At 44.0% G+C, this 288,358-nt stretch overlaps 2 protein-coding genes across 2 annotated transcripts in view; both read right to left on the reverse strand.

Annotated features, from left to right (window-relative positions):
* Positions 1-88,645, reverse strand: part of LOC128430356 (phospholipid-transporting ATPase ABCA1) — a 134,780-nt gene extending 46,135 nt beyond the window's left edge. The window contains exons 1-36 of the mRNA XM_053416399.1: positions 88,348-88,645; positions 82,643-82,772; positions 79,650-79,743; positions 79,319-79,460; positions 79,066-79,193; positions 76,416-76,543; positions 75,533-75,718; positions 73,364-73,450; positions 73,055-73,250; positions 66,628-66,767; positions 65,813-65,929; positions 62,913-63,110; positions 60,299-60,504; positions 59,012-59,188; positions 51,859-52,081; positions 47,855-48,076; positions 44,328-44,532; positions 43,977-44,093; positions 43,385-43,556; positions 42,002-42,133; positions 41,232-41,371; positions 40,182-40,319; positions 35,019-35,233; positions 33,544-33,613; positions 30,212-30,414; positions 29,421-29,469; positions 28,619-28,732; positions 28,390-28,422; positions 27,752-27,891; positions 24,035-24,162; positions 19,667-19,765; positions 18,214-18,403; positions 10,810-10,904; positions 10,350-10,455; positions 6,139-6,213; positions 4,139-4,308 (exon numbers count right to left, since the gene is read on the reverse strand). Coding sequence (XP_053272374.1) covers positions 4,139-4,308; positions 6,139-6,213; positions 10,350-10,455; positions 10,810-10,904; positions 18,214-18,403; positions 19,667-19,765; positions 24,035-24,162; positions 27,752-27,891; positions 28,390-28,422; positions 28,619-28,732; positions 29,421-29,469; positions 30,212-30,414; positions 33,544-33,613; positions 35,019-35,233; positions 40,182-40,319; positions 41,232-41,371; positions 42,002-42,133; positions 43,385-43,556; positions 43,977-44,093; positions 44,328-44,532; positions 47,855-48,076; positions 51,859-52,081; positions 59,012-59,188; positions 60,299-60,504; positions 62,913-63,110; positions 65,813-65,929; positions 66,628-66,767; positions 73,055-73,250; positions 73,364-73,450; positions 75,533-75,718; positions 76,416-76,543; positions 79,066-79,193; positions 79,319-79,460; positions 79,650-79,743; positions 82,643-82,708 — 4,901 coding nt within the window. The 5' untranslated portion in view covers positions 82,709-82,772; positions 88,348-88,645. The remainder of the gene's footprint in view (positions 1-4,138; positions 4,309-6,138; positions 6,214-10,349; positions 10,456-10,809; positions 10,905-18,213; positions 18,404-19,666; positions 19,766-24,034; positions 24,163-27,751; positions 27,892-28,389; positions 28,423-28,618; positions 28,733-29,420; positions 29,470-30,211; positions 30,415-33,543; positions 33,614-35,018; positions 35,234-40,181; positions 40,320-41,231; positions 41,372-42,001; positions 42,134-43,384; positions 43,557-43,976; positions 44,094-44,327; positions 44,533-47,854; positions 48,077-51,858; positions 52,082-59,011; positions 59,189-60,298; positions 60,505-62,912; positions 63,111-65,812; positions 65,930-66,627; positions 66,768-73,054; positions 73,251-73,363; positions 73,451-75,532; positions 75,719-76,415; positions 76,544-79,065; positions 79,194-79,318; positions 79,461-79,649; positions 79,744-82,642; positions 82,773-88,347) is intronic.
* Positions 88,646-117,293: 28,648 nt separating this feature from the next.
* Positions 117,294-241,632, reverse strand: LOC128430603 (adhesion G protein-coupled receptor L3). Its single transcript, XM_053416707.1, has 22 exons — positions 241,424-241,632; positions 215,222-215,331; positions 203,306-203,320; positions 199,984-200,784; positions 185,491-185,847; positions 182,079-182,182; positions 174,721-174,906; positions 172,362-172,400; positions 161,422-161,605; positions 156,264-156,386; positions 154,491-154,696; positions 151,781-151,957; positions 143,217-143,426; positions 141,036-141,256; positions 136,537-136,603; positions 133,909-134,000; positions 127,868-127,894; positions 127,076-127,244; positions 126,808-126,933; positions 124,619-124,715; positions 120,978-121,103; positions 117,294-118,467 (listed from the first exon to the last, which is right to left on the reverse strand). Exons 1-22 carry the CDS (start codon positions 241,612-241,614, stop codon positions 117,521-117,523), a joined length of 4,575 nt encoding a protein of 1,524 aa, XP_053272682.1. The 5' UTR covers positions 241,615-241,632; the 3' UTR covers positions 117,294-117,520.
* Positions 241,633-288,358: the final 46,726 nt, after the last annotated feature.

Here is a 288,358-nt window from a genome sequence, read left to right on the forward strand (position 1 = left end):
TATTTTATGAAATACCTGACTAATCCTGAATTGAAATTGAAAGGTATAAAGGTTACTTTGTATTTGAATAAACTTCTTACGCAATATCCATTTCATTCACAAGACCCACGACCGGAATGACAGGAAAGTGCTTAACGACTATAATGTTTAAGTTAACGCCATAGTTATGATTAATGAGGTGTATGAGGAGTATATATTTCACTGTTTTGCATCTTGCATTTCACTTTTAATTTCCCTTTTTATATCTTTTATCTATTATATATATTTTATTTAGATATGTTTATGTCTAAATAAATGTTAGTTTGTATATATATTAGAAAAAGGGAGGAAATAAGAAGTAAATAGTGAGTAAATATTTTTTGTTTCTTTTTATTGCTTTTCTTATGTGTGTTGTATTTATTGTGTCTTTATGTTTTTATGTTTCTATGTTCATTGTATGCACCAATAACCAGAGCAAATTCCTTGTAGGTGTAAACCTACTTGGCAATAAATACTTTCTGATTCTGATGTCTCCTAAGAATACAAATATTCAGTCGTACCTGTAACTTGTTTAATGTAATTCTGCAACTGCACTTGTTTTTGTTACTGGACACTTAAACAAATACTTGTTTACTCACCAAAAAAAACAAATAGAACAACAGAAAAGTTTATTAATTAAAAAAATGACTGAATAAATGTGGAAATAGGAAATGAGGCAGACGACGTATGGAGCTGAAACAGCATTCGGCCAATTTGCCCTCACGTAATAAACACATTCGATTTATTACTTTGCAATGTAAGGATCCATTTCAACCACTCTTGTTGCACCTGCAGAAATAATCCATACCCCTAATTTTGTTAATATTGATGACTTAATTAGACAAGCATTACATGCGTTAATGGAAAGCTCCGCCAATGCTGTTTGTACATAATAAAAAAGCTTTTAAAGATTACGACGGGCCACTTCCTATAAAGCCGACGGAGGGGCACAGTTAAAACTGTTGACCACACTTACAACCGTCTCCCTCCCTCATGTTAAGAGCAAATTACACCTTTCTCCTCCGAGATGCCGACCTTCATTTCACCGTCATTCGTCTTCATTTATGTCATCCTACTTTTTTGATAATGTCCTACGTCTCGCCTGCACAATTAGCATCGGGTGTATTCTTTTAACCCTCGGCCCACGTTTATCTCTCACAAGACTTCCCACTGCTGAATTAGCATATTAAATAAGTTACCCTGCATAGCTGTATTTATCATCGCCAACCAGACACAATTAGAGCACATAAATATGAAATAATTTACCCCGGTGGGCGCCAACCCCCGTTCAACAGTTTTTTTCCGAGAGGCCGTGAAACCCAGGTTGGGTTGGGAGATAATACACTGTAGGAGACAGAGATGTGGACGATCTAAGCGTGAATGAAGCCGGCTAATTGCTGTGAAGACGAGCACAAGCAATCTGCTAATTAACTAATAATGGAAGAGCGGGAAAGATGAGCTGTGGGAGTGTGGCGTCGGTGAATGGATTGCTTTCCCCTCAGTGTGCAGCCTTAAAAGTTGAAGTGCAGGGGGGGGGGGGGGGGGGGGGCTGAAAGCAGGAGATAATTATCAAATCTGAGTCTCCGGGCAAAACATCCAGGTAATTATTTGTTTCATGCAGCTTTCTGTTGATAATGTGGAGAAGCATTTTGAGCCTGATAGAAGCAAATCACAATTAATTTGTCACCTCAACAATATATATATTTTTTAAATGGGATATTTTTTGCAGGCATTAAATCACTTGATAGCCACTAAAGTGCATATCAAACTCAAGTGGATGGTTAAATGTAGCGTTTATGTCAGTTGCATGAATATTCCTCAGCAATTAAGAAGCAGGGCATTTCTATAGAGGGTGGCGGAAATTGGAAAGACCTATTTCCCTGTCGTTTGAGAAGCAGCGGGAGAGAGAGAGAGAGAGAGAGAGAGTGGACTGGTCATTTTTTGACGGATGTAAAACGTCGACTTTCCTTCCACCTGCACACTTTCACGGTTTTGTGGCTCATGACATCACTCGCATTGAAATTGCTTGTGAAGAGCAGCGGAGGAGAGCATCACTCTAAATGAGATAATTCCGCCCTGGCCCAAAACCCGGAGAGGGAACAGGTCATTAGTGATGAATGATTATAGATATAACAGCTCTGGCAATTGTCTCTCCCTGACATTAATGTGGCGTCAATGAGAAATATAAATTCATTTTTAAGCCGGAGGTTCGAGTCTAATTTAAATATTTTCTGCAGGAGAGGCATTAAGTGGCTCTTCTTATTCAACCAGACAACGAGGTGCTGACATGGACCAAAGAAATAAATGAGGGGATTACACCTTAAATAACCTTTTTCATGGGGCTGAAACAATAACTTAATTAACTTACTTAACGGGAATAAGCCCAATAACTTGATTATAAAAATGTATCTGCAGTGACTGAGTTAACATCCAGAACCTTTCTAACGTCCTCTAACACACATCTACATATCTACCTCATCCAGATTCCGTCCTGATATGTATATGTTTTTCCTCCTGATATATTTCTTCGTGCACTTTTCCTGGTATTAAATTGAAAATGTCGAAAGCTCCATTCAGCATTTACGAATATGGATTTTTCACCTTAGAGAGACCAGAATGACAAAACTTTGTGATTTCAACAATCATATGTTTGCCAAGCTCATCACACAAGGATCTTCTCAAACAAAATTGTAGTAAAATTGTTTTTCTGGTCACATGGGGGCTGCAGATCATTCTGTGAACAATCTTTGTAGAGTTTCTCTGACTCCCTTTTTGAAAACATTACAGGTTGTCATTTGATCCATTGCTCATATAAAATAATATCAAGGAGGTTAAAGCAACCTGGCTCCATTGTGCTTAGTCATCTACTCAAGTGGTCTTTTCCCCCATTGCTGTTTGAGAGCCGCGCACTTAATCTACACCACGTAGGGATGTTCAAGCTAATCTAGAAATCACAGTTCATAAATTTCAGTCATCACAGAGTAAGGAGGGGGGGGAGAGGTTCATCCTGAATCTACGGCGGGCAGGAAGGCCGGCCATCGTAATTATCTCCACTCAGTCTCCCTCTCTAACTCAGGCCTGTCGTCGGCACCTGATCACTACATAAATACCTGAGTGAGGAGCGGGCTGGAGCAGCAGCGGAGGGGAGAATTAAACTGCTACTGTGCGGTGATTGGTAGCAGCCATTGCAATGCCTGTATAATGTCAGGCCTTGTAGCTATGGCAGTGTATGGTAATTTGCTGCAGTGGGATGGATTCCAGGGGGCTTTCCATCAAAAGTGTGGATTCAATTAACGTCACTTAGCGGCTAAAATGCTAAATGCCGACAACTGATAAAGTCGGAGATTGCACGGTAAAATCAGTGGTTGTAAACGGAAAACAAAACATAAAGTACATAACACAGAGAGCTGCAAGAATCGTATGGTACGAGCTGGTGTGTTGGGATTTAGCATGTCATTAATCTCTGATTCTCATGGGGAGCTGCTCCCTCGCCAGCCCCGGGATGAAGAATGAGGAAAAAATAAGCTACATCCTCTTAAGGAGCTCCCCTGAGTCTTAAAAACCTGTGCATATACTCAAAGAAATCCCTCGTCCCTCCGTCTCCAACTTTCTATGGTGCTGTCTCTGACTCGTCTCTTCCCACTTTGTCTGGGCTGTCTTTACTTTTTTACTTTCCACAGCTCTGTCCCTCTCAATCACCAGCAGTCGGTCTCTGGTGCATTCTCAGGAAATCAAAAATAATATGAGAGAAATGCATCACAGCAGCAGTGCATCCTGAAATGTTATGAATGAAGCTGCAGACAGGGTTTGCTCAAGCACTTGTTTCTGCAGTAATATGTTACATAACAGTAATTAAGTGCAGGATTCACTGTTAACCCCCCCCATATATTTCCCCCCAACATGTTTAGGTACAATATATACAGCACACTGTCAGCGTTTTACACTAACAAGCTTGGTTGTGTAGCTAATTGACGCTGTATTTTCCATTTTTAAGGCCGTGTTTGCTGACCTAACAAGACAGAGAAATGTAATAATGACGACCAGTGAAAAATTCTCCTCAGAGCTGGAACATACCAGACCCCCCCCACCCCAACCCTTGTGTTTGGTCTGATGAACTCACAAGGCCACGAAGGAGAGCTGCGACTTGGTGAGGTTCAGGGGGTGGTTGGACACAGAGATGCCGTACTGGCGGGGGTCCTCTCCGGCCGCCAGGTTTCCCCTCAGGATGGCATTGTTGGCCACAGCGAGGAAAGACACCACGCCGTGCCACGCCTGGTTGTAGAACCACACCTGCCGAGGTAGAGACGAGCATTAGCGCCGGGAACAGCATGCGGAGGCTTGGCAGATTCGTTTGGACAAAGATTCGACAGGAAGGTAAAGGGAAGACAGAGAATTGGAAAAATATGCAAGGGGACCAGTATACACCAGTGACGGATAAAACATCTTATGATGAATTCTTCAGTTCACTTAGTGGTAGCTTCAACTTTAAAAAATGATAATTCAACATAATTTTTTTCTTTTTGTGATTTATTTGCTTAATGGGGTCATGTTTGGATGTCGTCTGAATAAATTATAAAAACGTAACACTTGGTTTGATCTATTTGGAGATGAGAGGGACCTGGACATATATGGATGTTACCTTATCCTTGAATAACATCCTTTGCCTGTAAATATGCTTGTGTTGTTATTGTTGTACATTGTGATGTTTATGTCCTATTCAGTATTTCTGTATCTTTGTCTCGCTCGATGGCTACAAAACAGCAAGAGGTCAAATTGATCTGGTCCACTAGGAGAAGAAGGGTTATATCGTCTCAAACGTTTTTGCCAGGGTAAATCCTGATCTATCAGAATAAGCGAAAGAGCTGACAAAATTTTTTCAGTTTAGTAGAAGTTAACAGCCTGTGATGACTGCCAACTCCCAATATGGCCATGGCATGCTTTTGCACAATTTCTTTTTCAATCTAAGTGATTTTCTGAGTCTGTGGCTGCTGGGGTGTAAAAAAGAGGAAGAATGGATGAAAGAGAGCCGGAGAGAGAGAGAGAGAGAGAGAGAGAGAGAGAGAGAGAGAGAGAGAGAGAGAGAGAGAGGACTCCCCGCTGATAGTGCAGCGTTAATTAAGAGCGGATGGTGTTTGAGTGTCAGTCGAACATAACACTGCATCACAGAGGAGGATATGGAGAAACTTGAGCAGACGCACAGATGTGCACGCCTGTTTGCAGCTCTCGCTCCCTCGCTCTCCTGCACACAGATTGACATCACTTGAACTTTTCCTTATTATATTTTCTCCATCCTCTAATTTCTGCAACGCCTGTAGCTAAAAGATCATTTGATGTATTCGAGATCAGAGCAAAGAGCACGTCTGCCAAACACAAGAAGGTGGGAGGGAAAACTATGTGAGAGGATATGATTGCAAGCTACTTCTGAAAAGACTAAAAAGATCCACTTCTTTTAAGAAGAGGAATAACTGATGAGATATAAACTCCATCTTTACAACTATATGCAAATGCATTCAAGTGTTGACTTACTGTTTCATTAATTACACAACGAAGTATGCGACAGCAGATTGCTTCCACTTAATAATTACAAACATACATTTAATTATTGAGTTACCCACCAATTTGTAATATTTGCAACTAATTCAAAGAGTAGCGACCAAATTACATCAATTGAATGAAGCTATGGCTATAATTAGTAGGAATATTGTCTTTGCATTAAGAGATGGAAATACTACCATTATATATATTTAATCTATAAAATCATATCTGCTGTTATATATTGTACCAGAAATGTTTTACTCCCTGATATCGGTATCAGCATCAGTTGGGCTCTACCTTCATCTTATTCTTGGCCATTAAAACCAAATCTCCTCCTGAATTTTGATTGTAGAAAATGTTTATTTGCTGTAATGCCACATAATCTATAATTACTTCAATAGTGTGTCTAAAAAGGAGAGAGGGGGAGGAATAGGTGGAGACAGTGGAGGAGTGCTCCTTCACCCGTTTCCCCATTTCATCGCCATTGCTTTCTTAAACCCAACCAGCATGATTTCAACCGAGTGGAATTTCATTGGCTCTAATCTTACAGGAGAGCAAAGGGGCATCTGCCAATTAAAATGTTACCTTAACGTTGTCCCTGGTTCCCAGCTTCTTCAGCAGCGACTCAGACTTCTGTAAGAGCTCATCAGTGACATTATCCTAAAGCAGATGAGGAAAACAAGAAAAAAAAAAACTCAGAGTTGGAGACTTAATTGGACACACTTGGAAAACCACTCGTGCTCTTTGAAATGCAAAAACAGGAGGCAGAGGGAGACAGGAATTAAAACTTCCGGACAGAATTTGGAAGTTCTGAGCCACTTATTTCCCCCCAGACGGGGCAACTTTTTCCCCTCTCTGACATTTTATTTTTGTTAAATTGTTTGAAATAATTAGGAGGAAGAGACAAAAAAAAGAACAAATTACCTACTGTACCAATGACTCAAAGGGTCCTAGTGTTCATATCATAGACTGTACTGACACTAACAGCAAAAGAAGTGTTCTTTTAGCCAGTGTTGGATTTTCTGGTGAGTATGGGGAAACGCTTGAGTGGTTGAACCGGACAGGTTGCATTAGAAATCCTCTCTCCTCCACTCGTGTTTCATGTGAAATGAGCCCTGGGACGAGGCCTTGAGATGACAGGCGTGAGATTTCAAAGTTTCATGTGGAAGCCGTGCTGTTCAGACCTCCGCCACGAGAGCGCTGAGCACATTACACGTGTGATATAAATGCAAATGGACCTTCTGCTGGACCCCCGGACGCCGTCAGAAGGAGCCGCAGGCGAGGAAACGAGGGTTTGAGGAGGGGATGTGGTGTGAGGGGCGAGGAGAGAGGAAGGGATAAGTGGAGAAAAATCAAGAGAGATATCCAGCGAGTGTACGAGAATGCTAAGGTGTAAGGGCTGATGGAGAGAGAGCGGGAGGAAATAGAGAGACATGTCATCTCTCGCCAAGACAGTCACCTCAGGACAAAGGACTGAGATCAGAACACGTCTCGTCTTCCATCCCTCAGTCCTTCACTCACACCACATTGAGACCTCAATCAGAAATGTGGAAACATTTTAATAATGTATTGAGAGCTTTTGTATTTTTTCCACCACGGCCATAAGATCCAGTATTTCTCCATTTGGCATAACAAGTGTTTCCCCATCATCCCAGGAACCCATCGTGAGCGCTCCTTCTCTTTCCATATCACAGTGTGAGGAAAAGAAAAAAAATGCCCCTATCTACGCTGACAGGAGTATTTGTGCTAAATAAAATACCCTCTGTTCCAAGTCATTACCTATTCATACACCAGGCAGAGAACAAGGCTCCAACCCTTGCCGGTAATGCCTCCTCCAGCCAAAGCAAGGGAATCTTTACCCGGTTCCGTGTTGTTTTGTTTTTTCTCTGTGGTTTGATTTTTGTTCCAAGCAGCAACAGGCGGTGCCAAGAGGCGACCTTCCCGAGGATTAGCAGCTGCCTGGTTTCTAATCCTCCACAAACTCCTCCCCGCTCAAGGACAATGACAAGGCTGGTTTGGCCGGTGCCAAGGCCAGCGACACGGCAATAAAGCCACTTGAGTGGTTGGTGACATTTTTTTGGTATCTATTCCAAAGTGGCCTGCACAGTTCAGTGGTCCTGTGGTCTTGTGTGATGTTGTGTGATGTTGTGTTCATACGTTTCTGCCTGCAGTGTAGGAAGTTTGCAATTAGTAGAATGTGGTTGGTTAGAAAAGGAGCTTATTCCCTGAATTATTTTGATATAATACAAAAAATCTGTTGCTTGGGAGGGTTAGAGAAACATTTCATGGAACAGTTGTGACATTTATTCCATCTATACATAACACACTGTGACACATGAGGTGCATTAGGCTTTCTTGTCCTCGTGGCCACCTTTTGCAACACAGAACCTGGTTCCTAGCTGCTCGACGGAGGAAATGCAATTACACAAAGATTTCAAATCCCACTTCCCCTCGTGCGCATGTGGCTCAAAGCACAGCGCTCCGTCCCCTCAGTGTCTCACATCACGATCCCTGCCGAGCGGAGAGTCGGACATTTCCCAAGGACGGCGCAGCACTTTAATCACAAGGAATCGAGCTCTGCGAGAGCTAATGCCCGACCATTAGAGTTACATCATCGCTGCCGCGCGAATTAAAGTCACATTAGCGTCAAGATCCAGGAGAGAGACAAGGGAGCCAGGTTAGGGATGAGACCGGAGAAGCCTGAGGGCGAAGCGGACGTGCTGATCTCAAAAGTAGTTTGAACGTCCAAAATTGTTAAATGTTAATGGGAGAGCGGTGTTCAAGAGAGAGAGGTGGAGAGAGTGGGACGAGTGAGTCGGTTCAAGGGGTTGGAAGTAAAGAAGTACAGATACTTTGTTAGTGTACTTAAGTGGATGACTTATCTGCACTTTATTATAAGTATGTATTTTCCTGACGACTTTTTATCTTATCACAACTTTCTACTCTTTCCATTCAGAACAATTGATTGGTTTCTGTTATTTTAATGCATTTGATGAAAGATTAAAAGTTTTTATTTTTTTATTTTGCATCATCTAGTGCCACCGTCCAAACATGATGGGACGAGGAAGAGAAACAACACATTCCCAGTTCTTCCTGTTCTCATTTAAATTAAGACTACTCCATTAAATACATAAATACACACATTTTAACCTATACCTTTTTTTGTATTGTTTTTATTTATTTGAGGTAAGAGTCGTTTACATTAAATAGCATTTAAAGAATATTTATGTGACATGAGTTTCAGATTGCTTTGCACAGAGCGATGACACTTTCATACTTTTAGTTAATTTCCGAGTCTGTACTTTAATTTGTGTAAAACGTTTAGTATTAGTAGTAGTAGAGCAGTACTTTCAATTGAATAGTTTCTATTTTTTAATGCAATGTTCCCAAATTCAGGTAGTTGAAAGAAAGGAAAAGTCAAAGAAGTTGTGTGATTGTGTTGCTTTGCAGTAACGACCCAAATCTCTTTGACAGATTCAAACACACGGACACTGGCAGCCTGTTGCCATAGACACTGGGGAAAACAGATTGGAAGAATCCGGACCTCCTCTCTCCTCTGCTTTCATTCTCCTTCCCCTATTGTTCCAGATTTCAGCGGGATCCAAAAGTCCACTTCAAACATCAACACCTGTATCCAGGATACAAAGCCAACAGCACAAAGAGCGCTGTGCTCCAATTAGCAGCAGCACACTCAAAGGGCGCCTGGCACACTGCAGCCCTGACAGGGAGAAACCGTTTCTGAAATCACCTCCTTCCGTCGCACACATGGTCTCAAGATAGAATGTTGGACAGAGAGTCACAACAGAGGAGACACACAAAACTGATGACAACTCCCAAGTTTGCTTTTTATGATTCCTGTGAACGTGCATTCAAGTATCAACTCTCCTGTTTGATTGATCAGGAAGAACAACTAGTGATGACCCACGTGGATTTACCTTCACTATCCATATATATATATCGATGACTCAGACATAAAAATAAAAGTGATATAAAGATAATGATGCTTGGGGACAAAAAATAAACTGTTGATATTCTACAGAGGTGCAAGTGGGATGCGAGGTTACATTAAATCCTAGGAAATGGTATTTTATCATGCAACCGATAGTAGTGGTTGAAAAAAATGATGATTAAAATGATTTAATTTGTATAGCGTCAAATTATTACCTACATTATCTTATTAACTTTACATTGGAAGGTCATGATTAGGCAACTAAGGATGATACTGTGTTTTTGGCCATCAACTATATGTTCTGACGTCAAGATTGTATTGAATGAATATTCATATCACCTATTTTCGTGATAACTGATCATTTCAAATACCTGTTGAGACGTGTGAGCCAAAACCAAATATTTAATTGTCGTATTCATATAATTTATCCAATCAGGACTTGAGTGGAGGACATATTTCAGTCGGGACCAAAATAACAGGCCAATCTACAGATGGACTGACATTTTCATCTCTCCAGCCGTGGAATGAGCACAGCTACAACAAAACTAAATTCTAAATGTAATCCTGAAAAACATTCACTTTCTTGTTTGAGAAACAACAATTGGATAATTTATATAATATAATAAATAAACTACAAGTGGATTCCAACGATAGGTGAAACTCTGTCTGTTACAAACACTGAGACTTCAGGCATCCTTCTTTATCCCTCTGGGCTGTTTCCCAACTGTATATCTTGACCTTCCACTAGGATATAGTGTATTATACTTTTCTTCTCATGAAATATATTCAGACAATCACGTGGCTTCAACATCAGGCTTGACACTGAGTGGGAATATTTATGACGTACCTGAGATGAACCGAGCAGGTCTCTTAGATCCCTGAAGACAACCTCGATATCTGCCTCAGTCAGACGGACTTGTGAGTTGACTCCTCCGACAGACACCCCCCCGTACCTGAAGTGGCAGAAAGCAGAAAATAAGAGCACAGGAAAGAACTCAGTGACAGTTTCCTCAAAATGTCTTCATGTAGTTAAATAACACATAAAGGGAAGCGTATCAAAGAGCGGCTCAGTCGTATTTGTCAGAGCGTTTTTCACACGTTGAGATGGAAATGGTGCAAAGGACTTCCACCTTTTATTCATATGACTCTGGCTGACCTTCTCAAAGTGCTCCATCAACACCACCACAGCAGCAGGTAGTAATTTGGAGGTCTCCAGTCTCGTAAAGTGCTGTCAGACTACAGGTGAGTGAGCTGTGATTACCTCGCAGGACCACATTCAAAAAACACAGACGACAGACATTCATTACCTCGTTTTACCCGATTGCTCAAAAGTCTTGAGGAGGAAGTCAGACATGTTCCGGCCAGTCAAATCTTCCAATGTGTCTGTCGTGTTCTGGATCCTCTGGTTTGAGAAAAGACAAAAGACAAAACATTACAAACACAATATTAGTTTGTTCCAACAAGGAGGGTCGGGGTTAGATGTTTACACACTTGTCCGTTTGTTTGTTTTTGAGCAAAATTACGGAAAAACTACACAATACATTAATATGAACCTTGGTGGAATGATGCAGTATGGTTCAGGGAACAAACTCATCTTTATCAACAATATTTACCTTGATTTCTCAAAATAGCTCTTGGCTCTTGATTAAAAGAATCAGCCATATTTAGGGGACATATTTTATTTGTATGCATATTTCGGTGGATCTAATTAAGAGGTCGAGTGAATTTAAATGTGGTTTCATTAGGGAACTTCTGAGGTCTTGGTGGAGGTCTGTGCTCTAATAAGTGGCATCTAGCAGGTTTTGCAGCATTAGCATTTCTTGTCAGATCGTTTTCTGGCCACTTGATCAATGTTGACTCAAATACTCACTCTCCTTTTAGCTTTGTTTTTGTTTCTACCAGCTCCTGATGGTGTCGGATGGGTATCACAAAGAGGGTTTATCATTAAAAAGGTGTTAATGAAAAAACAGCTACTCCCCTCATCCTGGGAAAGATAGTCGTGTGTGTGTGTGCATGTAGACGTGTGTGTGTGTGTGTGTGTGTGTGTGTGTAGTGCAGAATCGAGATGAGAGGGGATGACCACAGACCGACTCCAGCGAGTGCACGTGATAATTCTTCCGTGGAAACTTGCGCAAAACCTACAAAACTTAAGAGCGGGAGCTTTTTCAGGTGAGATCTGTTCACAGCACCGTGGAACATCTTCTCCAGGACCTTATCATAAGAGTCAATTAAGCTGGGATGAAAACTAGACCCCAGCCAAAGCTGCGCGAGCTGCGTCTGATGTCAAAGGACCCTAATTAGAGATTGCCCCTCTGTGGATAAATGGGTACATTCAAACATCCAATTAAGAGAGGGTACGACACACTGCAATGAATACACTCCTCAACATGTGGACTGATACTTCCCAGTAGACACGCTCACGCTGCTTCCTCCCTGCTTGTTTAGAGAGGTAACGCTATGCTAATTAGCGGAGTGATCCTTGATAAAGTGCAACTGAGACCCCCCCGACTGCAATTCAATTGACCAATTTACCCCCTAGTTGCAATGGTTGTCTACTCCTGTTTACAAACAGATTGAAGTGGAAGCTTAGGGTACACATGGTGTGTGGATTCATCTTCGCCACAACTTCCTTTAGGGAAGCATTATGCCTTATTTGGATTAGAGTGTAGTTGACAGTGTTGGTTCATAGGATGTGGACGGAGACGTATAGTAAAGAGGAGACCAATACACTTTGAGTAAAAAGAGGAATGAGGAAATATTATATGTCAGTTTTGCAATAAAAATACAACAAATGATGTGAAAAAAACAGCAGGAGGACTGAAAAGTTATTGAAGATAGCAGAGGAGAAGAGGAGGAGGAGGAGAAGTGGAGTCACAAGGCAAAGAACAAACAGAAGGGGGAAAGCAGAGGAAGAGTCGGACCCATCTGGTTTATGAATCAGAGATAAGGAGGACGAGCAGCACTGCAACCTTCGCTTATCTCTGAGCAAACATGCTTCTCTTTTGAAAAGCCACAGGAACTTGGAAACAAACAAAACCCCCCCGAAAAAACAAGAGTGTTTAAACTCTGCTGTGCACGAAATGAGTTTATACCAAAGCATACAGTCGGCGTGGGTAATTATTTTGGCCTGGGTTCATATCCCCCATCAAAAGGCTGAGATGGGAACATTACGTGATTGTGCGATATATACCTGCGCCGGCATCGCTTGTTCATTACCCGGGAACAGCTTGAGTGTGCTCCACATTCCTGTGTGACATCAGCTCTCCACCACGCGGCGGTGGCTTGATAGATGAGGAAGCAAACAGGGGTGAGTGAAATGTAAATGAAGGAGCGGTCGAATCTGTGGAATGAGCCGGCGCACTCCAGCAGCGGAAAGATAAGAGGCTGCGCCGTGTGTTTGTATCGGCGCTGTTCCTCGGAGCGAGGATTCAAACTGTATTCAGACTGCACAGAGGAAAGCAATTCAGGGGAAAGCTGAATCCTCTGCAATTAAATTAAATTAATGTTGTGTTGAGGTGTATGCTTTTTTTTGTTTTTTTTTGTATTTTTTATTCCTGATCAGGTTAATTGTCTTTTCATGCATAATTATTTTTCTGCACAGGTCAAGATGTTTCTAAGTATTGCAATCTAAGTTTGTAACTTTGATTGTTTCAGGTACTTTTCAGTGCAGACAACTCCATTTTGTTAATTGATTGTGATAAACGATTGTGATAAATGAACATCACAAACATCAGTTGTTATTGTTAAAACTATTTGCAGCTTTAATTTGAAATGTGCAATATAAATAAAATCTAGAGCCCAAACAAATTATCTGTTTGTCATTAAATGTTGTCTGATATGAAAAATCTAAAACACTGTATCTCACAATGTTAGAGGAAGTCTGGATCCACCACAACATTTAAATAGTTCTTTCTTGGTTGATGTCTCATCATACCAAGTTTTGTGAAAATCAAAGCAGTACTTTTTTGCGTATTGTTGCTGATAAACAAACATCCCAACAAACAACCAAATGGCCAAATGGCCAGCAGCACAAAAAAAAAAAACTTCTTTCTGCAGACAGTAACTGGACTTGTGAGAAAAGCACTTGCTGCTGTGGCTCTTCTGTCCCAGGTCATGGGAGAGCAGGTCACTGAGGCCCACGCCTGGTGACAGATTCCCCTCCTCTCCCATTCTGCCCGTGTTGTTTAACCACGACAGAGAGACACCATCCACCATTTTCCCCCGCCTCACCAGCCAATGACCTTTGTGCTTTTGTTTCTGAGCATTTCTCGCCCTCTGCTGAGACGTCGGCTCTGCACAGGTCGTTCTTACACTGAAAATGGATCCGCGGGTGTTTCGGAGTCAGAGGGACGAATCAACAGGGCCCAGCAGAGAGAGGGATGTGTTCCACTGTTGTGTTTACAGGTTGAGGTCTGGAATGGCGGGGTCGAGAGCTGATCTGCGGTCAGCTGGGATTGGTCATTGCCAGCAGCTGTTGCCTGAGATAGAGCCTCAGACTCAAGGTTTACGGATTTGTTATGTTTTCATTGACTGGAAAGAATAAGTTGTTGCAACAGTGTTCCCCCGAAAATAGAATTCATTTTAGGAATATAAACAGAAATGCCAAAAAACAGAAATAAAACAGCTTCGGGATTACGCCGCATTATAAATTCATCACTTTCTTTTAACAAAGTACAGCAAAGACACACGTTTTCTTCTCAACACACCAAGTAGATAGTGCTGGTTGCACCCACCGGATTCCAAACGGTCTTTTTCTCCACACAAATGGTAAACCAATGCCCAACTTCAATAGCCTGATAGATGAGGCCAAGGAGAGTAATTTACAAGCGCGCCGCAGTGAGGCCAGTCTCCAAATGATAAAGACATCAATCGTAATGCGATGAACGTGGCGGCTTTATCAATTCCTCCGCACGCATGACGGCCTATTCATCCATGAAGGTTAAATATCACCAGTGAACAAGAGTCAATACCAGAGAATTGATAATGGGCTCACTGTGGCCTGCCATTTCCATGGAAACAATGATTTCCCACTACCTCCTGTTGTGCTCTGCCCATGTTCTTCTCTTCCTCGTCTCTTCCCTCTGTCGTTTCTCAAGGGCATACGTGGAGGATGGGCGGGATGAAAGACAGAAGAAACCAAGGGCTAGTGTGGAGCTGGTGCACTTTGTCATGACTTATTCAACAGGGGAGGCTTTCAGGTCAAAGGGAATACATCCTCAAAATGTGCTCAGTGTCTGTGGGTGGTCTCTGCCTTGGACCTGCATCTATTTATGTACTCCCTGCGGTGGACCACAGGTAGGCAACGCAGCAATGGCGACAAACGCATGCTCCCTAGAACATGGACATGTGAACTGAAGTGCAGATGTTTGTTTAGCAACATGTCCCCTTTTATTTATTCATAAATGTCACTATATTTATACCGAACACAGGCCTCCTCTTCTATAGTGTATATGACATGTGCACTTATGCTCTGCTCTACATTACATTTTCAAGTCAAGCTGTGCGTCACAAACCCGCTGGTGCTACGCAGTTAACAGCAGGCAGACAGGGGAGGATTATACAGTAGCTCACTGGAATTCACTGTCATTTATATGGAGAATATACTACTATGCTGCTTAAGAAGCATCTTTTCACTATAAACAACGTGGTCGACCCCTTTATCTCGCTTCATCCATACAACTACACTGATTTCAAAAGAAAACACACAAATGTTTTGACACCGTATCCTCCGTGTCCATACCAACAGTCATGGAAATGCACATGACCACACATACAGTGGATAGGCTCGTGCTTGTGGAAACAGGAAGGCGCGTGCACATAGATATATATATAAAGGCTAGAGGTCTCGTCCAATGAAGTCGAACGTCCACACATGGCGGCCATCTTGCCACAGGCGGCTCGCTCACCCATAACATTGTGTTGGTAGTGGTACATGTATTTTTTTTTTTAAATAAAATAAAATAATTCTTGATGTATATTTGTAAAGGGAAATGTACCTATTTTAGAGCATTATTCTATTTTTTTGAAAAATAACAATTATTCATAAGTATGCAGTATCATAACTACATATCTGACGTTTATAACAAATTAAACTGTTTAAAAATCGGTTGAAAATTGAGCAAGTTATGGTAATTAAAAAAGTACGTACCACTACCAACACAATGTTACTGGTGAGCAAGCCGCCTGTGGAAAGATGGCCACCATGTGCCAACATTCGACTCCGTTGGCCGATACATCTAGCCTTTATATAAATATCTATGAGCGTGCATGTCACTGGACACAGGAGTGATCTCCATTTGAGTTGCTTTCAAACAACAACACAGTAATAAAGATGTAGTCTCAATATCTCACTGTATTTCGGTCCAGTTTCTACATATGAACTCTATCACTGTGCTCTCCAGATTCCACATGAAGGAGTAAAAGGTCACAAACCGTGTTCCACAAACCCACCCCTGCCAAATAAATAAAGTGCTGCATTATGCAAAGAGAGCAAACAGCCTGTGCATCGCATATAAATGTTCTCATCTGCTGACTTGTCTTCTGATGCATTCTCTTGTTGCAGTTTCTTTTAATTTCAAAATCCCTTCAGCCACAGAGGGAGAGGACTGGCAATGATCTTGCTGCATGATAATAACTCAATGTCCTCAGGGTTGTTTAGTCCGTTCAATATCCCTTTACAGGAGCTGGATTGGAACAAAATTAGTTGTTGTGAATAAGAGAGAAATGATGCAAGTGAGTGTAACAGGATGTCGAAAAATAATTTGCCTTTGTAAATGGTCTTTTTTTAACCAAGACTTTGTGTACTGTTGTAAGTAGCAGCCACATACACAGTGATAGGATACAGTAGAAATAAAGTAGTAAAGTATGGGCAATTTATAAAGTGAGAGAAAAAGAGGGGAAACGCAGCTGAAATGGAATAAATAGGAGTCTGTAAATGGAAGCAGAAAAGCTGAATAAAAAAAAGCTTAATGGCCAGGGTGAAGATACAGAGATACAAGGAGCTCCTGAACAAATGGGGGACTCCTTGACAGTGCTGTCACCAGCTAGGACCCGAATGTCAGGCGGAGGAAAAGGTTACACAAAGGGCACTTCGCCTGTTTGACTGTCTCAACAATCATCGTGTACCGTGATCCCCGGACGGTTGCTGGCTTCAAAGTGGCCCTAAATGGCCCTGTCACGGGAAGCAGGCGCACAGCGAGGAATCGCACGAGTTCAATGAGGCATTGCAGATCCGTGGAGGGTGTGAAATGGCACATTACAGAGTGTGGTGCCGTATAGAGGGGAGGTATGGGGGGTTTGGGAGGAAGTGGGGGAGTGGCAGAGGGGCCCAGTGGTTTCAGTCATGAGTCATGTGTTGTAAGAAATCACGTTTTTTTTATATCAGATGTGTTGGTCTGTGCTGATAAGATCCAATTGTTAGATAATAATAATAATGTCAATAATAATGTTACATATTTAAGTTACATGGGAAACACTGGCTATTATACACACTTGTTTCAGCACATGACTGTTGGTACACCTGCTTGTTTACTCCTGAGTCAGGAGGATATGGACAACAGGGAGAGACTTGTAGTTCTTGTACTGTAGTTTCTTAGAATTCATTCATGTTCCAGAGTACCATCATGTCTTTGCCATGTCACACTGATTCTTATACTTTATTGTTGATGGCACCATCTCTGTGAAAGGTTCTATATTCAAAGTAACTTGTATTACACCTAGATAGATGAAGACAGGTCATAAGCAAATATTTGAAAGTATAGACACATGCACCAGGCGCAGGTATCAGACAAAAGCCACCTCTGAGAGAATGGAGGTGTCGCGGCGATGGCAATTCCTCCGTCTGCAGCTTAAGTTTCTCATCATCGCTGGAACGCAGGAGTGCAAACCATTCGGCTCCAGATGAGACACCACACTCTCTCTGTATAGCGGCTCCTTCCCTTAGCAGGTGGCGGCTGCCAGGCAGAAATGCAGGGATCTGTTACCTGCTCATTGATCCACGCCTGGAATCGAGCCTCATCAGATCAGACCAAGCAACTTTTGCTCTCCCTGCATTTGGGCATGTTTATTGTTGAAGTAATAGCCTATAGGGGGGGGGGGGGGGGGGTGGACTGGTATTGACTTGTGCAGGGTGAGACACAGAAACCTCCAGGGACTCGTGACGTGAGCAGGAAAAGGTGAGATGCTTTACAAAGTGTGGCGCTGCTGGAACTACATGTACATACATTCATTTTGAAGGTATGGTAAAGAAGCTGAATCACTTGAAAAGGGCGTTCCTGTGTATTTTCTGTGGAATCACTTTCAGCCCTGCGCTTGCAGGTTCACAAAAGGGACGCAGCAGAAAAGCCTGATTTACATTTTGCAATGCGACGCAGAATCCTCGCACTTGTTAGTAAGTACCTTTACATTTTCGAATCAAAATGATGCTGACTGGGACTTTCCGCCTGGAAGCCAGAAGCTCCCATGATAAGCAGTTTTTATTGTATTGTTGAGTCACATATTTTATTATATTTTTTTACATTTGGACTTTCACACACTGCAGCTTCTCCCTCTGTGACACATTTAGCAGGAAGCTTGACAGCGAGGCAGGAGAAGCTCAGGCGGGTTTTTCACTGTTTTCCTCCAGGGGACTTAGAGACAAAGCAGCTGATCAAACTTTGGATCTCCCGCTACCCTGCCACCGAAAGACAGAAGCTTCGGTTTCAAAGACTAACCTGAGGTGGAGGGAGCCCCCCCGCTCCAGGGGGACAGTCGGGTAACATGGTCGTCCGTTTTGGCGTGCTGCACTGACAGGAAGGGGAGGGGTTCGACATGCTCCAGTTCCCGTTGAGGAAGATGTCGCTCACTGACTGGTCTACGGGTGGAGTGAACCAGTCAGACCCACTGGAGGAACATGGCAACATCCTGCAGAAGAAGAAGAAAAAGGGGAACATTGGTAATAATTCATTCTTTCCACCCTCATCAATCATCATTTGAATCATATTCTCTCTCATCTGAACAACAAGCTCGACTGCAGTGAACCACGCTGTGCTACTGCTGTGTAGCAGAAAAATAAAACTGTGGTGTAAAAGAAAGTATATCTGGTTATCAGACAGGATGGTACAGAACGGGTTTCTTATCACCCACTTAGAATAAACTGCATGTGTCACAAGTGATATATATATTTAAAAAGAAAGCTGAATAACTGAGGAACTTTGTGTTATACACTCACATCTGTGAATTATGCAGGATACAAGCTTCTGTACTATTGTTAGATTTAAAAGAGAGAGTCATTGTTACTCTGATGAACTTGTGTGTGTGAACAGATATTTACCTCCAACACAGGTTATACTCAAAATGATTTGCACCCAGCTTGGTGAAGTGGTGGCACACGGGCCAGGGAAGAAAGAAAATGTTTTCTGTAATTCTGTAAATTAACTGGCACTAATCTGTTGTAATCACCTCAGAATGTTAATTCTAATAGGAACAGTTTGATTTTAAATTCACCTAGCATGTTTTTTTTGCTTTTGGAAATCTAATGGTTAAAATGCGATAATGATAATTGCTTTTTAAATTGTATTTGACTGAGGAAATAATCTTGCCAGCCTCCTTCTGTGTCTAGTTCGGGAACCACTGCATCAGGATCTGTCCGGACCTGATAGGCTGGACCGGAATTGGCCTAAAAAGTTTTGAAATAATATTCGGGCTCCAGCCATGTGTGTCAGGAATAAGGTGACACAAACTTAGTGCGGCTTATAGTCAGTGCATCAGGATCTGGTCGGGCTCAGAAAAAAAAAACTAAATTCCATCTGGTTCAGACGGCCTTGGAAAGAAAAGCACTGTCCTCTAGTGTGCATCTAATCAATTTCTCATGAAATAATGAATGGACCTTGATTTAAGATTGTTTTTCCTCGGAGGTGAATTGCACCGAGCGCCATTCAAGCTGTTTATTGATTACATTTGTTTTTGGCTTTCAAAATCATTCAGGGTTAGATCGCTTTTTAATAGCTTGTCCTGTTTCTGCTGCAGGCACAGACTCATACTTAGACTTGCATGACTCCATGTTTGCATACAGGTGTATAACAGATGTGCACTGTTGTGGGCCAGCTAGCCATAGGCATACAGAGCCATAGGCATGAGAAGCATTCGGCAGGATTTCATGTGCACGGTGGAGTCTTGGTTTCTTACGGTATCGGGTTTCCATCCATGCAGCGAGTCCCGAATCCAGGGTTGTTCACGAGCGTGTCCACCACCTGAGACACCTCCACGTTGTCTGGCCCGTCATTGCTGTGTAAATTGGCAAATATAATTAACGTTAATACACATGCAAACATTTGGACGAACAAGATGTTAAATCCAAACAGAGGCACACATCTCTTTAATCCGTGAGCGTCAGCCAGTTTGGCATAAAGTCAATAAGGGAGACCAAACCTGTAATTGGGTCTTATGGTCTGACACAAGCACATAAGTCCAAGAAAAATAAATGACTAGGATTGCGGGTCCATTGGGTGGGACCATGGAATTACCAAAAACATGAATATATAGAGTATGAAGTAACAATATGTCTGGTTTATCAAAAGGATCTTATCTTCCAGGACGGCAGGAATTACCCCCCTCCTGCAGAAGACAACTGGGCCCATTTACACTAGAAATACCGTCTAGACATTCAAAATGGAAATACCAATCAGAGTCCGGGTGTTCATGACAAATGATCGGCCGAGATTTATTGTCATTCCATCGGGTGATGGAGCACCGGAGTCTGTTTTCAACAGCCGAACCAATTTACAGAATGACCTCTGCAGCCTCTAATTTCAAAATGCTCGGGATCTGAAGCCAGACGTCTTTTAGGTTCCGTCCAACGGCCAACAAATAACACATGTGTCTGACTCTTGACCTCATATCTTGGTGTCACATTGAGATTGTCTTATTACACCAAAACATAATTTGATATTATAGGCCCCTGAAATTAAGTCAGAGATACATTGCCGGCGGACTATTTTCTTCTGAATCCACAAATCTGAGTGACACGAATCTCCTGAATTTCTCATTTTGTTGTCACACACTGGCAAAGCACAGGAGTTTGCATGGCAATTCCAGAAAAGGGTCTGAAAGGAAATGGGAAGTGAGCCGTGTGGGGGTGGGGGTGGGGGGGGGGGGTGGGGGGGATCGGGACGTGGTGCATTCATGTAAATACTCCATAGCAACGGTGCCTCGCTTAATCAACAGTGAGAAAAAATCGGTGCATTTACCGAGCATTTACTTTGGCTCGGGATTCAAAACGTGACTTCCAAGAAACAACAACAGACTGTAAGAGCCACTGACTGGTTCGATGTGCTGACACAAGCCTGTTCAGGATTCTGTGTACAGCCTTTCATCATTATCTGGGTGTCCTGTGCATTTCTGAGCCCCGAGTCTCAATCTTCCCATTCCAATTCCATCTTCATTAGGAGCCAGACCCACTCGGCCCCTTTTATCTTAACTCTGCTGTGGGAGTTAAAACACAACGTTTCATAAAGACTATCGGCCATGGCTCGCTGCCAACGGTGGTCACAGCCCAGCCAACCGTTTGGATTAATGCGGTGTTCATTGTCTCATTTAGACGCGTCTCCATGAAGGTCACACGGCCGTTTCCTCCTCGGCCACCAGCGAGTGCAATTGAAGTGGTCCGATTGTAAAAATGGATTATGTGCAGCCATCTGTTTTGCAATTAACAATGGCTGAGCTACCACGTTATTCAAGGTAATAAAACTATCGGAGAGTTCCAAAGTGAAGACTTGTGGACACACACACACACATACACACACACACAGAAACAGTGGAACTAATGAAGAGTTTATCTAATCATAACCGAAACACAACAATGGAAGAAAGTCAAATAAATGTAACATGGTATAATAAGACTAATCCCTTTGGATAGCACCAAAAATAATGTTCTTGTTATTTGAAGTGTAAATATTACCTTCCCTACTTTCATATCTCTTTTTCCAATTAAACATTAAAAAGTGCATAACTATATAGAGGGTATAATATTGCCACAGTGAAACATTATACACTAGTGAGCAAGGGCCCGAACCCCCTTGAATTTCTAAATTAGATCAATCATTATCTTTAATCTCCCCCAGCTAAAATGGATCATTGGCATTTATGAGGTTTATAGTGCAACAATGCTCCTCTGATCGGGCTGGATGGATGAAAACGGATGAAAAGGCACCGGACTTTTTAATCACCCAGTCATCACTAAGTAGGTGGTTTCAAAGCCAGTGAAGAGAAGACAATATTTAGTGATCGGCCGAGGGGAACGTCGTAAAAATTAAGAACTCGGAGTTAAAGTGTAGCACTCCAGAAGAGGTCAGAGAGTTGCTCCCAAAAAAACTCATGTATGTGAGGCTGGATTTTATTTAGGATATTTGTTGAATGTTTCAGCACCATGGAGAGAGACAGGGTCTTTTAAATGTTTCAGCACCTTGGACAGAGAAAAGCACACTGAATGTGTGGGTCTGTTTAGAAGACAGTTTTTAATATTTCTGTTTTGTGAATTTGGCAATAATAATAATTATAACTATAATAATAAATAGACAAATTGAGGGAATTGTTGAGCACAGATTTTTGGAGAACTTTAAACCTTTTTTTTTCCTGATGAGTGTTCAGAAAAGTTACTCCAGTGATTTAATGTTCCAAGAGTAGCAAGTTATTACTGCCTAAGTTTCAATGGTTATAAAAGAAAAAAAATATTTAAAACAAATACTGGAGTACTAAATCTAAGAGCAAAGATTGTGAGAGAAAGACAAATCATGTTGCAGTGATTTAACTTTTCTGGAACGACTATGAAGAGGTTTAACCTGTAAAATGATAAAATATAGAGTAAAGAGAGACATTGTCTACAATACAGTCAACAACATTTTCTTTCTGGGCTGTTTTCTTGCTAAAAGCTGAGAACTAACAGATCAAAAGGAAAAACAGCCTTCACATCTGAGGGTCATTTTCTATTTTATCTACATCCTCTGCAATAAGTCAGCGGGTGTTGATGTGGACCAAGGCTGCGCCGTGTCACCGATTATGTCTGTGATCCTCAATGACAGAATATCAAGCCGCAGCCAAGGAGAGGACAGTTTCCAGATTGATGACCTCTGCGATGCAAAAATCTCTTGGCGAATCGAAGACCATGAGCAGCGCTGTGACATCTTTTTACTTTGATTTCCTGTCGCTGCAGTGGAACATTCTTGCAGGGTTGCAGTATGTTGTTCATTCACTCGGCCGTGTTTGCTATAATATTCACCAACTTCTTCTTCCAATTATTCACACACACTCTGATAACAGTAAACATAACTTGTTAGGAGGTTTTATTCCCCCGGAAAAATATTTTTGCTTCTCAGCAGTAGCAACAATAAAAATAACAGCCGAGAGTTTAAGGCTGGGTAAGAGATCAACACTGGAACTATTGCATTATATCAAGTTGCAAAGGAGAGGAACTAAAACTTGCAGGAAAATGTCATGTTTTTAATGTGGACATTTAAATCTAAGTTTAAATAGGTGCTGACTTACAGTTGTTTCCACAGCATTTTAAAACTGAGGCACCGAGCGTAAGCATTTTGCAAAGTGCCAAAAGTGGATTAACTGGAAAAACGATGTTCTCTAAAGCTCTGGAGAGCAAAGACACTAGACTCGATAGCAACAGTTACAATAACAGCCGAGAGTTTAAACCTGGCTATGAGCTCGACACTGAAATTACTGTGTTATATCAATTTGCAAGAAAATGTCACATTTGTATTGTGGACATTGGAATCTAAATTTGAATATTTGCTGACCATGCCATTTTAAAACTGAAGCACCGAGCATAAGCATTTTGCAAAGTGCTAAAAGTGGATGAAGAGGAAACTACGTGGAGAGTGAAAGAAACTTGGCCTCCACGTAGTTTCCTCTAAAACTTAGGTTTTAAAATGTAACTTATAACAAAGACAATATTATTAAATGGAGGGAGTACCAGTTTAACCATGCTCTTTTATGGAGTTGCATTATAGAGTTATGACAGTGAGTATGAGAGTATGTTTCACAGTGAAAGCGTTTGTTTAGTCAAGGTTGCTGCAACATGTTCTGCTGCTACAGAGGAAACACAGCGAGTTCTTAGCGTCTCTCTGTGTCTCTGCTGCAGAAAAGATCCAATGACTCCATCTGTCAGGGACGAGGAGCTCAGGACTGACGTCTGAGTGATGTTCACTGTCAGAGGAAGTGATTATGCAGGAGGAACGACAGTGATCGCTGTAGTAACCCAGTCAGCTGGCTAGTGACCACTGGGAAAGTGAGCGGTCCACAGGCAGCCCACCAAACAAAGATCTTTCTAAGATGAAAAATCATGTCATGTTGTCTGATTGTTATATTACACGTCAAACATTTCACTCGCTCACAAATATGTGAAGCATCACTTTTTGACAGATCTCACTAAATAATTGAGCATATTTGTTTTTGCTTCTTTTTTCTCTGCTGTGAAAACAACCACTTGAACTGTGTTTCTTTTTATAAACATTGTAATATAACCGCCCTCCAGGAAAGTAAAGTTACCTGTAGAATGTGGTCTGGGGCAGGCCGTACATCCAGGGCTGCAGCTGCAGACTGGGGTATTCAGCGAACGGCGGGAGGATGAGTGAGAAGATCAGAGACATGCACACGAACAACACAGGCAGGATCACCTATAGGAGACGAGCAGAGTGTCCTGTCAAAAACACAGAATCACTGCTCTGCTTAAGACACACACATTTAATGCATCAATAAAACTTTCAAAAAAATAATGGCAGTTTGTCTTTTTATCAGCAGGATTATGCAGAATTTACACAACTGCTTTTGTTGAAACTTGGTGGAAAAGTGCGATATGGGCCCAGGACTAACCCACACAGGATTTATTGTTCTCCTCTTTCTAAATCACTGACTTCGTGGCGGACTCTATGAGTGCCCCTCTAGTCCACTAATTAAACTATAATACACAAGTGCAGGTGTGTGTGTGTGTGTGTGGGTGCAGTGTGTCACTTTAACTGTGAACACAAGCTGTGCTCACTTTACGACCAATGTAAGGTTGCGACATACACTCACATAATTATGAGTGATACAGTTCCTCGCCGGCCTCCTGGATGGAAGAACAAACAAGGCGCGCACAGGTTGTCGGAGTGGGTGGTCCAGATGCACGTGTGTGTGTGTGTGTGTGTGTGTGTGTGTGTGTGTGTGTGTGAGCGCGCAAGATTCACTGCGAGATCGATTTCATCATCATCCCCCCCCCCGCCCCTACTGTACAAAATGACTGACGCTATCAACAATAAAGCGAGACCACAGCGATAATGTGCGCACATTAATATGCTCCCCACCATCTTGTTGTGGCTCCTCTGCATGCTTTACGAGTTGGATTAAACACTCCCAACACCGCCACCACCATCTGGCCACTCAGATGTAATTAGTTTCTTGCTATTCTCTTGTCTTTTGTGTAGTTTTTTTGTTGTTGTTGTTGTATGTTCTAAAACCAGACACTGCCACGCTTCTTTCTCTCCTCCCGTCCACTCCCTCACCCCTGGTCCAGTCCTCTTCCCTCCATTGTGCACTGGTCTTTTCATCTCATTGTTGGAGCTGACAAAAAGGTCAATGGGAAATATCCGCAACACATCTTTAATGTGTAATCACTTGTAGGCTGGAGCTGCTGTCGGGGGGGTGGGGTGGGGTGGGGGTGGGGGGGGGGGGGGGTGGGGGGAGGGTTACATACACTTGATTAATTGCGGGACCATGCGATTCAAGATGCCACAATTAAAAGAAGAATGTGCTCGGACGAGAGATAAAGAGCAGCAATGAGAGTGAAAAGCTTAATGACACAAGAAGAAAGACATTTTCTGTTTCTCTTGCACTCGCTCGCTCTGTCTCTCTCTTTTCCCCTCCCTCTCTCAACAGTAATTGCAGGTGACAGCTGGTACTTGTTCCGTTGAGAGAGAGAGAGAGCGAGCTGCAAAAAAAACTAAAAAGAAAAACAGGGAGAAGTCATTATGCTCACAAAGCTGAAGCACTCCCATGAACAATGCATGAGTTTAGAGCGTTTCTAAACTTTGCCGGGGATTTGGAGAAGAGGGGTGGGATTATATGCAGAATTGGTTTAAGCAACAAAACAAGATTAAGACGCGGTTTTTCATTCTCGGCAAAGTCCAACAGCTCATTAGAGTTTGTTTCCTCACCAAACAGTTCCGCCTCTCCAATTTTATTCCTGAGTAATTGCATGATTGCTGCACCTTGTGTTTAAGGGGATAGCAGCGTCACCTTGGAAATTCTTTTACTGACGTGATAAAGATGACTTTTCTTTTCACAGCGTTCAGATGAAATACAGGAAAGAGCCATTGTAAACACCGAAAGGAAAGAATAAATATTGACAGCAGTGCAGAATAAGCTGTTTGTCTGCGTCTGTAAAGTTGAATTAAATTTATTTTGGAAAATACTTTCTGAGAGCATTTTCATACCATTTGAAATTAAATTCATTCAACAAAGTCTGCTACACAACTCAGCCTTGATCCCCACGGTCCACTCTTTGAAAGACAGTTGACCCACGGTGCAGTTTGCTTCACAACCATAGTTGCTTCAACTTGTAAATAATTTGATAAAAGCCTTTTAAACTTCTACAAAAGTTTGTATGTGTTTGTTAAATATTATTACGTTTAATACAAATAAAATTACAAACTCAATCAGAGGTATTTCATGGTGATCTTTGCCAGTGATGTTCCTAAAAAAACAAAGAGCCATGCAGTTTGAAACTTTCTAAGACTTTTTAAGGCCATTTCTTTGTTAAAAACATATTTTTTAAGAGTTTCAAATGACTCACAGCTACACTGATGAGGAATAAAGAAACAATAGAAACATTCTGCATGACAAAGTGGTGCTGAATGGGGCATTGTAGTGAGATCATCTCAACTCACCCACTACAACAGTACCAGTCCCTTCCTCTCCACTATCGTGACATTGCCAAGAGTCACCTGTCCCCAACTTTCATCCCCATAAATCACTGCTTTTGTGTAACACGCCATAATCTCCTTTATATTCCCCTAACCGCTTGTATTCGGCGAGATTACCTCACCACACAATCATATCTGCTGACAATGGGAGCTGTTGACATGACGGGGGGGAAAAAACCTTTAGCCAAATGAATAAAGAGGAGGAGGAGGAGGAAGGAGGTGTGCCCTTGCAGACTGTGTGTACGTACACACTCGCACACTTATCTTTCCATCCGGCCCTGCGGCTCCGAGGAGGGACGTCCGAGATTGACAGTGACTAATGGGGATTGGTACTGCAGCAAATTACAAGAGCAACCCGTACACCTTACAGAGGTGAAACATTCCTCTGCCTCTCGCTCACACGCACACGTACAGTCACTCACACACACACACACAGAGACACACACACACACGCAGCAGTGTTTGATTCAGTCACTTTCACTTAACGTTATCCCAGCGTCACGACACTGTCCTTTCTGACGTCCCATCACATGACATTCACATACACTATTCATCTATATGGGAGGTGGTTTGTGTCAAAACAATTAAGGTCTGGACAGTTTTTAAAACTGTGGGGGGGGGGGGGGGGGACAATTATTTAAGTATCTGGGAAACTGCTACTTAGGGAAATTGGTTTTGACTCGCTTAAATTTCGTCTGTTTATTGGTTTGGACTTTTGAAATCATGTTTACGGCGAACAAAATAATATAGACGCAGATTTAATAGGCTAATGGCGGTCTGTCATCTCCGTAATTGTTATGCTATCACTTCTAATACGTGGCTAATGAAAACACATGATTAGCAAGTAAAATGAAAGAGAATCAAATCACGGCAGTCACTTTAAAACTTTCCTGGTGTCAGTCAGAGGGATCGGGTGAAGCCGAGGCCACGAAAACAACTTTTAAAGTGTTTCGGCGAAACTGTGACGTTGTGTCAAAGGTGAAAGTGAAGTTATCCGCTTTTGATTGATTGAAAGAGAAAAATCGTCTCCTCGTTCGCGGCAGGAAAAAGAGTCCACGGCGTCTTTACCCTTGTTCGTCCCTCAGGTATTCTCTGCCGTATCTCAGACCAGTTAAACCAGTGGCTCCATCGAGATGGATGACGGGACTATTCCCTTACACATCTCAAATTAGCCTCCTCTATCATACATGCCGTTAACTGATTTTGAAAGCCAACTTGTATTTTATACAATCTTACCTTGATCCTCCCATGCAACCCTCCCAGTGTAACCCTTCAATTCATCAACGTGACAGACTGGGGCCATTACCTGGGCAATGACTCCCTTGCGGCTCCGGCGGGCGTGGTGGAAGCGCTTGATGAAGAGCGCCAGGAACTGCCTCCTGATCAGCTCCCACCCGGTGATGACGCTGGATCCCCTCCCACTGACTGCGCTGGTCCTCTGCAGGTCTGGGGAGGACATTAACTCTTAAACTGTAGTCTATCATCATTCCTCAGAGTAGGAGCTTATGAAAAGGGCGATAAACAAGGGATTTGTGGACACCTTGATTTTATGTTTCACACGCTTAGAGGGAAACTGTTATTGAAAAAAAGGAAACAATATATTTCCACATGAGTCGTTAAGGTAATAAAACACGTTCTGATTGAAAACCTGTTCCGAGAAGTGAAAGACATTGTTTGAAAGTGAATTTATTTTATATGGGCAAAATTGAAAAGGTTGAAAAGACGGGTTGCATGAAGGATTAGAAGAAAAATTATATTTTTCGGAAAATGACTTCCCCTGAAGACGGAGCTCTTGTTGATGCCCTTCTATTCAAAATGGCTAGTGAGGTGGAACAGTCAAATTAAAGCCAAGGTGAATCAAGTTAATAATTTGCAGAAAAAAGGGGTGTGAGGAAAAACACACAAACCCGCAGGACGGTAGAAAAGTTGAAATATAACACCTACCTTCCACTTTACTTGCAAATCGCTCCTTCAACTCTACATGAAAAACAGAGAGGAAGCAAAACTCAAGTAGAGAAATTGAGGATTTCACCAAAATTCAATTTAAAGTACAAAAACACCAAATAAGTTTCGTAAATTCCTGCATTTTCAAATACACAGATAAGTTTATTGACTTTCCTTCAGTAGAAAGTTGAAATAGAAACAATTGTTTGCAGGATTGGAAGACACTTGCCAGTCATCCCGGAGCCGTGTTGTGGTTGTGCGGATGTTGTGTGGAGGCTGGCGATGCTGTTGCGCTTGGATTTGCGGGAGCTCCTCTCGTAGTCTCTCACAACCGGCTCCACTGCTGCTTTGGGAAAACAAATAAGATATGTTGTTTTGGCCTGACCCAATTTAGGATTATAAATAACAATGAGAAAAGCTACCTGCCCTGCATAACGCAATAGTATTTCCTGTAAAAGTACACAAGCCCCGGCGTGTTTGGGACATGAGAGAATGCGATTTTGAGAAAAACGTGAAAAGCGAAGTGTTTTCCGGACGGATACAAACAAAACAAAAACGCTGGAAAGGAAATGTAACTTTTCTACCGAGGTCGACCAGTGAACAATAACAGTAGGAAAACCCAACATCATTCTGTTCGAGTCTATATTCATTCAACTCATACAGTATGATTAAGGAGCATGACTAACTTAAAGGACGAGGTTCATCCTGCTCTTAATGAGGGAAACTGATCATTATATTATAATATTTTTTTTGCATTTTTGCTTTCAGACAAGAAAATGTTAACATTAATGTAAAGCAAAGATGTGTAGGAGTTGGTGAACTTGTATCTGAAGCCGGCTCTGCTCACACATCATATATTTTTCTAGAGTTGTTGCTTATTGTAGCTCTTAAGATAAGATCATCCTTTGCAATATTACAGCAGCTAGAGTCAAAATAGGCATCAGTAAGTAGAAAGTGACATGCAATAGGATAGGATGAAGGATTTTTTAACTTGTGATGAAACTAAGTCAGCCGTCATGTTGTCACCTTACTTTGAATGTCTGCATCCACTCCAGTGTCTTCTGCCACTTTAAGAAATATCTGTGAATAGAAAACATGTGTGAGAATAGTTCCATGACGGTTCCATGTTCCCCTAATAATCGTGCACACACACGTGAAATGACCCCAAACCAGTGGTACTGGGAGTGCGAGGGGGGGGGGGGGGGGGGGGGTATTTAAAGCTGCTGTTCTGGCTCAAGTTTGACCTTAAATTCAAATTCAGTGTGTGGAGAATCGAAGCCCTGTCGAGTTTCTGCTTATTATCAGATCAGGGTTGTGATGCACCGACCTCTGCTTGAACACGTGCCAACTGGCCTCTCTCAGAGAAGTGCCCTCCTTGACTTTATGCATTCATTCAGGTTATATGTCAAAATACATAAACTCTCCATTAGTGAGAAACGTCCATGTGACTTCTCCTTATTTCTTTCTGTTGAGCCACACGACTCAGCACCTGCCATCTTCGAATACTGAGAGCGTGACTGGGATTTTATGTTGTGAATTATTTCAGTGAAAACAACATAAAACAAAAAATCTTATACAAAGCTTATCATTACAGTGATCGGTTATGAAACGCAATTCAACTGACCAGCTTCTATATTAGCTTGTGTGTATTATATTGAAACTTGAAAAAAGAAAAACATAGATGGAGGAAATAACTTTGCTGTGTGTTGATTTCTTCCGTTAGGTTCATGTAAACAGGCAGTTGCCATATGTTTAAATAAGTGTGTGTGCCTGCTTGTATCTGTGCGTCTCGTGGAGGTTGTCATTCCCACGCTCGCTCTACCTCCTCCAGCGTGGTGTCAGAGATGCCGTAGCTGGTCAGGCCGAGTTCCTCCGTGGCCAGGTCCAGCTCTTTGAAGAGCAGGGCAAAGGTCCCATCTCGGGCTCCGCTGTAGGGCAGGATGTAGGTGATCTCTTGACCGATGCTCTCCAAGAAGACCGCCTCGGGGACGTGGCGCCGCACGACTTGACCCACGGCTGTCAGATCTGCCGGACAAACAGGCACAAAAGGGAATTCACGATGTGACCTCCAGGGGCGGGGCGAGAGCACGCGCATAGGAAACAACAGACTCTGCTGGGAAGCACACGTTTCCATCCCTCTTTTATTTTTAACGCATATTCCATCACGACTGAATTCGCTTGTTTGCATGATATTAAAGTTCAACAACAGCCATCGCTTCAGGCCGCAAAGACACACTTTATGTTTTTTGGTATTGATCTGACTCAGAACTTCATGGAAAACCTGGTATCAAACCTTTGCTGTGTGAAAAAGTCGGCAGCTGATGCTCTAACCTGTAAACAGACCCAAACACATCAGCGGCCGTAATAACTCCTGCCTCATCCATCCCGAAGCCGGGGTCTTAGTGAGAATCAATCAGGACAGTGTTGCAGAATGCACCGCATCCATTATTGATCCAGAAGCCCTCATACATAATCACTGCAGCTAAACAACCAGCGGCCCGCTGCTTTATGAAGAAGTAAATGGATCTACTTCGCACGGGCTGAATCATTTGTGAAAATGTGCGGGTCTGTTTGCTGCGGTGATAAAGAGGAATGTGCTGTCACCGGTGGGAGTGCGATTACTCTTATGGTATTTCCGAGCTGGTGTGGAGACATGGGGTTGATTCAGAGTGAAACAATAAGCAGGTTTGATGTTTGTTTTCCAGACACAATAATGTTTGTTTGCACGATCACACGTTGGAGACTGATTGAAACAAATCACAAACAAGCTTCACGTGTTTTATTTAACCAAAAGTAACTGTTATATGTTCTGTTCCTGCTTTCTTATCCAGTGAATGCAATGGCTTTTCAATGAGGCCCAGTTCAAGGACACAATCAGCAGACCTTGATACAGAGAGACATTAATTACTACCACAAAACAAAAGGATTTTCACACTGAGATTCATCAGGTTTTTCAGAAGCTCATTAAAAAAGATGGGTGAAAGGTCTATTCCTCAAAAAAATATGTTAAAATAAAATACACCCTGTAGGGAAGAAAGTCCAGAATCCCTGAGCTGTGGAGACCGGAGAGATATAAAGGGCTTGGATGACAAATCCTAAAAAAACAATATAACACCTGTAGTCCAGTGTATTCTAGGATTGTTATTGTCAGTGTAAATATTGCAGCACAAGCTTTTCTTCAAGACTTAGTTATTATTTGCTCAGTTATAATAATTAGCATTTTGTATTTAATTACTTTAATATTTAATTTTTCTTGTTTCTTTCAGTAACCTGGAAGGGATGTGGGCGACGCATGGTTGTGGGTCGAGTGGAGGGGGGTTAGTTGTGAACACTTCTCAACTGTGTGTGTTACTGGGTCTCATTGTTGTCAGGTAATTAGAACGTGAAACATCTGCATTGATCGCTTCATGTTTAACTGAATGTATCTTCCCACCTGAATAAAAAGAGTCTGTGTCAACAATCAAGGCTCTTTCTGTCGCTGCTGCTTCTATTGAATCACATCAGAGGGCTTTTTGTTAATTTCTTCTTATTCAGACATGACACGATTCTGATTGCACATCACAACTGTCTCCTCATCTGGGGGCAGGGTTTCGCTTCATTCGGTAAGAGCACAATGCATGCTGGTATATATCGCTCTGTCAGTGGCTGTTGGTTGTAAAATGCTTTTCATGACACATTGTGGGAATCAATGGGTCTATTATGTAGGAGTTAGAAATTATAATTGAACGTTCAGACTGCACCAGATGAATAGCGAGGTGGGTATATTTTACTTTTAGTGATTTTAGACACACAGGCAGGAACTTATTTACGAGTTGAATTCTAATTTCTAGTTTTTAAAGACACATATAAACATAAACACTGTGAGTAACTTGTGTCTACTCTACATTTGAATAGGAGCGTGTCAAATGAGATGCAGCTGATGAATACAGAGCCGACTTCGACTATTATTTTTATCACGCACTGTATTTATGACATTTAAATATTGGGAATCCAACCAACATCACTGAGAAAAGGAAAAGTATTTGTAATATTGAAGAAAGACTATCATCTGAGGAGAGAAGGGACTTGGTAGAGATAAATTGTAAATGTTCGACAAATAGTCATTTGCATATGTAGAGTTATGCAAATTGTATTTCATGTATATGATATATATATATGGGCAAATAGAGAAAATGCAAATAAACAATTTTAAATAGGACAGAAATAATTGGTTTTTAATTTTAGAATAACAAATGATTCATTACTTCTTAATATAAACAAAAATATTGCGCTGAATTTGAGGGATAAACTCTGGAAGACACAATCGTTACAATGTCACACAGATGTTCCACCGGCAGAGCTGAGGAGAGAGCTCCACTAACAAGAAGACAGGATGTGACCTCCCCCTGAAAAACAACTCTGCACATCACCCCCCCCTTTACCATCATCTGAAACGTGATGTTCAAATGACATCGTATTAGGTTCACACGTCCATTATTGTCTCCCAGTTCCTCCTGCACTCACATCACTAAAACTCCCACTTCCCCATTTAACACTTTACTTTAAAGTGCACTCCGCTGGTAGCGAGAACATTGACACAGCGTCTCAAGGCAGCAGCTACTTTACTACTTCAGTTGGTTTGGTGGTAAAAAGATCCGTGAGCTCACGGGCCTCAAGCGCACTGGCACCGGGTTATTTTAAGAAGTTGTATGGTTGTGTTGGCTTTGAGGGAGATATTGTTTTAATATGTGTTATTACTTGAAAAGATTTACATACTCTTTAAACCGTCTATTGCTGCAGCTCCTCTTTTCAGCCGCAATGTATGAAGCAAGTGTGGGAGTACTGACAAGGTGTTCCACGAGATTTAAGAGCTGTGTTTTCTTTAGGTTTTCTAAGTATATAGACTTTTTCACATTCACAAAAAACATTTACATACCAGAGCAAAGAAACCTGAAAAAGCAAAATACACCTCCTTTACAAAAAGGCTGACATGGAGCTGTGTTACCGAAGTTGCTGCGTGTTACGCTTAACATAACAAAGACAGCCTTTTTTAGTTTGGGATAAAATATTCACACAGTTTATTTAAAAAACTCGGCTCTACCAATTGTGTTCATGTAGCAGGAATTTATGCAACGCTAATCTGAAACCCGGCAGGAACGGGGATAAAGTTTTTACCTGAGGGATCTAAGCTGCTCTGGCTGCCGATGCCGTCATCAAGGCTGCTGCTCGAAGTGAAGTCCTTCTCCTGTTAATCAGAAATGGATTGGAAACGGCTTTATCATTCCTGACCAGGATCAACAGTACCTGCATTTCATTAGTCACATTATTGATGCAGTTTGTATTTGAGTGCTGTAAAGAAAACTGTGCACAGGCAACATTAGGTAACATTTTTCAACAGAAATCTATGTCTTACTTCCTTACGCTGACTGAAACTCCACTGAATAACAAAGTTGTAATCCCGAGGAGGACTCACTTCTCCACCCTCCCCCCGAAGGTGTTTGCACGTTTCTTTTTTATCACCGAAATGACTGCGCTCACCTCAATGAGCCTGCAGACTAATGGTAATTGCTCTCGCCCTGCTGGCATCAGTGCATCTTGTTCATTTGCTCCTATTGATTAAAACTAAGTGTGCGAGGCACCACTGGCGTGCGAGAGCGAGAATCCCCCCCCTCGCCCCGGCGACAATTAGTATCATCCAGCACGTGGGCGTTTGCCAATTCTCATGCTGGGAGAGACTAAACACAGATCATTATAGGGAGAGGGTGGCAAGAGAGGAGGAGAGCACTCAGGAAAGTAAAAGGGAGCCATGTTCGATAATAAAGTGGAGAGGGGTTGGTGTCGTGTCACAGAGGTTCGCAGCTCGAGTTCTTTTGTTGATGCGTGAAGTCACAAAGACTGATGCCCTCCCAGTTACAGCAGATTCATGTGAAGTTATTCTAATGGGGATGAGAAACAGAGGGTGATTGTGTGGTCGGGGTCCTAATCAGCAACGTCTGAGGATAATTAGACAACATGGACGCTGTGTCTGTCAACAGTCAGAAGCACTGTCACTGAGAATTACAAACAAAGGTTGAAAATGACTTATTTTATTAGAATCCTTTCAATTATTTAGTTAAAAACTCATATCTCAATTTTAAATGTTAAATTTATTAATAAAAAACATGCTTAAATAGAATAGGTTCTGGTGTCCCGATGGCTAAGATGCAAAATATAAAAGAAACATATCATTTTTGTTTACTGTTATCCTCTAGTTGTAAAATAGGCAAGGTTATGACAAAAATATTGGAGATTTGTGATCAGTATCAACAATTATTTCTTAAATTTGGCAAAACTATCCAAATATTTTACTCTCTTTAACAAAAGCAAAATAGTTTCCAGGTTTAAGTTGTGCCGGCAAGTGTCTCATTTGAAAACACATCTATTTACTCTATAATAATGGAAACAATAGTGAGAGATGTTCTAAAATCTAATGTAATTCAGTCCACATGGTGGAAAGTGCAATCAAAATCCAAGTGGACATAAAAGAATAACCGACACAATATCCATGAATTGCTAAACAGGACATATGGTGAATGTGTACCAGCGTTCCCAGTAAAAAGAGCGTTTAAAATCGAATCATCGCCCCAGACTCCACGCACATCTGTTCCTACCTCTGCGGCCTGATTGTGGAAGATACCATTACGCTGAGCGGCCATCTTCTCAGTCCCGTCTCGGACCAGGGTGAGGTAGTAGCCGCTGCCGAAGCTTTTCTTCAAGAAGAGCGAGGAGCCGCAGCAGCGCATCTTGCCCTGGGAGATGATGGCGATGCGGTCCCCTAAAATGTCCGCCTCGTCCATGTGGTGCGTGGACAAGATGATGGTGCGACCTGAGGAGAGGCAGATATAGAAACCTGATTAATAAAGTTATTTTTCTGCATCAACTCTCTCTCCTCACACGTGACGAAGAATAAGACGCCACAGATCATGTCAAGCCGGTTTCACTCTCCAGGATCGGTCCCAGCATGGTCGACACTTTTCACCTCACCGCCACATGGCAACAAAACAAACTCCAGAGGAGAGCGTGGGTGTGATTCCGGGACTAAATAATAAATTAGGATGAAGGCCAGCTAACATGATGCACTGCAAGGTTATTTGGAGATTTGAAAATAACTGATTAAATATGGTAATAATCTTATAACCTGAAATCCAAAAAGAACTAAATCTGTATGAAGTCACAGCACGGTCACGTCTCTGTACAACTACTACTACTACTACTAAGACAAATACTACTACTACTACTCATACAAATGCAGTGTGTTAATGTAGAGCCTTTCAAAACTTACTTACAAGTTAAACAACAGCAGACAAAGTAGGACAAAGTAGAGCTCACACCTAAAACAGTCGTTTTGAAACCACATTCAAATCAACTAAATCCACATTTTTCCACATCAGATCAACGGAAATGTAGCAAAACATATTTTACAATTTGAGGATCAATGACAGATAAAAGGTTGGGTTTAGATCGGGTCATGTTTTCAAAGCAGAAACACATTTAAGCTGAATATTTCTTCAGTGACAAACTGACGAAAGAAGAGACCTGATTGGATGTCAGATGTTTTCTGACTGTTCTGAGGCCAAACGAGTCAGTTTAGCTGCTCTGGTGTTTCTGCTGGAGGCTTCATCCACGCAAATTACCCTCTGTTGTCTTCGCTCCATACTCAAAACAAGCATCGGCTTTGATTACGATTATTCACGTTCACCTCCGGATGAACCTCAGCGATACCTTAACTTTTCATCTGGTGACATTATCGGGGTACAGATCCCTCTCCTCTGTGTGGAGACATGTCGCCTCACAGGGCCAGCAGCTCGCTGGATGTCGCCGAGGTGTTATTTTGATCAGCACGCAGCAGATCACAGCAGGTTTGCCACATCAAGCGTATTAATCTCCAAACACGATGAGGAGATACACGCTCGGTAATTATCTGACTGGGTGCAGCTCTCGCCCCTTCTGTGTCAGTGTTTGTTGCATAAGTCCTCTGCTGAGCGTGGCATCTTTTTATTTATTTATATACCTTTTTTTTTGCACCGAGCTGGAAAAATGTGTGTCTTCACAGGTGGTGTTATCCCGGGGACAAGGACACGCTCAGAGGTCACTCACTGCAGCCCGGTGCAGCCATTTTGCTTGGTCAACTAATTCAGCTCTCTCTCTTTCTCTCCCTCCCTCCCTGCCGCCCGCCCATGCCCCCGCTCTCTTTTTGTGCCCCGTCACCAGCTGAGCCGCTAAATCCATCCGTCCTCAGTTAAGTATTGCTGCCTTATGCTACGCCAAGCAAGTCTGGATCCATACACAGGCTCAACAGAATGCCCGAGCTGAGTGAATGCCCACAGCCCAGTCAATTTAACATATGGAGGGAAGAAAAGCAAATGCTTATGAAGGGGAGTGGGGGGTTGGGGGTTGGCGGTGGGGGGGCTGGGGAGATTGCTGGAGGTTTAGTTTGACTGAGCCAGCTCATTTTGTGTGTGTTGCTCAAACTCACAGATGATTTTTCCTATAGGGATGTTTTGTGGTTTTTACGAGGATAAAAAAAAAATATATATATATAAAAACACACTGCGTCGTCCGCGAGTCGGGAGCAAAATAAATGTGCTTGGACTGCAGATGGTCCACAAAGGTATTCTGATTTATAGGGCGTTGTGGCGCTTTACAGCACAAAGTGATATATCAAATGGAGCCGGGTGTGTTCAGGTAAATTGGAAGCGCTCGCACAAAGTACAGGAGAAGCGAGGGCTGGGGATCTGGTCCCTGTTCTGTTTGCCTCCCTTCCCTCTAAATCACGCTGAGAGAAATTGATTTCACAGCAGGTGAGTGAGGCCGGACAGATATTATGCACATTGGCAGGAAGATGAATTACCGGACTAAACTGTATCAACTGCCGTTTTGTGGCAATCAATCCAAATCAATACATTTTTTAAAGTTAATTGAAATGGCCTGTCCGCTAGTTAACAGAAACAGATGGGCCGGTAGTTTTGATTAAAGGCAAACCAATATAATAAATTAATAAATACTGATGGGAAGGCATGTTAAATGTCAGATTTTGAGAGTTTTACAAAACATTTTGAGTAAGAAAAACTTAAAAATCCTTCACCAGTCACTTTACAGGGAGTTTGCCATTTTGTAGAGCTGTCTGAATATTAAGTGAATGTTTTAAATTCCCTCTGTAGTGCACTCATTGTCACCAACCGAGCAATATAGACCATAATGCATTGCGCTTGTGACATTGACACGAAGAGGGCATCACGCCCCAGTCGCCCTCTACTCCTTCTTATCCCTATCAAGAATATTTGAATTATCATTAGGATAAAGAACGATATGTTTACACCTATAGCTCCTTTGGCGTATGTCCCTAATATATCTGGTAGGGTGGTTTGTTGCTCTACATTTAAACGTGGTCGTTCAATACGCCTAACCCTAAATTCTCTATGAGCTGACATTGTTGATCACCAACCAATCACCAGCGCAGAGAAAAAGAACCAAATACATTTCATAGCATTATTTTTGTATTTTTGCTCGAGAGCTTATTTATATTCCTCGATCATCCCTTTATCGTCAGCAGGGGAGCGTGAATGATCTCAGGCACAAACATTAACATAATGTCTGTGGAATGATATTGAAAATCTGCAAGTTTTGTTGAAGGTTACATCGCTAAACAGAATATTTCTTCGATATGAGTATTGCTTTAAATGTTATTTGATGAATATAACATATGATTACTACAGCAGTGATATTGCAGCTACTTCACTTCGACTCCATCATATTTCATTGACAAGGTCAGGTTTTAACACATGAGCATAACATTTTCATAGATTTATGCACATTTCAGAATATATATATATATTTGACTTTTCTGCTACTTTACATTAATCTGTATTCCTAGGATAAAAATGCATAATGTCTGCTATTTCCATTTGTCAAGAGAAACTAAAAAACTGATGTAACTAATCAGACTTTTACAGTAAATGGGAGTTCATACAAACATCCAAATTGAATATTCCATAAAATTTGTTTTCAAGGTAAGTCTTGGAGGAGAGAAAATTATTCTGCCCCTTGACAGGAATTTCTAAATGGATTTCATTTCAAGATTAAATCGGCTGAATCCTGATTATTGAATATTTAATTAATTCACTTTTCCACTTGTAGTATTTCCCACATTTTCTTTGCACCCCTTGTTTCTCACAAAGTGGATCACCCGCCCACATGTGACAGATTCAACATTCATTATGTCTGCTTCCAAGGTGGGGTTTGAGATTCTCCACGCCATAATAGACAGCTATAATATAGTGTTTATTGCATATTAAGATGAGCGAGTTCATGTAATTTAACTACATTACTACTGATTAAATCCAAGTAACCAACTCGAGACATGTTAATGTTTTTACTCTCAGTGATTAGATGGGTGCGGATACAAGCTGTTGAAATGAGAAAGTTAGAGAGTCGGTGGGAGAATTCCCAGGAAAGATTTCATTAGCTACGCAATCAAAACATATTGGGCCGTGCTCATGTGTGTGTGTTTGTGTGTGTGTACATGTGTATCTATAGATATATACAGTCTTAAAATACGATGCCATGACAGCTACACAAGATAAATTGCTTAAAGTTATCAGGAAAGTTAAAAGGTTGAGGCAGAATGTATGAAATCTATAAAAACACAACGGCTCTCTGTGACAATTTCTTTCGCAAATTAAGGCCGGTAATTTTATAGTAATCAACTCTCACTAATGGAAAATGATTAAAAATGAACCATTTTTATATTTAAATCTTCATCTCCTACGTAAATTTTCTAACGACACATGATAAAAGAGACATTAAAGTCACCTTGATGGAAAAATCTGAGAATTAATTAAATCTAAACATGCCGCCACTCCGTCCTTACAAAGATAAATCAAATGTTTGCTACTCTCACGTTCCTTTAAACCCATAAAATATTGAAACAAGAGTTTCAACTGTCAGCAACAAAATAAGCCTCGAAAGAATTCAATAAATACAGCGCCGACTTATTTTAATTTGGTCAACCAGTCCTTGTAAAATAAAATAAAATAAAAACCACACTGTTAATTATCTATAAAGAACCACAACAACACAACACAAGTCCAATTTCGGCCTCCGGCTCTTTCATACAATACAAATGTCTGTGTCCTTTCATGCCTAATGATAAACCTCAGTAATGCTGTGGTGCAAATGGGAGAGGAGCGGCACAAAACGTGTCTGAGTCAGGCAGCCGGAATGTGGGTGTTCTCATTATAACAGAGTTATCTCCCGGCTTGGAATTGGAGTGAAAGGACTTGATTAGAGGGAGAGGAGCTAATGACACAGTGAGGGTGGAATGTCACTCAATGCACATTAAACATTTAGACATCTGCTTGGAGAGAACGTGTTACTATAACGTCCACGTCCTGCTTTCAGCCGCCAGCGACCACAGAGTGTATAGAAGGCCACGGAGTGACAAGCCGGCCGATACGGCTCACAATTAGGGCCTCTGTTAAATAGCGGCGTCAATTAAAGCTTCGTGGATTCACTTGTCTTCACTTGCGTTTCAATCTGTTCCAGTGCAAATTACAATTTTCTCTCCAGCCACATCTGAGGCAAGCAAGGTGAAGGGAAATTCACTGCAACAGCTCTCCCACTGGACACGTTCGAGTTGTCAGTTAAAAGTTTGGGAAAGTTTCTGGTCTTCTTACTCAGGTCAAACGTGCACCGTGCATCGCAGTCAGTCCTGCAAACACAAGGGGACTTCAAAGCCTTTGGTGCAGCCGTGGCTCGTACCGCTGATCTCTTACCCTGCTTGTATTTTAGCAGCAGCTCCCAGATGCCCCTGCGGGCGTAGGGGTCGACTCCCGCCGTCGGTTCATCCAAGATGACGATTTTGGAGCCTCCGACAAACGCTATGGCCACGGAGAGCTTCCTCTGCATGCCGCCTGGAACACACAACAATCCACATCAGAGAAGGTACCTTTGTGATATATTGTGTCTTGAAAATGTGCTTTTATCTATCGAATAATATCAGGAATCTCCATCTGCCTGTGGCTCACATATCTCAAGACCATTCACACTTGGCATTTGTGTTGTTAAGAGCCAGAGAAATGCAGGGTTGAATAGTTGACGTGATTTGTAAACGTGATATGTTCAATAGTAGGTACGTTTGAATAAAGAGGGACACGACAACAGTGTGTTCACAACTGATTCTCCACTTCAGGCTTCTGCGTACTGAGTTGTAAATGCTTTACTTTGTGTTGCTCTATTAATACATGATTACTGACATGTTCAGATCCGGCACTGCACTACAGACACACTACTGGAAGTTGACTTTGGAATAAATGCGTTGAGATGTACCTCTCCACGGTTTCATTGTCTTTTTGCACGCAGGCTGAGAAGTAGATACACTCGACAAGGGTTAGATCCCATCCACTCATAGAGAGCTCTTCAAAATGCGTCCGACGTGGTGTTAATGTGGTGGAGATGTCAACATGGATCAACCTCGAAAGTCATATTTCAGTGATTTTGCACACAAGCAATCCTTGACTGGGGACAATTCATCAAGCGGGACTTGCCCATACCCCCCCCCACAAGACAATAAATTACAGCCTGTGCAGGTGCAGGTCATGTGTTTGCGGAGGCTGCTGTCTGTGCATGTGCCGGCAGAGGAGCGGTTGTAACAGAGCAGCTTTATCCTGAATAGAAAAGATAATTTACAGATGATGTATCGTCCCGGGGGGGAAATGAATGCAACACAGACATCAAAAACCATAATTTACATCTCCGCATAATTTCATTCAGAGCTTCTGAGCTGCAGGGATTCAAACAGACGTCAAGAAAACAAGAGGACGCACCCGACAGGTTCTTAGCGAGCTCCTTCCTCTTATGTGGTAAACCGACGTCCTTAATCATCTGGTCCATCTCGACTTTCACCTCGTCGCGGCTGAGTCCTTTCAGCCGGGCGTAGAAGTAGATGTGCTCCTCCACCGTCAGCCTGGGGAGAGGTGAACATAATATGGTTTGATTGACGTGTGAGGCGGCCCGGGGTGACCGCGGAGGGCAGCCGGCGCCGCTCCTTCATATGCGGCGGTTTGAATTATCCACAGCGTCACGTTGGAAGCACTTTGCCAGATGATCCACTGCACTTTTCTGTGAGCTGAAGTAATACGCTGTAATGTCTACCTCAGTGTTTGCATGAATATTTGAACTCTATTTAATATAGGTGCTTTGACTGTCTGGGATTAAATATTAATGAAAGTAATTTGCAGGTGCTGAGCCATAATGATGATGTAGGACTTGTGTCAAGTTGCAGGAGTCAGTTTGTGCAGGGAGAGACAAGAGGAGACGCGTAAGGTGAATCTAAACCACTGGGAATGACGCTATTAAGGGGAGATTTAGTGGACATTTTATTTTTTATCATAAAAAAAAAGCCAAAAGGATAATGATGTGTTGATGTGGAAAATAAGCTGAGACCGAGCCCTCGTTACACATGTGACCAAATTGCTCTTTAATGATTTTTGTCCTCCCTTTCTTCTCCTCTTTTAATAAACCAGAGGCAAAAGCATGATTACACTAATGGCCGGCCGGGACCGTAGACGGATGGTTATCTGCTTAATTCACTCACTCATTGAATAAGACGTTGTGCTGTGGGCACATTCCCAAGTACTTCCTGATCCTGTCCATGTCGGTGAGGATGTCGTATCCGTTGATGAGAGCGGTGCCTGACGTGGGCGGGAACAGTCCTGTCAGGATTGACCTGCAGAGAAATAAAAAGACACAATATCCTGATTACAAACTGAGGCGCGGTGATAAAACGCACAATGGGAAACTCTGGGGTTTCTCAATTAACACGATGACTAAAAGACCTTGATGAGGTCATGAAGAAGCGTGGGATCATGGGAGATATCTGATGAAAATCGGTCTGATGCAACCTATGTTAAAGGATGAGGTAATGTATTTAAGTTGTATTAATGTTATGCTGCAAATGGTGAATGAATAATGTGAAATCCATCATGAGTGACCCATAGAAACAAAAACGTCCTGTTCCTTGAATAAAATTGGGGATTTACTTTTGTAGGAAACAAACACAACATAATGTTTCTGACAATTTAATGAAGAATTATTCCACATCTTTAATTTGTGTTTTTGATTATTCCTTTTGAATGAACAATATCTGCAATAATGATGAAAAGATGGTAGAAGATGACGGTGAACTACATTTATTCTCAGCTTCATTAAAAAAAATAAGTTAATAGATATCATGTCCAGTTTCCCCAACACTACAATAACATAATCATAATTACCTTTTCATAAAGTAGAGAAATTGAACCAGCTGTCTAACACAGTACTTTATCAAATAGATAGGAGCCTTGACTGTCCACATCATCTCCATTAACTTGTATCAGGTCATTAATAAAGTGTTAATTACTAAATTTCCTTAGTAGAAATACACCAAATCCCTTAAAAAAGACTGTAACAGAGCAAAGAACAGTAGTTTGGACAGTTCTGTGTATCAGTGCATGTCACAGATGGATAAGATGCTCTGGTATCTCTGTGGAAATGCATTCACACAGAGTGTCGGTGTGTGACAGTCCTTCCCGTGTCCCTTTCTGTTATTGTGCTCTGTTATGTTCCGTTACAGAGGCTCAGAGCGGACGCCTTCCCTTCAGCCCTTAGTCTTGCATCACTTGCTCTCTCCGTTCCTCTTTCGCTCTCTAGCTCGTTCTTTCTGGGGCCACTGCGTTTCGTTTATTTGCTGTCATCCTAAAAAACCCTTCCAGCATTTCCACAATTTTTAAAACAGCAATTAGATAACTCATGCCATCAACGCAGCTACTGACGCCTTGTGATAAATGTTCGCCTCTCTTCTGAGAGCGTTGACCACTGAATTAATGTAGCCGGCGCGTGGTCAGCATTGTGTACAAGTTATATTAGTCACACCCTGTGAAATTACATGAACGCCGTGGCCCAGTGGCAGAGCACGGGCCACACAGATAATGCGACTCACATTGTGGTGGTTTTTCCGGCTCCGTTGTGGCCGAGGAAAGATGTGATCTGATTCTCGTAGAAGTCCACGGTGAGTCCGTCAACGGCCAGCTTCTTTCCCGTGCTGTAGATTTTGACCAGATTGCGGACTGAGACCCCGGCCTTCATGTCGGGCGGCGGTTTCTCCAGATATTCTTTTGGAGAAACAAGGATAGCAGAGAAATTACCAAAAAAGCAGTTTATCAAGTTTGTTCATGTATTATTAACGCTAAGTCAAATTAAAATACATATAGAAATACAGACTAATAACAAAATCATGCTTGGTCATGTTTAATGAAACTAAATGTCCAACTTGAGCTCACTCCAATTAGCACTTGAAATGTATTTTTCTGCAACTTCCTGAATTCCCCTTTTACCTTCAAAGTGAGAAGTTCTATTATCATCCCATGCAACAAATGAGGTGCTAATGTTTGTTTGCGACATATCCAAATTGACTTGCACCTCTTTTCACATCTATGTTCCCTTAAAATTCTGACAAACACATTAAACCTGAGTAAGGAAAATTTGAATTACACACCACAGGCAAACGATTGAAAGTTCTATGAGTGTGTTACCGTTATGTAGGCTGTAGTCCTTCAAACCACCGGTGTCAACACGGGCCACTGAGGCTCTGCCACACCAGTAAGATGCAGTGAAAGGGAAGTACCACGGCTTGGGGATTCCATATTGGCCTGGGAACAAGCGTGGAGAACATGATTAACATTTCAACAATGGCTTGGCTGGAGGGGGTATGGTATTTCACAGTGTAGGTTTCCTCCTGACACAGCTCCTGTCTTCTTTTGATTAGAGTATAGGAGAATTGCAGCAGTTGGCTACTGTACATGTAGGGACAGGGAAAATGCAGCAGCACATCTGTATTTGTGGCATCATCCAATTCAGATTAAGGAAGCTGAGCAGATGAGTACCTGGAAAGACGTTCTCGATGTACCAGGTGAGGATCCAGTATATGAGGGAGTCAACGAGCATCATGATGATGGACAGTAGGAACGTGTAGCGCTCCCCCTCTTCTGGACTTGTGTTCATGTTGCTCCACTGAATACCGATGCCTTGCTCCTCGTACTTGGCGAAGTTCTCACAGCCGAAGCCGAAGGCCACACACGACAGTAAACTCTGGGAATGAAAAAAACGTTTAAAATCGTTAAAAAGACCAGAAACTCTCTTTGTTCTAAGCTCTGCTGTTTGCCTGGCATCTGGTCCTGGACAAGAAATAAGTGGGGGACTATGAAATGAATTGTTATAATTATACTGCACACTTTTTGCAAAGTTTAAACCAACGAGATTGAACATTAATTACAGAACTTTTGAGGTTGGTGGATTTTGTTTAATTTGTTTCCAGGCTGTGGTAGTTTCCCTCTGTTTACAGGTTTTATGCTGAGCAAAGAGGAAAATGTAAACGAGCCATGTAGACACGACAATGAGACGTCATTAGAACGAGCGACAACATAAACAACAGCAGGCTGCACAACTGACATAAAGGGTTGAAAGTGATTTAGACATTTCACATCTGTTGACAGAAAAGTGGGATTAAGCAAATGTCAATGAATCCATTTGTACAAAAATAACCAGGGCATGAGCCAGAAAAGGGAGAATCACATTTTGATGTGGATCTGGGTAAAAGGCTTTTCCACTTTCCTTGAATCTGCACGATACCGCATTTGTCTTTTCTCAGGAATACAAATAATGGATTTTAGTCTTTGGCCTTAATTGGCGAAGATATACGGTCTACTGAGATCCATGCTTTTAATTGCATGGTGACGACCTTTGTTTATTCCATGCAGGGGATCACTGTGGTTACATCTCCAACACAGCTGATCAGTGAACTATTGCAGCAGACAGGAGAACGACATCTCCACAGATGTCGGCGGGTTTAATTGCGGCGCCGACATCTCCGAGGACTTTAGGTCGTGATGAAAACAAAGATGGAGACTCAATGTTTGTGCTGCAAAATTTAGATTTTCATAAAGTAGGAAACCGCGAACGATGTGTTGCCCCCGCGAGACATCATCTGCCGCGGCCTATCACTCTGCATCGCCGTGCTGGCTGCCAGCTGCTTCCACCATGCCTCATTTGCTCGCAGCATTTTCACTCCGGCAGAAGCACTTGCTGAAGCGTCAGAGACGAATCGCCGTGGATAGCGTCAACCCGCTGCTGCGATACAGGGGAGAAGGTCTGAAAAGCTTTTAGTGACGATGAACCTCGAGCCTGGCTACTAGCACTGCAGGCAACTTCCTGGGTCGCCCTCCAGTGCTAGTCTACAGCCAGGCAATCAACAGGTCATCAGACGACGAGAGGTGACAGCAGGGCTAGGGCGCACCAATGCTTGGGCTCGGTACGAATGGTAGAGAGAGCAACAGGAGCCGCTCCTTTAGAGTTTCAGAAAAGGGCTTGAGTTGGGAGGCAGACAAACCTCCTCTATCGAGGCGCCACGGTACAGCCACCGCTCAAACTGGCAGCAGATAAAGACTATTGTTAGAAGAAGGAGTAATCAGGGTTCCAGGAAATCATTCTCAAGGAGCTTTTTGGACAACAAGGGCGAGAACGACAGACAGGGATCCGAAACTAATGTGTTTCTGTCTGAGGAGGTTTCCTTTAAAAAACATGATAGTCGGCTCCTACCTGTTTGAGCAGTATTTCTCAGAATTAAGTGGATTCTGAAAAACAAAGGGCAGCTAGAGCAATAAATTGGTAATTTGTAATTAGTGGACAGAGGAGGTTTATTTTGAATTAATCCTCTCTCCTCCTTTTTTATCCTGTATGGTTGTTTTTGAGCAATCTCCAAAACAACAGTTAGTTGCAGCCCTATATGTAAATTGCAGTAAGATACATTAAGTCAAAACAAATTCCTATGTGTAAATCAGTTCCCAGATGCTGCAAAAGCATAAAATAATTAACTAAAATCTGATAAGTTTTACATTTTTTTCTGGGAATAGTGATTTTCTACTCGTGACGTCTCCAGGCCTGAGATTAATTGAATATTTCTGTTTTTTCCAGCACATAAAAGAACTCTCTCTTGTTTCTACCCTGTCTAAAAGCTCGAGCTCAAAGAGATGAGGAAGTAGCAGGAGATGGGAAGTGGGATTGTGACTGTGCCTTGTCTAATGGCGGCCCCTCTGATAGGCTGCCCGGAGCTCTCCTTTGGCACCGAGCCGCAATCAAAATCTGTTCATATAAATTTAGGTGATCTTTTGAAACTTCTGTTCCGATTAAAAGACTTCATTTTCAGGGATGGTGTGGGGAATAATTTGTATTCCACCGCACGAGGTGGCTTCATCTGGGCGAGGGAGGGGAGGAGAGAGAGAGAGAGAGAGAGAGAGAGAGAGAGAGAGAGAGAGAGAGAGAGAGAGAGAGAGAGAGAGAGAGAGAGACCTCTGCACACAGACACACACACACACACATCTCTGATAAAGTGTGGGGTTGAACTGGATAGTGCTTTGGTCAGAGGAACATTGCTCATGCTAATTAGAGGGTTAGAGGACCATCCATCTAGTTGGGACAAGGGAGAGAAAAATCTCAGTGCCGGGGAGAACCTGGCACTTTGTATGTAGGGATTACATAAGGTTTGCAGAGTCTTTCATGTAAAGCACCTTCCAAACCTGCATGCAGCCTGTGAAAGGAAATGGAGCGAGAAGTTTCACCAGGTGTGTTTGTAAAGGAAACGTTTACAAAGTGACTTTTTAACTAAGAAAGCATGAGATTGTTTGTTTTTTCCTGCCCACACAAACCTTACACTGTACTGTGGAGACAAAAAAAAAGGATAAAACATGACCTGATTTAAATTCTGGGAGGATGCATTCGCACACAGTGAAGTTCTCTAAAATGTTGGTGTCTTTGTCTGCAGAGAGGACAGCCTGAGGACAAATGATACCAGCGCCACCAGAAAGGTCACGGGGAAAGGCTACGCTGAAAGTTGAGCAATGGCGCACTATTTATCTTTATCCCTTGGAGGAGAGCAGAGAATCCCCCACTTCCTTAGTGTGCGTCTGTCTAGTCTCTTCTTTTATGTAAATAAAATCTTTCATGTTTCTGTCATTTGTCCAGTTCTAAAACTAGCTTCTTCCAGCTAGTGCCAAAATATGTCAGAGCATGGGACGGCATGAATATTTTAAAACAATTCCGACTTGCCCTCCTGCTGCAATTCAAATTTCACCGGACCCTCGATCCATCTTGGAGGCACCCACTTCACACATTATTTATCAGGAGACGACAAAAGGCAAATCTACGACAGATATTAATGACTCGGTGAATTCACTTCCCTTCATAACAACCGGGGAGGGATCAGGAACAAATGTGGAATGATTGCCAAAGTGTGATTACGGTGGCGAAAACATAACCTCGGAATATAACTCGAACCTCAGCCAGCTCTCGTGTATGATAACAGCAGGAGAAAGATATTAAAAAGGAAAGAACATGTCAGCGCTGGAGACGGACTTACCACGCCGACCTTGGCCCCGAAACCCATGACGTCCCTCCAGGCGTAGCAGAGGATGTGCGGCAGGTAGAGGACAAAGTAGATGAGGCCGCCGCACGCCGCCGCCAAGTTGGCCTTAGAGAAGAAGACGCTGATGAAGAAGCACTGAGTGATGGTGGCCATGCAGAACACCAGCAGGAAGACGAAGATCAGCGAGGGGTCGCTGTACTGCAGCACTTTCCCGTACTGTGGCGGGAGAAACACGTGAGAGAGATGGAGGAGAGAAAGAAACTCGAGCATCGATATTCATTTAGGAAAACACACATGGGAAACAATGATTGAAAAACAAGCGAGCAGAAGGAATCAGAAAGTATGATTGTAATGGCTGATATTTTTAAGGCAGAGCAAAAGTTGACTCATTGTGGTCTGATTTTTTTAATAACACAATTTGACGGTCATTAAATATGACACTCTTTTACTCTGCCTGTTTGAAAGAGGACCCTTCTCTAATTTTGGAGAGCAGCCTGTGATGATGGATGCAGTTATGATTAAAGACTAAGTGGAGGACCCTGTATTAATGTTCATCACTGAAACCCTGAATGTACTTTCTCAAGTACAACTGTGTTAGAATCAGGTAAAATCATCTATTTTACTTCAGATTGACAACTTTGACTTTTAGCAAACAGCCTCATTGAAGCTTCAATTGGGAAAACTCTCCAAAACCAGTACCGGGTCTCCTTGAATCACTGTTCAATCAGGTTCAAATCACCTTCAGTATAAGGGCAAGGAGGAGGGCGCTGATGGCCAGCAGAATCACACTGGACACTGCCCAGCTCAGCCAATAGATGGCGCTCCTCAGGCCCATGATGCTCACGGTCTCCTTGAGCCGCGCCTCTTTCTCGCCAACGATACTCTTAACGATCATGGCCACCGAGTAGATCCAGGCTATCGTCATGTATAAGGGGAGCGAGCGGGCCAGGGAGCGGAGGAACCTGGAGGATAGAGGGGGGCCGGGCCAGATAACACAATGAACCCCATTTAGAGAAACTTATCAACTTTTAAACATGATAAGGGAAACATTTTACTAATAGTAGCTTTCATTTGGAGTTGTATCTGGAGCCGCCTGATAAATCGAGATCCAGCTTCTCGTCTCTCCTTTTCAAAGTTTGCTTTGGTTTCCACTACTCAAGCAGAAGTAAGTGTGTGGCTCTTTAGCTGCTGGGCAGACAACACATCCATCAGGGTTTCTTCTTAGCTGAAAAGAACCATTCTGCTGCTCCTGGGGCCGATGGGATCGAACCCAAACGGTGAGAGCGTGGTCAGAAAATCTAAACAACGAGCTGAAAGAGGCTCAAATGCTCTGTTGAGCTGCAAACTGCACTAGTGATGCTTCTTTGCAGGTTCATCACAACAAGTGACTCCTTTCATGAAATCATTCGATCCAATCCATGTTCATATAAAAATAAATAGCTGTTAAAACACATCATTACATGTAAATCCCAAAAATAAATTTGAGAGTGGAGTTATCACTTCATATTTAGAAGTGCTAATCATGCAGTAAGAATATGTCCCCTCAGAGATACATGCTTTAGAATTATATTATTTCGTTGTTACCGGTGCACTGAAATGAAAATAGCATTTTGAGGTAGAAGTGGAAACTGTAGTGGACATTGCAGTAGTTCTATTAGAGTCGATTCTAGTTTGCACTTTGCTTTATGATAATATAACCCAGTTCTCTTTGTACGTTTTATGTATCAAATCTAAGCCGAGCTGAAAAGTGACAAGTAACTGAGGCGGCCAAATGTGGCTGAGCAACAAATAAAACCTCAATGAATATAATCAACTCTGACATGTGGTAAAGACGTATAAATGGTAGTACTGAGATATCATACAGTACTTTCAAAATGATGCTTGAATACAGTTTGAGAGTGAATGTACAAGCTGTGTTCCACCACAGCCCATTTCCAGCTCAGCCTTGTGTCCTTTTACTTATTTGTTGTTCCTGTGAGAAGATATGATTGATGACATGTCAATAGCTGTCTCCCGACTGTGAAGGTGGTCTCTGCCACTGTCGTTTGCATTATTCTCCCAGCGTCGTGCTGCACAACAGATTAATCAAACTTTAATGACGACAGCTAACATGACAAAACATTTTGGAGGTGGATTCACGTTGTCAAAACAAGGACGTTCTGTTTGGGAGAGGAGCGCGGCCCATGTGACGGCCATTGATCATCTGTTTGTTTGGGTTTTTCTCTTTTTTAAATATGAAGAAGATCTCGTCAAACACCTGGATTCCTGGGGAATTGAGACGGAGCGAACGGTGCAAACATCTCAGCCTGGCTGCCACATGATAAATGCATTAGCCGCTCCATAATGGAAGAGGAAACATGTGTAAATCGACAGAGGACTCAGGTGCAGCTGACAAAACTGGTTGTTTGTCACACCTAATCCAGACACAGCCTTGTGATAATTAGCATTTGATTTGCTAGTATGATTATTAATGTGCTGAAAATGGCTGTGAAATTATCATTTAGAACGGGCCTGTGATTCCGAATGCTCATTGTGCTCGCAGTCGCTCCTCCAAGGCACGGCGCTAACTCAATTCATTGTTATTAATGTTTACAAATTGTTGATGGCTCGCAAACACATTAGGCTGATGGGAAATTACATTTCACCCAGCTGTTCAAATATCAGATTTTATTTACCAGCCACCTTTTCAAATTAAACTGCGAGAATTGATTAGGTCGAATCTCAATGAACCATCCTTGTTTTTTTTGTTTTGTTTTGTTTCATTAGCAACGCCCACAGAACAAGGAGTCTTTCAAGGACGTGCTTCATCTTAAGGTGAGGATGAGTCTGTAACTGATGTCCTGTGGGGTTCTCCCTTTTGTGATAAATGTGATTTGTGCTTATATCCTAATCGATCATTAAGCAGGAGATTGTGTCAATAGATAAACAAGAACATTATATTCCACTAGATCCAAAACAAGTATCAATAGATAAACAGCTTAATAACAGGTTGCATATATTTCACGTAAATAAGAAATATGCAAATACACTCACTTACATAATTAGTACTTGTACCATTGTATTGTGCGTTTTGTCCCCAGTGATTCATGGAGTCCATTAGGTGATTGTACACACAATGATTTACACATCTTAACCCTGGTGACCCCGTCTCTGTTCAGTCTTATATTTGAACCTGTGTATATTGTACATCTCTAAAAATGTAATCTGCAGGAATATAAATAGCAATACAATCTTATTGTTGGTATTTTACTTCCAGAACCCAGTGGTGAACTTATAATACACTGTTTCTAACAGAAAGAAGCAGTGAGTATTCAAAAAACAAGAACTTCAGGACTTTAACAGGTATTTCAATCCACACACTCGAGGCCCCTCGGTGAATATGAGATAACTTAACGTAATGTTCCAGTGGCTGAATGTAATATTTTTCCAAATGATGTTACATAAGACTCCCAGACGTACGGGGGAACACAGAGGAAGAGGTGATGCAATTAAATGAAATAAAAAAATATATTACTGCTTGTGATTGTAATTTGACTTAATTGGTCGCATGCTCAATTAATTCGCTGAGGAGGGCTGATTTATAGAATCAGGGATGATGATTTGATTGGGCGATCGTTAACCGGTTATGATCAACAACGGGGAAAACATCAACACACAAAGCATGAACACTTCTGAACGACCTCAATGACCCCCATTCACCCCCCCCACACACACACACACAAACACACATTTACCCAGATGCTGATTTTCCCTCTTCGTGATACGTTTGATGCTCAACTGTCTTTTATTTAATTTGTTTTATATGTAAAAATGATATAAATTGAACCCTTGACAATACTCAATATGTCAGGTTATTATTTTGTTAGTATTTCCTGGTTTTCTGCATCATAAAATGTGGCGGAAAACATATATAACAATTTCATATTTTCATACGATATCTTCCCATGTTGATGCTTTGTGTTTTGATGCTTTCCACCCTGCGACTCTTTTCTACTGACCTTAACCATGAGACTTATGAGCAAACTGGGAACTGCGAGCAGAACAATGTTCTCTGTGAAGCTGGAGAACCAGAGGGCGCCGTTCTGAATGCCGACGACGCGCAGCACCTCCTTGAGCCGCAGCTCCTTCTCCAGCACCAGGCTTTTGATGCACATGCACACGGAGTACATGAAGGCCAGCACCAGGAACATGGGCAGGATGCCTCCAATGCTCTGAATGAAGCTGGTTGTTGAGGGGAAACAATCAAAGATGGTCAGAACTGCACAGCGGCAAAGGGGACTCACTCAAACGAATGTAGCCTAATGCAACAGTCCGGCAAACACTCCTCCCCTAATGAAGATTATAAGGTTTGGAGAAAGGTTTCTGTTCCTTGGGAGAAATGCAGATTCAACGTTAAGGTCAGTATGGCAGATATAGCTTGTGACACTGTTGAAGTGTAAAGTATTGCACAGATGTATCCTCATGTTTAAACGACACCAGTCAGTATAACATTAAACTTACAGGTGTCTGTCATCCACAAAATGCATATAAAAACATAAAAACACAACAAATGACTTTAACTTAAAGTTTACACGCAAATATGACAATAAGCTTTTAAGTATATTTCAGAATTTCAAGCAGAGCAGATTCTTTAACTGAATGAAATGTGATCAATCACACTGTATAACAAAATATTGTGGGAAGTCCGAAACTATCTGGAATTAACTTTTTTCGCCAAGCTTTTTTTTTAGGTTAATCCAAAACCGTATACGCACCACTCCTCTCTTAAATTATTTAAAAAATATATAATTCACGTGGTTACTTATGTATATGGACATTAATTGTTCGTAGTTTTGTTACAACATTTTTTAATTTCTAAAAATAAAGAAATAAAGATTAAATGATGATTTAAAAAACAGTGCTTTTCACATGCACCCTCTTTTAAAGTTTTGGTCCTGCAATCAAAAAAACTTGTAAAGAAGAAGGAAAACTATGTTGCAGGTATTAAAAATGTAATAATCTCAATGGACAATCGAAACAATCCAAGATGTAATAATGAAGCCCGGTTCCATTTGGCCTTATTCATTTTTACACTCGGCTAACCTTCATAAACTTGGTGCACCGGCTCACCCGAGCCACTTAGTGCTGCACCTGGTGCCAAAGATGATGCATGATTTGATTCAGCCACAACACAATGAGGTGATATTAAACTGGATTCATAATGCCACCAAAATGCCATGTCAATATCCTCCCCTCCGTCAATATAGCAAAGTGCTTCCTCTCCTTTATGAGACAATGAAGGAGGGATATCGAATAGATCTTGACGGTATAGATTTCACATATCACTTATGCTTGCAATACATAAATACTGGGCGGGTAATAATGCAAGCAAAGCAGTGTTCGGCACAGATGTAGAGACGCAGCCAAAAGTGAAAGTGCAGTAATTGCCAGAACGTTGCTCTTCCTCCCTCAAAGCAATTTAGCATAAAGAACTGATCAAAGTGGACTTTGAGTGCGTTTGAATGGAATTCATTTCTCCTGTAGTTCTGGACAGCTTTATTTTAAATGCCTTGATGAATTCCTGTCAAATGAAAACGATTCACCCAAACATCTCCTTTGCTTAATTGCTAGTTAGCGCCGCATAATAGCTTTATGTGAAGCTAATTTAGAATCAGTCATTTGATTTTCTTGTTTTTCAAATCTATTTAAACAAGTGTTTATTCTGTGGCTATGATTGTCTGTATTTGTCCTCTTTTCAAAGTCAAACTTCAACAGCTTTCATTTTGGTGAATAACATATTTTACAAACTTTAAACGTAAACTTTACAGACAGTTCCAGTCTGGCGGAAAATATTGTTTGGCACAGACAGTTCCGTTAATAAATCCACGGCTGACGAAAGAACCGGACCGTCTAACAAACACGACAGAGAGATTAAGTTTGTTCCGCTGAGACCTTGGAGGAAGTTCAGTTATATGAGAACTTGAATGAGAGTGAGAGAGAGAGAGAGAGAGAGAGAGGGGGAGAGGGGGAGAGAGACGAGGTTGTTTATTCCGAGGACACTTCCCCTGCCCTCGTGGGATGGATCGCTTTCAAACGGGGCCTTGAAAGCAGCGGGAGAAGAGTTTCTTAAAGTTCAGAGCCTCGCAAGAACACACAAAAAAAGTCTCTTCTCCTAAATTGGAAGTTGATGGGAGATTCGATTGGATCTCTGAATCAATACACGTTCACAGATGAAGCCAATAACTTTTTTCGAGGGACGTAAGCAAGTTGAATACGCTGACGTCTCTGTAACAGCTGACAGCCTCGGCGAGTTAACTCCTCCTGTCTGACTTCTGGCACTGGAAGGTGGGGGGGGGGGGGGGGATCAGTCATGCACACCTTGTCTGACGCTGACAACCTTGCCACCAGATGCTCTTGAATTATACATCGGTTGATCGATCAAAGGTGCTTAAGTAACAGAACTCCGGGCGGGTCCTTGTTCGAGGGCTCCAGGTTACATCGGCAGCCTGACCTAAATTTAGGGGGAAGCTGGAAGACTTGTTTCTCAGCAAACCGAGAGAGAGTAGAGCACGGCCTCCCCAGGGGTTGGCGTACGATGCTATATAAAAAAATTAAACTAAATAGCTTCCTGTCTCCTTTTGAGAATATGTACTTTTTAGTTTCTTGGTTGAAATGAGCAATTTGTTAAAGGGAATAATTATTCAATAGGAACCCCTAACCCTATATAATTACCGGTACAAATTATTGCTCAAAGAAAGAGAGATGCATGTGTGGGTATAGCATAAAAAACATATCTCATCCGTCATGTGGATTTTCCAGTTTTGCTTCTACCAGCAAGAACATGTCCAAGAAATAAAGTATATTTCAATTAACCGATAGCAAAGCTACTTGTTGAGTCACGGCTAAAAATGGAAGGTTATTGCTCAATTACAAAATGAGTGTCTCAGCATTTAAAGAACAATTGATGGCCATTCATTTTTAACAGGATTCTAAGAACCTGAGACTTTTAATAAAAATCAAGAGGTAATATTTAATCAGATCTTTTCACAGTAAAAGCCTATATTCTATATTCAGTTTGGCTTGTTTCTGAAAGTACAGTAGTTTAGCAGACGCCATTCAAAGTTTCTTCATTAAATAAATAAATAATAATGTAGAAAGAGAACGTTTCCCATCTTTAAGGAGATGCCCTGGACTTAATTATAGTCAATTTGAACCTATTCACAGACTATTATGAGTTTGGTGTCCAATCAATTAACTTTTATGCACAAGTCACAACAAAACTAACAAAAACACATTTGAATAAAATACATCTATCTATCTAACACCATTCAAATTTTACTTATGAATACAAATTGCTTCTACTTTTCATGATATCTTTTTAAAGACCAGTGTCAACAAACCTCTTTGAAGACTAACATTTTACTCAAGTGCTCATTAGTTTGAATGAATATTTCTTACATGAAAAATTGCAATAACTTGCTTTTGAGCTCATTCACAGACAAATTATCCAAGTTTTTGAAAACTTAACTTTCTGTAAACTTCTCAAAACTCGAAGACATCTGACGCGGCCCTAATCCCCACAGTTTGCATAACCTTTTAAGTTAAAGGCAAATACGCGATGAGCTGTACCAGTAAAAGTCAAAAGATTTAAAGCAGATGATTAAAAAATTAAAACTGTCTGTTTGACGATGATTATTTTAAATTCCAAATGCAAAACCAAAAGCACATTTTCTCAAACGGATTTCACATTAAATTCAAAATACTCCAGAGTTAATGTGCTGGGACGGTGTGAATATTGCAGCATCTGCCATTCGGCCTCTTTCTGAGACTTTCTGAAATGCCAGGTCTTAAAAAGTGTCACACCGGAGCAAATGAATGAATAAACACGCTCATTAATGCACAGCTCTTATTGCTCACTCAGCTTCAAATGTTGATTGGCTACACACGCGGACACTTTGCATTCTGCCCATTTAGCAAGTTAATAATGGCCATTTGAATAAATCTACTGCCTCTACTTTACTTGGAATTGCTCCACCGGCTCCAGGGTCTTAGGAAAACTTGAATTAAAGTGAATTTAATGTTTTTGGAAGTATAGGGAGGCAAACTGGGAATATTGTCCGATGTTATTAATACAGCATGTCACTAGAAACATGAAACTAAATATCAACCGCTGATTTGAGCTTGTGATGAGCTTCAGATGTCCCAATTAGGCTCAAGTATTTCACCCGCTCTCATTACCAACAGTGCAGACATTAGGTTAATTAGCTAGTGTCGCCGGACAAAAGCGTCTCTGCCCCTCACATGCTTGAGTTTAAATATTCCCCATGTCCACCACGGGCCGGTGTTATTGCTGAAAGCCGCCTCAGATCTCACATCAAGCCCGTGTGAATGTGAGAGACCTATTGATGGGGAGCGCAGCCTCGGGATCCAAACAAGAGATGCCTCTGATTCGGCAGCGTGTTGTGGCAAAGAGGCCGCTGATAAAGGACCAGTTCATGTGCTATCAGGCCCCACAGCGGTCAAGCCTTATCCCATACTGCATATCAGGCCTGTGCACGGTGTGAAAATGAAGACAAAGACGGTGGGCGCTAATACAGTTTGGGTTTATCTCAAATTCAAAATGCCAACAGGGTCAGCTATGGTTGAAGTGGGCCAGGTTGCTGGTGGTTCATCGGCCGCGTTGCAGTCGCACGCTGCGGGGAGGAAATGTGGGGACGTGGCGGAGGAAATGATTTCTGAAAGGAGTGTTGATGAGTGTGAGGTCAGTGCAGATAGTGAAGCCTTGTTAGCTGGAGTTTGTCAAGAAAGTCAAAATATTGTTTGGTGTGAGATTGAGGGAAACAAAGCTAGGCAACAGTTTTTGTTTAGAAAACCTCTGCATGCCGATAAAAATAGAAAATTATAAAAAGAAAAAAGAAAGGAGCAAAGCTTTCACAAAACATAAACCACATTTCTATGAGACCAGCATACTTTCAAGCCACAGACTTAATATGTACATGTATTATTCATCTCGTTACACCAGGGTGGTAAACTTTTTATATTTTTAATGGAACATCTGAGAGTATATAAACATAGCTGTTTCTTTTTAAAGACATTTAAAAGTCACATTGGACCGTTCCCTAAACTCAGAGACAGTTACAGCCGACCACAGGCATGTTCATTCGAATGCACAATGTCCTGTCCTTCCTTTTGCCTGAGAGGACCCGGCTCCAGATCAAAATAATTACCAACCGGGTTCTTTCTCCCCAGCCGGCCTCTCTGTGTTTTAGCGCATCTTCCTTTGTGTGATTTCACTCTCAATTATTTATGAATGAAATAGCAGTTTTCAAGTGTTAATAATTTAGAGAAAATGCCCTAATGGCCTCGGCAGGCGAGAGAGTAAATGGTGGAGGGACTCAGGGCATTGTGGTGCTTTATGGTTCCCATTTATCTTGTGTAATTATTAATCCTTTGTTTTACGGAGACGAAAGTGAGGCGGCAGGGGCTGGCGTCAGCAAATAGGCTTCACCACGGCCGTGTAATTCTAGATCGTTATCAAACAACGATGAGAGGTAAATGACGACGCACAGAAATCAGTGCGATTCAGTAGAAAATTGATTCCAGAGGTGACATACCGAGTGTTACTGCAGTGCTTTGCCGTCATATAAAAAGGAGTCTGGTGGTAATTTTTCATACAGGATAAAAAACAGACATTCCCAAAAAAGCAGAGGGTGTGGACGTCTTTCATCTCCCATCCGCAGCACGTCTACTCGCTGAAGTATAAAGTGGATGATTTTGTGCCACGGCTAATTTGAAATGACACGATTCCTGTCAGATGAATGTCTCCGCCGGGTGCAGTAGTTAGTGGAACTTCCCTTTAATTAGTGCTACTAAGAGTACCCAGTAAAAACCAGGTTTACGAAAAGCAGCTACAGAATGCAGTGCAAAGCTGTGAAGCTCCATGTAATGTTCAGGGAGAAGTAAGCACTTCATAGAGACTCAATACAAAAACCCCAATGATGATTAATAAAGCTCTTACTTTTAATATGGTTTTTAATATTTCCTTTTATTTCATTTTATTCCGAGACAATCATATGGTGGAATAAAGGCCATCATTATGCAACTGGTGCTTCCACAACAGGGTAATTGTTGATATTAGCAGCCAGACATGCATCTTCAATATAAAGCCATCATTTCAATTCTCCTTCAAACATGTTGATCCAAGCACTCCCTGCAGATTACTTGACTGTAAACTTGGTGGTGCCCAAAGCACATAATACTTTTCAAATTACATCCCTAATCGTCGGAGCTGCGTTTCCCACGGGGGTGTGAGGGGGGTGGGGGGGGGGGGGGCGCATTGTGTTGTTGGACTTAAATCTCCCTGGTAATTATCTTTCCCCTTGATGGCATCGCTGGGCCTTTGCTTTATTAACGGAGATCGTAACGCTGTCTGGATGAGAGTCATTTCCCGGACTCGGAGGAAATCTTGGCTTTGGTAGATTCGGAGTGATACCACATCATCTGTGTCCCTGGATGGATGATAGGACGTGAGCGGAGGCGAGCGCTATCAGTGGATACACGCGCCACACAAATGGAGTGCTGCTATCAATCTTTACATGTGATGGAGCTGCGAGTGGAGCTCCAAGCGATCTGGCATGGTGTACGCTCGCTTTGTTAAAAATAAAAATGCCGGGGAAATACGAGCAAGGAAGAGACTTGTGTTGGTTGATTTAATAATTCAGCATCCATCAACTATTCAGGGATTTCCTGTGGTTGGACTAAAATCAATATTTTTAGCCGACTCTTACAGACAGACCCCCCCGCCCCCCTCGCTGACCCTCAATTCATAATTTAATTTATTTGGATGTATCATAAATTTATTATTGACCTTCACGGTGACATTGTGAGAGGACTTGGCCATATTAGCCGTTTTCCTCTGTGATGAGTGGCGGCAGACGACACCGGCAACAAGAGAGGAACCCAGATATTAAAGAAAGAGTATGTTTGATAAATAAGAGGGAGCATCTTAAAGTTTCCACAGGGAAATCATGAAAGGTGTAATTGATTAATATGAACACGACTCGACACTCAGGTGGAAGCGAGTGGCAACCCCCCCGAGCGAGGGGAACTTTATTGCCGCGTAACCGTCTTCCTCGAATCACAAGGCTGAGAGGTAAAAGCTTTTGTACTCACACGTCATCCACGTAGCAGGGGTATGGCATCTGCTGGGCGAACACTCCGAGGGGCTGGCTCTTTGACGTTTGCACCTGTGTAATGCCGTTGTCCATCATATCCTGCAGGTAGGCGAAGCCTCCCCATATATAGCGCAGGTCGTTAAAGGAATTGTCTCGGGCCCCGGGAGACCAGGACCTTATTAAAAGAAGACACATTGTGATCTGTCTTAGCAAAGGGCAAAGAAACTGCGACCAGAAAGAGTCAGAGGCAAAGACCACTCACGAGAAAACGAGTCCGAAATACTGTTTGAGTGTTTTAACTTTTCTTATAAGTTGTATTTTAACACAGTGAAGGCAGAAAAACATAATTTACTCGGGGGAACACTAAAGGGCAGCAGAACTAAGTTTACTCACTCTCATCTCCTGTATAAATAACAACATCCTCTTCGGTGTCATGACTACACAGTTAAAAGGTCTTTATAATTAATATTTCTATAACCTTTAAGCGTTTTCTGTGTAATTAAACTACATTTTGTTATGGTTTAAGATTATTAGAACGTTCTGGGTTTGTTAGAAGATTGTTTGGTGATACCAGGCTAAGTAAACTGTATTCTTAACTATCTGAGCTCATCACCTTTGTGCAAACAGGTAAACCCGGGTTAATTCTTTCCTTATTCTGCACTATGCAAGGTTCCACTGAGATCTGAATGATGTAAGGGTTTGTACCGGGCTGTGTATGGACGACCATGTACCCACACATTTGTTCTGTGCCTACAAACTATCTCTGCGCTCCACTGGGTACTGAGTGCAATTATGAAAATGGACGCTAACAGACAGAACAGGCCTTTTACTTCTTGGAGGGTTGTTGCAGCTTTGATCTGATTTGAAGAGCACATGCTCAGAATAAATGGACACAAATCCACTGCACAAGCATCGAATGCATCCTTCCAGCAAATACATTTTCAGTAAGACGAGAAGATGGAAATTACTTTTGTGGCAAAAATGGAGCCAAAGGCACAGGAAGTAGTTTAACGATTGACAGGATATTGTTTTTAACTTTGGACAGAGCTAGGATGGAAATGTCCTCCTCGTATCAGTTTTGTGCTAAGCTAATTTTAACTCATCTGGCTTGCCAAATATTTAGTGTGCAAACGTGAGCCTTCTATTAATCTTAGCATCCTTCCCAAAATATCCAAATATTCCTTCAACAGAATCTATGGCATGTTCCACCTACCATAAAGTACATGTATAATTGTAATTTCTGCGATTACAGTCCCAGATGCTGGTTCCTAGCGCTTCAACATACCTTTCTTTTAATTTGTTGGTTGCCTCCACTTCATCGACGTCCATGCGGATTTTGTATTTGACGTAAGACGGCGGCTGGCTGAAGTTGGGCTGCAGGTTTTCAAAGATGACACTGGCCCAGTACGTCTCGTTCTCCAGTAGCTCCAGTGCTTTGCTCACCAGTTGGCTCTCGTCGGAAACGGCCTCAAACTTATTCAGGTCCAAACACTGTCGACAAACACAGAACTTTACTATAATCTTTGCTTTTACATGAACTCATTTGCTTTTTTTGTATCCACAAAAGTAAAAAAAAAAAAAGAAAGAGCCAATCGGCAACTCAGTGGCAGATGGATATTTAGCTAAAAGTATCACTCGCTATTTACTTAACCATGCAGTGTGCATTTCCAAATTATCTGGAGCCGCCAGGGGGTAGGAAATGTTTTGGGCCTCGGCAGAGACAAGCAAATGAGATACAGCCTTGGTAGCACTCCTCGTTTCTAGCCTTGTCCCTCTGTTTCATGAGACGATAATGAGCTAGCCATCCTGGGAGGCAGTCGCACCTGACAGCTGTCCACACATCTCACTGTTGCAATAGTTTCATCATTTCTCCCCCGGGGTTCTCTATTGGGTATTCTATATCAAGCCACGCTGGGGAGGAAAGTATCACAGCAGCGTTTGCTCTGCACACACCGCAGCGGATGTCACAGCAGGGGGAAGTTTGGACAAGTGCTGACTGAAACCTAAAACATGGAAGACATATGCTCTTCATAAGTCAGGAGAACGAAGTATCCATCACATCTGATAGGAAATCATAATAGATTTATATTTTAGCTTCCCACATTGTGTTTTCCTTACAGGCATTTCTACAGAAAGTAAAGATATTGCAGTCTATTACAAGTGCCCCGCAAGACTGTTTGCCATCTATCTTGAATCTGCTTTGTGTTTTTGTATATCAGCGCTATTCTCTGTGGCTACAAGCCCTGCTCATTGAAGAGATAGAGAATGCATGTTTATGCATTTTTGGGGGTTTTGTCTCTAGCCACTGGGCCAGCAGCTACAGCGACGCTATTGTGTATCAACAATCTGACTCCAGCTCTACACGGAGAAACTGGCCCTGATGATAGCTCCACAATCCCGTCTTGGCCTAATTCAGAGGAACATGCTTAGCTGTGCAGCCCCGGTGGTGTCATGCTCGCCGAGGCTGCTGTGGTGCTGCTGACAGCTGATAGAGATGTGATAATACTGACATGAGCACCAGTCAAAAGGATGTGTGAGTGCGAGCAATCATTTCCGCACAGCAGACGCCACAAATCAACGTAATCCTCTCTTGTAGGAGAGACTTCAGGAGTCGTGTAACATCCAGTTCAGAACATTTGTCCTTTCAGAAATTACATGGGTCCTCTAAGTGTGAGTTTAAAGTAATTAAAGGCAACATCTCCAGTTAGAATCAAAAGAGAGAACAAAGACCTATTTCCAGGGATAACAACATAATGATGATGCAAGTCAACCACTTTTGCTGCTGCCATGTTCACCTTCATAATCACCTCTTAAGCTGTTTACATGATGCATAGTCTCATTTGAGCCAGACAGAGTTATCAACGGTAAAATATAAAGCCTCTGTTACATGTCTTTATCTTAATGGTTTAATAATGACATCTTGGCAACGACTGCCATTTTTTATAATGTGTATATCAGCCAATGTCTTTGTTAGGAATTGTTTACCAACCGATATTGGTAGCGGCTCATTAGATGGACAAAATGTTTAAAAGTAGACATGAAAAAGCATTTATTTTTACCGTCTAGCAAAGTACTTCATATAAAAAGGTAATTGTCCATGTGACAGTTACTTTGTGGGCTTTATATATGTTTCATCTCATAGCTTAGAGATAGAGGGCTTCTGCTATAAACTGTGCAACATATAAATATATCATTATCAACTGTGTGGGTTCCTACTTTGAGACACCGCTCTGTTCGATGTGGACGATACAGATTCACTTCAGTACCATAACAATGGTATTCATGATTATTGTGGAGGCAATTAATCAAAATATCTTCCCCTGTATCTGACAGTTTGCCAAAAATATAATAATGTCAAAAATATTGAAATGTAATGAATAAAAGTCAAGCATGTCAAGTCTCTTTGGTTGGAGCAGCAAACACTCAGCCTGTTAAAGAGCTGAGGAACAAAATAATGAATCGCTGTGCTGAACTTGAACATGTTGTGTCATCCCACTTACTCTCAGGAGCGCCCCTGGTGTTCCACCAGAGTGGTGTGACAGAGAGATACAGGAGTAAATTAAAGTGCTGTTATTATGTCATAAACATTTTATCAGATCATTTTCTAACATCTCACAATTGAAGATCTGACTCCCCGGGGAAAGGAAACTGATAGATTATTATATTCTACCCACACATGCTAATGATAAATCTGAAGGCCATGCAGCACTTGGTTAGAGGCGATAGGAACCATAGATTAGTTAAATTAAATAAATAACAGAAGTAAGGAGCTAAACAAGTAGGGAAAGGCAAAATAATCTGAAAAATGTATGTTTCCTTAATGTCCTTAATATGAGAGAAGAGATTATTATTTAAATTAAATTTACAGAAAAACTAATAATGGGAAGTTGAACACATACGCCGAGGAAGTTGGAGAGAAGCTTCAGGATCTGAGTGGTGGCGTTGAAAGCGTCCCTCCAGTCGGTGGTGGGCATTCCAGGTGGACGATCCTCCGGGGGCCCGTTGTACAGGAAGTTGTCGAGCAGCTCGGCCGTCCATCTTGTGCCGTTGAGACGCTGGTCGAGGGCGGCCGCGAACACTGGGTTCTCCAGCAGAGCCTAATTTAGAGGGGGGGGAGAGAGGGGTTTATTTGTAGCTACTGGTGAGACGTGCAGTGCAGATTGTGGTATGAGTGCAACAGAATCGGAATGAGTCCCGACGTGTTTAAATCCGGTGTCTTGTTATAGAAGAACAAGTGCGGGGGGGTCAGCATCGCTCTTTGCTGCTGCTGACATTTATTCTTCCCCAGGATTAATTAGCGGGGTTGAGATAGATGGCACTGTTGTACCTCAGGCTCCGGGAATGCTGCTGTGAAATTTACACCCCGGTAATAATTTGACGCCGCTCCCTGTAATGACAGTGTTACTACATAAAACTAATATGAAGAATAACACTAGGTAATTTACCTGTCACGTACACAGAGGGAAAACTGAGAGAGAGAGAAGCAAAACCCACTGAGATCATATACTTGATTTAAATTAGTTCATTCAATGTGATGAATATAAACAGCACCCTTACCGCCATAATATCCATATTGTAATAGAGTCTAATTGGCCTGCATTCCAGTTCAGTGTACTTGCATGTGTGTGTGTGTGGGACCATGTGGGGTTTGACTTTTGGAGAGGAAAGGGCGATGTTTAAAGTGTGAAAGCCGGAGAAGAAGATACAGATGTATTCTGGACAGTGCGCTATGTGGCCTTTCAGTGTCAACACTTGTGATGAGATTCTGCTTAACCTTGGGACAAAGTGTCAAATTAAGGAATCACGATGCAGCGTATGACCTTTAAATAAAAAATTCAGCATATCCATCAAAAATGTGTGTATTCATGATGGAAATCAGACCATTAACCCATTTAGACCTGATGTAACACGTGCCTGTACCTTTAAGGCCGGGTGCAATGTTTTTATTTATATGATTTCATTGTTTTCAAGAAATGTGACTGATGAAATGCATCGTGATTCCATGGAATAATCATGGGAAAGGGGAAGTGCATCACGGGAAATTTGTGTTTGTTTGTTTTCCAGCACTCTCAGTCGAAGTTGCATTTCGGTGGACGGCTGACGATCTCAGCGTGGGGAGAGCACGCAGGGTTTCACTGATGTTCCTGCTGATCAAGACTCGGTCGGTGAGAGATATGTTTGAGGAGGAGGTAAAGAAAAGGTAAATCTGTGCAAGTTTGCTGGCTTCGTTGTTACTTTTTAAGAAATGGACACAAAGTCAAGGGAAAAGTCAACGATTCAAAATGAAAGCCAAACATTCGACCCGGCAAATGTTGTGGTATTAAATGTCTCTATCTATTGTAGAGGTTGAGACATTTCTTTTCACGTGGCCTAATGACCAGTGGCATTTGAGCCAATGAGCTGCAGAAATGCCATTTAACCTTGTTGGTCATGTGTCAAATCTTCCAGTGAAGAAATTGAATGCATCCGCTGGCCTTTATTAAGAGTATAAATCAGATTCCTGAGGTGAATCCCCCATGGCAGCTGTTTTAAGATGTTCACAGGTGACAGTTACCCTTACTTTTACAACTTTAACATGTAAACACTGTGTCAGCGCCATCTCAGAGAATGTTGCTACACCACAGTTTGTCCTTCTCTTCAGCCCTGCACCCTAAATCTTCTATCCTCTATCGAATGTGGTTGTGCTGGTGATGGTAATTGGTCCATCAACGTAAAACGTGTCTGCGACCTTCAAGGACCTCCGAAGATGACAAACCTCCGGAGCCACCGGCGTCATATAGCGAGAGCGGGAGCCAGGCTGCGAGAAAATGAAGACAAAGGAGGATTGCCGGCCCATTTGTGTAAAGGTTAGGGCTAGGGTAATGAATACCCTGGCTATATGGCGCTCCCAACGTCTGCTTCCCTGCAGCTGCCTATAAGCTCATTTGGAGTGACACTGGAGTAATGTCAGTGTCAAGGAAATACAGAAAAAGGCGAGGAGAGGGAGAAGAGGAGGCAGGGAGAGTCCATGGCCTCTACTTCTATAGATAATCCTTTTCTGCCAGGATGAAAATTATCCTGCACTCATCCATAATTACTTCCCCCCTCCAATTACCATGCACAACTGAAGGTGCAACAAATTGTTATACATGACATGTGTATATGTAAGACTCATCATTTCATTTTCTATTGATTTTCACTTAAAGAAAAATACCTGGGGCTTTTTTTTTTGCATGTGCATTCAATGGTTTACTAAGTGTTTATTTAACGACAAGCTCAAGATAGAAAATTAATGTTGAATAAAGATAAATAAAAGACAAAAGTAGATGTGCCAGGGTCAATTTATATTTTATAAAACAGGAGGAATTAAAAGAAAAATGGCAATAATCTTTTTTTTTAAATAAAAGCAAAAATGTCTTTGTGTCACTGTTGGGTTGCCAGGCAACTAGCAGAGACTCCGAGGGGTCATTGCAAGCAACCAGAAAAAAAAGACCTCCAGCACATTACCCCTTGTAAAACCATCTTTTGCTGAATTTACACTTGCATTTTCTGTGTGAATAAAAGAAACACTTCACTAATTCATGTTATGGTTAATTGGTTGGGCCAGTTTGTATAATGGGGAAGAGTCAGGCAATCTGTTTTCCTTTTCATGCTCAGTTAACGGTCTCCTGACTTCAGCTTCATATTTATCACGGCTGGAATTGATCTAACTGAGAAAAGTAAGGCAGGGGAGCAAATTAAAACATTTCCTAAACTGTTAGACTGTTCCTTGAAGTTTGTAGTGATTCAGGTCATAGTACATCTTGGTGTGGAGTCATACCCGTAGTGCATTCACTTGAGAGCCATTTTGAAAGAAATCCCAGACGCGGGGCCCGAGCTCCTCCCACGAATCAGCCAGCTCTTTCAACGTAGCCAAGGCCTGGAATGTACCATTTGCCTGAAACAAAAAAGAAAAAACGGTATTTAACTAATCACCTCACCTTTCCCTGATTGAAAATACAGAGCATCTCCTATTTGCACTGAGCCAATCCCGACATGACAGAACTTCACCTCTGCACATTGCAGCTAATCCCTGGAGGAACTCATCACATTGTCACACTGTCACCCCCCCATGGAAGCGAATGTAAATGGGGTTATTTAGCCCTGAACACCGACTTGTAAACAATGCGACAGTGCCTGATGTGAGGACGGGGGGGCCTCCTCCGCCAGGCACCGGGCCACTCGCTGTGAAGTCAGCAGAATTTACTCACACTCGTAATACATTCTCGATGCAAAATCCTCGCCCCCCCGCCTGTTGTTTGTTTGGCTTATGCAGTTATCACAGCGATGCTAATATCTCGGAGAAATGTCATGTCACGATAACGCATTACTTTCATTGCGTTCTTCCGACGAACCATTGCGTTATTTTTCTTTGCTTCCCCAGGTAGTAACGTTGTGTGACATCCCGCGTTATTCACTGCCCCCCCCTGGAGGCCCCAACTCACGCTGGCAATGTAATGAAAGGACTCAAATATGCAAACACACTCGTCTCTTAATTAAACAAACAACACTTTTCTTTGTAGCGCTCAGTAAACGATGCAAGTTAGAATATTTTCCGCTTGTTGATGTCGTGCAGTTTCCCCTCGTTGAACTTACCTTGTTCACCAGCAGGCGGGCAGCAGGTGTGTCGGGGGTGTAGAGGACTTTGCCTTGCACTAACGGCTTGAACGTGCTCCAAATGTTGCGCAGACCAGGTGTGCTCTCCAGGGTGTCGACAAGGGTCTGACAAAAAGCATCTGTATAAGAAAATAAGAGAGGGGAGAGGACAGGGAAAGTCACGGCAGAACCAGGAAAACAAGTTGGCATCTGTGAGCCCACGTGCACGGTGCACATGTGGGACACGAGCAGAGGAGAAAACCTCTGTGAGCTGCAAAATCCTCGAATTTGCAACCGCGAAGAAGCAAACATGATAAGTATTCGGCATCGAGATTGAAATTCTCGGCTGTAACAATATCAAGACGTTTTCTCAACCCCCGAGTGAGCAATAATAAAGTAATAAAGCAGACACATTGCTTTAACGTATTAGAAACCTTTACAGAGACACATCACAATACTAATATACCATGTTAAACAGCTGATCCATGATTTATTTCATGGGAAAATCCTTTAAAATGTAAAAATCACATCCTTTGTCCAGAGGCCGCACCATAATGTCATAGGTTCTTTCTTGGCCCTTGTCCCATCCTTCCAGCAAGTTTAAGAGGAAATCTGTTCAATAACTATTGCACAATCCTGATGACAATCCAACCTAACATCCAATAATCTGTGTGTGCAGCTAAAATAATCTAGAAGTTGCAAAAGAAGATATTTTTACAAAAAGTTGGGATCACTGAAAAATGCTCAGAGACACACAGGAGCTGAGACCTGAATAATAAGGAAAAGGTTCAATGGAGCAGACGGGGAAAAAAGTCAATATGCTCAGCAGCAGAACAATCATTACTACTTTAACTTGTCTGCTAGTGTGTATATATAGCCAGTGTGATAGAACGCTGAATACGCTACACGAGGACCTGCAAGGAGCGGAAACCTGGAGCAGGAAGAAAGCCTATGTGTGGATTTCGTCTGTGTGGGACTTCATCAGACAATTGATCATGTCGGTGTCTCGGCTGCCACTCAATACGGCCGTCTGCCTTTCTGATCTGTTGATAACTGTCCTCTTTGTCCAGACAGCTGTCAGAACATCAGCAGCTTTTCATGTCCCCTTTTTTTTTTTCATTTTTCCCTGTCAAGACCTCAAACCTCTTCTGCCTCTCATCTCACCGGGGCAACCATTTCGCCCATCAGGGACATTTTAGCAGCCATTTTCAGTGCAATTAAATGTTAGCCTTTCTGCCTGCTGGCCATCTCTCCCAGGTGCTCCTGGGAGGTGTGTGTGTGGAGAGCTAATGGCCACCCCCCTTAGTGAGAGTCTGGCCAGCTGTTCTCACAAGGACCCCACAGATGTGACTTCCTGCAATCATAACATTTGAGTTATAGGAGTTCTTCCAGCTCAGTAGACTGTTCGCTGTCTTTTGGAAACAAGGATGGTGTGAGACACTGAATATGAAAAGGGAGAATATATTGATCATTTAAAAAAGGGGTGCTCTATGTGGAGACCTGGACTTTGGGAGCCAAGATACACCAGAGCAATAACGACATGATTTAAAGCCCAAATTAGAAACATTTTACAGTTTTTACCGTTTTCCCTTAACAAATACGAGATGATTTCAATTGTTCAAGCCTCAGAAATCCTTCTAATGAAACTAGACGTAAAGGAAAAGTGCACTTGTGCTTATAACGCATAGCCAATTAAAGGTTTTTTGTTTTCTTGAGCAAACGGGGTGATAAAGTGATCTCAGAGACCTTGACTCTGGCCTGATTGTTGGTGCCAGACAGGGGGCTGCTGGTTTGAGCATTTCTGAAACTGCCGAGTTCCTAGGATGCTCACGCACCACAGTCTCAAGAGTTTACTCCGAAAACAAAAAAACAACCGGTGATGAGAGTTGTTGAGAGAGGTCAGGGGAGGATGACCTGGCTGGTGGGAGCTCACAGAAAGGTTAAGGAAACTCAGACGACCACTCTTTACAACTGAGGAGAGAAGAAAAGCATCTGGAAAGGCAAACCTCGAGACAAAGGGTACTGCCAATGTCAGATTCCAACAACCGAAAACTGAGTGGGAACCAACTAAAAGGACGGATGATTACTGAACAACAGCCTGAACTGATGAATGAGATGATGATGATCTGGCATCAACAGCGTGAATCCATGGACACAACACCCTTCGTTTAAACATTCCAGAACAGAAGTGGTGGTGTGATGATGTAGAGAAAGAAATCTGAATCCTGTTCATTCCTTTTCCACAATTCACCGTCTTTTAATGGTGACTTCCAGAAGGATAATGCACCATAACTCGGATTATGAGAATAGATTATTACAGCTGTGTGTGTGTGTGTGAGCTTGAGGCTACATTCTCCATCGCCGTGAGCTGCATTTCTTTTTATACAACAGATCTTGACTATTACAAAACGGCAGCATTAGAGAACAAGAGAATCTGTTCTTCACACCGGGTTTAGCCACAGTCAAATAATTGCTTGGAGCCTCTAGTCAGCCCCTCAACTTACCTGGCAAATTTAATCAATTTGAGCTGCACCCTAGAGATGGGCTCAATGCTGCACTGAGGAGAGACCGGAGCGTTGACGCACTGCAAATGCTGCTGCTGCTGCACACGCAATCACATAAGTGGACATGCACGTGTACACACACAGGAGCAGGGGTATATGCATCACTCACATTTCAGGAATGTCAAGCAATGCACAATGCGAGTCAGACAAGCATGAGGACACTCAGACAAACACGCCAACGCACACACGCACGTCCGGCACATACATGACATGCCAGTTTAAAATGAACTAACCCGATGTAAGAACTAAGAAGCACTTATCATCTATAATTAATTATGGTTATTATTAGCTGTAATATAAGAGTGGCCACTCTAACAGCCTACAACCCTCACAATAGACACTCATTACAGCTTCACTGGGTCCAGCTCGGAGTACAAACCGTTTACTAATTATTCTCAGCAGCACCAGTGGGCAAGGATAACAGAACAAGTGATGAAATGACCAGAATGAGTTATGAGCAAACAATCACACGCAGTTACAAGAGAACAGTGACAGAGACAAGGCCATTTTCGACGGATCAACAGAAGATGCATTCATCTGAGAACCTTCTGGCTGGTACAAGGATGTGTTGTCAACAATAAGCTTCTGCAGCGTTGGTTAACTTTGAAAATCCAAAAAGAGAAATATAACCAGTTCAGAAAACGTATTCTGTTTGCAGAGGGAGAATGAAGCTATTCCACTGAAATACCGCACCAACATTGTCTTGGATTCTTGGAGCACATTTCCTCAATAACCACATGACATTGTCAACCATGTAATAATTTCCTATTCAAGACTATTAACTGTTTTTTCTTTTAAAGGTTAAAATGAGTGTTTACTTGTCTGAAGAGCCGTCACCGCCCAGACTCTTCTGCATTTCCCTTTGTTGTCACCAATTAATTAGGCGGAGAACATTACCGAGCAGTTAACAGAACCTCAGCCTTGGCCTTTATAGCAGCAGTTTTTTTTTACTATTCCTCAGAGTGTACTTTTACACTTACAAAGGAGTTGTAATTGGCCATTACGCAGGCACACTGCATATTGCACATTAATTCAACTGTACATAGACCGACACAATGAAATGCCACGGCAAAAATCCAAAACAGCCATTAGCATGCTAACAGAGACGTTAGTGCTTATTTTCGTATGCTTGATGCAATGTTGGTGCTAATTTGTTCTGGCACTAGCATGAAATTCCACTTTACAGTATAACTTTATTCCTGGGGAATAGAGGCGTCTTATTAAAATCTAATTCTGTGCCGTTTCCTCCAAAGAACTGGCATTTAATGAAACGGGGATGCAGGGTCTCTAATGAGCATCAGGCTGCAAGAAGTTTCACAAGGTTTTTATGGGACAAACATATTCAGTGGTTTTTCAAAGCTGCCACATCCGCAACATCTTCTCTTTTCCTTTTTTCAAACAGTGACAACGTTTTTTTTTTTTTTTTTTAACATTGCACCAGTGTGAATGATGTATTTGATCTGTCCAAAATATCTATCATGTTAATTGAATGGCATCTTTCAAATACATTTCAAACCACTTCCATATATATATCACATACTTACATTCCATTTACTTTAGGTAGAGAAACTGGGTATTACACAACAGAAAAGTGTAATATTACAATACTTGTGATAATATATGCTGAAGTAGTGCATTTGATCTTATGTAATTATATAATATTATGTGATCTTCAAAAGCAAATTGGTTAGAAAGGCTTCACTAGAGATACGGCCTCTAAATTAAAACCTAAAAGATAAAAGTGAGTTATTTTTGCTGCAGTGACCACTGCAACTATAATATTAAGTTTGATTTCCAATTAAGACAAACTTCATGAACAAGGTTAGAAAACAACCTCGAAGGAGAAGAAGCGTATTGCGCACACGAGTGAAGGATGAAGTGTTCACACAAAAGCATGAAAAGATGCTGAATACAAGCTGCCCACTCTTCGGTCAGATGGAGATCACATCTGACTGTGTAGTGCTGACAACATTCAAACTGGGAGGTAAGAATGCGCTTGTATGGGAGAAGTGTGCAAACACAAAGGATAAAAGAAGAGTCATCTTTCATTTCAGTCTCAAAAGCTTAAAGGAAAGGACGAGTCAGTCACGACATGCCAATGACCTCAAACACACTTCAGGCTTATTATATATGTAACAACAGAAATCTTCATACGCTACAAGAAATGCTTGCTCCCCTGATGCCTTTTGTTCCTGTGGGTATTTCAAGGACTACAGAGCAAAATGAAATAAACAGATAATCTACAAGCCCTGAGTTCCAAAATGCTGCATGTGAAAGAAGAGGTCATCTCCCCAATTTCAATCGGAAACACCAATATCAAATGGCCCCAACAAGAAGAATCAGAGTAACATCACTCGCAACTCGGGAAGGTTTTGCCAAACACTGTGGCAGGAAAAACACAATTTCAATACAGCTCGTTCAGAAAACATGGCCTTCAGTCATTTGTGAAGCATCATTCTGTGGTTTGGCGATGACGTACTATTTCAGTTTTGCCCCAGGCCTTGACCAACAGGCCTACAGCAACAGTGTGCCACATATATTGCTCCAGGAGAAGAATAATCTTTTTTGCCTTTAACTGATTAATTGAAACATTTCCCAGTGAAGCAGAGTCATCTCTTTTTTCATTCTAGGTTAAAAAAAAAAATTTGCACAGAAGCAACACGGCAAACGACTCAACTGCTGCCGAACTGACTCACACAGAGTGTCTGTTTAACTTTGATATAAAAGTCCTCAACCGAGAGACCACTTATGCTTTAAACTCACACGTTAATGCAGTAAAGCCAGGAAGGCAGAGGGAGTGCTGGATCAAAAGCTGTTTCCTATTAGCATTTGACTTTTTTTTTTTTTTGCAGCCTTGAAAACCTGCAACCATTCTGAATGTGCGAGGTGTAGTCCTGATTTTCAAAGCTCTGTCAATGTAGCACACTTTTCTACAACGTGGTCCTTTTTTGAAAAATCTTTTATAACTAGCACCTCTAGTTACAGCTGTGGAAGCTACTCAGCCCCATGTTGCCATGTTTAAATCAGTAGGAGCATGGGAGACAATGATGCACTGGACCAAGCATAGTTATACAGCTTTACATATAGGTCCTCCCCCAACAGGAGCGGCTATTCATATATTTCTGCCGGGCGACTCTGCCCCACTCAGAAAACAACATCGGTTTCCATTTGGGATGAGCTGCTCTGGACTCTCCTGTCCATTAGGAAATCAGGGTGGGGAGAGCACTCTTTAAATGGAATGAGAGGAGCTGATTTGATTGGCTGCGATGGATGCCAGCCCCTGTCAGAGATGTCGATAATGTATTCCTAATCAAACCTACTCTCAAACTAAGGCCTGGGTGTCCACTGTGCCACAGGTGCCTGTTCCTGGATGAAGTCGTACCCTTTGCATGTTGCAGAGCTGACTGTAATCTAACTTGTGGAAATGTGAGTTATTGGATCTTTGCAACCTTCCACATTTCTACCACAGGAAACTCTGGGATTTTAAATGCAGAAGCAAATTTAAATAAACATTTCATAATAACACTTAATGTGTGCTTGGAAAAATATATATGTGTATGTCTTTATCCGTTAAGACCACCCTTCATACAAGCACTTATTGTTTCCTGCCATTTTGTGTGTTCTGCAGCTCCAATGCACCAGGATACTGGCATAGATACTGTTTTTTAAGGGGAACAAATAATGATTTAAAACAAACAGCTTCCACCCATCACTTCATGTCCTGTGATACTGTGTTGTATACCGGTGATTTCAGAAATAAGAATAAACTACCAAGGTCTATTTCCTGGCTTCCACTTTAATTTTTGACACACGAGAACTGTGCGAGTGCTTTGCTTTAAAAATGAGTTTGCTGCGGCACTTACCGGAACTGTTGCCCGTAACGGGGATCGACTCGTTCTTATCCATTCGTCCAGGGGAGCGTAAACTGAGGGTCATACTGGAGGAGTTGAGGTCAGGCTGATCTCCACACAGCAGCATATTGACACTGCCAATCAAGTTTTCTTGGAAATTCAATGAACCGGCCGCCTGAAAGACCATGGAGTTCTGCAACCTCGCCATCTGGACACAACACAGGCCCAGAGTCAGGAATTTAGATTTATAAAGTAAGCATTCAACAAAAAAAGCCATTTATTTATAGAATATGGATTTCTGGCGGATGCCGTTTCACTAACCTCCTCAATCACGGGTAAAGCATTTCGAGTGGTTCTCCCCACCAGTGTCACGGTATCTGCCGGATTCAGGCTGAGAGATTGAGGCACCTGAAGAACAGGATGAGCAGTATTTAAAAGTTGTAAAAAGCTTTAAACTGTGCCTTCATATTCTTTGTATCTGTGTATCGTACCAGCCTCCTTGGTATTGCTTAATATTTCAAAAAGGTAATTGACACGTCCTTTCAACCAGTGTCTGCACCAGAGCTTGAGCTGTGTTAGTATCAGGCGCATTGTCTTTCAGTATATTATATTGCACAGCTTTGAACTGTGAGCAAGTGGGCGGATCAGAGGGCTGGGAGCAGTGTGAAGAGTGGTTTGGTGACACTGCATTATTATTTGAAAAATAAAACTTGTTTTGAAAAATAGAATCCCATTCAAGCCAAGTGTGGAGTGGCCCTGTGACTGATGGAGTCTAAAGCACGGTCATTTAGGGCCACTCATGCTCAGGGCAGACGTGGAGAGAGAGAGAGAGAGAGAGCGAGAGAGAGCGAGAGAGAGAGAGAGAGAGAGAGAGAGAGAGAGAGAGAGAGAGAGAGAGAGAGAGAGAGAGAGAGAGAGAGAGAGAGAGAGGTATCGCACTCGGACCACTCTGAGAAAAATCACCAGTGAGATCTATGGTGGGAGAGATTCCAGCAAAAATCATAAAAAATCTTTTCCTGCTGCACTTTGTTATTGATGTCACCAGTGGTTGAATTTTTTACTTTTGCATTACCAAATAAGCTGATAAAAAGCACATTATAAGCAATTATATTATCATACAAAGATAACCTAAAGTTATTTTAGATTTGTCGACCAGAATTAATCGGGCAGTGATTCCCATTCATTATCTAAACTGTGGTGACCTGACATATTCCATTTTGTCCTGACACACAACGGCCCAAAAAATTGTCCACTTCTCATACATAGGAAATCTCTAACTTGGTGTTTTACTCTGTTGACACGTTGTATATTTGTTGTCATCCGTAACGTTTTTACCGTCCACACAGACAGTGAGTATCAGCTGTTGTAGTGCATGTACCTACAAGTGGCATGCAATGCACTTCCATCGCTAACACAAAATTGACTTAGTATGTCATCTGTCCTGTCCCACCCCTTTCATGGAAATGGTTTGGCTCACTAGTTTTGCCTTTTGTTTACCAGTGTTACCATGTGATTCGTGGTCTGAAAGGATTTTCAGGAAACCTTAAAAAACAGGAACCAATGTCTAAATCATCCTCTGCCACTCACAACTTCACTGATAAACCCTGACTTCCTCCCTGGTCCCTTTTCTGTATGTTGCTGTTGTTATCGCAATCATTCAGCAATGTCTAGCTTTAAGTGTGAAGGCTTGTTGTTTTTTTTCCTCTCCATCCATTTGCTTGAGGCGCTGGAGAGCTTTTTTACCATATCTTGTCTGGGGCTTTCTCTCTTCTTCTCTGCGTCTGAATACGCCTGTGGGTTTAAATTGTTCAGATGCTCCCTCCTACGAACCTTCTGCCTTATCACTTATTTATTGGATTTGCTGTCCCATATATTTTTCTCTAAGATAAACTCAAAGAAAAGTGCACGCTTTCATAACCCCAAAGAGAACTGAGAGTTTAAAGAAATTCCGAAAGAGAAAGAGAAAGTGAAAAAAGATGTGCGCCTGACAGTTTGGAAAGCTTAGATCCTGTGGGACACACAATAACTTCTCCCTTTAAATTAGAGGAGTGAATTACATCAAGATAATTGTGCAGGAATGAAACTTTATACATTCTGACATCTTGGTGGTAGATTTGTCCTTAAAAGTGATTGCGTGTATCTAGATTACTCTTTAAATAGATTCTTCTTCATCTCTCCAAGTCACAGAACCAGACAAGCATGGCGTTTAACTTTTAAATTGGTTACTCAATTGGCTGGCAGAGAAAATCATCGTCTTTGCTTTGAATTAACTGAGTTAGAACAGACCGTTTGTCTTTATAAAATACATAAAGATGGGTGTGTTTCAAGCTAAAAGCCTGTCATTTATTGAGAATCCATGTTGAAAACGATTGTTATCTTATCTTTATTTATTTCTCAATTTGGGGTAATAGCTAAATATCATAACCTTCACACAGAAAACCCCAAAAAGAGGGAGTAAACAGGAAATGTTGGCAGTGTAACAAAGCTCACCTCTGACAGCAGTTTCCTCACATCCAGGTTTTGCCGGAACACTTGCTGGGTGTTAATCAGCTGCTGTCGAGTGAGGGAGCAGCTGACATTTTGAAAAGCCTCCTTCTCAGCGGGGCTGCTGAATCGGAGGTACTCATCCAGACCTGTCCCGTCGCACAGGAGCGTCCTCAGGTCGCCCGGTCGTTCCTGAAAGAGAAACAATCTGTTTTACTAGAAGTTTGCATGGGATCATATTTCATCTTTGTGTCCCTTGAGATGTTGTTGGAAAACTATTAAATCATATTTTTTCTTGAAATATGCTTCAATAAATAATGTCATCGGAACGTGGGCACAACACCACAGTGAGACAACACAACAAGAGTCAAAATATCAGATGACGGACACACACACACACACCCCCACACACACACACACACACACCCAGGACCTCCTGCCTAATACACAGTCAGGTAGCTTTTAATCAGCTCACACTATATTTCCCCATCTTTCCTAAAGTCAGTAAACATAATTTCCTTCTCGCAGAACCTCAGATATCACTTGGTAAAAACCTTGGTATCAGATATGGGGACGTTTATAGAGAAGGTACTTGAAGCTCTTATTGCTGTGGCAATTTATTTCCTTTCAGAATCACCTAATATGCAGAGCTTCAAACGTCTCAAACATTCTGTTGAGTAAACACTGCTGCTGGTTTTGATCATGACAATCAAGACAAAGAGTCCCAGAGGCAGCTCCGGTCCAGGACATTTTATTCTTTCAAGAATACTCTGAACGATTTTAGTCTCCAGAAACCTGTGATGGCATTTTAATTACTTTATTGACAGAAGGAGTTCGGAAACTCATGTTTCAAAGTGGATGGGATTCAGAGTTGTGAAATGATACTCACTGGGTTGAGGTAAATCGTGGCATTTAAGAGGCTTTCGACAACTGCTGCCGGCACCTTCAAGTTCTCTTTCAGGTGTTTGGAGAACGTCTCATCGTCTCGCAGAACCTTCTTTAGAGTCACTGATTGAGCTGCAATGTAAAGATGGAGAATCATTACTTTACTGCAAGTGACACAGAAAAGAAAAGACCTTGAAGAAGCACTACACTTGATGTTAAACAGGGTGGTTACTTACAGAGATGGGTTTATATTAAGAAAAAAAGTAAAAAACGTTTTATCCTCATAGCTTGTGCCATAAATCATCCTAACTCTGTGCTTTAGACATTTTTGCACAAATCTGGGCATGTGCATCAACATGCAAGATTTAATTTACGTGCTTTAATAGACACCTATGCAAACCATGAAGGAGTGAGTTGGGTTTGTGAGGAACAAGTCAGCAGTCTGCTTCAGACCTGCACTGAACTCTGGACATTCTCCTGACATTTTCCAGAGGAGCTGCATGTAAACAAAAGTCAAACTGTGGAAAAAGTCTGGACCTAATTTCCCTGATAGAGTTAATGTCTGAAAACAGCTGATGACTGAAAGTACAACAGGATGTATCCTGCTGTTGAAGGGACAAGATTTGTGGTTAGAGGATAATTTTCTTCTGACTGATTGAAACAAAGTGCCAGATTTTTTTAAATACAGACCAATGGTGGAAAAGAGGTTCCTTTCTGTGTCCTGTGTCCAGGTTGGTGAACAAATGTAAAATCAAGAGGCCAGAGTTCGGATTGGGTTTTGTTATTCACGCTGCTTTGAGTGGCATTACGCTCCGATGGATTTCAGCTTAACTTAATGCTTTATAAATGACAGCGGCCATTAAATTGTTCGCTGGTACAAGTACTAGTGGTGCACTTCAGCTGTACGAGTGTGTAAAGTGAGACCATTTATTGCTTTACATGAAGCAGATTGTTAGCCAGTCGTTTTCTCCCGATAAGCTGACAACAGATCGTCAGGATTTCTAAAACCATCTATCCGTTTGTTTCACCCTCATCGGTTTAGAATAACGTCTCTGTTCCAGAATGTGCTGTTGAGACGATGAAGGAGTTATTATATAATTAGACAATGCCTGTTGTTTGCAAGTGTATTACATGGAAGTCAGTTAATTCTCAGGATGAGAAAAAGGAAGTGATTTAAATCGGGTTATTCAAGAGATTTAATCAGATGAATGTTTGCTAAAAAAATGAGAAACATCATCCTGCCGAGCCGGACAGCCCCCCCCACTGTTCCATACATACACATGAACCAGTCGTGGAACCACCGTTTTCGACCTATGCGAAAAACCAGGAGAATCAAACTCTATCAAGGCTGCCAACAATATTGAAATGATCTTGATATAGTGCTGAAGTCAATTTCCAGCCTAGATGATATCCATATAAATACAAGATCTTTAGTTTCCTTCTCTGAGCGGGTCTGGAACTCGCACAGGTCTTAAATCGGTGGCTCGATGATATTGAAAAGATCTAACACTTGCTCATTATTGTCTGGGATGAAGTTTGCCATGTGGTTTACTGCTCAGACTCTACACCACACCCCCGACTCCTGCCGAGCCCCCATGATGCCCCTCATCAGTGGAGGAGCGTCGGGAGGGAGGGTCGGGGTTAGATCACAGGGAGGCAGAACATGCTCCGAGCTCTGTCTGAACACTGCTGCCTTTCTGATTGAAGTGACCACCTGAGTCTTTTAATCAATCCTCGGTAAAAACAAAAGAGGACAACACATTCACCTTTGCCATCCTGCTCTTTCGATAGTACTTCACTCCCCATTCTTGTTAATGACCTTTGGTGCTCTCGCCTCAGATAGCGAATCCCATTAATTATGACCAGGCTTAGATCTTTGATGGATTTAATCTTGTATATTACAAGCCCGCGACCCCGAAATGCAAATGCTCCCCACCCCCTGCCTTTTTGCAAATTAGGTGCCGTATGAAAATCTGAATATCATCAGGCTAAATGAGCCTAATGCAAAGCAGCAACTTATCAAGACAAACGATCTGTCAGTCTGCATGGGAAATTGCATCATAAATAATCACGCGCCATTGTTTTTGAGGGATAAAGGGGAATAACAAATCCGCCAACTTGTCATCGGCGTGAAGGGGAGACTTTCCTTGACAGAGTAGTGATCAACAAAGACATAACGGAATAAGCCTGAGCGTTTACTCCAAAATGACTTTGTAACAATTGCTAAGAAGATATTTAACTTTCATATATAGAAAAGCACGATCTACACTTTGACCTAGCTGCTCTCCTTCAGTTTATGTGAGTTTGTTTTACCTCTTTCTTTTATACTAAAGTTAGCAGGTATTTTAAATGCAGGCAAACCCACTTAAAAGAGTTTGCCTTTCTGTATTGTTTTTTCCCTCCCGGTGGACAGAATATAAGAGGTGCTCTCTCACCTTGCAGTTTAGCCAAATCAGCCTGTTCACTCACGTTAAAATCATGTGTCTACTGCAGAGTCATTTGAATAGGGAGTGAATGCCGATTGAATCCGTTTCCGTTGCAGACTAAAGCCAGGTGTTTGTGGGTGTTGGCAGGTTATTGGACCAGTGGAACAGGAGCTTCAGTGACCTTAAAACAAGCTCCTCTCATCAATTTTTACGTTTAGAGTCTCTTACCATTCCCAGGGTTCGACTGTGACAGGACTGAGGACCACTGGTCGATGTCGTCCGCCAGCAACTGTGCCTTCCTGAGAATAGATCCGTTCTCCACCAGGCTCTGCAGCTCTATCAACACACCAGCAATACTGGAAGACAAAAATAATAAAAGAAAAGATAATCTGTTAATGTTGTGTGTTTGATGTTATGTGAAAACCACACAAATAGATTGTATTCATCCTAAAGGCAGAGAAGGGAACATCGCAGCACATACATGGAGTTGTTGAAGTTGTTGACTTGGCCTGGTGCCTCCCCAGGCGTCGGGTAGTTCAAACAGGGATTGTTGATGTTGCAGATCATACCTTGAAGCCACGGCAGCACGCCGGCCGACGGCATGGCTTTATTTGGATAGTGACCTAAAGGAATAGAGGAATATTTATCCATCCACCCTCCTACCAGGCAAACTCAATGTTGTCTTTGGAAATGGATGCAGTGAACTCAATTATTGTTACATCTTCATGTCCTTAGAAGTTAAAACCTTGTTCAAATGACTTGTGAAAAATAACTATAGTAATCAACTAAATTAAATCTGTGCTTCTACTTACATTGGCTTTTGTAAATTGGCTTATTGGTGGTCCGCACCCACACCAGTATGAAGAAGAGGAACAGAGGCCATATGAGCTCAACGACCAGTCGCACCTGCACAGATGAGAGTCGAGCGGTTTTCATAATTTGGTTGTGAAATACATGTTCGTGGCCCATTATGGTTCACATATTTGCATTGCTTGAAAATTTGTTTGTAAAAGACATAAAGAAGAGGTGGAGAGAAACAGAGATAGAGAGGGCATTCATCAAGTCCAGCTTTGCATATTCTCTAACCACGGGGTTAAGTTAATAGAAATGTTGTCAGCGGGAGTAACATCCATCGGGGGGGGGGGGGGGGTAATGGTTTCCAGAGAGATATTACAGAGCTGCAGCTCATCCTTCCTTGACTCTTCACCCCACGCCGTCCACCATCTAGGCTTTCATGCATCCCTTGGTGCGCCGTCGCCAAACACGCCCTCCCCCCCCCAGCCCTGCACCCCCCCACTGAGCCCTCTCCGCATACCTCGGTTGACCTCTCCGCATGCTCACCCCTCTCAACATCTCTGGTGGAGTGACCTGCTAAAAGGAATCAGCTGGAAACCCCCAGTCAGGCGATCTCCTGCTCCCTTAACGTGTTCAGACACTGCATCCGGTGACGCACCTTAGCCCGACGAGTAAGAAGAAGACCTGCACACGGTTTGTTGTCCTAATAATTAAACCGGAGGGCAGGCAGAGGTGAGAGTCAAATCTGTGATATATGGTGGTAGTTATGCCACAGCACTATGGAAAAAACCACACAATATAAATGAAGGTTCCTGCTGTAAAGTAGGTAGTTATTTTGCCGGGTACATAGTCACATTGTAAATTGTGTTGTTAAATTTAGTGAATGAACCACAGAGGTTGAAACCGCAGGAAAAATGCATAGAGTATATTTCAAAGCAGTCCGGGTTGAATCTCAAATTCAGTCCCTTAATTCCAATCCCGTCCGTGTGTGTCACAGGGGATGAAGTTCTGCTCAGAGGGGGAATTATCATAATGTATTCCAGAGAAAAGGCATGGTGGGGGAACACAGAGATCGAGGGGACTTTCTCAATGTCGGGCTCCCCGGGTATTTGAGACACCAGCGTCTCTGTGAATAGATAATCTCCTCCTCTGAAATTATGTGAAATACCGGACCATAAAAATCAGTTTCATGCCCGTTATAAAATCTTAAAATGCTTGGTGAGGCATTCATATAATTGGTCATTAACCTCCACGAGCCCTCCAGAAGCACCATTGTCCTCGCTAACTCCACTGGTTTTTGTCTAATAACAATGGGTCATGTTGACGTTGGCCAAATATCCAACTGTCCTCTCACTCATACTGGGGGGGAAAGTGGGAGAATATTTCTTCCTGACGAGTGCGCCGTTGTCTTCTTTCTGCTGGTGGATAAAATTAACAAGAGGAACAATTCCCACATATAAAGTTGCAAAAAAACTGAAAATGACTTTGCCTCGACTTGTTCCGAGAAAGTGTGTACTTTGATGAAAGCTGATTCTTTCTGTGAAGTCGTCTTTTGTTCTACTCTGGCAACAGGCACGCCGCTGTGCTTGAACCCCGAACAAAACAAGTGGGTGGATGTGACTCCCGTCGTCACACTGCAAGGGTGGAAATCAAAGAACACAATAAGGCTCTTTGTATCAGTTACATCTGCCTGCGACAAAAAAAAAAAATAACTCAGGAGGCCAACCAGCTACCTTGACAACTTCTTCTGACCCTTGAAATGCAGTTGTGACACATGGGGTGATTGTAATCTTCATGCAGCCAATGACCTCTCGGAAAGGGTGGGTGACGTCAGAGGCAATGATACCCACCATACATCACTGGCTGATAACGTGTAGATGAGTTTGTTTGACGAGGATGAGGAAGTTATAACTGGGGTAAAGGCAAGTAGCCCAGTAGAGGGACTCGGACTGAAGCCTCAGCAGCAGAGTCAAAACTGTTTGAGGACAGGCCCACTCAAAGGAGAAGGAAAGAAGTCTGAGATTTAGAGGATAAGTCAGAATATTCCAAGATTCAAGTCTTTAAGGCTATCTGTCATTTCAGAAGGGGCGATTTCAGAAGATCAGCCTATCGTCTGCACTAAGATGTGGAACTTGGAGCATGTTGAGAAGTTATAGTATGTTATAGAATTCACAAAAACGAAATGGGTACTCTTTAAGCCCATTTATCATACGCAGCAGGTCTTTGAAGATATTGTGCAATAAAAGAATTGCAAAGAAAACACCACACAGACTACTGGGGAATTGGGTCTAATTGTTGATTAACTCTGAGTGCTATTCAAAAGGAGTTTCTTAATTTCTCAAGTGTCAGAATGGTAATCAGGACATTCGATCCTGCATGAGTGTTTCTCTTGTGTGTGTTGTTTTGGTGAGAGATTCTGGGGCTTGCATGGAACATCTAGTACCAGTTAACCTTTAAAACCTTCATAACCAATTTAAAATGTTAAATTAATTTCTAACTCAATTGGTAACTACTTGTATACTGCTATGACATGACATCTCCGGACGGCCTCGCTGAACACAGGCTGTGACACGTTGTGAGAGGAGCTGGAAAAGTAGTTGCCCTTCAAACAAAGCACTTAACATTCGTCACTCCCCATCCCCTTCCATTAGGCCACAGACTGCCTTTGTTAGACCTAAAATACAGCCCATGTGACATAACTTGCAGGGGAGATGCTTCTCCAAAAATTGAAGGTGACACTTAGAATTGGTCGGCATTAAGGTAAGATTGTTCTTGTTCTCTAGTGGGAGCGTTAGAGGCGGCTCACCTCTATAGGAGACAATTTTGGTGGTAAATCCCTCCTATTACCTTTTCTCCCTTGAATAACTGAGATGTCCTTGATAAGACAACCCAGGGACCACGTCCCCGTTTTACCTCCATTGCTGACCAATTTGAGTAGATATATGTTGATTTGAAAAAGGGGGGGGGGGGGGGGGGGGGGGGGGGGGGGGGTAGGTGAACACAAGTGTACCTTTTGTCTCTTCCGCAGAGTGAAGTTCTTCCACAGGAGCAGAGTGAACTGCGTCAGGAGACCCATTATGGCTTATCCTGGCGATGGCTTGCCAAAGTGTCGCTATGGCAACTGGCCCACTTAATAAACCCTGGAGGGAATGAAAAGGTAGAGTTTGGTTTTAATACAGAGGAGCAATGCATCTTGGGGGAGGTCCACTAATCATTTACTTCCCCGGGCCTTTCGGGGCGCAGCACCTGTTCTAAGAATTATTAACACCCACACTCAGGACAGGGGCTGTGGCTCAGCGCGTGGAGGTTGCACAGTATGTACAGTCAGAGGATCATTATTTCAGACCAGGTGGTTTGTTATTTAATGTACCCACTGTAAAACTATTAGGGTCAAAAACAAAGTCTCCTTCCTCGGCCTCTTTAAAGGGGATGAGGTGATTTTAAACTCTGTCTAATTAAGCACCACAGTGCAACAAAATGCCAATTAACACCATCTTCAAATTTAAATGAAGAAACTATACATGGGGAAAACACTTTCACTTTTCATGTCGACGCAAGTTTCCTGTTAAACATTAACTGGAGGTTTTATTAGCCACTGAGCACTGATTACACACATAGTAAACAAACAGACCCACTCTATCAGCCGCATTTAAGACTCCGCAACTACACTTGATTGATTAGCCTGGCCCTGAGATCCCATTCATCATCACCACACACATGTTAGGTGGTGTTCAAATCTAATTATACACAGGAGTTCAACCAGTTTACAGTGCTGAAAGTGCCACTTTAAATGAACTGTGGCAAAACTCATACATTCATATACAACAAATGTTATGCAATACAGTGACGATAACAATTTGACATGCATAAAGACCAAAGACAAAAGGACACACACACACACACAAAATGTACAACTTATACAATAAACATTATTCTATCAAAGTAATTACTGGATTCTGGGTATAGAAAGGAGATAATTTAAATGTTCAAATGGACGTCAAGAATATAGTTATAGGTTTTTATGTTTCAATGGCCGAGGTGTGTTTGCTCTCTATCTGCTGCAGAGCTCTTCCACCGCTGCTCTACGGAGACTATGTGCACTACATAGAGGGAGGTGGGGGGTGGGGTTGTTTTGTTTTTTTAACCCAAGGGTAGTCCTGACAAATGTGGCACCTTTTAACGCTCCATTTCCTCTCTCTGCACAGGTTCCATCTCCCCTCGGTGTGTTTTACATTATTTACTGTGACTTCATGGATGTTTTATTTATCGTCTTGGGAGGAAGTGGAGGCTCCCGCTCACTTTGAAAATGGCCTATAAGCTCTCTAATGAGGGGGAAGACAAGCGCTCGAGGCCATCCTGTAATCTAGTAGAGTAAATTGATGAAGTGTTAACAGCGTAAGCAGAGACTTTGTTGACTAATATTATGTTTCATTGGCAATGCCAATTTGTAACGTTGCAGTGGACAGCTGCACTGAATCTATGATGCAATGCAGCTCGTCTTTATATATTTGCTGCTGTTGTCGGGCGATCACAGACGCCATGTTTCCCCAGAAATCGCTGGTCTCTATGTCGAGTACTATACTTTATTTGCTCTGCCTCCAGTACATTACTCGTTTGTACAAATCTTTGAGAACATTTTCCGTAGTGGAACAGAGCGAGACTAAAACGCACCACGTGTTTGCATTGAAACCTGACTCACGCATGAACACTCGACTCCATCGAATCCTTGTATAATTGAGTATATGCTGCTTTCCCTCGCACTTGCTTTCAAGCCCCGTCTTTTGAAACATGTAATGCGCGAGGAGGACAGCTCGGCAACACCTCCGGTCGAGAGTCACGTCAAGCGTGAAGGGTAAACAACATCTCTAACAATATACTAAACCCGTACGTCAGAACCGAGTTGTGTTCACCTCCAAGAAAAGAGATGTTGACGGTGTGGGTAGGATGAGTGCTGTGGGAAAGCGAGGCTCAAGGACCCATTTTCAATTCCACGTCTATAGAACAGATAAAAAAGTAACCAAGAGAGGGTATGATCATGATTTGCATTGCGGCTGCAGTGATACACAAAGAACACAGTTCTCCGGAGAAGCGGAAAAAAAACACACATTGTGAAGAGTGGCTCCCGGATCATCATCTTAATCTACGACGAGGGCTATCGGCAGACCAAAAACTAAAATATGTTCTTTCTGGCCACTTTTCTGGATTTGTTTTTCCAGCAGGCTGTCACCATCAGACAGCGTCATCAGCTCTTCATGGTATCATTAGTTCCAAAGAAAGGGAGCAAGAGTGATAAGAAAGGCGAGGAGGGGGAGATCCAAAAAAAGGGAGAGGGAACCATTGAGAGGATATAAGTGCTGATGCATGCCTGGCGTTCGGGGGACTCGGGAGAGCAAAGTGCATTATTTTAGCCCCGAGGATGAAACAAAGAGCAAAACAGATATTTGTCGTACAGCATGAGTGCAGAGGACGGCGGAGAATAGCTGCAACATCAGTTACAAGGGGCCGGCTGTATCCCACTGAAGGGTATAATGGTCCCTGTGCTCACACATTCAATGTATTCTCTGACAATTCCTAACTACGTCTATCATGATCTTCCCTGGAGGTTCACTGCAGCAGGGATATATATATATTGTACTCTATGGCTTAAAGAGATATGTAGGATATCTCTTCTGATTGCGGGTAATTCACTTTCCTTATGGGATGATATTCATGTTTCTGCTATTCTTCAAATAGTTGTTTTTTTGTGTGGTGTTTTGTCACCACCGTGATTCGTACCCGTGGTTTAATTGCAGTGTAATTTGAGCACCAGCGTGACCCCCCCGATCGTGCTGTTGCCGTTCATTCAACAACAAACGTTTAGTGAACAATGAATTAAACTGATGATCTGAAAATGGAAGTATTAAAAGAATAAAGGAATCTGAAATTATAACCTGTAACATTATACAAAAGGGAGCCGATGTCTGTAGTTGGGGGTAGAATTTGAAAATCATTATTGACACATGTTGAAAGAAACTGAAGGGAAATGTTCACAGATGGAACATTTATTGAAAAACTAGTCTTTTGCTGTTGGATCACATTTAATATTAAAATAGAAGGAGGCAGATAAGTGAAATTATAGAAACTAAAACAACAATGGGGCGACTCTGGGTAGAGCGGGGCGTCCACTAACCAGACGGTTGGTGGTTTGATCCCTGTCTCCCACTTTCTGCATGTCACAGTGCCCTTGGTCGAGGCACTGAACCGGAAAAAGCCTCAAACAACTGTGCAGGCAGTGTATGAGTGATGTGTGATGGAGAAGGTGCAGCACGTAGATGCACTGTATGAATGTGTGTGTGTGTGTGTGTGTGTGTGTGTGTGTGTGAATGTGTGAATGTGTGAATGTGTGAAAGGGGGTAAAGTACTTTTTCATCAGGACTAGAAAAGTGCTATATAAATACAGAGCATTTACAAACAGTGAACTGCTATTTGGTTTGGCGTTCTTCATCATTCTGACAAAGATGAGATGAAGAAGGAAATACATAAAATAGAAAACAATCATGTAAAGAGAATATATATATAAATATACAGTGTAACAGAAAGTTTAACAGTATCAAATGGTTTCACAGCACAGCAGCAATTAAGACTATACTCCACTGCAAACCTGCGCCTTTTGAATAACTCAGCCCGACAGACTACAAAGCCTCTCAGTGCTTTGAAAAGTTTAGAGCTGTACCTGCACGCTCCTTCACAGAGGACTGCGAGATCAATTCACCGAGGTTACAATGGTTCTGACGCTGACCCAGTTTCATGGCGAATGAAGGCAGAGAGTCCGGGGAAACTTTTCTAAACGCTCCCGGAAAATCTGTCCTCTGTCCGTTCATGTGATGAGTGTGTTGATGTTTGTGTGTTTGGCATCATGGAAACATCACACGGTGCCATTATGTTTCCATCAGGTATTTCAACAATGCTCTCTTTATCTATTGATTTAGGGATATTGTATTTAGCATCAGCCTTGATATTTGGTATTAAATTCATTTAATAGAAATGCTTTATCATCCAGATGAAAGGATGATGACAGAGGATCAAATAATTATACAAATATTAATAAGACTAAGTCTAATTCAAGCACAGCAAAAATATATGCTACGATGATTAAGTTTTATTTTCTTTATATCTTAATTCAAGTTCTACATATTTGGTTGTATTTGTGGTCTCTCATTTATAATTAATTATATTAGTTTAAACAAATCAAGCCTTATTGCATTCATTTTATCATAAAAATGTTCTGACCTTTAAGGAATTATAGCCATGATCAGAATAATAGTATCAACCAATAGATTACCGTTCTTTTAAATAAATACTGACCAGCCGAAGTTAGCGATATGGCCATTTACATCAACAAAGCAAAAATTCAGACAGATGTGAGGTCAGAAATAAGTTTAATTTCTTTGCTAGAAAAGTGCAGAGTCCTATAGTTTATCATTTAATGACCATATTACTTACCGGGCTGGGTAATTATGCCATACTCAAGGACAATGTTGCCACATCGTTGTGTTATCAAACTTCAGATGTGTTACGTCTGCCTGACAATAACTAAATTGCTCAATGTGGGTAATTTGGACACACCTGGAAGCAGGAGTTTGTCTTTTAAGTTTGCTGCTTTTCCACGAATGTGTTTGATTACTTGCTTTTCAAGGATGTTTTAAACAGAGCATTTAAAAGGGGGTTGGAACATCTGGTTTTTTAATTCAGACCCTAGAGCTTCCCTTTCACAGCCTTTTCAAAAAAGTTATTTGTGTCCTTGTGTTGGAGTGAAAGACCTGTGAACGTGTGTACCTACTAAATTCAAGGAGTACAATCTTCATAATAAGGTAACTAATATCTTGAATTTGCTTTTAACTTACTTTTTAATAAATATGAGTGTGTATTCCCGTAACCCTCCACTAAACACTCCCTTTCATCACTTCTAAATGCAGTCACTGAAATAAAGTAAGTCAATACAGGTAATTAGTTGAAGATAAGTAATATTTCTAAGCTCTGGTAATTGCATTTCCTTGGACAACCTGTCAATCACCTCCAACAGCCAATTAGCCATTCATTAGAAACAAATGAAAGTGATCACCAAAAAAAAAAAAGGCCGGGATAAGTGACAGCGCTTAATGAGTGATTAGCACACGTCATTCAGGAGGAACTTATTATGCACATACAGTACAAGGTGCACTGTCTCTTTACGAGCGGTGGAGGCCATCTGTGTAAATCATTAGCATACAGAGCGGGTGGGCAAAAGGTCATCGTCTCCTCTCCTACTATGACTCAGCAGAAAGACGTCAGAAAATTAGTAAGTTGAAAATCCCTGACATTTGGCTGATGACTATAACCGAACACAAAGGTATCCTCTGAAAATTTCCTTTCCTGCCCCCCCCCCCCCCCCCCCCCCCCCTTTCCCCCCCTACACTTTAAAAGCAACCGGCCTGAAGACCAGTTTATTAAACGCTTTTCAAATCCGATAAGCAGTTCTCAGGGCACTCCATTTGATCTTCTCCAGACAAGACGAGTGGAGGGAAACAGAGACAAGTGTACTGCTGCCCAGGCCCGGGCCCGGATCTAGCCTCGGGAGTGTGTGTGCAAGCTACAACAACAACAACATCAGCAGAAGAAGAAAGACAGCACCACGGGGAGACTTGGCTACAAAACATGTGTCCTGTTAGAGGAAGCAAACAGTCAAAAGCAACCTACCTGCGAGCTGTTTGCCTCTCGCCCATCAGCGCGTCTCAGAGCCCGAAGATGGATAGGACCGTTTTGAGCTGCTGGGCCTTATGACTCCTGCACTTTTACCATGTCCCTCTCTCTCTCTCTGTCTCTCTCTCTCTCTCTCACGCTCCCTCACCTGCCTCTCACGCTCCCTTGCCTTTTACCTGGAGTTATAAAATATGCAAATGACCTCTGCCGAGCCAGAGCTGGCAACTGTAGCCACAGTGATGCTGCAGTCAAGAAGCACACAGGTGGTGTACATAACACAGCATGTCGCTGTGTGTTTACTCCGGCAGCAGAGCACGCTCCTGTCACCTGACGGGGGGGAAGAGGGTCAAACAGGAACCCTTTGCCCTACATTTAAACCGACATGTTTAATTCATTCATTGTCTATGTGGGTTTCTGTCGCCGGGTGTCTTCGCTGTACCTTTGAAATGTAGTCACCTGTTGACTTAGCGCAAATTATTCATGAGCCTATTAGTCTTAAAATTAATCTTTGTTCTTTTTTTAATAACTGAAACATCAATTAGAAGAGGTTAGGGACCAGATGGGATCGAGGGAGCTGCGTTTATTTACTGTGAGACGGAGCCGGGCAGAAAATGTTGATGATGCTGTTGATGATTCAACTGAATGCGTCACATGGGGACAGGGGGCTAAGTGCATTGACTGTAGGGTTTTATAGCAACTATATAATTTGGTAACAAGGGGGCTAAGGGTTCATTATGCAAGGTGATAAAGAATAATAGCAGGTGCACTGGGAGGATATAAGTATGCAGATGAGTTGGGTGTTTACTGAGGATGTAGACAGCAAATAAACAGGGAAGCATCACACCGGATAATATTTATGCACCATGATAAGTATGTCAACACAACGTGTTTTTCTTCCAGAAATACACAGAACTCTACAAGATCATTGTTTACATCCTCATTGGATGAGGGGTGAAAGATCCAGCTGCCTATGTACACCTGTGTAATAACAATTCCAATACCAAGACTTGAGTACAGATCCAACGCCAGTGAGAAAAATATATATATTTTAACATATTATTGTGATTTTCGTTGTATGTCCTGGCCAAGATCAAAACACAAAAATGATAAAAAATACCTACAGATAATGTATGCCACGTATGCCTCTTTTATTATCTTTCGATAGTCATATCTAAAAGAAGAACACAAATATATTTAAATAGCTGTTAAAGTATTCAGGAAAAGTATTAAACAGTACAGTTACAGTATTTAACAGTAAAACAGCAACTCCAAAATAAATCTAGGAATAAATCCTGATTAATGCGAAAAAATGCTCACAAGCAGCCACAGTTTGGGAGAATAAAACACTTTTGTGTATATTTTACCGTCGCATAGAGTGGTTCTAAATGTTCTATTAACCTGTGACAGGGTCGGTCGTCCAGTACAATGAACTTGACCAGATTATTGGTTCTCTATCCTGCTTTGGGGATGACTTCATCGAAATAATCACAATAATTAATTTTGTTTCGGCAGTTTCCTGCTGCACTCTAGAAATAGTACTTGCCAGAGGCAGTTCAGTGCATCTGCTAGTTTTGGGCAAAGAGAAGAGGTTCGATTCAGGGTTAAAAACAATTGCAGTTTTATCAGGGGGAAACTAATATATTTAAAATATATGGTATTGGCTCAGGAGAGTTTTGCATACTCCCTCATGCCCTATCTGCTATTTTCCACAGTATCAGAGGTATTTTTTAAAGCTGGCACCAGAATCTGAACATCATTTAACATTTTGAACTTGTGAAATACCAGCCTGATCTTTTTGACTTACTTTATAGTGATAGCGATCAAACTCTCTTGCCCTCCGTACTTTTTAAACTACAAGAGAAAAGTGGTCCGTCCCTCATAATCACTCAAAGGTCACTGTGACTTGTTCAAAGGGTGCAGGTCCATACTCTGAGTTTCTCACACTCATGGAAACCAGGTGAAACCCCAACTGCCCAGAAGTAATTGCTCTGACTAATGAAGTGCTGCTGCTTGAAGGTGCCAACGTGGTGGACTACACCTGCTGTTCCCGGGTCAGTAAACGCTGTATTAGTCTCGCCACACTAATGAAAAACAGGGTGCACATTCGCAACAGCACTACCTGGTAATTTGCTTCTTGCATACCTTAAGGACAAAAAAAAAAAAAAGATAATGGAAACAGAACCTGAACCGGAAAAGAAGCAATGTGCCAAGGGCCACGAGCTGAGGAGCCAGATGAGCATACGGTGAGTTAAGCAAAAGTCCTAAAAAAAGTTAGACTGAAAGCAGAAAATAGTTTATTTACCTGGTTTAGTCTCCGAGGGGCTCAGCATTTGTACATTATTTACCGTCCTTGGGATGTCTGCGTGGAATGATGTGCAGGTGATCTCCAATTCTAAAGAGGGAAGACAGAAAAGTGACATAATTCTCAAGCTGCAAAGATAAACAAAATGTTGATGTTATTAGTGAGTTGACCTGCAGATAAGATCCACATCCGTTTGAATGGTTGTTTAACATTTAGAATTTATTCCACATTGTAGTATCCTTACTTTAACAGCTAGAGTACACCCACTGGTCCTCCAACTTTAACTCTATCATCCCTGTCTCACCATTCCCATCATTATAGGGCACAAATATTCTTTGCAAAACAAGCTACTGGAAAAGGTAACAAGCTCCTTTTGCAACCCCTCGCTGCTTTCATTGGCTGCTCAGGGGATCTCAAGTACAGGGAAGTTCACTGACTGACCTATTCATGTGCATCGAAGTACTCTTATGTGTTTGAATCTCAATCAATTGCACACATAGACACAAAAAAAACTAAATAAGAGAAATGATCACGGATGAAATGCCTAACAAGGCTGCTTAGAGCAGGGAGACCTGCTAGCTGGGTTCCTTCTGCCCTTACTTTCTCCAATTCCTGTCTCCCTGTTGATGAGATGAGGGGTAAACACATTTGTGCTTGTTAAGCATGTTGATCCGGACGGACCCGACAGCTGATGGACACCGGGCAGGGATAAACATCCTGCAGCCCTATACGGTCACAGTCGGCATTTTGGCTTTTTTTTCCCAATTCAGGGCTATGACTTTCTTTAAGCAGGTGGAGACATGTCCTGGTGAAAAGAGAACTGGAAAAAACAAATAACAGCCTTCCTCGACAGATGCTGCTACTTTTCACTGACTGCCGGCAACGGGTACAATTGGATCTGTTTTGACTTCAGCCGGCAGAGCCCACACAGACTGTGCAGAGGCAGAGGAACACTTTTCTTTTGTGCTCTTTAAGCTTGACATCAGCACAATGTGGACTGCAGCGAGAACATGGTGTGTGAAAAAAACAACACCTTGAAATCTGGACTCCTGAGCCATTAGATTCAAAGAGCTGTGCTATTACTTCTGGAGCCAAGTTTAGAAGCATCCAAAGCTGTTGGAGCCGTTTCATTTTGCTGTGAGATGAAAACCTAATATTGAAATGCACATCACATCTTTTCCACAGGAAGCAGCTGTGAATAAAAAAGTAATCAGGTGAATTCTGGCAATAAACAGACCTTTTAGATGTGCAAGACAAAGGGAGGGTTAATTAGAGGAGTCACCTTTTTCCAACACCAAGAAACAACATTCAAATCACGGCCCACGTTGAAGAATTATTGTTATTCTGCTAATTGGAGGCTAATTAGCTGCCTCATCTTGGCAACAAGCTAACGGGCCACTTCACTTATTTATTAGCTTGAGTAAAATTAAATCCATCAATCAGGCTCCTTTATTCGACATTTTCTAATCATGATGATTTTCTCATTGCAGGGAACAGGTTTATATTACATCGATGCTTCAGATTCAGAATTCAAGGAACCTTTGTGCTTCCAAATTAACCATCCCTGGTTTCAATAAGTTTTATGAAGAATCAAGGATAAGTCATTAATGGAGAGTGTTTATCCTGTTATTTTTTTCCCCCACAAGCCCCCTGCTGTCATGCCTTTATCATTAAATGACATCTTTCATGTTTTCTCATCAACACATGTACAGTAAGAATGTTTGTGTGCTCCTCTGTCTGTTTTTCTGTATGCTCCCATCAGTGTTGGGCCCCACTCAATAACTAGTTTCCATTTATTGGCCGGGTATGATGGTACATTTTGATAATCAAGTGGGAGTGATGGACGTAACATTTACACACAATCATAACGTTCCCAACACCCTCTATTGGAAATACTGGGGAGTGATCACAGCCTTGTCAGTGCACTCGGGGCTCCTGCCAGTCCGTGTGGACAAAGCATCTCCTGGGCTACTGTTTACATCAGGGCACATCACACAGTCAGGATAAAAACAAATTAGTTTGTGGGTCTGTTTGTCAAGGATGAAAGTGGTTCTCCTTCTCCCTGCATGTGAACAGAAGGTGATCAGTGGACTCATTCTCCACCAGGAAGCACAGACAGGTGTGACACCTGCTTCTCCCCCCCCACACACACGCACACACCACCACGAGAACAGCAACACCATCTCTGCCATTTGCCAGCACATCAAATGAGCCAGAGTCAACACCGGTGTCATCTGCAATAGTTGGTGCGGCTCCATCAGCTTGGCTTGGTGGAGCATGGTGAAGATTTGATCAGACTGAAAGGGTGTTAACAAGTCTTTAGGGATCCTTAGTGCGATACTTACAGAATCTGAGAGCTGGAGGATTTTTGACATTTGCTGTGCAGATGTCCCTGAAACCTGCATTCACTCACTCAAGTGTCTCTTTAGGTTATAATTTACCCTGATACAAAAACAAAACATGCCAGGAAACAATGTGTTGTAACCCTATAATTTAACCTCATTTAAGAGATGTGTTTACCTTTTCTCAGAAACAACTTATTCACACATCATTTGGGGATGGACATCTAAACCATGAGATAAAACCTATGCTTTCAAAACAAATTTCTGGGCCATCATCTGAGATATTGTTCCAAAAGTTTAACTCTCATACACATTTCCCTAAATTAAAAAACACTGTGACACATTCCTGTGTTATCTTAAATGCAGACATTCAGAAACGATGATGTTGACCTAACCTTCACCGATTGGTCGAGCTCCTATCACATGACCCCCATCTGGAAGTAAACAACCTGCTAGAGTAGAGCACAGGCGTTTTCAGGCATGTTAGCATGGACGTAAATCTAAATTGATACTTAGCCAAAACACTTGTACGAACAATTTGTTGAATTTCGCCTTTATCCTAACCTTACTGTCCAAAGAGTGACTCACTTAGCTCTGATTGATATTTGTATGCGTGTGTGTGCTCCCTCTGTTCCGACGTCTGTTTTTCAGTTTCACTTAATAAGCCCTGTGCGCTCCCAGCAGGTGAGATCTCCGAGGCCGTCCCCCGCTCAAGAATTATTTCCCCATTTATAGGCCCGGCTTGACCGTTCCACGAGTCATTATCCGGGCAGAGTCACAAGAGTCAGAGATTTTGGCATCATCCAGACTGATGGATGGGCCCTTAAGTCTTTTACTGCAAATGTTTTTAAGGCCCAATCTGTTGGAGAGTAGCTGCAGAGTACTCCGGGTGACCTTTTTTCGAAACACTTAGAGCACACGGCAAATAATAAGTGAATAAATGGAGGGAGGGGGGGGGGGGGGGGGGGGGTGGGTGCCAACAGTGTGAAATCAAGTGACCTGAGGCTGAAATTTTGCGCCATCATGATTGAGCTCAATGAATGAGCTTGTGGGTTGTAAGCAGGTTTCTTTTCCATCAATCCAGCTCAAATCGTTAGGTGGTAAAGGAACAGTGTCAGTGATACTCGACCCTCTATTGACTGCACTTTAAAGCAGGCAGCAGGGGTTTATCTACAATCGGAGGTCATATGAATACGTGGTTAAAACCCGAGATAGGAACCAGGTTCGATGTTCGCTTTAAAAGTGACGAAAAATAGTTTGCAATCAATATCGAGACAAAATGGAACCCGATGCAGTGCTGTGAAAAGGCAAGAAATGTGGCCTCTGCCTTTTTTAATTCTTGACAAAAGTCTGGCTGCTGCGTTGAGAGCTAGCTGCAGGGGATAAACAGATCAGAATCTGGAGATGTACGACAATCCAGGATTAAAAGTGAGAGAAAGAATCCTCTCGTCTGTCAGAAAGACCTCATTTGTAGATGCCTCCAACACTGAACAACCTTTTGGTGTTTCCGCATTAAAACTTGAGTAAAAGACGACAGCCAAGTTCCTGGCAGCGTTTTTGACATTTCTCAGAGAGTGTTAGGAATCTGATGGATAACAGAGAATGCAATTAGACGGTGAAAAAAAAATAAAAAAGGCTGTCGGGTGGTGAAGTTTCATAACTTTGGACTTTTACTTTAAGTCTACTTACAACTAAAGTCTCCTGAAAGTCAACAGCAAGATAATGACTGGACTTTGCAGATTCACGAGTAATTAAAATGAAATATTAATATAGTTTTACTTTAATTTGGTAAATATGTGAAGACCTCGCTAAAGTCAAAACCAAAGACGAATATATAGACCACGGTAATCTTTAATATTACCCATTATATGTGAATTGTGTCAAATATTTTTCCACTATCCCATTTGAAACAAGTGGATTTTTACTGTTAAATCTATCACTCATGTTCTAGTTTTATAAGCAATATATTGTCAAGAATAAAAGAGCAGCAGCAGGATATACTCGTATGTTATGGACTACACATCGATGCATGTTGAATGTAGAGTATCTCCTTGTTGTGCTCTGAATGTGCGACAGTGTAAGAGGTGTACATTGAAATCAATGCCAGGCTGTAGTTCAAGGTTTTAGCTTTATGCTCTCCAGTGGACACTTGACCTGCTGAGGTTGAAGAGGTCTTCAGTCGTCAATCCAGTATACGAGACATAAGGACTAAAAAAGACCAGAGAGGAAAACCTGAGAAATATCTGACAGTGTTGGAGACGATAGCTTCACAAGGAGAGCATTCATTGCATTATTTTATCTTGAAGGTTCCAGTTCTACCTTCAGCGCCAAATGTCAACAATATGAAAATGAACAAAAATAAGATAGAATGTGATTATGTATTGCATCCTGTCCCAGATCCCTCTGCCTGGAAGCTATTGTGACCTGTGGAGACAACAAAACTCTTTTTGAGAGCTCACTCAGGAGGTCACTAGATGTTTGGCCTTGTTCAAAGTATGCATGGTGTTGAGGCCTTGACAAATATCCAAACAGAGGAAACTGTCAAAGATTTTGTACCACGTCTGTAACCTCAGTGTGGAGACATTTCACATCGACCTGGATGATAATGAAAAGCAGTATGACATGTTGTGATCCGTCAATAAGAAAGGACACAAGAGACATAAGGACATGAGGGACATAAGTGTGGTCGGACAGTGAATATTAAGGTTGCAAACTGAGGAATAGAAGCAGTTAACATCATTTCTGTCTTCACTGATCAGGACCACATCACAAATTTACACTGTTTTTCAGTTTATTTTCATCTATTGTGACAGAGCCTTGGTTCAATATCTCATTATGTGACCAAAACTGGTAAAAGTAGAAGCACTGAACTTAGAGGACGCAGTGTTTAAAGGGAAAAGCAGATTGAAAGAATATATCAACGTTTTCCTATTATGTGGCAAAATCAAATCAAAAATACTCATGAATGGACAATTCATAAGACATTATTCTGATTGGATTAAAAGCCTTCTAAGGGTAAGGCCCATTTACTTTATTCACTGTACACAACTTTTGAATTGACGTCATTCATCATACTGTAAAGCCTTCACAGTGAATTAGCGCTTTAATTTGGAGAGTAGTGTGTTATGTCCACTGTTTATGGTTGCACGTCAAGGAAAATGGCAGAGTGCTAATGGCAGGGCCATGTTCCCGGAGTAAACACTCCACCAACTCAGACACAAATGGACATGGATTAATGTCAATTAGCACAAGCGTCAAATGAGCTGCTAACTTGCTCCATCAGGTTTTTCAGAGGTGAGAAGTGGATACAATGTTTTTCGTTTCTCAAATGATCATTTAACATATCGGTGATCACGTTTTATATTAATGTAAAAGAAGATAAGAGAAAATGAAACGGGGTTGACCGAGAGTCCACAATACAATTACAATGTTCACAAACACACAATGAGTAAAGGAACGTTAACTGCTTGTTTGTAACACTTTAAAGTTGAGTCTGAATATTCACAGAAGGATGAAAGGAAATGTACAGGCAAATATAATTTCCCCAAAATGTTTCAAACGTGCAACGGAGACAGTGGCCGGCAGCTCTGCAACAAATTGTCGGTTAATGCCACACAATCCATTCCGAGTCCCTCAACCTATTCTTTGCACGATATGCTCAGGATGACAAACACACATGTTATAAATTGATGTCAGCTAGATGCAGCAGCCCTGAGCCCTGGCCGGGAACACAGGAAATTGACTTGTGTCTTTTCAGTGCTGTATTTTCAGAACGAGAGGCTGCTCTGATTCACCTCCGTGCACGAGGGAGAAGAGTCAATAAAAAGGTGGATAAACTTGCTGAGGGGATATTTGCACGAGCTGCGTCGGCCTCTTAATAAACACCGACGCTGGAGCAACGTCTGCATGCTTGCCCCCCCCCGCCACACACACTTCACAGGGCAGAACTACTGACTTCAAAGGCAAAGATAAGTCATTCCCTGTCATGTAAATATGGTATATCTGCAATGCACCAGAGCTCCGTGCTGCAACAGCAGATGAAGAGACACGGCATTACACTATCTAGAAGAGTGGCTTTTCACTAATTAACTTTAGGGGACAAAAATGTACACACACACACACACACACACACACACACACACACACACACACACACACACACACACACACACACACACACACACACACACACACACACACACACACACACACACACACACACACACACACACACACACGAAAACTTCACAAGAACAGCATCAGACGGGATTTTTTTGTTTTTCACTTTCTTCGAACAAGGTTTATCTTCTTCCTTGACATATTTCTATCTAGTCTTTCAAAGTCCAAAGCTCACGGGTGATAATGGATTTCTAAAAGGTCTGAGGCCTCCAGGTGCAGACAACTCAACCTGATCCAAATTGCTCTCTGTTCAAAGTCTGATTGGCATTTCAAAAAACAGTCCATCGATTTGCCCAGGTTATTTCCTCCACCGTGACACACTCCGCGGGGCTGTTATCCCAGCAGGTCGTCGAGTCGTGGCTCGGTGTAAGAGCAGACAGCACGGACCTGCTAGAGCTGCCATCGTGAAAAAGGTATGGCTGAACTGAAAGAGCGGTGGACAGATGCTGAGCGACACATACAGACACGATTCGATGTATTAACTCGATGAATCAGATAGAAATCTCTAGAAAACAATAATGCTCAGCCTGTGTATCTGTCGGAATCCCTTACTTATAATATAATGGCTTCTACAGGACGGCCTTGGTGTACACAAGGGTTTCCCAGAGTGAGTAATGATTCTGTCCCGTCTCCCACAGGATATGGACAGTTTTTTATTTATGAAGCCCACAATCTGTTTTGGCGACTTTCAGTTTAGCAATGTAGTCATCTGCGAACTGGCTGGATTACAGAGAAAGGTTGCAACCAGATATGTCAGTCGGTATGCATATAAACAAATTATTTATCGGCTTTAGCAGAGTGGCGGAAATTACATGTTACCACTAGTAGCTCTGCTGTTACCTCTTCATCTGTTGAGTCTGTTATTAAGAGCCGTCACACTTGCGATTTCTCAAGAAGAGCTTTTACCTTTTACTTGGAGTTTAGCTTTTTAAAAACCGGTGCTCGAATCCAGACACAAACTAACTGTGCTTCCACATCTCCTCACAGTAAAGCTGCTATAGCCTGACAAAAATATTTACCCCTGCCACTCTCCAGATATTGGATATGTCATCATCCATTGCCAGTATCATGAACCAATGTCAAACTCATTTTGCCTGTGGCAATTTTCTGTACCACGAGCAGCACAATAGCTTTTTTTTTTCCCCCAGAGAGATGATGATGTGCATGAGAGGAATTTCAGACAAGGTAAATACATGGATGGCTCAGAGGGTGGCATTAAAATTGTAATGATACAGAGATGTGAAGTGGCTTCTTGACTTCCTATAATCAGAACCTGGCAGGCAGCTGACGCATGCTGATTGTATTTTCTGTGCCACTTAAATATCCGACACATCCAGGAAAATCCAAACAGGTGCTTTTCAACAACTTATTCAGATTAGACATCAGAGACTTGTGTGTGCTCAGGCTTGATTGACGTCTCCCTCACGTCCTGTGTTAGACTGTTAATGCACGACAGCTTTTTTTCTCACAGTTATATTGAGTTTGGTGACCTCACATTATTCCCAGCACAGCTTAACCTAAATTGAACACATGCGTGGGTGTGCAGGGAATTTCAATTTTCTTGTCTCTTAACCATTTAGCCAAACATGTTGCATACAGTATTCTCCTCATCCTTTCAGCATTCTCAGTGGAAAAACATCAAGGTCCTTGCAGTCAAACTGGTATGATACAAGGACGGACAGGCAGAGAGAGAGTACGAAGGGAATCATATCTCTAACAGTCAACCAATTTGGCAAAACAACCACTGCCTGGCTGTGGAAATATGATATTTCACCAGGGGAAGGGATCTTTACATGAAATGTCAAGGCAAACATTGACTGTGACAGGCTGACCATTGAGGTAATCCATTACCGGGCTCTGATAATGGCGCCCAGGATCTCTCTCGGAGTCCCCCCCCCCCCCAACACCCTTGGGGTTTAGGGGGAGGATGGTGGTGGTGGTGGGATGACTGTGAACATGGTGAGAGATGACGGTGAAGATTAATGACTGTTAGCAGAGCCAAGCCTGAGTCGCAGGGAGCGCACTGAGCCTTAATGCACCACCTTCAAATATGTCTTCCCAGTCCAGGAGCCAAGATCAACTGATGTGCTGGATTTACTGGGCCATCGGGTGCCACTACATTATAAGGTGCTTTCGGCACAGGGACGCGAACATTCACTGTTATTGTCTTGTCTTAATACCTAGTTGAATAAAGATATATATAAAGAGACAAAACCTGGCAGCACCTACAAACCAATGTATTCAAATATAATGAAATGAAGAGAGGAAGATGATTTAAAGTAGGTCATGGCAGCAGGCGTGTGATCTCACTTCTCTCACATTATGTGGTTTTCTGTCATTTAAATAAAACAAGAAAGAAGCATTAAGATTGAAAACGACCACTTATGAGAACTGCAGCTTCAGTGGTGGCCAAGCAATCTGATATAATGAACACCCTCCACCCAGACCTTCTCTTTATTCTTTTGCTGACGTACGTACTTTCACTTAGTGTCTTTATTCTTTTGCTGACGTACATACTTTCACTGAGTGAGAAATTCATTTTAACTCAAATAACTCAAATATGATTACTTTGTTTCTGTATTTTTAATTTTCTCCTCATTTTATATACATGTAAGGATCATTTATCAAACAGTCATTGCAGAACAATTCAATACCCGCATCATAAGGACATTAATAAAATGAGCATGGAACAAATCATTTAGTTGTGAAGGAATGATACTACTGCACTCAACTCGAAAGATTATTACAGTTAATTAGTTATAGATGGCACCAGCTCTCTGGTTGGTTGGTTGGTTACTCTCTGCCTCTGGGAAAGAAGAAAAAAAGAAAATGATATGACATCCAATAATCTGTGATGCGGCCTTGGGCCTTACACATAATGGATGAAATATTCATTGCTTTCTTTGCGGTGCTAATGCCTCGTGGTTAAAGAGGCCTTAAGAAAACCAGAGAAAACAAGACTGTCGACAGAGAGAAGTCAACCAGGGCGGCAGTTATCGGTGGTCTGGAAGCATCCAAAATTTATTGTTTCCCTGGAGCTGTTACACATAGTGGCAGCTGGATAGTGACACTACAGTGTGTTCTCTCACGTCTTCATTAAACAAGGGAGGACAGAAACAATGAGGGAATGCAGTTAATGTGAACTTTGCTTGACCATTGGTTTGCAGCAGCGACACAGGGCTACAACAACAGTTCCCTTCGCTGCCCGCGGGGGGGCCCAGACTGGTTGCAACCCATCATGCCATTTGTGCTCCTGGTGTATAAACAAGTCAATTTCCTTCTCTGCAGAGCGGGTTGAGCTGTCAGAATGCTCGTCAAGCGGTGATCTAAACGCCTGCACGGTGGGAGGGCACACCGATACAGATGCTCGCCTCTTTCCTTTTTAACAAGGTTCACTCAATCCGTGCACAATGTCTCTGCATATTGCCGCACGTTGGCGTAAGCAGCCTGCGATTGTCTTGACTGACAGTAGAGACGACCGACAGGAGTGTGTCGAGAAACAGACGAGGACGTGTTCAAGCCGAAAATGCAAAGCTGCCCACCGCCGCTGTGGTTCTCGCGTTCATCAGTATTCTGGGTCACACTGCTCATTTATTTATTTTATTCTGTCTCTCACTTCCCATTCACAAGGTCTGGGGCTTTTCATATCACTCCGTGTGATGGAATGTACCCATTGTTCCCCCCTGGAGATTAAACTCAATGAAATGTCAATTTGAAATAAACTGAGAAAAAAGTGAGTCAAAATTCAAGCCAAGGACTGGGGAGGGGGGAGGGGAGGCAGAGGGAGAGGGGATAGGGAGAAACTGGGGAGGCAGGGAAGGATGGGGGGGGGGGGGGGGGGGGGGGGCTCCAAAATGTCCCATGATGTGTGTTTTGAAAGTTGGGATATGAACAAAGTGTGAGAATGCCATGAACGTGTCTGAAAATGTGGGGCCGGGTTGCCAAGCAAATCCTTTTTGGTACCCCGGGCAAAACGGCCATCTTGGAACGAGGAGCGTTTCGTTCCTGCACATTTTCGGCTACGGGCAATTGAAGGAACCAGCGACCAGCACATTGTTAAGTGCCCCAGGAAGCTTGGGTGCTGGAGGTTAATGAACCCACCTTTTCCATCATCCCAGTGGGCGTTTTTATGGGAGAAAAATTAATTACTTGTGACAAATACACCAGTGCTTGGACAAGCTGCCACTTCTGCCAGGCAGCCTGTGAACAAAAACATTTTTCCAGTGCGGTTATATCGGCCATGGGCGCGCCTAATCGGTGCCCTATGCAGAAACTTGTGTCAACACACAAAGAAGCACCGAAGCTACATCCCCTAGACCCACTGACAAAACATGACATCCCATAAAAATGGCAAAGTTCACGAGCTCTGACACTGTGCAATGCTTTTTCCAGGGTAATAAGAAAACTGCACTCCCTCTGCCATTATGCCTCCACCCTCTAGGGGACTGGCCATGTAAAATGACATTCTCCCTTTGAGCCCACTGCTCGACAGTCTTTGTCCCCGGCATCCTTACAGAGGCAGGGCTGCAGGGCTTCAGGAGTTTTCTCTCTCTCCCTTTATCTGTCTCTCTCTCTCTCTCTATTTTACGCAGTGCAGCAAGATGCTGGCAAATTGTAATGAAATCATTTGCTTCCATTTCTCCCACAAGCAATGTCATGATTAAAATGACATGTTTTAGTGTCCCCCCGTTAGCTGCATATTGACCCTATTAATCACGCTGCTAAATGCCTTTTCCTTTTCCGGATCGGGTCAGTTTGATGAACTGTTGTCGGCGTCATGTGCTGGAGAGCGGCAGGGTCTCACACAGAATTATAAAGCTTAAGAATATGGAGCTTTAATAATTAAGATCATGCTGGCTTGTGATTGCATTCATTCCTCCTCGTAGACACCACAAAGACATGATATTGCATATAAATGAGGCATTAAGTCTCCGCCTAAGTAAATATAAAACGCAAAGTTTAAAGATCGTCTGACACCTAAAGCCGCAGCTATAAACAACAGAACAAGGTGAAATTTCTCTTCGATGATCAGCCCACTGACTACCAGTGTATTTATACGTGCCTCGGTAAATGGACGGCGAGGTGTTCCCGAAGGAGAGTGATAATCCTCACGCGTGATTCATGCCGCTGTTTAAACCCCGAGAGAGCAAAACAGGAGGAGGAGGAGGAGGAGGAATCTGAACCGAGAAAGAAAAGTACAAAAGGTGCCTAATTTAATGTGGATCTCAAATCAAAATAAAGTGGAGGAGGTAATTCAACAAGGCTTCAGACACGACTGTCAGCAGAAGCACTGAAGTATAGCCACAGCCAGACAATTAAATAGCTATACGTTTCCTCTAATGGTCGCATTTGCAGGAGGACTGACAAATTAGAATTCAATGAAGTTGTACTTATTATGGCTGGATGCTTGCCTTTTAACGTCTGGGCTCGCAGACAAATTACCCAGAAAACCCACCGCGATGAATAATTTATTGCGTGATATCATGCAACCAACAGAAAAAAGAAAAAAAATGAAATATCACCTGTCTGAAAGAATGAAATAACATCGATGGAGAAGAGCAAGGAAAGCATTTGTCTATTAATTCAACGTAGACAATATGGAGCTGTAAACCTGCCTGACAACAACAGAATGATCAGTGCCACCAGTGAAAACATCACCATTCAGCCAACTGATATTTTCAGCATCACATGCTCGAGGGAAAAAAGCACATAAATATTGTTGTTGGAAGCCTCTTGCAATATTGCACTGCACAATACACTGTATAGACATTGGGCTCAAGTGTGTGTGTGGCCGTATAGAAAGGATCTGCCATGTCGGATCTACTCCAAATATCAAAGTTAAGAAAGTATAAGAAGAAAGTATTAAAAGAGGAAAATAAACACTGCACTGCCAGCTCTATAGAACGACTCCTTCTGCCAGCAGAGACGTTGAAAGACTGAGTTAATCTGTAATTCCATTGACAGCTCATCACATAAACAGTCAAAAATCCATTCAAATGTAAAACCTAATCAATCCACTTAGCGTCTAAGGTAGCCTGTTGGGAGCTGCACTTAATTGACACTATTTGTGCAGGAATACTTAATAAGCAATGACAGAGCGCCTTTACAGTTCTCTTACTGGGACATGCATAATCATGGAGGCGCAGACACACAGATGCTCGGGGTGATATGATGGCATCAGAAGGCTCACTTAATTTAATGCAGGCACATCATTTGTCCTATGGGAGCTTTATCCTAATACAGGAGCTTATTGCAGATTTAGTTAGATACTAATTTCAGTCATCACTCACATAAAGGACACTGCCAGAGTTATACTACTGCATGAAATGTACCGCGGGACGTTTATGAAGGTTTTAGATTCAGTTTGTTCCCCAGAGGACGGAGGACATGACCTGCTTGACGGGAAGATAAAGAATTACAAGTTTTCTTCTTTTTTTTTATTTAGTTATTCCATATAAAACCCTGGCTTGCCTATAACAGTTTCTCACTGTAAAGGTTTATGGGCGTTGTCAGTAAAGATGAATATGCACGCTTCTCGGCTAAACGTGGAAAAACAAGAGAGATCAGAAATCAGTCAACGACAACTCGAATTTGATAAGAAACCGATTTTATTCTCGTATGAACTGTATTTCCTTCAAAGATCTGATGAGGCCTGGACGGACAAAGTTGGGTCTTTCCCTGCAGTGAATCATTGTTGACTCAGATTGCTCTAAAGACAAGGCCGGGTGGTTCACATGAGGTATGGTCTGCTCGATGCGGTGCATCGTCAAAGGCTCTGGAGACTTGTCTTGGTTAGACTCTCCTGGGAGGAGAATACCACGACTGTCCCAGCTACCACGTATAAATGAAGAGCCGTGGTTCTGAGTGGAAATAGGTCGTGATAAGCTTTGGAGTCATTACCTTGAGTTAGATAGAAGAAAGGGGCGGAGGGGGGGTTTCACTGAGCGTCATAAGTCAGGAGACATTGTAAGGTCATGGATGTTGACATGGGAGGGACATGGTGATGTAAGAGCATGAAGGAGCACTACCATGTCACGTGGAACGATTCACAGCAACAACTAAACCAGTTTATTTGGTATTTTTTATATATTGCTGTACCATAACAACATAGGATCTTCTAATACCTACACAATGGAAATCCCAAAAGTCTGTTCAAAACATTAACAATGTAACAACTGTAGAGATGAAAAACAAGATAAAGCCCAGAGTTAGACTGTGAAAGTCTCTCAGGGGGGAGGGGGGGTTGTGTAAATAAACCAGTTAAAAACTAGAGAAGTGGCTTGAGGTTAGGATTCCAATGTGCAACAATGCAAAGATGCCCACTTGTAAGTCCCTGATCAAAACATACAGCAAAATAATACGAGGACCAGCAAATGTATTTCTATAAGTGAGTTTCTACAATTATAGTTAATTTGTGAATTAATAAACACTAGTTCAGGAGTTGCAAAGTAATAACTGGCACAGCCATGCTAACACAGTTTGGGAGCTACTTTAGCCTCGGGATGTTTGTGAACAACTGTCCCAGAATCATTCGAATAAAAGTGACTGTTTTAACTCACCAACAGATTTGAAACGTTAAAAAAAAAATGTGCCTCCGGTGCATGGCTGCAAATGAAACACAAGCCTCAAGCCTGTACCGGTCAAAATAAACAGGCACTTATTCCACCAGATGTGTGAGAGAAGGACGACTGGAATATTTCCCTGTAGAGAAGCTTTTAGTCTTCTAGAAAAACACATGAGTTTGAAAATAGTAAATATGACTTATTTTTTTAAAAAATAATTGGTTGATTAGAATGTGGAGGACGGACATTACCCACATTCATTATAAATGTCCCAAATAACAGTCAGGAATCTGAAGCTGTATACAAATATTAGGGTCATCCATTATAACAGTCGGATCCAAAACCCATATGTAAAGAATACTACAGAATAAATATTTAAACTGAACATGAGATTAATATCACATCTTACAGAGCAGAGAAAACATCTGTCAAGCCACCAAGTCTCCTCTTATGTTCTCATATAATGCGCACTATATATTATGCACACACACACCCACACACAGTATTTTATATATAGAACAACTCCTAACAATAAATCACCTTGATAAAAGTATAGTAGGAACAATAACGCATATTTCATCCAGAATAACAGCCATTAACCGTGACATTTGCACAGCCGGGCCCTGAGCATAAAATCAACTGTATTACAAACTGGCTCGTTCTCCTTCTCCATCTGCCTGACAGTTCAATTTCCTGTGCAAAGCTTTAATTTGAGGCATCCTCTCTCTCCACTGTATCTGGAGTTGAGATCCTACAAGGTCATCCCAGCATACAGAACAAAGGGCCATTGTGCAGATATTCATCTGCAGTGTGATTTCTTATTGTACCCTCCTGCAAACCCCAGGTAGGGAAAAAAAAAAAGCTTATTTGCAGAGGGTCACTTTTATCTGTGCTCTCTTAGCAGAGCCAGTGGCCATTAGGTTTTGACAGCTGCTGCTCAGAGCTGACAGTGTGGTTACACCAAACATAAAGTAACTAAAGGCCAGGAACCTCATCTTAAAACACTGCAGGCCCCCAGGGACCACTTCTTATCTATTAAAGTGATTGCACAGGTACACTCACAACCAAGAGCGGCCCTTTTTTGTGATGCTTTTCAAAATGGAATACTTCCAAACAACACTGAGGGGTAGAAAAATGGCATTGAGTCACATATTGCACAAAAGCAAGATATCCAACACAACATAATGATACTCCCGACCAAAGAGAATGGAAAACGTATAGCTGAGCTCCACACGAGCACGCACACAAACCGAACTGGTGTTTTATTGATTGAGGAATGCGCTTAAAGTAATTGCCTAAGGTCAATCCAGCCAGATAAACTGTTTTCTTGCTTCATTAAAGTGAAGCACAACTGCTCCCTCGGTCTTTCAATGTGAGTTATTGACTCCCAGTCCCATGACATTTTGATACAAAAGCAAAGTCCCACAGATTTTAGATAAACTGATTGTTTGCTGCCCTTTGTCTTGTAAAAACAAAAATGGCTTCATCGGACTTACTCCCTCTTGTTTTTGCCAGCGAGCGTCTATAAATGCATTTGTTTCCACAGACGATGGATGGATATGACTCCCAGCTTGATATAAATCCTCTAGACCTGTGATGAGTAGCAACTGCACACACATTTGTTTTTTCCTCTTGTTCTACAGGACCTATTGTGGGAAAATTACTCTAAGTCCACCAGGTTAATTTGCCTGTAATTCATTTTGTGATCCCCACATTTAATCCAGATTTACAGAGTAAACACTAGAATAAATGAGGTAATTGTGACCCAGGATTTAAACTGTATTACTGGCACTACTTGATTTCCATACATTACATAACAATCAATGTGCAGACGTGACGCCTGAGGTAATTTATCACAGTAAAAGTCATGTCAGCTTTCGTTTTTCATCAAAGTTACATCGCTGTTAAATGGTATTGTAGCTCAGTCCAGATTAATTAGAAAGAAATGTTCTGCCAAACCACTAACAGCGTTTTAAAACAATAAAAACAGACTATCACCGATGCACTGTGATGAATTACCTCAAATAAATGACTGCAGTGAAAGGTAGAGAAATACATTCAGTGATTTAAACAACTATACTGTGCCATTTGAAATAATGAAACATAATGTAAAGAACATATCATTAACACACACCTGGATGTGGTAATCATGGCTACAGGGTGGTGAAGGCCTGGCGAAAATATAACAGAGGATGAGAATAAATTACTTAGTTTAATAAACGCATCCAAACATTCAACATCCCGTGGGCTGTACTACATGCATGAACATTATATCTCTGTAAACTCCAGATGCTTAATCGATTCTTCAATAAATGCCACAGCTGTCAGAAACTATATTCTACTGCACAGCCACTGTCAAACTAGAGTTAGAAAGAAAAGAACAGAACTGCACCCATCCCAACAAATAAAATAGATTCACAGCCTTCTGTTCCAGGTTCCGGTTGTTGAATATTGTACAGAAAAGTGTTGTTACACAACCTTTTGTTGTCGCATGGAAGTTGACCTTTGACCTTTTGGAGATGAATAGTTTTATCCTTAATTTAAATGTAATCAATGAACGACATGTGTCTGCTTCCTCTCGCTATCCGGAAATGAAGCCAAAATATCCCCAATAACCCAAAGTACTGGAAGAATGTCCACTTGGATTAACATCATTGTCAAGAACTACCTTAAATAGAGGGGGCGGAGTTTATGACTTACGACTGAGATGCTTTAGCTACACGTTTGGGTTATGTCATCCATCTATGGTTTTATCTCATTTAATATGTGAATGAGGGTTTGACATAATGAGAATACATATTATTCACGTTCCTCATTTATCCCTGAAATTCCCCCGCGACTCTCCAGAGACACAGTATGTTATAATATATTTGACCGGGACTCAAGGACGTTCGGACAACAAAAAAACATTATAGCTCAGGTCCACGGCTGTCCCCTGTGCTGAGGCATATAAACCCTTACAGTACATGACATGACAATGCAGCACTATAACAATATTGATTTTGGCCTGCTCTAAATGTACACACACTCCTTCGGACACTGAACCAATGGAGGTTGTATAACGGAAGCTTCTGTGTGCGAGTATATAACAGTGTGCAGCCTCGTCCCAACCACAGAGTCAGTTTTGTTTTAATGGGAAGATGATTCACAAAGATGTCCTTCTTTTTGTCTGACTACAGAGTACATTTGATTCTTGCATATTTTCTTTCAAAAACGTTTTCAGTCAAGGCTTTTGGCATAAAACATTATAAAAAGAACGACCCTCAGAAAAGCACATACCTCCATAATATCTCGCCATTGCCGCTGAAGAAAATAATTCCTGGATTGACACGTTTCTGTCTGAATCCGCTCAAAGAAATTGACAGGTGCTTCCCCGATGGTTGAGCGATCCTACTGAGAGAAGAAGAATAACGGTAACGACAGATTAAATTACCTTCTTGGTGGCTTTAATAAGTCAAAATCAGAAACAATCATCATTTTCTATTTATCTAAAGTGGCACCTTCACAGTTAAGATAAAAAACAAGAATTTCCAGTCTAGAGCTGTCGAGGAAACAAGGACAGTGTAACAATGTGAAGCTTGTAGATAATAATTCAGCTTTTCATTGTAAGCACAATGTTAAGAGTGAGCGATTCTCCTGACTCCTTTGGAGAAACACTTGATTTCCAACAAAGTGAAAAATGTCCCTTTAGAGCTCCGGATCTGATCTGTCTCTTTGTGGTCTGAGGTACAATTTAGATAAGCGATAGGCCTCGGCTCATGTTCTGATCTGATTTCAGAGAGCGAGAGAAATAAACCTACAGTGCGCTTGATCAAAGAAACACTACAATCACAACAATGCTACAGGGCAACGGGAGATTTAGATTAAACGCCCACTTGGGACCCACATGACGACTTGCAAACGGAAAAATTACTTTTATTCCTTGAATTTCTCCGATTAATCCAGATCTTCATATTCTCAACTTCAAACTCGTTCCCACTAAACGGTCCTGACTGGATTTTGCGACGTTTGACTCACCATCTTGTTCCACAGACTGGAATTAAGCCAATTAGGAATGTACAAGGGGTGCCAGGCAATTACAGATCTGAAATGCTTTGTTTTCAAACCCTGAAATCAAACTACTTAATCATCGCGCAAATCCTCAGACTCTCTGAACCCCTCTTCTAATATGCACCGTGCAACTGTAGTCACTGTGGTAATTTAGAGCTGAAATACCCACTCCTGTGCACAAAAATGGGATTTCACCACTGTCTCCATTTCTACAATTATCTCAAAGTATGACACTGTGAAACCATCCATATTAAAAACCAGGAATAAATCTAATAATCCCGATGACAGCATCTCTCTCTCCACATTCGACCAGGCTGCTCTGTGACCCAATTAGAAAACATGGCGATATGCAACTTCATCATTTAAATCCCACTGTGCAGCAGTGCGAGCTGGCATCCGTTATGGAACCCGGTGCTGGTATTGGCAGATGCGTAGACATTAGGCGAGAGCTTCCCGTTAGGAGATCTCATCAAAGCGCTGGAATGGCTGTAGTGTCCAATCAACGGGATCGGCAGAGAATCCAGGAGGGATTTATTTGTATTACCTTTAGCAGGGTTTGTACACGCAGATTATAATATTTAATATAGTTTCCGTACATTAGAATAGCATGTTGAAACAAGGGCCTTAGCAGCGGGTATCCTTATCCTGCTTCTCAATGGCGTATCTTGAAGGAAGCCGATTATAATCAAGCAAGGTCAGGAGATTAACGGATCAGCGAGATGGTGTGAACCACACACAGTGATCTTGTGAACTAATATCATAAAAACTCTACAATCTCTTTCAATAATAGTAAACAACATTTCCAAAGACACAACTGTGTACGTCTGAAGGGTTCTGACGAGCGGGTGGTCTGGGACCAGCGCACCTATCCCGCCGTGACACTATCGCCAGATTCAATCTACAATATGCTGATTCTATCATAATAAAGAAAATTGGCTCAATCCCTGAGGAGAGGGGGCCTAATAGAAAATAATTCTGCCCTTGAAACACTCCGGGCCCGGCTGTGATTAGATGATGCTATCTTTGTTTAGACTTGAGCATCTGGGGCAGGACCATGTGTTCATATATTTAATTAAAATACCATTGCCGGCACGGACAAAGGGTACTTATCTCATCAAAGTGTTCACCCCGGATTTTTCCTCTTAATTCAAAAGATTATCTGTGTTGATTGGCCGTAGAGAGGTGGGATAGACGGGCGCTATACGGCGAGGATGGAATCCATTGGCCCGTCGGAGCACTGGCTCGTGTGCCGTCCACCTTGACGGCAGGCCAGACATCATCACCGCGCGCCATCTGGCTCGGAGGGAAAACTATTTTACCTTTATCGCCCGCGTCTTTATCATTCATCTAGAGGTGTGTCACGGCGTAATTACTGTGTCATTATGGTTGTCACAACCTTGCAACAACAAAATTTGTATCACTGACCCCCCAGAAACGACCCGTGTGTGCCACAACAACATCTCACCGACTGCTGATACACTTTTAGAATGTGGTATAAACTGTAGGATACATGCCTTTTGTATTCCTTTGTTAAGTGGAACAAAATAATGATTTTTTTTTATATGGAACAAATATATAAAGATACAAAAACTAATAATACAAAAAGCACTTAATTCTTAAACTGGATTTAGGATGTTATTTTTCTACTGAGGACAGATATAGATCATCAAATTACTTGTCACTTCATTTTCTATAAACCAATCAATGAATAGACTGACTCTGGAATACATTGTTTAAGTTTCTCTTGGTTAACCATCAGGAAATTATTAACTTATTTCAGATATTTTACAACCAAAATGTCAAAACATTGTTGGTTCCTGCTTCTCAAAAGATACCTGTGAATACATTTTTTTAGAAAACAGAATATCTTTAATTGACTGTCAGAGAAAAATAGAAACTCCATCATGGTGTGAAATTTTAATAAGCAATTTGCCAAATTTTCTGTCATCTTATAAACTCGAATATGTATCATACAAGTTAATGATCATCAATGTTGATCATCAATGTCAGTTATGACTGTAACGTTCATTTTTAATTTGGATAAGGAGCCTTTTTATAAAAGTTTTGGTTGGATTAGTTTTTCAATAATATGAACGATCTTTCAAATATCATGTTTAAGTAATAATGTTAACAACAATGTATTTTAAGTTATTTGAATAAAAAATTTTATATTCTAATGTGAAGGACATTCATAATTTAATTTCTCTGTAGTTTCTCTTTTGCAACAGCAGGACGGAGGAATGGGTAAATCATATTTATCTCTGTTGTAAAACAAATTGCATGTTTCGGGGGTTCTTGCCGTGCTGCAGGTTTTGTAAATCAATTACTTAACATCCGCGCTCCACGCCAGCTTCTCAAGGTCAACACGCTGTTACATCTCAGCCCATGTCCAGACTGTACACACGACTACAGCCCCAGTGACCTAAGAGCTTTCACACCAGAGACCAGGTGACCCAGCTCGTGCTGCCGCCGTCCTTCTGCTTACCGACAGCACACTCCACTCTACGACCTGCACTCACACACTGCAATTCCCCGGACGGCCATTACCATCTTCCTGGCTACCGCGCTCCTTCTCTTGTGGCCCGTGCACTGAAAATGATCTTCCAAATTAACTCACAGAGGATTCTCTGCGAATGTCACGTAACCTGTTTGCCCCGGGCATAAGGGCCTGTTTGCTGCTCCCTGATGAGCGAGTGTTGTGATATTGTGAGGCGTTTGAAGGGGCACAGGGTTTCACTGCTGATCCCTTCTGTCATAAAACAAGGCCATGATGGAAAGGGGCAAGGTGTTTTATTTATGTGTCGCCCGAAAAACGTGAGACAAGGGCAAATAGGGACTGTCAGAGGTTAAGATGCAGAACTGTGGAGGAGGGGCATGTTAGAATATCTTTAAGGGTGATAATAATGTGACAGGATAAACAAACGATCTGGTTAGTTTTGGTATATAACAGACAACACTTGTAATTTGAAAACAAGGATCAGCTTCAGCCACTTCATGGGCATCACATTTCTCCTAGATTCAACTAGTAACCATAGTTTTCCACTATAGAAAATACCAGTTCCAAACCATTTTACTATTGTTTTGACAGAGTGCTCCTGCAAATTGGTCTCAGACAGCATCTCCCTTTATTTAAGACCATGGTTAATGTTGGTTCTAAGGTGAAATTATCCACGTTTTCATGATACTCAAAACTTGCTCCGAATAAAATATGAATTAAACGAAATCCATAATAAATTATTTAGAATTTTCTCCTCCGACTTGTTCATGGTGACCCTCAGTATCTGTATATTAAGCCACAGTGGGTTCACCATTGTTTTTATCTTATTAAACGTCCACGAGTGACTTTTAACTTTCAACGTGTTTTCCACCTGTTTTCTTCACCCCTATCACATTTACCGTAACACCAGGAATAGACGCGCATTCCCTTTTCATGCTGCGGCTGGCGCTAAGGAGTTTTTACACACGACAGACGTCATGTCCGCTTTCATCTCCTCAGGAGAATTTTTCTATCTCATTCTTAATGCAGCAAAACAGGCCGCTATCACTAAACCGGAAGAATAACTCGTGTGAGTTTCTTATCATTGATAGAACTTACCTGACATCTTGAGAGGCTCCAGGAGAAGACGACAACAGGTGACACTAATTAGATACACACAACCCACAATGCATCACTGTCTTTAAACAAACAACAGATGATAAGACTCCGTTTGTGTAACGTAAACAAAAAGTACGTTGAATTCAGTAAGGGTCTAACCAGCCCTTGTAATTTTATGTTTTTTAGAAAATGTAAATATTTGATTTTTAATCCATATTTGTTTTCAGATATTTTGACTGATTGGACTGTTTAAAATGATGCTACCAAGGACAGTATAACTCCAAACTCCAATCAAAAACAAGATTACTAGTAAAATGACAAATAAAAGAACATTATTATTCCCCCTCAACAACCGCCCATCATGTTTCATCCATGCACGCTTACATCCTGCTAAAAACATGTCTAATAAGGGAAAACATTAAAAGTTGCTAAGATATGGCAGACATATTTTAAATTAAATGATTAGCATTAACATAATAACAAAAACACACAGATTCTTAATTTGAGGGTTATATGCACATGGATATAATGGAAACACAATTATTAAAATCATAGTCAGTTTCTGACAGTAAATCTCCTTGAATCTTTCACACTGGACCTTTCAGAGTAAACTACAAGTTGTAGTTATTCATTTTTTTGTTTGGCACTGTATCTGAGATGGTCCATCTAAAAGTTCAGGGAGTCACTCTCCCAGTGGATCCTGAGATGTGCCTCTTGGTCAAACTCTGAAAATCTAATCTCACAAATTGTCTTTCCATTAAGTTTTATACAGAAATCCCACAGGCCACTGACACACACACAAACGCATTGCAGCGGATTGGAAGTCAAACTCCCGAGTGATTCGCAGCTCTTACAAGTGAACAGCCGCACACCCACCTATACTTATCAGCACCTATAACACCCCCGCCACCTTGAATCAATGTTATCTCGACTAAAAATCAGTGAGGTATTTCTCCTCATGTGTTCAGGCTGTCAAGCTGTCAGAACGCACAGGGAGCTGGAAATGACATTGATTCACCTTTCAATTGAAATTCTGCCAGGCATTCGGCCATTGATTTTCTCACTAGAGGGCCAGAAATGAAATTTGTCGTTTGATATATGACACGTGAGCTGTAACCTACACATTGTTGTTCACATGGCATAAGGGTGTTTGTCTCGCCGCTTGTGTTTTTTAATTCACACGCAGAAAGTCAAACATACAGACCCTTGTCCTCACAATACATGTACACAAGTATTTACAACTGCTCACGGTCACACTTTTAAATGGCTGACAACAGTTGTCCCATAGAAGCTTACAATACAAATAATTAATACCCTCCCCCACTTCCTTTTGTAAATTAGAAATCTGTCCACTGTGTCATAACGTTACCGCAGTGGAATAAAACATGCTTTTAAAAATGCTATTGTATCAGATTATGTTGACTTAAAAGGAAAAGTAAAGCAGATGAGTTCAATAGCAGTTTAGGAGGATAAGGTAAAAAAAGGAGGGATGCAGGGAAAGGGGAGAATGCCCTCAACTGTCAGTAACAAGGATATCTCCAATCACACGGATCCTCTGAAGCTCGCCACAGGGAACTTCAACTCGGGGCTTATAATGTGTAGTTCATACCGTTTTTAATCCTCTAAAGTAACTGGAATGAACCCACAGGTTCAGCATTAACGGGAAGATGGTTGTGTCTTCCTATTATAGCATTTTAATGTTTTACAGACGCCTGCATTTTAAGAGTGTGACAGGTTTTTCTGGGAACTGGCACAAACTGGGTATATAGATTGTTTCTTTGGGAGCTTCACGGTGCTCCGCTCTAAGAGCATTGAGCACATGTCAACACTAAGTTTGTGGTTAGGGAGGTAAGCAGAAAAGCTTTAGTAATTAAGGATTTATCTAAAGTGTGATGGCTTAGCCGGCAAAAAAAATCAATACCACGTCCACCTGTGCTGCTCCGAAATTATTCTCACTTGGGCGAGAGAAAAAAAAGTGTGAATGAAGGATGTTTGATAAAAGAAGTTACACGCTGACTTCGTTCTATGGATTTTTCTTCTTTGTGAATGGGCAGTGAGCCGTGTAGGGTTGCTTATTCCCCTCTGGTGCTTTGTGCCACGCAAGCATGTTACTGGGCAGCGTCAGGGCCCAGTGCAGCCAATGAGCTTGCGTAAAACAACTCATCAAGAAAGTGGATATAGCACGGGGGGGGGCAAAGTCACATCTTCAGCACATTTCACAAACTCGCCCGGGTTTGCAAACGTCAGTCAAAGTGATGTGGCGGTGACAGCCCGAGCACTTCTTGTCCACCCGAGTCATATCTGGCAAGCGGGGATCCGGGCTTACGCACGTGGGCAAGAGGACAAGAGGAAGGATCTGGCCTGAGCCACACATCCCTGGCCAGTTCTCACAGTGACTCAGCTTTTCATCACACTCACAGCTCTGTATTCAACAACACTTAACATGCACAGTGTAGTAAACATAAAACAGACAAACTTTGTAAAAGACGAGTAAAAAGTGGAAAAACTACGATTCCGACTACGTGGACCAACACAGTTGTGCATCTAGAAAAATAGTTTTACTGCTTTATTGATATAACATTTAAATGTAAAACAACTCTCTCTTATTGTACATTTTCACTTTTAGTTCCACAGATAGTTCCTCATCTGTGTGTATTTGGAACACCGGGATTAAAAAAAGCCATAGTTTGATTTGTTCATTCAATTTCCTCGATGTGATGTCAAATGCACAACTGACACTATTAAGAGAACAACCCAAACATTAACACACATTCACTTCAAACTCTGCTCCCCACAGCTCTCAGCTACTATTCCGCTGGTTGAACAGTTGATCGAGCAGACACAGAGCAAGATTATCATCGGTTTGGGGTGATGTACATTCTATGAACTTCACTTTGGTCTCAATCAAACATTTTTTTAAATTGTGGGTCCGATAACGAACGTTTGTTTCTTTGTTGTCTGGGGCTGGTAAGGTTCTACACTTTGGGTTTTGCTGATCCAAACAAAAAAGGTTTGCTGCAACGTGGTGAGAATGAATAATGAGACTGAACCAAAAGAGTGACATTACATGAGATTAAACCAAGACAATAACATATAAATGCTTTAGAAATCTGAGGGAAAACAGCAGAGACGGGGTATCATTTCCTTGATGACACCCTTACCCACATTCCAGTTATATCAATCAATTCACATTTTTTATTATCAGATTTATAGTGGAAGAATATAATGAGTATATTTTGATGACCATCCTAAGAACAGCGGTTACAGTAAACAGTTGTGCGACTGAAAAGCTACCGTGGCACAAAGCGTACTTACTTCTCTTCCTGTCCGCGGCCGAGACGAGTGTCCCCGCTGTCTCTCATGCTTCCCTGCGTGGCTGATCAAACTCATGTCAAACACACAGTCTCTGGAAAGAATCGATTGGTTACACCGGCGATGATATTGAAATATTTATTACAGCTTATGAAATCAACTGCTTCTATCGTAAAGCAGACCAGAGCATACAGAGCACATCCACTGCTGCTGGGCCAAGTGTATTTGGCACTGAAATAGACAGAGGGCTAATGAGGGGGATTAACTGATGATTGAAAAAGAAAAGAAAAGAACTGATCGCTCCATCGTGTGTCGAGGTCCTTTCACTGGTATCCGTACAAAAGTGATTCCAAGGCCCAGACAAAACTCCCCCCCCCCCCCCCGCAGCTAAGTTATGAACCTTAATCAGGGATTTATTTGTTGGTAAACAAGTTTCACTGTTACAACAAATATTAGCTATGCCATTCAGCTTGGAAACCAATACAAAAAGGAATAAATAAGATTACAAATAAAAATAAAAAGGTATTTGTGCCGCTAAAGTTTCCTCCGCTCCCCCATTTATTATGGTTTCATTTGAACAAATAAATAAATATGTTTTCTCCTGGAGGAAGAAAAAGAAAAAACAGTATTTCCTCACTCCAAAAGCTATTTCTTTAATAAGTAAAACAGCCAACTTTCTTCTTCTTCTTTTTTTTTTGTACAAGTGCTGAGTGCTCGTCAATGCTCAATTTGTTCTCTTTTTCGGAGAAGCACAAGCGTTTACTGAATGCCAATAGAGATGCAGAATGCACAATGAGCCTTTCTGAGGGATACCTGTTTGTGTTATTTTTGTCTCTATTACGATGATTATGTGTGGAAAGTGATAAAAGAGGAGAAATCAAAAAATGAAAAAGAAACAGACTGTTACCAGAAACCCAGAAAGGCCAGCACAACAGAACAAAACTTCTCCTAACCACTACATTTACAGAGACATAAGGATTTTGCTCGGAACAGAAACCAAAAACAAACAAAAAAGCATACTATTATGTGCAATGCTAGTTATCTGTACAATTACATAGAAATATCTCATAATTCTTGTATTAGTTTTTTTTCTCCCTCTTTTAACAACTGTTATTACAGTAAAATGAAAAAACAAAGCCAAAAAAAAAAGAAGAACAGCTATGCTTGAAAGCATACGATCAATAATTCCTTCATGGTAATTGTCCAAAATGTTTTTTTTTGTGTGTTTCTTGATTCTCCTTTTTTTTTTTTTCTTGTTGAAGGGACACTTCAGCAAACAAAATGTGCTGCAACTCACCAAAGAGGAAGAAAATCTGTCAAAAAGTCAATATAGATACAGAAGAATAATAAAATAGTCCTTTTTTAAATTCCCCATCTATTATGGTGAAGTCTGTAATTTAGATTTGTATAGTTGGTGGGGGTGGGGGGTTGGGGGGGGCTGTGCAGTTCCGTTTTCGACTGTCATACTTTTCATCTCTGAGACCTAAAAATCCCGCTCGAGCAATTTGCCTCTTTTCACACCGAGACAAAACAAGCCAAACCACACAGGGTCTGAGGGGGGTGGGGGGGGGGGGGAACACAACATCAACAGGTTCCCGCTCTTTCTAACCAAACATAGTCACGAACTCGCCCCCGAACGTCCCAAACGCTATCCTGCTTGTGGTCGGCAACAGCGAGAGTACAGTTTGTGTTTCGCTCCGCTTCAGTCTTCAGAACACTGAATAAAAAGAAAGGCTACCACTGCCAACGACTGATAGAACAAGAGGACACGGAGGAGGAGGTCTACGGTAATAGGGGGGACACTATTTGGTGGGTTGTTTTTTGGGGCCTATAGGCTGGTGACCAGGTGCGAGGGCTCCTGGTGGGCTTCTTCTGGGGATAGATCCTCTTTGTTTGGCGGCACGATGAAGCCATCGCTGCTGCCCCGCCCTAGATGGTAGTAGGAGTGCAGCTGGTGCAGGTGGTTCCGCGAGCCCAAGTTGGGCATGCTCTTGTAGTAGACGTCATCCGAGCTGGCCTCCGGGCTCTTGGCATCCCCGCCATCTTTGGAGCTGTCGGCGGAACCTGCAGACACATTAGGAAGGCCAGGCAGCATGGGCATGCTGGTGTACAGGGAGTCTCTCTGGTGGTTGTGGGTGGGCGACGAGCCCTCGTCCTCGTTATGCTCGCTATTGAGTAGGGGAAAGAAACTCTCGCTGTTCTCCTGGGGGATCCTCCTTCGGGACGAGGAGGAGGTGGCGGCGGACGTGTAGGGGTGGTGGGGCAGGGGCGGCGGCGGCGCTGACGGGTGGAGGTGACTGTGAAGGTTGTCCACTGCCTGCAGGGAAGGGGGCGGTCTTTGGGGCAGCAGCGGGGCGTGAGACTCCTCGCGAATTAACTCCAGGCCGAGGCCCTCGTCGTGGTGCGGGCCAAACGTGGAGTGGTCATCCAGGCTCAGCGCCACACTCATGCCCATGCCCACTCCCAAGCCCATCCCGTAGCCGCTGTCCTTGCCGCCGTTGCTGACATTGTTGACCAGCTTGTTCATGAGGTTCCGGTTCTGCTCGGTGGAGCGCTCGTGGGAATTGTTGAGGTAGGAGGGGATATAATTGGAGGTGAGCTCTTTCAGGATCTTCTTCTCCAGGGTGGTCTCCTTGTGGTTGTAGCCCCGGTCGATGATCTGGACGCAGTCGCTCATGTACTCGGCGCTGGCGATGCTGTAGCTGTTGCCGTGGTTACCATTCAGTGGTAGAGTATCCATGACACTTGTATCCCGGGCATTGTTCAGGATTCCCTCTGGAATGACAGACATGGGTCGGGTCGGGGGGTAGAGGGGGCGAATGAGAAGGGTGAAATCTGATGGGATGTAATCGCCACAGCTAAACGTCAGCCATCTTTACAAACACACGCACACACACACACACATTACATACATCAAACACTGTGGCGCTTTTATTCTGAATCACATCCTGACCCCTCGAGCACTCTCAGCACTTTGTGTCATCCCCCATTTCTATAAAGTGCACTCAGTGGAAATAAGGACCCTATAGCATTTGGATTAGACAAGACATAAAGCACTGCATTTACATTAAAAGCCTTTATACTGTATGTGAGCATCATAGACACTTACCTTGTTACGTAGGGAAAAAAATAAAATAACAATCCTCTAAGACCCAATTTCACTTTTCATTAAATTTAACTGATTATTCTTCGGCAGTGATGAAAACACAGATAAATGGGCGCCACACACACACACACAAACAACACCACAAGTCAAAGCACGGCACGGCACAACACAAAGCAAGCAGCAACAAAAAAAGCCATGCATTTCACACTTCGTAAAGTAAACACAAACCAGTGCACCAGCTTGAAACTCGGACCCCAGCCATATTGTCCCATAGGAGCATTGCAATGTAACGATATACATCATTCTAAACATAAACTAGTTCCGAACCACGCTGCGAGGAAGGAGACGCTCTCCCCTGGTGCTGTAGATGTAATACTTTATCGATTTTCACGCTAGCAACATCGAAGCCAAATTTCCGACGATAATTCAAAGCACCTCACACGAGGACGTCCGGCTTGTTAAAGACAACGCCGGGGCCCCGCGGTGTGAACTCCTGAAAATTTGAGGAGACTCATTCCTCGATAAATAACGTGGACAACGGCTGAGGCAGCTCGGTATTCGCCGAAAAATAATCCGGATCAATTTCTATCGACGCGACTTCTGAAATGTTGAGGAGAGTCTGAATGTTGGCTGTAATTGGATTAACTTAGTCAGAGCGTGATATCAAGCGTGCAGTATCTACACCCACCGATTCTTAAGGGTCTGTGTGAGAAGGTCAGGGGCCTCGTCATAAGCGTGCTGCTAATCCCCGAAGGAGGTACGGTGTATGTTTTTATATTTACCCCCCCCCCCCCGCCCCCCCACTGTCACCATTGAGTGTAAAGAAAGTAAAAGCCAAAGTCAATTACATTTGATAAGCAATGTTTAGTTTGACTCCCATACTTGTCTCTCTGTAGGGCTCTTTTAGGGACAGCATGAGGGAAAGGAAAGAAGAAAAAGAAAAAACACAATAAGCATAACAGTGACAGGTAGAAAGAGAAATGTGCACATACACACATAGGCTGATGACGCATCGAGAAGAAATGCTCCCAGAATGCAATTGTTTTAAGTCACCATGCAAAAGTTTCCCCTGCAACCCCGCAGGAAGAAGCCCAACATGACGCATTAGCATTTCCCTCCACCCGGATATTTATACTGCATCTATGGCAATGCTGGTGAATTACGGCCTCATGTAAAGAGCTGCACTCGTACAGTGCAAATAAATTATCCTCTGATCAAAGCTCTCGGGATTTTTTTTATCCCAGTTTTACAGACTCTTCAAATCACCGCGATCTCAAACTGAATGCCGAAAAGCACTGATCCTAGAATACTAATCGATAAGTGGCTCATCAGAGGTGCTGTCTAATAGTCAGATCAAAATGTTGGTGTGCTTAGGAAAATTTAAAACTTCCCCCAGAAGAAGAAAGTTTGCAAAATAAAGTGTAGGACAAAAATCTTGACTTTATGACCCACATTCTGAATATATGAATTTCTAATCATTACAATTAAAAGCTTTAGGGGTAGAATTTGTTTTTGGAAAAAAGTTAAACACTGAGAGAATCAGATTAATTGAAGCTCTCGTGGGATTTTTTGGGAAAATCCAGTTTCAATGACATCTACCCCAGAACAACAGTCCAAATGCACATTAAAAAGAAAGAAATGCCGGCACTTAAAACAAAGAGACAGAGGACATGACTGACGAGCTCCACTGACGACATCAGAGCACATTGAAGAAAAACGGCTGGGGATGTGTCCTGCTCCCACAGACACTCATTGTTGATTTCCTCTTTTATTTTGTTTTTATCTCTCTGTCGGCCAATCAGCCGTGAAAGAGTGTAAGCGATTTGCACGCCCCCTGACCAGAAGCCAGGACACACCTACAAATGAAAAACCCCACGGATCAAACCTGTGGGATTTTTTTGTTCTGCTAAAGCTGCAGTTTGTTAACACACAACAATTTGGGGCAGTGTTTTTTTTTTGTTGCTTTCTTATTAAAGCCCTGTAAAATCTCTCGAGGGTGAACACTGGACTTTCTGCTCAAGTCCGTAACTTTTAAAATGTCCAATCAAAAAGTAGTTTCTTCCTTCTCACAGGACAGAGAAGAGACCTCATAGTTTTTCCAGGACATGGAAGAGAAAGAAAAAAAAAAAAACACTGCCCTGGGATACAATGTTAAAGAATGAAGAAGAGGCAAGCACACCTTGTGTGTTGTACATGCCCAGAGGGTTGTTATAGACTGCCGATTCCCCAAGCAATGTATTATAGGGATTGTTAGTGCCATGAGGACGTAGGAGTGCATTTGGTATAAGATGGTTAGCCATAGCCCCTGGAGCAGCCAGAAAGAGACAGGGTGAGACAGAAAGAGACAGGAGGAGGAGGAGAGCGGAGAGACAGAAAATAGACACAGACAGAGAAAGAGAGAAAGAGAGAACATTCATATCAGTTAGGCAGATGCAGCTGAGCAATGACAGCCATTAACACCCGAATGATCACATGATCATTAATGTGAGTTTTTTTTTTTTTTTTTTTTTTTTATGCTACATGAAAGTGGCAGAGCTGAACTGACATGGCTAATGGGACCAATGGAGAGTGTATCAGATTTATCGCTAATGCCGGCCATTGGTATCAAGCCCATTTATGAGCTCCACATTCAGGCAGCATACCAGTGTTAACAGACAGGAATTACTACAACAACAGGAAAGACTGGGACAGGACAGAATACAACAACTTCTCAGGACATTGTTTGGGTCTTTAAAAAGGGTGAAATGAATGAGGAAAATAAAAAATGGTGTTTAAAAACTTTCCCTGCCAGAGTAAAACATCTGTAAAGCATCAGAGAGAGTCCATGTGGGAATACTGTGATGAGATGCAGCATTTAATTCCTCTTGAATGCTCTACCCATCGTTTTAATGTAAAATCTCCAGCTTTCTTCTTCATATATGTCATTGTTTGAAAAAGAGCCGAGAATTTTCAAAGTGCTATTTGCGCTACTACTCTAAACTTCATATACGTAGGATATACATAGGCCTATGCTGACGAGTTTGTGCGTCACCGTTATTTTAGTTTGAGCCATCTCATGAGCCGGTGTGCTGTTTAATTTAAATCTCTCCACAGAGCAAAGTTCACATTTGCTCTCGTTCTCTTTCTGCTGAAATAACGTCTGAATAATAAGCGGCGTGTCCTCTCTTTAGTCACGATGGTCATTAGTCCTCAGCGGCCCCGCCTCCCTCAAACACACACAACCCGACACGGGCTTGTTTTCTATTTATCCGCCGCATGTCCTCACACGCTGCCCTCGTTGCCAGGATCTCGCCGGCGATGACTCATCGGTTCCCCCGACCACATACTAACGCGCCGGAGCAAACCTTCACAGTCTGATCCTCGTGATTAGCCGACGCTTTTCGAAAAAGGCTGCGATCCTAAACACGAATGCTGCAGATTCACTGATGTTTGTTTTTCCTTAGCGTTTGAATACATTATGCAGAATATCAAGCAGGAAATGTTTGTGAGTCGCATTCACTTCCTGTTTGCAAGTTGTTTTTTCCTCCCCCCCCCCCCTCCCCTCCTCCTGTGAACATGATATGATGCTCTTAATTTTAAAGAAGCTCAAAACGAGACTTGTGAGGGCGATGCCGGGTAAACATCTCGTATCTGAAGAAGCGGTGCACAGCAATTAGACCACACTGATCACGGAGGGGAGTTATATATATGAACATTACCACAGCCATCTTTCTCAGATTTACTTTTTGATGAGAATTTTAATTGCAGAAATATTTACCGTCCTGGAAGATTGTGCTCAGCGAGAGGATTAATGAAACGATTGCGTTCCTGCTGATTTCGGGCTCATATTTCAGCATCACTTTAATTCTAGATTAGTATTAATTAGGCCCATTATGTTTTTTGCTTGGGAATCAATGTTCGACTGGAAAATAAAAAAATAAGAAGTTGTCGCTGCCGCCGCTCGCCCTAATTACAGTGTATCGCACAAACACCGGCCCCCTTTCAAATCCTCCCAGTGACAGTCCCCCCTCCCCTCTCCTCTCCTCCCCCCCGCCCTCCGCCGCAGCCGCTCGCTGTGTTTGTGTTTGAGGAATTGGACCGTTTCCAAAAACACACTGATTGTGCGGCAATAATCCTGAACGCCTCGGATAAACTGAGCACGGCGACGCTATCGAGATGATTGCGTGACGCCGCGCTCGTCTCGAGTGGTTCTGAAGCGAAGGTGGCGATGGAGAGAGGGCGGGTGGGTTGGGGGGGGCGGGGGGGGAGTAGCCGGTCGTGCGAGAGGGGTAAATCAGCAAGAAGCATGTCTGATTCTGTTTGCATCTGTTCCCTATGACACTTAGGATTGCACCTAGTAATACACACTTGAGGTCCTGGTGAGTGTTGTTTCTACCAGATCGGGGGGGGGGTAGATTTGTTTTTTCTTCCTCTTTCCCTCACCCACCACTGGCTCAGCCCCCCCCCCCCCTCACCCACGATGGATAAAAGCCGGATCTCTTGATGGTGCTAAGCCGAGCGCCTAATTACTGAGATCTCTGAAACTTCCTCTGTGTGTCAAACATTAATCCATCATTTTAACTATGTATTAGTGTCGACGCATTGCAGGCGCCCGGAGTGGATTTAGACCCTGAGCTGAGTGGAACTCAAAGCCTCCAGTGAGAGACACCAGTGTGGACGCTGGTTTCTCAGTCAGTTAACCACAGTAATCAATTTGTGGCTGTCAAATATATTAACATGTTTCTTTTCTTTGTCTCCTGAGGTTATATTGTCACCTCTGTCCATTTGTGTGTTTGTATGCTCGTCAGCAGGATCACACAAAACCTACTGAACTGATTATTTTATGAAACTTGGGTTGGGTTTTCACTTTTCTTTGTTAACACTGTGCGATGAGGTGTTTTTCAACATTTCCACTGTTTTCCCAAGGATAAAATTCATGACCCCTGATGATAAAATCAGACGTGGAGCTGATATCTTTGAGAGTGTGAACTTTGGTGCAGCTTAGTTGGATTTAAGGGGACTGGTGGGCCTTGGCGATGGTTCACGCTCTACTGAGTGCTGCTCTGGTTTAGATTGTGATTCAGCAGTTTTTGTTGTTTTCTCTCTTTCTTTCTGATATAATGCCCAGTTTCTGATTCAAGGATTTTTGCAGTGAGGGAAAAAACAAAGAAATCACATGCAACAAAAGCAGGATTTCCATAATCGGGGGTTTCAGTTTGGGGTTTGAACACCTCCCCTTGTCTGTGAGGGTTTTTCCTAGCTACTCCCAACATAGTCCAACAACAGGGTTTTATTGTGTTTTGCTGAGAGACATTTTTGATTAATGCTTTTTTCACTGCATGCCCCTTTGATTAACTCCATGGGAGAAGGGATTCAAGAAATACCAACTGGATAAACTCTTTTCTGAACCAGTGTGACACCAAAGGATTTCACCCTCTCACTCTCGGCCTGTGTTCACAATAACTTCCTCTTTCACCCAGTCAGAAATGTTGATAAACACCCTCACTCACATGAGGTTTATGGCGACTGACGGCAGTTTGGACACATGGTTAAGACCTCGCTTTAATATTTGCTTATTAAAAGGAGTTTTAACTATTTTAATAAACGAGGTGAAGCTGCAGTTTGGCCTTGACTTTGAGAAGCTGGGTTAAGGTTTTTCCATCTGAAAAGCTTTACTTATTAAAATGAAAGACTTCTGATGCTCTAAACCCTCTGTGTCATCAAAACATAAATAAAACAGATGAGCTACAGTGGGAAAAAAAGAAAAACTGAAAATCTCTTGCATTAGTAATTTGGTGAAAGCTGGTGCATTGCAGAGTCATTCGAGAAAATATCAAGTACCTCTGTTAAGGGACGCAGAGCTGTTGATGTCGCCGGTCATGAAAGAGGACTCCGACTGTTTTCTGACCGTGTCGTTCCACATCCGGCGGATGCGGCTCTGTGGAGACAAACAACATGTCAACACACAACACAACACTTCCTTTGATTACAGCAAAACATTACAATGTGTAGGAGACAACCTGTTGCATATCTTTCCTCACCTGCTATTCAACACAATAAAGGCAAAAGACGTGAGGCCGAAAAACTAAATGTCAGCTTTTGATTGGAGCAGTAAAACTGTGAGACGTGTCAGCTGAGGGGAGAAGTAACCTCCAATTAAAGATGAGCGCCGGTGCCGGGATAGGTGTAGTCAATAATAGAGTCATCAGTCAAGCTCCTGTGAATCAGCGTGTCAGGTTGCAAAGGCTCAATCCAGGAGGGTTCATACTGGTTAATTATGATGGAGTCCCAGGGGCTGGTGCTGAGGGTGAAGGGGGCTGGATAGCCAATCACAGAGCGGAATGTGAGCTGGAGTTAGAGCAACTGCTACCTCACTGGGATTTGTTTGTTTGTTTTGCCCCGATACTGGGTTTGAATTGATACTTTTAAAACAGCATTGGTGCAGGAGCGGATAGTTTTTTTCTGAAAAAATAATAAGAAGGGATTGTTTTCTTTGCTGAGGAAGACAGGAAGTTGAAATTCAACATGATTCACTAACCAAGATAACAGTTTAAATTCTTAATACAGCCCAAATACAAACATCCCTTGTCTCCCCACGTTCAGGACCAGGGGAGCCCACAGAGCATGTGTTTGACATGTGGTCACTTCAGCAGTGAAACACAAAGCATATCTCTGCTTTCAAATGTATCCTGTGTGTCATCAAGGGCTTCATTAAATGTGTTCTTTTCCTTTCGTATCAATCATTTGCAGTATGTACTAGTGTCGGAATAATTCCCAAGTTTGAAGTTAGGTATATTTCAAACTAGACATGTGCTCAGGCACCGAAATCCGCGTTGTGATTCGGTGTGATAGGTATCGACCATGTGGTAACTGGTTCCTGATTGGCCCTGGATTTCCGTCCACACCCACTACACGTAACATTACACATCATACAGTGAATCAAGTGAAAAATGCTTTTGGGGACTCGTTATTTCACACAAGCACACACACACAGTCATCAGTCAGGAAAGCATCACTGACACAGCACATCTCATTAACATACCAGACGTCACATTGTTCCCCACATGGGTTAAAAAAGGACGCCACTTCTATTTTCTCTTGTTTTTCGGACACGGGTTAGCGTGTGCTCTGCTGATCCGATTTCACCTCGATGACTCGTAGTTAGAGACAAACAGCCACATATTCACGAGGGGTTCCTTTCCTGTCTCACTTGTATCGAGCGAGCGAGCACGAGGTTAGAGCCGTCTTGTCAAAGCCCTGTGTGTAATTAAACACTTTGATCTGCATGCAGAATCCAGCTTGTACCGTGGGCCGCCACTGCCTGCTCGACTCCGAGGACTATTTATAATTGAACACTGGGAGGAAATCACACTCTTTGGAAAATGTGGGTATGATGTTCAATTATAGTATATCAAGGCTTTTCACCATATACTTCTTGTAAGTGTGGGAGGAATCAATTAACAATTCGCTCCACGCGCTCGGCGGCTCGCTCGCCCGCAGGATCCACGTATCTTGGCAGAGACGTTCGGATCTGTGTTCGTGAGCGTGAGCACATTCCTCACAAAGCTGGAGCTGGCGCCTCAGTCGGTGACTCTGTGCTGCTTTGCCAGTTTGCAGCCCCGGACCTGCTGCGGCAGAATGAACCGCACGCTGACTTCATGTACTTAGGAAACGCTGAACTCGACAAGCGCCACACTCTCCTGTTATCGCTCCCCAAACAAGGACATTGGTTACACTTCATTGAAATCTATCACGCACACACACACACACACACTGTCACCTTTAAGATCCTTTCTCATTCGTTCTGTATATGGGTGCACATCAGTGTATTATTCAGAACCATGTACCCTCTACTGTGTGCACACCGAGTTCCTGTGCAATATGTATTTTAAGATTAAGATTCACTGAATAACCATAAGTCTGTCCTGGCCTAATAAAAAAAAAATGCACAGCAAAATACATTCAGGATATATCTCCTAATATAAAAAACATTAGGAGAATACAGGGGAAGAGGAAACGTGTCCTGTCACCTGTGACCCGGTGGAGTAGCGTCCCGGAGCTCGAGAGGCCGTGCCTTTCCCAGAGCCGATGGAGCTGTCCACACTTTTCGCACTGCAGCAGTGAGTACGCAGGCATTTACCGTACTCCTTACGCACCTGGACAAACACACAACAGAGATACTCACACCACAAACCAGCTAACAATTAGATAGCCTTAAATATGTGTAACCAGCAAACGATTTACAAAAAACTTTGGAGAAACAAATCTGCTAAAGTCACAAAACAGAGTCCCCCGTACCTTTTTCTGCAGGACACAGTGGAAGATGAAGATGAACATTCCTTGCAGCGAGTTGAAGATGGTGAACAGGTAGGCCATGACCACCGTGCTCTCGTTGACGTACATCAGACCAAAGGCCCAGGTCAGGCCCAGCAGGCACAGCAAGGCGATGGCCCCGATCACCCAGGATCTGGAATCCAGACACAACGACTAATAAACCGTCTGACAGAGGGAAACGTGGTCCGACATGCACGAGACAGATACCCAAACAAATGCCCACAAGAAAACAGCTCTAGGACTAAATCCACATTTTGCCTGAGAGGGAGAAAAGTCACAGAACAAATGAAGAGGGAAAGGAAACTAATCACAGATGACAATGAGCTTAAATCCCTCGTCTCTTGTACCTGTTCCCCTCTTCCACATGATGGTTTGACCTCTTTACAAACCTGCAGATTCCTACATGATGAAAGAAGGGTCTGTCAAATGGGAGCTCACGCTTTACAGTACTCATCTTTCCACAGAGAGCCCGGTGAAGATACAGGTGCCATTTTAAACTAATCTTGCTTGTCACATCTGCGGACCGTGTGTACGTAACACGGGAGCGGTGTGTGCACGCTAATGCGGCCTTCAACATGACTGAGCGCTCCACGATAAATCACGCTAATGAGTGCGGGGCGACAGCGAGATGGATTTGGGTCTCGATTCGCTCATAAGGTGGTGGTGGTGGTGGTGGTGTTGTTGGTGGTGGGGGGGGAGGAGTAAATGAAAGATGGCATCGAGGGAGAAGGGACCCGCTTTCAATTTTTGCCTTACTTGATCTCAGGTTCGTAATCCTGATAGCTGAGCGACACGACAAGAACAGAAAAGAAAACAATAAGCGCAACACACAGAAATAGATATAATCACACGACAAGGACACGGAGGGGGGGTGTGATACAAGGAGCTAATTTAGACATCGAGAGAGGAAACGATACACAGAGAAGGAAGACTGTTCACTCTGGCAGGGGACAATAACGCCACGTTTCACAGGGGAAGGGACAGATAGTGTCTCCGGGAAGGGGATTCGCTGGTGATTTACAGGTGCACGGCGTAATTATCTCGGTTCACGCCAGTATCTCCGCTCCGCTCATAAACACTGGCAGACCTTCACATTTAAGCCGTTATAAATGGGCCAGGTGTGCGGCAAAAAATAAATGATTTATGAATTCACCGGGGCGACCATTAAACATAACTTTCCCAGGGCTGCCTTAATGACCTGGCGGTGGAGGCACTTCATCAAGGCGATTGCCCCCGGAATGGACACAGGAAACACAAGCAGTGGGCGAGAGGACAGCACAGTATTGTCCTCTAAACTAGGCAGGCTTTATTTTTTTTTGTGTGTTTTTTTTCCAAAGGGTGGAGGACGATAAAGACACGAGAGGTCATGAGAAATGCATCCGCCAGGACAGGATATGAAGAGGCTGCAGCTCATATCGCACATGGCTTATCTTCACTCTGGAGTTATCTGATGAAAAATATGGGGATGAATTTGAGGGGCTGCACGGAGAGGAGCCTCGAGGCAAAAAAAAACAACAACAAAAAAACTTCTGAGACGGCAGAGCAGTCACTGAAAAGCAGAACAGATCACTTCCACAGGAAGACGCCGCATTTCAGTGTTTCTCTCCCGTCAGTTGTGCCGACTCCAATCGAATATCACTTACGGATCCTCTCGTACTCTTGGCATCATTAGGTTGGAGTCGGCTTATGAATAATTCTAATTAAATGTGTTTTTCAAACAAATCTGAGAGCGTCAAGCCGATTCCGGAGCAGTTTAAGCATTTAAGCTCAACCGCCGCTCGTCACGGCGGCGTGGATCCGTCTGAACGCCCGGGCGATATTATGGATATACCATCCGTTCCCCGAGGGCTGCAGCCGAGCGCCTCCAGGCATCTGAGGCACGAGGAAAAAAAAGCCAGAGATGCTTTATTGTGCTAATCATCGAGCAGAAGAGACCGGGGAGGAAAGAGGAGCCATTTTTTGTCGAGGGAAGAGCTACTTCAGACGGTGGCGTCAAATTACCACCAATTTCCTTCAAAATGACTTAATTTAGCCGATGTGCCATTCACCGAAATGTCTCTCTCGTCATTTATGCACAAGATTTGCGATTGGTCAATTGGGGCTGCGATCAATGATCTAGTTAATCATTAAACCGAAAGGTACGCTTGAAATGCTAATCACCTCAAACTGTTTAAGACATCAAAAGTTGTTCACGTTGGCGGAGAGAGAGAGAGATATTTATATATATTTTTCATCCTCATTAGCATTTATCATTTGAAGTTTCGCATCCGCGTCGAGGGGGAGGGGGGGGCAAGACAGGACTCAGACTCGCGGTCCATCATGCTCTCGATGCGCCTGCGTTCGGAGGCGAGTTTGGTATTTAAAGTCGCGCCGGTGTAAAAGTCATGTTGTGATCCATGAATCACAGGACAGTGGCGGCCGCTGTCTCCATTACGGGTGAGGAAGGGGGGGGGGGGGGGGGGTGGAGGGAGACACATCAAACACGATATTAATTCTCTTTTCCACCCTCTACTGAGGAGCGTCTTACCAGTGCCACTCTACAATAACACATCCATCATAATAACGGTAGCTAAAATGAAGAGGAAGAAGAAAAAGAAAAAAAGAAGCAGATGAAGATGAGAAACAGAGAGATGTTACAGATAAGCACCGGCATAATATACAGAAGAACAAAAAAAAAAAACAGGCAGGAAGCTAATCAAAAGAAGAAACGCAGAAACACAGAATGTAAGAGACATGAAACATTCCTATTAAAACAAAGCGATGTGATGAAATCCAAGCAGAGAAAAGTGACATCGAGCCGTGAGGAGGGAGCAAAGGGCCGAGAGATGAGACAGATGCAGACACACCTCATTAAAGGGAAGCTAAACAGAGTTAATTAACCCCGCGCTGCCGCCATCATCAAACCGGCTCACCTCGATGCGTCGAAGAGAAACACGATTCGGAGAAGATCCGCTTTTATAGTTAGAGATCACAGGGATCTAATACCTGTTGTTTTATCGCTGAAGATATAAAAAGAAAATGTCTTTATTTCTCCCCCCCGTCTCCCACCACTTGTTGTGATGTGGCGATGCATTGTGGGCTGAGCGGCGCCGTTTGGCCGACAGTGTGTGAGCAGGCGGCTTGTTGAGTAATGGCCCCCGACTTAAAAACTGCACCAGATGAATGAGCGCTGACAAAAAGAGCCGCGGCTTTGCACCGCCTCTCCAACGGCGATCTGAAACATTGCAGATTGTTTCGGAGTCAGTAAGCTGCCGGGGGTCGGGAGGTCAGGTGCTTGCTGCGTTACGTGCGGCCAGTGTCGTAAATCATACGACACGGAGAACTCTGGCAGTCAATATGTTATTTTTTTTTCTGTTCTACAGGGCAGTCAAAGCAAAGATGGAACATAAATAGGCATTACAAATGAAAGTCATTTAAATCCTTAAGATCACTAACTTGTACTCCAGAAAATGTTAGAAGTTGATGCCAGAACAAAAAGTGATGCTAGAATAATCCTGCTCACTCCATTTCTCCTTCATGTACCTGCTGATCTGGTCCAGTTGTGGTGTGGAGCTGCATCACGGTGCTCGGCTAACCAATATATTTCCAGAACACGTAGTCGAGCTACAGAGGCGGCCAAGCGTGTGTGTGTGTGTGTGTGTGTGTGTGTGTGTGAGAGCTGCAGGTGGTCTGCATATATTGCTGCCAGAGTTTGCACCGTGCAACGTGTCTAGTCCTCGTGATTGAGCCTGTGTGTTTATTTGCACATTCAGTGTACATACTTTGTCGCAGTATGACAAAATGTATACGTGTGAGTATCTGAGGTATTTTAGTTTCTCCAAGCAGAGCTGCCGGTGATCACAGCCCCACACTGTGAGGAAATGAAGGCCGTGTTTCCGTGTTCCCTCAAAAACAAGAGGAAATACAAATCCAGGAGCAGATCATTTACAAGTCAAGTCTCGGCGTCTGACCTTCACGGTTGTGTCAACACTTCCTGCAGCGGCCTTTCACAATTCCCACACCGTAAACCCAATTGCAGTAATTTCATTTTAGCCAAGTGAATGCGGTTATTTCACATTTCTTTGTCCCCACGGCAGAATTACAACCTGTGATTTAACAGAATCGGATGAAAATGAACGACCTGGACAAAAGAATGGAACACGAATGCAACCACTGCAGGAGGGGTCAAGTTTATATATTATTAACACGGCGGGGGGGGGACCTGGGTAGAGACTCGACCAAAGAACGCTGGAATGGAAAAGGATTGACACACAGGAAGGTCTCTTTCAACAATAACACCATGATTGAGTCGCACCAGGTGTTCATAAACCTGTTACCAGCTTTGCCTTTAAAGTACCTGTTAATAAACTCAAGCTGTTTTCAAACTAGTGATTTAGAAAGTTATATTTACTGGCAACACATGTAGCCTAATCCAAATTAAAGCATTATATTCATCACCTATGATTATGATATAGTTTTGACAGACCTATACCCACGTCTACTTCAAATCCTTCTTTGGAGATGAATATATATATAAACAACCTTATTTATTTGACTCTCTAAACAGGTTAATATATTATGTTAACACTATTTTCAGCATATAGTACACTGGGTCTACTGTTAGTGTGTATACATGTACACAGCATGTAGTACTTCTCTGTCCTTGAGGACGACTGAAAGCTCTTTAGACGTGTCTGTCCCAGATCATTCATACACAGCCGGGGGGGTAATTTGAGGTTCAACGAGGAGCCGAGGATCGATCCCTCCCTCTGGTTAGTGGACGACCCGCTCTATCCCCTAAGCCACACTACATAACTAGGATCTGTGAAGCCAACTGTCACTAAGACACACTCCATCTAGTCAACTTTTACAGTATCACTAGGTTACATTTAAAGTTATGAAATGATGGTTACAGAATTCCTACACCTCTGACATGTGATCTTCAGGTGACTCTGGTGAACCCACTGCGGTCCTGCTCAGAAGCAGCAGCAGTTCAAAACAGGTTCAGAGCCGTGGGTCGGCTCAGGAGAACCTGCAGTGAATCTGTGATGGAGAGAACACACCGGCACAGTGTGGCAGCTAAAGCGCACTACATCATTCTCTGAGAAGATTGTTTCTTTATGTGCATCGCTGTGGAGGCCAGACAGGGGCCACTGTGCTGCGCCACAACCAGCGGTGGGATGCAACCCACAATATAAACAGCCAGAGCGCCGGCCATAAAGGAGACTAATGTGTCCAGAGTGGGTTGGAAAGAAGCGAGGCAGACAGCAGAAACAGAGCGGGGACCCTTATCCGTCATAGTAAAACAGGCAGAACAACAACTTGACACCATCTGTGGAGCCACCGTGCCACGACACCAGATAACTGCGGCTCACGTCAAAGACAATCACCCGAGAGGGGCTGTGTCATTGTGCAGTGGTCACCAGATCTTAAATAACTTATATTTTTATAAGTGAATAAGTCTGTTTGGAGATTCTGTGATGAGTTCAGTGCACAGACCATCCGGAGTGCACTGCTTCCCTCACGTCACTGAGTGGGTTTACACGGACACGCATACTTTGTTATTTGTTATTAACCTGATTAAGACAATATGAACAGGAATACAATTATACTCGGAATTAGCAATAATTGAATTAAGACCTGATGTATTCTAGACTTAGTCACATTATGCAAACATGTATATATATATATATGTTCATCGTTATATATATGTTCATCGTTTTCATTTTAACGTCCTACTGCAACATACAGCAGTTTCCAACAGTTTCACTTCATGATTCTGCAACAGGTTACCAGGAATATTGAAGGAATATTCTATTAGCAACTAATTAAAATAATGTATTTTTCAGAATAAGGTCAATAGTTTTGGTTTGTTCATTTTACCGTTTTTGGTGAGATGGAGACCAAAATGGAGCTTAAATGAGCATTAAGATTAGGCTATTACATTTCAAGTCACTTTTGGATGCAGAAATTGTTTGAAACCAATAGTATGGTGCTTTAAGGGTAAATATCAACAAAAAAGATTCTACTTTGCCTCCATGTACAGAAATCCTAGAACTTTTATGGTAACGTGTCACGACTTGAAACTCGACCTTAGCAACAATCTCGACAAAGTTGTTCCATTCGTATGTAAACACCTCAAACGTTCACTGACAAACCTGTAAACACCCGACAAAGTTTGCGTCAAAGTTTTTAAAACCATCGTTGTCCCTCGAGCTTTCACATTATCTGAAAGCAGCCAGGCGAACCCAGATAAACAGACTCAAACACACACACACACACACACACACACACACACACACACACACAGACACACACCGAGCGCATTATGAATATTCATCCGCAGCGTGTTGACACCAAGATAACACCAGGTCAGGTCTGTCAGATTGTCTCCTGGCCTTTTCCCCGGGCCCGACAACAGTGCTCCTCAGATAATGACGGAGATGCAGCAGAATACATGTTTGATTTTAACCTTGCCTGACTCGACCTTTCAGAATAATGGGAGGTGCTTACCTTGTGGCCTCAGACTCCCGGGCCCCTCGGGTCGGGAATTCACAACCTTAAGTGCTTCTAATGAGGTTTTTAAATATCAAAGCAGGAAGGCGAGGCAACGTGAATTGCTCGGGAACACCGGAGAATACAGATCACCATCCCAAATATGCTCAGTTCATTAAAGTGAGTCGGACTGAGAACAATAGCGCTGTCGGTGGAAGCAAGCCGATTACATTCAGGTACTGAAACATCCTCTGCAACAAAGATAAATCGTGTTTTCGGGACAATTTCTAACGGACGGAGAGATTTGATGGTAGTGCTCTTACTTGATGTTGTCCAGGCAGCCGGAGTCTGGTTTCAAGATGGCCGTGTGGTGGAACATCTTGTAGAGAGCGATGCCCAGGAAGATAACGTTGAGCTGAGAGAGGGAGACAGAGTGAGATAAAGAGAGAGAGGGAGTGAGAGACAGGGGGAAGCAGCTCGTGTTTCCTGTTTCGCTCCCATTCATTTTAAATCAGGGCACTTTGTAGCACAAAGCTGGATGGCTGCAGCCGGACGCGGTTTCCCACTTTGCCAAACAGAGCGAGAAATCCGATGAAAAGTCGGCGGCGGAGACAACAGGGAACGGTGGGACGAGACAGCTGCATTCTGGAATGAGGGAGCCTTCAGTCTGAGCTGCTCACACATGTCTCGTCATATTCACACTTAGAGGCAACCACAGGGAGCAACTGTCCCACTGCTGCTGTCTCTTTACAGTTTGTACATCTGGATAAAACATTAAACAACTGGAATTGGGGGGATTTTTTGGGGGAAAATGCCTGAAAAAGGTTCAGCAGTCGTAATCTTATGTTCTCTGCAATATCACTTATGTGCCCATTGACATAAAAAACACTTGAATTGACATATCATCTCCAAGTATCACATAATTCTTACTTTCAATGGTTAATGTAATATTTAGTTTTGTCATCCACCCAGTCACACACACGCTCATCTATGTGCAGCACTGTCTCTACCGCACGTCACTCCCAGTGTCGGCCCAGTTGTCAGGCAACTGTCAAGGCAACTTTGGATTCAGTGCCTTGCCCAGGGACACTTCGGCATTCAGAGAGGAGGAGAGGCTGGGATTGAAGCGCCAACCTTCTGTTTGGTGGACGGCCCGCTCTGTCCCCTGAGCCACATTATAATGCTTTAGCAATTACTTGCAAGGCCAAGGCCTAGCCCTAGGAAATATATTCAAGAGATTTTAACTACTTACAAACTAATACTGTTATTGTATTGTTTTTATTTTTAATGCATTATAGTGAAACTAATGTTCTCTACTCTTTTTAATTTAGATGTTTTAAAAATCGAATACAACTTGTTTTATTTTATTTTATTATATTGAAATACATTTATTTGCTTTTCAACAATATTCATTTTGTATTATTCATAATTAATTATATATGCACATGATATTGATGCATCGTGCTGTTTGACATATATGTTTGACATATATGCTGTTATATTCCCTTCATGGAGATGTCAGGGGGTTTCTGATTCTAATATCTACTCTCTTTTAATTTGGATGTAGCATGACAAGTGCTATATATAAAAATGTGTTAAATATTATTACTAGTATGAGGATACAGTATTTACAAACGAATCAAGCCCATCTCAGTGACTTGAACTTTTACACCTACATTTGCCAAACACACTGTAATTAGGAGGGGGAATAAAACATTGTCTTATGTTTGACTGCTGCATATCAAATATAAATTAAATGTACATTAAAGAGAGCCACTCTGGCATATCTCATTATTTCCCACAGCGGGTTTGTTATCATAAAAGTTGACTCAAATCCAGTCGCTGCAGTGCGGCTATTTTTCAGAATGACTCCTCAGAATCGACAGCAATTAGTGAGCTTTCCACTCGCTCCTCTTACATTTACTTGATGTTTGCATGTGACAGTCACCTCCCCTCATCGTTTTCAACTGCTCTATATGGTCAGACCCTCAACAAAGGCCCAGGGGTAGAACTGGATCTGCAGCTCTAGCCCTCTTTCCTGCAGAGCTACCCGTGTTTGTAAATCTAAAAGTAAAAAATACAGTGAGTCATGAGGCTCACAGAGATGAATTGTGAGTGATTACTTCAAACTGGAGCGTGAAAGTGCATTATTCATGTCTGGATTTAGCAGCCAGATTGTAGCCCGGGCGGCAGGAGACGGAATAAAAATGTTGGAGAATCACATTTCTTTTTGGTATTTCGAGTATGCTGCCCCCTTTTTTTACATTGCTGGAGATATTCTTAGATTCATTTCCTGGTTCCAAAATATGTATTATCGGAGCTGAGTGGTGTCTCGGGTAATTAGGAGCAAATCTCTGGTGGCACCGTGATATTTAGAGCTTGGCATTAACTTAAGATCTAGCAAGAACACGAGTCTTGCATCAGATTTAAAAGCAGGGGGATCAATAAATGAGCTATTTTATTGGAGAATTAGGGCTGTCCTAGTTGGGGAAAGACACATAAAGTGTGTGTGTGTGTGATATTTGTGTATCTGCACCCAGAGTCCTGTGTGTGTGTTAGCAAGGAGGAGATGGAAAAAAAGGCAGAGCACAAGTTGGAACGGGAACAAAATCAATCATAATGGCAGTGCGGATTACTCCAACACTGCATACTGAGCAGAGTTCATTCTCTCCTTCTCTTTCTCGCTCCCTCTCTCAGTCTCCCAACCCCCCCCCCCCCCTCCAGAACCGTCGACTGCAGCAGGGTAACAAACTGCGATATGTTCCCTGCACCCCCTCATTCGTTCTTCTCGACGTCTCCGTGCCCGGCGGTGGCATGCATGCTCAACAGGGCATAGAGGGTAGGGGAGGATTGGAGAAAAAAAAAAAAAGAAGGGATCTCGGCGGAGCGTTTAAAGCGACGACCCGCAGGCTAAGTAGGGTTAATGAGCAGACAGGGAGGGTTACGCTTACCATAATTATCAAGGTTGCCGGTCCTATGAAACTCCAAATGAAGTAGGTGTCCAGGCGAAGCCAGCAACTGCAATGGAAGTGGAGAAAGTGAGGAGAGGGGGAAAGAGGGAAAGAGAGATCAGAGGTTTATACTTTGCTTTAGAGGATTGAAATCCAGACCGAGGCCAGAGTGATGGGTCAGAAACAGGATAAAGGGACGAGGTTGACATATTATGACAATCAGGAGGAACTAGGGAAAAAAATAATACGTGAATGGGATGTAGCTGCAGTTCAATTCCTTTTTTTCTTTCAATTTGTCGGGTTAAGGAAGCAAATTACGATCACACAGGGTAATTTATGGATGATTCAATTAGTTCTCAATTGAATCCTAACTGTATCACTCCAAAGGAATTTGATTGACCTTGACCCTGACAGACACGGCCCCACGCAGACCTCGACATCTCTAACATGCTCGTGTTAACAGCGGTGACTGAAGTCCTGCTGTAATTATGTCAATAATGAAATAAAGCGCTCTCCTGACCTCATACTTCACATCCAAACATTACAGATAGTCAATTCCTCTCCGCCGGGTGGTATTAAACACAGGCCCGAAGCAACAGGGCTGGCGGAAGGTGACGGTTCTTCTTTGAAATGGTAAAAAAAGAAGGAAAAGGGCGAGGAGCAAAAAAAAAAAAAAAATTGATTCATGTCCTGTGGTTGAATTATTAATCTTTTAATCTCCGCTGCTGCGGCAGATACACGCCTCCATTTTTGGCCACTGGTAAATGACAGTGTGTACGGCGGCGTTGTCATTCAGGCTGACAGAGAGGGGAAATGGAAGTGGCAGAGAATTAAATGTAATTCCGTTGCGTGTGTGAGGCACTTTAGAGGAACACACCACTGGGATTTAAACACCGACGAGGGTGCTGAAGACATAACCGCGAAGATTAGCCAATATGTACGTCTCAAAAATATGGCACGATGCTCAAAAATACGATTTTTGGGAAAATGTTTTCCATGAAAATACAGTTTTCTGATTCTCTGAGGACACAAATACCGCAGCAAAACATAATGAGCTATGATATAATGATTGCTATTTTTGGTCCCATTCCCTCCGAGGAAAAAACAAAAATTAGGCGTCTTCATTATTTACAGCCCACAAAGAGGAAATCGAGGCTCAAATCCTCAAATGCCACGGACGGGTTTGAACATTTTCGCTTTTTTGTCGTATACTAAAAAAAAACTGGCAGACAAACACGAGGAGAAAACTGTGCGAGAAGTGACAGGACAAAAAAAAAACCGACTGTTTCTTTTGTCGCAACAGGAACTTGATAAGTCTCCAGCTCACTTGTATCTACGCATAAGCGACACAACACACAAAGAAGTGAACGCACAAAAGCCGGAGAACAGGCGCAGGAGTCGGGCAGCTCATCAAACTGCGTGGTCTCAACATCGGCGTTATGAATTATGCTGAAGGTCCCATTGTTTGTTCTGTTGCCTCGTTCTTCATCAGATCACAGAGAGATGTAAATACATGGTGGCTGGCTCGAGCTGAAGGTTCTTTGTTTTGTTTTAAAATGTTTCCTCCATGTCCCCTTCTTCTGTCACATTCCTGTCTGGCTTTTGCATTACTTATAATTCGTATAGTCCCACAATTACTTCAGTAGAAAAACAATAAAAAGGTGACGAGTGGAGAAATGCAGAACATAACTGTCCTTGAAATCTCACGAAGAGCATTAGCACTAAAAAAGAAGAAAAGAAAAAGGCCAATTGAACCCTGTTGATCCTCTTGCATGTTTTACCTCCTTCATATCCTTCAGCTCTGAGACAAACACAACTAATCACTATGGTTTATTTACAGTGGGAGCAACATTTTTGGAAATAAATTAAAAAAAAAACACTCTGGTAGGAATCATCCCATCAACAAAACAAGAATTTGCATTTTCACTGTCACGAAACGATTCCATAAACTCACTCTGAAAGTCTGACAATCAATGTGAGATAATCAGATGATAAACAAGGCTCAGCCGAGTGCCACTCTCGTAAACAGCAGTATGACAATTTCCTCAGCAAATTCAAACCAGATAAAAACCACTAACACTACAAAATAGCTTGCATCACAAAAAAGTGACTATTTAAAATCCAAAAGAATGTAAGCAGATCAGAATTTCACAATACAAATATATATCTAGCAGACATTGGCCTTGTAAGTGTTGGAGGGAAAAGGAAAGTAAACATGTGCCTTGGCCTTCGAGGATGCACATGAGGGTCTTAGTGAGAAACACAATGTAAACACAACTGTGTTCATTGAAAAGAAAACTCCACAGTGAACCTTGACTCGTACCAATTCTTACTCTGCATCCTCGACACACTTGACCCGTTTAGCAGCAGCTACGTCACTGAATCTCAAATCCATCCACAGAGTTTACAGATGGTTGATCTATTAAACAGAATCACATGTAGCCGACCATGAAACAGCCTCGTCGGACTGCAGGGGCCAGCGGAGTGCCTTGCTCGAGGGCGCATTTTTTTGTTATTGCTGCGAGTGGGTGAATGGAAGTCCGACTTTCCCTTCCCCCGGATCAAAGATTATTTGATCTCTGCCTTTGAAGAGGTGACTTTACAAGCTCGCTGACCTTCATGCTGCTGCTGCTGCTGCCTTGTTCTTACACATGCTTCTCTTATTATGAGTCACCGGACGGTACCGCTCATTCATCTGTCCCCCCCCGCGGTCACTTTTCACTTCGGCTTGTTGGATATCTCAGGACTTAACAGGGCCACCCCCGCGATAACACGGCCACGGCCCCCGAAATCAATTTGCGGCAGGACTCCCGTGCCCCTCGCCGATACACTGTGCTCTCCGGCACGTGTCACGCCGCGGCCCTTCCCTCATCCTTCAATGGCGGCGAATAATTGTTCCACCGGTGGCAAGCTTTAATTATTCACATGATGCCGAGGCTCGGGCGGTGGCAGCTATCACCTCATCCATCACAAAGAACCATTGCCCCCGCCAATCTACCGATACACTGTTACGTTCATGTGGCAGTGTGTGTGTACATACGTGTGTGTGTGTGTGTGTGTGTGTGCGTGTGTATGATAAACATCTTGGAGGCAAACTGCTGATGCTGGTCTTCATTATTTTCAGATGGGTCGGAGATTAACCGAGAGGGATGGAGGCCGATCCTCTGCTCGACTTTACGCTGCTTTATGGACCACTTTGTGTTTCAGGGGGAAGAGCTGGGGGATTCTATCTTACTGGGCCTCTGCAGGAAACATAAAAAAAAGGGCTGTTGCCTCCACTCCACCATCTTCGTGTTAATCAATCTCTCCTTCGAAATCCGAATCTCTCCGTTCCCGTGCTGTAATTTGCACGATTCTAAATGGCAGAGAGACAAACCACCAAAGCCTGATATCCAGCCATCTTCTGAGGTTTACATTTTTCATAACACAGTCAATTCGGCAGTGGGGGAATCGGTTCAGCCTGAGTAACCGCTCTGCCTCATTAAAAGTTGATGAGGAGCGATAGCTGTTGGAGTGTCGCCCGCGACGTTGTTGAAGCCCCCCACAAAACAACACAAACAGTTGTTAAGTTGTTAGCGGGGTCTCTGTGGGTGGAGACGACTAACGCAAAGATCTGGTGAGGCAGGGACACACTAGTGGGTTTTCCTTTCTCCTTGTTCTTCCAAACGAGTGTGAACTCAATCCCCAGATTCAAGAAAGTTTTCCAAATACTCGGGAAGTTTCAGTTAGCATTAAGTTGGTTTCTTTTAAACACATACGACACATTTAATAATTAATATTAGGGAAAATAACAGGCAAAAACAAACATTATGTCTCAGTCTCATGTCTGCACAGATTATTGACTAAAGCCAGACCTGTATTCGTATGAGCCTTTCACAACCATATTGTTATCTGCGTTTTACTAATATGAAAATCTTAATTTTACAGAATAAGAAAATTGAGGAAAGATATGAAAAAAATGCATTCCATATATTTGTTTGAATTTGTGTTTCTATTCATTCATCGTTCTTTATAATAGCATAAACTGCAAAATAATATCTAGCCATATTACATTTATCTGTCTTAAAGAATTAGGATTTATTGTCTCTATATATGATTAAATATATTTCAGAGAGACGAAATGTTGGTATCAAAATGCTATGTTGATTATATTGGTATCGGCCCTGTAAAATCCTATGATTTCCATAATGCAATTTTATTTTTGCAATATATATAAGTTGATAGACATCTTTCAAAATCTATACCTCTATTTTAAGGCTTCAGACAGAAGACATTATATGACATCCTTTCTTCACATGACTGGTAAATGGATCTTGATGTGTAGTAAATACACGTCTGACAGGCTGTGTTGGTTAAGTGCACTTTTCAAGGAAGCTGCTCATGTCCTCGATTTTATTCCAGAAACATATATGTCAAATTATCTTAAATGATTCTCCAAATGGTTCCATCAGGCTGTCTTTTATATGATGCACTCACAAGCCAGCGTGACGTGTACTTACATCCGGTCCGTGCCGTAGCTCCGGTAGTCCACCGCGGCTGACACCGCCACGATCAGCGCAGGAACTCCGTAGCCCACCAGGTAGAAGTAGCGGCGTCGCGAGTGCTCGCTCTCGAACACCTCCACCAGCATGATGTAGAGCTGCACGCCCTCCAGGAACATCCACGTGAACGCCGCCAGGAAGAAGAAGTGGAGCAGGGCGGCGAAGACGGCACAGGCAATCTGGGAAAGTTGTATATAGCGAGAGAGGGAATGAGAAAGAGAGAGAGGGGGGAGCGAAACGAGAATTAACCCTTGAAAACATGTTTCAATCCAATCACTCGGAGGGTTTTAGCTGGTTTTCTGGAGGATTAAATGCCTTGCTAAAGGGCAGAGCATGCCTGGCAGAGTGCGGCTGCGATGGAGCAGCTTTTGTCCTGACCCCTCCGTGTTTGTGTCTTCCCAGCCATTAGCGATGCTAAGCTTTGTTTGGCTGAAGTGATTGGATGTTTGCCTGTAGTCACTGGCAGGAGATGGCTGCAGCGTCCGCGGACAGAGAGATGGGAACGAGGAAGGGAAGTCGACCGTCCAAAAGCCATTTGGAACTCACCGCATTGTGTACAAACTCCGGGTACACACAGATTATATAGTTACACCTCCTGAGCTGAGAGGTGCACACAAACGAGACACACAAACACAACGTCTGCGTGCGCCTGCTCACTTTCCCCAAAAAATATTAAGATACAATACTTACATGGATTGATATAATTATTGGCACAGTTGAGTTTAACCACTGCATTTTGTCACCGAAATGGATCCAATTAAATATCTAAAAAGGTCGAGTGGACATTAATTGCCGTCCAGGAGAGTGATCTTAGAGCCGGGCTGTGAATTACATCCATAAAATGTAATGGAAGGGAAAGGTGTGGGGCCAAAGCATTAGCTTTCACTTCACACGGAAGGTAGCTCTGCTGCTAAAGTACGGCCTGTGAGTTTTGGTCCGGGTGCTTAAAATGATATTTGAAAAAGCGTGTGGGGAAACGTGAGGTTGAATAGAGGAGCTGCTCCGGCAACAGATTTGCAAACCGTGTGGGATAACACGACACAGAGAATGACAGGAAATAAACAACTCAAATTATTTAAAAAACAAGGACTATTAGGAATAGGATGTATTCCAGTGTGTGACCCCATTAGGAATTTATAGCCACGAGATCTTTTTTCCCTCTGAGCTCAGACACTAAATTTATCGTCACTCAACCTCCCCCACCCCCCCCCCCACAGAGAGAAAAGCTAACTGTGTGCTCTGTCTCATTAGCAAGCAAAAAAGGCACAATCGCACAGCTTAGCCCTCACAGGGAAGTAACGCAAAATATGGTTAGTATAGGAGAAGAAGAAAGTTGAAGCATTGAGCAGTTTAATCCAGATTAGGGAGCTCTGGGGTTAATGGATGACGTCATTATGTTGCGGTGTAGAGATCTCGATGTGTTGGCAGGTGTCGGTGTGAGATTGTGTTTTTCCATTTCTGTGGAATCAGTGGAGGGAGCGTTTGTTGAATAGAGAGATCCAAGTCCTCTCATTCAGTGTTTCGAGGCAGGCAGGAGAGAGAGTGTTCAGGGCCGCTGGCGCTCGCTGGGACGTACCACTCACGGTGCAGCATGACACCAGAGGTTACAGCTTCTCAAAAGACAGAAACAGAGAGGCTCTTAAATCTAAAGAAGAAGGCGAGAGCGGATTTTAAGTGCAGTGCCGACATGAGCTAAAAACAAAATGTTCACGTCGGTGTCTTTTTCTCGCGTTTGTTCTTTTGAAGCCACTGCATCGCTTGACACCTTCAAACGTATGAAATTACCTCATTACACAGACTTCAAATGAACTTTACTTCATCATTTAGCTCCATGGAAGCCAAAACGCGTATCTCACAATATGTCTATGTGCATATTTACCTCCGTAGAGGGGGTTATGAGTTCTCCGACCATTTGTTCATTTTTCGGTTGGTTGATTTGTTTGTTTGTCGGCAGGATTACACGAGAACCACGGAGCACATACACATCAAATGAGGAGTCTCGAATTTGTTTCTTTTATCTCATTCTGGGGTTTCTCCCTGTTGCGCTGTACTTTGTGCTGCATCCTCTCTGCAGTGGTGCTAAATAAATCAGTACCTGACCGTGGTGCGGCATATCTCCGCCAGCAGCAGCTGTCTTACCGGCTGGTCGCCCCGGTTGATGCCCACCAGGAACAGGGACTCGGCGACAAACAGGCTGATGCACAGGTTCTTGTGGATGGTGTTGCGGTCGCTCTGGAGGCCCCGGAAGAAGCAGAAGGTGAAGAGGCTGACGAGCAGGCAGACCAGGGACAGGAGGATCCCCACCCACGTGATGACGTCCAGGAGCATGTCGTGAACCGGGTCCGCGTGCTGAGAGAGAGAGAGAGAGAGAGAGAGAGAGAGAGAGAGAGAGAGAGAGTGAGTTCCTTTATTGTCATTTCCAAAAAGGATATGATATTTGACCAGACTGTGAGCAAAGGATAATATATGCACCTAGTGTGCCGGGGTTCATTTGAGCAGCCGAGAAATACAAAACAATCAAAAAGAAACAATCAATGGGAAAAAATGAAAAAGCGCCCGTAAAGTTTTATCACCATTCCATCCCAGCAACAACCCTAAAGCTTTTATTTCCATTTGGGGTGTGAAAGAGAGAGAGAGAGAGAGAGAGAGGGAGGAGGAACTGAGTGGATTCAATAAAGCCCAACACGGCGAGCCACAGGTGGTGGATATGAATCATGAATTAGTTAGGCTGAATCAATCTAAAAGCCCCCCGTCCCCCCCCCACCCTGCTATTGTTTCGTTTTGCTCGGGCGATGGAGTAAAACAAAGTGGGCGGTGCGGAAGGGCCACAGGTGTCTGAGGCCGTCGCAAACACGAAACACAATCAGACCACAACACGCTCGGCAACTTCCCCGGTTGCCGTTTGATCATTTTGGTGGGGGGGTCTTCTCAAACCATAGTGCGCCACAACGGCTAGTTTCAGGGGTGCTAAAAAAACCCTGCTTTTGCTGACATTACGCTTGTGGGCTTTACAGGATGGATGAGGATCAACAGTAATTCTGCCGCAGCCATGAAAAGGAAATTTACAACGGGCCGTAAAAGCCAAGTGCACGCAGGGAGACTGAGGCGGACGTGAGGAAAGGCACATTGAAACCAAGATGTCTGCGGCAACATCGGAACTGAGAGTAAGGAAAACACAGGCATCCTCTAAACACCAAGTCAAAAGCTAGTATGTGGCGTCAATCAAGAACATATTTGAGGTCTGTTAATAGCAGATTCCTGATTGTCATTGTATTGCACTTTATCGGCTGGTTTCATCCCTTTAGGTGTTTGCTCCTCTTACTCTCTCCGCTCACATATACACCATTTTATTACAGTCAAATTCCCAATAAAGCTGTTTTCATCTGCATGTTTTTCTGCTTCTGCTCTACGACAACAGAGCAAGTGTGAAAAAAGTAAACTACAAGAAGTCGCTTCCGAGCCTTTTCAAAAAGCTGCCTCTCCACACTGCAGTAATATTTTTTTTTACCGCAACACCATCCGACAACATCTCCGTACGCATCAGTTAAAAAAACGACCTTGCCGAGCCAACAAATATTTTGAAAGTGTATTTGAGCTCGGGGTCAGGGTTATCCACTTTATTTTTTCAGAGTCGGGTAATTGCCTGTTGGGTTCAGGTGACCCGGGCGGCACGCGGAAGAAGAAACATGCAAACTCTGCCACCGAAAGAGGTCGAGTGGAATAAAATCCTAACATCATCTATTACATCCACTTCCAAATCGTTAATAGTTAAATAACAACCAGTTTAAAAACCACTTCAGACGAACACATTGGGAGCGTGATGGGTGGGTGTCGACATCTGACGTGGCTGGTGGGGGGGCTCGCGTCTGACAAGAAAGGCTGGAAACCTAAAATATTTAACATTGCAGCACCAGCACACATTACTGGGAGCAGATGTGCACATTCCCAGAGCAGTTTCACTCTGACAGGACAGACACCAAAACATGTGATAAAAAAAAAACCTTCTATATGGAGATGAAACCCAGAGAGTGACATCTTGATTTATTAACTAAACATAATTACTGCAGCCAAACACTCTGGTCAGCGACTGAAGCTTCTCTAATTTCCCAAAGGAATCGTCCTCCTCTCTCACTCAGCCCCGCTGGGCCTTGATTTAAACAGTGGAAAGTGAAAGTGGAGGCGGGGTGTGTGGGTAATTTTAAAGAAACCTGCCAACCCTCCTTCCCGTCGACTGTCAGCCCTGCCGGCGCTCGGCGACTACACGGGTGGAACTTCAGAGTTTCAACACCACGACTACACCTGAATGTTAATGAGGATCAAACGGGGAGCTCTTTCGGCGAACACGGGTGTCACCGCTAGTTTCCGAGGCGGACGGTTCATCACCATTGACAGGCGGTGAAGAAACCAGCGCATGTGAAATCTAAGATATACTCCCCCTCAACTGCGTACATGTCATGCACAGACAACTGTGTGCGTTACCCAGAAGCCTTCCGGTACAGCTCGGCTGTTTGATATCAAAGGCTGTGTAATCAGTCCCGGCCTCCAGCAAGTACTGCGCGAGTCTGAGCTCCGGCTTCGAGAAAATATTTGCTTACGCCAGGAAATAATCCCGCAAAAGCATTCTGTATGTCGAGTGTGTCCTTTTTTCTAAACAAGCATCTCTTTAAGTCGTGCTTCGACCACAGTCAGCAGGATTTCCACCGGGGGGGGGGGGACAAGAGGGATCGCCATTTTTGTTCCCCCCTCTCATCTCTCACCATCACACACAGTCGGGTTACAGTGCGGAATCTCGGGAGATGGAGTATCGCACCAAAGGCTTCTTTAGTGGAACCCTCAGCTAACGCTCGCAGAGAGGAGGGGGGGGGGGGGGGGGGGGGGGGGGGGGGAACAGATGCTGATCATTAAGTGACTCTGGTACAATAACAGCCGCGGTGCTCCTCGAGTCTGGGGAAGGCGCTCTTTTGATTTTCCTGCCTGATGAGCCGTTGTGTATACGTTCGGAGGAGGGCGAGATGCGATATGGAGCAGACGTCTGTGTGTGCGTGTGTGTGTGTGTGTATATGTCAGTCTGCATGAAAGCAAAGCTGATTTCAGCCCCCTTATTTTCTACGAGTGCCTACGCGGTGGGTGGCAACAGATGCTGGTGTTTGCTAGCACGCTCCGCAGTTGTGAGGCGTACAAGGGATTGATGCGGTGGGTGGTGCGGTGGCCGCGGGCGTATCGCCAGCGGACCCTGAGGTCTAGCGAGCTGTGTGGTGGCTCCATCCATCACCATCTCACCTTCAAATTGGAGAGGGGCCCGGGTCAGAGAGAAAGAGAGAGGCAACGAGGGGATGAAGAGACGGAGCTGTGGAAACAGAGAGAGGAGGGGAGGGGATTGTATCTACACCTGGGTGATGGATTTACTGTGGCATGATTTCTTTGTTCTGGGAGGGCGGATGATGGCTGAGGCGTCGCTGGGCCCCCAGCGTTTCTGCTGAGAAGTTCCCTTTGGCCCGGGAGTCGTGCCCAGACAGGATGGCAAATGATGTGATCCGCCGAGCCCCTGCACCTCACCTCACACCTGCAAACCTCCACGAGAGGGATCTGTGCGGGGGTCTCCGGAGTGGGCCGACATAATTTGCTCTGAAATCCCCTCGCTCCGTTATGAGGGCCAGCCGAGTCATGCGGCATCCATGTTACTTAGCGGGCCGAGGTGTACACATTCGATTTGTCTTCCAATCTCTCTCTCACCTGCACTTCTCTCTTATTTCTTAAACACACATATTTCTCATACCGCCGCCGCCTGTGGAGATTGGTTTTGCCACTCGTCTGCTCACATATAGAACAGAATAAGTTTTCTGCACCTCCTCGAGCAGAGAGTCGAGGAGGTGCAGGTGCGCGGCTGGCAGGCGCCGGCGCGATTCTTTGCCGACCCGTTTGAAACCGACATCAAATCATATGCACTTAATTAGCGTGACATCCGGTGTTTAGGGCCAAAAGCTCCGGAATCAGGTCTGTAAAAAAAAAAAAAAAAGAGCCCATGAGGGTGAGGTGGCGAAGAGAGGAGAGCATCAATCGTTTATACCTCAAAGAATCGCCCTCAGCGTGGGGCCATGAAGCAAATCCAATTAAAATGCATAAATCTCCCTATATGCCTCCAGAGCCGGGCCTTTGACTCATGAAATACGGTCGGGCAGGGCAGACATTTGAGCTGAGGGGCAGTGGCCCGCCGCGGGGAGTCATGTGACAAGTTCACCTACGGTATGACCATGGATTTATGATCTGCATAAGGATGAGGAGCGGTGGTGGCGAGGGCACATGAATCAGGCATCCGGGTAAATTCGCCACATTTCAAAGGGGCAGCGAGATAGATTCCAGCTTGTGTGGTGGCGTTGACTGTTTCCCAACCTGAGATAACTATGTCTAACATGCATTGCGGTTGCTATGGCCTCTACCATGCTCCCTGTCTCCTGCGCCTGCACCTTAAAAATATAAATAGATGTATCTTGAGCATCACACCCGCGGTGTGTACAGTTCCGGGGCCGCGCTCATACAATATGTAACATCATAAAACACACAACCAACCTTGACTGTCCTTCCTCATCATAGTTACTGTCTGATGGTGCCAGCGTGAAGATGCTCGGTCAGGACAGTGATGGATGTTCCCAAAATATCACCCCCTCCATCATCCATTGGGACGTGCCACTGATTTATACGTACTGGTCTGTCGGGAACAGTGCCACTTACCGATAGCTCAACGCCTCCCTGGGGCCTATCTCAGCGCACATATCTGCTATGTAAATAATGGCCTGTAGGAGGAACCAGAGCAGGTCTATATTTCTTGAGCTGGGGCTCGTGCTTCAGCCCGTATATAAAAGATCTCTTTCTTTCTCTTAATGCCCACTGGCTGTCCCTCACAAATGGCAGACTTAAATCCAGGAGAGGGTTCAATAAGATGCCGCGAGGGCTTGAATGGGCACGAGCCATTAGGGGATCCTCAAAAATTACATCTGAAGCAGACCTTGATGGAATGGTGGTCTGTGGCGCATGTGTTGTGACATTTGTTCGGCTCCTGGAACGAGCCCAAATGAACCCAGAAAGGCCCCCCCAACGAAGAGGCTGATCTGTGCCTCAAAAACAACTCAACATCACCTCTATTAGTGAAGAGAATTGAAGCTGATGTGGCTAAATCTTGCTTTTTGACACCGCGTCAAGTGGAATGCACTTATTGCGGATCCCTTTTTTACATCTTTGATTGCTCTGAGTGTCTCCCGGCTCGCTGTCAGGACATCTCGAGGTTAGAATCAACAGCAAAGTCACATCAAAAGAACACCCACTCTCACGCCGCTCCCTCAAAAACACCCCGCTTGCGCTCATTGAGAGAAGACAAAAGAGACGTCTAATCTCCCGGTGCAGCTGCCTGCCGCCGTCTGTGAGCACCGTCTTAATTTGTTTATGGGGCCGACGGCGCTCCTCTGCTCAGATTGCAGGATCAGTCGGAGGCATCGGCTCTCTCTCTCCAGGAGAGATAGCTCCAAAATGTGCAAACAAAGGGCTCGAGTGGCGACACAGGCGGCACTCGATGCCCTTGTGATCGTCTAAGTGGCGGTTACCTGATCGCCTGCGTCCGACAGATACCGCGCGAGTGGGCGCCCTCCTGAGAATTGGGAGGCTCGGTTTAGACGGTTGCCGTTAATGAGTCCTCGCGAGTCCGTGGCTTTAAAAAGATTTCACGTCTGCTGATTCGGTTAGGGCCGTTACATCAGACACCACCAGAGCTCTAAACATCTTTGGGTGCCGGCGCGCGGGAAACTTCCAGCGACGTTTTCCACGATATGTGGTTTTAAAATTACTCCGAGGAACTAATTGACTTCAAACGTAATTAATCCCGATGAGACACAGTCTGGAGTTTCTCCACTGATGAGTGTGTCTAATAATGTTACATATATTCTCTGCACTACATTCTACTTGAAGGGCTCCTTATGAATATGAATGTGTGGGCAATGTTTTCTTTTACTTTGCCCACACTCACAATCAACGTCAGGTTGAGTGCGATTACTGATTAGGGCTTATTGTTAAGACAGTTTATTAATGCACATACATTAGTTTTATAACACATCTCAAAGTAGACAAAGTTCAGCCAGAAGTCATAAAGTCTACGTAAGGTAAACACACTAAAGCCTGTAGGAGATGTCGTCGGGTATGATTACACATAATTCATGTGTAATTATTGTGATTCACAAACGAGGACACATCACAGGTAAGAAACAATTCCTCCAAACAAACTTTTTCACACAGTTGACGGCGTACTTTCTTCCCTCCTCTACCGGATGAGCGATGGAACACGAACGCACATTTGAATTTAAAAACTGGAGAGGCAGCAGCCGTGCAGCAAACTTGAAATCACCGTCAAGGACAAAATGAGAGCGTTTGGCAATGTCCCATGCGCAGGCGGGGACATTTTGCCTCTTCTAATATGAGTGAAGTATGTGGCACTCTGGATGCAATCATAACGCGGCGGTGGGAATGTGGATGCGATACGGTCGACCACCTATTAAGCAGAACTTAAAGATCTCGTAATATAACACCGTGATTATTCTAAACTAGCGCGCACGTAATCGCCCCCCCCCCCCCCCCCCCAAACAAGATGAAAGATGGTGGTGATACTGTAGCGAGCCTCTGTCCTCCAAAGGAAAAATTGTAATTACAGCCTACCCATCTTTTTTTTTTGTTTTCCTCTTGCCACAGAGATGCCACTGAGAAATAAACAAGGTTAGAATATAATCTGCCGCTCCGAGGGTAATGAGTAATAACACAGCAAAGCATGAGCTATGGTATGCTCTGTTGCCATGGATACAAAAAACATCAATTCATAAAATGTCTCTCTCAGCCTCTCTCCTGTTTGCACACACACACACGGACACACGGACACACACACACACACACGGACACACGGACACACACACACACACACACACACACACACACACACACACACACCCTCCATTCAGTGCGTTCTGAGATACAACACAGTGACAGTTTGTCAAATAAAAAAAGACTCAGAATCTCTCATTTGGCAGCACCTTCCAACAGGCTGCCTTTTATAACAGCCAATTCGAAATAACGATAAAGAATAAAAAACAAAAAAAAGAAAAGAAAAACGCTATCAGTCAGAACCGTGGTGTAACCGCCGTCCACTTTCCTCCAGTGAATGCCGAAGCCACAAGCGAGCCAGGCTTTCCAAAATGTTAGGGATCGGCTCGACTGAAAGCGTCCCCCTTTTTACTGCCTACTTTCTTTCTTCCTTGTGTTTTTTTTTTTTTTTCTCTTTAGCTGCTTTGCTTTCATTGCGTGAAGGCTCCCATTCTTCGCCGCTCTCTCTCTATTCCAGACTTGGCGTCGGCCCCGCGGAGAGCTTAGCGGCTCCGAAAGTCACGCCGCCGAGTGACAAACAGTGGCCCTCTTTAGCTGGGAGAAGTCGTGTGTGTGTGTGTGTGGGGGGGGGAAGAACACATTTTTGAATTGATTTCGGTATGCGGTTGTGTACATTATTTTTATTTTTATGTATTTATTTTCCCTCCCACTGATTCAGGGGTGTGAGCCTCTGGAGACACAGCTGCCACGCCAGATATATAAAGAACTTCTCTGCCATGTCAGCAGAAAGCTCCTCGAAACTTCCTGCGACACAAATAATGAAGTTGTCTGTCAGCGCCAGAACAACAGCACGGCTTCTTTCTCTGACCGCTAATTCACAAAATGTGTATTTTCCCCCCATTCCTGAACTCCTCACCCGGCTCCTTTCCATTCCTATTCTTCTCTTGAGCGAGCGAGCTGCCCACACTCGTCACTCCACACAAACCTCGAGGCCAAATCACTTTCTTTCTTCTGCACAACCATCATTAGCGCCTACTTATTAATCACCATCACACTCACTGTACTGTACTGGTTTCACTCAGTTTCTGTTGCTGCCCTGAAGGCAGAAAAACACACGGTGCACTGAGAGAAAACCGAGATGTGGGGATAGGATGTAAATGTTTGAATGTTTCTTCATTTGTATGAATAAATAAATGAATAAATAAATAAACGCTTTAATATAAGAAGCAGTTGGGACCAGGGCAGCCTAATTAAAATCATAATGTTAGGATACAGGGTTTTATTGGCTTGACTGTAAAATGTATTCCCACTTAATCCTTTATTAAATACAGTTAGGTTCGGCTCTAAACAACTTCCAGACACAAAGTTGTATGAATATTTTAGTAAAATGTAGCTCCAGATACAAGTAGAAATACTATTTTGTATATATTTGCACAGCTCCAATGGGTAAAATAAACCACTCTGTGTGCTACATATACAGTAGAGCTTCTACTAGGAGCCATTAGCTTAGCTTAGTTAATGCTAAAGTCAAAGGTATCCAGTCACTTGGAAAGTGATTTGGAATTTTGCAATAGTCATATATTATTTAAAAAAGTGACAGATATACCTTCCCTTATTTTCACACATCTGGTAGTAAGAGCTTTTTACTGCCAAAAGGTTAAAAGCAGTTTACTCACCACCAATTTAACATAAAAGAGGACAAAGATGAAAAGAAGGAGAAGGGTTGAGAAGTTCCTTGTGATAATCAAATACTATTAGAGCAGAGCTTTTGGTTAAAATGCTCATCTGTACTCGGAACGGACCGTGATGGATCATGCAGTCTCATTTCTCTTGTCAAGTTGTCCTACCTTGACGTCCACATGGGCCATGAGGACGGCGAAGTTGGTCAGATGGGTGCAGGAGCAGGTGGTGTGGGTCCTGTTGGTGCCCAGCAAGCGGCAGTCCTGCGTGGACCAGATGCCAGTCATGGTTCTCTTGGAGTAGCTCCAGAAGGAACAGTTGGGGTTGAAGTTCTCCTTGGATTGCTGTTAGGAGAGCAAAAATACACACAGATTAATCAGTAGAACCAAACAAAGAGGGGGAATCCACACGAGAGAATCATGGTGTCTGTCCACTTAGTGAAACAGAGGGATGTGGGTTTAATCACACATTAGCTTTGTCCATTTTCTACCGTCCAAAAAGAAACATCCTGCAAACAGGCTATTTTCCCCCCAATGCAACCCATGGCCGTTCTAAAGCGAGTAGCAGGTGGTTTTCCTGTCATGTGGCATCAAGCCGCAGCATGCCTGTTTTTCTGACCTTGCTCTTTAACTTTCACCGCGTGACAATGGGCCGCCCCACTGTTTAATGGGCACCACCTCTGTCTGCGGCCCTAACGACGAGCACGCCTCCCCGCTATCTCGCCCGCCATTTTCGTAAAAAGTCATTGGCCACGCTGGGGCTGGGAAACACACGAGCACAGCGAAACACATAACCGCTGATAAACAGATACATCAACAGCTTTTGCCTCTTGTGCCCGATTTCTTTTTTTGTAGCTTCGGAAAAAGGAAGAAGAAGAAAAGCGTGTTCGCAGCGTCCAAGGTTAACTGTGTCTGCTTCCTCATAAACACGCGAGGAGCTGCCGTTCTTCATAGTTTCACACTTGCTCGGGGGTAATTAGCCTAATAAGGTTCATCCTCTGTGAATGTAAAATTTGCCGCTGATTGAATTCACCCTTCACACACCCAAACCCTGTGTAAAAGTACTCGGCAGCAAGGAGATAGGACGAACCCTCTGTCCCATTAATGGCTTTAATTGGTCCCATTAAGTGGTGAAGCAAGGAAGCGAAACAATAACTAGAGGACACATCGCCATCACGGTCCCAGGGGGCCAGTGATCCAGAGCCACATGGTTGAGGGGCGGGGACGCAACAGTGGGAAACCGGGAAAAATAGGAACCCCTGCTCAGCAAGTCAAGATGACTGCGGCTCTTTCCACCGAGGGCAAGTTTGAGTTGATTTGGGTAATGACTAATAACTCTGAGTGGTTCTGGACCAGCCTAACACATCATGTACAATACTTCATTAACTCAGGGCTGAATTCTTACAGCTACATAAGAGCTGTTTGGATTATTGAGGTCAATTATGCTGCCCTTGATGTTAGAGAATTCATCCACTAGAATGCGTTGAGTCACTGAGCCCCGGTGAAGTAAGTAGGAAGCGCACCGTTTGTCTAATTGTCTTCTTTCTGCATTGCTTGAACTATTTGCTACATCCCCCCCCCCCCCCCTCCACAATTTCCTGTGGTAATGCTTTGTTACCACAGCTTTCAAAAGTAGGGCTCCATCCACTTCTGTGTTCATATCAAATGTTGAGCATGAATAAGCCTTGAGGGCCAAATTTAAACAAAGAAAAAGGTTGATAAAAAAATACAAATACAACAAAATATAAAAGGAGTTATCTCCTCACAAAAGAATAAGAAAAATATATAATTGCCCGCAGCCACAAATAAGCAGCTAATCAGAGCGCTTGGTTGATAACCCCTCTGACTGGTGTACCAGTCCACCAGAGAAGTGGGAGGTCTTGATTTGATGTAACTGCTCAATGCACAAAACGTCAATATGGCATCCAATGAAGTTTAACTTTAATCATGCGGATTTTATGATTCACTGCGAAGCCCACGGTGTAAACAAAACATATTCTATATGTTAATGTGCATGTTTATGGCCCTTGAATATGATCGGTAGCACCATGCTCTCCGGTTTACTAAGTGGAAGAGGCCCCGGTGTAGAAAACACACTTTTCCAAAAGGGCACTGTTTTATTGAAATGACTCCAGCTGAGCAAGACAGGGTTATAAAAGAGCCGGTGCCCCAACATTTGACCAACAGTAAAATGAATGGATCTACAGTCCAAATTACAAATCACACTTAAGGCAGGTGAGTCACAGCAATAACTACGCTGACATTGCCCCCTGACATTATTTCAGCCATTTCATTTTGACATCCAGGAGCTTTTTTTCCCTCTCTATCCCTCCGTGTGCTGCCTCTGCTGCTGCCGACCAGGTTCCTCCTCCACACGAGACCCAGCCGCAAATTCTCCCCTGGCTGTTCAACATCCCTGATAATCGCTGAGGCCGCTGTTTTGCAGACACAAACAGGGATATTTGGAGGGAAGCAGAGTGTGGAGAAGATAATGGAGTCAAGAGGGAGAAGTCGCGACTCCCACAATGACTAAGTGGCCTCCAGTGAAGCTCAGTGAGATTGCTATTTGTTCAGGGAGATCAGGCTGCAGGTGGTTCAAACTAATAAATGACAACATGCATCCCCGGCAACACCTTGCGAGGAATTCTGTTTTGCACGATTTAATTCTTGACACATGTCTTTGAACAAAACTTCCTCGTTCTAACTCAATCTTCTCGCTTTGAGATGGGATTTGTGGGTTTTTGTTGCGCCTCGGGGGCTAAAAGGAAATGGTGATGGGTTGCTTCTATCGAGATAGTTTAAGAGAGAGAGAGAGAGAGAGGGGTATATTAAACATCCAAGTAAAAGCATGGAGGCTCCCACAGATGCAGAGTCTTACCTGGAGGTGCCTGATGGTGAAAATGACCGGGTCCGAGAGGTAGACCTTGTTGGAGTCCTTGTTGATGGCCGCCGTGATGACCGGCGAGTTGACGATGACGGAGTAGTTGGTCGCCAGGGCCTCGCTGCCCAACTTCATGCTGGCGTTCTCCGTGGAAAGGTAGATGCCGATGTGCTTGTACAGAACGAAGGCGATCCGGATCTCACCTGCAGGGGGACGATTGGAGAAAAGGCTCAGTCAGAATATAGAATATGGCCAAAAGTGTGTGGACGCCCAAATATTGAAACTCATATTGATAGCTGAAACCCCAATTTCTAGATCATTGCAATTATTTTTGATTTGACCTCCTGCTGCGTTCTTAGTATGTGCAATGTCAGTTTACATCGTAGAGCAGCTTCAATGCTAACATGGTAGGTGGATGTCAGCAGCTCCTGGTGTGTGTTGAAGGCCATTAGAAGAATTTGATCGCATTCCACTGGTGTCGAATACAGAGCCTCAGTGTTGAAGGAATTGCAGGAATGTGTGGCCTTTCTCAAGCTGTCACCACGAAGCTGTAAACGCTCTATCGCCGAAAATATAACTGTGTATTGTAGCTTTAACATTCCTTTATGTTGGAGCTACAGGTCCAACCTTTAAGAAATAACTTGTCATGAATGTGTTTGGTTCTTTTCCTTCTTCCATCCAAGCAGCCCAGATATATATATATACTACTTATAGGGCTTATAAATGGACCTGCTGAGCTTCGGCAACACTTGGGAAGAATTCTGTAAATAACAATACTGGAAACAATCCCTCAGCTGAAGTGTTGTTAACACAGGAATCAGAAAGTGAATATAGTGAAACTGTCAAAACAGAAACCAGTGTCGGGGGCCGGCAGGAAAAAAAAAGAAAAAAAAAAAAGGGAAAAACAGGAGAAACCGTTGCTGCATCAACAAACATCGATTTCAATTTGGTATTCAAAGAAAGCGGTTACCACTTTTCTACTTGCGCCGACAAAAGCCAGCATTTTTCTTGTTAATAATTTCCTCCTCTCTCTCTTTCTCCCTCCGCTACACATCTCCTTCCCCTCCTGCTGTCTCACTTTGGAGCACTGATATGAAAGAAAAAGTTCCCTCCCGCCGATACCGAGATCACTCGCTCAGATGAAAAGAAAACAATTTGGGGAGCTGGATGATGAGAGGGGGGGGGGGGGGGGGGGAGATATCCGCCACCCTGCTTTAATGATCGGCCCGGGCGCGGCTGGACGTGGACGGAGTCGTCTCGTGGAGAGGCGGCTGGCGCAGCTGGAGTCGAATCTGATTCGCATGCGCCGATAATAAAGTCATGGAGGCCACATTGTTCCTGAAGACGTATCCATGTATTGTGTCTAACTGCCTCAATTACAGTTCAGACGCAGCACTCGAACATAAATAGCTCTGCAGCCGGGGCCTTGTTTAAAAGGTGGCAGAGCTGTTCCTGTTCTTTACATGCAAGCCCAACAAAAGGGTTTGGGGCGGCGGTTAGAAAGCGATTCTCCGGCGTGAGTAATGGAATTTCAACAAAACCACCGCGGCACCATTCAGTGGCACATCCAGAAGTGGGAAAGAGACAAATAACAAAAGGGAATTTTGATTAATTGCGGAGGATCGCTTGAGTCGGGTAAGTTTTTTTTCTTTCTCCAAGCAGTACAATAAAACAGGATTTATTTCACAGTCGGTTTGTAGAATAACACAAACTGTGTGTGAGGAGCGGTTACACTTCAAACCAACAACAAGATTGAAACAGACTTCTCACCGTTTCGCCCGTGCTGCTTCAGCGTGTTCGCCGAGAGGTGGATGGAGTTGCCTTGTCCTCCGGTTTGTGGGAACTTCAGATCAGGTAAATTTCCTTCGGTGCTCATCCTTGCAACCTCCAGCTCTGCAGACACACAAACACACACACAAACACACACAGAAACACACACAGAGGCATTTAGTGATCAATGCTATTTTCTATGATGCACAATCTAACATAAAAAGTTTAAAACCTATAACCTGAGGAATCTGCTAAAGTCTTGAGTACACTTATTTGAATACACGCTCGCTGGATGAGATTTATTACACTGCAACATCTTTTAAATACCATTGTAATCAATATACTTAAGAGTTTTCTAAGACGTGCTACTTTCTGCTAAGTAACATTCAGGTGTCTAGAAAATAAGAAAAAAACCAACAGCTGTGTGATTAAACGAAAAAGTAAATGTGCTTCTCTGACCTTATTCGACGAGTTTGATATTTTCTGTTGACGTCAGTTCACAAAGGTCATAAACAATTTCTCCGTCTCTACCTCTCATCCTCCACCTCCCATGCACAAGGCTGTAACATTGTCTAGCACACAGTCACATTGTGCTCACTCTGTGTAAGTGTTAAACTAAACGAACGATAAAGCGGATTCGTACGCTTTGCACCTGGCCTCCGTGTGGAGCACCTGTCATCGCTGGAATCACATAAAGACCAAACAACCTCACGAGACGGCAGCAGACCCCCCCCCACACACACATCTTCAGCCACTTGACTGATTCAAACATCCTCCTGCAGGAGCAGATTTGTTATTAATCAGTGCATCTCCGACGGGCACTAACTGTGACACGTCCTCTCTTGATTCCCGCCGCTTTGAGGGCCTGCCTCTCTCTGAAGTCTCCGTGTGCAGGGGGGGAGGCCAGTGTCTCACCGAAGGATTCTTAATTAAGTGATAATCAGGCGTTCGTGTGAGGCTGTTTCTTCTGAAACTGTAAAAAAATAAATAACTAACAACAAAGACTGTCTGGGCCCTTTGAAAAAAATTAATAAAAAACTGCTTTCCTTTCAAGGAATCTTCCTCTCATGAAGAGCAGAGAGCCAGAGATGCGAGGAGGAGATAAACACCAGCGAGGGAAGACGAGCTCGCCTCTGCGGCAGCTCGGCAGCTGTTGTGTCTGAAGCCGGCTCCTAATTTATGGTTCAAAGACTCCGGCGTCACACAGAAGAGGAAAACGAGCAGCTGATACGAGCCAGGCTGCAAGAAGAAGCTCATTCCCTCAAAGTTATTACACCGGGATACAACTCGGGGGTTAATAAAGCAGCGGAGTGTGTGCTAATCTCAAGTACGGGTGACCTGTGTGAAGTCGAGGCATTCCTAAATGTCACATTAGCTCCCGGATGCACTCGGGTGAATCCCGCGGATTCATTACAGCACTGGGGAGGAGAGGAAGCAGCACGAAATCTCATATTCAAGGAGTGAGAGGTGAGCGGTGTGGAGGGATCCAGGAAACAAGCTGCCAGCACTGAGGTGGAGAAGCTCGCCGGGGAATTCACATAATGATCCTGGGGTTCCTGAGAAGGAAGTCGTGTTTGCATAGAATCTGCCACATGCTGAAATGTAGCCACTGTAATGCTATGGAAACATGTACATAATCTAAAGAGTCAGAAATAAAACTTTCAAGAATACATATGGTGCTTTTCCAGTATGTTTTGTGGGGATACTTAAAAAGTCAGTGGGCAATACTTCTGACACTGTTACGCTTGCATAATCATTATTAGAATAAGTAAATCCCGAGCAGAGTTGGCCATTTCCTACACTCGCTGGAAGCAGTTGACCAATCACAACAGAGCAGGCGAGCTGGCCAATCAGAGCAGACAAAGGCTTCATCAGGAGGAGGGTCTTACAGGGACACGAGGGAATAACAAGTGTTTCTGACAGAGGCTGAACAGAGGAGCTGCAGTCAGTGATGGACAGAACCAGGAGAGGGATGTGTTCTCTCAACAACAGACCATGTAAACCTTTTATACCACAAAATAAAACGATCAACCTGAACATGACTTGAATATGTCTCCTTTAAAAAAGAAGAGTCGAACTCAGATATTTCTCTGACAGAGTCGTCGACATCATTGGAGCTCAGCTCGAGTTTTGACAGACAACTGAAGCTTGCACCGGTTAACTGGAAGCAGCTGTTTTCATCCCTCCTTCACAGTCAGCGGCTCATTCATCAGAGTCCGGCTAGCTGCTGACAAGTCGTGTCCAATCTTATTCGTGCAGGTGCATGAATATTTTGGATCGGACATTTCTGGTACTGTGCTGATTTCATGTCAACGTCTGCATCTTCTTCCCATCACCTCATATCCCCCCCCCCCCCCCCCCGTATGTGCTGTATTCCTTTAAATTCCAGATGCAGTGTCACTTGTTTCCTCCTGAGTCGATATCAAGAGTGACAAACCCTTCCTCCTCCACGTTAATGGATAGGACGGGCGCCAAACTAAAACGTCAAAGCAGCCTGAACTTACTTTTTTTTTTTCCTCAATATGGTTTTGTCATTTTAGGTTGTTCCATGCATATACAGATATGTGAAATTATCAATTGTTCCTGTTTAGTTTTTTTTTTAATTAATTTGTTTTATGCTATAAAACATTCAATGGGACTTTGCTACCACAGATTCATCCCATGGTCGCTAATCCGCAGACTCTAGCTCCAAATCACGTTGTCAGAGATGGCAGCATTTATGTCCGGGATATTTTAGCTTAATTTCTGGATAGCGGGAGGAAGTGGAGACGTTACTTCCATCTTGGTATACAGTCTTATCCTTTGTGGCCAGTGCTTTGAGATATAACATAATGTAGGCTACCTTCACCTGTCCAACCAGGATCTGCCTAAATCTACTCTGCATGGCTCTGATTGAAACAACAGCAGAAAGTGTCTGGCACACTCGTCTCGAGAGGCTGAACTCAACGTGAAACAAGGCGTGAGAAATGGAAACTTCACTCGACCTGATGAGACATTCAGCCGACGTGTGGACCGACCACGTCACCTATCCCTTTGATAAATGTTAGTGTCCACGAAAAGCTAGGAAGGAGGGCTACATTAAATCCGTCCTTTGTATCTGTTCTCAAAACCGAGGCTTCCCATACTTTATATTAAAAAAAAAACTTTGTATTAACATTCTCTTGTGCGTTTCCAAAGGCCGGGGGTGTGGGGTGCGGTGGGGGGGGATCAGTGATACATTCCTATTCAACTGAGCTAAGACAATACCCCAGATAGCTCACCATTCCCCTGGATTCCGAGCCTGCCTTCAGAAGAAAGGGAGCTTCTCTCTCTCTCTCTCTCCCTCTCCCTCTCTCTCTCTATCTCTCTCTCTCTCTCTCTCTCTCCCCCTCTCTCTCTCTCTCTCTCTCTCTTCCCCTGTGTGGTTGTGTAAAAGAGCTTACGACGGGGCTTTGGGGAATTTCTTTGATGCCATAGTAGCTGCTGGACCCAAAGGCTATACCTTCAAAGCCGGTCTAAATAACATGCTAATCGGCAGAAATCTGCTCATAAGATTACCATGCGGAGAGAGAGTGGAGCACCCTCTCGCTGCAGACAAAGCCCCAGACGAGCACATGCACTGTGACGTGTGAACACAAACACATCAACACAACGGTTGAGGGAACATCCTTTTTGTTCCCTTTCCTCTGTGAGCAAAGAAAACAGATCTCATTATCGGCTTAAATCCTAAAATTAGAACGAGGCATCCGTATGGTTTAATATCGGCAAACCGGCTCCGTCTGATGTTGGCGAACGCGTCACGAGGCGCAACGTGCACGAGCTTCAGTGCACCTGCGCACGTGTCCCCCTTCGCTCTGCTTGTAATTCAGTGTGAGAGATCAATAATTAGCCGCCGCGGGGATTATCAATGTTTAAATGGGCCTCCTTGCCCTCATTTAACTGCCCCGCGCGGCATGAGGGATTGCAGGAGCCAACCGGCTGGCAGGAAAAAAAATAAAATGAGCTGAGCAAACAGAGAGATAAGGCCTAGTAAACATGTCACCGGCACATAATTAACCAGCACCAGCACCGTGCGCCGTAAAGCCGCGCAGGCATCGTCTCGTTCCCTCCGTTAAACGAGCCCAGGATCTCCTTACCCAGATGAACCGTGTGCCAGGCACAATAAAATCCATTTGATTAATCATCCTTACGCCTGCTCTCTTGCTTTTAAGTCAGCACACCTATATTTTTAGGTTGCCATGGAAGCAGGAACACGTTCAGAGATGAGGGGCAATACATCAAAACATGATTCTTTCTTTAATTCCCTTTGCCCCCACTAGCCAGAGTCTGTGAAAAGATATTCAATTCCTTTTTCTTTTTTTTTGATGCTATGCAAATGACTCTCAATGCAAACCCTGCAGATTTAATAAATTCTACTTTTCAACAACTGATGTATCCAGTTTTTAAAACAGCCCCGCTGGGGGGGGGACGGTAACGACAGAAGTTCCATTACCTGAGCACGCTCGGTAAGTATACGCTGAGTGATGAGCACCGATCCCTGATCTGCACGACTACTGGTTGATTCCGGCTAATACTTGACACGAATATAAACACGATCCTTTGAGATAATTGTCAATTTACAGCTAACTGCCGTCAGCCATAAGAAGCCATGCCAGACCTCACCTACTGTAGGGGAGGGGGGGGGGGGCGGCATTACTCCAGTGACCTTCACACTTGCTCCACCACCTCAAGTGCTCGGCTGTCGATATGACAGCACGGTGGATCGATAGCAGTACGGTGAACTCTGTAAACCTCCCCCCCCCACCCACCCAGGACAATGGACGGGACCATTGGAGGATGAAACACTTCACACGTGAGATAAACCACTGCGGAGAAAACATCCCAAGGACCAAACACACTTGGACATTCTGCACTTTTTGTGTAAATGGTGGATTTTACTGGCAAGTGAGAGTTTCAATCTGTTCCTGCCACTTATCTGGTCTCAACAATTGTTCAGACCAACAGAAGAGCATAACCTACCTGTGTCCTTGGTTTGTTTTATTTGTTCATTTTCCAAACTTTGTCAAGCGGCCTTGATAGGTCCTGTACATATCTAAGTTATTTGTATATGGATTAATTATAGCAGAATACCTTGGATCAGAATAAGCAGCATCAGCAAAGAGAGTTCTTCTCTACTCACGGATGTTCTCGGTGTTCTCCTGCACGATGTCCGTCTTCAGCAGGTTGTCGGCGAGGACGAAGGCGCCCTGCTCCACCGTGTCCAGCAGCATGGTGGCGGCCCTCAGCTGCTCGCCGGTGCTCAGCTCCCTCCACGCCGCCTGGGCCTGTGGCTGCAGCAGATTGTTGACCGTCTCCACCATGGCCTGCGGAGTCCAAATCATTGGTTTAGCACAAAGGAGCCGGGGGGGGGGCGGGCGACTGGCTGCGTGTGTTTGCACGGTGATTTGTTAAAATGGTTTGAGTGAAGGAGGATGAAAGAGAGTGGACTGACAAAAACTATTTATTATCAGCTTTCCCACTGAGAAACTCCACGACCCCTTGTTTCCAGTTCATTTACAAGTTATGCTTTTGGACACGGATCATCTGCGACACCTGAATCTGTAACGACGCAGGAGATTGTTGTTTCTCGCTTGTTTCCTTTTTTGTCTACAGGGGGAATTAATCATGTAAATGAATCAGAGCCAATACTTACAAGACTACAGGCCAATTCTTACATGACCCGAGGCGAGAGTCTGTAATTGGTGTGATAAATGCTCCTCCATGCCGACAATCACAGCACACACAACAACAACAAAAAAGCATGCCACAACACTTAGAAGGTTCCAGTGGCTGCAGAAGGTTTGTGCCGGTAGCAGCCATCTGCGACCACTCAGCCGAAATCTCTCCTGCATATTAATGGCGTCGAACAAGTCGTACGCCTTCTTTAATCTCCAAGTAAGCAAGGAAGAAAACCGGAGCGTTCTCGAGGACAAGATGACAAATTAAGAGCCATTAAAGATTTAAAAGTGCCAATGGCGAGATTTATGAAGGGCATACTAATTGGTCAAGCAAAGCAATTCCTTCCCAGTACCGATTGCTCTGAAGAGCAAAGTGGCTGGCTCTTGGTAGAGACAAAAAAGCTATTTCCAAGCCATTACAGTGCGGTAGGTGGTCAAACGCATAATCACGAGGAAATTTCCTGAATGGCTAATAATAGTGACGCCCGGCGCTCTGCGGAGAAAATCATACATCTGATTGAAAATGTGCTCGGGATTTTTTTTTTCACGCTTCCTTTACATTTTCTTCAAAAGCCACTTTACGAGCGGAAAGACGCGGGGAAAGCTGTGATGTACATAGAAATGTCACGCCGCAGAACACCCCCCCCCCCCCCCCCCCCCCCCCCGTTTGATCAGAGGATTATGAAAGGGAATGAGAGTTTTCAGTGCGACTCCGAATCAGCGTGAGGAGAAAGCTGGAGGCAAAGTCTGGTGCTCCAGTGTGTCAAATCATTTCCCCGATCCGAAATAAATAAAAATAATAAAAATAAAAAAGACTTTAGAGTCACAAAGCATGAGTGTTATGGAAACCTCTAATTACCTCGAATGCGTTAAGTTGTGTGTTTGTTTGGAATCACTGTGATCGTGAGGAGAGACGGACGACTGGGGTGTATTGAATTCTCCAGCGGCCGCCGGGGCATTTCAAATAGCACCAGCTGGCTTTGTCTTATTCAAGGCATAAACTGCACGCATTACGCCGCCCACACACACACACACACACACACACACACACACACGTACACAGACAAACAAACACACACAGAGACAGACACACACAGAGACAGACGTGGTGAGAGAATGACGCAAGAGTGACAACACACCTTTCCACCAGCTTGCATACAAGAGCAGCCACAAACAACAGGCTGTGCACAACAAAACAGCTACACACACACACACACACACCATTGAGGTAATTATTCATTATCTGGAGCCAATCTCCATCAACACCCTTTGACATTCAGCTAAAGGCAGAGGTTGATTCCCTCTCAATTAAGGAGCTCTTTTTCTCCAGGCGCTGACATTCTTCTCCGGCTCTGTTCACAACCGGGAGTTTTTCTTTTTTTTTTTTATTATTCCTCAGCACTTCTTTAATAATGGCTCCTCAGAGAAAGGATTGATGGACTTGCAGAGTCGGCGTCTCGCTTTTTAACGCACATGCACGAGAGGCGTACACGGAGGTTCGTGGCAAATCACTAAAGCCTCGGGGGGGGGGGGGGGGGGGGCGAAACTGGATGAGGACGGAATATGCAACGGATACTTAATAAACAAAGAGTGGACAAAACAACCACAGGTTTCTATTGCATCAGAATTGAATCTTGGAGGAAAGTTTCTGTACAGGGCCATCACAAAGACACAATTGTTCACAGTGCATTATCTGGACGTGCACCCAATCATAACTCATTACTGTGAATACGCAAACACCATGTTCGTGTACTTCAAACCACTGAGTGAAATCATGACATAATGACTGTGCACTGTTTTCTAACTGGGTTTCACACTTGGTTTTTACACATGACACAATTATCGGAACTTGAGTACATGACTATGGGTCAAAAGGTTTGGAGGAAGCCTCACTTCAAGCAGTTCAGAAATGTTTATGGCACAAAGGTAAGCAGTTAAAAAATAGATAAATTAAGTCATTAAGCAGCGAGGGATCATGGGAGATGTTCTCATGGCCTATGAAAATCCACCTGATGCAACTCGAGTGCAAATCACGTCCCCGGATGAGGTGTTAAAGTTTTATCCACACCAAACGGCAATGAATAACAAATGGCTGGTTATATGGCTAACTGGTTGGCAGTGTGTTCTTCCTTCATTATAATATAACCAAGATGCAACGCCCTGCTACCTCAGATGACATTGGTTAGTCTACTCAATATATAACATAAATCTAGGTGCTTTTCATTTTTATAATTAAGAATTGATGTATATTATATCTTTCATTTATAGCAAAATCAACTGCAACTGACACCAACTTTTGTCAAATATGATAAACTCTCTTTCATTATCACAAAATGATGCAGTTGTGTATATTGCTTTCAGTATTGTGAGACAAAACAACACAAGTAACAAAGAGAGTTTTACATTGAGATAATGACCCAAAACCTTAGAGGAGAACAGACGTTGGCTTTGAATCACAGAGGAGCAGGACGGTGCCTGGATGGGAAGAAACCTTTGATTTAATTACATTTTTTTTTAAACTCAAAATCTCCATGTTAGAAAACGTCTCTGGTGTAAATCTAATTAACAGCGCGCTCTCTCAACTAGCGTGAGAGCACAACATGCACGACGTGATAAGAGAAATGTGTCCTTTAGTGTTGACGAGACGGGAAAGAAGCATTGCCGTTGCCAAAAATGCTTCTGAGGACCCGAGCGAGGAACCCGGTCCTCCTTCGGGGACAATCACGCCGCTCCATCGAAAAACTGTACATCCCACCGAAGCGTCCTTTATGTCTCTGTTCTGTAAAATAGTTAAGACGAGTAAAACAGCTCGAGCTACAGGTCACGTCGAATGAAAAAACACATATCTTCTGTGTGTGATTACCTCGTGTCCCTGAGTGTTTTGTTCATCCATCTCTGTCTGACAAACAGCACTAAAGCTTTCATTGAGGACAGCGATGACACGTCCTTCAGTTTATTTCTCCTCAGGGACGCTGTGGTTTAATATTTTTTAGAAATGTGTGTATTCTAAATGTCCCTGGCGAAAAAGCTCTGGTGTTAAAGGAATGAAAGAAAAGCATATTCACATGTTTCTACATCAAAGCACCTTTTTCCACCGGAGCATCAAAATATTTTTTCCCGACAACATTCTTGCAACCGGGGGCGAACGTGTATGTAAAGTCAGTGGAATGTCATCAGAGATTTTAGATGAGTCCAGGCAGCGTTTCCTTCTAAACAGCCTGAGAGTGTATTTCTGCCTCTAAACTTAAAGGCAGCACGGACATTCATCATGTTTGTGTGTCTGGGTTCATTAAACCGCTTCAGTGTTGTCAATGGAAGCACTGCCGGCCATTCAGGAGGAGAAAACACACATCCATCCTCTTCCTCTTTGTCCACGGTTGACGACTAACGTCCAATTCACAGATCCAGCCCCCCCCCCCCCCCATGTTAAATCCCTGACTTTGATTCCATAGAAAAACATCTCACAGACATGTTATGGGGCCTTGACGGTTGATGGATGGTTTTAGTTTGAGCCGAAGGGACAAAAACAGCCTAAAACCCTCATGGAGCCTGCTCATGTTGTCAGAGCGTCAGTGTAACAGAGTTCCAAACTAATTATCTCATTACTCTTCAACCGGCTCTGGACGACTAAAGCTTTAGTGGAGTTAAATTAATCTTTTTCAGTTGTGCTGGTTGCTTTTATTTATTTTTTACACTAATATTGTTTTGGTCCAGAGGTGGTCTCAGACTGGAGGACACGGACGGTTCAGATCAGTGTGGACATTTCTTTTTTAAGAAATAGAGACAGTAGCAGCAAAGTGAAAAAGTTAAAACATTTGGATGCTTTTTTAACCTTTACCTCAAACATTTGTTTAACACATGTTCATTTTGCTGGGAGTAAAACCACAATGAGAGGTAATTAAAGAAAAATGAATAAAATTAACCAACTCCTTTATTTTGTCATTCAAATGGCAAAAGTGCTTTGTCGTATTAACTTTATAAATATCACTGACAAGTAGGCTACTGGTCAAACTTAGACGAGGTAACAGGGCCTTGGTTTAAACTGACAGGTGTAAAAGCTCCATTATTCTCTTTCTTCCTGAGTTACATGAGAGGAAAGATACAGCTCCCATTCCTTTGTGGTAAATATAAATCTGTAACCAGTTAGCTGAGGAGCACCAGCACCTCCCAGCACCTTTAGAGCTCAATAATTAACACGTCAAAGCATGTTAAAATAACTTGGCTTCTCGGGGGAAACCAAAATGTCAAACCGCCCCTTCAAGCTAGAAAGGTTAATGATGAATCTACAGGTTAAAAAGGGTTTCTAGGTTGGTAGGTTAGTTAAATAACAACACAAGCTGAAAAGGACATTTTTTATCTTTTGGAGTTAAATCCTCCACGAGGGCCAGTCTGTTTGTACGCCATGTTTTTTTTTTTTTTTCCACGATGCTCTTTCAGTGCCAGAACCCTGCCTGTATGTATTTGTGCTTTCCATGTAATCCGCTCCCATATGGGGAATTGTGCTTCTCCCGGCGCCGGCAAATAACACTCTTGAAAAAAAACACCGGGCTCGCTTTGCAAAAATTTCATGAGATCAGTGAGAACGGCATCGTTTTCAGCAGAGGAGTGGGTGAGTGTGGTGGGTGAGTGTGATGGGGGGGGGGTGCACCCGAGCAGCATCACGCTACCGCCATCATCATCACGCTCTGTGCAAGCTGCATGGCGGAGAGGTGACGGCGGCCTGCTGCTATTTCACCGCTATTAGCACACTGCCACTCCATCTGTCAAATATGGCCGCTCACTCTGCTGCTGCTGCTGCAAAGAACACAAATGCATTCCGGTTCCTGGAACATGAGGAAATGCTAATCGTGGAAAGTGGACTCACTGCTTGAACGTTTTTGCGCTCGGGAAAAAACGAGGATGACGACTCACCGGTGAAACGGTGCAGTGCACCGGACGTTTATAACCGTGCAGAGGGAAGGCAGGGCTGAGCTGGATGTTAGTGTTCGCCTGGCACAGGTTCAAGCCCTCACCGTGCTATGTGTGTGTGTGTGTGTGTCTGTCTGTGTGTGTGTGTGTGTGTTTGTGCCTCTATCTGTGTGCTGATTGATGAAATGAACTCTGGGTCCGGGAAATTGATTCTGGCGGAGGCTGGTCTCCCTTTGCTGGCGCGTGTGCACTCGGCTGCCGTCCCCTCATCCCCCCCCCCCCCCCCCCGCTCACCGGTTGATTCCCCCTCGCTCCCTGTCCTCTCGCCCAAGTTGAAGGCTGATCTCCCCCAAAAAAAAAAAAAAAAACGGGTGGAAACAACACAAACACAAAACAAGGCGGGAATATATCTTGTTCCCGCTGTCCTCCTCGAGCTGTTGCATCACCGCTGCCTCTCTTTTTGTTTCATTTCACCGGCCGGGGCCAAATCATCTGTCTTCTTTGAGCATCTCTGCAGCATCCTCACTTAATATTTCATGAAACCTCTCTCTTAGCAGGAGGTGGTGCCTGCGTACTGTACGGGCGCTACTGAGGGATTACCTCCGTGGCTCTTGTCTTATGTCTCCGGCTTCACCGTGCTACTGTACAATTCCCCCCCCCCCCCCCCCCCAGCAGCCGCCTGCCTCCACTGGAGAGAGGACAGGCCTTGGTTTGAAACCGACTCACAGAGGAGATATGCCTTCATTTCCAGGTGTCCTGTATCACAAGCACATTTTTACTGTAGTTCAGCAAGTCAACTTCCTGTTCGCTGATCTCCTGCTATTTGAATTTGCTTTTAAAATCATTAACATCTAGATTCCACTAGTTTTTTTCGCAGTCAGTTGATTTAATTTCCTTAATTCACAGGAGTCTCAGTTACGTGTCCAGACGGTGGGTGTGCACTACAATCACAGTTTATTGCCTGGGCCACACGATCAATGCAATGATAGGAAGTACCCAGGGACGAAACGCACAATGTTGAACACACACCAGTCCACCGCCAGAATCAACACACTGGACCAATGGAAGGCTCAAGAGCAAGACATCTGTCCTGAGTGGAGACCAAAGAAGAGCTGGAAAGAGAGTGAATAGTAGACTTTCATTGAGAATGAATGATGATGTCCCTTCTCTGTTAGGACCTGTGTTTGACTTGATGTGATTTATAATTGCCTAGAGCTGTAAAGCAAAGAAACCACAGCATTTCAATTGATGTCTCCAATTCCCAACGACTCCTGCTTTATTCTGTCAATCGATGCATGTGAATAATTTCTGACATTTCTTGCACAAAAGTTTGTGAATAGTATAATTGTTGAGACTAAAAAGTGCACAAATTTGTATTATCAAAAACTAAAGCTCAAACTAACATAACAGAGACGTATTTAGTGTTGAAACTGGACATAAAATGGTGCAGCTTTGTTGTTGACATGGATAGTTGCCAGCCTGTCATCTTCTTGTTTCTAAGCAGTGATTGTGTGTGTCGCACCGTCTCCACGTACACACAAGACAGAAAAACCTAGGCGCAGATAAAAGCTCATGAAAGCTTGAATAGATCCATCGTGTTAACGGTGGTCAAATACTCCACAGGGTAGATTTCGAGTGCAGTTAATTCCACCCCCACTCAGTAGTTTTCACCTTGTCCTTCACCCAGCTTTTAATGAACTGAGTCATTAAGCCTCTTTTTTTAATCTAAGTATGCACTATATGTGTATAAAAAAAACTGAATCTCGTTAAACACACTAGAAATATATATAGAATAATTTTATATATATATATATATAAAATTATTCTACAAACATTCAAATCAAAACCCTGAGAGTTTTTTTTTTTTCCCAGTCTCCTCATCGCGAGCAGGGAGATGGCTCACAAAGAGCGTTCAGGCAGAACGAGGAGCTCTGTGTTTACGAGGACGTGGTTATCTTCATCTTTCAACAAATTGACTACCGGGGGAAATTTGTATCATCTCGTTACGTCTCCCCCCCGAAAACGAGGAGCCTCCCTCCGTCTCGCCTGATCTGAGGTCAGCCGGCGCCCCGACGCTCCCACGCAATGGTGTCATTTTAACGAGGGGTCTGAGCTCAATATTCCCCCCCGAGCCCCGCAGAATTCACACTCACTTGGCTTTTACTAAGGCACGCAATATTATTTGGGTTTTTTTTTCTGTGTGGAAGCAGGGTGTGGCATCATTTACTGTAAATCACACATCCTCAACTTGAAACCAGATAAATGGCCACGGGGGGGGGGGGGGGGCTATATCAAAGCTAGCGTGTTTGATTTGAGCTCGTCGCTACATGTTTGGAAATAACCGCAGTAATTGGACGGCCGTAATGTCACTGCCTATAAACAGGCCTTAGTTAACGGGACCAAAAGGCACGGCGGGAAGGCCGCCATTTTTTTTGATCAAGTTTGTTCAAAATCAAAGAGCACAGCGGAGAGAGAGAGAGAGAGAGTGTTCCTGCAGGGGGGAATTCAGAACCCAGGGAGTTGATCATTACACGCTCTGTGGCTTTATCAAGGCCGTATTCTGCTCAGTGGGATTTAATTGGCTGTGACACGCAGCAGATATCGCTGTTTGTTAACAACTGAGAAAAGGATTCAAAAGCACTAAATCGCCGGAGTTATCCGCAAAAAGGATCCGCGGAGGCAGGGGCGAGCTGCGGATTGGGAAAAATGTGAAACAGCAAAACACGCTCTCTGTGTTGTTACGAGCCCGATGTGGATAATGAGACAGACTCTCAGTACCGTGTGGACTCAAGAGCCATCTACTTGTTTAGCCCTTAATCGTGATGGAAGCCCCCCCCCCCCCGGTGAGAATCACTCCACCTCAGACACATCACCGCACCTCAACCACAAGGCCTGTGTATCATGTTGGACTTTTAAGAATCCCTCAACACAACTGCACATGCTCCCGTGTAATCCCAACTTCTCCCCTACCGTTTTATTCTGTTTGGCTGCAACGTGCGTGGTCTCTCAACCCCCCCCCCCCCCCCCCCCTGCTCGCTTTGTATTCCTCTGCTAATCCCACTTACGTCAGCCACCAGGGCCCCGTTGGAGAGAACACACTGCCCAATTTCCCTAATCAATGAAAGTCTCTCGGAGGCTGGCAGCGCGTGCAGTCGATGCCCCGTGTTTACCTAGGGCCACAGATGTTCCTCCATTATTCCGGTTCGTCAAGTGAAAGCGCCGCACTGCTGTTTGAATCTGTCAACCCCCCCCCCCCCCCAGCTCGGGGACGGGGCCGGGGAGAAGGTGCACGGCTGAGTGTGGCTGTGTGCAGAATACAGAAGGCGGTGAGAAGTGTAAACGACACCTCAACCAAGATGCAGAGAGGGTAGATGTATTTAGTTTAATGGATCTTATTTATCCTGGTTAGACACACCAATGGCTGCTTGTTCAAATTTGTCCGAATAAACATAACCTTGTGAATTGTAGTTATAAGGACTCCCTTGGAAAAAGAGCAAATCCATAATGCTGTTACATCTCTTGAGACTTCCCCGATTCCCCCAAGGACACGTGTTCCAACCGAACAAAACTTTAATGGAGACATTCTATGCTTTTTCACTTTTCTTCTTTCCTCTGGTGTGTTGTAGGTTTTTTCTGTTGCAAGTGAAAGTTCTGCACAGACAAAATTCCCAATGTCTGCAGTATATGGAGCTCCTCTTCCTCAGAGAAAACACTGACGCTCCTGAACACACCGTTGTGATCACATTTAAAAAAAAGCACCAGTCTTGCACTCCCCCCAACAAAGCAGGTGCTGACCTCCTATAAGTGCTTGAAGTGTTTGACCAATCACAACAGAGAGGGAGAGCTGGCCAATGAGCAGACTGGGCTTTATCAAGAAGGGGGACTTAAAGAAACTGGAGCTAAAACCAAAAGTTTCAGACAGAGGCTGAAAAGAGGAGCTGCAGCTATGGACAGTTTGAGGAAAGGTGGTGAGGTTGTTCCTGAATATAAGAGCACGTCAACCATTTTGAGTATAATGACCCAAATTGAAATTATCAAGTATAATACGTCTGCTTTAAAATCAAGGTAAACAACAAATAAATAACTGGGCATTAAAGTTTTCAAAATAAAATTGCTCAAACATCATGTTCCGCATCTTAACTACTAACAAAACCAGGATGGTGAATGACTGAAAAAAATAATAATCTCATATTCATTGCAAGAATAAATGTGTCAGCAGAAGCAGCTGCTGTGTGTCGCTCCCATTTGAGATCTGAGCTGTGGATGTCTGTGAAGAAGGAGCTAAATCAGGCTTCTGGCAACACAGACAATTAACAAATTGTTGTCTGTGAGCGGCTGTGTGACATTTGCTCGCGGAAAAAGAAAAGCAGAACGCCACACATCTGCACCAGTGAAAGCACTCAACCACACACACACACACACACACACACACACACACACACACACACACACACACACACACACACACACACACACACACACACACACACACACACACACACACACACACACACACACACACACACACACACACGTCCCACATCGAGGTAATTTGCATAATCACATGACAATACATGGCTTAGTGGATCCTGACACGCCTCAGAGGAGTCCGGGGCAAAATGCGTGTTTCTTAACGTGAGCGCTGCCGAGCATACATGTAAACCAACATCTGGCTTAGTGGACACATCTGTAAGGAGGAAAGGGGGTGCCAACTGCTCACAAAGTTTTCCCTGTCAAGGTATAAATGATTCTGACGACAGCTGAAAAGTCGACCCCCCCCCCCCCACCGGCGTATCAAAAATCACTCAGTAGCCAGGGAAGTAGCTGAGTGAGGGCGATGGGCGACCCACTTAAATTAGGACACACATGTATTATGCATTAGGCGCAATCATAACATGCCACAACTTTGGCTGAGTGAGTAGTTGGAAACTGACTTCCTGGTATAATGAGGTCAGTTTTTTGGCTTTTAAGCATTTGCTGAGAAATGTGTTACATGCCTGAGAGGTTTACTTTTGACTGATGTGGGCTATTTCAGCGAGAATCTGTGCTGATGTGACTGTTTCAAAAAAAAAAAAAAAAATATTGGGACACAAGAGAAAATCCACAAAGCTTATTTGGCATCTGAAAACACAAAACTTCTCAGCCTCATGCTCAAGTCACACGTATTAGAGATGGAGGGGAACGTCAGGACACATCCATGCAGGGGTAAATGATGACAGGTGATTAAATGATGGTAGGTTCGATGCACTAATGGTTTGTACTTGGATGCAATGTCATTGAAATGATATTGATGAAATTTGACCATTTGATTCTAACACTACAGTTAGAATATACCAAACTACAGTTTGGTATATACGTATATATATACCGACTTTCAAACTGTGGCTTTGTGTCGTTTTAATTATTTTTTATTTCAAAAGGTCAAACCTCAAATTAAATGTTAAAAAAATGAAGGTGACAGGAATGTTACGGGGGGGAAATAACGTCCAAATACCTGAACATAAAACCGGCAAGAGCGCTCTCTTTTCTGCAGCTGCAACCCAGAGAAAATGCAACAGTTAGCGAAAAGGTCAACAACGCAAACAATTCCACTTGAAATACATTTCTGATTGAAAAAACAGACTTCACAGTAGCGAGGGGGGGGTAGGAAATGATAACCTCACTCTTGAAAAGTTAAAGGTTTCCTTCAAATAAATGGGGGGGAAATCAATACTTGTATTATGTTTGGAATCAGCAAAAAAAGCTAGAACTGAAATGATTCAGGAATATGGCTGTTACATTGAAAATGTCTTCCTTCCACACTAATACGTCTCATTTTAAAACACATCACCTTTGCTACATTAACCCGTTTTTGAGCATGCTAAAGTAGAATTTTGAATTATTTTATAAGAAACTCATGTCAAGACCATAATCAAAATAATGTATTTTGTATATTCGCCTCCTGATTCGGTCTTCAGGACGGATTGCTCCCTGATTTGGCAGGATCATATCATGTGATCCGTTTTCAGAAAATAAACAGCTAGCATCAACCAATCGAGAATGTGACATGGATACTGAATTACAAATGTTTGAGTATGAACTGACACTGGACTGTTTCTGTTTGAAAACATTAGTGTATTTGTGTGGACGCCTCTGCCACCACTAGGGGGAAGATAGTGGTCGCAACAATGGAGATAACCTGGAAACTAGAAGGAAGCTCTGATTCAAAATAGTGACTAGGCAGTGCACGGAGAGTGAATGGACTTCTGATTCAAACAGTGGAGCGACTCTGTGGATCAGCTGCTTGGTTCTGGTACCGTGCTAAATCCCGTGCAGATTAGCTCCAAAGAGCTACATGTCCCCATAAAGGCTCCTCTTGCTCTACATCCCAGCCCACTCTCCTGGAAACGGGCCCGACCACCACCGTTAGCCAGCTACCCTTTGATCACCAAAACGACACTGATCCCTCCATTCGCCAACTCGATCCTTTCATTGTCTGCTGTCAGAGAGTGTTGTTGCTTCGCTATCGAAATATAATATATCTTTAATTCGCTTAGCTCTTTGCAGATTGTGTCAGAAATGTTTGAACCTCGGGAGGTAAACACCCGCCACTGCCAGAGCAGAGAGGAAGAGGAGCGGTGGACTCCAGGGTTTCGTTTGGGAAAGCTCGCACTGGCAGAGGAAGACGAACACAAGAGAAAGCTATAGGTACATTCCCATAGATGTACCACACTGCCAGTATGGAGTGTGTTTCAGTGGAGAGAGAATTATGAATCAATCGCAAACCTGTGACCTCTTGAATAAATGATCCTGGTTTTTGAGGCGGGTTCACTCCCCTCAGCCCCAATTGGGTTTTCTTCTTCTCATTTCCTGGTTTTTTTTATGGGAGAAACTCAAGACTACGACAGCTCCTCCACCTCCGACGCTGTGTTTTATGAGAAACCTTCTTTTTTTTTTCTGTTTCAAGAGGCATTATAAACTCTAGTTGCTCCTCAATGTGAATTTACCCATCATGTTCCCTTCCGAGGCCTTTTGGCCATCTTTACTGCCTCCCATCTCCATTGGAGAAAACTGGCACTAAAATCTCAATGGGGACATCTGTGTCTGTTGTGGCAATGAAATAAAAAAGGCGCCCAGAAAAAAAAGCCATCCCGGAACAGGTGTTCAGCTCCTCTGCAAGTGAAGTCGCTCCAGCAAAATTAAAGACTGACATTTTAGAATTTCACTGACGTTTGCTTTCCCTGTTGGCTGCTCGGTGGACAAAGTATTATTCCCGACCCTCGGGAATGGGGAAGGGATGCATTAGCTTCGGCTTAAATGAAAACCACTGTACTCCCACAGCTTAGGTCAGGCCCACTGGAGTCTAGGCCCGTTTCATTAGTGGAATCATAAGAGCAAATGTGGCGCTTTTGACAAGTAGGACATGTGGATGACATCTTTGAGTGGGATGAATTTTTTAGAATGGACCGCAGCAGAGAAAAATGGTGGTTTTTAGTTTTGCCCGACAGCCCAGGACAAAATTGCAGGTATTTGTGGTGGGCGGGCCTCCTTTTTTGTAAATTCCCTATGGTTTCATAGTCAGGAAAAAAATGCCATATCATTTGTTTTTTGTTCTTTTTAATATTTCCGGGGCATTTTTAGGCCTTTCTTGATGGGGGATCACATGCAGCAAAGGAATCGACCTCTACCAGGCGAGCTATACGCCGCCCCAGCGCCAATTCATCTATAGTAAAACCTAATTTTCAGTAAGTGTTGATCTGAACATGGCGGGCTAGAAGAGGGATAGGTCCCCATTCGTTCAGGTCATGTTTATCCACCTCGTTACAGAATTAGTTCAGGGGATAAAAGGGATGGTTGGCTTGGCCTCTCATTACCTTGTTGAGGCTCCGGGCGGCGCTGTCTTTGCCGCCGGGCGTGAGGTTCCTCAGCTGGACGTCCAGGAGATCCACCAGCTGGACCATGGCCTTCACCGTGAAGGTGATGTCCCCCGCCTGGAGATTACTCTTGGTCTGCTCCGCCAACTCCCTGGCGATGACCGCAGCCGTCTCGCCGGCTTTAAGCTGAAGAAAACAAAAACAAAAATCAAATGGTGAGTGAAACGTGTTAATAGATATAGATAGATAGATAGATAGATAGATTACTTTATTCATCAACGAAGGGAAATTAAGTCGTCATAGCAGCAGGTATATTTGAATACAATAAAACACAATACAATAGAATAAAATAAAAAATATTGAGGTAGAAAGAATAAAAAAACAGGAACACAAGATAAATAGGTAGATAAGGTGCTGTGGCAAGATGATGGTAATGGTAATAGTACTGATGATATGATGGTAATGTTATTGTTAGACAGTAAGTACAGTATATATAGTATATAATATAACATAATATATATATTTATATACGATAGTAATTCTACCAGCATAATAGCAGTATATAGTAATAATGGCAGCAACAGTATATATAATAATAGTAAATATAATAATAATATGTACACATGTATAAATATTATATACAAAGAATTAGGGATGTCCCGATCCGATATTGATATCGGAAATCAGTCCGATATCAGCCAAAAAAGTGAATATCGGATTTTATCGGACTGAATCTAAAAACTCCGATATAAGCGCTCCGATATAAGCTGTCCATTTACCGCTACAGGACTTCTATAATAGGTGACTCTGGTTTGATCACACTCAAACACAGTAGGTGGTAATGCCCCTTAATTAACGTTGGTGCCGGCCGCGGAAGAAGAGCGTCTCTGATCCAGCATGCACAGCCCACGTGATCACAACAACGACAACGTGTGTGCCTGCAGCAAGGTGTAGTGATGTCGGCTGTGTGGAAGTATTTCGCTCAATTGGATAGACCTACAACCAATCAGAGCAACGTAGTATGTGACGTATGCTAAGCAACGCATTGTGAGTTATTTACTAACCCGGGTTCACACCGGACGCTTCAGCGCAGCGCCAAGCCTTAAATAACAGCTGTCTCCCATCCACTCCCATGTTAAAACTTTGTGCCGGTCACACCGGAGGCTGAAGCACCGCGAGGCAGCCTTGGCGCAGCGCGGTGCTTCAGCCTCCGGTGTGACCGGCACAAAGCCGTGCAGCGATCTACTGGATCAACGGGTGATATTATTAGCGCTGCCCGGCGGTTCAGCGTCGCTTCAGTGTCCGTTGTGAACAGCCAAGCGCCGGGGCGATAGGGATTAGCGCGGTGCTCTGGCGTCGCCTCCACGTTCTGTGTTCCTCTTTCAAAATGAATGCGCTGTCGATGTCTTCTAAAACAGACTCAATGGCAGCATCTACACATCTCAGCTCGCCAGCGGCAGGCATGTTTGTTGAAAACGAATTCAACCCGAGGGCACTTTGGTGACGTGGTTGATTACGTCACCGTTGATCATCTGTCAATCATCGTATAAAGCCCGCCCTGACAATCTGATTGGCCCAGTCCGGCCATAATTTTTTCCCAATGGAGCGACCCCAGACCGAACTGCCCGACCAAATCTGTTGTGGGCGGGGCTAAATTCGTCTGGCATCCAGGCTATGACAAACTACCACGGGACAGCAAAAAGGCAATGGCCATAACAGAAAAGATAGCCCAGTTTATTGTGCTTGATGACCAGCCCCTGTCGGTGGTGAGTAATGTCGGGTTTAAACGCTTAATGGAGCACCTCGAACCTCGCTACATTATTCCTATAGTTTTTGTTGTTTTTGTCCCTGCCCACAGTTGTTTCCAACATATGCTGACAGTAGAAAAATAACTGAAGTGAACTTGAATTGTTTGCACTTTAAAATTTAATTTATTCTATTCAATTGTATAATGATGTTGGTAACCAGTGGTTATTTTGCACTTTAAATATAACATTTTGTTTTCATTGGATTTGTTGAGGTAATACTCTTATGTTGAAGGTTAAAATTTATGTAACCAATTGGTTAATAATACATGGGTCAGTTTTTCCTATACCTACTGTTGCTGACTATTGTTTTCTGTTATATCACTACAACATCAGTAACAGTAACATCACTTTATCAAGCCTTTTCTAACATTCCACACAACAAAATAAGGAATAAATATATGTATGATTTGTGCCTATATCGTATCGTATTGATATCGGTATCGGCCAATACTCAAGGCTACAATATCGGTATCGTATCGGAAGTGAAAAAGTTGTATCGGGACATCCCTACAAAGAATATACAAAGAGTATGATGTAATATGATAGAATATCTTTAATGGCTGAGAATCTAAGCTCCGATAATACTTCTATTAATAATTTGTTTTCACTGTGGAATGCTTTTTACTGCGTTCCTCAGCCTACACACGGGAGATCATGGGGGAAACATGCCATCTTGCAATACATAAATGTACAGAGATAAATTCCCGTCAGCCTATGCATTTTCCATAACTGCTGCTATATTGCACGCAATTAATGTGTGAGATGGTTCTCAGCTGACTGTACACGGGGGCCAATAGTCTACCCCGGAAGCAATTATAAAATCAAACTGTTGAGGGAATTTCCCCAGATAGCCTTAGACCTTTATGAAACTGAAGGGGAGCACTGCAGCGTGAGGAGGCACACGTGGTACACAGAGGACAGATGCTCCTGGATATTCATTGTTCACACGTTTAAGATTATGTGACTTTTGTGTCTTGGGATTTATAAGCCAAAAAAATGGAGTCACATCATAATTGTTTGTGAGGGTTTGCTTTATTTTGTCCTCAACCAACTTTAATTCTCCACTTTTTTTTCCGGTTCCAAACATAATTTGGTGTCTTATTCATTTACCCTTAGTCTATACGCTTTGATAATACATTTAAAACATATAATAGTGTCCTTCGGAGTGAATAAGTAGTTTAGGTTTCAGTTTTTATTTTGAAAAATTGACTAGAATTAGTTTAGTTTTAGTCTTCTTATGAACTTGTGTTATGAGGAAATCCTTCATCCACCGAAGCTAAAAAAAAGGTGCGATGAAATAACACATTACATCAAACATGATACCAAGTAAACACCATGACCCATTAACTCTGCTGGACCCATAGCAGAGCCGGATAATTAGCACTCTCAGATGAATCGGAAGCAAAACTTTGTCGACATGAAAGGGCCAGAAGGAAGTTGCACAAACACAAACACACACAGCTCCCACCACATAACGTCTTGAGGAAAGCACAGTGCTAAAGCAACCTGGATTAATGTCTTCCCTTAACCTCCAGAACACCGGTGGGTTTAGATCTCCATTATATCTTAGTCATCCCACTGGGAATCACTGCAACGTGGGTGCCTGACCTTCTCCCTTCAAGGTTGGTTGCATGCACCCCATTGAGGGCATAGATCACTGGAGATGCATTCAGTTGCCCTTGAGGTGCTTTCATGTAAATAGTTGGATGAGACTCTCCTGCTCGGGTCTGTATGAAGGACTCTGTTGTCTTTGGTAAGATTTCAAATCCAGTGAGTGGAAAACAAATTAAACATCGGGGTCCAATCCGCAGGCTCCTGCTACAGGGGCCTCAAGTGCCGTCAAGTCTGTCAGAAGCCTGAGCAGGAAATGAGCAACAGGTAGTGGAGGGTGGGTGTTGTGTCAGATTTGAAAAGGGATGGCACAACATGAGATTAGGTCAGTGTGCAAAGAAGAGGCTCCAGTCACTTGTTCGGCACATCAGCAGCTGAGGATGTTGTTTCCAACTTGTAATACAGTTGTTTAATTCCCTCCTTCCATTGTTGCATAGCTTATTCTCCCAGTGATTCTCCAGCTCGATGGAAAAACACAAATATACCAGTAGAGATGCGGCTTAATTGGGAAAAGCAGTAGCAGGAGCTTTGAGAAATTGTATTTACAAGACACATAGTAACTAATCAAATACATAGATGTCTCATATTAGTTTTAAAAGTATCTAAGCTAGCTACTGAGCTAAATAAATATCCTTATCTATGCCCTTCTCCTTGTATCCATCTAACCGCGTTGCACTTGAGTCGGTGGGATCTTCTTCCTTTTCTTTCCGGCCCTTGCACCACACACATGGCCTTCACATTATTGCCTCCATTATTGGTGTAGCAAGCAGCACTCTGTCGTCCCCGACGTCCCATCTTCCCGGCGTCAGGTCAGCGTCGGGTCGATGCAGCAGACCATCAACTCGCCAGCGTGTGGATGATCTAAACGTTCAGTCCATCCATCAACACACCGAATCCAGCTCCGAGCTTTCATGACGTTATCTTGCAGCTTTTTCCGCGGCTGTTGAGCTATGATCTCACTCAGGCAGGATTTCTAAACAACCGTCAGAATCGCTTGAATACTGAAATTGTTGTGCAGTTTTATAGGAATCTGAGTTAGTGAACATTTGAACCGCCACCTCCTCGTGCTTGCGATGCTCCTGCACAGCACGCATCCTCCTGGGCAGAGCACCGGGGTGAGGGCTGCTGTGTCTGTGGAGGTCTTGCTGTGGTGCAGCTGTCTGGCGTGCAGCTGTCTGGCTCTGAGCTAACACGAGTCTCTCGCTGCCTCAACTCCTCTGTATGTGCTTCTCTGCCGGAGCATTTCAGGGGAATCTTTAAATTAGTGGGATTTCTTCTCCCTTTGAGCTACATCCCGCAAATGTCAGCGTCGCTCTTCATCATGACACATTTACTGTTGTCTACCTCGGGGTCACACTCAAAAGTATTCCCCATGTAGGACCGCGCTGTGCTCGCGGCATGCAACTTCAGCAATTTTCATAAAATCTTTTTGCACATAAATCAGTGTTTTCTGCTTCTACTTTGTTTTTACGGCATCCGACATCCGCTCAGATGAATCGCTGCCCCCTTCAGGGACCAGTGTGTGTTGTCTTCAATCTATTTGTCCTATCTATCGGGAAAGTGTCTCTTAAGACGGCAAACAGACCAGGACACTGTGGTTTTTACCTGCAGTTCTATTTGGTTTTATTTACGTTGCATTGACCATTGTAATTTTAAGGGGAATTTGAGAGTTAGAGTGTTTTTATCTACAAAGAGCTTGACCGATGTTTTTCCCGACTCTCTGTTTTTCAGATCCTCCTGATTTACAAATTAGCCGCTTGGCAAAAGGTAACTATGGCCTTCTGTGAACCGTGTTTGAACCACAAGTCAAATCTCCTGATGAAGGTTTGCAGACAACAGTGGAAAAAAGTCTTCCTTTGCTTTTTCTTCCTAATATCTGACTTATAAAGCTACACATGCATATTCTAGTGGCTAATGAGACTCGCCACAAACACTGAGAGGTTCTGCTCACAGACTTCTTCTTAGCACACACACTTGGCACAGTTCTTTACCCTGGTTTTCAAATCACGCTGAACATCGCTACCGAGCTAATAATGTCCCTTGATATCAGACATATCAAGTTGCCTTTATTTTTGGAGCCTCTGCTCGACACATATTTGAATAAACAGGCTTTAATTAAAAACAGAAGAGGATACAAACAAATATATCAATCAATTCTGTTTTTTCTGAGTGTCGCAGGGGGGCTGTGGAGACAATCTGGCACTGGGTGAGAGGCAGGGTACACACACTCATTAGGTCCCCTTTCATAAATACAGACACAAACAACCATTCAAACTCACATTCACACCTATGGAGAATTTAGAGTCTGCAATAAAATGTCCCCCAATCTGTTTGGAATGCGGGAGGTGGACGGCACACCCTGAGAAAACCCATTCAGACAAAAGGAGGGCATTCAAACTCCACCGTGCCACCATTAAAAAAATAATTAAACAAATGTTTTAGCAATGAAATAACCACAACTAGTATACAGTCAAGGTGCAGTCAAGGTGACTAAATGCATAAAACTATTTCAGTCTGATGTTTTAAAAGTTGGGCGAACTTCAAAGTTTTGACTATTACATCAGGTACAGAGAGATAAGACTCCGAAAACACAGTGGCACCGCATTAAAAAGTCCCACCTTGCTTCTTCCAGCATCACCTGCTATCTTTGTTTATTAGCGAAGCCAATTACACCGCCCTCTGCACAGAGGTGCACGCAGGAGAAAGTGTCTCTGGAAGTTGTTTCCCCCCCCCCCCCCCCCCCCCCCCTCCCCGCTCTCGTCTCTTAATGAGGAGCGCAGTGAACGCAGGGTAAATGGCTCCACACTCTCTGCTTATCTGAATCCTTGTTTTTTTTTTCTTTTCTAATTTGGTCTATATACGAAAAAAGCATCTGGTAATGAGCAGTGGCACGTACAGGACAGTGGCTTGAGATGGGAGACAACCAGATGGGCATTTCAGATCCCTGACAGGTTGATCTTCATTAATGTCTTACGGCGACAGGCACACGGCTCAAGTGTGATTTCCTTTTTTTTTTTAGATTAATAACACTTTTGTTAAAAATACACACAGTACTTGACTGATGCTTCTTTTTCCTGTAGATCTTAACAGGAAACTTTCACACGGCGACAAAATGGAGACAAAGCAAACCAGGCCTGGAAATTCAGAGAGAACTTTAGCTGTGAGTTAATTTCTCCACTCTCCATCCCATATCTGCAAACTGCCATTTGTTTAATGGGCCGCGCTCTATGCCATGGAGGGGATCATAAGTGTTATAACCATGCGTGCCTCGGGGTCCTATGAGTTTAAACGAGAACATTTCCCCGACATTACCTGCAATTCAGAACCTGGCAGCTCGGTCCTCTCCTGCAGTAAGCATCCCCCTCTTTTGATTTGATTATAGATTTAAACATGGGAAGCTTTAAGTGCAGCTTTGCATTATAACACGCCGGCAGAAGAGGGGATACAAATCGTTTGCGCTCGATAAATATGACAAATAACTACTGCATCATATAGGCCATGTTCCTGGTTAGCCATTTGCCACAGCAGCCCATTAAACTATGGTGCTGTGGTATAGGTTTTCACACCGACCCCACATACACACACAAGCCTCCCATTGAGTAAAGCCTCTCGCTGATCAATGACACTAATTGACCAATTAAAAAGAGACAAAGAACAAAAGAGAAAAACCCACAAAAACACAAGTCCTATGAACCAAAGCGATATATCCTCGGTAACCTCGATGTGGAATGGCGAGCTCTTCCAAATGTTATTTTCGGAGCAGGTCAAAGTGACTCAGGTTTGTTCTGACGTTCTTTTCTGTGTTTCTGTGGTTGTACTCTGCAACGGATCCGATCAGGCACTGTAAGGACAAAAAGCTCTCTACAAAAGGCAACCAGCTGTGATGTTACTTTAAGGGAACAGACTTTTTTCAGCTTGTTACATCATGCAGCTCGGTACCTTCTGGCTGATGAGGTTGACCCACGGGGAGGTGCAGTTGCTGAAGTCGGGTCCCTGGGGGTCCCAGTATCCCTCAGGGCCCACGCACATGTACGAGGCCACGCCTGGAGAGGGAACAAAGGCAGTGGAGACGTGTTAGGTCATAAAACATCAGCTAAAGTCATGTGTGTGTGTGTTTCTGCATGTGTTACTGAAAGTTTACTACAATTAGGTTTGCCTTAATTTCTCTTACTCCGTGATAGGTTGATGGATTACACAGGCCCGTCAGGCTTGTCCACTAATGTCTATTCCGTCTGTGTGTCAAGCACTTATTTCCAAAAGCCTGTCAAAATAAAGCTGTGACACCCCAAGACACACGACTCGTAAGTGATTAAAATAATGGATGATCTAAATGGATGATTTTATCTCTCAGCGACTGGCATGAAGTCGAGGGCCAGACGAGCTCGCCCAGACACTGTCTGTATTTAATCATTAAAAGCCAGACAGGGCCTGTGAGTGTGACAGTTCAAACTGCTGCACGCGGAGGAGGGAGAAAAAACTAACAACATACATGCCAATTAAATCTGCCATTGCTGAATTCAGCTAGAAAGGTCAATTAAGCTGGTCGGAGAGAGACCGTCTCTCCGCTGACAGAGATGTGATTTGTTAAGTAAGTGTCTGACAGTGTTGCATGTGGGCTCTGGCACAAATAAAACCCCCCGGATATATATCTATATAGCTATATCTATCTTTAAGCATTCAAATATAATGCGTCAACTTAAATACAGTTTAACCCAACATGTTGTTTATTCTGTGATAAATCCAATGGATGCAGTGGATATGAAAACAGTGTCTGTGACTTCTCTCCCTCACGCCCCTCAAGTAATGTCTGTATTTTCCGAGCTGACATCGACAAACGTCTTCACGCTGACATTAAATCGCCCTTGCTTGTACTTAAATATGGGGGGGGGGGGGGGGGGGGGGGCGGAGGGCGAGACGACCGGCATTAACAGATATCAATTTTGATTGACATATAATCTCCTTCCCCCGGATCCACCTTGGACAGCCTTACGTTTGATGGGTTTATAAGATAAGGGGGGGGGGGGGACTCTCTCTGGATCTCCGTCTATGTTGAGAGACAGGGGAGAGAAGGAGCATGAAAGAGTGCAGGGGGGGGAGAGAGACAGGGAGTGGGATTGGGGGCGTCGAGGGAATGGGGACGGGGGGCAGAATGACAGCGAGCGCAGTGAGGTAGATGGAAGGGGAGCTCGATGAACTTTCAAAGAGTGGCAGAGGAAGCTCGGCGGTGTCGTGTGAAGAGCGGCGGCCTTTGAGGAGGGGGGAGGGGGGGGGGCTGTGTTCCTCTTATCCTGCCACATGACGCCTGTTGGTGAGGTCTCGATGTCTGCTGGCGTTGCCCATTAATGAAGCCTGAGTGTGTGTGTGTGTGTGTGTGTGTGTGTGTGTGTGTGTGTGTGTGTGTGTGTGTGTGTGTGTGTGTGTGTGTGTGTTCGCTGATTGATGCAATGAACACAATTTCTGAGGCTTGGGGCCAGATCTCAGGATGTGATGTCACTCCCTGATGTGGGTGGAGCTGTCTTTTTAAAAAAAATCATGAGAAGGAAGTTTCAGAAAATCCCTGACAAAAGCAAATTTCAGCAAGTTAAGCACATTGAATTTGCGTAAGCTCTTATTGTGGGTTCGTAAGAATAAGGCATTGCCACCGCTGAGAGGCTTTATTTATGCAACATCATGTCAGACAGCACAAACCCACAATGCAATGGTTTCTAGGTTACCTTTAAGCTTGATTTCCATTTCCTCGTTTCAAGCACGCAGCATTATCTTCCACCTTCTAACACCAGAGCTTTTACTTTCAAATTTAAAGTCTCCGCTCAGTGGTCAGGTCTCATTATTATATGAACTCTGAGATAAGCACTTTTTTTTCTAACTCTCCAAGGTAAAGCTTTTATAACCCGAGCAGCCGAATTGGATTTATCTTATTGTCTACGTGTGTTCATTCTCTTTGGAGACAAAGACAAAAGCCGGAACAGCGTTTATTGAATGAAGTGGTTTGCAAAGCACAGCCGCTCTTCCACTGCACGGCACAAATACATTTAACCACAAATTAATAGTCAAAATAGCTATGTGTGTGTGCTAGTTCCCTGTCTCCATTCAGAAGTGATGCTAAGCTACATTTCCAACCCTGCCTCAGTGAGTCAGGAGTGAGACTGAAGACATAAAGCAGGAGAATGAGTTCTGCAGGGGGGGGGGGGGGGGGGGGGGTGTAAACATGCACAAAGCACACTCCAGTGACCGACATCAAGCAAACGAGGCTCACAGTGGACGGGGGCCTCCTAATGAGAGTATTGACATCTTCACAGAGACGGAGAAAAGGAGAGAAACAGTGTATACGTTTCACTTCTTTCATTTTTTTGGACGGCACAAAGACAATGTTTGAGGTTTCGGCTCATTAACCATCACGGTGTTTACCCTCCACCTACTGGAATGTGGCAACACAAACAGTTTGCTATTGTTCGTGTGCAGTGAGACGTCTGGGGACAAATTTAGAGAAGGACCACTCGCAACTGGAAACCTATTTTTGTAGTTTTGGCCAAAGTAGCTGCCGAGATTTTGAAAAACAATGATGTTACTACAATAACAATAATAAAAACTCCAATAAGGATGTTTTAATGGGCAAGGGACCATCAGCATTTGGATCTTAGCAAAACAAATTAAGGGAAGTCACTGTAGTGCGATACAAATGTTTCATGTCATTGAAAGGAGAACTTTTATGATTTTAAATTGGTTCAACCCTGAATTTGGAGTCTAACCTGACGTTGTTTACAAAGTAAGTGTCCAAATATGGATGAATAGATGCATTGATGTTCTGTTCAGATCTGCTCTGGTTATTGCTCACATGAGTAACAACAACACAAAACAGTAACCATGTTGTACCAAACTGGAATTCCCCTTTTAATATTTAACTTGACTGGCACTCAGTAGAGTGCAAACCTCCAGCAACAATCAACAGGCCCCTTAAGAAGCCACATTTAAATTCGCTAGATCCAGTCTTTTACTTAGATCATAAATTCTCATCATATTTTTCATTAAGATGCACAAAACATCCTCGGAGAAATAACTCTTTATGTTAAAGATCCTGGATCTGTCCCCTGATCCAGATCCTCAACTAAACGTAATGAGTTCTTCCCATTCCCCGCCACAATGGATTGTGGGTATTTAAGACGGGGACCCCGAGGAAGAGCCTTGCGCTGGAAATACCACTGGCATATTAATTGTTTAATGGGAACTCGTGGTGTTTTCTTCCCCTGACCTATACAACATCCTGGTAACATGTTCAGTAGTTTTTGTGTAATCCTGAATAACAAACAAACGCACAGATAATCTAATCTAATATCAAAATAATCTCCATTACCTATGGTTCCAGGTGGACAGAGCATCTTGGCCACCAGCCCCTGCTTGGTCCTGGGCCAGGAGATGTCCATCATCACCAGCGGGTTGCAGTACTCCACCCGGATGTTGGGCAGCTTGGAGGAGGGCGGCGGCGCTCCGTCCTCGTCCTCGGGGGACAAACCCTCAAGCGGCGTCCGCGGCGGTGCCACCACCTTCGCCGTCGTCCGTGGCCACTGAGCACCGGCGGCCGTCGTGGCTGGCGTCTTGGTGGTGGTCGTCCTGGCCACTGTGGACGTCAGGGTCACCGTGGTGGGTCGAGTGGTGGTCCTCGCCGTCGTGGTCGTTGTGTCCATGAAGACCATCACAGAGGAGGACGTTTCTGGAAGGAAGGAGGAAGGAGGAGGAGAGAGAACAAAATGAAGTGACGTCTTCTAGGGTAGAAATAAAGTGAAGATCGAGGGGTAAATGTCTTTTGCTTTTGTCTGTCACTATTCATTAATGTCTGAGAGGGAACGTTTATTTCCAGCGCTGGCGAAGAAGAGACAGAGCTTATGCGGCGAGCTTCCATTCTTCCCTCCTTTTCAATGTGTCACTTAAAGAGAAGATAGTTAAGGGGAGATCAATCGAGCTGGCAGGTGTGACTTGGATAAGCTAGCATGGTGTCTAGGATGGGGGGGGGCCCTCGCTGGCTAAGCTAACACACACACACCAGACGAACACACACTTCCAGCTGTGAGGTCTAAATGTAGTCATTGACGAGGGCATATCTCTGCGAGTCAATAGCTGGGTGTTGCGGCTTCACGCTATTTCTGGGTCAGCCGGGACAAAGTGGAATATCCATTTCCTGGACGGGAGCCCTCCCTGTGGTTCCACTCCAGGAGGCGCTTGATAATGACACTGTTTACCGGAGCTGTAGGGGAGACGGGGTGTCATAACTCCAACACACACACACACACACTCACACACACAAACACACAATAATCCTTTTTCTTCCCACTGAAATGCACAACCAGCTCCTCCTCCGCGCCCTGTCATCAATCATCCAATCTGCTCATCCTCTCTGTCCCTTCATCCTCCTCCTCCGCGGGCCCTGATTGGAAAATAAGGTCTCCAAATTCATTTAGTGAGAGACTCGGCTGAGCTGTGGCGGGTCAGAGGACACGGGAGGACGTCAGACTTCATAAAACATCAGGTTCCTTCGGCAATATTGCTCTTTAATATTCTTTATAGACTTGCATTGTTGATTTTGTACTCAGATTTCCTAACTACGCTGCACTGATGTTAGGTGAGAAAGATGGTTGGACGCTTCCTGTGGAGAGACGCTTTCTAAGAGACACAAACACAATCTGAGTGTTTGCACTAAAACACAATTTGGGATCGACACTGATTCCTTTTAGCGGGGAGATGCAATCAAAGTGACACGAGTGACAAATGGTCCCACTCTCTGCAGGAAAGGGGTGGGGAAAAAAACACACAATGCTTAAAGAGGGTCGATTTGAAGGGTTGGCAGGTGTAATGGACGTCACACATGCAGAGCACTTAGATAACGGACAACGCTGCTGAGGAAATCCAGCTCGGCAGGTTTCAATTTGCAATCGTGACCATTTCTCCGTGTGGCACGTTTATAAAAAAAGCGGGCGAAATAAGACTGAACAAATAAGTGCCGCCGCTTGGGAAACGGAAACACAACGCCGGAGGCTGTAATAACACAAACCACGCCGCCATCAGCAGTCGATGCATTCCGATGCTTAACAGCATTCAACGACAGCAGGGTTGATTAAATAGGTCGCCGCAGCGAGAGTCCCGGTGCTGATTGAGTATTTGTTATTTTCGCTTGCTAACAAAAGAGTCTGATGTGGTTGTTCTCAGACCTGTGGGTGTCTTGGACCCGGTGAGAAGGCGCTCCATCAGTGAAGTGGAGCTAAAACGAGAATCACATTGAAGGGCAATGTTAAGTTAAAGCGCAAAGAGGCAATAAGGCAGGCTATATGGTTCCCTTTCCACAAAAAACACCAATCAACCCAGTATGCAGGATGAAATGCAAAGTGGGAAACAAACTAAGTTAAAGGGAAGTCGCTTTAATTCAGTCGTAAACAGATGGAGACACTTGCATTAGGCATGTTCACACCCTGGCAGCCACACACTCAGTCACAAACCCTCGTTAACAACATGAACTGACACCACCACCCATCAACAGGGCTTTAAAAGAAAAATCACATGCATGCTCTAATAGACATTTAACGTTTCCACCAGCCAACAAGACATCACCATTTGCATCCTGTATTAACCAGTGTGAGACACCGTCATCAATCTGTGCCACGGCCGCCCAGTCCATCCTTCAACCGCAGCGATCATGCAAACAGGAGGGAGAGTTATCGCAGAGGACACCATGAGGGAATTTGTTCGATTTTTAAAGAGGAGAAGCAGTGATCGTTTCTAAACATGATTAAAATAAGCTGCTGGTGCTTTGACGGCGTTTATAGTGCAGGAGGCCATTAGAGCACCTCATGGAAATCTGGTTCTTGGGCATATTGAGGTCGGTGAAGGTCACGGGCGCACGGACCCCGATAAGCTGGTGGGTAGAAGGGTGTGCAGATGGGCCTGTGAGGATAAGGGAATTGCTGCGGTGGTCGGGTGCAGCTGATTCTGATTGTGACAGTGGTTTTTGTATTAATGCTGAGGGAGTTTGTCGCGTTCGAAAATGCAGAAGTGAGAAAGTAAAGCTGTGCAGGGATGTGTGCTGCAGGGGGCACAGTTTTACTAATGAAGAAGAAACCAAGTTTGATATTAGAGTTCTTTCTCCTTAAAAAATAATTAGGGTTTAAAGCTGAATAGGTTGTAACGCAAGGATAAGAAACATGTCCTACACATAAAAAGATTCGCTCCCATTTTATTATGGAATGACCAACAGCTTGTACGGCTCATGTTAGTTAATATAAGCAGCTATGTACAGTAAAATTAATTCTGCTTCTCTTCCACATCCAAGCACTGTTACCGACATACATGTAAACACACCATACGGTATTCAGAGACACGTATATTCCATCCGGACCCATTCCATTCCTCAGCAGAGTCAGCACAAAGTTTTATAGTCTCATTTTAGTAGCCACTGTGGACCGAATTGGTAACTACAGAAAATAATGACCTTCTTAATTGCCCTGTAGCTTCCAGGATGATATTTCACATTAGCCAACCTAAATAATGCAGCATGCATATGTGAGGAATGTGAGGAATCTCTGGCCGCAACAATATCAACAGCCTTCTGCGATATATCTTCCACTGGATGTAATGGACTAGGATGAGGATGGCTGTAAAGGCACAAATGGGAGCAATTACCTCTTCACGGAATCCAACCTGAACATTTACATGATTGATTCAGGTTCTTCAGAAATCCTACATATTCTTCATGCATCCAGTTTAACTCATCCTCTACCAGTACACCATACAGCAGAAGTGCCTACATTCCTTTATTATAATATTATATTTTATGAAATATTGTGGTCGCTAGAGCATGGCCCCTAGAAAAGAAAACAGGGAGCGGATCCCACATTTTAATGATGTGACTGCCAGGATGCTGATGTCCTTAATTTTCTAGCAATATTTCTATGAATACATGATATAAAAGAGCAAATACAAAAAAATGAACTCTGAATACCCTGCCATGAAAACCAAATTTTTTTTTTTCTATTTCTTTATGAACTCAACCTTTTATTTTGAAAAGCGAGCATGTACCGTTTCTTCTTTCAAACGTCACACGATCTTACTCCGAAGTTCATTTTCTCATAAAGTCAATTACTAGACTCACGTCTTTTAAATAAAGTTATCACGTCACCTCCTTTAACACCGATGGTAATATTACATTAGAGAGAAAATATACGACTGGAGGAAATCGCCGACCCAGCGTGAGGTTAATTCAGAGTCACTGGGAAACATGTCTAGAATGTAATTCCATTCTTTCCGGATGATCCTGTTGAGTCCGCTCTTAAATTATATTATTTTTTTTCCCCGAGTCCTCCGTCTAACACACAGCATGTTAACTACGCCTGCAACTAGAGAGGGAGAGAGAGAGGGAGAGGGAGAGGGAGAGAGATAGAGATAGAGAGAGAGAGAGAGAGAGAGAGAATAATGTGTCCTTGAGCAAACTTGTATATCTTTTCCACGAGATAGGCACCGGAAAAATAAGTAGAAGAAGAAGGAGGAGGAGGAGGAGGAGGAGGAGGAGGAGGAAAAAGGAGCCGACAGCAGCCACAGTATGGAGGCACTATCGCCTTGGAGACGACACAAGGACATTTTGTTTTGCTTTGCTAGCTCGCCCCATCCGATCCAAAGGGACAGAGAGAGAGAGAGAGAGAGAGAGGGAGAGAGAGAGAGAGGGAGAGGGAGTTAGCTGAAGTGTTTGGTATGCTCCGAGGGGCGTGCGAGTGACCTTACAGGAAGATTTGAACACACAAGTTTCTTAATGGGCCGGGGTCAAAAGAGGACTACACCAAAAGTTAGACCACAGATATATGACTGTACACGCATCACTATTTATTTCCTTGAAATTCTAACTCAACAAATATCACTTCTTCTCTTCTCATTTTGTTTTGCTTAATTTCTATATAGTTCAATCAAATAGTCAATAAACTTAAAGTAATTCATCTATTTTAACATTTTAAGATTCAATCCCCTTCTCAATGGCAATAAGAACTTAACCTACTCAAAGTCACCTATCAGCTGTTCAGGCTTCATAAGCCAGTGGCCTCAGGAGCGATCCGGTGCTTCCTCTCACCGAAACACCAGCTCCACTCATCATTCACGCTCCACTTCTATTACACAGACCCCCCCCCCCCCCACACACACACCAAAAACGCATGAAGTCTGTTCCCACCACACACGGAGCTTTGTGCTTCATTTCAAAGCATTCGTTTCAAACTAATTAGCTTCTCTCTCTCTCTCCCACTCTCTCTCTCTGTATCCCAGGGCTCGTGGCTTCCACAATTAGATAAGCCCACTCTACTTCGCACCGGGAGAAGAAGAAGAAAAAAAAATATGGTGTTACGAAATGAAACCAGTTTAATATGACTTGCCGTTTCCGCACCGAGAGCGGGGTTCGCCGGCTCCGAGGAACGTCTGGAGATCAAACGCGGGGCGGAGGGCTTTCGGGGGTGAAGACGAGGCGAGCGTCAGATGGTGAAATGACTCTTTCAGCCTCGTGCTGAACCCAATTACCTCCTAATTTTTGTATTTGAGCCTGTATGCGTGTTGCGTCAGGAGGTTATTCCGCAGACTTCACAAAATACTAGACGGTCTTTGTGTGATGTCACACATTTGCTGTACACGCGCCTGTTTAAAGGGGATAGAAAATGGGATTTCAGAGAGCCGGGACATGTATTTTTAACATTAATAAGTGGACTCGGAGCAAAAACTTATAACAGCTGTTAACGGGTCCCTCAGAAGGAAATTACACTCATATACTGGTTTCATTTGGCTGTTGGAACCCGGGGTGCTGCTCCCGCTATTGACTCATTCTCTCAAAGTTAGCTGTGATGTCCGGCAAATACAAGAGAGTGAAACCACGTTCATCATTGGGAGTAGTTTAAGCATCAAATATAAAAAATTTCTCATGTTCTCAAACACTTGTAGACACACAGGGCTAACAGATGTTTGGCAGTTTGACATTTTCCAATTAAACCTTCAAGTTGCAACTCTGAAATAAAATTAGAGAAATGATGCTGTTCTCATGAACTATAAGCTTTATAGCAGAGTTTTGAATAACAAGACTAAAATATTCCGAGGTTAGAAACATGGAGCTCAATATGAATCATATATTAATTATTTTTCTCTTTTTGTATTTCTATGTAATTTTTCTTTATTTTGCATCACTTTTAATGGCACCGTTGACCCTGTGTTAACTTGAAATGCATCAAACTTTAACTTGACAGATTTCAGCCATAACCTGCACAATTTGTCATGTTATGTGTTGGTTTTTGTACAGATTAGAGAGCTATGATATGTTGTGTTATCTTCAAGCAAAGTCTTACAGTCCTTAAGCCATACTGAGCTACCGTCTATAGATTCTGCCTTTCCTTCACCTATTAGACACTCTTCTGATTCTTGTGCAAAATAAATTAAATTAATTCCATTGCCTTGGGAATAGACCTTCAAAAAAGTATTTGCCAGCCAGACAGTAATTAGTGCCGTCACAAAATGTCATGATAACGATCTCGGACGCTTAGACAAAGTGTGAGAGTGGATGTGATGAATGAATAACAGAAGGAAGAAGTAGCTGCAGCCAAAAACAACAAGTTACACAAATGTGAAACCCTTTGACTCTGATAAAGTATTTCTTTTTCAAAAAGAGAAGGGTCAAAAAACAAATAACAGTGAAAGATTCGTCCCAGTGTGACTCTAACCGAAGGAATCAAAACAAAGACGAGAACTATTCTGGCTCAACATCTATTTTGAGCCGTCTCACTACATCAGTACCCGCTTCCTGATGAGCGTGATTCACCCTCCATCCCCCGCTGTTTATTTCCCACCACGACGCTACACGTGTCCCTCGTGAGCCGAGCAGAAGGGCTGGAAAAATATAAACGATGATAAAAGGGTCCTGTCGTTTAATGGCGCCTTTTGTGGCAGGCCCACAAATCCATCACGGAGTACAACTGGGATGTGGGGGGGGGGCTGCGGTAAATTATGCGGCCAGACATCCGGTAATGCTCCGATATCATCTGACATGATGAGAAGCGTAATGGATGGGAGCTATGCATTGTTTAGCAATTATTTTTTTTGGATTCCCGGGCTCTATGCCTGCCACTCGAGAGGGCGTCGGTGGAGGTCACACGGCACCGCGGCTGATATGTATGCACACGTGGACCCAAGCCCAGAGAGTATTGAAGTTAAGTGAAAGAGGATATTAATTATAAAGCGGAGCCTGCTTGTATCTGCACTGCAGTGGAAGTACTGAGGGTATATTCACTGGCTGCATTGAATGCATCCAGAGACATAAATACAGGTGCATGAATAGATTTCAACTCACCGGCTTTTGCTAAAGAAGCTTTTCCCTATTTGATTTGTATGTATTTGCTATTTTGTATGATGTTAAATAGCCTCGAGGCTCAAATGGTGACATGGATCTAAACGTCTATTCATACAGTTGTATTAAAAACCCACAGCACAAACCAATCCATATAAAGCAACTGAAAACTGAGGAATATTGGACGGGACTTTTTATTGTCCCAGCACCAAAACAGAGTCTGTCAGGCTACTGACAAGACCAGACATCCTCAAACGTACCAGGAAAAGCAAAGGGGGGGAAGAGGAGTGAGAGCACAGAGCAGGAGGGATCCAGACTCGCCAGGAGGGAAGACACCCTCCTCCCAGGTGTCACCGTTTGCCAAGTAAAACCTTGAGTGAGGCTTTTTTCAAAACACTGTCAACCAGGAGCCGAACTGGGCCAAACTGGATGAGGCGAAGCTTCGCGGAGAGAAAACTCTGACACCGGTGATAAAGAGAGTTAAAGATGCTTCAGAGGCCTCCAATCAGATTTACTCGGCTGATTGGCCAAAATAAATTACCCTGAGCTTGTGTGCCACCAAGCCTGTTAAATTTAATGTGGCAATTTTGGGGGCTCCGGCGAAAGCAATAGCCAAACACAAACACAAACACACACACACAGACACACACACACACACACACACACATCTATCAGGTGAAGAAAAAGAGCAGAGAGGAGGAGAAGAGCCCACACACACAACAGCATGACTGCAGTTACTCACAAATTGTTTGTTTGTGTGTTTGTTTGTTTTTTTGGTTAAATTAGTTGATATTCATCAATTGGAAAAGTTTTGGAAATCACTGCCAAAAACCAGCTCAGATCACACACGGCACAGCTGATCGGCTTATGTGAGGAAGTAACAGGTGTGTTTGAGGAAATGAGTGAAGGGAAAACTGGGGAAGCAAAGATGCAAGAATTATTTCGGCTCTGCACAATGAAAACAGACGTGAAAACAAACTAAATCGTATTCATTACATGAGGACAATATTCTGATTTGAAATCTTAGATACATTTTTGTATCCCATTTCTGTCAGGTGAGATGAACCTGGCTGTATTGTGGGATATTTGCAAGGCCAGTGATGAACGGCCATTTTGGAGGAGGGACGTCTGTCAAAATCATCTGATCAATTACAAAAACTTAACATTTCAAATTCCACATCAGAAAAAGGAATAGTACAAATTCTATGGTGCACAATTTAGCCAAAGACAATCAATCCTACACGAGTGTCTCCTGGAGTGGATCCCAGATGGCTGACAATAATCTCTATGATAAGCTCAGCATCAGGATTACTCTGGTCCCCAATCAGAGTCTTTCTTTTGATATTGGATATCTGCAAATAACTCGTCCAATCCGTGCACACTTCATTTACAATAATTAAATGTTGATTAGATCATAGTTGAGCATCTTGTTCCACATATTGGAAGCAACTGCTAATGGACCTAAAGTCCATCAGCTGAATGTATTGATGTGCTATGGATGAAAATCTTACACGACACAGATTCAGCTCGGACATGAAGACGTCTCACTCTGTCGGATTTGCTGGAATTGCAAAAAACACTTCCAGCAAACGCGGTTATATAGTAGCGTTGCAGAGTGGCCGCTCCTCTCTCTCTAACCATCTTCGACAAGCACCAATGGCGGCGTGCAGAGAGCATCGAGCATCACAGACGAGACCAAGCACCACCAGCATGTTTGTTATCTTAAGCGGCGACAGGGACATTAAGAAGCTGCAGCTGAACGTGTTACCGCGCTGCACCGCTGATGATTATGAGCGTTTCCCCTCTGTCCATTAAGATATTTCACTGTGAACATTGTTGTGCGACAATTCGGCCAGAACAGAGTCTCTAGCTCTTTCAATAGAAAAATATTCCAAATATAAATATAACCAAATAGTCTCGAAATATCGTAAAAAAATATATCAAAACTGTGTATTGATCTTTTGGCACCTTTAACCGGATTCAGATACAAATGTAATGACCCCCACGGACCCATGGGTAAAAACAAACAACGTTCTTGATGGAGATAATACAACAAAAGTCGACTAAAAACAGCAAAACACAACCGAAGAGATGATCAAGTTTTACAATACATCAGAAATTGTTCTACCATGAAGGAATCAGCTCAGAGGCTGTGAGCCCCGACAAGGCTCTCTCTGTTTCCACGCTAAAAAAAATCTAAAGCTGCATTAGTAACAGAGCCCCATTGTGCTGCGGCATTAAAGGGTTTGCAAGAAAAAAACTGTGCATTTGTGCATAAGTGTGTGTGTGTGTGTGTGTAGAATAAAATCATTCTAAACTATAATCCTAAGCCTCACACATCACATAGCAAAAAAATAATAAATCGCCCTCTGCTGGAGGTGCACCCGGCATGTGATAAGTGTGCAGCCCCACAAACAAGCATGTAGCCTACATTCCTAAGCCCTGACATCAAAAGGAGCTCCGTGCAGCATGTAAGACCGTTTTTTTTCATGGAATAGCTGCATTTAGTTCACAAAGCAAGAAATTCCTGAAAGCTTTGTAATCAAGGAAGCCGAGGTTTGGTGACAACACGCAGGGCGTCGCCGGAATATGCACAACAACACGTCAAAGTGCATCACTCAACAGACATGACAGGTAATGGAGGGCTGACGTGGAAAGCAGAGAAAGCCAAAAGGACGACGGTTCGCGCCGTCAACAGCAAACTGAGTCACACTCAGATTATCTCCACCAGACTCTGCCAGCGCGTGTTTACTGCTTAAGATGGCCTCTATCTATTTAGCATGTGTCAGGCACTGCCAACCGGGGCCAAGGCGACCAGAGCGGCGGCTGCTGCTGCTGCGGCATGAAGGTCGTCTGCGGCCTCACTCCGCACCCCTAGCAGGCCTGGCACTGTGCCTTTTGGCCAGATGGGAACATGTGGCAAAAATTAAGGAGCTACCAACCAGACAGTGAATGTATCCATGACACCCGCTGTGCCACATCTCATGCCCCAATTATGAGTCAACAAAAGAATCACTCCTGCAGCAGCCGAGGCAGACATCAAGCATTTGTCTCGCTGAAACCGGAGAAGAAGGGATCGCCTCACACTGTGGCAGAGTATCAACACACTAATGGCCTCTGTATTCTGTCAACACCAAGTGGAATTAAATGATAGACAACCCTGAATATCTACAAATGTATAAGCTGTTGACATAAATAGTGTATTAAGTATAATAGTATGCCTGTGCTGTAAAGTGCACCATCAGATTTTCTCATGCTGCTGCTTGTTTCTTTGCAGTCCTGTGGAGTCAGTGTCCAAGGCTCCAAGTGACGGCTTAGTTTGGCAAAGGTGAGGCTGGGAGTAATTTCTCATGTCAAGTTCAAGGAAAGCTACTGAATGGAGCAATGAACCCAGAAGCTTAGGAACTGCAAGCAATAGTAGACGGTAACTGGTCCGTAATTGTATAGCGCTTATATATTCTAGTCTTTGTGACCATTCAAATGGTTAACAGTGCTGTTTTTCACCCATTCACACACAAACATTCATACGGTTTTTGTCACAGATACCAGAAATGCACAAATCGGACTTTTCCCAATTGTGGCAACGTTACGTCAATTCCAGCCAATACTCCGAGCCGATCTAATAAAAGCACTGTTCTCCAAATTCAAAAACGTTATCTCATTGCATAGGTAGGAATATATAAGAAAGCTTACTATTAGGGATGAGTAGATAACAATTATATATAAGATAAATCTGAGGAAAAAGTTTCTTTACAGTATGTATAAGGTGTTTTATTAACATCAGTAGGCCGACTGCGATAAGCACGTTGCACATCCTGAGATACTTCTTGAGAGATTTAGTGAAGACTTGTTGACCTGAGACACTGAGCGCGATCTACATATTTAAATTACAGATGGTTTTGATGAGCAGTGACGTGCTTTTAGGAGGAAACAGTTAAGATGATTTGCCGTGTTGGTTTTGATGGAACACGACTCAGTTTCCAAGGGTGATTTCCTGGTAGCAAGTCCGCTGCTTCCTATCTGGACTCTTGGCATCATGCAACTTACACGAAATTTCAATTTATTCGTTTGGCAGACACTTTTATCGGAAGGGACTTGAAACTGAGCGCAGCACTAAAGCTCCGGTACAGTAGGGGACCTTGGGAGGAAGGACCATGTGTTGAAGCTGTTTGATAAAAGAAGTGCTGGAGACCAGGTGAAGAGGTGCAACGAAAAGTAGGGACGGTAAATGTGAGTTAGGCATGTTGGGAAGTCAGAGGGTGACAGGAGAGGCGGTGCTCTGGGAAGAGGTGAGAACCTTCCACCTTTAAGGGTTCTCGAAAGGAGAGAGGGACGCCATTAACAGCTCGTTCCACCTTCAAGAAACCACGAATGAAAGCTGAGCTGGATGACATTCCTTGGAGAGAAGGACTAGTTCAAATAGATTAAAAGATAGGTTGAAAACCCACAAGTCGCTGTGCGGGGAAGCACAAAGTACTTGAATTTGATTGTGGCGGCCACAGGTGGCCAGGGGAGGTCAGTGGAGTGTGGAGTGACACGTGCCCTTTGAGGCTGATCGAAGACCAGACGTGCTTCTGCATTCTGGACCATCTGTAACAGTTTCCCTGAGCTCGGTGGGGGGTCTTAGTGGAAGGGCATCGCAGGGGTCAAGGCTAGAGGTAAACACGGCCCGGACCGAGAGAGGTCATGTGACTGACAGGGAAAGTTAGGGCGTCGTCTGCAAAGCATTAATGTGAGAAGCTCTACAAGCAGACGATTGGGACTTTGAACAGAGAGCTAGTGCTATCAAGACATCACTGTGACTTTTGTATATTCGTTTGCATAGTTTCCATTTATTCCCCCAAAAAATTATAAACGTTATATTCTTGTTTGATGCTGACTATTCATGGATTGTACGAATCATGCGGCCATCTCTCTGCATGATTTATTTTATGAAAAGAGCACACGGTAGAGAAGTGTATTTTCAGATGTCCTTGCATGTTCGGCACTGAATCCGGTCGTGAAAGGGGGACGGATGGTAAGAGAGCTTTTATATCTCCCGGCTAACAGCAGTCTTTTCAGCACAATTTTTTTTATCACCAATTCAGTGAATTTAATTATCAGTGGAGTTGTCATGGAAGCACTCCCGGGCACAGATCATCTGTCCTTGAAAACAGGCTGTTTGTGTGTCGAAAGGTTTCAGCAAGTATACAGATTAGAACAGGATTCTTAGGGGGGGGGGAATAAAGTGTATTATGCATGAATATCAACACATTGTATTGACATTTATTGGCATGGAAAGAATATTCACAAAAATAGATACATATTTATACCCTTAAAAATGGGATACAATAGGATAGTTTGGAGTCCAGGTGTCATTACCCCTACCCCTGCCTAATGCGCTGTAGCATGTGATGGGCCCTGGCCCGTGTGATTTGGGCATACGGCAGCGGGCCCCAGCTGTGGGTCTGGTCTTGTCTCTCCTGCTCTGTTGCCCATGTACTATGCTCCACTGGTATGGCAGGTCATGCTCATAAAAGGTGGAAGCGCAACTGGGAAATGAGCCCGTGTTAGAGCGATGAGAGACCGACACCTTTCTGGGAGCGTTAACAGGCACTGTGATCATGACACTGGATCAAATTTCAAACAGAAGCTTGCATGTGCAGCGAAAGGAAAATACTACATTGGTGTTAGACTCATATAATGTTAGTGTATCTAGTCAGATTCACTGAGTAACTGGATAAACAGCCGATTATGAAGTCGATGGGGAAAACAATTCCTTTCCTGATTAAGTATCCTTCCTTCTGGTCAGATTTAGGACTATCTGCACCAAATCCCAAACATCTCTATATGTGTGGCTCTCACACAGAACCCTTGTTGTCGTGACTTCATCTGACAGATATGTCTAATGTGCCCGAGTCACCTTTAGCTCTCAGATCTTTACAGGCTCTCATTGGAGAAGCACATAAAAGGAAAGAAAAAAACAATATGACAAACAATATTTGTTTGCAGTGAAGTGCTTGACAGCGATGCTGATCCACACTGTTTTATTGCAACTACCCCATCGTCTCCAAAGTAGACCCCCTCATGAGACAATACAGATTTAAAACGTGCACCGTTGAAAACTTGCTTTCACCAAAATAAGTCCGCGTCCTTCGTTTGTCTATGTGGTTCTGGGGGAGTTGATCAAACTAAACTGTTTATTACCCCGGAGTCCATTCAATCACTCTTTCATTCCCTTATCACTCTGTTTATCTGACGTTTATATTTGTTTTCTGACTCCATCCATCCACTTAATGCAACATTTTATTATCTACATTCATGCAGCAGCCTCTTTGGAAGGCAGCCTATTCTAAGCAACAAAAGCCGAGCACACGAGTCGACGTCTCGCCGGGATGTGCGGTGCGGAGAATTTGCATTTGTATGTGACAAATGTGCATCGGGTGTTATCATTGTGTGCCTCTGTTTAAAAAAAAGTTGATGGATAATCATTTAATAGAGAAAGCAACATAACACAACAGCATTTTCCACTTTTTAACTGCGACAAATTGTATTATGTGAAGCAGTGTATCATCAAATAACCAAACACCGCGAGCATGGTCACTGACTGAATGAAAATATTATGGGGTGTGTTGAAGCAGGACTCAGTGTATGAAAAAAAAAGAAAAGACTCTGGGTAGAGTAGCAGCCAGCTAAGGGAAACAAATTAAACTTGCAAGTGGCAGGTAGAGAAAGCTCCACAGGAGAAAGCAGAGGTGAGGACGTCACAGTCAAATAACTTGTGACATTTCTGACTAGAGCTGTTGATGAGATAGCACAAAGAATCACCCCACTGTGCCAAAACAGGTTCTTTCCCCACCATTTCATTTCTCCTCACAAGCATCAATGTGTAGAAAGAATAACAGCGTGGAGAAATTAGACTTTTCAAAAGTGTTTGGGGGAAGTTTGAAGTCACTGGCTCCTGAAGGGTTGGAGGTTTATGTGCAAAGCCAAAAGCTAGAGAGAGGAGAAGACTACAGTTTACGGCTGAAATACAAAATCTGAATCACGGCGTGAAACTCAGTCAGAGATTTTTTTTAATAAAAAGAATCAGTGATTTTTCTACTTCTTATTTAGGGAATTTGTATAGATCATGTTTTCAAATTTCATCTCTCTAAACAACAAATTAGAGTGACTTTCGTGCAGACTTACGACTTTGTCAAGGTCATTGTTAAGTGGATTTTGTCATAATGAACGCATGTCTGACTTATGGTTGATATCAAGGTTCTGGTCACGTAGACCTTGAAATTTAACCACAAAAACTAAATATGTTCATCAGCTTCTTCTTTTGTCAACTCTAGGTGAGGATCCAGTTTGTCTTACTCTTCTGTCTGACATTGTGTTTTCATTTCTAGTCCATGCTTCACACTTTAGCACAATGCACCAACTCTGAAGCACTAAGTAGCAATTAACACAATAATGACAATGACATTATAATACTTGAATGTCAGGAGAAAGGATAAATATGAATGGTCTTACCGAGTCTGTTGTCCAACGCTCCAAAGTCCAGAGAGTACTTCACCACGTGGTAGTTGTTCCAAACGTACAGCAGGTTGTCTCTGGGATTATAATCCACTGCGGCGATGTACTGGTAGGAGTTGGGGAATGGGATGTCCAGGAAGCCATCTTTGCTCAGCTCTGTGTTGTAGATGTAGTCGATCTTGTTTCCCGTCGCTTCGTTGTCGTCGTCCTCGTACACCGTCTTCACCACGTACAGGATCCCACAAATCATGAAGGCGTTGGACGCGGAGCGCTTGTCGTACGCCGTGTCCCAGGTCCCCTCGACGCGCAGCGTGTACGGGTTGAGCTGGCTGATGACGATCCGCCCGTTGTTCTGCTCGGTGGCGTAGATCACCCAAAGGCCGTTCTCATCAACGGCCAAGTCGATGTCGGACTTCCCTCCCCAGCGGTACGGGGACGTGTCGTGGTAGTTGGCGTTGGCGATAATGGCCTCGCCGCTCTTGATACGAGTCCGCAGGTCAAACTTGACAATATTGCGCGTGCGCTCCTTGTTGAAAAAGAGCGCCCCGTCGTACACCACAAAGCCGGTTCCGTCCACGCGGTGTGGGAGCTTGTAGGTTGTCGTGGGTCTCCCCGCGATGAAGTCCTCTTTGGATGAATACTCAGTCAATGTGTCGGTGCGATAGGGCGTCCAGGGCATGTAGTAGATCTTATCAGAGGCTTGGAGAGGGTCCTTGCACCAGGCGCCGGACTGGTGGTCCGACTCGAAGAGGTGCTCGCTCTGGTACACCCTGCGCAGAAGCCCTGGGCACAGGAATACTGAGGAGCCAAAATAGGGGAAAAACAAGTACAGAGTTACATTGGCAGGTATTACATGTCAATAGATGGAACAGCAACCGATGAATGAAACAGAAATAATGGTTCAACGTGCAGCTCAGTCTTATCCTCCAACCCTGAGTGGAGAAATGCCAAAGAGATCACTAGCTGTCAAAACAAGACAAATGAAGGATGGGAAACAACTTAGTAAGATCAATTAGTTTTGGATTGCCTTGACTTTACAGTGCACGAACCAACCAACATACTAACACAACCACCACTGTTACGATTTCAAGCGGTGACTCAAACTTATAAAAGTTCTGTTAGTCTCTGATTCTTAAAGCAATTAGCAACAATGACAATGAAGTAATGAATAATGTACAGATCAAGTGGGGTTAATTACATCTGACTTCATATAAGGCAAACACCACAGCACCTCTTATATGTGCAAATTTCTTCCTTTTATAGTTTTACTTTACCTTTTTTTAATCTACTCAATCCTATATAATTGCAGCATAAAAAAGGATTCATTCTTTTCTTTCATTAAACCACCCAAGTGGCCGTTCTTAGTCATAAGTATGAAACACAAAAACACAAAGAAATGTCTACGCTTTAATTATTGGCAGCGGCAGCCCTGAGGGGAGAAAGAGAAAGTAAGAAATGCAGTAATTACATCATCCATATAATGACTGCATGTCCATTATTTCATCCACGTGACGTTTCCCAGTCTGCATGATTTACAACGCCACACAAGGTAAACTGATTATACGTGAACTGGTTTCTGCTCAAATCTGATAAAGCCAGACCAAGGCAATACAGCTGGAGCAGGTCAATAGTGGGCCCCGCTTGGGAAAAGCTAATTCCTGCTCATTACGGGTTATCTGAGACCGGGACAATTTAAATTGTCCATCTTTCTTAACACATGATATCTACATTCATAGATGGCTGAACATGTCAATTAAACTGTACATTTTATTAGACACAGATACCTTTAAAACGACAAAAACAATATTAAAGAAAATGGCCACTGTAAAAGTCTGACAGACAGGAACAATCAATAATGTAGACAGTGCAGTTTTTTCCCTTTTTCCACAGGTCTGGGCCCAGAATGCATCACGAATGGAAGCAGAGTGCATGTGAAGGCTGCCTTTGCTGTAATGGGCCACGAGCCTGACACGGCGCTGACAGGTTCTTTGCCGCAGAGGTACAAAAAAAAAAAAGCTGAGCGCTCCGAGGAGCCGGAGAAGAAAGAGACAGTGGAGAAAACAGAGGCTTCCTTCCCCTTGTAATCTCTTAAGATTAAACATGTTGTCTACCTGCGGGGTGAAAAATGTGCCAAGATGCGTCCCGGTGACACGGCGCCTCGGCACACATCTCAGCGGCGGCTCCGCTAAACGCTAAAAGGGAGGGGGGGGGTGTTTTCATTTCTACGCTGGAAAGAGACGAGTCGTGCCGGAGTACGGGGTCGGGGTGGGTGAGCTTTGTACTCGCGGCACACAGAACCCGGAAAGAAGTTGTGGAAATTTGCTTTTGAAGGGTGGAAGCACAGAGATGGAGTGAATGAGCGGTATGTTTGAAAAAAGTGACACAAAAGCAAGTCGTGGTCTTTCATGGGGAATTGACAGAAAGTGTTACCTTGACATCTCCACAAAATGTTGTCCAACCCCCCCCCCCCCCCCTTCACCTTCATTTCTCATTCTCTTCACCCACGGATTTCAGTGATATGTCACTAATTAACGACGACGATGAAACGGGTGAATTTATCGCGCGGCTATTAAAACCGAACTCTTGACTCTTGTTTAATGATTCCATTTACATCTTTGACTTCACTCCAGCGTCGTGGTTAATGTCTGACACAGGACATATTTCCCACCCGCGCAAAAAAGGTGTGACGACAAACACGGCGCTCCTGGGGCACGTGGGAGGATTTTTTTTAGCGTGGCGCCGATGAGGTCGAAAACAACGCCGGCTGTGATCCACCTCCAGTATCGGCTGGCGAGTCCCTGAAGGTTATGGCCATCATCGTGTTAGAGCCATAATCAAAAAATGCTGACAGCTTATTGGACAAGCCATCGATCACCTCTCCTTTAATATTATGCAGCTGATAAAGCAGAGCGGGAATAATCTTCGGTTATTACACGGAGGAAAAACATCGTGATTCCAGCAGAGGGGGGGGAGCGGGTCTTTTAATGACCCCGGCCATAAAGAACGATTATATATATATATGGGGACGTCACAAGACCTTCGAGATGTGACGGCCCTGGAGACCAAGGAGTGAAGATGAGAATTCATTGTTCTGGATGCACACGACCGAATGAGAGAAAGAATTATGTCGTCAGGTAACACTTTCATTTTCCCCATGAATGACATCTGTAACCACGCCGGTGAACCACACAATGAGAGCAGACCTAGAAACCTGCGTTTGGCAACCCGTCACCAAAATAAAAAAATATATAAAAGCAAGCATATAACAAAATGAATATGGCGGTGAAAAAAAATGGAAAAGTTGTTGGCATTTAGTTACCTTTTTGTTCCACTTCTATATTTAGGCATGAAGGGGAGAGAGAAAGACAGAAATAAAGAACAGATTAATGATGTCATAACTGTCTTTATTTTACAACAGTCACACAAAAGTATAACGGGAGGTTAGTGGAGGAGACACGTTATATCAAACTGAAAGCTTTCAGAGAGGAGAGAAAAAAGAATAACAAGTCCTGCATCACACAAAACCCCTGGAGGAAGAAAGACAGATTAATCAGGTCTTAAACTGTAAAACATGTTTGCGAGATGTGAACGTGTAAAACAGATGTAACAGCACGTCATTACTTTCTGCAGCCATAAAATGTTTCGAGTTGATGGTGCAACTGGGAGGGAAAATGCAAATCAGGTGTATTTCACATTGCTCAGTTCAAAAATCCCCAACTGAAAATCAAATTTGATCACTAATGACCTAAACAGACTGATAAGACAACATGTTTACATGCATAGCTAATGTGTTAGCAAATGCTATTTACACTATACTTAGCAACATAAGGATTATTACTATGAGTACACTGTTAAGTGTCCTGTTGGCTCTATTTTGGTCTCAACCAACTACTCTCTGACCCCTGAGCAAATCAATACTACACAACACTTAAGAGCTCGCCACTATCTTTGTGTGTCTTGTACCGTGAGTTGTGTAGTAAACATCTCCCTGCCGCTAAAGTAACTGACTGAAGCAGTGAGATCATCAAAAACATATTGTCAGCCATTAAAACCAGAACAACAAGCTGAAAGACACCACAACACACCAGAGACATGGAAGATTAAATTATTAATATCACTATTATCAATTAGTCCAGCTTCAGTCGCTAGTATGCACTGGTAAATATAGTATTGACTTGCAAGAAAATTGCATTCTTCCATGTAAAATATACTATAACTTCATGTATAAGTGAGATGTACAATGCATTTTTGTTGTACAGCAAGAACAACCTTGGAGGCTGAACAACTGAGGCCCTTACGTCTTAACTCAATATATCACTTCCTCTGTGGACAAGCTTTTCATGTCAGTCAGGGTATTTTTCTGGTCTCCTCCATTTGTAGCAGGGGCTGGATTCCACCCAGCGAGCCTGCTCCTGTCCCTTCCCCTCCGGTAATCCTGGTTCTAATAAGAGAGGATTAACCTCTGTTACCGGGGCTTACAAGAGTCCTCTCCTCCAAATGGAGAGTGCAACAGAGTGGGCTGTGGAGGTCAGTGTGCAGGGGCAAGCAGGGGTAAAGTTTGAGAGATGGGGAAAGTTATTAGAGGTGAACAATATGAACGCAAGGCAGTGAGCCAATGCAAAAACGGAGCCGGAGGCGGAGCCGGGTTCGGACAGGGAGGGGGAGAGCAGGAGAGAGAGGAATGACGGGGATGGGAGAAGCTTTCATCTGGGTTTACCTCTGGGTCGGACCTAATCAACGGTTACAAAGTTGATAGTCCATTCTAGGCCCACACAACAACAGCTCTAGGCTACATCAAAGCCAATATTACTAGCGACTCGAATTTGACAATAACTTCTAACACCATGGATCAAATCAAAGCAAACAGCCAAACATCTCAGATCGAAGCCCGTTCCCCTCCCACGAGCGGCGGCCTCACAGCAGGGGCCCGCGCTGGGGGCCGGCCATTTCTAATTGAGCGATCGCTAACAGCGGCGAGGGGAGAGGGGGGGTAATGATCTAGAGAGAAGGCATTAGTGGCGGGGACGTGAGAAGTAGTACGGGACGCAAAGCGCCGGGGGAGGTGCTGTGGGAAGGGAGTAAAAAAAAGGATGTGGATGAAATCCGTGACGAGGGGACGTGCACTCTCCCCGGGGGGGGGGGGGGGGGCTTCTCGCTTGACCAGAGGACGCCGCCTGAGGTCACCCGTCAAATCGCTCCAACCAATTTGTCCACCAGTGTTTCACTGCATTAAGTGTATTGTACGAGCTGAGATGTGCCAATCTCCCTCTGTCACCGACACAAGGAGCGGCTTGGAGAAGCAGAGTGAGACGGAGAATTGATTCATTGGAAAGGCTTCTTTTTTTTTTTTTTACTCCACCCGCCAGCCCCCATCGTGACCTTAATACAATTTGGCTCACGGCTGTCAGTGAGTAACTAAAAAGCACTTAGCTCTCTCATCTTTTCCTCCTTCCTCAATGCCCCCCCCCCCCCGTGTCGTGTTAAAAATATGCAGATGAATCTAAATACAATTTAAAAAAAGCAAGGTGTTTTTTGTTTCAGAGCTACTCTCAGGTTTGTGAAAGGGTCACATGCTCCACCACCAAATGAAAAACACCTCTAAGCATTGATTCATGATTCCGACGTCTGTACTTCAACTACAAAACACTTGAAGAATCATTTCCCTGCTATTTAAGGACACACAGGGAGCATCTAATGGATCATTTAGCCTCTTGATGTCCTTTCGGTTCCACATTATCTTTTCTTATAATGGCTGTGAGTACAAATACCTGTTTTATCTATGGTCCACACATTTAGAAATGAATTGTGCTCATCCTACCACCTGCCAACATGCTGTGCTTCAAAGTGTCTTATTTGAATTAGCGATCAGGATCTGACTGACCATCAAATTATTCAGAAAGCAGACATGGAGAATTAGGAAGAAATACGCAAACTCCATGATGGGTGTTTGGGGGCCACACACCAAGCTGGAGATAACAGGTGGGCTCTTGATATTCTTTCAGCCTCTTCAGGGGCCGGGGCTGCTTCCCAGTTATAATTTGACAATTATCTTGATGGATGATCAGAGAAGTCTGTCACCTGACACACGAAGATTCATCGTTGTGCTTTCGCGACGACAGTTGGTACCTCGAGATGAGTTGAGAAGGTTTGGCAACATTTTCCTGAGAGGGAAAGAGATGACCAGCTGGAGGCGTCTTTCCTCGGATGCCAAAACAAACCGGGAGGAAATGCCATCACTGGCGAGGAGAGAAAAATCAAAAATCCCCTCGAAATGTACACATCTCCTGGACAAGAGTCTGGTATTGTGCATTAAGTATCTGGTGTGGATTCACCGAGGATGGGAGCTGACCTACCCTATGGCTGCTGAGAAGCTGCACCACAGCAGTTTGGGGTTAAGTGCCTTGCTCAAAGGCATCTGAAGTGCTCATTCACTCCAAGCAAGTGGTTTATATAGGGACTGGGTCAAGGACAAACAAAAAAACAGCTGCCGGTACTAAAACCGGGAACATTTATTTTTATTATCAATCTGTCAGATGAGTGTTTTCCTATGCAAGTGTCCGACCAGGTCATAGATGGTGAGTAAATGTACGCCAGGAGCCAGGTTGGAGTTAATCCTGGCAACAGGTTTTGGGCAAAACAATAACTCACTGATGTGTGTGCACGTGGCTCGTATCGGTTTGGCTGCTCCACGGCTCCTCCTGCCAAACACATGAAGGCAAACCTGGTTGATTCTGCAGCTCGTCTAATTGGTCAAGCTGTTGTTGCAAATTTAATAAGCTGAAAAAGCAAGCTACGTATATGGCATTGCCTTATTTTTTTTGAATGGTGATAAAGGAGTGTAGCAGCTGTTCAATACTATGGAGAATCTACAGTAGACGCAAGAACAAACTGTTTTGTGGTGTGGACGTAATTCAGCTTTGATGGCGAATAACAGGAGCTAAAAAGTCCTGAAGTATCCCGATGTTCAGCCACACGACGCCTAACATATAAAAACAGATTATGCATATATAATCTTTCGGAATGGGGATAAGATTTGAAGTTTTGAATCCTTCTATATTCCGTTTTAGTTTGGACCAATCGCACCAGAGAGCGAAAGAGGATGGAACAGACGAACTGAAATGCATCTGCTTTCAGCTTTTTAATATTTCTGCATTCATATATGAAGAAAGCTCTTGATGGAGATAATCCAAAATATTATTTTGCCCTAAATCGCTGGGTTTTGTCCCATGTGATAAAGGATGCTAGTCGGACAGTAAATATTAGCCGTGTGCAATTTGGTTCAGCTCCAATTAAAACCGGGATGTAGTGAATCAAATAAAAGTGTGGACTGCTGGGCCTTGGCGGCGGTATGCTCTACTAAGTGCCATTCCAGTTATTTAGTGAAAAATGATACTGCCGATGCATAATGCTGTCCATCGTGTATCTCCTTCAGATAACGCACGAGTTAAATATAAATTCCACCTGAGATGTCCCCCTGCATGCTCATTCCAGTGTAGTTGCTACTTGAGACGCAGGCGGCGCAGCTAACGCACGGGGACCTTTAGCTTCTGGGAAACGCAGGCCCCTGTCGTGTGAGCGGCAGCTGTATGGATTTTCATTTGAATAATTAATGCTTCCCAATCTCACACTAATGGTCGAGAGGTATCAGAATGGTATCATTAGCCGCTAATAGAGATTCATGGCGGAATGGCTGCAATATTTTTTGCAATATCTCTCCCACCCGTCTTTCTTCCATCCCGTCTCCATCTCTCTCTCTCTCTCCCTCCGAGCCGAGGAGTTGCGAGAGTGCGAACCCCCTTAACTCCATCCCATCAGCTTTTTAATTAATGACACAAATTACGGGGCTTTGAATAGCATGTGCCTAAGGATGGGGGAGGACGTGCAGGCCGCCATCTCTCTTTCTCCGAATTCTCTCTTCATCTCACACATTTCTCTTCCCCCCCCCCCCCCCCCTTGCTATCATTTCCCTCGGCTGGTGCTCGTGAGTCGCCCATACCATCATTACAGGTTCCATTTCTCAACAGTCCCCCCCCCCCACACCCCCTTCAAACACTTGTCTGCTCTCTTTGTGCTCCCTTTCTCGTATCTTCTCCCCGGTGTCTCCTTTCCGTCTCCGTCGCGTTCTCTCTCTCTCCCCCTCCTATTGGGCGAGTGCGGCTATGCTATCTCATAACCTTGACAATGCAGGGTGCTCGGTGTGCGTGTCTGAGCATGCGCCCGCGTGGGTTTGTCTCTCTTCGAGGGGACAGGTGCAAGGACTTGGCGTCCGTCCTGCCTGCTACCCACGGAGAAAAAGACGAGAGCAGCCCGGGCAAAACAAAATTAAAGACATTTCCGCGGAACTCAGCGGCAACTGGAGCAGGAATAACCTGATTGCACTTTCTGTAATATGTCTTGATTTTTCAAGGACCTTGGAATTATGGCGGAGAATGGAGGGCTGCGGGAGGTCGTGGGGGGGGGCGGTAGAGAAAGCTACAAGGGTGTCTGCTGTGTCGGCTGGACACGCTGGAGCACCAGTGAACAAAGAAAGCAATGAAATAAAAAGAGAAAAAGACAAAAGAAGTGGAAAAAAGGAGCTTTGATTAGTCGGGTTATCATTAAAAGGCGAGACCCCCTGGGGAGGCCAATCTCTAATTAGAGCTACATCCTCGACACTTGGCATCCCAACAAGTCTTTCAGACGTGCGTGCGAGATTGTGGGAACGTGTGTGGGTTCGCTAGTGGAGGGAGAAGCATCAAGATGAAAGCATTGCTCGTGTTATATAAATGGAAGTGTTTATGAAGATTTCTGGAAGCTGGCTCGGCGTGCAGCGGCATTTATTCCGATATGTCGCAGCACATTTGGGTCTGTGACCGTATCCAGGATGTGCGTTGGAGAGCCAAAGAGCAGCGGCTAGAAAACAAGCAGCTGATAGATCACACCAGCTTATATAGCCATTAGTGGGGAGAAACAGTTTCCACATGTCCAGATTCACCCCTGTCCTACCGCCATTTATCCACTTTGGTAATCACCGCTTCCCCTGGGCAATTATCACCTCCTCTCAACTGGGGAAGTAATATCTTTTTTTTTGTGTAAAAGGGCCATTGTTAATCTCGACCCTCCCAAAAGGACTACGCTCTTATTATGAAAATCCCTGTAAACACTGTGCAACCACAAATATGGGGACAATGTGTTATTTGTTATTATATTCCAGTGAATCAGGAAGTTTTCGTTATAAATTGTTTGATGATGGATTAATCATCTTGATCAAACGTTTTTACAAAATTCTGTTCGTTAAATTAACTATTTCAAAATATAATTCAAATATAAATTGGATTGACTTCTGCAGACATCGATATAAAGTTTCTCAAAGAACAATAAATAAATGATGTTATAAGTTAAACAAAATATTGATATAGCAATATTATTTTGAACTATATTCCACAGCCCTATAAATAAAAGTGCCTTCCCTCACTCTCCTGATCAATAAGGTATTTAAAGTCCTAGTGAGGTAAAGATTTTGAGTTTACATAGAAGGAAAAACATTAGTGAAGCTGAGCCATGACTCATAAACCCAGGACACTAAAAGCAGCTAGATATGATGAATTTTATTATTCATACCTCAAAATATTGACCTCAATTATATGTGTTGTACTCGCCCTACAGAAGTGAAAGAACATATATAAAAAGTAAGTTGTCGACCCATCCTGCACCACCTTCCTCACATGAATACTTTGTGTTAAGGTGTTGGTGCTAGAGTAATGCAGTTTGACAGCACATGATGTCCCCCCCATTCAAAGTGAATGAGCAGTATAGTCGAAGCCCAAAACTGCCACATCACCTACCAGTGCATGCATCTCACCAATGAGACGCTTGAGGGGAAAGGAATCCAAGTACCATGCATTCCTATTCCTATGCATATACAAAAAAAAATATATATGAAAAAAATGGATCGGAAAGTGTGACTTCAGTTCCATTCTAAGACCTAAAAGGGAGAAAGTCTTCAAAAGCCGGAATTCTCTGCAAAGCGGGGGTTTTAAAAATAATGTGTTGTGACAAGATCCATCTCTGCAAACTCCGGGCGTGACACTGGTGAGAATCTGGAGAGTGAGATATGAAAGTCATCGTCATCGGAGCGTGCTGCGCGGCTTTGGGAGTGGTCAGCTGTCACTGAGTGATGAGATGGCGTTAAAGCTTCCCCCCCTGCCCCCCTCGCCCCCTCCCACACGGGAAGGAGTGGAGCTGGTCATCCAGGTGGGTAGGGGGGTGGGGGGGAACGCTGTGTGAACAAGCAGGCTAATGCTCACTGGCATTTCAGCGGGAGGGGGGGGGGCGCGCGGAGGGTGTGGCTGTGTGATGTATCGGCTGTCACGTTTGTTGACGCCCACGCTGCACCTGATGAACGTGGAGCCGAGGGCCCAAGGGCAAAGGGCCACCGAGCCTCCACCCAATCTGCTTAGTTGATTTACTGACGGCGTGGAAAAGAGCAATCTGCTCCTCAGAAGACTCCAGAGTTGCCATAACGTATGAGTGGGAGCAACTAGTAAAACAAATCCATATTTTTAGAAAACTAACTAAGTGTCGGGGCATTGAAACAATTAGGCCGGGAGTTGACGCCATGCAGCCCTGTCCTGGTCACACAGGTGGTGTTTGCTGGAGGTGTGACCGCTGGATAACAGGCCCTGTAATCACACCTGATTACGCCCAAACGACAGAGTGCCTGGTAGCCATGTGCAGGGCATCAATTCCATGGCGCCACTTGCCAACACAGAAGGCCGGAGATTGGAAGCAGGTGTTCGGGTAAAAATTGCCAAAACAATCCATCCCATTATTCGATTAGAGCCCCCCCCCGACCCCCCCTGCTAGGTGTGTTAATATTAGCAAAATGAATTAAAAACGAATTAGGCGAGTTGGAAATAAAAGAACAAGGACACGTCGCGTGGCAAGTCGGCGGAGGAGGAGAGGAGTGAGCCCGGGATTACGCCGCTCGGCTCAAATCAGGGAATTGATTGCATGATTATGTGGCCCTGGCTTAGCTTTTCAGAGCCAGAGCCATATCTGACAGGGCTGAGCTGGATCCCACTGCGCGACAGAGGATTTTACATTGTCCTTATTAGCTACAAACAGTGGGGGGGGGGGAACGAGTGGCTTATGTATAGCAACACACTGACAGCAGGTTTTTCTTCGTTTGTTCTGTCACTCTCTTCTTTTTCTCTGAATTTCACTCTCTCCATCTCCATCGTCCTGCACACGCTGAAGTTTCACTTAAAAAAAACGTGCAATTAGCCCCTATACCTCGTTTCTGTTGGACGACGGGTTCGCCAGCTCGCCTGAACTAAATCAGTCACTTTCCGAAAGACTCCGCGCTCCAGCTAATTACTGGAAGGAGGCGGTTGATACCGTGGAGCGAGGACATGAAACGCAACAGGAAGCTGTCAACAACAGAGAGATTCTCCCTCTCACGGACACGGCCACGCAAGTTTGACTGCATTTTCTTGTGCGAGTCGGAGGATTCAAAGGGGGGGGGCCTGGATGTAAGCATTTCATTTCTACGGAGGAAGAGCACATGGGCATGTTGGGAGTCCGACGCAGTTGTGCTTACCTCTCATAAGCCCCGACCTTTGGGAGGAGCTATTAAAGTGAAAGTTGCACGGCCAGGAAGGGGGCGGAGGCGAGATGTTTTAATAGGGCACTCGGAGAATAGGCGAGCGTTCCCTCCGCTGAACTGGGGAGAGTCAAGGTGAGAGGGCGGAGGCAGAGACGGATGTCGGCCGACCGGAGCACGGTTGTGTTTATGAGTCATTTTAAAGGGTCGGCGCATGACTCCTGCCCGAGGGAGGCCTCGCTCATCTGTAGAGTGCAGGGAGGAGCAAACAGGAAGTGCACGAGAACGGATTCTGAAATTAAAACGTCTTTTTCCAAAAGCTCAAGTAGTTTCATTCCAACTGCAGCCGAAATATGAAAATATGACGGATTGCCTTGAGCGGTGACACTGCCACACAGCACAGGGCAAAGCCTGGCACTATCATTCCATTATAACTGATGTAGCAGATCAAATAGCAAATTAATCAAATTCAATATTGCATCTGCGGCACGTGTCCATCGATTCAGCACACCCATGCAGGATTATTAGGGGGCGGCTCATATCCTACGATCATGCCGGCTCATGAAGACATAAGGAACAGGGGCGGAGATTTATCCTAAAAGAGAAGAAGCTCCGATTAGGGCAAATCCAGATATTTTGTGGGGGGGGTAAGGGGGCACTTAGTGACAGCACTTAAAGGACAAGTAAGTGAGTGTAAGTGAAAGGGAGGGTGGCTTGGAAGAAGAGGAGAGTATTAGGGAGGGCCTGTCAGAGGAATACAGAGTCCAGGCTCCATCGCCGGCGGGGAGTCGGAGTCACGGGCGGCTGCTTCTCTTATTAAACACTCAAATCCTTCAGTCTGTCTCGAGAAGGCGGTAAAGAGACTTGTGTTAAAAGCCCATCCACAAGTGAGCTCTCGCGGTGTGAAACTTTACTCCCTGATTATTTCGAACAGGATTAATCTATTTAGGATTTAGTATCTTATTAATTATGCAGGTAAGGTAGTTTCTCAAGTAAGACGCAGATAACAGGCTCTGAATGTGGCTCCAAAAGGGTCCGACTGCTTCCATCGTCCACCGGCCCCCCCACACGTGAACTAGATCCCCGTCATGTTATAACCTGCATCTGAAAATCCGTCTCCAGTGGCCGCTACTGATTACACTCAACACACAAATAAACGCCTACGCCTCTTCTGTAATGTTTACGCGCCGCCAGCAGAATGTTTAACCCTCTACAAGGTGGGGCCGTCTCCCCCCCCCCTAGTGCACCACTAATAGGCGTCCCCCGATGTTACAGCAACAAAGCTGCCAGGGAACACTGGCTCACTGTTCCGTGTTTGGACTCGGCTTCTCAAAAATGGAACGATGATTATATTGTTAAGGAAAACGAAAGAGGAGCCTGGCAGGTTGGTGGTTGAGACAGACGACTGAATGGGGGGAGCGCCATGCATCCCAGGAGACCGGGGGGGCACTTACTTTGTGTCGCTTGGATCGTGACAGAGCGGCAAAACCAAGCCTCTGCATTTCATGGGAACATTTTTACCTGAGAGTCATGATATGTGACAAATAAGACACCAGAAGTCAGTGTAATGGAATCTGATGGGAACTTTTGCAAAAAGGGTTCAGGGGGGAGAATTCAATCAGGTTTGAGCAAAGTCACTCCTGTATTGATCTCTACTGGTGGAAGGTGGGATTCGAGCCCTAACTACTGATCACTATGGATGAAATAGATCCAGGAGAATCGCTATAAGACTAAAGGGCAGAGGTGTGGTGTCACTAAGATCGGGACACACCAGGATTACAAAGCCACGTGAGAGTATGCCCCAAATATAAACGATGAAAAGTGACAGTTTCCCCTTGAAGGGAAGTAGGTAAGCACAAAAACCAATCAATCACATCAAGAAATTATAAATAAGGATGTAAAATATCGCCCCAGTTTCACTTTGCTCGCTAAAAACAGTTCAAACATCAGCGTTTCAGTGAATTACTGGTAAACAAGACTTGAGTAGAACTGTTGAGTTCTGCAAGTCCACACTGTGAGTGTGTACATACCTAAACGGTCTTTGCACATGAACAAAAAGGCAAATAAACAACACAATAATCCCATATAATTTGCATTTGGTTCGTTAATTTTGTCTGGGCTACATCCTATCCTTTTAAAGACTGGCAATCTGTGAATAACGGCAAACATATTGGATAAATCCACAAACATTTCAAATTGGATAGAAGAGGAAGTTCTTCTTAAACTATTGATGCTTCCAAAAGGGACATTGTCAACTACACACGTTCCGATTGGTTAGACCTGGGTCCTGGCTGCAGAGTGTGCAGAAGGTGTAACTGTAACATTGCAGCCCCTCTCTACGGGGGGGGGTGTTAGATACTGTCAGAGAGGTAAGACACCGACACCGGGGAGCTGAGATGGCAAAATGTGCATATGTCAGAGTCGGCTACAAAAGAGCCGCCTGTCAAGCCGGGGATCACAGGTCCAGATAGTTTTTGTTGCTGCACACACATGAAAGTGCCTGTCAGGCAGACAGCTGAGGGAGCCATGATCACATGTTCAAAAGGTGGGTTTCATCTGAATTGCTAGAGTTAGCCTGGACCTGGCAAGCTGCAGACGAGACAGATAACTGACCCACGATCAGATATTTTGGTTTTTCATGTCATTTCTGAGCAGTGTGTCGGGATTTTGGCAGGAAGAGTTTGGTGTTCCACTTTAGAGGTCATCCTAACACAATAGCTAAGGTCGCATGGCAACGTCCACTCCACTTCCTCTGGCCTCACCTGGACTTCCTGTCTGCGTGCTCATCCTGTTGCCCCCCCGCCGATCCTTCCAGTCCCTGCCCAAATGTTTCCACCTCAACTTACCCGAAGCCAGATTAGTGCTTCTAACCTGCCGCACTAATTAAAAGCTGCTTCTTTCTCCATTTACTCCCGTCAGAGAGGCCTCCACTTTGAGCACTAACTGGCAACTTTGATTCTAATGAAAGTCAAGTGGTCGTTCTTGCTGCAGCGACAACAGAGACGTGACTTAATCAGACGTGATTCCTCAAAGATATAAAAGAAATGCTGTGAACTGGGGGAGCTGATGGGAAGGCAGTGACGGGCTCATACTAACAGGTGTGCAGTCGTTTTCTTGTCAGCATTCCCACACAGCGGCAGTTATTCTGGGGAAACAAATCTACATCTGTCTAAGATTATTTGCCTGTCGTGTCACATTAATCGAATCCCTTTACGACACTTACTTTATCCTGAATAAATTGTGCAGCCATTATCCCACAGAGGATGCTCAGTGTCGACACAATTGACGCCGTGTGGGATGAGGGGAAAATGAAGAAAATGTTAATGTCTTGTCAGTTTCAACAAAGACTCAAACGGCTGATGAACAGCATCGTGTCAATGGAAAACACCGGCCTGTACCGCTGTATTGTTTTTCACATGTAGATGACATTGTGAATAATATTTCACGACCTCATGCGGGGTGTTGGCGTTTTTTTCTCAAATAACATGAATCATCGCCCGTCTGTGTTTTTCAATCTGTGCGACTCGACTGCATGTGATATTTGTGCATTTGAACACACCACAAGCGTGTTGATGATGAGTCACGGCTGGTTGGAGGATCTGAGAACGAGTGGGAGCATCAGTGGGAGCGTGAGCACGGAGGGATACATACTGTAAGGGACGCATTCGTACTGGACCTCCAGGTACTTGTAGGTCCCGGGACAAGGGTCGGGGAATACGTCCGGTCCGGCCACGACAGCACACTGGGTCCGGTTATTGCATCTGAAAAGGGAAGCAAACAAAAAAAAAAGGTTAATTTTAATTAGTTTAAACATGGATCCAAGCGCAACAACAAACAACCCAGTCCTTCATATTGGCCACAATGAGTTGATAGTTGTTTGGTGTTTGGTTAGTGAAGCGGAAACTATTTAATTCTGCAGCAATACCCATGACAGTTATACTACACTTTGCATTAAAATGTTGCATCCAGTCTCTTCTCTAATAAAATATACATATATATATATACATAAAACATGTATATTCTGACTATAGACTGTATATAAAAATGGACGATCCAGAATATTTTGGCTTTGTTTCTGGACAGTGGGAGGAAGTAGAGACGTGCCATCCATCTTTATAGACAGTGTATGGTTTGGACCTGTAAATCAAGCCAAGAGGTGCATCTTGGGAAGATCTAGAGAAGGAAACAACGTTTTCCCAAGAACACTGGCCTCCAAGACTCTGACATTGAAAGAATCCACCAATTGGCTTCATTTCTGAGGTTTAAACAGTTAAAATCTCAGTTGGAGAAACGTTTGTCTCACAGTGGCTAAATCTTTTTCGGTGCTTCTTTAGAAAACCTTCAATAACAATGAAGATTTCATCTGGCACTCTGCGATAAATCCCAGATCAGTGCAGTCCTTCAGTCCCAGTAAAAAAAAAAAAACTAAAGAAGATTAAGGAGAGAGGAGAGCGAATCGAGTTCTGTGACATATTTTACTTCTGAGAGATTATAAGTTTGACCCGTCTCTTTTTTTTGGATTCGGGGTCAGAAGTTAACGCCGCGGTTAAATTCATGAAGAGCTGGAGGCCGTGCAGCTCACACCTCGCCCTACATCCAGATTACATTGTTATTGCTGCATGATGGATGTTGGTGGTGGTAGTGATGGTGGAGGTGAGGTGTGTAGGTCTTCATTAAAAAAACTGAAAAACAATTACACTGCCGGTGGTGTTCTCGGGTGCCATTTTCTTTTTGGCAGTCATCAATCAAAGCCCCACTTCATATGCACGGAGCCTCTCGCCTCACACATAATAGCAGCACTTATCTCACAACATTAACTCTTAATCGTTCTGTCAGGTATCGATCGGCCCCCATGTCCGTTTGCAAAAAAATTCGGAGTACCGGGGATCTGAAGGGGTCGGTGTGGTTCCTGTTTCACCATGTGGTCGTAGAGCTACTGGCTACAGGATACACTCAGATCTATACTGGTTTCACGGACCGCCATTACCTCGCAATATACAGAAGGTATTTATTCCCCCCAAGCGAGGCCGTTCACAGTGGAAGGTCAAGGTGGGGTCTGACACAATGATTCATACGCCACAATTAAAGGCTTCTCCGGACCTTAATTAACATTGATTGGCTGCCGACTAATCAATCCAACCAGTGAGGGACAAGCGAGAAAAGAAGCGGGGGCCCGATCTCGTTTCAAGCCAAGTTCTTAATGAGATGTGGTGTGCCGATCCCCCCCCCGTCCCCCCATGCAGGCTTTATAGGTTCATGAACCCCCGCCCCTGCCCCACACTGCCCCCCCTCTCACCCCACCCCCTCCCATCAGATGTGTGCAGCTTGTCCCCAGCGATGAAGAGCTTACTCCCAGCCAGTGAATGCCAGTCAAATAAATAAGGGGGGTCAAGCCCTGTGAAAGTGAGAAACAATTATAGGGAGGCAGCCCCCTCTCATCTCTGCGGTCTTCCCTTCCTCGCGACCACTTCTGCTTTATTCCGTTTGGATCCGAGTGGGGGGGGGGGGGGTGTTGCAATCAGCGGGTGAGAACACAAGTTAAGATGAGGTGTCACACGGAATTAGAAGTGAGATGGAGAGAAGAGATGCGACTCGCCGGAGGTTGGAGCGTAAACAAATACAACACTTTTCTTTCTTTTTTTTTTGAAGCGTGGATAGACACAGAGCTGCTGGCTTCTTCTACAAAGCAGCGTTCCACTTCTTTGTGACTGTAAAGTATTAAAATGCACAACAGCAATTTTTTTTTCTTTTTCGATGAAACAACGCTGCCCCCAGAAGTTAAGCCTGCGCCGAATCTGGGAGTTTAATCATAGTTTGTAATAACTTCTCCCTGCAGGGATTAAATATCATAATGTGTATTTAATGTGGATTGCAAAACTTAATCCCGGCATAAACATCGATCTTGACCCATATTCAAAATGTCCGTCCCGCGGGGGGGCACCTGCAGAGGGATAAAAAAAAATAAGGCGGGGAATTACAATTAAATGCATTAAGCGCAAATCAATGGAGGAGTAGATGGGGGGGGGATTCGATAGCAGGAGAAGCTGCTCGCGCCACGTGCCACGAGGACTTCACATTTACCAATTAGAAGGGGGGGTTGAGGGGGGGTTAATCGGGATTTCATCAGACCCTGGGCTGTACTGGAGCCCTTTGAACCAGCAGGGGGGGAGAAGGGAAATGGATTCACTTTGACTGACGCATTCAGACATGTGTGTGGTTCACATGTGCAGGATGGGAGGAGGGAGACGGCAGGTGGTGTGACGGTGCTGCAGGCGGCGTGCTCTCACTGGCAGGAGGGCTTATGGGTTACATAAGCAAATGATACAACTACAGAGAAAATAACAGCAATACACAACTTGTAGGCGTTATCAGCTCTCTGAAGCGACAAGGACGCTCAGTCAGACTTAAAAACACGACAATAACAACCCTTGATTTGACAAATGTGGCCTCAAACGGCCAATTTTTTTACCCGCATTATTACTTCTTTTTTTTCCCCACTTTCTTTTCTCCGCCATTCAGTTTTTTCCTGGTCTGCTGTTTGTTGTAAGTGGCAGATTAGAGCTCAGACTGCCAGCTGACGAGGGGCGATGTGGCACAAAGCACCAGAGTCCTATGTAAGCACAAACTGTAATCACTATAATCACCGGCTGATCCCACGGCTGCCTGCGAGGACAGCAAGCGGGTCGACTCCCCTCCGTCTATTGACCACGGACACGGGGCCCGGAAAAAAATAAATGAATGAATGAAGTAATAGACAAAAATAGAGAGAGAGGGAGAAAGAGAGCGGATAGTGCAGGTGCTGTCAAAGCCAGAAAGATTTGTCCTCACTGGAGAATAATGAAAGAGAATTGGTGTGCACCACTGTTCTCTGGAAAATATCAACCGAGCGGAAGATTCTCCAGTTTTTAAAAGTCCAAGTGGAAAAAAATAACTGTGCAGAATCTACTTATAACATACTTAATACTTCTACTTTCCCATAGAATCCATATGAAAGAAATTTAAATACGGTTGAGTTGGCGTTCTGCATCGATGGGACGGCGCCGGCCAACTCTCCCATTTGCTTTTCCGTTAAAAGAAAAAAGCCAATTCATCCAATTCCAAGAATATCCCACACATCGGTATCTGTACGTGTGTTAAGAATAGAAAAACGACCCTCAAAGTGCTTCAGGGGCCGAGAGCGTGAGAGCGAAGACTTAAGTGCTTGTTGGTATCTCTTGGTTTCATGTGCACACTGCAGTGTGTGTCTATGTGTGCGTGCCCGGGCTTTGTGCACACTAGTAAGAGTTTGTGTTTGTAAAGAAAGGGAGGGATCGTTGTGGGAGAAAAAGTGACGGACGGGTCAATATCCGCATCCCTCTGTCGGGACCCATTAACTTCTAGTGATGGTCCTTCATTCATTGTCTTTTCCCCAACTGTGCACCACAGCATCCATCTTTTCTCATTCAGCCTGTCACCTGGTGCAACACCCAAATAAAGCAACAACTTTTAAAACTCCCCCGAAAACGACACGAGAGCCATAAGCACTGTGCATTTAGCTCATCAAGCCATCAGGCGAGTTCCCCGTGGAAGCCTTCAATCAGGGAGGAGCTTTTCAAGGAGCCTTTCAAGGAGCATACGTCTCAGCTTCTCTGTTCGGGGAGTCGCAACAGAATGCAAAATAATCTTTTATGCAGCATCTTCAATTGTTTGAAGTTTCTTTGCAGAAACCTAAAGCTGAGGACGATCAGATGAACTCAATCAACCATGCTGAGGCTCAGTTTTGTGCATGAACGCGCTCAATGAACACGTTGATATTTTTTGGTCAACGCTGACCTGAACCAATCAGTATAGGTTTAGGGGTTACTTTTATTTATATATGATGAACTACAGTGAGAGTGAATGGCGCCCGCATTTTATGACACCGTTTTTTTAAATCATCATCGTATAGGCCATCACCAAACACCAGGAGGGAGTGAGGGTGCTCCCAGTCTGAAGACTGTGGGAGCACACACACACACCGACACTCATTCCCTCACTCGCTCACTCACACAGAGACACAGAGAACTAGTCTAGTTCACGTGAGATAGCAACGTGAACTAGACTATTTCATCTGTATGATCTGAACTTTGAACAAGTTGTTTTTGAGTGTGAACTGGCACAACACTACACTGCTAATGCTCTCCCAGTATTGGGAAGGGTCTGCCAAGTGTATGTGAAATCAGTGATTTTAAGAACTCTACTGTAGATGTATCCGCACAGTGCCAAGTCAAACCACAACACACCAAAGCAACATCCATTTGAGCCTCATCATGACATGATGCTGGAAGCATTTCTCCAGAGTGACCACCTTCATTTCCTGGATTGGTTGTGATGCTGAAAGGAAATCAAATATAAAGAAAATCTGTATAAATAAAGGTTATACTGTGTAAACGTGGATGATTCAACACAGCCATTTAGACACGCTGCTATTACAACCACTAGTTGAGATGCATTGTGGGTAACGTGGATGCCAGGTTCTGATAAGGAACTAGGATGCATGAAATGGAAAAAAAGAAGATATCTGAGGTTCTGCTTCGTCGCTTTTTATCCCTCGAGCCCAACAGCATTATAGAAGTGCAATGAAAAACTATAGGAGACGGAGGCTTTGGTTCCATTTCAATGCAGACTATAATTCCTCCCAGCAGCTCATATTGGGAAAATGCTTTGCACAAACATAAGGGAAGGGAAAACAATCAGAATACAATGGGCTCTATAACAGAATTCCAGTTGACTGTGTGTTGAATAAAATGCCAGTCAGCAGGAGAGATTGAGCCAATCAACCACACATAAATACCAGTTTAATATTGTACTTAGTCTCTCAGCCAGCAACTGAGACGAGTACCTGTAAACACAGTACAGTCGTGAGGATATTTCATATTTCTGAGAAGTGAGCTGCAGAAGTTCCATGTGTAGAAATGTCAAGGAAGTTGTGTGTATCTGCAAACTGCTCAATTCTTTGGGAAGATATTATTCTAAACAATAAAAACAATGTTGAGGGAATTGTGAAGTATTTGTGGCAGCCGACCTATATTTGTGAATTGTTCTTCTGTGGATTACACATATTTAAGTCCCCTAACCAGTGAATCCACCTGACATATCCTGCCTTTCTTGTTCCGCTGCTTCACAATCCAGACCGAGCTGCTCAATGCAGATCAAAAAAACCAGAAGAGGAGGAAGACGGGGGATGAACGTATACAACACAAATACAATGGCTGAGTGTGGGAGTGGAGGATTTTGAAGTGAATCGCTGACGGGAACTCACTGGGCTCAAGCACTTACGCTTGAATGCCACTGCACGAGCACGGAGGAGAAGGAACACGCACGTGAGCACCTACAATTTAACCGGCGATCGATCGATGAGATGAACACCGGGGCTGCAGGTGGCATCGGCAGCGTGCGGTTAAACCATCGAGAAACACCAGGTTCTGTCAGACTGTTTGCATAAACACTACCGGGGAGAGAACATCAGCCATGTTTCCTTTCTTTACAGGATTAGCCGTGTGGAACGAGGCACAGATGAGTCAAGCGGGGACGATGTGCAGGAGCTATATGAGGCTCCAGTGACTCTGGGATGAGAGTTTCATGAGGGGTGGTCGAGCTGAGGTCACGACTGACCATCTCTGATCAGCTACTTCCCGCGCTGACGTCAATTCAATGCAATCTCCACCGAAATGAGCATCTTGTGCTCTTCTCTTCCACCGCTGACAAGCGTAATCCCTCTTTGCCGTTCACGCAGATTAGTAGCGTTCACGAGATTTCACATCACACAGTTTTCCCCTCTCTCTAATATTGTATTTGGAAGATAAGCCGCACTTCAACCCTACGCAACAACAAGCTTAGAAACCCTGCAGTGGCACCGAGGCGCCGCGACTCTGGACGGGAAGAGATGATTAACTGGAACATGGAGTGTTTTAAAAAATCTGGAGTTAATTCTGGAGAATTTATGGTCGGAGGTGGGATATGGATTCACCCGTGAAGCTCTTCTCTTGGTTCTCGTCCAGGTCTCTAAAGTGAAGCGCGGGCTCAGCTTTGACAAACACATGCTTTCCCTGTGTATTTCCGACGAGTGGGCACTTTCGCCGAGCCGATGGCAAAAATAATATTTTGTAAGTGAGAAGAGAGTGGTCTTGTTTTACGACTCACAGTGATGGATTAGACACGTTGAAACAATGGTCACATTGTCTTCACCGGATTAGTTCCATTTGTCCATTTGCCCACTGACTGAGCGCTGCGCCAAGAAAATATCCTGCCTCACAATTTATGGATAAAACTATTTATGGCCACTTGGTTCGTGAGAGGAACTTGTCCAGTTCCTTTAAGAATGTTTCCGTCACTGTTTATTCGATAATGTGTATTTAACAATGGCAGCTACTTGAAAACAATCTGCAGGGCAAAGACTGATGTGGTCACTAAAAGTTCTAGATGCAAATATTTGGTCCTCTAGAAGGCTGCACAATAACAAAACATTTAGTTTGTTTTCTCTGTGTTTCAACGTTCTTAAATCAAATCTGAAATTAATTTGAAACAGTGATTAATAGGACGCTAGTCTGCTATTTCATTATTCTATTTTAAAAATATATAGCTTATCTCACTCAGCTGCAGGATAGTTTTGTCTTTTGAGACAAAAGCTAAGCTGCTACTTTGTCGGACAACACAGGGTTGCGAGGTCAGGGGGATCACCTCAGGGTTATCACATGGGGGGGGGGGGGGACACAATTATTTCAACAAGCCTCTCAAGGCCAATGAGATTGTTACAGGCACAAGAGGTCCCGCCCCCCCGCCGTTTTACATTCTTAAAGTAATTGCACCTAATCTCACATAACCTGACCTGCTCGACCTTTGTCAGTGACTCATGCGTCGCTCCCTGCCCGTCCATACTTGCTGGTGAGCTGCATTTCTCCATTTTCAATCAGATCGACAATTCCAACATTTTTCCCCCAAAGAAAGCAGAGAGACCTTCAAGCAAGGTGAGTAAAGATGGTCCAGCTCATTACCTACATTTTCCTCTATGCCCCAACTGCTTGTTTTTAGAGCTGAGCGACATGGAGCCAGGCTAGCATTCCTTCTATGAACACGACACCAGAACAATTGAAAACCACTCTCCCAATTGGCAGCCCCGGTTCTCTGCCTCCCAGTGTTCCCAGGAAACGTACGCTGCAGGATAATAAAGCAAAGAAGTAGCAAGAGCTGCGCTAGAGGCCAAGTGTTGTTGAATGAGGTTCTGCAGGAGAGCCGACTTCATCCTCCGGCTAAGTGGCACCGGGGCTGTGGTGGATCTGGTGTGGTTAAACAAATGCAATGCCATCTCGGGGGTTGTGATGCAATGTTCCCCCAGGGAGGGAAAGGAGGCACAACACAGGTGAGCACATCCCTGCCTCAGGGCTCCATGGAGTGCAGGGTTGATTGAGTAGATGAGACAGCATGTCCTCTACTCCTCGGGGGGGGGGGGGGGAGACCTTCTGTGCTTGCAATATTTCTCATTGGCCTCGAGAAGCGTGTTGAAAGAAATACAACGGATGTGCTGCACCCCGTTTCCCCCCCTCAGGGAACATTGGTTAAGAACATACCTTCACATATGTCATGAGTAAATAAATTTGAACTGACACCACTCAGGTTTAAGAGCAGTGGTAAACTGTCATATGCTCTGAAAGGATAATCCCGGCAATTATAATACAGATTAAATCAAAAAAGGAAAGTGCAGATTATGTTTTTATGAGAGGTTATGTAACTCAACACAATCTATAGTTTGACTTGTTTATTTGCTCTACTTTGTGGCATCATGACAACTGCTGTATCTCATATCTCTCTAATCTCACAAAATATAACCTCAAACACTTACATTTCTGAATTTTGAAAGCTCAAACCTCTGGGTGAACAAGAATATTTCAGATTTACTTCACCAAAACACTTGGAAAAATATTTAAAATACTTCATTATATCGATGTGAGCCACAAGGGCTCCTTTACAGGATTCATGAATAAGAGTCCTGCGCGGTGTTATTTTAAAAAGGAGTTGTAATCCAGAGGCAGACGGGTCAAACTTTCTCAGCACAGCCTCTTTGGAATGAATCCATCTCTTTCGGTGCCACAACAGGTATCAGGTGAGGCAATTTCTCTCTCCACCTGAAAGGTCAGTCCGTGAGTCTGCACACACTGAGGAGATCTATCTGCTGGTGTGAACACACAATTCCATTAAAGTATAATTTCGGCACATGCCGGGCGGCCCAGGGGGAGTTAGGCTGCGTCCAAATTCAACATTAGGAAAAAAAGGAATTATTGATCAAAATAAATCAGGGGGAAATCGCTTTGATGAGGAAAGTAAAGCTTGAGTTCATATTGCAAGAGTACGGCTTAAATTCTCCAATAAAATACAATTATGCTAATCTACAACAATGCTAATTAATTTGGAATGAGAGTGTTGGAGTTCATGTTGAAATCCAATTGTGCTCCTCCGCACAATGGTAATATATGACCATTCTGTGGAGGACAATAGAGCTCATGTAATGAATCCTCTTTGACATGAATTCAGACATGCATCCACATGCACAGCTTATCGCTGGTGTCGAGGCAGGGGCACAGTCGGCGGCCTTTCAGCGCACACACACACACACACACACACACACACACACACACACACGTCTATCTCAAAAACTAGAAAAAGATAAACTCTGCGAGCTAATCCTCGACCGTTTCCTTGGATGTCTGGAGATACACATCTTGAAAACTGTGCAGCTCGAAAAAAAATAAAAAAGAGAGAGAAAGAGAGAAAGAACTGTGTTTTGTTTAAACTTGTTAGCGATTTCAAATTCTGCCAATATTGGTTCACATATCGTCACACCCACACAAACTGAAACACAACCTTGGAGCCAGGGTGGATATATTCATATAAATAATGCATTGTCCCCACTCTATTGTCTTTGTTTAATCCTGTGAGCGAACTGACTCTGCCTGAAACTAGTGTTTATTGGACTAACACAGCTCCCGCGCACATATCTGCTGCTATTATCATAATTCCACTTACACTGATGTGATAATTAGATAAATGGGCTGGGAGGCCGTGTTGAATGTAAATGATGTCACCGCGCGAGCCGACATACATGTGATTTACATGCTGCTGCTGATAGGACGGCTGCTAATTAAAACACCAGCTCGAGTACTCCGTCGTTATCTCCAGACTGCCCTCGTTTTAAGCAAGGCACCAGGGACTTCTGCCACGGAGTACTGAGAACTCAACATATGATTTTTCACATGCATGATACAATAGCGTCTGATCATCTCCCACGAGATAGCAGCCTCCTTCACTTCTGATCAATAAGGAACATGTTATTATCTTAAAGGGGTTTTGCATTGTACGCACATTTTCCAGAGCTAAACACAACGTTCAGCAACCTCAATTAAAATCTGAACCTTGAAGACTGAATGTAGTTTGTTATAATTCTATAAAAATATTGTTTATTTCAAGCACATTTAGGACAAAAGTTCATTATCACATGTTTAGAAATCTGTTATGAAAACAAGCATTGATTGGAAAAGTGTTTTCTCTCCTCCTCCGCCGCACGGTGAAAACGAACCCGCTGACCCCGATATTCATTTCACAAGGTTAAAAGCACATCTCTTCGATTAAAAGTAAACAGATAACAAAATCGGCAGTGTATCATTTCAATATCTGTCACTGTCAAACAAAAACAAGCGGCGTCTAATCTCCGGGTCCGTGAATGTAAATGACGACGCCCACGCTGTCTCTGCAGGTGACGGCCTGGAGGCAGAGGGGAGGATTGAAATGTGCAATAACTTCAGGAATCGATTCGTTTGGCGGGTGAGGCTTACTCGCTGGGGCCTGGCCGCCGGAAGATTTACGATTTCCGGGGATGAATTTTTTCTATTCCTATGCCGACAAATGATGCTGCTCACCATCATCCTGGTGACGCTTGATTTATCCTCCAGCGAAGCCCCCTGGGACTTCCAGCCCTGTAGGCCCATTCGAGGCTAAACCTCATCCAGGGGGGGGTAGGCGTATAAAAGTGAGGATTGGGTCATATCTTTTTCACAACAGGGATATGAATATTAATGTGTCACACGTTGAAGGAAAGTAATCATTTGAAATGCATGGTGTAAAGACCGATTTATGATGGGCGGGTGGCGGTTTGCACCCATTTGCATCAGCGGCTAAACTGAAATCCGGTATGCGAGAGCACTGGTGTCCCGGCAAACCCACATTTAGATTCATTCATACACTTTATATAGACTAAAAAAGGAATCCATCCTGAAATCTATCCGAGTGACAGGCCCCATTGAACAGCTGACAAGGGGTTAGCCTTTCTGAACCGTCCCCGCTGAGATCTTGAGCCGATCTCGAGAGCATCTCTGCGAGCGGCCAGATTTTTGGGGCCCCCTGATACCCAGCGGTGCCACTGCTGTGCTGGCCTTCAAAGGGGACGGATGGGGAATTTAAAAAAGAAGAAAGGAAACCGAGGAGGCACGAATGCCACTGGTTTGACTTTTCAAGGCATCGAGTCCTGTTTGTTACGCACAAAGAGTGACGACCGCCGCTGCTCCCAGTCAAAGCAGAGCTTCAGGGAGCTTAGTGCGACTGCAGGCGCTGCACAGCCACCACAAAGAGATTCTAATCCGTCGCCGGGACTGTCATTCAATCTGTACTTTAGAAAAATTGGAGGAAAATAAAGTTCTGAGCCTTGTCTGCAAACAGAATGCAAAACTACTCATCGCAACGAGAGGAGAGAATAATACTCCATTCACTGTATTTATAATCTACACACAAAATCAATAGGCACTGGATCACTAATCCCCACCATCTCTCTATCCCTCTTCATTTTCAAGCACACACAGGCACACAAACACAAACACACACACACACACATGCACACACACACGCACACCAAGGCCTTTAAGCAAAGGTTTTTTGTATTTTCAGTCCCTGTCACCATGGTTACTTCCAATGTCCACCTTGGGCCGGTTTGTTTTTCCAGCACTTTCCGTCTTCAAAGCCCCTTTTTTCAAAGTCCCTAAAACCGGAGTGCTTCTCTAATGGACATATGCAGTGCTTGGCTTATAGGAGGGAGTTCAGCTGCTAATTGCCTCAAATCACAAAGACACAAACCAGTACCTCTCACAACAAACCGCTCCATACCAGCCACAAGGTTTAGAATACATCTGTCGGTACAGCTGCTGTTTTGCGATCATCAAGAGAAATAAGAGAATGAAATAAGAGAATGAATGAGACGGAGTGTGACCTTGGAGGATTTTTAAACGACCATCGTGTTGAACCTCCTTGTACCTTTAAAATGGCCGCCCTTTGTTGCCTCGAGTGACAATCAAATATTCCTGTGTTGACCGATCGATGGTAGCCCCCCCCCCCCGACCTTCCTCATTCACATCTCAATAATGAAAGATGAGCAGGGGTTACGAGTAACCTTAGTGTTCGATACAGGACAGGTCAGGACGTCAATAGCTTGGCGAGGGTCCAGGTATTCCATTGGCATGCGTGAAATCCCCGCCCGGTCTTAAGGAATTGTCCGGGGGGAAGAATCACGGCCGGGATTAAGAGCTCTGGCTCGACTGAACTCTGCTGTCTCCTCCGTGTCAATATGCTCAGGGCACTGTCAGTCACAACTTAAGTCTGAGAGGAAAGTAATTTACTGGCCCATGGAGGCACAGAGGTCTCATTCATTACAAGATGTACTGGTTATGTTAATGGGAGGAGGGCAGCGGCGGAGAAATACAACTTGGGTACATTTCCTTTTTTTTTTGCAATGTACCCATGGATGTACAGAGAACCATCCCTGGAGCTGTGAATTATCATGATTTAAAAAAACATAGTCATCTTCTGTTGAACGGCTCACCAGTTAATCAACTAACCGTTTTTAATTTACCGTTTTAGAATTTGTACAAACATCAGAGGCCCCTAACTTACATCTAACGTCTTCCCTCTAAAGCTCGGAGTCCGGAGCAGTATTTCACGAACACCGTGTGCGACTGCTTCAGATTTATGTGGAGCTTTTTTTCCCCCTCTGACAGACCGCGAGTGCAAGCGAGGTGAACAAGGACTGAACAAGAAGTACAAAGACTGATATAGTTCCGGCCCCTTTCCCCGGCACTAGCAGAGGTGACGGGGCGTCTCTTGTATTTCACCCCACGCAGCACCGCTGTCCAATTGAGTTTGTCAAGGGAAGCCGAGACATTTAGCTGTCTTTTAAGTTCCCTTCCACACCAACAGGTCTCCTGGGACACAGCCTGAGGAGAAGGGGAGTCTCAAACTGTGGAGCGTGTCAAGCCGGCTGTTTCTGCTCGGCGTGTTTCCCCCTACACCGGTTTGTATTTGGTGTCATCGTCTGAAGCAGAAGATTTTTTGCAAACCACGACGGAAAATGACAATTTCTGCAGAGCACACGCTGTTGTGATGTCGGACGGAACATGGAAATGTTATCCTCGCCTAATTCCATCATCTCCGGGATCTATTAGGACCTGAGGCCTGTCTCTAAAGAAGGATTTGTCGAACCTGTTTCCCACAAAGACATCTCAAGGTTAACCCGAGCTCTGGTGCTATGGTTTCTATCGCTGCAGATGGAACCTCAAATGAAATGATTTTTTATACGAGGGTAAATATCACCAATCAATAGCATGGAAAGACAGAAACCATATTTTGCACAAATGGAAGTGTAAGTGAAATTCATTTTTGACTGGGATGAGGAGGGGTTTGACCTATACCGCCGCAAGCCACCAGGGGGCGATCAGGATGCTTTGGCTTCACTTTTGATGATGTACAGTCTTTGGTAGCTAGTAAATTAGTAAATTGTATGAATTAGTTGCTGATAGCTGTATTCTTTCTTGTATTCCTAACTGATTGGTTCATTATTTTCCAAACTGAAAAATACATGTAATGACCGAAACTGATTGGGCGACAGTATTTACCCTAGAATCCAAATTTCCTATAAAATAAATTATATAAAAATATGTAAAGTATCCTTTATGACTCTATGTACAACTGGTGTTATATTATTTTTACCTTTTGTATTGTTATTTGACTTTTTGGTTTACAAGTCGTAGGTTTGTTTCCCCAACTCTTCTACCTTGCTGAGTTTTATTATTTCATGCTCCGGGCACCAGGCTAATTTCCCAATAGGAATCAACAATTCAATCATCTCTATTATCTTTTATTAAATATACAGACAGCAGGTCACTGGCCTTGCTACAGTTCGGAGCGCTTTCATGTCAAGTTGCATCAGGGTGGGGAAGGCCGAGGGTGAAGCAGCCGAGAAAGCAACCGGGATCCATCCAGCAGCAGCGTCCTCTCAAGACGGCTCTTTAAAGTTTGACGTCAAACCGAGATCTCTGCGGAGGCAAAATTCAAATTCTGATCCCGTAACTAATTTGAGCCGCAGCAGATTGGGGTTTGAAGTTGCGAGCGAACAGCATTGTAAGCAACGGTGTCAGGGACCGGTGGACGTTAAGTAAATTCCATCAGCTTCTCAAGGTGACATGAGAAACTTGATTGCGCGGCAGCGGTGTCGGCAGGCAGGGCTGAAGGATGAGGCATCTTTTATCTCTGCTGCATCCCTCCCCCCCACCCTCCCTCCGTCTTTCTCCAGCTGTAAAAAAAAAAATGTCTCTGACTCTCTTCTTTTACCGTCTCTCCTCCTTCCGCCTGCACAGCCTTTGTCATGGCTCTTATGCCATAGATTAAAAAGCCGAAGGTTTTAATTTCATTAACAATAATTAGTCGCGTGAGCCAAAAAAGGGCGCTTAAAGAAAAGTCTGCTTCTGGATCGTCAGGGGCTAAATGTTACCCTCCATCTACGATATAATGCAGACAAATTCAAGCCAAATTTATGACTCCTCTGGACTCTGCCAAAGTGAAGTTGAACCACTAGAGAAGGTATTTGCATCATCAGCAGTATGCCTAGTCCACAGCCTGAGTTTTTCTCTGGCTCTTGTTTGGCTCCTAAGGACCTTGGCCTCCTCACGTTTGGACTGATTAGCCTCAGACTGCATAAAATAAATATGATTTCAACAAACCTCTGCCAGGGCTCAACAGTTCTCTTATGAAACCACATTTAAATCCACTAGATTGTTGATCTCCATCAAAACGTACACGTTCATCGATTCCCTACCCTCTAAATATGTCATTATTCACAAATGATTCACAGAGAAACCGCAAATGGTCCATGATCCGCGACTAAATGTTTCCCTGTGCCAAACCGCATCCAGCCGACAAGTTGTGAGGTTAATCCATCCAAAACCTCCTTGGTTAAAGTAATTACAGCATAAAGAGGCTTAATAATTACATGAAATAAAAGAAGTTGAAAGAAATATAAATGTAAATATGTATAATCCGTTTGTTAAGGCTACATTTGCCCTTATTACCATGTAAATAACCTATTATAAGTGAGTAGACAAACTTAAACTTTGGAATTGATAAATTAATGAATTTTCACCAATTGCTTTTCTTAAAAACTTCAAATACAGATCAATCCAGAATTGCTACAGTACTTCACAGACAAGCCAAGCATCCCGTTCAATTCCCTAACAAGCACATCACCATCCCCCCCGCCACAGTCATTCAGCTCCCACTCTCTGTCACCCCCACTCCAACGAGCATATACATGACAAAATTGGATCCGTGTCGGCACCTGCAAAAGCCATTGTCGTGCATTATAAAAAAGTGCTTTTGTAAATGGTGAGTGGGCGGCAACACGAGTTTGTGCATCGTTATGGTGCCGCGTTACTCCGCCGCTTCCAAAAGCACTTTCCCTTAAAGATCTGCACCCGACTACGGCACAACCGCGGTCCAGTGGCTGGGGAGGCCATTGATGGAATTAAGGCTCATGAATAAGACGCGGCGCGAGTGAGAGCTCTCCCACTGTGTAATATTGACATGCTCCCTGGTCAGAAAATAGCCCGGTATAATTAGCCTTCACAAAGCGAGTGTGGGGGCCAGCGGGAGAGGCCACTCCAGGCAGACAGAGCCCTGGAAGGGGAGCCGGCGTGTGCCTCTGGATACGAGCGACTGGTCGGCCGAGGTGGACGCACAATCAGCCCCGGGGATCGATGAAAGACGGATCTTTCATCGGAGAGGTTAACTGCCACAAATCATCTCTCTGAATCACGAGGCCCAGAGAGTGATGAGCGCTCTGAACGCATGCTATTGAATGGTGTTTCCAGGCCCAGCATTTTTAACCACACTCAGTTGAGTCTAAAAGGTTGTCGGTCTTTAATAGAGATTGTTTATTTTATTTTTTATGGAGCTTTTGCTAGGACGAATGGGGCAGGGTAGGTAATGCTCAAGGCGAGGAATGAGGCACCGCACACAGCTAGTGATATCACTTTTCTTTGCTTTTACCCTAAATATTCAAATTCAGAAGACCCTGCATACACAGTGGTATTCAGAGCAGGACCCCAAGACCTCTAAAGCCTTTGCAAAGGTAACATGTATGACAGAAAGGCCAAAAAAGTCTCTAGAACCCATTTAAGGAGGATGGCATTATTGTCAAACTGCCAATTAGCCGCTCAGGCACTATTTATCGTCGAGGAATCTAAAATCTTAAAGCACTGAACGACATGCACAACTTAGAGCAACAGAATCCCTCCAGAACCAGGTCAGCTGCAGAGTCTCTTACTGGATCTGTACAGAGCTCAAGTGGTACAGGCTCTATCAAATATTCAGCTCAATGGGTTTGATCAAAGCGAATTATGCAGCTATGCAATGGTGCACCGATTGTGTCATCAGCGTTTTCAGTTTAAAGATCTAAACATTTCGGTTTCATCCTTTTTTTCAAATTAGCCACGTGGGTGAATTCGAGACAAACATCCCTGTGACAAGAAGAAGGCCATTTCTGAAACACTTGTATCTGAGAAATCTTCAACACACTTCTCAATGTCTCCTCTCGCCAAAAGGGAAATGAGGAGACTGTGGCTGAACGAGACCAGGGTTATAAGACCGGTCCTTTGTGAGGTGCTAACCGTGGGCAGCCATCAGAGAGTCACAAAGGAAACGAGGTGAAACCGCTGCTTGTGTCGCTGCCTTGATTCTGGAAGGGGGGGGGGGGGGGGCATGTGGCATGAATGTAGATCCCACTTTGGCTGCCCTCGCATGTACAGCACCCGGAGAATTTGAACAGCGGCCACTCGGTTCATGCCGAGCGTAAGCCAATTAGAAAGCAGGGTGACGTGACGGAGAGACCCAAAGAGAGAGAGAGACGTGAAAGTGAAATAGAGGAAAGTGGAGAGGAGGGCTAAGGGGTAGAGGACGGATTCTGAGTCAAACAGTAATTGAGAGGAGAGGGAGAAGAGACAGAGAGAGGGGAGGAGAGCAGGATTAAGGGAGGTGGAGAGGGCCGTGTAACAACTCAACGCTTTCTCAGCCGAGTTGGAGTCATCGCTCGTTTCGGTGGGACGTCAGAACCTCCTCCCAACCCCCGAACTCTTAAAGATGAGTCATTTTCAAGTGATGTTCGATGACGAGCATCGCGTCGACACAATATCATGTTTGAAATATCCGTGACAAATTCCGGGAGTTGTACAACAGAGGGGAAAACCTAGAAAGCTGTGGCCTGGTATAGAGGAAAAGAGAAGTTTGAGTCTTTAAAAAGTACAACAAAAAAAGCATTGTACGTATTAAATAACCCAGTAAAAGGATAATGTGGCTGGTAAAACATAATTTATCACACTTATTTTAGATGCTGTGAATTATTAAAGCATGACATGACACATATAGCATAAGTCCCACATAGTCCCGCATCTAAGATAAATATCTAGGAGGCCTTCCTTTCATTGGCTGAGTTACTGAAGCCGTTTACATTATAAACTGCTCTGCAAAACACAGCAGGTATAGACAAAGACGCCCCCCCCCGGTCCCCCGTCCCCCCCAGGCAGAGAGCAAGAGTGAGGTGGGGTAATCATTTTGTTGTCTGGGAGATTCAGATGCTCTGTGCCAAAGGCTGGCGAGGTATCCCGGTGTCTGTGGAGTCACTGAAAGTTTTATTTGGCGACACGGTGGCCCCTCGGTTTGCACGCCGACCGCGCAGTGAAAAAAAATGAAATGAATTATGTCTCACGGTATTTTGATGTTTGCCTTTGTTTCACTTAAGTGATTAATGGGGCTGGATTCCATTAGATGTGCTTACTCGCAGCGACGAGGCTGCCCCTGCCAAAACGGAGACAGCAGTTTGTTTAGGCTGTTTATGTGGCATCGCATAAACTAACAATTCTCTATTATAATCCTGTTTACACGACACGCAGACAAAATCTTTTCTTTAGGAGATGACCTGCCTGCTCACCCTCGTCCCATTTAATCAAAGCCATCGCAAACATATCACCGCCGCGTCATTTTATACTGCCATTTAAAAAGGCATTTCGCAAATTATTAAAATTAAATTCAACACTAGTCTTTGCCAGACAAGTTGAACGGAAGGTCACGACTCACGCAGCTGTTGCCCATGGCAACTGGGAGGGGGGGGGGGGGGGGGGGTTGTTGAATAAGGTTAGAGGAGGAAGTCTGATGGGAACAAACTGTATTTGAGATGATTTAGTATTGTAGAGAAAAGTGAGTTATGAAAAATAAATGATAGACATTGACTCCAGACTGTTTTTACGTTGTCCAAGAACCCAGGAAATCGCCATGTCCTAAACCTTATAGGTGTGAAAAATGCCAAAGAATGGACATGAATATCGGTTTGGATGTTAACTTTAATTGTTTCAAATTACATTTTTTTAATTTGGTGAACCTTGTTGCATTCAAATTGGAGTCTCACAGTCCGGTTGTATATCGATATAAAATCTGCAATTTCTATCCAGATAGGTTCACCAAATTTTAATAACCTCAACCTCTTGATCAGGACTTGAATTAAACCACAGCTTCTGACATGCAGGCTGCCCAGTGGACCAAAACACAGATAGTTAAAAGCATTGCTAAAAATAAATATTTGGCATAAATTACGTCCACTTCTGTTAACCGTCCCTCAAGCAGACATTCCTCAGGATCACTCCTTCCACTCAGACCCTCAATTAAAGCGCCACAACTTGACAATCGCAGATATTCATCTGAAGATCAGAGTCGTTTTTCTTTCTACGGCGAGGGGTCGACTGCACCGATGAAAGAACTTTTGGATCTCGTTCCAAAAAACCGAACCATGAATCAGCAAAGGAGTGAAGGGATGTTGTTTTTTATCTTGGCAGCTAAGATGATGAATAGCAGGCAAAGTCTTTAAAGGTCGGTAGAAGTTGCATGTACTCTCCATGTTGGAGGGGGGGGGGGGGGATGGATCCAGGACTTAAGGGCAGAAGGAAGAGGCGGAGCAGGAGACATCAAATGTGTATGTTGGCACCTGCCTATTAAAAAAGGAAGACGCAGAAGAAGAACATGGATGAAAGCTGGTGGAGCGGAGCAGGGAACATATCAGAGAGAGAAGGGAGAACTCTGCTCCCTGCACTCTGACTAACCACCTGCTCCCTTCTGAATTAGCCCTTTCTTTACTGTTTGGACTCATCCAAGTGAAACTCACTCCCATGGCTGACAAATGGACTGAGGCCTCCCACTTCCATTTCTTTTTTTTTTATTTTACACGTTATAAAACCCAATGTTTAGTCAGCCACCACTGTGACGGCTATTAATCTGACACCAGAAGAGCCTGCAGCCAGCTCCGGGCTTCCTCTGGGTAACGCCAAGGAGGCCAAGAATAAAACAACATTTTGTGAGAAACGGACAAAGTTCTGGATTCTTTGGCAAAGCGATAAACTTGTAGGGGCCGTAATAAAGTCTATGGGGCATTCGGCTGGGAATCCAGAAATGGAGCCTGTTACGGTCGATTCAAACCAGTGGCATGGGCAGAGTCAATCCCCTCCTTTTTACTTTTAGTTTCTCCTGAGAGATGCCAATCCTCCTCATGCCGCGGACACGTCCTTATGCATTTCTCATTTGGCCACCCCGGGACTCGTCCTCCGTCTAATCACAGTGTGTACGGCCGTGTCAGGAGAACCGGGCTGAGCCAGCTTGAAAATCCTGGCCACTAATTGGGTTGAAATTAAAAGCGGCAGGTTCTTACCGAAGAGGACGGGAGCAGGGATGGGAAAAAACAGAAACGAGAGAAGATAATGAAAGTCAAAAACTAAACCTTTTTTTGATTTAAAACAGTATTTGCGGAAAGCGGGTTACATAAAGGGCAGGGGGGGGGGGGGGGCGGGGTATGGACAGATGGGAAGACGGTTTAAATTCCCGCAGTAATCCAAAGAGGTTAGAAATGTGTTTGTTTTTCTGCTTGTTTGTTTCAGAGCAAAAGATGGGGGTGTCTTTATCTCCTTTTATTAATATCATTTTGCATATTAATGCCGGCTGCGGAACCGCCCACCCTCCTCTATCTGCTCATAGTCAAACAACAGGCAGTTGTCTCCCCCCCCCCACCCAGCTGCGCTCATCGCTCTCGGTCTTTGTTCGGTAATTGTCAGGTGCTCAACGCAAAATTGTATCACAGAAAAACAGCCTGGAGCCGGGAGGAAACTAGACAAACCAATGACTCTTGCAAAAAAAGAGGAGGGAGGCTCGCAGTCAGGACCTCATGGAAACTCTGCTGAGTGATTGATGCAAAATGTGCACTTGATATAATGTAATACCCTATGTGCTGTTAAGTGCTGGAATATATCTTGTGTTTCCAGTACGAGTGGCCCAGTAGGACTCAAATGGCTAAATGCTGCAACAGTGGAATTAAAGTGTCGCGCCGCCTCTTTTATCACAATCTGCGGAAAGCAAACCTTTGATAGAACACAGCACCTGTGTGATATTTGCACTTTGGACATGGAAGTCGTGTATCGTTTTCATCTGACATCTCAATGGGTTTATGTAAATTGTACCTTTTTAAACAAAGGAGGCCACTTGCTGCTCTAGGCTCTGGGGGTCATGCATGAACAATGGCCGTGTTACACTCACATCTGCTCAGCTTGATCACATCTCTCTGAATGTCAAAGCCTATTTGCTTAAATTAAAGACTGCATTCTTTTTATTACCGACTCTAGCATTATACTTCCATGGGAGGAGACTCACTTATATCAGATAATGCCGATATATCCTCACTTTATTTGGCTCAGGCTTCAATAAACACTGGTTCCTACATTTCCCAGGGTGCAACTTGAGAGAGCTTGTCTACAGTCAACACGTTTATGAGCATTCAAACAGCCAGTTTACTTTTTAACGGAGGCATACTCGGGAATAATTAGTCATTAAAACACGGAAAATCTGGCTCCTGCACAGATCAGTGCTGCGTTTCTTTTAATGATGTTTTATTTGATGCATCATCCCATTTAAATTATGCAGAAATAAATACATTAATAAATAGATTAATGTCTTTACGCTGCACATCTCTAAAAGGGGAAGTGAGGACAGGGCTTACAACAAGAAGTTAACGGGAACATTAGTGACTTTCATAACTCACTTGAGAAACTACTTCCCACATCCTTGAATATTTGGCGACGAGGCAAAGAGCATACCTCAGATTTCTCCTTTTCCACCCAAAGAACCCACACCCCTAATATCCGGCTCGAAATGAGGGGATTTAAATGAAGATGGGCGCAGAGCCGAAAGAGATTCTACGGCTAATCCTGCCGCCCCCCCCCCCCCCCCACTGCTCAAACAAATATCTCATCAAATCCTTCAAGTCTGAAATAAGGTCAAAAGCCAAGGATAATGAGAACGGCAAACGTATGGGAAAGATCATCTGCGAAGGACAAAGGGATCCTCCCATCTGCTCCTCCTCCCTTATCCCTCAATCACTCCCGTCTCCCTGTCAGCACACGGTCTCGACTGACGGCAGCGGAGTCGTTTGTCTTGTGCAGCCGGCTCAAAGTGCGCCGGGAGTAAATAATGGGCCCGGAGGCATTTGTTTTCCACATTAATGTCATTAACAGGAAAGGCTGTCAAATGTCAACTGTCACAGGGCCATTAGGTCCAAAAACCACAGGTTGCATCCGGTTGGTTTTTTTATCGTCCTCGGAGGACTCATCAAGCTGTTGTGTCTATTAACCTTCATTTGTGTCGTGTGCATAAACACACAAACCGCCAGACGATGAAAACATGTTTCGTCTTTGTTGCTTGAAGTTTGATGACAGGGCGGCGCGGAGGAAGCCGCAGACACCAAAACAATAAATTTGAAAAAATGATTCAATGAAAGACACAAAAAGGAGGGTTTTAAAAAGACGGAAGAGAGGAATGTGTTTTTGTGTTTGTGTGTTTGGATGCGGCTGCTCGGGGGAATGTCGGGCTCTGCTCCTTCGTGACCTGCTTCTCTCCTTCAGGGGTCATGCACCAGCCGGCCACAAAGCTATCTGCCGTCCCTTCAGGTGCCTGCCGAGGTCTCCCGTGATACCAGGTGATATATAGCTTTGATATAGCCTGTAATTACTGTCCGTGAAGGCCACGCCGCCTTGGGGGGGGGGGGGGGGGGGGGGGGGGGGACACTGTGGGGCTGTGATGAGAGAAAAAGGTTCAGCGTTGTTTGATAACACACGAGTGTCTCCGGACTCCCCGGCGAATTCAAAGATCGGGGGTGGAAGTGGAAGTGGATCTGGACGCGGGTGACGGAGAGAAGAAGATACAACAGACGCCTCAGCTCCCAAACAATAAGCTCCAGAAATATCCCACAAGGGAAGAGCAGTGATTATAGAAATCACAGAGAGCAGCCTGGAGTGTGTGTGTGTATGTGTGTGTTAGTTTGTGTGTAATATGCAAATGTTCTCCAATTGTGCTAAATGGATGTTTGGTAGCAGGTTTCAATAACAGCTTCATTAGCCTCCATCGAGCTGGCAACGCGGCTCCACCTATGGGCGACGGGTTTATCTGGAGGCCCGGGGACGCTCACGGTGAAGAGGGGGGGGGGGGGGGGGGGGGCGGCGGCTGAAAGACACCCATTCATTTGGGCCTGTCACAGTCGGATGTGAGACAACCTTCGTTTTTTTAAGAGAGGCAGTCCTCGCAATATCACCGAGGCGCCGGTTGCACTGTGAGCTCTCACTTGAAACACCTTGCAGTGGAGGCCCCGGTTCACATACACAAACTTTTGACAGCTGAATATCAATGGGGCACTCTCGCTGGCCTGGGGGACCGGGAGGGGGGGGGGGGGGTGAACTCCCAGAATGTGTATTGACAGCCCGAGAGAATCGGTGACATGACTGGGCGTTTGCCGGAGACGGATGCGCGCCTGGCACGGAGATGGAGCCGGCGGCCGCTTGGCTCCTCTTCAGACGAGACTTGAATGCTAACTACCTCGCTTGCCAGTCACCGCGACTTAACCGGTGCCCGAGGGAGAGGCAGGTGTTAGACACCGGTTAGAGGGGGGGCGGAGAAAAACGGCTCGAGAGGAAAATGCTGTCACCGCACTCACAATCATGCTAATTAGAGTTTAACCCAATTAAGGTGATATTTAGATTATGACACTTTAACCAGGTGACTTTTTGTACAAATTAAGACTGAAATTAGATTAGTCTCCGACATTTGAGCCAACGAATGTGTCCCAATTGAATATTGATTAATTGAATCAGCCATTTCTACACACAAACAAGTATTTATGCCAATTCGCCACCACAAACAACAACAACATAAATGAAGCGTGTCCATTTTCTGTGTTGGTTTTGTTTTCCATCGCCAATAACAGGAAATCAAACGACTCATGGAAAAAACACCATTAGGGGAATTCAGTGTCTCCAGGCACAGATCTGGAAAGGCAACAACAACTATAAAATATTCTGCTGCATTGAAAGCAGAACTATTCAACACATAAATGGGAGGAATTTGGAACAACAGAGTCATTCCAGAGCTGGACAAGCATCTTGGTAACAGAGGTGATCAGTGAAGGATTTCAACAGTGACAGGTTTGAACTGTTTGGCCTCAATTCTAAAGTGTCTAACAACTGCAATAGTAAGAATTGTGTTCATATCATTTTTTTACAGTTTTTATTATTGGAAACATTTCTAATATTCAGTTTTTCTTCGCCATTCTAAGGTATGTGCGTGTAGTTTGAGAGTAAAAAGTTAATTTAACCTATTTCAGCATTACATTGCAACATAAAGTCTAAGTGGGTTCTGAATATTCCCTGGATGCACTGTATATGCTTTAATCAGATTCATTACATTGTTTGGGTTCTTTCTAGAAATTAAGTTATAGTGTGTTTGTGTATGTGTTTGTGCGTGTGTGTGTGTGTGTTTGTGTAGACATAATGCATGGTGTATAGATAGAGATTGGGATAAGAGGGGAAAATCCATCTGAAATATTATTGACTGCTGATATTGACTAACCGGAAAATATGTGGTACAAATCTGAGAACAAGACTAAAATAACCTCATGTATGTGTTGTTGTTTTTTCATTACACTTCATACATGGAGTCGGCTCTCGGTGCCCCGGCTGTGACCTCTGCCTCCATCACTGTTTTAAGTGATGGAGGCTGTTCAAATTGCTTGTTGCCGTTTGTGTTGTCATTTTCTTTTTAACCCCCGTGAGCTTAGCCGCAGGTACCTAGCTCTAACGGCTCTGACAGCCCAACAATGGAATAGTCGGGGGTGGCTTTCAATTCAAATTTTTTTTTCGTTTTGTTTTTCCCCATTCTAACCATCGCATGCTAATGTGGCGTTGTGGCAAATATCATTGAATCCTCACGCTGCCATCTCCGCTTTGGCACCCTCCCTTTAAAAAAACGATTTCAATTCCACCCACACCTTCCATCCACTTAGTTATTCCTCTCCCAAGACAAAAGGCGGGAATCGGGTTGTGTTACCTTTTTTCGCGTCAGTGTGAAGCTCGTTAGCATCGAGATGGTAAGAAATAAAAAAAAGTGCTTTTCCCTCGAACGCTATGTTAGTTTTGTGTTCTTGACAGGAGCAGGCCCATTGATTCATTCCTGCGGGGATTTTTTACTGTGAGTGGGCGGCTGCAGAACAACGGAGCTACAGGGTGCAACAATTATCTGACAACATGTTTCAAACTAGCTCTTTTTAACCGTCAGCTGCCTTTCACGCGGCTGATTATCCGAACTCCGTGGCACCGAACTAAAAAAGCCGAGAGCAATTGTTAGACACGGCCCCGGGGCTCCATCAGGATTCTCAGACTCCACGAGGTTGGAGCTGAAGCTTTGGAGAGAGAAAGAGATGGACATACGTTAAGCTGAGGCACTAAAGAGAGACGGAGAAATGTAAACGCAGAGCAGCAATTTAGATAAACTCCGCTCCTTCTGAGTGCTCAAGGGTGTTTTGACCTCAAAGGCAGAGAAACTACTCGGAGAACGATATCCAACGAGAGGAGTCTTCATTTCTGCTCTAAGTGCTGCAATAAGTCAACACAAGACTGTGCAAGTTTGACTGTGCATATATTCACTCTGCACTCGCCCTGAGCTCTCACACTCTCTTGTAACCAGACGACTTGGTTAAAGTCCTGAAGCTCCTCCACATTAGGGCTAAGTACTATGGTTCACATCCAGGGTTCGGACCTTCGTCTTCGAGCCACGGTTCCGTTCACACCTCGTTTTTGTCGTGGCTGTTGTGGATCTTCAACAACCAACAACTCAGGAGAGGATACAGAAAGAGGAGTGTCCGTGTCGCTTCAGGAACATCAGCGTTCCATTTACACTACGTACAGGGCACTCAGGGTACCATCCATGGGTCAAGTCGGTCAGTCTCTCTGGCATAAACCGTCCAGCAGCTCCAGGGAATAAATCCACCAAATGACTCAGACTCTAGAGAATCGAGGCATCTTCTCCCAAGTGGAGAAAACACAGAGACTTTTGTGAAAGTTAAAACACTCGACCCTCTCCGACCTGCCCCCTGGTGGCTCTAAAGCTGCTGGTCACTTCTGTGTGTTGGTTTCAGATCAGGCTCCATGTCATCAAGCACATTTGTGATTTGACAAACACCTGACGATGGATTCATAGTGTTTTCAAATCCACATTGATTTGTGCCAGGTGAAGAAATATGCGGCTGGCATAGACAAGCAGGTATAATGAGGTTCATGCTCTTTGGGATTCTTGACTTAATTAAACTATATATACACCATATTGTTTACTCAGAGAGAGGCGTGTGTATTTATAATATTATAAAGAAAAGACGCTCTTCTAGCAAGTTCGCAAGTTCTACATTTAAAACAATATAGAAAATATATATTCATGGGCAGCAATGTCCTGATCTTCTCATTTCTATAATGACGTTGACATGAGCTGCTGACAGAACCTTTCATCTGTGTACACATGTAACAGAGCACAGTGTGATTAACACTTATGTCAACATATACACGCTCCTACGTACTGTGAATACTCAGTAGGATGTCATATTGTGATTCAAACGGATATATGTGTGTACACAATGGGACTAAACTCACAATACTCCACATTCATTTATATATTTTCCCAAGTATGACCTTTGGATTAATGTCAACAGAAATTGCTGGGTACATGCGTGTTGTGTAGATCTGGTTCATTTCATAACTTTGCTGTCTGATCCATATAAACATGAATTGATTGTTACTGCAGGAAGAGAAACTGGTGTCAAGCAGAAGCTGAGGTGTGAATAACAGCATCTCATTACCTGAGGACTGATGATGTTTCTTCAACAAACAGCTCCTTCAGTCAATGACTCAACAGTATTTAACATTTTACTTGCGAGTGTGAGTTTGTGTGATTTTGTGTGTGTGTGTGCAAAACATCCAAATATTCACGTTCCAAACAACTATTTTTTGTGTTACTATCGATGATATATCTTTACCATAACTACTAAAGAAAGAGGTGTTTTAAATAATTCCATTAAGTAATACGTCTGCTACATACTATGTGTTACAGGGATAAATGCCTTCTTACCTTTGGGACATGATCTTGTACGCATCAGGCAGGTAACACCTCGTGTTCTCCATCTGCGCCGGGTCCGCGTCGCAGATCTTATCGTCGGTGCGCCCGTAGTTGGCGCTCTCGATCATGATGACGTCGGTGCCCGGGCAGCGCAGCTCGATGGGGTAGCTCTCGCACGACAGCTCCCTCCTCACCACGGCCATGGGGACGGGCGCTCGACTAAAGGCTGCACAGCAAAAAGAAAAACACAACTTTAGTATTTCTTATTTTACATAATCTCTTCTCTACTCTGGATAAAGGATTCTAGCTCTTATGAAAACAACTTTATGCGGGAGTTGCACTCAGTGTTGAATAAATAACAACAATAAAAAAGAATCTATATATTCCTGCAGGGAAGCAGGAGAACCGATGGGCGGCCCCCTTGCAATCAAAAGGTCTGACTCGGAGACATGTGAGAAGAGGTTGTCCACCCCTGGTCTGAGAGTGTGGGCGGACAGGATGCTGCCCGGCGCGGAGTGGGAGGATGAGCAATATAACAAAGGGCCCTCGAGAGAGAGAGAGACCAGTGGAGGTGGAGAGAGGGAGACTGACACAAATCAAACGTAAGGGAAGAGACGCGCTGTTTGCATCTGAATGCCGAGGAAAGAATAAAGGTTCATTAAAGGCACACAGCTAGAATCTTTAAATCACACAGGCTGCTCCACTGTATTCGAAGGTGACACGGTGCACTTAAGTGAAGCTCCATGCGAACAGGAGGTGCTCGCTGCCTCCAGCCAGAGCTGAGAGTCTGTTTGGCAAAAGTCGACTGTTTAGTGAGAAGCCAAAATGGCCGGGAGGACGAGCGGGGCCGAGCGGCAGCGGCCTGGAGCTTGCACTTTTCCCTCTCCCTCGCACACGCCCACGCACGTCTGCAGGGGCCTGGACTCGTGCACCAGGCCGGCACGTGCACGGCGCACAGCAGACCGGGGGTGATGTGTGTTTACAGCGAGAATAACAAAAATGAGCGAGATTCGTAAACATTGGCCAGGGCGACAGTAGGAGGACTGTGGCGGTTATGGATTTTTGTTATAAACATCCTTTCAGACCAGCGAGATGACGTTCATCACAGAGGACGGGGCGAGCGGCGGCCGGAGAGAGAGAGAGAGACTGTTTCAACGTGTGAGAATAAGGCCAGGCCACATCACCTGAGATCAATATGATGAGTAATCGTCACATTTGTCCCGGGATCAACAAGGAAAGTTGTTTTTTAAATAAAAGTCTGAGCTGTAATTTAAAATCCCCAAAAGGCCAGGGTTTCATACTTTGGCAATTTTGGAATTGGAAAGATTTATTGTCATTGTGAAAAATGGCACACACACATTCCTGCACACACATCTGTCCACACTCAATATGAATAATTCAATAATACAAATAAAGATAAAACCTGTATAAGAGCATTGTGTTATAAGCATCTTAAAAAGCAGAGTAAAAACTAAAAGTCAAAGCCAAAAATAAACCAATTAAAGCAGGTTTAAATTACTCCTGGTCTGATTACCAGTTTAAGAAAGTTTTATGTTGACATTGCAGTGGGTTGGGACTTTGTTTTTAGGTATTGTAAACTTTAATATAACCAAGTAATTACTTTTCAAATGAAATCCTTACATAAAAGGAAAAACAGGAATGTAGTATTGGAGTTCATGATATAGGCTCAGGTAATAGGGACAGGTGGTCCTTAGAATAAATTATTTGGAGTATCTACAATCTGCTGTTTTCCGAAGCAATTTAAATATACCTCAAATAAAAATAAAGTCTCCATAGCAGAAAATACAATGCCACACGCTGAGGTGAGACAACAGAAGCAGCCGCTCATCATCGTGTCATTTGATTTGGTCTCATAAATCATTCAAGCCTTCAGCACCGATCGGAAATAATTGCATTCCATTTGGTGATGAAAGCCATCAATTATCCTCCTGTTAATGGGCAGATTTATTCCGCCCCCCCTTGAAAAAGGGCTGGTCCGGATCGCGCCAAACTTCTGTGAGGCTGACGGCTGCAAAGAAAGAAGGGAGAACACAAGTGGACTACTCCAAGTGCATTTCAATAAACCACATGGGATTAATTGAAAAAAGGACAATCTTGCCTTTTTTGTTTATCGATTGTTTTTTAGAGGGTGGATTCCTTCTTTTGGGAGCAGGAGAAAAAACAACACAAAAAGTGCTATCGAATTAAGAATCATATACAAGCGTCCGTTAGGGAAATTGATTAACGAGACGTGTATGATTTGTTAAAAAGGTTAGAAGAAGTGCTTTAAGTTTCGCGACCCCGCAGTGACAAGGGCTTGATTCATGCCAGTGTCCTCAAAGGGAAAAGGCGAGCGCGGCCCCATCAGCATGGGCACCGGCAATCCCCTAATGCAAGTGAGTCCACGCATGCCAGTGATGTCTCGGATTACCCGGCTAGTCAACAACCGTAGTGTAATTACATTTGTGCCGGGGGGGGGCGGTGATTGATAGGGCTCATATTCCTCGGGCGCCAGAGACGGCGTCCTGTCCCACTTCGCACGTATATACCTCCGCCGCCGTTCAACCGGAGCACGTCGCGGCGCGGAGATATCGGAAATCGAATAAAGCTGTTATTGAAACTCCATTGTCTTATCCAAGTTCCCGTGTTCCGCTCACTTCATCTCTCTTCCTCCCTCTGCAGCTACTTTGGAGGAGGAGGAGGAGGAGCATTTATATGCAGTGTGATTCTCTCCACTGCAGATTCCCCCTGGATAATTCTTCTGACAAGTGCACTGCTGGATCTAAGAGGGTGGTGGTGGGGGGGGGGGGGGGGGGGGGGGGGAGTAGTAGTTTGTAGAAAGAAAGCCGTGAGGGTCTCGCTGGATACTTCCATCACTTTCGCATCACCAGAGCACTGGTTTCCTTTTAATCAGGACGCCGGCAGATGACATGATTCACAAATGAATACTTCCTGAAAAAAAACAACGCAATTACTCACCGAAAAGGGCAAAGAGAAAGGTCAGGGAGAAAAATGACCGCTCGGAAAATGCCGCTCCCCCGCAGAGCTTTTTAAAAATCACTCTGAGGGGGGGGGAAATGGTTCAGAGTTTTGATTGTGGGTTTGTTAATTGTGATGCGGAGAGATTTTTTTTTGTTGTACCAGTTTAAAAGCCCGAGCTTATTCCTGGGTCACTGACACAGAGCTCGGACCCATTACCTCCATGGGAACCAGTAGGGCACCGGAGTGCAGACAGGGGCGGAGCTACAATGACATTTAAAAGTCATCATTAGTAGCAAAACAGTGACTTGCATTGAAACCTTTTTTTTTTTTCATTTCAAAACCTGAGAAAAAGTGAGCGAGAGCGAGTTCAACCACCACACGGGTTCCCGACAAAAAGAAAACTGGGTTTAAAGTTGTTTTCAGACTTTAAGTGAAGTGCCGAGGGGATAACTCCCCAATAAATAATGGTCCCTTCGGCAAAGCACCAAATATGTTCCTGGTAAAGAGCCTGTTAATTTGCGAAGATCCCATTTTTTATCCCCTTAAAACGAAAGCCTCAGATTTTGTAGCAGATGAGGCAGAGTTTAAAACTTTGTGTGCGAGTGTGTGTGTGTGTGTGTGTGTGTGTGTGTGTGTGTGTGTGTGTGAGGGGTTGAAATTCAAATGAACTCCACTGAATCAATGTAAGATAAATGGATGCGAGAGGAGGGGAAGGCAAAGGGAGCTGATTCAACAGATGAAATGTCTTTTTTCTTTTTTTCTACCGACTTTCCACTGGACGGGCCCGGCCCCCCCCAGCTAGTGATTCATTAGCACAAAAGTCCAGATCCTCGTTATTTGATTAGACCAATGGGAGCCTGTCACACCCACTACCTAGTTCGCAACAAATGACATTTTCTGGCGAGGAAAAAAAAGTCAATTTGCGACTAGGAGGAGAAATCTTCTTCTGAGGAGAAAGAGAAAAAAAAGAAAAAGTAGAGCATCCTCAATAATGCATAAGGGATTATTTATCCTGGAGTGAGAAACCGTTCAGGCAAATTGTTCTCCCGAGTAAATTACGTTTACATATGGCCGTAGGCAAGCAAAATCTCAGGGGCTTTGACGAGGAGTGAATGATCCAGGAGCTGAACTGTCAGAGATCGAGCGTTTAAGAGATCGGCATCGATGAGAAGCAGTGGCTGCAGAAACTTGGAATCGGTGGTCGGGTGAACTTCTGAGAAAGATTTGTTGTTGTTTTTTAAACGAGCCTCAATAAGCAGTTTTATTGAAACGTGCGAGCAGATGACGGATGGCTCATCGGTTAATGATGAGTTCATGAGGGCCGCCACGGGAGCGCGAGCGGCACAAACTCCTCTGAATCGAACTTGATGGCTTATGACACGTTGACCGCCGCCGCCGCTAAGCACAATCAGCATTACTCACTGTGACAGGATCCGGATATATCCATTCCAAACGCAGGCCCATGAACGAGCCATTTCTTTTGCTTCCGCTGACACACATCTGAACACGTTAATTGGCAACACACCGTGCGTTTGCAAAATTCCAGCCGAGGGAAAAGACTGATGTTTTTTTTATTTTTTGTGCAGGGCAGCAACATGCAAATGCGACTTTCCAGCTGTCAATCAAACTGGCCGCGATGCCAGTTGGGAAATTAGCACTTCAGTGTTAACAAAATCGCTACAGAGGGAAAAGGAGAGACTGTGCAAGTGTAATAAACTGCTGCGACTTCTTCAATCATCCTCAACCGGTGAGTATATCTGACGTTTTTCCATGAGGAACCAACATGAGACATTAATCGTATATGAAACTGTGCCGCGCTTCTCCTTCCCCCATCCCCCACCCCCCCCCTGTAACGATGTATTGACACAATAAAAGTTAATAACTGTGAAAGTTAATAAATCGGTCGCTGGACGGGGAGAAATGTGCCGAGCGCAGCAGCTTCCCCCCCCCCCCCCCCCCCCCCCCGTGTGTGACGCGGCTCCGGGTCACCTGGTGTTTGTGCACACGCACCTGAAACAACCACATCTCTCCATAAAGCCCTGGTTCACATGCTCGGGAACACAGAGGTGAAGAGATCTCTCCGTCCAGCGGGCACTTCCATTTAATTAATCACTACTTCAATTCATTAAGTGCAGGGCTGTGGCGAGGAGAAAAAATGAATAGGAACAGGAAGCGAGTCTTATGTTCAAATCCTCTCTGGCTTAGGAGGAATCTGCCGTTCCCTGCAGTTTTGCATTTATATTCAGATTAGTCTTAAAATTCACCAGATTTAATTGGAATTTGGTGTGAAAGAAAAAAGGAAAAAAACACATTTCTGAGCCAAATCGAGCCGTTTTCCAGTTTGTTTCTTCCCTCGAGTGTAAACAGAGCAGAGCGACGTGTCCTGCTTCCGGGCGGCGAGGTGGCATTCTGTCAGGCGGCCCGGGCCGGAGGTGAGTGTGTGGCGCTGGCAGCTGTCGCGGCCGGTGGCTCCTGACAGTGAGCCGGGCTTGGTGTGGCTCCCGTCATGTCTGACATGCTTTTGCTGTTTCCTCTCCTTTCAGTGCCTCCTCCCTCCCTCATTCCCTCCCTCATTCCCTCCCTCCTTCCTGTGACCCACCCACATGTGCCCGGCATCACTGAAGGGAACATCTCAGCCAAGACTAATGCACCTTGGCCCCCACCGACTGTACGCTGCCTCCTAGGCTTAAATGAACACAATCCCTGTCACACGAACACACCGGAGATACACACTGACACACAGACACACACAGGACTCCCAGCACAGGCATGACTCAACATGCCCCCGTAGTAACACGTGCCCCGATAGTAATTGAGGTCAAAGTAAAAGAAACAACAGGCTGATTTTTCCAGTCTCGGCTGAGGGGGAGTGAGGTCCCCCCCACCCTCACTCTTCTCTTACCACACAGCATCAAATGGAATTGCCTAACAGCTCACCGGAGGCAGCAGCCGGGCTAAGTTTAGCACGGCGAACTGAGACAAAGTGCAGAGCAGTCTTCACCGATCCCCGGCCGCTCAGGAAACAGAGGCGGCTCTGATGTGGACGCGGCCGGGTGATCGATACGAATAACAAACATGAATTCTTTCTATAAAAAAAAAACATCCTGCAAGTGGTGGATTTAGTGAGAGCAGGTTTGTGCTGCTGTTGATGGTGTGAAACTGTCAATTTATATTTTATAGACACGTTTTTGTTGATAACTCATCTTTTAAAATTATAATACAGTTTAAAAAGGACAAGAGCATCTAAATCCACTTTATTCATGCACATTTTAATCAAAACATATAAGCATATGTGCAAAGTAGGGTTATCTCTATGGAAAAATAGGTGTGTATTGATTATTTCACTAGAAAGAGAGAAGCAGACTGAATATATCACAATGTGTGTTTTATAAGATGATATATGCTTTTGAGACAATATCGTCCAATCTTGAAATTCAACAACTGTAGCTCCAGATAAACAGAGGTATTAAATATAAATAAGCGAAAGAAAGAAAGTAAAAAATACCTCCTAACTGCAGTTCAGTCTAGTCGACCTCCCTGAGTAAATGGAAAGTATGTGTAATGTATTTGCTATTGTGTATTCTCCTGTGATAAACACTTGAGAAATGGCTGCTATTCATTGTTTGTTTGGTTAACAGCAACCAGCATTTTTCTGATGGTAAAAAGCAAATATCAAAACCTTAATGAATAAAAAACAATGCACTGTTTCCCCCCTTATTTCCTCCTTAACTTTAGGAAGCAGCATGTACGTGAACACGTGTGTCACCGCCAATCACAGCTCGGCGTAATGAAGAAGCTCTCTGTCATCCTGTCACGTGAGATGGATGACAAACCAATAACAAGAGCACTTGGAAAATCCATTCTCTTGTAATGAATAAAGAAAACAGGCGATATCATGGTGTGAATAGATCCCCGGGGTTCTACTTATTCTACGTGGATTAATAGTGGAATGGGGTGAACTCCAGCTACTGGCCACCAGGTTCACATCATTTTTTGAGACCAAATGAAAAAAATAAAAAGTGGAACATGTTTGTTGATGATTGCGTTGGTTTGTAAAAAAATAAAGCACTCAATCCGAAATGACCTCAATCAGTGGCAAACAGCTAAATTAACCCAACATCCCACTCCACTCCCCACTCCATCACTTGCACATGCAATAACCCATAATTAGTTAGAGGCTGGTATTTTTTCCAACTTGAAACGAGCCGGAACGGGAGGAGAGACCACGGAACACAATTTGTGCGAAGCGGCATATTGTCTGTTGATGAAATTTTCCTTTTTTTTTGTGTTCTTCATGAAAATGGCGCTTTGAAATCTCTGGCCTTGTTTGGAGTTTAGGCGGGTTGAGAGGAAAACAAGGAAACTAAGGCCAACGCTCATGTTGTCCTTGTTTGAATTTGTCTTCACTCCATTTCATCAAAAGTGTCCTTGCTCGACTCGTTGGATTAGATTGTAATGGTTTGTTTACGGTGGCACAGCGTGTTCGCAGAAAAACAAATCCCCCCCCACCCCTCCTCCTCCTCATGCTCCTGCGATCTTTGCTGCCGTGTAATAACCGAGGGGCAAAAAAGCATGAATTAATACCAATTAAAACCCTGTGCTGGAGTGTTTACTTACATAATGAAGAACAAAAAAAAAAAAAAGATTTAAATGACAATTTAAATACCATTTCATGCATATTCATCTGTTGTGTATTTCCGGGGGTTTCCGCAAACTTCTTACTTCTCCGATCGTTTGTATCTGCGGAGCCACTTGAATCATATCAAGTCCTTTTTTTATTCACAGAGCACATGAAGCACTCGGCTCTTAATTGGTTTTTTACTGCAGCTAGTCCTCATGTGTTCATACACGCAGGGATTGATGAGATAAAATCCCGGAGAGACATAATTCAAAGGTGTTCGAATCAGTATGGATAATAGTAGGTTGAAGTGGGTGGGTGGGGGGGGGGGTGCTTGCCCTATATACCGTAACAACCCAAAGGGTGGTGCAATCTCGTGTGGTAGGTGGCATCAACAGATTAAAGGCCGAACGTATCTGTGCTTAACTGCGGCAGGTTTCTTTTGTTCCCTCCCCTGTGGTTGCTTCATACTCACATGTGTGTTTGCGCTCGCATGTGCTCAATGTAATACATTATGCATTGGAATGGGGGGGAGGGGGGGCTCTCCCTAGAGGAATACTGCTACCTGGCGCATACACCTACACGTACAAACTGTGACACTGTTGAAGGAAACAGTAATTTTTAAATCAGACGCCTAACCCCCCCCCCCCCCCCCCCCCTCACTCGTTCCGTCTCGCTTCCTCCCTTTCCCGAGCTGCAGCATCACTCGCAGGGTGAAGCACCTAATCAATCTCTTGTCAATCCCCCCCCCCCCTCAGCGTCCCGGCCTGTCCTCTGATTTACTATACGCCACCTCATATGCCAGTTTGGTGGCTTCATACCAGATATGAGAAGAAGAGTCTTTTCCTTTTCCCAGCGACTGTGCTAGGAAAGGAAATCTGCGAGTTGCCGTAAAGGTGGATTTGTGGAAACAAGACAAAGTGAAAGACGGGAAAAAAAAATATGGAGACAAAACCCTGTGAGATAAAATGTTTGGGAAAAAAGTGAATCCCAAACCACCCAGAGAGTGAAAAGTAATCTCATTCCATATGCGCGCAATCAAGGCAGCGCTGCAGGAATTAGCCCGGGTGGCTACGCTAGATCTGGGACACGCTGCTCATCGGCTTTGATCATCTTCTTCTTCTTCTGGATTCAAGGCGACAGGTATCAGATATGGAGTTAGTGTGTGGAGATAATGAGCGGGGGGGAATATGGATGAAGCAACACGTGCATCAAATCAACTGGTCGCCACTCGGAAGAGGCGGGACCCAGACGACAAGCGTTAGGGAGCTTGAGAGTGAAACAACAAAGCACAAAGACAGGTTTGTGCGTCCATAGCTGAAAATTCTCACAGCAAAGTTGTGACTGGAAAACAGGGGATGCTTCGAAAAGTTTCCCAGCAACCTGCCTGAGTCATCAATCGAGTCTCTGCACCTTTATACCTCGACACTTATTCCATTTGATCTAAGAAATGCCAAATCCTGGTACGTTACTCTCCGTACATGATGGGGGACTCTAATCCTTGAGTGTTCCCCCCCCCCCCCGAAGGCCCTGACATTTTCAACAAATGACCAATTTCTGTATATGAATAAATAACGGAACAGTTGTGTTTCATGCATACAACAAAGGGGGCGATGTAATGATTTGGGGCAATACGTCATTTTAATGGAGATTTATGGGAGACGTGTGAAAGCTGCAGAATGTGTTTGTATTGTGATTTAGCGCCAGGGGTCAAATCCAGACCTCCCAGTCGCGGTCCCCACCGTGACCCCGGCGCAAAATAGCCACCATTGTGTGAGTGGGGGCCGCGATGCAGCTGAGACACATCTGCAGTTCGCCTATAAAGACAAGGCATGTCGTGTCGTTGGATGACATCGCTCACTCTGCCTCTTCGGTTTCAGTCCTCTCCTCAATCCAGAGTCCAGAGAAAGAAGTGTATTATCACCCTGAAAAAGGATCTCCTTCTAATCCCCCCCCAACCCCTTATCCTCCTCCACACGTGGGGCAGTGATCACAGAGGCCTGGTCCTTGTGTGTGTGTGTTTGTGTGTGTGTGTGTGTGTGTGCAGAGCGAGGGAGCCGAGAGGGAGTGCACCGCTGGGGAATGTGCACCTGCAATTTTTCTCATTCGACACAGTCGGCCTTTTGTCGGGTCTCCGGCGTAGAGGGGGGGGGGGGACGTCTGTGAAAGTTATGACTCCTGGCCTCCACCCCCCCACCTCCCTAAAAGAAAAGACATCTTCACCGGGGTATTCTCCATCTCGGTGGAGAATAGCCCACGTCAGCGAAGGGAATGGGGGGGGGGGGGGGGGGGACAAAGCTGCAGATGGAAAAATTAAGACAACAGATAATTAAGGAAAAGAAAAAATTTGGTCGTGAGGAAGAATAGGGAGAAGGAACATTTACATTTATTCAAGGATTCTGGATTTTGTCCCCACACCTCAACAACCATACGAGTCGTTGACCTCCCCTCCGATTGATTAGATGATTAAAGTGATAAACAGTCATGGAAGAAATGATGAGAAGAGAACAGTGGACTCTTTTCTCCACTCTATACACGATGTCACCGGACTTCCCCCTTTTGCTCCCGTTATAATTACTACAGCTGCTGAATGCTGCCTAACAATAAAAGATGACTACGGGTCATAATAAGCAGCTCGATGTGTTTATGGGAGGAACGCTGCACACATGTGCTCGCCGGCTATTTCAATTCTTATATTTGCAAAGCCATATACAATAGACCCAAACAAAATAGAGAGAACAATTGGAGGAGGAAAAAGCTGGAAGGAGACAAAGCTCGGAGACTGCATTCACCAAACCAAAAATATTGGCTATAATAAACAGAGAGGGCAGAGGTCTGGAGGCTGAAATGTGTGTGTCTGTGTTTTGCTGACGATACTGTAACATCGCACTGTAACTAACAACTCATGTCTGTATCGATTAGACTACAGATCATGTGTTTCTCCATCACAGTTGTTTTAGCATCGCGGCCGCATCTTAAAGATGATGTGTTCTCGCCGCTTAGTTTCATAGTTCTGCCCATCGTTTCTATTTATAGTTACAGTTTCTAGTATAAAGTTCAGTGCTGATATATCAGAGAATATGGCCTCGCTTTATTAAAAAATAAGTTATCCGAAACTTATCCGAATGATAAAACAATGACAAACAGTAAAATAGTTTGAGTGCCTGCTGTAAACATCCATCACGGTTTATAGAGCCGCCTTCCTGGTTTGACGTCGATCCTCCACTCAAGACTTCTCTCGTGCAATTAGGAATTATTACCGACATTTTGGTTGCACTCACTCCCCCCCCCCCCCCGATTTATGCCCTAAAATAAAGTACTTTCAATAAAGACGTTGCTTAAAAAGCCATCTGATGGTCCTGCTCTCTCCGTGCTCCGGGATCCTCGGCCGCTTCTTACCCGGATAAAACGTTATCGTAAACCGGTTAAACAACACAAATATGACCCGGGTTGCAATAAACCAGAATGATCCCTTTAAGTGGAGGGGTCACGGGCCACTTCGGTCTCGGGGGGGGGGGTAGAGGGGGGAGTGTATTTGGTCGGGCTATCAGTGATCCGTGGCCTTAACCGACGGCTCCTCCCTCGGCTGACAGCTGCGGTGGCCAAGCGGTGACCCCGAGAGCCTCGATGCTGCACATCTGCAGAGGATGTGGTGGTGGTGGTGGTGGTGGTGGGGGGGTCGTAAGGAAGATTTGTGTTCCAGCGTGTGGGAGGGCTGGAGAGAGGGAAGATAAAGGGAGGGAGGGAGGGAGGTGGGAGGGAATGTGTGTGTGTGTGTGTGTACTGTACATGCGGTGCACACACTACAGTGCATTTCTCCGTCCCCGGGATAGAAGTGGAACCTGCCGAGTGCCTGACCCTGGCGTCCGTCCAAACGAGGCGGCCACGCTCAAGAGCTTCCATTACTCCGGCGCTATCCATCTCCCCCTCTCCACTTCCCTTTTATTTTAATGAGAGCACAATTAATAAGGAAATGGAACAGCTACCCCAAAGGAGGCTGGTTCCCTCAACAATGGAGAGCCTTCTTTTGTCAATGGCCGTATTGAGTTCCCCTTCAAGGCCACCGGGCCATACCGAGGGCCATCTCCAGTATCCCTCCCGCCTCCCCCCCCCCCCCACACACACTCAGGCAGCTCTCTCTCTTTTTTCCTTTTCCGCATGGTCTCATGGGCTAATCTGTGCCACAGTTTCATTTGATCCTCCGTCCTCGCCCTTCATCGCTAACCCCCCCCCCTTTTCCTTCTAAATGCAGACTTTACAATACTACATATTGATTTGCTGCGGGTGAGATCACCAGTTACCGCGCACGCTTGGTTTATTTAATGACAGCGGTGTGGGAACCGAGAGCAGGGGTCTCACACCGCCTCGGCCATGATTGGCCCCGGTGCACGGCGTCGGATCTTTAGCAGTCTTTGTTTTTGTACGAATACAATAAAACAATAAGGCACCCGCAAAATAAAAGAATGTGTGTCTCCAATGTCCCGGTGACAGGGTGCCATTATGTTGCTTTCTCTATCAACGGAGAGTGCCCAGTGTATCTGAGCCGGGGCAAATAAAGAGAACGCCTTACACAAGCCGAAGACGCATTCACAGACGGTTTCCAGTGATGCAAGATCCGCGGGTCTATAACTGTCACTTACCGACGGACGAAAACACTCGGATCAAACTGACACGCACAGCACTCGGTACTCTGAAGGCAACAGATGTGTTTAGATTTGGCGTTTAGAAAGGGGGCCCACATGACATTGTGGAGGAAACACAGGATTTAAGAGGTTTCTCTCTGTTTACAGCCGTTCTCATGTGTTCTGGTGGTCGCTGCATATTTAGCATTCGTAGCTTAGCATAACAAAAGTAAGAGAGGCATCAATCATCTCGTTTAACTCTCCAGGAAATGAGCATCCCCAAAATTTAAAGCTTTTCCTTTAAGATATACTGGAACTTAGATACGTTACCAAGTTTATCATTTAATTACTATTCAATTTAAATCATTTATTTTGGTTGTTTCTATTCCCAAAGAAATATATATATATAAATATATATTGCGGTATATTATTCATAATTCATCACTGACCTTGAACTGCGTCGATACACATACATATCTAAATGATCTGAGATGAAACATGTGCATGTATTTAACAGATGTAGCCCGGCAACCACCCACACACACAAACACAGAGAATATCAATGCATGCATGTTTAAAAAAAATCAGATCATCTAATCAAAATAATTGGCAAAATGCGTACAGCACAACCCCGGAGGCAGATGTTGTAGTCTAGTGCTGCTGCAGTAACAATTCATTATATGGGTAAGAGGGGTGGGGGGGGGGGGTGGCATGCTTCACTCACACAACTGTACATTCAGCCATGATTATAAAGCTGTCAGATTTGCATATACACAACACTGTAGTGTCTACCAGCGCCAGATGTAATCATCGTGCACGTCCTCACTGTGTCATCACAATTCAAAACATGTCACACGTGCAAACAGCAGGACACGTCGGCTTTGCTTTACATGCAGGGGGGGTAAAAAAAAAAAAAGAAGGAAAATAAAGCATATGCAGCTCGTATAGATTTAACAGTGTGGCTGCGGGGAGGGGGGGGGGACGTAATTAATTTCGCAAATTGCCGAAAGCGCAGGTCGCTGGGGCGTCGTGTCTCCGCGTGGTTCCTGGTTGCCCTTCCTGCTCCTCGCATTCCGCCCCCCCCCCCCCCCCCCCCCCAAAAAAAAATGTCTGCCTGACCCCTGCCGCCACACGGTGTCGGATCCCTGTGGTACCGCCCGCCCACCGCCTCTGCCCTGTGAAACTGCCGGTTCCTTAGCAATCTACCCTCCAGACAACACAAACACACACACATGGACACACACATTATGCAGGCCCCTAATGTAAACTGCCATCCGCGGCCACTTGACCTTGCCGTCAATATCTGTCCTCGTTAAACACCGGCGGGGCCCGAGCGGCGAGTCCACTTTAAACGGCATCATTCAGCGCTTACCGAATTATGCCCGCGCAAACGCATGGGGCTGAATGGACGAGGGGGGGGGTCCGCGGTAATTCATTTATTTGGAAGAGCGTACACACAGGTCCGAGTCCGGACACCTATAAAACACGCAGAGGTATTTAACCCCGCGCCGCCCGTTCGTGATGCCGCTGTCACTCATTCCTCCCGGGGTTGCGAGTTCTGACAGCAATTGGGCAACGTCGAGCAGTCACCACGGGCGGCGGAGGCCATTTCTTTATTCCCCATATCAAGCAGGTATTGATTTTTCACTCATTATGGAAGAACATAAAAAGAGAAAGGGGATTTGCGAGCTCCGTGCCAAATGCCACACAAAATGTTGCCGGCGATGTCGTGCGAGTGCGAGTGGGGGGGGGGAGTGAAATACAGAGAAAAACTGGATTTTAAAGCCAGTTTATTAACTTTAAATTTAAATCTAATGATTCTATTCAAATAGGGCCTCATGTAGTTACAAAGGGAAATTGCTGTACACTAACACATGAGGAATTAGCATTCAGAAAAGAGCTATGGAGTAAGCTAGCTTCCAAATGACAGCTGTGGAGGCCACCCTCAGGGTAGGGTATACAAATGAAGTCATTTTTTTTCCCCCATAACTGCAACATCATTATCTGTTTTCACGAAAAAGCCTAGTGTGGCGTGTGGGAAAAGCATAATCCATTGCTTGGGGAAAAAAAGGGCATTATACCAGAAGCATTTTTAACAATATCATCAAACCCATTTTCCCAGTGATCAAACTTTAATGTGAAAATGGAGTCGCAAAATTAAACCGTATCTTTTTTTTGCGGGCGATAGGTTTCACCATCATTAGACACACATCCATGGATTCATTTGTTTTTTTAACATTGTATCTCTGTTGTCTTATTGCCTCTGCATTTCAGATCAAACTGACTAATGGACAAACCAATGTCAACAGGCATGGGCGGAGACTTTAGGAACTTTGTGGATTGCCTGGAAATTTAAAGCACTAGTATGTGCAACACGTGCCACGTTTCAATTCTGAGGGAGGGTGTAGGCATTTTGTAAGAATGCAAAAACCACATCCAGTGTGAATGAGGCAGGCTCCCAGTGTGAATGAGGCAGGCTCCCAGTGTGAGGGGTCAGTTTGTTTCACATTAACAGTTACTGGACGAGAGCTCTTCTCCAGACATTCAGGGTCCCCAGAGTGTTTAACACTCACAAACATCCGTTTCTCCTTCTAGTGGCACCTTCAGGTCAATTTTCAATTTGTTCCAACCTTTTGACTCATGACTCAATAATTGCAAAGAAAGACTTTCTGTATTTTTTTGTTTTTTCAGCAGAAATACGCAGAAACTACACAACGGATTTCCACCAAACTCTGTGAATGGATGCGGAACACGGGGCCAAGAAAGAAGCTATTAAATGTTCCACTTTCATTAACACGGGGACATTTCTTTTTACACTTCCACCGACCCTAAACTCCAGTTCCCCAGAGTGTAATGGCTGGATCCTGATTGGAAACCATCAGATATATTAAGGGGACCGATAAGTGTGTGAACTCTATTGGATTCCATTCTACTTTGTCTAGTAAGTACGTCAACACACTGTTGTTGTAGTCACATAACAGGTTTCTTTTCTGACTGTGCATTATTAATCCTGCTAAGCTGCTTCCCACCATTAGTTATTGGTTGGAACTGAGCTGGTAGTTGATGCATGTCTACAACCACCCACTCAGATGTCACCTCATGAATAGAGGCCTGTTTCTTTCCTGACTGTGGCTGCACAGCTCTAATCCTTCACTTAATAAACTACTTTTCTGTTTACCTTCTCCTGGATGAAACAATGCAACCGCACTCATCCCCCTTGTTTCCCATTTAATAAAACACCGCTGACACTTATTTACTTAATTTAATGTCACATTTAAATGCACACGGGATCCACTTCTCCTCTGAAGGAGTGTATCCGCCCGTACATTCCCGCCGCGGCTGTAACCCGATGATTGACACCCACCCACTCCAATGCCCACTTATTTTTAATGCTTCAAGGAGGCATCTCGCGGGCAAACAACAAAACAGTACACGCCTCAGCGGGCGCCACAAAGAACTTCCTCCCGCTTTGAAATATGAGCTCAAATAAATCATTTGTTTAATTAATTAAGCAAATTAGGCAAATCCGAGGACGCCTTGGCGGACGGAGCTCGGCGCCCTGGCACAAGGAGATTAATTAAGTGGATCGGCTGCGGGGAACAATGCGACCGACGCTGAGGTTCAATGCCGATGTCTGGTTTGAGACCCTCAGCTCATTGGTGCGCGTAACTCAACGTGAGCGGCAGGCGGTGATTGGGAGGTGCTTGGGTTTGGTGTAGCCGGGTGGGGACACAGGTAGATGACGCAGAGGAAGTAGAGACAAAGCAACATGGACGCCTACTTTCACACTGAGTCTTTTTCCCCCTACCGCAGTATCGCCATTCAACTTGACATTGTGTTTCCGAGAGCTGCGATAACCTACAAACACACACGTGCTGTACGGAAGCATCTGGCACACATCTGCCTCCATGTCTCATCCATCCCTCATTATGTACCCCCCCCCCCCCCCCCCGCGCATGGCAGGACAATATCTGCTTCCCGGCTTGATGTATGCTCCGGTATCTGACCATGAAAAATATGCATCAGGCTTCTCTCCGATTGGCCCACGAGCTGTCATCCATTACAACGGCGATGTCTCTGATTCCGGGGCATTAAGTGGAATGAATATGAAACCCTTCCTTGAGCGGCACATGATTAATGTGCCGCTCAGCCATGGTCACAGTGTTTGGGGGGGGGGGGCGATGCTCCGCCATTGTTATTCACCGTTACCAAAACAATGACACGGGTGCGTTTTGCTTATTTTTCGACCCACTGACAGCAGCTGTGATGGAACTTGTTATTAATCGCACCAGACCTTGCTGTCACACACACACACACACACAGATGTTAGTCCTTAAACTAGCACACACACACACAAAGACACAAACAGAACACACACACACAACTCCACCCACCCACGCACAAGTCCCCATCGCTCCTTAAGCTGCATTCCATCACTGAGGTTGTTTTTTTTTATCCCTCTGTCGTGATGCTTGTCCAGAAATATTTCTCATTTTGTCCAGACAAGTGTAACGTGTGGGACAGACGGCTGCGTGTTGACGGACGAGCAAAGACGACAAAGGACAGGACGCACAACTCTCGGCTTTAGCGGCATTTGTGCGAACGGCTGCGTTTTTGTTCCTGCACAAACACAGTGTTGTGATGATTGCATGTTAAACTCGGCATGTGTGTCAACAGAAAACACAGCTAGTCCCTGTGTGCGATGTGTGCGTGCCTGTGCCTGACTGTACGCAGACAAAAGGGACCGCAGATCCCAAAGTAGGCCAGCATCCCCTGGAGTCCAACATTTCCAACATTCTCAGGGAGAAACATGCACAATGACATTGCGTGGGGGGGGGGGGGGGGGGGGGGGATATTCCCCAGTACAGCTTTCCCAGCTGCGGAACAATTCACCAGCAACATCTGGCCGCGTCTGCTCATATCATTGGGGGGGGCAGGGTGTTAAATTGTGTATTTTTTTCTTCACAAAGCCGACTAATTATTTATTTGAGATGTCAACCGGTTAATCCGGTGTTTCTGAACAGGACACAAATGGTTAAACATGAATCCTGCGGGCGGGGGGGGGGGGGGGGGCATTAGCAGCAGGAGAAACCATAGCAACTAAATGGTTTGTGGGTTCGATGTCACTGGTTCCTGCGGGATCGATGAGTGATTGATAATTGGAGTGGGAGCAACAAAGCAGGGGGATGATTTAAAAAGGTCTCGTGCAGGTGTTTTTGCAGGTTTGAGCCCATTTATGACAAATCAGGCATTTTCCAGCTCTTATGATTGATGAGTGGGGTTTTTATAACTTACTTCTACATACCAAACTGACATAAAGTAAAACCAATGACAGCCTGGAAGGAAGGAAGAGGCAGCCACCAATCCAAAGGTTGTAGCACCGATGGAAAAAAAGAATGGGAACAATACATTTGCAATAAATGGACTGAAAATGCACATACACAACTGCCGTGCTTTAAATAAACGGTCTCAGTTCTCAGATGTCCCTCTTCTTTAAAGCACGTCGCATCCATCCATCCATTATTCCCCCCCCCCCCCCCCCCCCCCCCCACGTGAAACTTTCTAATTGGCTGCTCGTCCCTGGGTCAGTGTTTGTCCATCTGATGGAGCGTCGATAAGCATCTCTCTAATCCCCGGGACGTCCTTAAATGCTTTTTCTTTTTTTGTTTGTTTGTGCACATTGGATTTCTGGCTAAAAGACTGTGTGCACTTCTTTAGAGTAACGTCTGCAATCGAAGGGGTAAAGATGCTCCTCCAGAGATAAAGTGAAGATTCACGTGGTGGTGGGGGGGGGGGGATGATGATTACACGCTGTCAAGTACAAGGTCAAAAGGTTAAAACAATAAGGACTGTTGTAATGTAGGTTGGTTCCTGGCATGTTACTACACAAATATATAGAAAATGACCAGTCCTACTTCCTTTAGGGGTTATGAAGAAGTAAGCGCACAACACTGAGAGTATATACCGATATACAAACTGACTTCTTAACAGGGAGTCTCTACAGGATTAGACCTAAATCTGCTGCCTCATAATGCTTCATCTCCCCCCCCCCCCCCCCTCGATCAATGAAGCTTTACAAAGACAGATGCATGACGTAGAGCCGTCCGCTGACCTCTTTCTCCTGAGCGCTAACGCAGGGCTAGCAGGGCCAGGGAAGTGAGCTTTCACTAGGACCAGATGGCGAATCCACGTTCCGCTGATATCACAGCACACACACACAAAATAAAGCTTCAAATCCGCCCCCCCCCCCCCCCCCCAGCATTAATGGTTTTAGCCATATCAAATTAACATTTATGGGCTATTGCTCCACTCCCAACACTCCTTTACATCTAAACTCGACTTGATTGTGGCCAACCGCCCTCATCCGCACACACAATTATACATCCACACACAAACCAGCCGACCACCACCATTGACTTATTTTAATCTCCATTTAAATGACTTCATTTAAATTGCCTCTGAAACAATTCACCGAAGGCCGGAAAGGAAAACGCTGCAAAACTGCGGCGTTTTTTTTTTTTTCCGAAAAAAAGATCTTGCAAATTAATCTTGAGATCCTAATGCATGAAATGATGGAATAGGTCTTTGTAATTGTCACTATGCTAAACACACACCGCGAAGCCGCAGTGGTGTTCATGATTCTTTGAAAGTCATTTCGGTTCATTTCCCGACGCCAGGAGATCAAGAGACGGGAGAAAGAAAGAAAAGGACAAAGAGGGACAGATCCAAAAATAGATGAGACAAAAAAAAAATCTGATAAATTAACAGACAAAGAAAGTAAAAAAGTGTCGGGAAAGAAAGAAAAGTTTCAGGGAGTTTAGGGAGTGAGAAGAGTGATAATTAGAAGAGCAGGAAACGAGACAAATAAAGTCACAGGCTTTCATCGCGGTTGGCTGGCGGAGAATGGCACTTTAAAAAGCGAAAGGATGAATGTGTGGTAAAGCTTCCAACCATGCCAGTCACAAAATGCAAGAGGGGGTATGGTTTGGCCACGCCCACATCTGCACGTCCACATAAACACAAAACATGGCTTCTTGGCCCTAATGAGCCACACTTACCCAGAGCGGCTGGTGCAAAGAGGCTGGCGAGAACTAGCAGGCGTGCGGTCCACATGGCCTCCTCCTCCTCTTACCGCCCCCTGCCGAGGTTCCCAGTCGAGTTCAGTGCTCAGTCTTTTTTCTCACGGCGCGGCTCCCTCCACTGCGCCGCTCTTCCCGCGAGTCCTGTTGCACGGGCGCCAGATGCTTTCCTAAGATCTGCCATAAAGAAATGCAAAAGACATAAATGTTAGCTGAGCAGATGACTCGCCTTTCTCTCACCCTCTCTCTTTCTCGCTCTCTCTCTTGCAGCAACAATAAGAGCGCGTCTTTTCCAGCAAGAGACACGACAGATGGATGCACCCTCGGTTTAATCATCCTTATGCACGGCCCTTATGGCGCTGTGGGGCTGGAGTTGCCGTCAAGTGACACAGTGCAAGTTGTTCTCCGATCTCCAGTCGGCTGAACTCACGCCGGGTGTGATCAACCGAATGCCGCGAACCAGGAAAGATGTATTTTTGGAGATCCCATTGTTGCTTGCTCATCGAAGTGTTACCTTCCCCCCCACACCCTTACCGGAGAATCACTCCCACAGCGAGGAAGAGGAGCGAGCGATGAAGCACGCTCTGCTTTGGGCTTGGCAAATTGTGCTATGAGAGTACATGGTGTATCTTGTTGCACGGACATATGTGTTCAAGACCTTGTGTGTGTTTTCTCTCGTGAGGCCTTTGGGCACGTGCCACAGCTCGAGTGCTCCAGTCACATTCCAGTCCACGGAGACTGCTAACCAGCTACAGAGATGGATGGGCCAGCGCTGCCCCCCCCCCCCGTGACCGGTGAACTCCCGGTGACCTCACGACCTGAACCCAAGTCGTCGCTCAACTTGCTGGTTCACATAAAGCAAGCAGGCAGTCATCCGATGTGATTCACACGGTGTCGGCGAATCAACCGGCAAGCTGCTGGGAAATCAACACTTGTGATGTGTAAATACTCCCGAAGAATTGTGCGTGAAAATGTGCAAACTCTAATATGGTTTGAGACAAATTAACGACTTCCGTGATTTATGTTCTTATGAGGATTTTCTACGTTTATCCTCACCGAACCCATATCATGATATTAAGGTTAAATCAGCTTTAATGCAAAGGCAACCCGAGCCCTCCTGTTATCCACTATCAGCCATGATCTGCAGCATAATCTCTGCAAAACGATACAAACCTAAGAGAGCACACACACACACACACACACACACACACACACACACACACACACACACACACACACACACACACACACACACACACACACACACACACACACACACACACACACACACACACACACACACAATGCTGCCATCCTCCACATGCGCTGTACTTGTGTATGAGTCGTTCCAGAGTTAATTCCATTGTGCGATGCCAGAAAACCTGCTTACCAAATGTCCTACTAATTTGGGGAGCTGATTGGAATCAAAATCCCGAGCAACGCAATTTCAAAAACACCCGTGCATCCCAGCGGGGGGGCGGGAGGAGGGGGTATTCTTCCTGTGTCGGCGTGCGCTATGGGAGTGGGAACAGTTCCCGCATCTTAATCTAGCGCTTAATCCCAATTCCAAAATCCCAGATTAGAGTAATCAGATTTTGTATTTTGGGGAGGAGGTATTAATGGGTTTAAAAGGAGAGGCAGAAATTTGATCGGTCCCTTGGTAATCAGATGATTTGGGGTCGTGTCAGGAGGTGAAAAGGTCAGCGTCCTCATCAGCGGAGTTCAAAACCCACCGTGAAGCACGTCCCCTGAAGCGCCCACTTTATACCTCGTGTGCATGTGTATTTATGACGAGAGGCCTTTTGAGACCTTAAAATAGCAGCGTGAAAGAGCACGTGTGATCACAAGACGCCTCCTTGTGAGTCAATAACACTTTTAATAAAATGCTCTGACAGCTGCCGGAGAGCTAAACTACATGTGACATCAAATCAGACAGTGCGACTCCCCTAACAAAAAAAATCAAATACATTATTCGCAAAATGATCACACTCTAATACAAAGTCCAGGGAGGAAAATTGTGTGAGTTTTATGCAGTGGGACGATATCTAAATTGGAAGCAGGGCTACAGAATGAAAATGAGGCAAAGGCATAACGAAATATTGTGTGCCTCAGACAAATACAAATATGAATGATTTCATTTTTGCAGTTTCTAGACCCCAAAAAGTAGCAGGAGACAGAAGCTGGTGAGACAATAGAGGATTTGCAGCAGCCTGTTGCGCACGTATAGACGCACACACACGTGCCATATCACACATCGTCGACTCACACAGGTGTCGCTTCGAGAATTATCACATGAAATGGAAGAAAAAAAAAAAACCACTCCACTATCACAGTTTGTTAATTTGCTCTCAGAAAACATGTGGGCTTCGGTACAGCAGCGGCTATCAACCGCCAAAAGAACACATCATAAAATACATATTTATGAGAAGTGTGGGGGGGGGGGTTTGGACCCGGTTCAGTGAAAGAAACAAGGAAGGGAGTGAAAGAAAAAGGAGGAGGAGGAGGAGGAAAAAGAAGGGAAAGACAGAGTGGTCGTCCAGCGCTGCCAGCTCGTCTTGTATTCCAGAAGGAGCCTTATGATACATTATGGTGCTGACGTTTCAAGGGTACTCGTTCGGAGGGGGATTTAGGATAACTCCCTCAGATAAGCCGGCCAACATTTAGCAGGCCCGGCAGCGGCGGCAGGCGGCGTCTGTTCTGCGCCACATCAAGGAGACTTCTTCATTACTGCCCTCGCCGGCTCCCGAAGAACTACTTCTTTCTTTTTTTTGGTCTCTAATCAGCAATGTTGTTGTTTTTGTGTGTTTTTTTTTTTTAAAGCAACGGGGCCCAGACGCAACCCGGCAGTTTTAATTAATTTGGTTTTTTGTCTATGTAGTTAAACTGGGTGATGCAGACAGTAGGAGAAGTGGCTGGGAGATGTGGCGTCCAGAAGAAGAATGTGACTGGGAGGAAAGCAGACGAATGGGAAGCATGGGGAGCGTTGAGGGGGGATGGAACCTATGAGCTGGATTCAAGTTGGATCCAAAATTAAGGCCGGGGCAAAAGGGCTCATTAGGAATTTAAGAGTAAAGACGGCAAAAAGAAAATTCTGAGGATTTCTTTGTCTCTTCACTACGTTCATTAGTCATTTGAGGCAATATGGATAATGGGCAAAAACACCTTGCTGGAAAAGTGTTGCAGCTACACAAGGGATTTCAGAGCTGCTTATATTTACTCCTTCCCTCCCGCTGCTTCCATATATCAATGACACACTCCTGCTCATCCGCGTGTCGCGATATTGGGTGGGAGTCAAACGTGCTATGTTCTAATGAAGCATGCTGTGTGACTTTGTCCATGATGCAACACCTGAAATTAGACGGTTCTCAGGAGGGGAAGCGGAAGAACGCACTTCAACACACCGCACCCGGTTCTTTCCCCCGGCATCTGATTAACCTGTTACTTTCAGGTAGAGTTCAGTTTAATGCCACTTCACAGCTTTTATCTAAACATGCTGCTGCTTCACTTTTTCTAACTCGAACTGAAGGAGCGCGGCAGGAGGGAAATACGGGCGCCCCGGGGGTTTTGCATTTTTCCCTTTACATAGAATTTTCCTATTTAAATGCACTGTCTCTCCATTGAAATCAGCAGCACTGAAGCCTGTTCCGGCTTGAAAAGATGTTTAGATTTCAATTTACACTTCTGTAGCCTATCTACTCTTTTCATTGACACATTACATTAAAATGCATGGATATGAATTATGTTTCTAGTCGCAGAATATGTGTTAGTGCATTTTAATTTACATATATATATATAAAAGTTGTACTGACTGGGTATTACTGCTTGAGGACAATACTTATACTTTACTGTTATATTCAAACAAACTGTAAATGTATGTTTATAAATGAAATACCTTAACCAAATGAAGGTATTTTAACACATTTCTGCAAAACCACTATGAACCAGTATTAACAGTAATGGTTTGTAAAAGGTCTGCATTCATACAAAGCGCTTTCCAGTACAACTTTGCCATCCACGGGGGGCTCAGCATCAAGCCCAAGGACACGTGGACATGCTGGTTTGGGTGACGACCCGCTCTACCTCGCGTGCCACAGCCTCCCAGCTCATTGATTAAATAACCCTGACCACAATACATCCACGGATAAAAGTTAAAGATATCAATAAACAACAAATATTGTTCTAGTAAAAATCTTTACTTCATATTTTAATAAATTCCTTTCAAACACAATAATACGGATTTTTAATTAATAAATAAAACTAAACAAACAAAACAAGCCCTATCATCAAAAATAAGACTCTTATTCTATTTCTGTTTATATTCTTTATCAATGTATCTGATGAGTGTGTCTTAGGGCAATTAATTATTTATTCTGTGAAACTGGAGACATTGTCAAAATGTGATGTCATCAAATTACTTGGTTTGTCCAACATCCATAGACCTCCAATTTAGAATAGCATAAATCAGTGAAAAGTCGCCAATATCAATCATCAAAAATTTGCAACCAGGTATATTATCATAATTGTTGTTTTCCTCAGAATCGACACATGAATTAAAAGACCAATTGTCTTGGCCCCCGATTCGTACAGTTCTCCTCTAAAGTCCGTCTTTGTGAATCTCACACAAAAGTCTCTGTAGCGCACAGATATGGATTTCCTCACACGCACTCCTCCCGTCTCTGTGATGCTAATGCAGGCGGCGAGATGCCCATCAGCACCTGAGGGGCCATTTCTCCCTCCGTCACTTCCTGACCCGAAGGAAACCAAAGATGAGTTTTTCATTAATCCAGAGGTGTCCCGCACAATGCCGCCGCCGCCACGACAATAGTGAAACCTGATCCTCGGTGTTATCTGACGAGGGCGCGCTAAGTATGATATTACTCGTCACGCCTGCTCGAAGCCCTCCCACGTTACACTGTGTAATGAAGTGGGATTGTGTCGCCCGGGTTAAGTACCATGTCTCCGATATTTTTAAACTGTTTCATGTCCAGATGCTTATCACACCAGCGGGGAGGGCCCGGGTGATTTTTTTTTACGAGACAGAAAGTGTGTTCATGCAAATGAAGTGTCTCATATAAGATGAATATTAATCGAGCACGCCGTCTGCATACGGTTTTGATTTAAGGGCACTCGCTCGGGAAAATCTTGGGAGACGATTAAAACAAAGATGATCCTTTTCCCCTTCCACGGTTAAAGAGGATTCTGAACCCCAATGTTTCTTTTTTTTTTTTTTTTTGTCAAATTTTTGTAATTCCAAACCCGGCCGAAGAGTCAAAAATCATGCTTTTGGTAATGCAACTCGAAAGGTGTGAAAACAGTGAAGGTAAATGGAGAGTGTTCTTTTTAAAAAAGCCACTGAGTACATCCCTGGAGCTCGACAACGCGAGCAGCCGAGGCATTCACTCATACAATTGGTTTTCCACCAGGGACCTGAACACAGCTAGCCAGTGACAGGCAGATAATAGCGCTAACTTTAGCCTGCACAGTCTCTGAATGGCTCTATATGATAGGCTTGTTGAGTGTGACTGATGGCTCGGCTTTAATAATGGGACAGTCCCTCCTCCCCCTCCATACACACACACAAACACACACAGTCTCACAAAAGGCACCGCACTGACACGAGAAACACTTCAAGGCTAAAAGACAAAAGAAACAGCAGTCCATTAGAGGAAGTGACTTCTGCAAACATGCAAAGAAAACTAGCCCGAAAAACAAATGAATTAACGTTAGAGATATTAAACAGGAATGGAGATGGGTGACGCTCCCACGAGGGAGAAGGATGAAGGCACAGATAGGTGCGTCATTTAAGGGCAGGCCAAAAATCTGCCTTGAGACGTTTCTCCATTACAATGCAAAGCTCAAGACACTTCCCATTCTCCGCGTCTTCCTTCTTTCCTTTTCCTCTCTCAGCATATCTGGCCCTAATGCAGCACAAGTGGCTCTCCGACAAAGGGAGAGAGACGGGGAGAGGCGGGGGTAATAGGCAGGGAAGGGACGGGGATGGACTGTGAAGAATCGAGGGTAAGGGGGAGGAATGTAAAAAAGACTGAGGGATGAGGATAAGAGGGTGGGAGGACAGACGGGGGAGAGGGAGAGAGAAAAAAAATCAGTAAGATAAATGGGAAAGAAGAGAAAAATTGATTCAGGGATGAATACAATAAAAGATGAAGATGTGCAGGAAAGAGAGGATGTGGGGCTGATACTTGAAGGTCATGAATCGCCGAGTGAGCAAATCCACACTTCAGATGCAGGTGGTGGAGCGGCTCAGGTGGGCAGGACACCATGACAACGTTACCTGTTGGCCATTAATCATGCACCGGGGGGGTGAATCAGCATGCTGTGTGTTCACAAACACTTGCGATGCCAGGCTGGATTATTTGGTACGTGAGTTAAGAGGCACCTGCATCGTCCTCACTGCAAGAATAGACACGATGAAAGAGAAACATCGAGCTAAAGCGATAGAGCTAAAACGGCCAAGCTGTGGATTTACCTTTTTTCAACTGCAGAGTCAATATATTGTTGATCTATCGCAGTGAGGGGCGGGGTTTCTCGGATACAGGTTGATGGCGCTGGCAGGGTTATGAGGGGGAGTGACGGCGCCACGTAAACAGAATTTTTTTACCATGTTGGCACGGTCGACCGGACGGCTGGTTCAACACTGTTGTCAACACTGAGATATTGATTCAATGGATTGCAATTTAATATAGTGTGAATCAAAACACTTCCTGAATTCTTCCCTTTACCTCCGTCATATGGTTTAAAGGAAAAACGATTTGGGTTCTTTGGCTATTTTACCAAAATACCATGAAATACTAAGCACACATCCTCAGTTAATTCGCAAAATACTATCAGGGCGACACAATAAGCTAAGATTGAAAAAATATTTTAAATTGTACCTAGACAACACTGAAACTTGAAATACTGCGCCTGAGTGTATCCTCACAGGGCAGCTGGTGAAGTTAAACTTCCCTCGGGATCAATACAATATCCATTATCACTCTATCAACTTTCGTTTTGTATTTGATTGCTTTTGGGTGATTTTGATCTTTTTATTGTTCCCATTATTTGAATTTGTATTTACCGCTTTTATGGGATGCTGTATTCTTCTTGTTTTTATTTTCTAAATTGCCTTTATTTATGTGAAAAGCATTTATTTGTAATTGTCCCTGAGTGTCCCGCGTCTCCTCTGCCTGTCGGAACACTTTGTAAACCCTGTTTGTGAAGGTGCTATAATAATTAAGTGAGGTGCAGATCATTAGGGGGCAATAAATAAAAAAGGGCAGAAGGGAAGAGTTGAGTTGAAACTGTGTATTTTTCAGTTCGCATCGCTGACAATTAGGCCACTTAAAAAAGAAGCAATTGCCTTGTTTGATTCCTCCCGTTTTTATGCTGTCACCGCTAAACCTAACACCAACTACACAAAGCACTGGGGCGACAAAGCGACAAAGAAACACAACACGGACCACACCCTTGCGCAAGTGATACAAAAGATGAACTGGGCCACTTCCTCTAATTACTGCTATCACCTTTCAGAACAGCCTGGACTCGATCAGCCCCAGCTTGGTGAGGGGGGGGATCTGCTCAGAAAACACCACCGTTTAGCTTTGTTGTTATTTGTATTTTGACGTTTCCAGGTCTCAATTTGCCTGCATTTTGTATTCCCTCTAACTGCATTTGCATAATTTTTTCCAATAGACACTTCATTCCCTGCCAGATTTCGAGAAGAGGGGGGGAGAAACAATCACACACACACACACACATACACACACCCACACACACAAACAAACAACCGCAGCAATTTCAGCTCAGCCTCTGAATCAGGGTTACAGCAAATTCCAATGTCAATACCACTGATCCCAGTGGCGCATGCATTTCAATATCATTATCTGATGCTGAGCCAAGAACCACGGAATATAATGCAATCTTAAAAACATGCATTGCATAGCATCCCCGGGCCGGCTGGGCGGACGTGAGGCCCATTCTCCAACGTGCCGCATTATGCATCTCCCTGCACCCGCTCAATACGGACCTGATTGCAATGTTAACAGCGAATGTCCGTCTGGTCCTGCGTGGGTCTCTGGTGGGGACTCTTGACCACAAATTGCCGTGGTGTGTCTAGGTGGCATAATGACTGCAGCATGAGAATTACCGGTGGCAAGACTGTGTTGTAAACGGTCGGGGAAATGAGAGGCACGGCCGCGTCGCAAGCGGCCACAGCGGTCACGGCCGCGGGGAATTGAAATGGGTTCCACCTGGACTCTACTCAACGCTCAATTAGAGGCAGAGCGGGGAGGGGGGGGGGGGGGGGGGGGCTGGGAAATAGAACAGAATGCAGGTGTGCATATGTAAACACATCAATGTCCACTAAATGCACGATTCATACGTATAGATGGAAGGCCGGGCATTAGCAAATCACTCCGGCCTCCTCCGAGTGAGATCATTCATCCTCGCATGACAACATTTTCAATATAATTCCAAACGCTATCTTAATATAATGAGGCGCTCCCTGTGAGCAACAGGGTGACAGCAGTATTTACGAACGTGTCTGAGAAGAAAAAGAAGAGATTCACTGCCACATCGCAGACACGTCCATGCAGGCGCCGTCTTTATTAAGGTTTGACGTTTCAGTCGAAACCCATTTTGTCCTGATCTTGTAATGTCCCCCCAATGAGCAAAAAATATAAATGTGAAAGTACGAGCTCATAATCAATTCAGTAATATATTGTGGTGTTTTATTATTGATTCAGTGGGATTTAAATTTGACATCCATCTTTTAGTTTTTTACCATTTCTTTCAAAATAAATAAATATAGCTATATATAATCCTGGCTTTTGAAAAGTGACTTACAAATACTGTATAATTCAAATGTATCGTGAGAAAATCACTTTTATTGTAAGTTACCACTTTATTTTCTAGTTTGCTTTGACCTGACCAAGGAGGAGAAGTCACTCAACACCCTCTGAATAAAAGACACAGTTGAAAGGAGTAAAAAACCAAGGGAAAAACACTTCAACGGGTCTTTGCAGGCCGACCTGGACATTCCTACTCCGCCGGTGTTTAAAGGTAAATATTCACCTACAGATAAGTCGACTCAAGGGGTCAAGGGTCATCAGGGTGAATTGCTTTTTGTTTTGTTTCTTGTCGAGCAGCTTTTAGAAAGCGCTCGTTTGAAATGTGAGCAAGCTTCTCCTGTCGAGACCTCGCTGACCTGGTTCTGACGTGACCATTTGTGAGCGAGGGTGAGACTTTGGGATGCATTGACGAGCAACTTTTTACGACTTTATGTTTTAAAAGGTTTGATAGCCAACCGAAGAGCTCGGGTATTACCACAAGGTATTCTGAGGACAAGAAAAGCTAAATTCCTTTTCATTCTAAAACTGTTTTTGTTGTCCTGCGTGCACTTGACTGTCGGTCCATGCAGACAGCTGTGAAAAGAAACGACCTTGAGTGCTCTGGTAACAGCTGCCCCCGCCCCGGCCAAGATCCTATGAGCCATTTCTGAGTCATTACGGTTCTTGACCCCCGAGAAGCCCCTGCTTAGTTGCCGATCACTCCTTCCTCCGGACCTTTCCCGGAGTCCAACTTATCACAAAATGCTCGGGAGATAATCATCAGTGATTGGGCATTTTGTTTTTCCAGGCCCGTGAAGGAAAGAGGTGCCTGCTGCGTAGAGTATGGAAGACGTGTAGGGAGCTGGCAGGCTGCAGGCTGCAGGGTCCCTCGGCCCTCTCCCGCACTCGTACAGAATAGAGTTTGATGAAAGGCTGATTGGTCTGGGCAAACATCCTCACCGGGTATATCTCGGGACAGAAAAAAAAGAGCAATACTCTCCTCTCCTGTCGTGGCGAATGCTCTCAGGCCCCGTCAGATCACGGGGGTTGGGGGCCTTGAGGTGCAGCCTGATGAGATAGCCGGGGCACCGAGGGTTATGTCTACCACCACCGATGTAAATGTCTGCTGAATATCAAGCACTCTTTCTATTCTTCTTCCTCTGACAATCGCGTTTTTTTTTCCCCTCAAGTGTGGCTCGAGATTTATTGGATTCAGGAAACACGACAGGTGGATAAATATAATACGTGCTTTCTAAAAACCACCTGCACGTTCTTTGTGTATTTTACGGTATCCTATAGTTGTACCGTGCAGGCAACCGCTGCATGAACTCCGTCTAATGCAGCACTCGTATAATAAGACTCAGCAGTGTGGACTTTTCATGCTGTGCTAGTTACAAAAAGCCACTTAGGCCTAACTAGTTTAATTTCACTAGATGCTGACTAATTCTAATTAAGGCATTAAAGGCTTTGGTGTGAAGTGCAAATCTACAATCGCACGGGGGGGGTGAATGAAGTTAACTGGGGACCACTAAGAGAGAATCACATTGACACTGAGCTGATCAGTGGTTGTTCCGTGTGTTGTTGTTGCAGAGGGTGCGGGGTAAGTACCTGCAGTACACGGGGGTGGGGGGGAGGGGAGGACGCTCTCTGACCTGTGTGTGCCTTTTTTCTGTTTTCATGCACTCAGACACAGTTCGGGGGAGCGGCGTGGGAACACACACGCACACAGACACACACACTATCCAGTGACCTTGCCCTGTGTCTCTTGGCTGAGCGGTAGAATGTGTTTGGGTTGGACTCAGCAGGCAACCTTTCCAAATCTAAAAGCAGAGATGTCCCGGGGCGCTGTAGCCACATGTCGGGGGGGGGATAGTTAGCGCTTGTCAAAGTACGAGAACAGAATGAAAAAAACACGACTTATAACGGTTGTGTGGACGGAGTTTACACACGTGTAGACACTGTGGCATGAAAATTAACAGAAAATTGGATAGATTGACCTGGAAAAGCCAGCGATTGTATCACGATTGGACGTGAAAATGTAATAATAGGGATTGAACCCTGATCCTATGTTGAAATTGTAATATCCTATGTTTGTTGGCAGCGAGGACACACTGTGGGAGACGGAGCAAACACCATCTTATTCCTCCTCCTCGCGTCCCCCCTTGCCCTCTCCTTTCTTCTGGCTCCGTGTCTTTATAAAACACACTTTAGCAGACGCCGAATAGAATCATCAGAACTCGTGACCCAGATCCAAGTCCTAATTGCACTCTGGTGTAATGCCATTTCGTCCACTGTGCCGGCGACCACAAACACCGCTCTGGTCCTCGGCGCAGAGCAGATGAGAGAGAGGGGGAAGCCAGTAATTGCTTTTGACTTTCCAGAGCGCCGCACCCCGAGTCTGTGGATATTCTGCAGACCCACTCGGAGCGAGAGGCCTTTTTTAATGAGATTGCCTCCTGTTTATGCCAAGCGGGACACACAGAAGACTCTTGGTGGATCAAATTGGCCTTTTACCAGTCAATACCGAGCATATTAATGCTGGGTGGGTCGTTCGGGGGCTTTTCATTTGGCCCAAACCATTGGTCAATAAGGTTTTAAGGAAGAGTCAGCCGGTTATTCTTCATGCCAGAGTCATTTTTTAAGCCAATCAATGATCTTTATGGCGCCTGTTCAGATTAATGGAAGCATTTCTCTGCTGTAAACTAGTACCGTGTCTCTAAGGAGAGAAATGATGAGGGATAGAAAAGATTGAGTGGGACCTTGATGGCTCCATGTGACATCATGGACACAAGATGACAGTGTTTCTATTGAGGATGTTTTTGCATTTCATTCCTGGATTGACTGAGGATGTGGAGGTGAATCATCCACCTTAAACACGAAGAAGATATTCATGGTTCGTAGAAGATGAATACCAATGAAAACTTGTCTTTTTTATATATTTATACCTTCCACTTAGCTGTTGGGGTCACATGAGTGAACAAAGATGATGAACTGGGCAGATACACCATGTCAGTACTGTCATTATGAGCATACTGCCAGAATGTAGGTCTCTGGCAAAAATCTGATTCCCTAATGCCCGCCTGCATTTCCATTTGTTGCAATTTTTGAAAATCTGACTCGTGGCGTAACTGTCAAATCCTTTTGAGACCGATGTCAATCTCACTGTGGCTTTATTTATTTTTTGGTGCATTGCTGATTATCCTCGTTGATCCATAACCACAAACCCTCTCCGACAGAAAACTATCGACTGCCTTTCTGGGGAGTCGTGTCAGCTCCCTCTGCAGCGCACTTGCAATGAGGTGCCCTAAGCCAGGCTGAAGGGGGCTTTCCACTCCTCCGTCCCTTCTCTTTTCATTCCCCCTTCCCTTCATTCTGTATCAATCCGACAGTGGAATGTTATTCAACCTGCACACCAGGCCATCAGGATTGTGTGTGGGGCGGCATTCGTAACCCTGCCCCGACCTGAATCCCCAACAAAGCTGGCCAGGGCAAAGCACATTATTTGGGGGATTCTGTACAATAACCGTTGGGCAGGCCATTTCAATGCCGACGTGTTTCCTTGGACGTGGACACAGAGCAAAGCGGGGTCTCTGGGAGCCTGCGTGAGTCTGGCATGCGATTCCTGGAGCAGTTGGTTGAAGTCCTCCCCCCTCGGGGTGAAGGGAGGACTCTGCTTTGACAGACGTCCAACACACACAGCTGATGCCTCAGGCTGGCAAGTCTAATAACATCATCTGTGCGGGACATTACTGGTGGATCTCATATTTATTACCCAATATGTCCGTCGGGAGGAGTTGGGAATATTACAACAGCAGCCAACCCTCACAATTCGCATGTCAAGAATTTTCGACTGGATATAGTTAGGCAACCTCTGGCAACGCTGGGCACGCAGATTGAAAAATGAGGAAACCGCCGCACAACAAGAATAATTATGGCCGTCTCTGATTAACAGATGACTAAGAACTCCCCGGACGGGGGGGGGGGGGGGGGCGGCCTTCCCTCTAAAAAAATCTGTTACCATCTTGTGTTTGAGAGGCTTCATCAAATTTGATGGATGTCTCCAAACTCACGTTGAAAACTAACGTGATGCAGCCGATGGGAAGAATTAAATTCATGCGACCGGTGAAACTGATCTCAATTAAAAGATGTTAAACTGGATGACCATTTTGAGACTATACATATCACGGTGGTCATTTTTCTTCGAACAGCCGGGGGAGAAGAAGCTGCAGAGCTTTCAAAACAAACTTAGCTGGAGTGTTTTCTTTCAACAAACCACAAGTGAAAAAGAGAATCAATGAAGGTTTCTTCTTAAGCAATTTTAGTTAGAGGATGATAGACTATAGTCCTCTGTGCCATTATTTTCCAAAGCCTATTGAAAACAAGTCTCACTGTGGCATTTAATACCATGGTCCTCCATTGTGATGAGCATAGAGTTTACTTTGAATGATAGTATGAACCAACAATTATAACATTGCCTCATTTTGTTAAGAAATATATAATTGATGTCATACCCAATGAGATCAATCTGACTGATGACCATGTGCTTGTAAACGTGTTTTTTAGAGTCACCAAATATATGTGTGTTCTCTAAATTAATATGTCTACGCCTGATTTCTCTTAATAACCTGCTTTCCTATGTGCATGTAAACATGTCTGTGTAATGAGTTTCTCTGCTGGTTCAGCTCTGATGGCAGCGCCGCCGCCGCCTACCACAACACACCCTGACGCCTTCTCCTCAGAAGCCTGAATCTTCCCCGACACATCACAGAGTCCCCGAGGTGATTGATGACGGCAACACGTAACCGCCGTGCTCTTGTTTACCGTCGTCTAAAAAACGCGTGAAGACAAAGCCTATGTGAATGAGTCGGTGAAGACAAACTACTGTCCAATAAGAATCATACAACGTTACAGAACGAGGGTTAGGATTAGGTTTCATTCCTCGCAAACAACACGTGGCTTTAATTCAGTTTTACTTAAAGAACAACATGACTTTCCCCAACAGACTTTCTGGGGTCGCGAGGGACCTGTCCCTGGGAGGGGAAAGAGGCCGCCGCATGTTAAGTGGATTGACACAGAGAAATGTCCTCTGTTCAGTCTGACTCCGCAAATCATTATTCAGATTGAGGCACACCTCAGCGATCCAAGGCCGTAGCCATGCATTAACGCTCGCTGCAAATGGCACCGATAACTCAGGGTTATCTCGGTGATTTCCTCCTCGCGCGCTGATGCCGACAGTTTCTTTGACGATCCCTTAAAAATTCAAATGAATTGAGGCGACGACGACAACGCATATGTGTGTGTGTGTGCGTGTGTGCCTGTGTGTGAGTGAGTGTGGGAATAAGGCGAGCTGGAGACGGGCCATGCATAAGTGTGCATTGTAAGCATTAATTCCGTTTTAGTGAGCGAAAGTGATTATGATTTTATGACGGGTTTTATTAAAATTTGTTCAAATTTAATGCCGCCTGGTTAGCTCCAGGAATTTTAAATCAATGCCAATGACCATTCTTGTTTTAGGTATAATGTAAATGTTCACTTCCTGGGGCCTGGCGTGCAACAGGATCAATGCAACAGGGCCCCTTAACCACGGGAGGCGGGGCTTGTCCAAAAGGTCATTCAGGATGGAGACAAATAGAATTTCAATATGATTAAGAGTCCACGCTCCCACTGACTCGCTCCACATGAACGAACTATGACCTCTGGATTAATTTCTCCTCCTACTCTTCTCCATGTTGATCATCTCCACAGTTCTCCGAGGGCAGAGTGTCACCGCTGGGGCGGCGGTAATCAAAAACACGAGAGTCGCACATGCCAAGGTCTGTGTTCCTTCTCGCGGAGCACGTGCACATTACACCACGTCAACAGCATGACCTGCACATTAAACACCGGAGCCCTGTTATTAACCTGGGGTCTGAAACTTGGCTCATGTTTCATACTTAATTGAGTGCGAGGAGCGTGAATGCACATCTGTATTCGCACGGCTCTTGTGCACGGCAGGAAACAAGTGTTGTAGGGGCGCATACCTCAACTGTGATAATATCCAAACTATCAGCCAGACGTCTATATTCACAGCTAATGCCCTGCCGTTTTAATAACGTGTTATTTCTGAGCAATTGACAAGGAAATTATTTAGTGCCCGAAGCCTTTCACCGTGCTCATTTATTATACATCTGCAAAAGCATTTTATCCGTTATTGTTTTCTAATGGGGAAGCAGATCCTGGGTCACGTCTTTAAACAGTCGGGAAGATGGAAACAAAATAAACTAAACGCTGCAATGTGTTGGCAGAAGCGGGGCTCTACAGTTTGTGGGGGTTCAATTGTTTAAATATGCAAAAAATGTCCTGTTTTCTGTTTGAGGCCTAATGCTAGCGTGAAAAATGATGCACTTAGCACTCAGACAACTGTAGTATGAGGGTTCAGGCGGCCATATGGCTTCATATCCACTTTCTGCAGTGTTGTCTGTAAACCGATGGTCAAAAGGATAAACCCAAACTGTCTCTGGGAGCTGGGAAAAAATATTAACCTCATTAGAAATGTGTCCTCAAGTGATCGCTTTCAGTTTCCTCATGCGACAGGGTTTAACAATATGAAGGAAGATCGAAGGCCCAGGCTTACTGGCACTTCCCCATAATTGAAGATAAGGTGATGTAGTCGACTAGAGAATAAATCTCAAAATGTTTTCGTGCAAACTTCAGGTAAAGACAGAAGTCTTTGTACTAGTATCTGTATTGATAAGAAAGACCTAGAACACAGAGTCCCCAAAATTAAAACTGAAGAGAAACTTAAGCGTCGTTAAATTATCAACCATTAAATCGATATTAACATTATTAAGATATACTGACAAGTATTTTAGACCTAGTACTTCATATTTTAACATTTAATACTTTTTAAGGTGTCAGAAGTAGCATTAGAAGAACCTTGACATATTTACGACCTACCTAAATATATTTATGACCTAGTAAGTAATACATTAAATCTTAGTTTTTTTAGGAAAATCTCAGTGATTACAGATAGTGTCTCACATCTGCTTTGTACACCATGTGAGAATGTATTGTTCAAACCACATATTGTTTCAGTAGTAAGTATACTTGAGTATTCAGCATCCTCCATCACTGTCTCCAGACACGTCCTTCCACGCTCTAATAAATGATCAGGCCTGAGAATCTGACAACCCACCAGATAGCAGAGAGCAAGTGGGATATCAGTCCAAGTCCAAGCCGCAACCAAATATTTCCCTTTAGTTAATATGTAAAAAATTCCACGGCTCCGGAGGTCAGGTTATGAAGTGAGATGCATCGGAGATATCTGCCTGGCATCGTGAAGTCTTGGCAACAATCAGGGCTTTGGAGCTTCTCGTCACGGACAAGTAATTCATCCCCTGGGTTTCCCGACCAAGTGAAGCACATCGATCGTTTTTTCCTTCAGAATAAGAACGAGACGGAGCAAGAACAAAACTAAGTAAGCCGTTTTTAAATATTTCTGCATCGCTGCCCCTCGGTTTTTCTTATCGAACGGTTTATCAAGCAACGGCAGAGTCGCTAATTCTTCGATTTCACCTAATCTCCCCTGAACTCGTCTTTCTGAAGGTCGGATGACTCAACCTTATCGAGTCTGGTGGTTTCTGATGTGGAGCGACTCTCCTCCCGAAAGCTTTACTTTCTTTGGGGTGATCTCCACCGTGGTTATCATGCAACTAACACACTCCGCTGGGTTATTGATTCGTTCCGCAGATGCTAACAGACGGTTTGAATGGAAACTAAGTCTGCGTGGAGGGAAAAGTGAAAGAATCAGATGAGCTTAGACGGCCTGGAAACAAATGTCATTTAACGTGTCTGTGCTGAAAACTTAAAGTTTATCAGGCATTCATACTTTCTACAAATAAAAATGTAATAGTTGGTGGACTAACAAGGGTTTAGTCCAATAAAAATTGATTCAATCTCTTACCAATGATGGTTTATCCAACTACAACTTATATAACAATCTTCTTTGTTTTAAACCACTCACAAATATGTCCCTATAAAGATCAAATAACGCCGTAATCCCATTTTTGCAGACAAATACCTTTCGGTAAGTACCTAAGAGTTTTGTGTGGCAGGTAAAAAAAAAAGATCAGCACAGATAAACATCCTTTTATGTTTTTTTTCCTTTTAAATACTCAAATCACCGGAGACCGAAAGCGAAGCCAGAAAGCGTATTATTCAATCTTGCCGCTTCCACTCCAGAATTCGGGATAATGGTCTCCTGTCCACTAAACGCAGCCTATTTAGAAATTAAGGGACAAGTGCCAATTTTCCGTTTTTCAACAAAAGAGCCAGTAAATGTATATCCAACATCCGTTCCCCGCGTTCTGGCAACAGGGATGGATTAAAGTGTCCGGCCCGCAGATTACTGAAATCCAAACCAGCGGACAATGCAGGGGGAAAACATTTACAAGGAGGATTAGGGGGGGGGGATTCACGGAAAGTGGTATTATGTGGACAAGAGTGGAGAAGAGGTTCACAATAAAGGGAGTTTATTTGCATCCACCCCCCCCTTCATTAAAGCAAATATAGAGCACTTTCTCCCGGGATGAGGAATAACAAAGTCCCCCTTTCTCTTGTCTCTCGGCGGACCCCCTTCTCTGAGCACGGCGCTGGAAATAACTCTGAGTCGTCAGGTGAGAGCCCTCAGGGACGCATCAGGAGGAAGTGTATCATACCCAGCTCATCTCCCAGGTACTTTGTCCGGGGAGCCGACTTCCACAGAGCGCCAGGAAGCGAGCCTCGCTGCTATTATTATTTTTAAATTTTTCATATGGTCGTTTTTATCCCGATGGGAGCTCGAGGAGGACAAATAAAACATTTATTTGAGCCGGACTTAGCAAAACCTTAATGTACTCTCCTCCGGGCAGCATTGGTTCAAAGTTTACGTAAAGACATAAATAAAGTTTTTCCTCTGTTCCTTGCCGTCGTTTTATGTCCGAGCTGAAGTGCATCTATTTAGTTAAAAGCACGAGGAAAAGGCCAGGGCCGTTTTTCAAAAAGTGATGACGGCCTTGCATAAATTATTCAAAGTCTTGTCCTTGTGCCAAACAGTGCATCTACTGAATAATAATTACGAGAGGGACTTAGGGATATGAGTATGCAGAATATGAAACACATGCCAAACGTCTCCTGTCGCCGGTGACGGCATCAAGGAAAGGAGACAGAGGGTTGCGGCAAATCCTGAAAGACACAAATATGACAACAGCAGATTGTGTATTTATCCCGTTTTCCCCTTCATATCTCTGATGATATTTGATTTAAAGTGTCAACCGGCCGGACTTTCTCAACATTTCAATTTTTCCGACCGCTCCGGCTGTCACACTGCATCATCTGTGGGAGTGACGTCTGGGAAATCTGGAGCCGGGGACGTATAAATTAAAAATCAATTACTTTACTGTCACATTTAGTGGCTCGCATAGTTGCCGGACATTTACAAGGAGTCCATGTCATTTCCTTTTTTTTTGCTTTAGCTGGAGAAACCGGAGCTTGATAAGGCAGTGAACGGAGCCGTTAAATGTTCATAGAGGGGAGAATAGAGTTCAGCCGGGATTTACAAGGGACGATGCCTGTACGTGGAGGAAATTGTACTTTCCAGATAAATATAGACACGTTTTGCAGATGTTAAAGCTCACAGAACAGTTTGTAGATTCATAATTAATTAATGAATCAAAGTGTTAATTTAATACAGAGTGTGTGAGGACATCAAAAAAAACCCGGCTGGAACAAAAAGCAGCAGCAGAACAGTGACCGGCGACTTGATGTGCAAATGCAATTATCGTGTTTGCTAATCCAGTGTCCCCGTTGCTTTGGTAAGACAAAAGGTGTCCGGTATCAGCTGACTGCTATCAGGCATGTGTCTCTGTAAGTAGAGAGCAGTGTGAACGGCTTCCCTTACTTTGTTCTGTTCACTCCGGTGTCTGATTGAAGAGATACACTGGCCTTCAAAGCGTCAGCCGTGTTTGTGCTCTTACGTTGGTCGGTGACATTCTGGAGCTCCGGGTGCTTTAATCAAGTATTTATGAAGGCTTTAATTGAATCAGTCATTTGTGGTTAGATTTTAGTTTGTCCTTTTATATTGTCCATTTGGAACTGGATAGGTTTGAAAGGGAATATTCAACCTGCAAGCTAGCCTCCTATTTATCATATGGGAATCTGGATGAAAGCGAATGAGCACAGCCCCCAAAACTATTCCTCTTACATTACCAAACCTCGGGGGGGGACTAATTGATTTAATTAATGTGGGGAAAGTCCTGTGGGGTTTTCAGCAGGTGCCTTGTTAATATATGTGATGAAAAAAAAATGAAATCCGTGTTTGACCATCAGATCAAATACAAATCTACGGGATAAATCTGTATGCACGGTCTGCTTGGAGCGTTTCGTTGTGTCCATTGTTAATTCCACCGGCAATGTGTTTCAATTGTGGAAATGAGGGAGGATAAAAAAAAAGAGAAAACAGTTGATTGATTTATGGAAATCCATTCTTTGGCTATGACATTTGTCGGAGGCTGTTATATCAATAGAAACACTGTCAGCGACAATGACCACTCCGACGTAACAGATGGAGCCCGGGGACGATGAAGAAAACAAGACAACAAGACGAAGCTGCACATTAGGACGGTTTCCAGCGTAAAAAAAAAAAAAAAATGAAGTATCTTCCAGCATGTGCACTGGCATGTCAGCTCTCGTCTTAATTCCCCTTAAAAAAAAAGATGTGATCACAGAGTAAAGAGAGACTGACATGCTTAAACACACACACACACACACACACACAAGCACACAAGCACACACGGCGAGAGTGTGCACGCTCCGGCACACATCTGCTCGTCAGTGAGCCTGTTGGAAACTGTCACATGCCTGGCAGGTTCTGTAACTTGGGCAGATGGCGCAGCACAATTAGGACCCGACGAATCTCTCAATCAATCTGCAGCGCGTCCCGGGAAGAGCCAGGACCTGAGCCGCTGTGTCTGCGCTCGTCCACTTTGTATATTTCATATTTGCAAATTGTTTTCCGTTTGAATTTTTATATTCTCAAACACCGCAAACCCTTAAAAATGGCCCTCGCCCTTTCAAACTTTAGTATTTTATGTTTGCGTCGCCTCCCTTAAAAACTACAATGCCCACGTTTTTTTGTCGTTTCCCTCGCGTGCTGTTCTTCTTCTGCCAGTATCTCCTCTTGATTCCTTTCTCTTCCCCCCCCCCCCGCCCACGCCCAGTTTTCCTCCCCCTCTTCCCTGCCCCTCTCTTCTCGGCTTGTTTAACCACCGGGCCTAGAGTGCAGCGCTCCACTGTAGACAACAGGCGAGCACAAGTGTTTCATTCACACCCAATTACTATGAAAGGCATTTTTTCTTCTGGCCAGAAATCCACCGAGGAAGCACAATGAGAGCGTCACAGAGGAACAAGATATCTCCGCCGGTTGTTTTTTTGTTCCTCCTGTCCCATGCCCCCCCCACACAAAAGAGAAGGAAAACCGATCCGCTGTATCAGACACCGGCGTGGGCCATTAGCCGGGGCTGGTTAAATAAGGATAGCTCTAAACAGATAGGGGAAACATCTGCTGCTCCGAGCCGGGCCCCCCGTCGGCCCCGAGGATTCTACCTTTGATCGGCGGTCCTCACCTTCCAGGGAGAGCTCCGATGAAAACAGTTAGAGTTAAACCGGCTGGCACAACTGTACATGGAGGAAAAGCAGACTGGTCCTGGACACCTTTAGAAATGCGTGTGTGTGTACTCTTTAAATTCCAAAGCATCGCTGGCGCATCATTTCTGGGAAGAGATCAATTTTTTTTAAAAGTTACACAACTAGTTTCCTTCCAGAATATGACCCATCCTCATTTCCAGAGGAACCCAATCGCCTCACTCAACAGTCGGGGCCAGACGCCGCCTCTGCGACTGCCAATCCCGCTGTTGTGTTTCCTCCACCTGTGACGGGAAGATGATTCACCGGGAAACTGCCAGACTGCATCTAGGGGACTGTGTGTACTGGGGCATGCATAGTCACTGCCAGCACAGCCAAACCGGGTGTTTGTGTGTGTGTGTGGGGTGAGGGGAGGGGAGTGGAGGGAGACACACACCACATTCTGCACTGCGACCCGGCACATGCAGTTGATAAAATAACGTGGGTAGTAATGTGAGCAGCTGTATCATATTCCAACTACTAGGGCAGTAAAAAAAAAAAAAAATATTCACCCATTCAAATCAAGGCATTGGGCCAGATCATTACCAAACGACACACAGGAGCTTATACATGTACACATGGAGAATTAAAATCACTGCTGGCCCCCATGAACACACACACACACAGACACACAGAGAGACACACACCAGCTGCACCAGGGAAGTGAAAGTGAGATTATAGGTTAAATTGGATTTTTTTTTTGTGTGTGTGTCATTTGTTTGGAGGGGGGGGCTTTTTTTAGCGGTGCAACCCATTCTGCAGCTGCACCTCATTCCTCTCTGAATTCACAAACAGCACAGGGACAGTTTGTCGTGTTTTTTGTGTCTAGATATAACTAGGCAACATAGATGTCACTGGAAATTCACAGCTTGACAATGCTCAACACAAAACATGCACAATAGGGTGCAGTTATTCTTCCTTTAGTTGCATTGTCTCAAACTTCTCTAGCAATTCTTATTTGACTGTTACTTTAAAAGCAGATATTTGAGATATCTCCGGCACACAGCCCAGTAAATGTATTAGAAGTATTAAGAGTCTAAAGTCTAAAACAAACTATTGGTTTAACTTTTTAATTATCTACTCGATAAATTGCTTCAATAAATTTGGAAAAATTTGTCTCAACAATCAGGCAAAGCTCAAAATAAACGTGAGATCATGAAATTGCAGCGTTCCTAATTAATGTAAAACATGAGGGAGTCGGATTTCATTAGCACTGGGACAGATTTGGTTAAAGTTAATTAGTGCTGAATAAATTTCACTGAGTCTCAAACTGTTACACATCGGAGTCTGTGTCAAATATTTCTATGAATATTAAACAAATATATATAAACTTTTACGGAGAAAGATGAAAGTTGAAAAAGAAAGAAAGAAAATAAGATTGGAGTGCAATTATAAAGGCCACAGGAGTTCACAAGTCTTAATGGCTTACTTGTGCACAAGTCAAATTATTATTCCCCCCCTTGCTCGTGCTCCTCACAATTTCCAGGTGTTCATTATTCCGACCATGGAGAACATCCTGAGGGTCGCGCCACGTTCTAATTCCTAATTAACTGCCTGGAGCAGAGATCATGGTCGGCACTGACCCTGACCGAGGGAGCGGGCTCGGCTGAAGCTCCCACTCCGGGTTTCTAACATGGTTACTGTACACGCCCCCCCCCGGGGAACCTCACGAACTGGGTCACGCTTCGAGCGAGTCAACCTAAAGCCCGCTGGAGGCTATGCATTTTTCCAGACTTAGCACAACTGGAAACACCTGTGGACTCTATACGGCTTTACGGGTACCCCCCCCCCCCCCCCCTGTTTGAGATCTCCTGTAGGATTCTGTTTATTCTGTACATGCCACCTATCTGTCAACCGGGGGAAAGAAAGAGAGGGGCAAATTCAACAAATGAATAATTCCCGACTTCGCGGGCTAATCTGGGCTAAAGCTGCGTACCCACCGGTGGTATGTTTTCACACTGTCTCCGAGATTAGTCGTGTGTACACTCGCAGTGCACATACGTATTGGGGCATTACCGGCACTCGCCGGGAATACAAAAGCGGCAGCGGTGACTAAATGTCTATGTTTGCTTTGGTAGAGATCAGGTATTGCAACACGGGGGCCCACCTGCAGTCTGGGAAATAGGTTTCTGTGGGGGGGGGTGGGGGGAATTAGAGGATTCTGATGAATGAACAAGACAGACATGAGTAACCCGGGCCAATATACTGCTTATCTGCGAGCTTATGTTGCACAAAGGAGGCTAGATAAGCTGAGACATGCCAGCAGAATGAGGGAATGGAGAAAAAAGGGGCAGGAGCGGGGCCATGGGGGGGGGGGGGGGGCGACGAAAACATACGCAGGTCAGGATCTACACGAGAGCGGTCAGTTGCAACAGAGGCCGGACGCTTTGACTCGCCGCGGAACAGTTAACCATTGACTAGAGGGACTCGACGCAAGGGGATCCATGTCATCCGTGGTTACTCTATTCCGGAGACCGTGAACACAAAGCATAAAGTCATTATTAAGGCCTCTGCTCGCCCCGGGCAGTGAACGCAACACTAATCAATGAGAAAGAACGGCATTGTGGTCGGTCTTAGAGGGCAGGTGATATTACGTTGCTGTGTGTGTGTGTGTGTGTGTGTGTGTGTGTGTGTGTGTGTGTGTGTGTGTCTATATGTGTGTGCAGGGATAAGATCATTCCGTCTATTAGTGCTCTTTTTAAAAAGGTAGGTGGTCTGAATGGTAGCGACGTGCATCAGGCTCCAATAATGAAATTGTGACAGTGATGGAAGTACACAAAAATGATACAACCTAAATGTGATTCACATTCTGAATGTAGTTTCTACTTAAGGAACTCCATAAACTTCAGCCTGTGAAATATGCTTTGAATTAAACCTAAACTGTGAAATATTGTATTATTATTATCTATTAAACTTTTTAGAAAGGGAGACAATCCCTTGGGGTATTATACTCCCGGCTAATTCACTACATGCAACATACAGCAGGCTTTTAAAATTTCAGTGGAACAAATGTGCAAAATAAAAGCTGAATTATTTAGTAGACTAACAGGTTTATTTATTTATTTAATCATGTTACTTCATTAAATAACAGATCTATTGGCTGATTCCAATTTCTAAAATGTGAGGTCCTGCAGTGTTTCTAATATAAACAATATGATTTTACGTCGGCCAGATAATAAAAATGAATATTCCAGTAAACTGTGACAGACAGAGATAGAAAATAAATCAGGTACCTTCTTCGGGTAGTGACAGAGGCTTGAATCACTGTTTCCCTTTGTTAAGAGTGTTTGGCAAACACTGAGGCCCTGTCCAGACCTGCCGCTAACATCCAGCTCGAACACGCTCAGGTGTGAATGTACCCAAGATGCATTGAGGTGAGAACTCCGACCACATTTGTAGGACAGAGGCGGCCATGATCCTCAAACGGTGCGATCGACACTATTCCCTGGGCCAAAAATAAAAGAGCACCTGCTGCACGGACGTCCTCCTGTAACACTTAGCGGAAAATATCACGACACTTCTCAGTGTTTCCCATACGTTGATTTGTTTGTGACGGCTCGCGACAATTTAAACGAGGACTGCCATTTATTGATTTAAAAAAAAAAAATCGTATTTCCCTGCAGTGCCCCGTGCATTGATTTGCTCAGCCCCTCCTTTGCGTGGCTCTCACTCCCCCACAAACACACTGGCAACAGACCTGTCTGTCACAGCTACACACAACAACACAATTTGCTCTTTGCAAACAGCAAAGACACACGAGTGTATTTGTGGGAGGAAGTGGGATCCAGTGACAAGTGGTCACTCGAGACGCACCCTGACGTACTGACTCTACTTGTGACCGGATCACCCACGATGCATGTTAACGCCAGGTACGACAAAAATGTAACTACCGTCGAGTGTATATTACGCCCCCCCCCCCCACCCGTGCCACGAAGCAGACCCCCTTTACTTGATCCCATTTAATAATTCCGCTTGAAAATCTTATTTGCTCTCCGTTTTCTGAACCCCCAGAAGAAAAAACCCAATTAACAAAAAAAGAAAACATCTCCTATCTAAATCACCTATTTGAGAATTGCAGTCCTCCCGGCTTGTCAGCCGCCATTCATGCGAAACCACCTAGAGCACTTATTTTATTAAAAAACCCGAGCAAATGCGGCGCACAACACAAAGGGGTTTCAACTGAGGTAGAATAATTGCTTCGATACAGTGTGACAGGAGAGGGTTGATTCATTCGGGGGGGGGGGGGGGGGGGGGGGGTGGTGGAAGCGGAAGGGAGGAAGAATGAAGAGACGTAGAAAGACGGCCAGTGTACAGTTTCCATCACCAGACAAAACACTACATATTTCTTTGAAAGACAAAGTGTTAAGTTAGGCTACTCCGCGGGCTGTCAATAGCGGCGTCCATCATCGGGGGTCGGGGGGGGGGGGGCAGCCCGCAGTCTATATATTGATTAAACCATCCATCACTTTAACTCTACAAGACATTATTTCTAATTAAAAAGAAAGCCATAAATTGTGGGCCTTTATTACCAGGATAGGGCTGTAAATAACATTCGAGGGAGGGCAGGAGCAGATTGCCGCCCCTGTCCGCGTTTTAGAGCCGGCGTAAAAAGGACAGACGGCCGCGATGACACCTTCGGGATCCTCGTGCGCGGCCGACAGCAGGGAGGTGCTCTGCCTCGTCCTCAACGAACAGATGCAAATCAATAATTTCCCTGCTTCTGTTTTTATAAGACGGGCGCCGCCGCTGCCGCTCACCGGGGCTAAGGAGCAGGCAGCCGCGCATACGGAGAACAAATATGTAAATGAAATGTTCATAAACCACTTGGGGATGTGTAAAAAAGGAGCAGCACTCGGTGTACTTGAGAATGATGTATAATCATAAGAGGTCGTGAAAGTGCGCGAGCGTGCTCCATCACAGAACTGGGCTGGGGGGGGGGGGGGGGGGACGATGACATCAAGCTCCTATTATCCATCTGTGTCTCCATTTTCCTCGGTGAAACAACAATTTCGCTGCCAAATATGCAGTCGCAGGACATTATTTAATGATCCCTGTTGATAAAGAGGCCATTAGCACACCTACGCCGCAGCCAAAGCTCTGGCGATGGCCGGGGCCGATTGTGGTACGCACGCTCTCGCATCGTGGCTGAGGACACTTCACCGATGACAACTTCTGATTACCTCAGCGTGTACGCCGGTTGTCAGGCGGCGAACTCCCCCGACAGCCAGTGGCAGAGTGGCAGAGAGTTGGTTGTCTTTTGACGGGCACGGAGGGACGTCTGATTTCACAGGTCCTCGCCGAAGGCCGGGAGGAAATGGAGGGAATTAGAGGGGAGGAGAATGAAGTGAAGGTATGTCACCGGGCCCAGAGCCTCAGCTGCCAACAAAGGGAAGCGTGTGCAATCGGTATTCATCCATCTCCCCTTTCCTCTCCGGTACCTGCCATGACACGAGTGGCTCCGACCACAGCGAGCAGCTTCCGACTGTGACTTGATGGAGACAGAAAGGCTGGAGACTCATATTTGGTTAAGTGTGGGCCAGACCGGCTCCTTGCCAAACCGAGGGAAGTGGCCCTCGGTCTTAGCGAGAGGCAGAAAGAGAGCGAATAGCCCTCCGGGGGGGAAAAGCGAGGGCTAATGAGTGAGATAAAAAGGACAAGATGGAGTGATCCTCTATAAAAAGACCGGCAGTAATCTCGGCCTCTCCTCCCTCGCCTCTCTCCCCTTAATGTCCTAAGAGATCTTGGCTCCTCTGTAAAGTCTGCTGCCTCCGTACTTCAAACTGAGCTGATTAGAGCTGCACACCTTGCTGGAGCTGAAGCTTTGGACAGGGTGTAGCACGAGTTCAAGGGGGACTCGGCGATAGATAAACCAAAGGCGGAGGAAAACTCTCCAAGTTACTGGACACCCTCTCTGGACTTCATGTATTTGAAAATGGCTTCAATAGCCGCTTACCACGCCTCTCTAACCCATTGCCCCCCCTCCCCAAATAACATCAGAGCCTCTCGAGTGATCGCCATTTCTGCTTTCTTCTGTCGAGTCAGATGATATGAGCGTGGCCCCAGAGGTGCTGGCGGCGGTTGAATCTAATCGTCATCAACTGATCGTCGTGTTCGTTTGCATTTGCATAAATGGTCACGGCGAGGAGGAGGAGGGGGGGGGCAACAGAGAGACGATGCAAGTGTGGAAAGACAACGAGGAGATGGAGAGAGAGGCCTTCGAGCTGCTGTGCGAGTTCCCGGTCCCGAGTCGGGGGTGTTGTTTTATTAAGACGCCCCGAACTGTCAGCGCAGCCACCAGGAGAGCAGCCGTGTGGGCACCTGGCAGGATCCTGTGCTAACATCTCCCTTCTCACACCGAAATAGCCCTGTCCAAATTCACTGTTCTATTTGTCAAACTTTGGGGGGGAGGTAAGAGCTCCATTGTCAAAGGAGCTCTTAGGTGTATAAATCAAGGGAAACGCTGTGTGGCCCTCTGCGACCGAGGTAGAGGGCGGTGACAAGCAGTGGCATGAGAGAGAGAGAGAGAGAGATAGAGAGAGAGAGAGAGAGAAAAGAGAACTTAAATAAGGAAAAACAAACTGAGCCAGCAGGTGGTTCGCCGACCCTATAGCGAGTCTGGGAACACAGCTTGCGTGGCTGCGTTCAAAAGCATCGGCGTCTGGCTTCCTCCGCTAATTAACACATATTTCAAGGAGGTTTGTCATCGCCGCGGATTTCTTTTTGTACAATTTAAACAAAGATGTAACGTGTTAATAAGCGAGAAGGGTGGAAGCGCTGCGAGGTGGATTTCGGCGCCTGCACAAAGAGCCAGGCTTGTTTTCCTTCTGCGGCTTCACGCTTAGCAGATGTAAAAATGGAACTGATCTCTGACATGTCAACCTATGCCTTTAGCATCTCTTAACTTTTCTATTTAATTGTGTTTAATTTGTTAATCCGTTCTGTGATAACACCATTAGCCAAGTTTCGTTATGGTACATCAAAAGGCAGCAGCATTTGCAGGATGTAAAAAAAAAAGCATTCAGAATTCCAGATAAAGTGCTTTTAGCATGATGATGCAGTTAAAGCGAGTGATGAAGGGCCACTGAAGTCATGAATAGTGTATTGGAATAAGTGGAGGGGGG

The sequence above is a fragment of the Pleuronectes platessa genome, chromosome 23 (genome assembly GCF_947347685.1).
Source record: "Pleuronectes platessa chromosome 23, fPlePla1.1, whole genome shotgun sequence".
Lineage (NCBI taxonomy): Eukaryota > Metazoa > Chordata > Actinopteri > Pleuronectiformes > Pleuronectidae > Pleuronectes > Pleuronectes platessa.

Excerpts from the sequence above, each read along its gene's own strand:
- LOC128430603 (XM_053416707.1), bottom strand. The coding sequence starts at position 241,614 with ATGGCCGTGGTGAGGAGGGAGCTGTCGTGCGAGAGCTACCCCATCGAG. Across the intron at positions 182,183-185,490 it reads CTGTCCACCTGGAACCATAG|GCGTGGCCTCGTACATGTGC; the intron begins GTAATGGAGATT and ends TTCCCTCTCCAG. Across the intron at positions 118,468-120,977 it reads GGGCATGTACAACACACAAG|AGGGAATCCTGAACAATGCC; the intron begins GTGTGCTTGCCT and ends CTGTCATTCCAG.